Source organism: Pinus tabuliformis, chromosome J (assembly GCF_031772625.1).
Source record: "Pinus tabuliformis cultivar Carrire ecotype Pingquan chromosome J, CPIR1, whole genome shotgun sequence".
Classification (NCBI taxonomy): domain Eukaryota; kingdom Viridiplantae; phylum Streptophyta; class Pinopsida; order Pinales; family Pinaceae; genus Pinus; species Pinus tabuliformis.
This window is the reverse complement of record NC_142295.1, coordinates 1,410,225,158-1,410,513,515: the sequence shown is the minus strand read 5'-3', so window position 1 is coordinate 1,410,513,515 and position 288,358 is coordinate 1,410,225,158. Positions and strand designations below refer to the sequence as shown.

General features: G+C 39.5%; 1 protein-coding gene across 1 annotated transcript; it reads left to right on the top strand.

Moving 5' to 3' along the window:
- The first annotated feature begins 15,516 nt into the window (after nucleotides 1-15,516).
- On the top strand, nucleotides 15,517-17,968 carry LOC149232635 (pectin acetylesterase 7-like). Its single transcript, XM_089376528.1, has 3 exons — nucleotides 15,517-15,836; nucleotides 17,570-17,652; nucleotides 17,795-17,968. The coding sequence occupies exons 1-3, from the start codon at nucleotides 15,704-15,706 to the stop codon at nucleotides 17,951-17,953; spliced, it is 375 nt and encodes a 124-aa protein (XP_089232654.1). The 5' UTR covers nucleotides 15,517-15,703; the 3' UTR covers nucleotides 17,954-17,968.
- The last annotated feature ends 270,390 nt before the right edge of the window (nucleotides 17,969-288,358 follow it).

Below are 288,358 nucleotides of genomic sequence, written 5' to 3'. Positions count from 1 at the left end.
AGGTAACTCAATAGTAGAGTACAATAAATTGTGATTGTAACTACATTTCGAATTTCTATTTTAACAGCTTCGTATTCATTCTACATCCTACAAGCCAATTAGTTTGGCAATAAACATTTTGTAATTTATTAATGAGTTGGCTTCTCGGAGTTGAAATTAATGGAGAATATGTATTAGAGGAGAGAGTATCTTCATTAGTTGTGGATATTAGTTATTATTTTTTAGGTATTAGTTATAATTTTCTTATTTTTATATAAACTTGCATATTCTTGATGTTAATGGTCAATGAGTAGAACCTTCTCTGTGAGGCAGTCCCCATGTGCAGCTAAGTTTTAAAATATAGTTGGTTTCTTCTTTTTAACACAGTATCAAAGCTTGTGACCTTGGTGACTGGATAATTGAGTGCCCTAGGTGGCAGAGAGGAGCTGAAGTGTGGAATTGTGGCGGCATTTTGTTTCTGCGTTCAAACCTGGATCAATGCACAAAATCATTTTAAATTCCGCGCTAGTTAAAGGCAGTCAAAGAAGGGCGCAGCGCGGCTGTTACCCCGAATACACGCCGATAAGCCATTACTTACACGGATTGTCTTCAACGTGGGGCATCAACACGGTTTTTCCACACCTAATGTTGTGCTTGTTGACTTGTGAATATTTCCTGTGAAAGACTGCATTTCCGATGGCAAATCACCATTTGTAGGTCAGTGTGACGGTGGAGTGGGAGTTGTGACTGTGTGTGGCACAGATCGCCGTTCAGAGAACAGAGCTTGGCACGCATCGATAGACCCTCCACCGTGGACCGTGGCTGGTGATCGACGAAGCAGTGGTGAGTTGGGTTGAGCTGCTTCCAGGCGGAACAACTCCTGTGTATTAGCGACCACAGTGATTCGATGGCTGCCTGCGTACACCAAGGTAGATCAAGACGTGATATGTGGCCTGCATGCACCTTGTGTTGATGCGTCATGGTGGCTACTGTGGTGAGATTCCGATCCGGTTTGGGGATTATCGGTGGCAGTTAGTGAATCGAAGATCGTTGGTGTAGTTGTCGGAGAAGATCGCTGGTGTGGCTGCAACAAGATCGATTGGTGTGTCTCGCCATCATGGAGATCGCGGACATCGTTTTAAGCTGCTAATTTCATTTTTTCTTTGGATTAGTGGATCGGTCGTAGATCGGTCGTAGAGATAGTTGTGATTTGGATCGGTGCGAGTTTCATGCCTGGATGCCGAAATCGCTTAACTTAGCAATTCCAACTCGGTGGGTCGAGTTCATAGGGAATTAGTGCCTTATTTTTTTTAAACATTTTGAGATCGCCTTGGAGTAAGATCGTTGGTGGTTTTTCTTTTGAAATCCTATAAGTTGTAATAAAAGCATCGAAGATCACTCTTCTAGATCTAGAGATAGATCTATTGGTGACAGATCTGGTAATTGAATTCGCTCTTTGATCAATTGCTGGAGGTTGAAGTTTTTTTTAAGGCAGATCCATAGATCAACCTATCACGATGAATAATCAGATGGCAGAGGCGTACTTGAATGAGAGCAATAAGCTTGATGGGTCCAATTATTCAAACTGGAAATTTAAATTGTAGACTCTTCTTGAGGGGCAAAGTGCGTGGGCGATTGCAAATGGGGACGAATGGAAGCCGACCGTAGCAGGAGGTGGAATAGCTGCAACAATTTAGGATTGGGAGAAGAGGGAGAACAAAGTGAAAGTGCTATTGAAATTGTCAATGAAAGACTACATTATCCCTCACATGAGAGAGTGTAAATCAACAAATGATATTTGGACAACTCTCAAGGATTTGTATGAGATAAAGAATACAAATTGCTTATTGTTCCTGAAGAGCAAGATTCTCTCCATCAAAATGGAGGAGAGTGAATCAGTCGTTGCATTCATCTCTTGGATCAAGGAGATGAGAAATAAGTTGGTTGATATAGGGGAGACAATATCAAACACTGATCTCGTCACGGTTACCATGAATGGTATGACTGATGATTATCAGATGTTTATTACAGGCCTAAACGCAAGGGAGAAAGCCCCCAATTTCAAAGAATTGACAAGGATCTTGATACAAGAGGAAGAGAGGTGGATGACTCTAAAACCCCATAATTCAGATCTAGCATTAATGGTGAAAAAAGCCTTTCGGAGGAAAAGAAAGCACAGGATAGAAAGGCGAAGGTACACCAGAGAGAAATCCACCTGAAGGTATGTCTTCGACCATAAATGATTCAGGAATTAAGTGTTTTTATAGGAATTTCCATAAGAAGAAGCTTGACGAAACTCGACATAGACATAAGAAGCATCGAGGGCAATTTTCTAATGAATATCATAGTCAAAATCTTAGACTATTTGTATCTGATTTTGCTTTCTCTGCTGAGAATGATGAAGCAAAAACTTGGTTTGTGGATTCAAGAGCTTCCACTCACATGATAGGTAACAAACATTGGTTTGAAAATTTTAAAGAAACCAACAGTGGTGCTAATATCTACCTTGGTGATGACAGAGGGTACCAGATTAAAGGGTATGGAAATATTCCTGTGGTATTACCCAATGGTAATATTAGGAATATTCAAAATGTGATGTATGTACTAGGAATTAAAAATAATTTGATCTTTGTCTCTATGATAACAAATCATAATCTTAAGGTAGAATTTTTTAAGTCTTATTGTGTTATTAAAGATCTGCTGGATCATATGAAGCCAATTGCATCAGGTATTCAAGTTGGAGGTCTGTACAAGTTGAATGTAAGAAGCGCACCACACCAAGCCTTGACTTCAACAATTATGATTGCAGAGAATTTGTGGCATCAAAGATTCGGTCATATCAATTTTCATGACCTACTGCTACTTCAGAAACGAGGTATGGTCAATGGTCTCCCTGTTTTAAAAAATGTTCATGTTGATTGTGAAGGATGTGCTCTTGGGAAGATGCACAAGGATGATTTTCCCTCAAGTTTAGATAGAAAGAAGAGAGATATACTAGAGCTTGTGCACATTGATATATGTGGGTCGATGCAGACAAGGTCATTAGGAGGTGCCTATTATTTTTTATTATTTGTTGATGATTGCACAAGATTTACCTGGGTATATTTTCTTAGAAAGAAGAGTCATACTTTTGAATATTTTAAAGATTTCAAAAGCATGGTTGAAAAACAGACAGGGAAGTTCATCAAAATTCTCCGCTCAGATCAAGGGGGAGAATACAAGTAGGGTGGCTTCATCAAATATTGCAAGGACCATGGGATAGTTCAGTAGTTCACAGTACCCCACACTCCTCAATAGAACAGGGTTGCAGAGAGGAAGAACAAAACCCTTGTGGAGTGTGCACACAACATGTTAAAAGGTAAGAACCTGTCTAATGGTTTTTGGGCAGAAGCAATAAATATTGTAGTGTATTTAAAGAATAGGAGTCCAACAGAAAAACTTGATCTTAAGACTCCATTCGAAGCTTTATTAGGTTTTAATCATGTAGTTAATCATTTAAGAGTTTTTGGCTCAAAAGCTTTTGCTCATGTTCCAAAAGAGGATAGGAAGAAATTGGATTCAAAGGCCATTAAATGCATTTTTGTAGGGTACTGTATAGAGTTTAAATAATATAAACTGTTTAATCCCTCTACTCACAAAGTGTTTGCAAGTAGAGATGTAGTATTCCATGAGCAAGTTGATGATGGAAACTGTGATAAAGGCCATGAAGAGTGGCACATGCCTTTGCTGGTGGAAGATGGAAGTGATGAAACAAGGGACAACCATGAGCAACAACAGCAACAAAAGGAAGAATCAGATGTTACAGATGCAGTCAACAGTCCAAGTCCATTAAGGAATGATCAAAACATATTTGAGGCCAGTCCAATACCAAGAAGATTAGGTAGGCAAACTCGCTTACCAACTAGGTATAAAGACTATGCCCTCATGACAAATATCTTGAATGTTGTTGAGCCCTTAAACTATAAAGAAGCTAGTCAATTTGATGAATGGAGGGCTTCCATGAGAGATGAATATGAGTCAATAATTAGGAACAAAACCTGGGATCTAGTTGAACTTCCTGAAGGTAAACAACCCATAGGTTGCAAATGGTTATACAAGCCTAAGTTTAAAGTATATGGTAGTATAGATAAATATAAAGCTAGGTTGGTGGCAAGGGGTACTCGTAGAAAGAAGGAATAGACTATGAGGAAACCTTTGCCCATGTAGCTAAATTAAACACAATTAGAATGTTAATTTCTTTAGCTACAAAACATCATTGGATGATACACCATCTAGATGTGAAATATGCTTTCTTAAATGGTGAATTAAAAGAAGAAGTGTACTTAATGCAACCTGAAGGGTTTGTTAAATAGGGGCAGGAACATTTAGTCTGTAGATTGAGAAAATCACTGTATGGATTGAAACAGGCACCCAGGTCATGGTATGAAAAAATCGACTCATTTTTCTTACAACATAGTTATAAGAGGAGAAAGAACGACCCAAATTTGTATACTTTGTTTGATGAAAAGGGGAAAATTGTTTTGATTTCTTTATATGTAGATGATCTTATTATTATAGGAAATGTTGATGAGCTCATTAAAGAAATCAAAGTGCATATGTCACATGTTTTTGAGATGAAAGACCTTGGAGAGTTACACTATTGTTTTGGCCTTGAAGTTTGGAGAGACTCTGGCTAGAATTTTCTGTCTCAAGGAAAGTATGTCAGGGGACTAGTGAAAATTTTTAGAATGGATTAATTCAAAGCTGCCTCAGTGCCTTTACAGCAGAATATCAAACTTCATAGTAATGATTATTCTAAGGAGGTGGATGCAACACTATATAGACAGTTTGTTGGGAGTCTGATTTACTTGAGTACAACTAGGCATGAATTAGATTTTGCAGTCAATGTATTGAGCCAATTCATGTCAAAGCCTCTTGAGAATCATTGGGTGGCACCGAAAGGAATCTTAAGGTATCTTCAAGGAACCTTAGACTTTGGTGTTAAATACACTGATTCTTGTGATGTTAGATTAACATGTTTATTAGATTCAGATTGGGCCAGAAATCTAGATGATAGAAGATCCATAATAGGTTACGCTTTCAGCATTGGGTCTGGGGTCATCGCATGGAGCAGTAAGAAGAAAAATATTGTATCCTTGTCTTCATCCGAAGCAGAGTATTAAGCTATGTGTGCAACAACATGTGAGACAATTTGGTTGAGGAGGCTTCTCCACGATGCCGGAGAAGAACAAAAATATGCTACAGTTATCAGATGTGACAACCAAAGCTCAATCAAACTTGCAAACAATCTTGTGTTTCACAAAAACACAAAGCATATTGATACGTAATTTCACTTTGTTAGAGAGAAGGTTCAGTCAAAATAAATTTATATTGAATATTATAATACTTGTGATAATGTAGCAAACATTTTTACCGAGCCCCTCAAAAGAATTAAATTTGAATTATTTAGGGAGATGTTACGAGTACTAGTGAACCCTTTCTCCATTAACAGGGAGTGTTGAAATTAGTGAAGAATATGTATTATTGGAGAGAGTAAGTTCATTAGTTGTGCGTGTGTCCTAGTTGAGGAATTAGTTCCTATTTTCTAGCTGTTAGTTCTAATTCTCATATTCTTATGTAAACTTATATATTCTTGATGTTAGTGATCAATGAGTAGACCGTTCTCTGTGAGGCACTCTCCAAGTGCAGCTTGCTCGCCTGTGGGCTGTTAAGTTTCAGAATATATTTGGTTGCTTTCTTTTTTAACACTGGCTGATATAGGGGAGACAATATCTAACACTGATCTTGTCACGGTTAACATGAATGGTGTGAATGATGATTATCAAATTTTTATTACAGGTATGAATGCAAGGGAGAAAGCCCCCAATTTCAAAGAATTGACAGGGATCTTGATACAAGAGGAAAAGAGGCGGATGACTCTGAAACCTCATAATTGAGATCTAGCATTAATGGTGAAGAAAAATCCTTTCAGAGGAAAATAAAGCATAGGACAGAAAGGCGAAGGTACACCACAGAGAAAGCCACCAAGGTCATAAGCTCTTATACCATGTTAGAACTAACACAAGCAACTCAATACACGGGCAACTCCAGTAGTTAACGCACGACAAGTCAATAGTAGAGTACAATAAATTGTGATTGTAACTACATTTCGAATTTCTATTTTAACAACTTCGTTTTCATTCTACATCCTACAAGGCAATTAGTTCGAGACTAAACATTTTGTAATTCATTAATGAGTTGGATTCTGCTAAGAATAATTCTTTGACCTAGGAAGGTACAAATCTATATCCTTAATTCATTAATTTCATATTAAGTATTAAGGAAATTAAATATGAAAATGAGTAAAATATCATTAAAATGTCTCAATTATAACCATTTTCTTACTTTCTATAATTAAAAATTATATATATATATATATATATATATATATATATGAAAAACACCCATCAATAAAAATAAGATATACCTAGCAATTGCACCAAAAGGTGCAAAGAAACTCGAAAGGAGGAGTGGGGATTTAAAAATTATTATAGACTTATAGTCATGATCTACTAAGTGTTGAGAGGAATCAAATCTCTCCAGATGAGAATTTTTCTTCAAATTTTACACTCAAAAAGAAGTTTACATCTTAAGAGATTTGATTCCTCTCTACACTTCAAAACTCAAACTTAAAATGCATCTATCAAAAATAAATTTCTATTTTAAGAGATTTGATCCCTCTAAACTTAGGAAACCCAAGCTTAAAATGGATCTATACTTATTTATATTTAAAAAATTAAAAGGATAAGCATTTTTTCTTAAAATTTTGAAAATATATATTATAAAATCTAAATAAATTAAATTTATTCTAATTTAAAATAATTTATCTTTTAATATTGTGTGTGTGTTCTCCTTATATTTCTCTTTTAGTAGATAGGCATGTTTATTTGGTTAGTGAATTTAAATATTTTGTTTATTGAATAAGAAAAATTAGATGGATGGGTTAGATTTATAAAATTATTATATAATTTTCATAAAAAAATAATTATAATAAACAACCTAATTTTGATATGTATATATATATATATATATATATGTATATGTATATATATGTATATGTATATGTGTATATATATATATATATATATATATATATATATATATATATATATATATATATAAAATTATAATAAATAACCTAATCTAATTTTGATAGTTAATAATATATATATATATATATATATATATATATAGATTAGGTTATTTATTATAATTTTATATATATATATATATATATATATATATATATATATATATATAAAAGTTGTCTTATTTGTCTTTTAGTTAAGAGGGATGCTTACCTCGAAATTGTGTTTTTAAAATTTTTGTTTATTGAATAGAAACAAATTAGAGGGGTGGGTCGATTTAATAAAAATATATATAATTTTCATCATTTTGATATATAAAATAATTAGATTAGACAATAAATCTTATTTTGGTATCTACATATATATATATATATATATATATAACTTTAAATGAGTTTGTCTTTTTTCTTTTAGTTGATATACATGCTTGTAAATTCCTACATTATTAAGAAAATACGACCCTCATTCAAAAATACGTTCCTTATCTTCCAGATTAGAAAATATAACCGTTAAAAACCCTTTCAGGCCTATTCACAGATCTACCTCTCCCTTAAGCCGGTTAGCTTATATCCAATGTGACGTAGGGTTACCCCCGCTTACACCCACAGTATGCTTATAAAATGCATAATCCTCTCTGTCCCAGGAATTTTAACTTTGTATTGAGATAAATCTTCAAAAAGTAAGGTTGAAGGCCCCATTAATAAATCTCTATGCAGAATGTTTGATTAAAACCCAACATAGTCTAACTCTTAGGCAATATACACTTATCGGTTCTTAATCGCCCCTCAAGCCTTCACATATGACTTTATTTAACCTTTCATTATAATCTATCCTATCGGGACTCATTCACCCTTCATTAACCCTTATTAAACCTTCTCTAACCCTTTAACTGCATATATATAACCTTCCCCTCTTTAACATTGGTTACATATATTTTAACACATAAAACCTTCCATCCTTTGATAACGTTGGACTTATATATAAAACCTCATATATCTACGCTTAATCCTTTATAAACCATTTACAAAGGAAATACCCACAAAACATACCTTTTCTGCCTTTATACGGCCTCTGCACAGATATCGATGCTCCCTTTATCACTATTGCTAATTGCTCCTCCACGGTCATATTACACATGCCTCTATCGCATCCGATATGCGATTAATGCAATATCGGATTTCAAAACATATACAACTGTGCCTATAACGATATCGGGTCCGCCCTTATCATTCGCTTCCACTGCGCCACTCCAATCTCCGAAGCCCCAATCGTCGATACCTTCGATCACCGATCAAACAACTTGCATGACAATCCTCCACCGTCGATCTTCCTCCATCAGATCCGACGGTTGACATTAATTTCAGGTCGACAACAAGCACGAGGATTAACCGCCCGATAAAGCGGTTTCCTCTCTCCTCCTCGCTGCTACGTGTCGCTCGATAAGTGGAATTGGGTGCTCACCCTTCAATACCACTTACCACTTATTCTCAACCCGAAAAACCATTTCCTATTGCGAAACCACTTCTTCGTTGATTATCTTCCGCGCTCTTCCACCATGCAATTTAATCCTGACCGTTGATCATCTAGATCCAATGGTTACTATGCACCGATACTTCATTTCTTCGCTCTTCTGCTTCACTTAGATGTTCTGCCATTTCTTCAGTTTTCTGTGGTTTTCGGGTTTCTTCAAAGGTTTCGGCCTTTCGCTCTTCCACTGCTCAATTCACTTCCGCTTGACTTAACTCTGTGAATTCTTACTCCCGATCATTCCATAGCATCACTTGGGTTCTCCAATTGGATTCGATGGTCCATTATGATTCCTCCAAATCATTCTCCTCTTTGTGTTTCGCCTCGACTCTACCTACATATATTCGTATTATGCAAATCTCTGATAACACATAATTCATCATCTAACACACGAAATACACATTTATACAGATTCGAATCAATCTCTGTATCTATAAACATAAACAACGATTACAGAATGAAATCTCTGTCTCTCTGGCCTGATGTTCTAATATCAGTGGCCTCGGTTTACACTCTGCCCATAGGCTTACAATCAAACCTATCTCACCTATCTATCTAACCTCTGACTAACTTCTGATCATGCCTTTTAGGCTTTCATTTATACAAAGGGATTCTAAAACCAATTTCTGGTTTAGATCCATAAACTCCTCAACAAAATTCCTAAATCTCTTCCTCATTCCTAAAACTCCTCTCTAATCCATAAATTCATGAACTGACTCCTAATCTGAGTTTTACAATTAATTCTCAAACCTCTCATCACTCAACTATCCTAAATCTCTCATGTTCTCCTACATTCGAGAACATTTACAATTATGCCTCACAATATTCAATTAAATCCTATTCTCATTAAAATCACTCAAAACCCTTAATAATTACATTAATTCAAAACATAGGAACCCAACTTCCTTAAAATACAAGACCCCCTATGTCTACTAAAGTACAGGGATTTTATTGAGCTGAACGCTCCTACATCACAATGTTTGATCTAAAGGCCATGTGCCAACATGATAATAATTTCAAAAATTTATTTGATGTTACATTTTATGGGGATAGAATGCAAATCCATAGGTTCATGAGCTTGAAACACTCTTATAGGTATCACCAAACCAAAGGGTCACAGAGTTATAAAAGTCATTATTAATCCATGTTTTACAAACATTTCATCACCTCTAAATTTATTACATGAAACAAAATGGCATCATACCTTATGTCATAAACCATGTTGCATGAATATTCAAGGTTTATATCAATCTAGTATTTTAATTAACACTGGTTTCATTTATTTTGCAGGAAATTCAAAGAGCAACAACCATGTTTGGCAGACCAACCATTTTAGGATTGAACCTTTTGTGAATATCATGTGTAGTGTTTTGGTTTCTCATTACTTCATATTCAATGTACAGGTGGAGTTATATGTAAACATAGTTTACAACCAATTTTACACACATTTTTTCCCTCTACAACATTCATCGAATTATACTTCATGGACAAAATTTTATTTGGCACTCCTTTTGACCATCCATGTTATTCATTGACTAAGTATACTACTCACAACTTGTTTCAAATATCACCACTACATGTGACATGTTAATTAGTCATATGTCCTAAGGCTCATGTCAACAATAAGTCAATGTAATAAGAAAAAAAATTATAGAATTTTCCAACCTACAGAAAATATTATGTGAAGGAGCATGTCTTCAAGAATAAGTTCTCATGAAATATGGTTACAATGGGTGTCAACATTGACTGAGCATTGATATATATATATATATATATATATATATATATATATATATATATATATATTCAATGATTAATTTAACACGACAATGAACCTATCAAAACACTTCCAATGGATCTTTTATGTTCCTAGTCAATTTGAGATATGTATTGGAGGATGTTTTGGAATAAGTTGAAACCATCAAACCATTTCCCACTACCATGGTCACTACATGTTGCTACTCTTTCTTCCTCACTACTCTGACATTTGACTAGAATGAATAACAACGCAAGCAAAAACACCTCATCTTATTGAAACTATGCAGATATTGGACCCTTTGATTTGTTCATATGCCATCGACATTCAGGTTGAGAATGATTCTGCTTTGACAAGTCAATATATGAGGGTAAAAAATGTTTTTACAGATCTATCATGTCGCACTTATAAGAAGGAATCAACAACCTCCTACCATATTTCTTGTCATATATTCCGTCATTATGCAAATTATCCTCCATGTTTGCGATATTATGATCATAAAAATCAATAAATAATATTATAAAACGTGGATTGTAAAATGTTATAATATAATTATACACATCACCACTTGTTAAAATTGGAAACTAGGGCCAAACTCCATGTGGGTCATCTTATTTATATCAACTGATATTTTTCTTGGACTTCTCTCACTGAGAGGTGTAGGATTGATCTCAAGATCATATGATTATGATAAGTATTCATGGAGATATGAGCTTATTTGTGCTATGGGACAATTCATCAAGGTTGTCTAGCAACTAAACTGCCCCCACCTAAAATTCCCCCACTTGTGCTCCACGTTTTGGTATAAATACATGTGCCTTGCAAGTCATTTGTACACACAACTCTCTTGAGATTTCTTCTTCTCGACTTATTTTGGGTTTTAGTGGAAAGAAGAATCTCTAAGGGAAAAATGCAGTCCTAGAGGAAGATGCCCTAGCCACAAAAGGTGGTCTAACCGCAGTCCAAGAGAGGAGACCTGGTCGTAGTAAAGAGGCTCCTTCACAGTCTAAACCTGCTCCTATACGCTACCCTAATTTACCCTAATATGCTGCCTAGAGGATGCCCTAATCGTTATCATGAGGAGGCCTTAAATGTTCCCTAGCCGCATATCTAAGGAAGGGTTACAGCTGATGCAAAATGTGCCCTAGCCACGAGTATCATCATAGCAAAAGAGACTTCGAATGCAGACCTAAAACACAGTCATCTTAGCTAGCTGTTAGGCCGAGTTTGAAGGCTAAACGCATGAATATTGTGATATGTTTTAAGGACCGAATGTTGTTGTGCTAGGTTGTAGGCCATAGCACCACAGTTAGGCCTGCGAAGGGCAGCAAAGGGCTATCATATACCCTAAGGCAGCAACACAACTAGGGAGGGGTTCTATGTTTGGAAGTATGTTGGAGAATCTAAGGCTACAACCATATGAAAGTTTGAGAAGCAAGTTTGATGTTGCTATATGAGGATAGGTAGGACTGTCTTAATATGAAGGATATCCACCTAGTATTAGAATGAGTTCCAGTGCATCATATAGAGAATCCTCTTAACAGTGAACTATGCAGCAAATGATAAGATATGACAGTGTTGGAGCAACATGGTGTGGAACACTGCTACAACATGACAAACATCATAAAGAAGTGTAGTGCAACATGTTGTGTGCTTGGTAACAAACTGGAGCACTACGATAAAAGGAGTGGCAGCATGATGAAGGCAACATGGTGCAGTATGGAGAAAGAATAGTACAACATGGTAATGATGAACATATGGCAGCAACAAGAAGTTATTGCAACAACAAGATGATGAGGTATTGCAACATGCATTTGGGTGCAACATAGTGCAATGAAGAGCTCAACATAGTGCATCACGATGAGACAGAACAATGATGGGACTGCCGTGTCATTGTGCAGCAGTGGCACAATGGGACAACAAGCATGGACAACATGGTTCAACCATGGCACATGAGACAACAAAGCAACATTAGGTGCAACATTCATGAGGTCTAGCATTGTGATGATGGGTGCATCATGGCGCAGCATGGTGAGGTGCAACATGATGATGAGATGCAACATGACGATAGGTGAAGGAGTCACTTTGGAGAATCAGTTGAAGCAACATGTCTTCAACTGATCTCATGTATCATCTTCTTGAAGATGATCTATGCTCTTATCTAGATAATTCAAAGTGTCGACTTCTATTGTAAATGTACTATCTCTTTCTCTCTGCTAAACTATTGAAGAACATATAAGAAGAATTGATCAAGGGTTTCCCCACATTGGGGTTTTTCCCTGGATAGTGCCACATCTTGTGTCCTCTTGTCTTGTCTTCTGCGATTTATGTTTATGTTCTATCTGCAGTTTACTTTAATGCTGATGTGATTGCTAATTTGGAAAAGATATTGAGCTAACTGTGAAAATTGAAATAAATTGCTCTAAGCATAGAACATACCTAAACTTAACACCACTTGCCCCATTAATTTTTCTTAATATTTATTATGGTTGTTGTGTCTATTGTCGCACAAGATTATGAGAGAAATATTGTCCTCCCGAGCCAATTCAGAGCACTTTAAACAAATTCAAATAGAAAATAGTTTCCAACCAAGAATTTGGCCATCAAATCTCTAGAATGGTTTATTAGTTGTACTATTTTGAGTTTTATGAATTGATTTCAAATAAATTTTATTTTTTTTCGCAAGTTCGATTGGTATCTCGAATATTCAGAAAGAAGATTAGATCGAGAGTAACATATTTGAATGAATCATGCGATTAAGTTTGGGTTGTACAAGAAAGGATCTTTGGCACCATCAAAACATCAAAATAAAATTCATAGCTCACATAATTCAAATCTATTTTTCTATGTTGTGTTTTAAACTAGCATACACACCTTCGAAGTAGGGGAAGGGAACACTGAAGACAAAGAGGTTAACTTTTTATTATCGTTAAATTTAAGTATATGTAAATGTATTGAATGCAAAATTAACAACACTCAAAAATTAACTTCTAGAAAAATTTGCATAAAACATTAGAACATGCATTAGTTAATGCTAAATTAATAGTGGTTAAAAGGAAAGTCGAATCCTATAGTATTGATTTAGTACGAACTAATAAATTGAGATGTCTACACATTTATAATTTTACTCCTATAAAAATAATGGTGGGAATCAACTCTTGGTAAGTATATGAGAGCATGTATTTTATGTGTCATCCCCTGACTTTTACAAAGAACTACATATCCTTGAACGTATGGAATGAAAAAGATTTAGACCACTATATGTATTTTATATAAATAATAATAATTAAATTTATTTTATGTTTGATTTAGTCAATTATATTTAGGTGAAATTTCATGAGATTTATTAGATTGTTAGGGTTTTATTTTGTAAGGTGGTTAAATTCATAAATTCAAAATAGAAATACAAAAAAAAATACATTGTTAAAGAGTTGTGTGGCCCAACATGAATGTGATCCATGGTACAATTGAGTCATACTTTCTTAAATCATAAATTAGTCCCACAAATCACAAATAATTTAACAAATAAAAAATAATTAAATTTATTTTAATCTTAAAATTAATAAATTTAATATAAATAAAAAATCAAATTATTAAGATAATTATTAAGTGCATATGTAAATGAAAATTCATTCAAAATTATGTATTTAAATTAAAACAATTGTCAATCTTGTATATAAAAGTTATTTTTAACATTTAAACACTAATGAATTATGGAAAAACAATTTATTCTAATAGAAAATCTTATAGCTAAAATTGTAAACTTAATCTAATTTTTTTTTAGAAGAGTATCTAATAGGTTTTGAACCAATTATATGTAATTTAAAATGATATCTAATATGCATTTTTTATAAATAAGTTTAAAAAAAATATTTATACTAAAGTTGGGGAAGAGAACATCGAAGAGGAAAAGTTTAAATTTTGATTATGGTTAAATTTTGATTATTGTAAAAAAAATTAATGTAAATTTAACAATTTATTTAAAACAAGTGTTGGAAGGCAAGTTAGTATCTATAACTCAACTTAAAAAATATGCACTAAAAAATTTGCATAAACATTATAACATGAATTGGTCCATGCTAAATTAATAGTGATTAATAGGAAAATCAAATCATATAGTCTTGCTTTGAGAGGAATTAATAAATTGAAATGTGACGGGGATCACATAATTGTGGTGGGTAGTAACCACTAGTAAATATATACACATTTATAGTTTTACTCTTATATAAACAGTGAGGAACACATAAATAATGGTGGGGAGTAACTCTTGATAAGTATATTTGTTTACATCTTATTTCCATTCATTTGTTATGCAAAGACATGGTTAAATTATGGTTGAAGTAATTGATAGTAAATATTTCATTTCTCTAAACATGAACTATTTTTAAGGAATTTAATTTTAGATAATTTTCTTATCAAATTTAAAATAAAAAATCACCACACAAATATTTAAAAATCATACATAAATATATCAACCATATCCCAAAATTGTAACATAAAATCTAAAAAAAAAAAAAAAAAAACACGATACACTAATATATCTACCTAACAGTTTACTCTATAGCTACCTAACGCCTCTTCGACTTTAAAATAAAACACTAGCCTAGTTAAGAAACAATTAGCAAAAACAAGTTTGGTTGAAAATGATGAAACACTATGTTTTCTTGCAATAAAACGTGTAAAACCCCTAAGAGAAAATGCCATATAATAATTAAAAGAGTTAATTTACACTTTGCCGAAGTTGAGAGTCACTTAAAGTGTCGCTGAAAAGAGTACAGATTCCTACGTTGGTCCTGATTCTCTCTGTTCGTAGCCTTTGGCCAGCGGTAAATGTATGATATCATAGAATTCAAGCCATGGTTCCCGGCCAGGGGTTAAATTTGACACCCGTATACTCGTATTTAGCCTTTTTACCCGTAAAATACGTTTTAATTTCAAATCTCCACGTCATGTGCAACGTGCCATTAATTTTTAAAAACGTCAATATGACGGGCAGGTTTAAAAATTAAAAGTTTTAATTTTTTTTTTTATAAATATATATATATATATATATATATATATATATATATATATATATTTAACCAATCCACCTGGCACCCGTAAGTTAAAACTTAAAGTGATTCATGTTCTGAATTCGGTTTCGTGCTTTAAGTTGCTAGTTTCGCTCTGTGATAGATTTGGTGTCATAACTGCTGCTTCTTTGGGGATTTTTCCCATTTGGGTTTCGTCCAGAAGTATCCTCTTGGCTTTATGCCAACTGGGCTTGGCTACGATTGTTGTTGGTCCTAACTTGGGTTCTGTTTAGATTGGCAAAATGGTGGACAAAAACATGTCAGATTTCGCCGACTGTTGGTTTGCTATGGGAGTACTGGTTCTGATGGTTGTGTCAACGAATGCATTTTTGGTGGATCTGACTTTGGTGGAAGATGCCGTGGCCAAAGGAGCTGGTAAGTACCATTTTCTCTTGTTTATGGGTATATATTTTTATTTTAAATTTAAGCCCCTGTTTCACTGCCAGTGTTTGTTTTGGTTTCATGAAAAGTGGTTCAGTAAATTTCCGAGCTTAGAAAATTTTTGTAAGAGGCACACATTTTGAAATTGAAAGTGTCAATTTTTTTTGGGTTCAAGCATCATAAAAAGGGCTCTGCAATAGTCTAATTTTGATTCTGGTTGGCAAAGTTCAGTGTTCAAAAGTAACTTCATGCTATTGAGTACAGACAATTTTATGGTGGCATAAGTACCTACAATTTTAATGTGGCATTGAAAGTTCCTAGCGGTTACAGATGAATTTCAATCATTATGATCTGTACAGTTGCGATCTCCACTCACCTTCTTCAAAAAGATCCAAAAAAGTTATAACAAAAACTTCTTAATCCGTGGTTGTGTATCTGAAGAAATGACAGACTCTACTCTCTAATTCAAACAGCATGAACAAGTGTAAAAGAAATCAGAAACAGCCTAAAAGGTTTGCTTCCTTTGGCTAACATTGTATATAGTTGAGCAGCAGTACATTGTAGTGGACTTTAGGCATCTGTGGAGGCCATTGATGGCCAATGTTGTATGTCTGTACCTGCCCTGACACTTATATGATCATGAGACTAGGCCTCAAAGGAATCGACATATTGGAGCTGATGATATCAGACATCGTTTAATCTCATTCTTCACTACTTGATGCCCTCATTGTCTGTAATCATATATGTGAGTTTTTGCTTATTCTTTCCAGTTAAGTTAAGAGTTGTTGAAACCTTTTAAAGGCACTCTGTTTTGCATTTTAGTGGATAAGCTTTGCGTTTGATAGCAAATCCCCAAACATCATATGAAGAGACTGAGCTTCTAATCAGGATTTTTCAAGTGTTTGCATACTGATAGTTTCTGAATTGTATAAGTGTTTACATAGTGATAGTTCCCGGTCGATTCGATGTTTTGTTTATCTGACAGAAGCAAGGAACCAGTATGTTTTTCTTAAAGCATTCTCGAGTCTATTAGCCCTATGATTTTGACCTTCGTTTGCTTGAGCGTACTCTCACATCCCTTATCTTTGCCATGAACTAACCTCGTTGCCATGAAGTGCCCCCTCTTGACAGGTTAAGCACTCATACAAGTTCATGCAAGCCTTAAGGTATAGGTTAGTCCAGAGCTGTTAATGTGCAAATTGATTTTATATGCATTCTTCATGGGACAGTACACTTTTTTCATTAGCAATTACTCGATAGTATATAGAGTAGGGCTCACAGTAACCACTATCTCTTCACAATATGGCAGGATTCTTGCATCTTACAATTATCCATCGTCAAGCAGACACGCCTCACTCTACTAAACTATATTCTTCATTTATAACTTAGTTTGAATTTCTTATACCCAAACATTTGTAGTTTAATCCCCTCAAAGTTCAGACAAAAGAGCAAATGAGATTAGATTTTCTTTTCCTAGGCACTTGCATGTCCTTAATTTTCCTTTTGTTGTTGCAATGTTCAAAATTTTTGTGTATTTGAGTTAGGGAGTGATAGAACTAGTGTCTACATTTTTAATCTGTGAATGTCGCAGTGATTGTGAATCAATGGAATCGTAAAAGAAATGGGTTTAGCTTGTAAGTTTGTAACTGTTTTTTTTACATAATTTCTGAGCATCTTCTTATAAATGAGATATATAAACTTATTCAAGTTCCATATTTTTCATGCAGTTTGTTTAGATGGAAGCCCACCAGGCTACCATTTGAGCAAGGGATTTGGATCTGGAGTAAATAACTGGCTTGTTCACTTTGAGGCAAGATTTTACATCAGTGACTAATATGCATGCCCTGCATTTGATCATGTTTCTGTTTATTTATAGCCAGTAATTTTGCTTTATTCGAAAGGGAAAAAAAGGAGGTAACATTATATGAGCATGATGTTTTATTTGGATTCAGGGGGGATCATGGTGCAACAACATTACAACATGTTCTGCACGGACGAAAACTCGCCTGGGTTCATCTAAATACATGAGTAAACAAGTACAGTTCTCGGGCCTCTTAGGTAACAGCAAAGCAAAAAATCCAGGTATTTATTCTTCATTCCTGTGTTTTTAACTCAAATTCTTATTAGAAACCCTTTATCAATGCAAAGAAGAGTTATCTATTGAAACACTTCCTCATTATCAATTATTATTGAATGGCTGTTTCCTATATCTCAAGGAGTGATATTTTCTACAGTAAGTTCTTCAGGCCGATTGGCTGTGACCTGTAAAGTAAATTCAGAAACCAAGAAATTATCTTTTGTATTCTATTCACCTCATTTGGATAATATGATATGTATATGATGTTTGATAACCTATCCCGTATAATTATCGGCCCAAAACTTTCAGCACTGATCCAGAGCCTTTGATTGTTATTCACTTAGCCGTTGGCTGTGATTGGTAAAGTAAACTCAGAAACAATGAATTTATCTTTTCATTCTGTCCACTTCATTTTGATAATATGACATGTACATGATGTTGGATAATTTATCCAATATAATTGTCTTCCCAAAACTTCCAGGACTAATCCACAACCTTCGACTGGTATATTCTTATGATAATATATAGTGATTTTTAAAGATTATAACCTTGAGTAGAAAGCAGTAGAATCATGTACCGATTACCCCCGTATACCCGTATACGCACATGTTATTTATCTAAATTTATAGATGCCTCTAAATTTGGTTTTTTAAAAATTTGTGATAAGGAAGGGCTTGTTTACAAGCATGAATTAAGATTTGTAGCAATTCCATATGCATATGTTGATTGTGTTGATATACAAAAACAATTATGGAAACTTGTACAAATAAATTTTAAAAGTCATATGATGGGCAGTTTAAAAATAAAAACGTCATAAAAAAATTCCTTGACGGGTAGGGTCACCCGTCAAATTTAACCCCTGTTCCCGGCTCATATCTCGATTTTAGATTCGTATAATACAAACCCTCCAGTTTTAATATCTCATGACATTTATTGACATAAATTAATGTGCTTTTCCTTTGCCAAGCACTTTGGGAAGTCGTGACCACTGTCATCCAACACCTCCAATGATATTAAATGTTGTTCCACACCATGCAACGCCTGTAGCTTTCCGCTTGAGCTAACGTAGAAATATTGAAGTTTGGCCAGAGTACAAAGCCCTGCTATTCCTCTCAATTACAAACACTCCACCAAGGATAGATATTGACTTTTTGGGAAATCACATTTGTGAAACAATACCTTCGACATTTGTGTGTGCGCGAGCAGTAACAGCTTGAGCTGAGGTATGCATTTGTCCTCGGAGAAGTACACTTCTCCTTAACCTTTTTAAATGGAAGTTCCCGCAACAGACGATCTTTGATTGCTAAAATTTTAAGATTCTTCATCCCCATAAGAGTTGTGGTAAATATTATATCCCACATTTCTAAATATTGAACACCATCAATTCAATTCAGTTAATAGCTCAAAGGAATCAGGGAAGCATTTTAATTCCTATGGAAGCATTTAATTCTGAATAATATAAAAGTAGTGATTTTTTCAATGACAAAAATTGAAGGGTGGTTCTTTTTAGTATTACAAATTACTTAAATAAGATTATATTGAAAACATCAGTGATAAATGACAATTGAAAATATTAGTAATAAATAACTTGAAAATATTAGTAATAAATAACTTGGGACACTTAGAGGGACGGTTTTGATATCTAATTAGATTCTCCAACACTCCCATTTAATTATAACCACATAAAAATTCAATTAAGATACATCTTGGTCTATATTTCAGCTAGGCTTACAATTTAAAAAAAAATAACTTCGACTACATTTTCTTTTCTTCTTCGCTTCTTCCAGATTTTGTAGCCTCTAAATTGTTTCAACTTTTTCTCTTTGTTGTATCCTTCAAACCTCAGTTTATTCATTTGTTGGTGTAGGTCTTTTATTCTTCCAAGTTGTCTAAACATATCTTAAACTTCTTCAAAAAACAAGTTGTATGTGGGCGCCACATATTATCTTCTGTAGTGGTCGTGTCATCATCAATCTTCTGCAACATAAGACCATAATACAATTGCATGTCTTCAGGACTCCAATACTTGAAAATTTCATTAATTTGTTCATCATGCACACTGTCTTCAAGGTTCATTTTTGCAACTTCTATGCAAACCTCATCAAGACATGGTGTTGCAAGCCATGCTTCAAGAAAATTTAACTGTTCTTTAAAGTCATTCTCTAACCATGCACATTGGAAATCAATGGTAAGTTTAAAAACATCTACAAAACCACATTGGTTATGTTCTTTCTACTTTGCAATGACTCTGCTTCCGAATTTGTCTTTGTTTTTTCTTTCTTTTCCTCTTTTTTTGTTTTTATGTCTCTCTTCAACTTCTTTACTAACATGTGTTGGATTCACCATAGTATCAACTACTCCAATGGCAGCTTCATTGTCCTTAGCAAGCTCTGTTGTTGGTTTGACCAAATCTTCATAAGCAAGCTCCGTTGTTGGAATCATCATATTGTCATCAACAAGCTCTGTTGTGGAATCAACATATCTTCATCCACTCGTGATTGTGCATAGTGGGGTTTATGAGCATCTATGTGCTCCTTCTTTCTTGCTTCTGTGACTTCTTCACAAACATCATCCACTTGTGGTTGAGCACAGTGGGATTCAACAATCCTTTCATCTAGTTGTAGATTTGCAACTATAGATCCACCTTCATCTTCAACTTTAATACTCCCCGTTGCACCAAAATTTCTCTCAAGGGTATTTAAGGCCTCCTTGGCTATCTTGGCTTCTGAAATCAAAAGAAGCCTCTTGGCTTTTCCCATTTGTTGAGTACTAGCTCACTAAGACTCAACAAACAAAACAAACTGACATCGTATCTAATTGCAATAAAAATGTTGCTGTTTCTTGGCTTTCACAAACAAACAAGTCTACAAACTTTCACAAAAAAGACACTTTCACAAAAGCTTTTACAAAATAAATCACTATTTTTAAAATTAAAATCAAGTGCAACAATAAATTTTATTTATTTATTTATTTTTTATTTTTAAATACAACTCTTTTTTTTAATTCCCTCCTTTAAAAAAAACACTCTTTTACGAAATATAATATCCTTTTTCAAAATAATACCATCTCTCTTCAAATTATGAACCTTTTAACATGCGTAGGTTTTTAATAAAATATCATGGAACAAAAGATTGGGCTTTGTAACTGCATGCCTATTTTGCTTTTGCACCAAGTTCTTTTACATATTAACATCTTAATAGTACGGAAGCTCTTTTAAAAAAATATTGACTTTTCACGTTATGCCTTCGGTTTCCTTTTCACGATGAATGAACCATGGGACGAGAATGGAACGTGCTTGGCTTGCTTTTGCTTGATTGTCCTTGGTGATTCAAAGTAAAATTTTGCACGCCAGTTCTTAATTGAATTTGACACCGATGCACAGGAAGTTGACTTCATGCAATTGAAGAAAGTTCATTGCAGAATTTTGTTACCTTAACGCTGCACAAAGGAACCTGCGTTAGCAAGTAATTAATACTAAAGCGGATCTGTTTACTTCTCATCTGCGTTAGTAACGCTAACGCCTTCTCCGAATCTCCGGGCTGCGTTAATACGTTGGTTTTTATTGATATAGGGTACGTTAATACGTTTATTAAGTGCATTGTTTTTTCTTAACGCTAACGCTTTCTCCGAACTTCTGGGCTGCGGTAATACATCAAAAATTTCTGAAAAATAATCTGGCTTTGAATTCAATCAGTTTCGCTTTCGGCTTCTCTGGCCAGTTGTAACTGGCTTCTTCGTTCTCTTGCTGCTTTTTCGCAGCCTTCTTCAAATTTCTGCTGCTCTTTCAAAGAGGCTTACGCGCTCTCTCTTCTTCTTCGCATCTTCATACTTCCGTTAATCTCTCAAATAGTCTTACGCTCTCTACTCTCTCAAAGAGTCTTACGCTCTCTCTCTTCTTCTTCGCATCTTCATACTTACGTTAATCTCTCAAATAGTCTTATGCGGCTCGCCTCTTTTCGCTCTCCTGATCTCTACTTTTCTGTCAAAGAGTCTTATGCAGTCTAACCTAAATTGAAGAGAACTAAACATAGAGGACTTGTTCTTCTCAGTGTTACAAATCACTTAAATAATATTACATTGCAAACATTAGTAATAAATGATTGGAGCTAAACTTGACTTAAACTCAAGTAATTCAAACTGAATTAGAGATTTGGAGGGACAATTTTGACTCCTAACAAGTTGTTGGGATTAGATTCTCCAACATTCAAATTGTTTGCGAAACTGCAATTTCCAAATATTCAACACCATAAATTGAAGTTAAACTCAACTTAAATTCAATTAACTCAAAATGAACTTGACACTGAAGGGACAATTTTGACACCTAACAAGTGGTTGAGATTAAATTCTCCAACATTCTAATTATTTATTTAAGAAACTGCAATTTCCAAATGTTCAACGCCATAAAATGAGTTAATGGTCCTAAAAAACCAGGTCAGCATTTCAATTCCAAACCATAAAAAAACGACGATTTCAGGCAACCGAGCAGTGTTGCCATCATTTCCAACAAAGGCTCGCCTCAACTTCTGTTTTGCATGCACCGAAAAGATAGCTTGGCAACTTTTTTGATTTGGTTTTACACACATTTAATCTCCCAGATCACTTAGTTACTTTTTTGATTTGGTTTTACACACATCTAATCTCCCAGATCACTTAGTAACTTGTTTGATCTTGTTTTACACAAATTTAATGTTTGTGCACTGTTGAAGTGCGATTTGGAGAGGCAATTCCTTCACATTGCTACAACCTGAAAAATCTAGGTGTTGAAGGGTGATAATATTTCCAAATGTTGTGTTGGAGATGGTTAAACTGCAACAACCTCCCAACTCTAGATGTCTAAGTCGGGGTAAATTACCAAACGACTTTGGAAGCACCAGAAAAATGGAGGTGTCGGAGGTTAGTGAAAATGACGTCGGAGGTTTCTTAACGTGAAAATGACATCAGGGAGCAACATCATTTTTTAGCAGTCTCTTCGCTGAAGGTATTTGAAGGAACGTAGATCACATACTTCTTCTTTCACAGTTTTGAAAAGTGCATAAAATATGGCAATCTTTTTGAGGTACTTCAGCTACCTGTGGACTCAGAGAAACGTGAAAGGGGAGCACAAATATTAAAGTTACATCGGGGCTTGCAATGTAATCCATTCAACTATTAAAAGGGCGTATATGATGATTTCAACATTGCAAAATGAAATGAAATTAGGGGAAAAAACAAACCCGAGAATCATTATACCACAATAATTTTAAGTGAACATTTGTTTATTTCCTCTCCTATTTCCCTACATGTTTTGACTACAAATCGACATGCATTACATGTATATCCATCGACATGTTTGTGTCTCGTATCGATACTGAAATACATGCATATCCATCGATATATTTGTGTCTGGTGTTGTGCAGTGATAAGAAGGGATAATTTTATATTTATTTTAAATTATTTTTTCATGTGTGATTTTTTTGAAAGTTTTTAGGTTTATTTTCTAATTTAATTTGTTTAGAATTCAGTGAGATATGGATATTTATTGAAATTGTTGAAATGTAATTTCAAACTGCCGCGTCATTTATTTCAGAAAACTGTCTGTTTTTCCCTTGCAATGCGATCTGATCGCAGATCGCAAATCACATCCATGCCCGCTTCCTCCATCCATTCCTTTGAATTCTTCTGATGCGATGTTGCGATGTGATTCGATCGCCGCACCCATGTGTCAAGGCTCCCCCCTGTTTTGCACCAAATGCGATTTCGGGATGCGATCAAATCGCAAATCGCATAATTCAACGGTTGATGTACAGGCATGCTATCTATTACGTGACGTGAAGTGAATTTTCATTGACTGCCGGCTTTGTCAGTGAAACAATAAATGAATTTATTACGGTTGGTAAGTTTTGGTAAAGATTTTAATTTTATAGTTTTTTATTTCACAGGAGTTTTGTTTTAGGGCATAAGTCAAACAATATGTAATTTTTTTTAGTTGTTCTGTGTATGTAATGAAAGTGAAAAATACGCACAACAGTGCGAAGTAAAAAAAAAGGGAGAACAGAGCAGCGTGAATGTAAGAGAGAATTTTACACATAGCAGTGTAAGTTTTTTTTGTAGAGGATGTCTTGGCTCATCTTTCATTCAAGTGATGAAATGTAAAAATGCAGCAGCATAAATGAGAAGGAAAATTACACAGTAGTGTTGATTTTATTTTGTGAGAGACAGAGTGAATTTTTTTACTGCTCTGAGGAGTTCTTGGTGAAATCCCTCTGATAGAGGAAGAATCTTTTGTAACTGCAATCTTTTGTTAATGAATACAAAGTTTTTGTGTGCATGAGTAAAAGTCTGTGTTTCCAGAAAACAATTTTAGTTTCCGCTGTGTTAAAACAGAGCATTTTTCTTTGTTCTGTTCAAGTTATTTTGTTTTGGAATTAAACAGAAAATTCCCAACATGGTATCAGAGCTTGTCCAGGCTCTTTGAAGGTGTCAAAGAAGCTGAAGGAAGGATTTCTTGCTGCAGCAACTTCTCCAGCAGAGTGAAGACTCAGTCAAGAAAGAATCCAAGGTATTTCTGAAGTTAGTTTGTGTGTTACTGCTGAGGACAGTTGTTTTAATACACAGTCAAGTATTTTGAAGCATAGTTAATAGTGCAAGAATGGCTGGAGCCAGCACTAGCATGGGTATCTGTAATACTCAGCTCCCACAGTTTAATGGAAAAAACTATGACTATTGGGCAATAACCATGAGAGCTATGTTTGCTTCCCAAGACTTATGGGAATTTGTTGAGGATGGTTTTGGAGAACCAGCAGATGAAAATGAGTTTAATAACTTAACTCAGGCAGAGAAAGGTCTGTTGAAGAGAAATAAGAAGAAGGATTCTAAAGCTCTCTACTTTTTGTATCAAGCAGTGCATGAGAGTGTGTTTCCAAGGATAGCAGCAACTAAGAGATCCAAAGAAGCATGGAAAACTCTCAAGATAGCCTATCAAGGCATGGAGAAAGTGAAGACAACAAAACTACAATTGCTGAGGAGAGATTTTGAGAATCTATGCATGAAGGAGTCAGATAATATTGACTCATTCTTCACACATGTGATTGGTCTGGTCACACAGATAAGGTCTCATGGAGAGATTCTTGAAGAAATGAGAATTGTGGAGAAACTATTGAGGATCCTACCCTCAAGGTTCGATGTTATTGTCACCACCATAGAAGAGACAAAGGATCTAACAAACTTCTCAGTTGATGAACTACATGCATCACTGGTAACACATGAGCAGAGATTGAGTAGAAATGAAAACTCATCTCTGGAGCATGCCTTTAAAACCCAGATGTGCTTTGGAAGAGGAAGAGGTCAAGGCAGAGGAAACAAGAGAGGAAGAGGCAGAAGCCAAAACAGAGGTGGAAGAAACAGTCCAGCAAATGCTCAAGGAAGAGGCAGCAATCCAAATCAGAACCAAGGCCAAGGCAACAGCCAACAAAGTGGACAACATCATGCTCAAGGACAAAGGTATGATAAATCCAATGTCCAATGTCATTATTGTAAAAAATATGGGCATTATGCAAATGAATGTAGGAAGAAGCAGCATGATATGAATAATAGAACTAGTGCAAATCTCACTAGAGAAAATATCAACCAAAATAATTTGTTTATAGCTTGTAATATGGGTGAAGAAAAGAGTGAAGATGTATGGTTTCTAGATTCCGGTTGTAACAACCATATGACAGGAAACATAGCCCCGTTTTCTATGCTAGATCAAAGTGTGAAGTCACAAGTCACACTAGGGACTGATAATAAAGTTTATGTTATGGGAAAAGGAGAAGTAAAAGTTTTAACGAAGAAAGGTGAAAAGAAAACCATAGCAGATGTTTATTATGTTCCTGGAATGAAATGTAACCTCTTAAGTATTGGATAGCTTGTTCAAAAGGCGTACAATGTTTTCTTTGTGAATGATGTATGCACCATCATGGATAGAGCACCCAACAAACAATGTATTGTTGAAGTGAAGATGACAAGGAACAGGATGTTCCCTCTCAGGATGAAGGCATATTTAAAAAATAAAGAAGAAATTGCAGCAGTGACTCAAGAGGCTTTCCAAAGCGAACCAAAAGATAAAAATTGGTTCTGGCACTTGAGATTTGGACATCTCAACTTTGGAGGTCTTAACTTGTTGAACAGAAAAGGAATGGTAAGAGGATTACCATTGATAGAGAGACTAGATAGCCTTTGTGAAGGTTGTATCTTGGGGAAACAACACAGAAAAAGTTTTCCATCTGGGAAAAGCATAAGGGCAAAAGCACCCTTAGAGATTGTCCACTCAGATTTATGTGGACTGATGCAAACTCCATCACTTGCAGGCAGCCACTATATTCTAACATTCATTGATGATTTTACTAGAAAAACTTGGGTTTATTTTCTGAAGAACAAAAGTGAAGTGTTTGAAAGATTTTGCAATTTCAAAGCACCTGTAGAAAACCAAAGCGGGCCGCATATCAAAGTTCTAAGAACTGATAGAGGAGGTGAAAATATCTCAAAGGAATTTCTACGTTTTTGTAGAGAAAATGGAATTCATAAGTAGTTTACCACTAGGTGCACTCCGCAACAAAATGGAGTTGCCGAAAGGAAGAATAGGAGAATCATGGATATGACGAAGAGTATGTTAAAGGCAAAGCATTTTCCAAATGATTATTGGGCTAAAGCTGTACACTGTGCAGCGCACATTTTGAATAGATGCCTTACAAAAGCAGTCATGAATAGAGTGCCGGAAGAAGCATGGAGTGGGACAAAGCAAGGAGTCACCCACATGAAAGTTTTTGGATGTGTGGCTTATGCACATATTCCAGATCAGCTAAGGAAGAAGTTGGACAACAAAGGGGAGAAATGTATTTTCATTGGATACAGTGAAGAATCCAAAGCTTATAGGTTGTATAATCCATCCACCAAGAAGCTTATTGTGAGTAGAGATGTTCAGTTCATTGAGGAGGAAGCTTGGGATGGAAGCATAGAGAAAAAAGTGAATGTTAAAACTTCTTTGTCACATGATGAAGATGATGAGGAGATGGCTGAAATACATCCCCAAATAGCAGCACCAACACAAGGACAACAAGGGACACCCTTGAGGAGAAGTGAAAGTGCTTCTCTAAGCACATCACAAGGAGGAAATTCAAGTGCTTTTTCAAGCACTTGTACACCAAATGAAAGAGGTAAGAAGTTCAAAAATTTAAGTGACATTTATGAACAAGAGGCAACAAATGAAGGTATGAACTCTTTGTTTGCTTTATATTGTCAAGTTGATGACCCTGTTCATTTCGAAGATGCAATTAAGGATAGGAAATGGATAGAAGCTATGGATGAGGAGATCAATGCCATAGAAAGAAACAAGAAATGGGATTTAGTTGAACTACCAAAAAGAAAGGAAGTCATTGGAGTTAAATGGGTCTACAAGACCAAGAGTAATGCTGAAGGCAAAATAGAAAGACACATGGCAAGACTTGTTGTCAAAGGATATAAGCAGCAGTATGGGAGAGATTATGAAGAAACTTTTGCACCGGTTGCTAGAATGGAAACTGTGAGAGTAGTGTTGTACATAGCAGCACAAAATAAGTGGAAAGTTTACCAAATGGACGTGAAGTTAGCATTCCTAAATGGAGTGTTAATGGAAGAGGTTTACATTGAAAAACCTCTAGGCTATGAAAAGAAAGGCCAAGAGCACAAAGTGTGCAGATTGAAGAAAGCTCTTTATGGGCTGAAACAAGCACCAAGAGCGTGGTACGGTAGGATAAATTCCTATCTACTGGAAAATGATTTTGAAAAGTGTGAGGGAGAACCCACCCTCTACATCAAAGAAAATGACGGTAAATTACTAATTGTTGTGTTATATATTGATGATGTTACTTTTACAGGTAATGATGATTATCTTATTGAAAATTTCAAAACAATCATGAAAGAAGAATTTGAAATGACTGACATGGGTTTGCTGAGATACTTCTTAGGAATAGAAGTAGAACAAAATGGAAATGAGATTTTTATCTCACAAGCAAAATATGTTAATGAAGTGTTGGAAAGATTTCATATGCAGGAGAGCAAAGCAGCAATCACTCCCACAGTGATGGGATTAAAACTCAGCAAAGAGGACAACAGCAAGGATTTCGATCCTAGTTTGTACAAGAGCATAGTTGGTAGCCTCATGTATTTGACTGCAAATAGGCCAGATATAATGTATGCTGTTAGTTTAATTTCCAGATTCATGGAGAGGCCAAAAGAAGCACATTGGCAGGCATCAAAAAGGATTCTGAGGTATGTTAAAGGTACTAAAAGGTTTGGCATCTTATATACTATTTCAGAATGTTCAGATTTAATTGGATACAATGATAGTGATTGGGCTGGAAGTGTAGATGATCGGAAAAGCACATCCGGTTATGTTTTTCACATGGGTTCAGGAGCCATTTCATGGGCTTCTAAAAAACAGCCTATTGTAGCATTGTCTACAGCAGAAGCAGAATATATGGCAGCTACAACAGTAGCATGTCAAGCAGTTTGGATGAGAAGGATGTTAAGGAGTTTATGCCAAGAGCAAGTAAAAGGAACTATGATTTTTTGTGACAATAGCTAAGCCATTGCATTATCCAAGAATTCTGTGTTTCATAAGAGAACAAAACACATTGACACAGAGTTTCACTACATCAGGGAATTGGTGAACAATGGAGAAATTGTCTTAAAACACTGTAGAACTCAGGAGCAGGTTGCAGACATTCTGATCAAACCATTGGGGCAGAAAAGTTTTGAATTTTTGAGGAAGTGTCTGGGTATGACTGATAACCCAGCAGTTGAAATTAAAGGGGAGTGTTGAAATGTAATTTCAAACTGCCACGTCATTTATTTCAGAAAACCGCTTGTTTTTCCCTTGCGATGCGATCTGATCGCAAATCGCAAATCGCATCCATGCTCGCTGCCTCCATCTGTTCCCTTGAATTCTTCCGATGCGATGTTGCGATGCGATTCGATCGCCATATCGCAGATCACACCCATATGTGTCAAGCCTCCCCCCTGTTTTGCGCCGAATGCGATTTCGCGATGCGATCAAATCGCAAATCGCAAATTGCATAATTCAACGGTTGATGTACAGGCATGCTATCTATTACGTGACGTGAAGTGAATTTTCATTGACCGCCGGCTTTGTCAGTGAAACAATAAATGAATTTATTACGGTTGGTAAGTTTTGGTAAAGATTTTAATTTTATAGTTTTTTATTTCACAGGAGTTTTGTTTTAGGGCATAAGTCAAACAATATGTAATTTTTTTTAGTTGTTCTGTGTATGTAATGAAAGTGGAAAAATACGTACAGCAGTGAAAAGTAAAAAAAAAGGGAGAACAGAGCAGCGTGAATGTAAGAGAGAATTTTACACACAGCAGTGTAAGTTTTTTTTGTAGAGGATGTCTTGGCTCATCTTTCATTCAAGTGATGAAATGTAAAAACGCAGCAGCATAAATGAGAAGGAAAATTACACAACAGTGTTGATTTTATTTTGTGAGAGACAGAGTGAATTTTTTTACTGCTCTGAGGAGTTCTTGGTGAAATCCCTCTGATAGAGGAAGAATCTTTTGTAACTGCAATCTTTTGTTAATGAATACAAAGTTTATGTGTGCATGAGTAAAAGTCTGTGTTCCCAGAAAACAATTTTAGTTTCCGCTGTGTTAAAACAGAGCATTTTTCTCTGTTCTGTTCAAGCTATTTTGTTTTGGAATTAAACAGAAAATTCCCAACAGAAATCACAAATTTGACAAATAAACTCTTTACAATTAAAATGCTCCCATATTTACGAGTTAACCACACATGGCATAGATCAGTATCTTGATTTCTTCCGCATTGTCGGAGATCATTCATTGCGGCCAAATCTTAAAATGTTGGGATAAATAGAAAGGGCAATAATATGGTTGACTCTAATAAGAAATGTGTGGAAATTGGAGAGTCACTTCACGAGCTGAAAAGAATCATTCTAACTCCCTACCTATATTCCATGGTATTATATCTAAAATAACCCATGAAAATATTAAAAATATCGAAGCTAAAGAGATTGTAGGCCTACCTCAAAAGCCTGGATTTTGCTGTTCTCAATATCGCTGTTACGTTGCAGCTGCTAAGGGATCCTCCAGTTGTAGGCAGGACGCAGATGAATCCCAAGACCGGTGGAATGGGTGCCATGATCTCCTTCACCTTCAACCTCGTCATCGACCTGAGCCCACTGGACGTCCATGATAACTTCTACCAGCGGAAAAAGAAACTCCGCCTCCTTGCCATTTCAATTGTCAGTGATAATGGTGATACAGGGATTAGAGCTCCTAGCCTTTTCTTTTTCAAGAGAAGAAATGGTGCCCGGAGCAACTCTCAGGATTACATAATCTTATCTCGGGTTAGACCACGACCCCTGTGGTAACCAAATCTCTCCAAATCTGACTCCATCCATGGGCTCTAAGAATTGGCCGTTTCCTATAAGGAGAATATGTGAATAATGCTTCGGAATGGCTCGTGAATCCTAATAAATATTGATCATTCCCCAGTTATCGTTCAATAGAACTCAAGCCTCGGCTGATTCCTGCCCCACAAAGGCTTCACACACCCTCGAGAAAAGTGGGCGATGCTCCGTTTCCAATCCTTGAATAACAAGTAGCAAAAGCCCTCCCCTTTTCCTATGCCTAAACTCGGAGATCGCTCAAGCGAACCGGAGATGACCGATGGCCTATTCGTTGCCTGTGAGTGGCACATAGACTACTGCCTGTCAGCTTCACCTTTTCAACATCCTATGTGAAAGCGCCTTTTCATGTAGCCCTATTTTGCTCACCACACATCATGACTTTGTGGCCTTATATTTTATGTCTATTTTTTAAATTTAGATAGGGTAAAAAGCCACACGTTATATAAAAAGGGATTTTGGCCCCCAAAAAAGGAAACCATGGTCACCCCAATTTCCATATGTAGAAATGGACATGCATGTTTGGGTGGCTACATTAAAATATGGCTTGCGGGCTTTGCTGAGCTGAGTGGCTTCCCCGCTACTGAAAAAACATAATGTTGGAAGAGGCTACGAATTCCATGTACAAAAGACATTGATCATTTAATCACAAAGGAGTAATCACATGTTACTTTCAATAAAATTGTAAAACGAGGGTTTGTCATAGATTTCACAACGAGGGTTTGTCATAGATTTCACATATTATATAGATGAAAAAGGTTGTTATTCATAGTTTGCAAATTAGATCGAGGGTTTGTCATAGATTTCACATATTATATAGATGAAAAAGGTTGTTATTCATAGTTTGCAAATTAGATCATTCAATGATTGGTAACTATATTTTAGTTCCTAAAAGTGAATAACGATATTAATATTTATTTAAATAAACATAAATTTGTATTTACTTATTGTTGTCATATTTTATCCATTTTTATTTTGACAACAATTTTCCTAAAGTTATAGGAGAGCTTTATTATATTTTTTGCAAACTAAGTGAAGAGAGGTATCACTTCAACTTCTTTATCAGCTTTTGCGAGTGTCAATTTTTTTTTACATCTACTCCACCTCCATTGATAACTTGTTTGAAATGGTACTTTGATCTTGCTATGGTAAACTGGATTCGTAGCCAAATGTAGAGAATTTTAACTATCACATAATATAGTAATGGTACTTTGGTTTATCCCAAGTTCACCTAAAATTTCCTTAACCAAATTGCCTCTTTGCAAGCATGACTATCACAAAATACGTTAACCGTACTCTGGGTTCTCCCAAGTTCACCTAAAAGTTCCTTGAACCAAATTTTCTCTTTGAAATCATGTGAGCCAACAATATATTTTGGCTTTGTGGTGGAGAAAGTAATTGTGTCTTGAAACTTCCACATCCAAATGATGGATCCTGCAAGAGTAACCTGAAGTGGACTTCTTGTCCAAATCACCTGCATAAGATGACTCAACATTTTTACAACCTTGACTTAAACACAACCAAGCCGACCAATATATTTACAAAGGATGGTAATTTAATATAAAATAGAAAACATAAAACATATTTAATAGTAACATATATATATATATATCTCACAATATTGTGTTGAATATTATTATCATTTTCAAATCATTTTTTTAAAATTTATTATTCACACACAAATATAATTATTTGTTGTTCACAAATAAATACAACACAATTTTAGAGAAGAAAAGAGTGTAAAGTATTAAAATCTATTTTAATTTAAGATATTAAGATTAATAATTTAATTGATCTGAAGACGGAAAAAACAAAAATATTGAAGAGGGACAGCGGAAGCGAGCAGCTAGGGTTATAGAAAGTTGCAAAGATCGTTTCTAATGGAGGGCGACAGAGGAGGGAGCTCGACTCTCTCCTACAAGGACGCTATAACTAGCAAAGGTAAAACACCGATGATGAACAACAAAGGTTTTGCAGATGAAAGAAATAGGGATAATGAAAAGGAGACAGATGGGACCAAGACCAAGGAAAATAGTAGCACAAAGGACAAGGAGGAAGAAGACAAAAATCAGGGTTCAAGAGACAAAAAACAAAAGGGACCTTGCAAACCAAAAGCAGAAATCACTCCTAGAGTAATATTAAATGATCTTGCTCTGCAGGCGCACAAGGAACACATAGGGACCTACGCCATTATCTGTAAAGTCATGGGACTATGGCCTAGTGAAAAAGCTTTACAGACATGGATCAAGTATCACTAGAAACCCAAAGGAACCATTGACTTACATCTTGGGTCAAAGGGATTCTTCACAGTGGTGTTCTCAAACATCGAAGATAAAGACAAAATATTCAAAGGAGGACCCTACTTTTATGCAGCAACCGGTCTCTATATGAGGCCTTGGATGATGAACTTTGTCCCAGAGCGGGAGACTTTCACTTCGGTTCCAGTTTGGATAAGGCTCTATTCTCTACCTCTTGATTATTGGAAAACTGAATTGCTAGCTGCCATAGGCAATAAACTAGGTCATTTTGTCAAAGATTTTGAAGCGACAAGAAGAGGGAAATATACCTCCTTTGCAAGGATATGTGTGGAAATGGATCTATTACGAGCTCTTCCGGATGAAGATATTTGGAAGTTTTTGATGAGGAGTGGGTTCAGACAGTGGACTACAAGCATATCCCATTCAGATGTTGTAGATGCCATGAGCATGGACATCTATTCAGAGACTGCCCTCTTAGTAAAGCAGACAACAAAGGGAAACTCAATACAATGAAGGACACAGAAAGCTTTAAGAGAGTGGCAAGTAGAGGAAAAGGAGGAAAAAAGGGAATAAAGCAACAACATAATGAGGGGTAGAAGGTTAGTTAGAAAAAGTTTCAAGTGCTGGAAGAGAATGAAGAAAACATGAAGGAAAATCAATCTCAGGAGGAAGGTCCTAATGAAAAAGAGAAAGAAGAAAACAACAAACAATCTCAAGATATTGGTTATCAAAATGAGACGTTGCTGAGTGAAACAGAAATGGATATGGACCAGGAAATTACCCAAAGTGAAATAAATATGGAAGATCATGAATTACAGGAAATTCTAGATACAGAAAACCTAGATCTGGAAGGATTCTTGATGCAGGGAACCAAGGGAGGAATAGATTCACTACCTCAAGAAGAATGCAACAGAATACAATAGTTGTTTTTATGGAAAACTCAGGAAAGAGGGTTGGATAAAGGTAAAAATATTCACAAGTAGGAGCACATAGGTGTGAAAATTATGAAATCAACTCCAGGGTTAGCAACTAGAAATCCAGGAAAGAAGAGGGGCAGGAAAAAGGAAAATGAGATCTTGATGGAGTGTGGAAAGCTAATAATAGATTCAGGTAAGATGAAAGACCTAACCAGTTAGTCATTTACAAATCTTTAATTATGAAGTTCATATCTTGGAATATCAGAGGTCTAGGTAGTAAAAGAAAGCAAAGAATGCTAAGTAACATAATGAAACTAGCAACGCCAGATATAATCTTCATCCAGGAAACAAAATGCTCCATTCAGAAATTAAAACAAATCCATAGCAAATGGCTTAATAGATTTGAGTTTCTCGAAGTGAAAGCAGAGAACACAGCGGGAGGCATCCTCACTCTATGGAACCCCCAAAAAGTTAGCATAATAGATGCAGAGGCATCAATAATTATTTATCTTTAATTATTCAACTAGTGGGAGTTGAGGATACTTTCATGGTCACAAATGTTTATGGTCCTCAAAGAATAGATGAGAAACTCAGATTCTTAAACTCCCTGGTAGATCTTAGAAGTAGACATGAAGAAATACCTTGGGTCTTGGGAGGAGATTTTAACATGATTAAATCTCTTTTGGAAAAAAAGGAGGTACCAAATTGCTAAGTAAAGACTCTGAAGCATTCCAAACCTTCACAGAAGATATGAAATTGGTTGACTTAGAAACGCATAATGGCCTTTTTACTTGGAACAACAAAAGAGGAGGTGAGGCTCAGGTCGCCTCCAAGTTAGACAGATTTTTGATCTCAGAGGAGCTTATGCTCGCAAATAGAGAAATAACAGCTAGAGTTCTCCCCTTTGGAGGCTCTGATCACTGGCCGATTCAATTAGAAATCAAGGGGATTGATTCTCCCAGGAATAGACCCTTCAGGTTTGAGAATATCTGGCTCTCCCACCCAGATTTCATCAGCAACATTGAAAAATGGTGGGCTGAAGATTTGCAGATCCAGGGCACTAAAATGTTCCTCCTACATAAAAGACTTAAGCATATGAAACTCAGACTCAAAGAATGGAACAAGAAGGATTTTGGTAACATTTTTGTGGACAAAAAATCAGTGGAAACCAAACTACAGGAACTCAATCAAGCACTGATCACAGATGGTTTTGATAAAGTCAAAAGTGAGCAAGCTGATAAACACCATCAAGAATGGGAAAAATTATGCAAACAAGAGGAAATATTTTGGAGACAAAAGTCTCGAATTCAATGGCTCAAAGAAGGTGAATGTAATACTAATTTTTTTCATAGATCCACCATGGCCAATAAAGCTCACAATAGAATCTCTTCGATATTGAATGACAATGGGGAGCTTTAGACCTCTCATAAGAATATCGAAGCTATGTTGGTACAACATTTCAGAGGCATCACTAAGGAAAACAATCCAGACAGAGAGAAATGCATCAAATAAATTACAAAAAATATCCCTAAGCTGGTGTCAAGAGAGGACAATTTTAACCTAAATAAACTAGTAACCGAAGAGGAAGTCAGTGAGGTTATTAAAGACATGCAGAATGGCAAAGCTCTAGGACCAGATGGTTTCAATGTAGACTTTTTTAAGGCCTGTTGGAACATTGTCAAGCAGGACATTCTGAATGTTGTGGAGGACTCCAGAAGAAACATGACTATTCTGAAAGCCCTCAACACCTCCTTCATCTCCCTGATCCCCAAACAGGATTCAGCCTTGACTGCTGATAAGTATAGACCCATTGCTTTATGCAATGTGGTATACAATATTATTTCCAAGGTTTTGGCTAGCAAACTCAAACCTCTTCTTCCTTCTTTAATTTCAGGGGAACAATCTAGTTATGTGGAAGGCAGACAAATCCTAAATAACATTATTCAAGCCCACGAGGTAGTTCACATGCTAACCAGCAAGAGGCAGGCTGGTATGATCATGCAATTAGATATTGCCAAAGCGTATGACAAGGTGAACTGGATCTATATCAAGAAGGTCCTTACTGCTTTTGGGTTCGATCACAACTAGGTCAGATGGGTTATGGCTCTGGTAACTTCTTCCAGCTTTTCTATTTTGGTGAATGGCTCACCCTCTGAGATCTTCACTCCTTCTAGAGGCCTCAGGCAGGGTGACCCACTCTCTCCCTTTCTCTTTATCCTCATGATGGAAGGACTGGGCAGGTCCATTAAACAGGCGAAAGCCTTGGGAAAGATTAAGGGCCTTCAATTAACAGAGAATGGTCAGACAATGACTCACCAACAATTTGTGGATGATACCATGCTGCAAGGAATTCCCGCAGTCTAACAATATTCAACGTACAAACAAATATTAAATGACTTTGCCTTGGCTACAGGTATGGAAGTTAATCTCTTCAGATTAAAAATATTTTTCTTAAATACTAACATTGCAATTCAGAGAAATATCTCCAGAATTCTAGGCTTTCAAAGGGATTCCCTCCCTTCAAAGTATTTGGGAATTCCCCTTATAGCCAGACCCTTACACAAAAGTATTTGGGAACTGGTGCTCAACAAGATGCAAGACAAAGTCAAAAAATGGACTATCAGATCGTTGAACCTGACTGGTAGGCTGATTCTGACAAAAGCCATTCTACAATCAATCCCTGTTTCCTTTTTATCGGCCCTCCCAGCTCCCAAAGGTGTCTTGCAGCAATTCAGGAATATCCAGAGAGACTTCCTTTGTGGCAAGGAGGAAACTAGGAAGAAATGGGCCCTTGTTTCTTGGGATAAAATCTGTAAACCTAAGAGTCACGGGGGTCTAGGCTTAGATGATCAGGAAATTCTAAATAAAGTTTTATGATACAAGCTCTAGTGGATATGGGTTAAAGAACCAGAAGCTCAATGGGCTAAGACCTGGAAAGAAAAATATGCAAGTTCGTGGCAAACAAATGATCTTATAAGAATGTTTGGAAACATAAAGGGCTCTTACATATGGAATAAAGCCTGGGAAAACAGAAGCCTAGTACAAAACAACAGTTTCTGGGAAATCAGAGCAGGAGATCTCACTCTCTTCTGGGAAGACAAATGGCAACAAGAACCAACACTGTTAAGAGAGGACTTTATGAGCCTCAAGTAGGAAACAAACTCCCAAGGATTAATCAAAGTTAAAGATTTCTGGAATCTTCCTCATAACTCCGGAAAGTGGAGAAACTGGAGAAGCATAGACTGCAGAGATGACAGCTCCATAAAAATAAAAGCAGAGGCAATCATGAGCATGCTAAAACAAAGGAAAATCTTGGTAACAGAGGGGCAGGATCAGTTAAGATGGGGCCTCAATAAAGAAGGCACCTTTAATCTTAAGGAAGCAAAAAGAATTATCCTGAACCTAGATTCTTGTGATTCGGTGAAATCTTGGCAACAACTTTGGAGCCACCAAGGGTGGATGAAGATCAAGCTTTTCATGTGGTTAGTTCATCACAAGAAAATCTTAACTTGGGACAATATTAGGAAAAGAGGTGTTATTGGGCCTTCTAGATGTCAGCTATGTGAAGCTCAAGAGGAGACAATGGAGCATATTCTCAACAGTTGCACCTATACCACCTGGTTGTGGGATTCTTTTGCCACCATTTTTCAACAGACAGACAGAGATAAAGGAAGTATCACTAATACCCTAAACAAGTGGAGAAGAAACTTTTCGAAGAATGAGCTCCTTAATTTGGCCTAGGCCTTTACACCAAGCTTCATTATCTGGAATGTTTGGAAAGAAAGGAATAAAAGAATTTTCAAGGATGAAAAAACTATTCCTCTTCATCTATTGGATCTGATCTTGAAGCAGATTAAGGAGACAGTTAATACCACTGTTCGCAATTATCCTAAGAACCCTCCCACAGAAAATGAGATGAGAACTCTCAGGCAACTGAGAATGCAAGAGATCATTCCCAATGGACTCAGTAGAAAAGAAAGAAATTTGGAAACGGAAAAGGAGTTCTGGCATCCTCCACTGAAAGGTTATCTGAAATGCAATATTGATGGTGCTTCAAAATGAAACCCTAGAATAGCTGGGTATGGAGGGGTTTTAAGAGATGAAGAAGGAAACATAATATTTATATTCCACTGCCATTTAGGTAAAGCCACCAACAATATGGTTGAATTAATGGCTTTAGAACAATGTCTCGACTGTTGAAACTAAATCATAGCTCAAATGTCATTATAGAAGCAGACTCAAAGATCTCCATAAATGCCGTCAAGAGAATAAATTGTTGAGAAGCACCGGAGAAGGTCTCAAAACACTAGAGAATAATACAAGTCTACCAAAGAATTCAAAAACATCTCCTGAGTCTACGAACTATTAGTTTTAGCCATGTTCGATGAAAATCCAACAAACTAGCGGATACTCTGGCCAACCAAGGAGTAATTAATTCAGAATGCAGATTTGAGATGAAGTGGCAGGAGATGCCTCAGGGTAGAGTAAAAGCTCTCTGCGATGAACAAGCGGTAGAGGATAGAGAAATTTTTAGATATTGGGCTAGAGTGAAAGGCACAGAATGAAGATTTCTAAGCAAGTTCGATCTCAGTACTCTGGTTGGCACCTGGAAGAAGGGCAAGCATAGAGCGGTCATATAACACCCTGGTGTAAGTTGACCAGTCCCCCTTTTCTTTCGGACTGCACCACAGAGTTCATTTCACAGTCAGCGGCAGTCTCTGGTGCAAGTTCCGAGGCGTGCTTGCGTGGAAAGGGCGGTTAGAATTTTCCGGTGGAGGCTATTCCCCTACAATCCTCTCACGGATCAGAAAACCAGGCTCAAAGTGGTTACCAGATGATCGCATGGCTTCGGAATGGTAAGTGGTAATGGAATTTTGGGAGCGATTCCATTAGGCTCCCAACACGTGGCAAGTGAGTGGTAATGAAAACCACCCTCCATCGTGCATTATGGTTCAGACTTCTTGGCTGTGTGATATTTCGTCGAGCTGTTCGATTTCGTAGTTTGAAACAATGGTCAGATTTGAATGTTCTGTTTTGTGGGGCCATTGATCTTATCAGGCTTTTCACGACAGAGACATGGGGGGTTAGTGGAGTATTACATTAGGTTAATGAATTATAAAGTTCAACCTAAGGTATCATTTGAGAGATTAGCATTGTATGTTGTAAAGGGAAGGGTCATATCTATGGCAGTACGCCCTTGGTTTTCCTGAGTCCATGATGGGGTCATGGTTTTTGTATATGTTGTAATTTTATTTTTGATTTAATGAAATAGAAGGATCGACTCTTGCTTAAGCAAAAAAAGATTAATAATTTAATTTAAAATATTAAGATTAATATTTTAATATTTATTTTTTAAAAAAACTTTCAGGTATAATATTCAAATATTATTAAAAATAATAATAATTTAATTTTTTATTTTAAGATAAATATTAGTAAAATAATAATGTTTAATAACAAACAAAGTGAAGGAAAAAAGAGAACCTATCATTTTATATATTCTTTCATTTATATTTATTAGATTTTATATCGTTGCACATGAATTATTGAAGAAAAGAAAATGATTTTGAACACGATAATATAATAATTTTTTATAAATAAAAATATTACTACTTAAAAATAATTTTATATTTTATAGATTTTTTAAATAAAAATAAAAATTTATTTAAAAAAATTAATTTCTTAAAAAATGTTTCTTTATTTATTAATTATCTTTTTTAAGCTCATTCTAACCAACAATATTTTTTTCATTAACATTTTCAATATTTAAAAGATTTCATAATTACAATTTCCAATAGAATAATAATAACAATCATAATTATTGATAATTTAATATTTAAAAAATTACAATTTCTAATACAAAATTAAGTGGTTAGATTACATTTTGATTAATTTTACATATAATTTAAATTATTTTTAAATTATGATTAATAGAATATAATTTTAGGTACATTAAAATAAATTTATCATAAAATTATTCATTTATTTTAATATAATTTAAAAATTATATTTTATTTATATTTTCATTTTTATGATTTATAATATATATATATATATATATATATATAAACTCTATCTATTAATGGTTATTTGCATAGATATAGTAAATATTAAAAATTATAATATATTTGTACACACATAAGATATTTTTGTAGAATTGGATTTATAATTTTAATTATTTAAAAAATTGATAATAAAAAGTTAGCAATGACATCATTATATTAAGGATATTTTAAATTATTCAAAATAACATTTCATTTATTAAAATTTTAAAATACAATTAATATTGGAATAAACTTATATGCTAAATTAAAAAGTTGCTAAAAGCTTTTTGGGCAAGTTTTTTTGGCAGGTGTATAAAAATCTAAATAAATATGAGTAGAAGGTTTCATGTTCAAAACTTGAAATGCTTACTTGTTATTGCATTATGGGAGGTTGCCAGTTCACCTAGGGGTTTGGGTTATACGGATAGGGCATACTAAGTTGTGGATTTTGTTAGACATTACAAAAAAATAGAATAGTAAATGATTAAAATTATAATTTATCTACTAAATTTTATTCCATAAATAATGTTTATTTTCATTTTTATTTAAAGTATTAGAAATTAAAATTTTAAATATCATTATTTTATTAAGAATTTGAGGAATAATGTTTTTTTTAAACTTTAAATTGCTAAAATCTAAAAGTTTAACTACAAATGTCATTATTTTATTAGAAATATCATAGACCTTTAACTTTGAATTCAAATTTTTCAATGCATAAAAGATACATGCAAGAGATTTCTAAGAATCAAATGCACCTTTTGACAAAAGTAAAATTGATTGGTTCTTAAAGGATTGACAAAAGTAAAATTGATTTCTTTTTAAAAGATTTAAGTAGGGATATATATCACTTTAGCTTATAAGGATAACATCGAAAACCTCTATCATAATTTTAATATAACCCTTTCCACTTCCATTATCAAGTTCTCCATTGAGGTGTCATATAAAGAATAATAGATGTGCTTGCACTTGGTATGACAAGGGTTGTAAATTTGCTAGAAAAGTGATTAGAGATTCTTTTAACAAATCTTTAAAGCTTCATAAGGTAAATGCATACAAATATCTTATTAAAATGAAGAAAATATACTATATAAATAGAAAGCAAAAGATGATGCACCTATCTAAATTTAAGCCTAAAAGGTTTTGGACGAAAATTCTATTTCATAAAACTAAAGAAAATAATATGCTTCCCTTGAAGAACTGGAATTCCTACCTTAAAGACCTTTATGAATCCCTTAATGCCATGGAAACCATTCTGAATTCCCACATAGAAGATGATAAATTTTCTTTGGAAGGTATTGAGTTTGGGGTTAAGAAGATCACTAATGGTAAATTTCATGTTAGTGAAGGCTATCAAGCTAAAAGTTTTAAAACCCCTCATATACATAGGCTCTTCAATTTGGTAGTGAAGCGAGACTTCCCTAAGCCTTGGCTGAATAGCCTCATTTTTCCTATATTTTAAGGTGGGGATAATAACATTCTTCTCTAATTATATGACCATTATGATTAGCCACTTTTAGCCAAGCTGTATGGAATTATTTTGGAAATGAAAGTTAACATATGGCTAGAAATCCATGGTAAAAGAGATAAAGGACAAGCTAGTATTAGGAGATACCATTCAAATATGGATCACCTTGTTACTCTCAAGATCATTGTAGAGGAAGGTTGCAATAATAAACATGAGATGAGAGTTAATATGTGTGACCTGATTTCCAAGATGCGCTTATGGAAAATGGGGTCCACGTGTCTAGAACTGACTACAAACACTGAGTGACACATGACCACACCGTTATCATCCTATCTTGACCCAATACTATTTCCTTTTAGTTTTGTTTCCTTAAATGTAACACAAGTTTCTATTTTTGGCATATTTTTGGGTCCTAAATTTTCGAGGTTGTTTTGAGGGCCTAAACGACATTTTAAGGCGAAATGGAGAGACCATAGAAGTGCAAGAAGCTATTTCACATATTTTGTTTTCAATTTCCTCATGGATATCTTCAAAATGAGGTATTATGATAGCCAAATGGAGATTGTATGCCAAAGTTATGACCCTAGGAAGTTGACCGTCCAAATTATTCATTTATATAAACACTTTGTATACATAGTACTTGTAGGTCATGGATGCATAGTTTGTTCACTTTTTTCATTAGTTGGTCAGATAGTCGTCAAGAAGGCTCAATGCCCTCTCAAGCTAGTTGCATCAACACTAGTTATCCCATGCATTCAAATAACCATTCAATAATTTATCAAGCCATAAGCAAGGTCCATAATAAGAGCACATTATACAACAATAATATGCCATGTTTATAACCAGCATTTAACTAGAATGAATTCAAGAAAAACTAGTCATAGAATTAACAAAATAACCCATACATGTTCTTAATGATCTCAATAAGAAATATCACATAATACATATGTTTAAAGTCAACCAAGTCGTGGACTTCCACGTACCATCCGACCATAGATTGGGCTAAACCAAAATTTTATCTCAGCCAATCACCCCTATGTCATATTCCAAGCATGAATGTGGGATCACATGGGATAAACCAAAACAAAACCAAGTAGGGAATCCAAAGGCTGAACCACCTCTACCCTCAACCATAATGATTTTACCACAATCGGTCCATAAATAACTAATAACAAATCAAGCTTGGATGCCTCCAATTTTCTTTACCATACCCAAAGCAATTTTCCTGTCTCCACCCATTAGTCAAAATTTCCAAGAGAAAGACCATCTCCACCCTCGAACCTTGGGAATTTTCTCGAGATCACCTCAACCAGGATCATAAGTCTACTAATCATCAAAAGCTTAATCAAAATAGAGAACCCACTACATCATGGCTATCCAGGAAATGGGAAAGGCAAGGTTGAAATCATTGTTAATATAGGAAATTCTCATGTTAATAAAACAAAGTGACCAAATAACCAATGCATGTACCATGCATTCAAATCTCAACAAGTAAATCACACATGCAACCTATTATTAATAATGTTCTCATGTTGTATCTACTTTTGCAACCTTCTCCTTTGCTTCCCATGAATTCCTTTGCTTGTTTTCATGCTTTTGTTCAAGTTGTCTTTCTCTCAAAGTCCAAGTGAGAATGCCAAAATATCCAAGTGAACGCTAGAATGATCCAAGAGTGTAAGTGTGTAAGAGTGACTAAGAGTAGCCAAGAGAGGTATAAAATACTCTCCCTCTACTTCCGTTTCCTTCTCTTTTTATTTTCCTTCAATTTCTTTCATTTTCCATTACATGCATATTCTTGTCTCTTCATCTTCATTTTCTCTTATTTTCTTTTACTTATTTTAATTAATTCCCAATTATTGCCTTTTTCCTTTGCCAATGCCTATTTACATAGCCAGTAATAAACCACAAGTGATGCCCACTATAATGTTTTATCGCTCATTCAACTTGGTATGTGTCCCATGACCTTGGTTTAATTTATTTACATGGAAAATCATCCCAGGGTTGCTACATGTACCCAATGGAAATATATTAAAATTTGCTTTTGTAGGCATGCCACTAAGCTCAAATGTGCATGCTCTCACCCAATGATCAATCCTTCTTTTGGTTTCATTTCCCAATTGAACCAGCCATGGTTCCTCATGCAATTCCTTGACCAATTTTCCTTTTTCAACAAGCTCTGGGCTAATATAGTTGTAATTAGAACATGGGCCAATCAGAATAGAAATGATTTGATGACACATATGACCTTCCATCTCAATGATGGGTGCCTAATGATCTTCCTGGTGGTTTTCTACTGTTGCATAAATTCCGGGAAAAATTTGAGCTACCTCTCCCACTGTGCAAGCTTCTTGGGTGCTATACATCTTTGGTCTAGCAATCTTTTAGTGCGGATAGTCCTTTTTCCTATGTTTTTCACAACATGTCCAGAATTTTAATTGCTCCCTGTTTTCAAAATTATGTTTCTTTGGTTTTGGTTGATGCACATTTCCCTTAATAGCAACATTGGCTTTCTATTGAAATTGATTTATATGGGTTGAAGGGTTACCTTCCCTCTTTCTTGAGCTTTTCTTAGGCCAATTACTATTGTCTCCAGTGCTTCTCCTAGCCTTTGAGTAATTCTTGATTTATAGTCCATGTTTTGCTTTTTGAAAGCAATGTTTCAACTTCTTAATGACATCCTTCAAAGTCTAAGGTTCCAATAATTCAATTTTGTCTCTGAAATACATAGGCAACCTACTAACAAATATTTGAATCTTAGCCTTTCCATCCCTAAGATATGGCACATACCTCAATAGTTCAAAGAACTCGTAACATATTCATCATTGGTTAATTTCCCCATATTGAGTTCATAGAAATCCTTTTCCTTTCCATCATAGTAGCATTCAGACAAGTATTACTCCCTGAAGAGTTGTTCAAATTCATCCCAAGTAAGCTCCTTCTCAACAATGCCTATAACACTCTTCAGATATTCCCACCATATGTCTGTTTTTCCCTTCAAGTTAAATGTTGCAATTCTTGCTTTCATATTTTTAGAATAATCATGGATTCCGAAAAACTTCTCCATGCCAAGAAACCAAGCTTTTGCTTCTTCTTATTTCCTCATATCCCCATCAAATGTGGGTGGTTTGGCTTTCTTAAACTCCTCAAGCATGTAATCTTTTTTCTTTATTTCCTGATGATGATGATGGTGATTATGAGAGTGACAGTGGTGCCTCCTAGTAGCAGAGCTTGATGGTTTTCTCAAATGATGCACATAAGTGTCGGTCCTTCCTCTATGGGTGCTCAATAATGCATCTCCCTGCATAGTATCCTCACTTCACTACAAGGAAAATACCTTCTAACGAAGGTTTTTGTGGAAGCCCCTATAAAAATAGCCCAAAAATCTATTTGTAGCAGAGCTCACTAGCAGAGGTGGGGGGCAAATGTTTTTTTGAGGGTGCGTCTACAATATACAAACGCACTGGTAAGCTACTATCCATATAATCACTAATGCCAAATATAACATGGTGCACCATGGCAGATTTAGTTTTATAAAATAAAAAAACACGGTGTGTGAAATAAAAAAACATACCAGCTCTTGAATAATCCATAGCACCAGAAAAAGGTTAACTTTTAAAAGTTGTCATTTCTATGTACATCCGCAGCACCGATGCCCCTCTTGTAGTAAAATGCCTCGGTACATACCTAGAAGGAGCACCACTATATTTTTTTAAATTTCAGAAAACATGTGGTGCTATATTCCAAAGAAGAACCAGTGCAATTAATGTATTAAAACGCCCTGCTATGTCTTCTAAAGAGCACGACTAAGATGTTTTTATTTATTTTTTAAATGCAGTGCTATAGTCCAACAAAGCACTGGTGTGGTACATGTATTAGAATGCCTCGGGGAATCTTAAAAAAATCACCACTATAGGTTTTTTAATTTAAAAAAAAAAGTGGTTCTCATGGATATCTGACACGTCGGTGCGGTTATAATAACACAACAGAGGAGGGTTAAATTAAAAAAAACTCTCGACAGTAAATTTTGTTTTTACCATCTATAGCGTTGGAGAGATCTAAAGCACCGAAGCCACTCATTCCTCATGCAAGGGTCTTGACATTGGTCTTTCTCTTGCTCACCATCCTTAAACAATGTAAACTTTGAAACGAGAATTGATACTGTTACCCGTTTTGTAGAGATAGCAAAAAAGTGACCTGATTTTGAAAAGGGGTGATGCAGAACACACATGTTTTTTTTAGAGCATAGTTTTTGGCACTTTAATTTTTTTTATGTACATTACGTTTTAGAATGGTAGTGATTTTCATTTTCATTTAAAAAAGTGGTAATTCTGCATCAGACTCTTTTTTTAAAAGACCTATTTTTTGACTTTAAATTTTCTAATGTATGAAATGTAAATAATTATTTTGTAAATTTAATAATTTTTGAAGTGGCCGTTTTCTTCATATTTTCTTGTTTTTATTTTAATTTTAATTTTTTTGTAGTGAGGTTTTTATTGTTTTGCATTTTTAAATTAGAAGTTGGATATTTTGAATTTTCGATATTCTACATATTTATACATCCTTAATTAATTTTTCAATCCACATGAAATAATTGTTTCTAAAAAACAATATTTTTTAACACTCGACATAAAAATAACCATTTTTAACATAAATATAACTAAAAAACTACACGTTTTGATAATTTTTTTGCTAGAATTGACATGTCAAAATCACAATTTTTATACGAAAATTTTAACTAAAAATGGTTAAATAATAGTTTTTTTTTTTTTTTTTATGAATTTCATGTCAAAAAAATAATAATAATCATTTTTTTTTTCAAAAAATAATGATTAACTTAAAAATTAATGCGAAAATCACATATTACAAATATTGAACGCATAATAGTATCAGTTCTCGTAATCGGAATCGAATAACCATCGCCTGACTGCCCATGGGGGTGGCTATCCGATTCTTGGAATCGGATAGCCACCGCCCTGCCACCCCCATGGACGGCCGAGCGGTGGCCATCTGATTCTGAGAATCAGATAGCCACCGCCTGGCCACCCCCACGCGTGGCTGGGCGGTGGCTATCCGATTCCGAGAATCAGATAGCCACCTCCATGGGCAACCAGGTGATGGCTATTCGATTTCAAGAATCAGATAGCCACCCCCATGGGCATTTGGGCGATGGCTATTCGATTCCGATAATCGGATAGCCACCCCCACGGGCAGTCGAGCGATGGCTATTCGATTCCGATAATCAGATAACCACCCCCACCAGCAGTCAAGCAGTGGCTATCTGAATCTCGGAATCGGATAACCACCCCCTGACCACCCTTTAGGTGGATATCTGATTCTTTGAATCGGATAGCCATCGCTGGGGGCGGCCGAGTGATGGCTATCTGACTCTGAAAATCATATAACCACCACCTGGCCACCCCCATAAGTGGCTATTCCGAGAATCGGATAGCCACCCCATGGACAACTGGGTGATGGCTATTCGATTCTGAGAATTGGATAGCCACCTCCACTGGCATCCGGGCGATGGCTATTCGATTCCGAGAATCGGATAGCCACCACCCAATAGCCCATGCGGGTGACTAGGAAGTGGCTATTCAATTCTCGGAATCGAATAGCTACAGCCCGGCTAATTGTTTTTTTTTTAAATAAAAAATAAATTTTGTTAAATATGTTTATTGTGTGCGTGTGTGGATATATATATATATATATATATATGTTTTTTTTTTTAATTTTATATATATATATATATATATATATTTGTAAAATATATATATTTTAAATATTTTAAATGTTATTTTAAAAAATATCAAAAATATATTTAGCTTTTTTTAATTTTAATGTTTTTTTGTAAATGATGTTTAATTTGAAAATATGTATTTTTTTTAAATTTTAATTGTTTTTCGGGTTTTTATTTTATTTTTAATTTTAGCATATTTTTGTTTTTTAAAAATGTTTTTAATCTTAATTTTTGTAGTTTTTTAATTTTTAATTTTTTCCGTTTTTTTGTTGTTATTTTTCTATTTTTTTTTTAATCTAGTTTGTTTTTAATTTTATTTTATTTTTTTAGTTTTTCTTAATGCTTTTTTAAAATTTCCTATTTTTACTTCATTTTATAGTTTATTTTATTTTATTTTATTTTTTCCAAATTTTTTCTGGTTTACCACATTAAAAAAAAAGTTATTTTTTTGAAAATTTGTTTTTCTTATTATTTATTTCTTTAAATTTTTTAATTCTTATATTTTATAGGTTAATTTTTTTTTTTTTTTTTGCAAATATATATTTTTATTTACGTTTTGATATTTTTTTTTTAATTTTTTTGTGTTTTTTTTCAATATTTTTATTTTTAATTTTATGTTTTCATTATTTTTTTGAAATTTTAATGTTTTTCGGAGTCATAACAAAATCTTTTACACCATTATTTCAAAATGTTGAAAATTTACCCCAAAAAAGGGAAAAAAAAATGTTATTCGAGCATCGACACTTTTTATTTTGAGGGTGTGTTTTGCACAATTTTTGCACAGAAAAATTTGGTTTTACAGACATTTTTTAAAAGGTTTAAAATTAACCCTAAAAAAAATCCATTGTTCCATTATTAACACTATTCATTTTCAGGGTGGTTTTTGCACAATTTTTGCACAAAAATTTCATTTTCACAAATTCATTTTCACTGCCATTTTTAAAACATGTTAAAAATTGGCCCTAAAAAAAACCATCGTTCTAGTATACACACTTTTTGTTTTTAGCACTGTTTTTCATGCTTTTTCTGGGTTTTTTGGGCAGAGTTCTCGTTTTGATTTTATAGTTCCCGTTTCAAAGTTTACATTGTTCTTATGTACCATTTTCAGTGTGTGACTTTCCAATTTTCTCAAACAATGGTGAAATTTGTTTTTCTCAATTACATGTCAACAATGCCTTCCAAACAAGAAAATGTCCACGTAATGTCTATGTTTCTCTCTAATTTATTTTTTTAGCATATTAGTATTGCTAATTAGCTAAAAAAGTTCATTTTTTTGGGAAAAAAATCCTGTGTGGTGCATTTGATGGCTTCATCTCACACCGATAGCAATACACCCTATAAATTTACAGGGTGCACTATTGTTCAGTGTATGAACCTAACACATTGTTATTTTGCAGTGTTTTTTATAAATGAAAACACACCGAGAAAAGCTATAAGTTGTACGTCGGTGCGTGCATTTTTAGGTTACGACTGATGTGCTTATATTTACCAATTGCATTGCAAAATGAATATTAAAAAATATAGCTCGGTGCGTTCGATAACTTGAACATTCTAGACCAATGCGAAATGGTTATACATGTGCATTAGTGTAAAGTTTGAGATGTACCATGATGAAAATTTAAATATGTGAACTAATAGTGATGCATCATATGTATGTGCGCATTGTATTCGATGTGCTTGTGTTTTATAGCACACCGGAGTCAACACATTACTATTTTTTGGGCACAATAGGGATTTGTTTTTTAATTGAAAGTTATGTTTCCATATTTATAAATAAATTTTCATTTAACAAAAAAAGGTTGTGTTTTATGTATGAGGCTGATGTATTTTATATGTCAATTATGCAACAAAGACATCAACAAAGGGAGCAACAATAGGAGCAAGAGAAAATGGTGGACCAATTCAATATGTTCTGAACATGGGAGGCACAAGAGAGGGAGAAGGATTTAAACCCTCACCCTAATAGCACAACGACCCGAGCACTCTTGAGGAATGTATGCCTACTCAAGTACTGTGATTAGGCTACATCCATGAAGGCACATTCTATCTTATTGACACATTTGATACGTCGATGGAATGTCTAGGAGAAGGGTTTCCATGTCGGTCCTGAGGCATGGTATAGGCCCTCCAAGGAGGACATATACTTTATCACTGGCCTATTTAGGAGAGGGGAGCATTTTCCCCAGTTCCTTGATGTTCCCCATGGGGTTGTAGCAGAGAGTTATCTTGCATAGTCTCAAAAATATGCTAGGCCTCATGCAGTCCATCCAGTATATTTTCAGTTGCGTGGTGGATAGTTACATATTTCTTCTTTTTCTTCATAGGAGGTTAGGTGCCTATCATTATTAGTCGCCACCATTTCAAACTTTACTATTGATAGGTAGCGCATTAGTTTCCCTCTTTTGTATTGTCAATTCTTTGATTCAGGTGCCACAATATATTAGATGGTCTTCCATTTTTTGAGGCAGTTTTGTATGGCTTTAGATAGATATTGTGTGATGTTACATGCGAGGACAAGCTTCCCTTTCACTTTAGTGTCTTTTTGTTTATATTTTGAGGTGTTTCTAGAGACAAGACCTACATTTGATCCTCGCCCTCCTAGGCCAACGGCTAAGGTACAAATGCACATGTGGGTGTAGATGATGCCCAAGAGGGTTCCGCCGAAGTATATGGCTAGGATTTCTGTCTAGGCTGCTGGCATTATGATACAAGTGTCGTTCTTGATGGCAACTCACTCAAAGGTATGATATAGGTGGCAACTCAATCAGATGAAACATCATAGTACAGTAGGTCAAGAGAGAGGTATACGCAGGTTAACCTTGATGAAAGTGCATATACACGCGGATGAGCAGAACATAAGACACGTATATGTACACACGCAGGTTCATAGAAGAAAAGGCACGTACATGTCGGAAAACTAAGTGTTGGTCCGTGGTATTTGGTCCATGGTATTTTGGTATTGGTCCATGGTATTTGGTCTGAAGTGTTGACCCCAGGTATTAGGTCCAAGGTATTGGTTCAACATGGTTTTGGACCATGGTATTGAGAGAAGCCTAAAGCTATATAAAGAGAAGATCATTAGGCCAAGGAAAGTATGTGTAGAAGTGATGAATATCTGATGAAGTGTGAGATCTAGGATGCTGGTTTGTGATGTTGTGCTTGATTTGAATCAAGGATGCACCTATGTTGTTGATGATGGATGATCGATCGGGATCATAAGGCTTGGAATGTATTATCATTATGTGGTTTGATCATGGATAGACTAGATCTAAATTATTGACGCATTTTTTATTGTATGAATGTTATGATCTGGGTATGACTGATGTCTGGAACAACTGCAAATTTATGAGTAAGTATTTTCAGATCTGTACGCGGGTTGGCTTTGGTAAAAGCGTGTATGTACGCTGTTTTGATTCTTCATAGTAGCGTATACATTATGAGATATGATATTTGAAGTTGCAGTTGGATATGGTTATTATTGCAGAGTTCTGTTGTCTATTATGTGTTGTGGTTTCAGTGGTTCAGTATTGGGTGATTCAGAGATTGATGATGCAGGTATAAGTTGATGATTGTATTGCAGTGGTGATTGCTTTGTATTTATGGATCCAGTATGAAAATGTATGAAACATGGTCCCTGGAAGATCGTAGAGTTCAGTAGGCTGGTGCCTACGTACTGGTAAACATATTGGCCAATACAAGAGCTAGGGGGTTGTAGCTCCCTTCCAAGAGCAGCTGGAAAATGAGTGAAGGTTGGAGCCTTCAGTAGGCCGACGCCTACATACTAGTAAATGGATCGGCTAGTGCAAGAGCTAAGAAGGTTGTAGCCTTCTGTAGGTAGAAGCCTTTGTACTGGTATAAGACTACACCAGTAATATTGTAAAAATAAGTTTCTTATTGAAAGAAGATAGAGACGAATTGCAGCAGGTGGTTTTCACCCACATTGGGTTTCCACCTTATATCATGGTGTTCATGAGTGCTCCTTATGTGTGATGATCTATTCTGTTTTACTGCACCTGTTTACTGTTAATATCATTAATAATGTTCTGATGCACTCATTTGAAGATCAACTAATTGAATCATAAGTTTACTGGATATACACTAGTTGCATTAAACACAGTTGCGTATATACACGGGTATCCTTAACTAAAGTAGCGTATATGAATCTGAATATGGAAATGAAAAAGTTATTATTGATTAGTTAATACTGATTCACCCCCCTCCTCTCAGTATTATTTCCAATAATTGGTATCAGAGCAGGTCCTTTGGTAGAAGCTTGATCACTTGAAGGAGATCCATAGAACAATGGGAAAGAAAGCGCGTCAAAAGGAGAAGACAGCTCAAAGGAACAATGAAAGCCTACCGTTGAGTGCAAGCAAGTATTCAGATCTTGAATCACCTCAGATTGAAGATGGACAAGCAAATGAAGCATCAGATAAATTCATAGATCTACCTTGCAAAAGGGAGAGTGCCCTTAAAGAAGAAATTATCAGCCTAAAAGATCAGCTGGAATGTGCCTTCAGAGTTCGTCAAATGCTGCAGGAGCTGAATGAAGAACAAGAAAAGGAGATTCTCAAACTAAGGCAACAAATGGAAGAAGGAAGAAAGTCTGAGGAAATTTTGAAGAAGCAATGTCTGGGAAAGGAAGAACAGGTTGAGGTAAATATCTTGAAAGGTAAATTAGAAGAAAAGGATAAACTATTATGATTTCAAGACAGTATTAAGATTTTGGATGATATTCTTAGTAGTCAAAGGTCGCCTGCTATCAAAACTGGTCTTGGTTTTTATGAATCTGTTGAAGGTGAGGCAAGGAACTCTAATGAGAAATCTGAAATGCTCAACAAGGAGATGAGAAGACAACCCCATCAACAGCCAAGGAAAGAAATTCCTCAAAGAATATCTTTTGCTCCTAACTGTGGAAGTGATAGACGATTATTTCCTCCGATGAATAATGTTGAATGTTATGTATGTCATAATCTTGGACATGTTGTAGCCAGATGCAGAAGTAGAATGGTTCAAGACCATCACTCAGAAAGATCATCATGTTCTAGATATTTTAAGGGATATTGTTTTGCTTGTAATATGTTTGGTCACAAAGCCATTGACTGCTATAGGAGGAATATGAGACATGTAAGATGTTATGCATGTAACAAGCTTGGAAATATAGCAAAGGAATTCAGGAGAAGATTGTGGACACCATACCAAGAGGAGAAAACATCATCACAGTTGAAGATATGGAAGAAAAAGGAAGTACAGCTAGAAAGATGTGGCATAGCAGAGTACACAGAGGAAGCTGAAAGTGTGGAACATCAGTGTTCTAAATCTCATATGCAGGTATCATGAATACAAGTCACGTATATACACGAGTTAGACGCTGCATAGTCGCATATATGGAGCTCTGAAGAAAAGCAGTAGAACGGACTCAGGAAATGGTTCTGTCGTCGTATATGATGGTTGGCACAAGTTTAGGGGGAGCATATGCTTCGAATAATGCATTTTTGGCATTATGGTTAGAAGTCTTTGGTGACAGATGCTTATAGTGCAGATCATATGGTGTATGAAAGCTGTTGATAACTGTCATGGTCTTTTTTAGGTCCTTGGTCTTTGAGAGTCATATGATGTATCTTGTTACCCCACTATGCATGGGATGGATGATGTAATGGTTCTAGTGTTTGAGTCAAAAATGGTGTATCCCCACTTGGTTGGAAGATTGATGTATGTATGAGTCTTTAGGAAGGTCATTGGCAATGTATGTATAGCATCATGTTATGCTTTTACAGACCTTGCATGTGCTCAGGGGGAGCATGGAAGGATTGGTACATATTGGCATGTACAAAGGGGGAGCTCAACTAGAAACTTTAGCATGTACTCAGGGGGAGCATGGAAAGCAGAATGTATATCAAAGAAAAGAATATCTTGGTCCGCCCTTTGCCCTTGATGTCAAAGGGGGAGAGTGACTTGGTGTGGTGGTTGCCATCAAGTCCAAAGGGGGAGATTGTTGGCATTATGATACAAGTTTTGTCCTTCATGGAAACTCACTCAGAGGTATGATACAGGTGGCAACTCAATCAGATGACAGATCTAGTACAGCAGGTCAAGAGAGAGGTATATGCAGGTTAACCTTGATGAAAGTGCGTATACACGCGGATGAGCAGAACAGAAGATGCGTATACGTACACATGCATGTTCACAGAAGAAAAGGCGCGTACATGTCGGAAAACTAAGTGTTGGTCCATGGTATTTTGGTATTGGTCCATGGTATTTGGTCCGAAGTGTTGACCCAGGTATTGGGTCCATGGTATTTGGTCCGAAGTGTTGACCCCAGGTATTGGGTCCAAGGTATTGGTTCAACATGGTTTTGGACCATGGTATTTAGAGAAGCCTAAAGCTATATAAAGAGAATATCATTAGGCCAAGGAAAGTATGGGTGGAAGTGATGAATATCTGATGAAGTGTGAGATCTAGAATGCTGGTTTGTGATGTTGTGCTTGATCTAAATCAAGGATGCAACTATGATGTTGATGATGGATGATGGATCGGGATCATAAGGCTTGGAATGTATTATCATTATGTGGTTTGATCATGGATATACTAGATCTAAATTATTGACGCATGTTTTATTGTATGAATGTTATGATCTGGGTATGACTAATGTCTGGAACAACTGCAAAGTTATGATTAAGTATTTGCAGATCTGTACGTGGGTTGGCTTTGGTAAAAGTGCGTATGTATGTTGGTTTTATTCTTCATAGTAGCGTATACATTATGAGATATGATATTTGAAGTTGCAGTTGGATCTGGTTATTATTGCAGAGTTCTGTTGTCTGTTCTGTGTTCTGGTTTTAGTGGTTCAGTATTGGGTGATTCAGAGATTGATGATGCAGGTATAAGTTGATGATTGTATTGCAGTGGTGATTGCTTTGTATTTATGGATCCAGTATGAAAATGTATGAAACGTGGTCCCTGGAAGATCGTAGAGTTCAGTAGGCTGGCGCCTACGTACTAGTAAACATATCGGCTAGTACAAGAGCCAGGGGGTTGTAGCTCCCTTCCAGGAGCAGTTGGAAAACGAGTGAAGGTTGGAGCCTTCAGTAGGCCGGTGCCTACGTACTAGTAAATGGATCGGCTAGTACAAGAGCTAAGAAGGTTGTATCCTTCTGCAGGTAGAAGCCTGCATACTGGTATAAAACTGCACCAGTACTATTGTAAAAAGAAGCTTCTTATTGAAAGAAGATAGAGACGAATTGCAATAGGTGGTTTTCACCCACATTGGGTTTCCACCTTATATCATGGTGTTCATGTGTGTTCCTTATGTGTGATGATCTGTTTTGTTTTACTGCACCTATTTACTGTTAATATGGTTAATAATTTTCGATGCACTCATTTGAAGATTAACTAATTGAATCATAAGTTTACTGGATATACGCTAGTTGCATTAAACACAGTTGCGTATATACATGGGTATCCTTAACTGAAGTAGCATATGTGAATCTGAATATGGAAATGAAAAAGTTATTATTGATTAGATAATACTGATTCACCCCCCCCCCCTCTCAGTGTTATTTCCAACATAGGCACTGGCTCTACTAGCCAGTGAGGATGACCATGCGTTTATCTTGTTTCTATTTCAGTGCATAGGTATTGATTGGAGATAGTTTCCCAACATCCTCTTCACGGTGCATGAGCCTACAGATCATAGAGGTAATATTAATGTTTTCTTTAAATTAGTATAGTTCCATTTTATTGTTTTAATTAATTAGAATAAAATTTATTCTAGCACATTCTTTAACTTGTTTTATTAAATTTTTTAATGAAATTGTCTAATAATTGTTGTGTACTATATATTTTGAAGACATCGACACATTCCATGGGGACATGTGTTATAGAAATATTTGGGCACTGCAACCCCAATCGCATATGTCCATAAACCAAGGGCTTCTAAACCCCTAAAAGTGTTGTTTCATACCCTAAAGGAACAAGGTCATCTGATTACATCATTTCCCAAAAGTTCTCCCTGAAAAACTACTCAGAACTGGTCAAAACTGGACCATACAGACTGCTCCATGCTGAGGGTGTGATGCATCTCACCTGTTACACATGGGGGGTGCAATGCATACTGGAAAGCCCTTCTGTAGGGTGCGATGAGCGAGAGCAGACAAATGGCAAAAGTAGTTTGCTAGGTGGAAACTCAAGGAATCTTCTAGAAACTGCTCATATGACACTCGCCTCTCTGAATTCGCCCAAGGATGAGTAAGAGATCATGAAATCTCCAAGTGGAGCCAAGAACTATCAGTGAAATGACACTAATCAAAATCCCACAAGCTGACTCACTCTCCTGCAAACATCTATATATGGATCCCTCATCTTAGAGATCCAGAGGCTGGAATTTTGTAATTTGTAAGGAAGTGTTGTTGGTTTCTTTTTGAAGACATTGTATTGTTGGGTGATCTTGTTTTGTATGAGGTGAAGAGGGCTTTCATGCTGGGAGGATGATGCTGGATCAGTTAGCTTGGTTGTAATCCTCTCTTCTACTACTTCTATCAATAAAGCTATTTGAGTTTTCTTCCATATGCTTGTATATCTTTGAATCTTGTATTTGTATATGCATTTATATGGTTAATGTACATCTGATCCTACATTGTTTATGGTTATAGATCTCTATGCTTTGATGGTATTTTGCTGCTTTGACTCTACAGGTGTTCTTTGAAGCGGGACAAGTGAGAAAGGAGTGGTGAAAGCTCTATCAAGGGAGAGAGGAAACAAGAAAGGAGACTAGAGAAAGACTGAGGTTGGTACTCTCTGTTTCTCTCTCATTTATCTCTCATAAAGGAAAACACAATGTTATAGACATTTTTGGGCCCTACAACCCCAAGCATGAAATGTCCATAAACCAAGTGCTCCTAAGTCCCTAAAAGTGTTGTTCTAACCCCTAAAGGAACAAGGTCAACAGATTACAGCTTCTCCCAGAAGTTCTCCATGAAAAACTGCTCAGAATTGGTTAAAACAGGATCATTTCAGCTGCTCCACTAGCTAAGTGCGTTGCATCTCACCTAAATAAACTGTGTGGGTGCATTGCATTTCAAAAATCCCTTCTGTGGGGTGCGATGGGCGAGAAATGACAAATGGCAGTGTCATTCCGCGAGGTGGAGAGCAAATGGAAGCTTCCAGAAACTTCTCCTGTGACACTTGCCTCACTGAATTCAACCAAGGATGAGTAAGAGACCATCAATCTCCAAGTGGAAGCAAGAACTATCAGAGGGAAGACACTAATCAAATCATGAGCTGACTCATCTCCATTACAGACATCTATATATGGATCCCTCATCCCAGAGATCCAGAGGCTGGAATTTTGCATATTGTAAGGAATTGTTGTTGGTTTCTTGAGACAAACATCAGATTGTTGGGTGATCTAAGCTTTGTTTGAGGTGAAGAGGGGCTTCTTTGCTGGGAGGTTGATGCTGGGTCAGAAAAACTGGTTGTAACTCCTCTTGGCTCTTTCTTGTTTATCAATAAAAGCTATTCAAGTTTTCCTCCATGCTCTTGTGTCATTGATGCTTGCTACATTTGTATGGTCAATTTACATCTGATCCTAGATTGTTTATGATTATAGATCCATGTCTTTGTATAGTGCTATGCTACTGTGATCTTACAGGTACTTTGTGAAGCTGGGCGTGCAAGGGAGCAAGTAGCTAAAGACTATCAAAGAAGAGAGGAATCAAATCAGGAGATTAGCGCAAGACAGAGGTTGGTCTTCTGGTTCCTCTCTATCTATAATTCATAAAGGAAAAACGAAAGTAGCTTTTCTTTGTTTGTTTCTAAGGCAGCTGTCACACCTTAGTGGGATAGAGCAGTTCTATATAGACACTTTTCCCTGTAACAAAATGGCGACTCCGCTGGGGACGAATTAGTTTGTTTGTTTATCATTCTTTGTTGTCTATTTCATAAACTTACAGGTAGCATTCGAACTGCAAATGCAAAGTAGATAACTGCTACTTCAATTCATCTACTGGATCTGTTTATGATTTAAACAACTGATTCACAAACTATCTGATTTCCCTTGTGATAGCTCTTAGATCCTCCTTAGATCTACCCTTGATTGTTGCATTACTGATTGCTTTTTGCTTGGCCAAAACCCAAGAACTGAACTGCAAACTATGACCCGGAACCCAAACAGAGTCTCGTTTCTGGCCCAGCACAGGTACTTTTTAGAGAATCTGAACTTCAGTGCACTTCCCAAGTGGACAAGGTGCGCTGCATTTCAAATTCTCTGTGTTACAGGTGCGCTAATCAGACTAGGTTCTATGCAATTTTGGTTTCTATGATTCATTTTTTCCAGTTCTATTCCTGAATTTTGCTGCCTGTGATCAGTATATGTCTGTTTGAAACCCCTTTTCCTTGCTGTTATTCCGCCTCCTTCGTACAAAAGAACTGTAAATGTTTTTGTGTGTTTGTTGAGTCATTTTCAGTTCTCCTTTGCAAAAGTAGCATAATCGTACTGTCGTCCTTTGATTTGAAACTGTCGCAAGTGTCGATTTCAATCGTAGGAAAGAGTTTGATTGCTGTTGATGGTCGATTATCTTGTTACTATTTCTTTTGGTCTGAATTTGTAATTTTCTAGTGTCGAGAACAAGTATTCATTTCAAAATCGTAAGGTGTTGTGATCGTCTCCATTTTTGATTTCGAAAAGAAACTTGTTGATATTTGTCACTTGAAAAGAAATTCAGATTTGTGCATCAACTTTCTTTTTAGCATTCATATACTAAGAAAGTCGAAAACAAATACATGCATGTGCATTTGCATATAGACAGTCTGATTGGCTTGATTTAGGAAAGTGCATTTAGAGTGTGCTCTTTGCTCTTTGTGAAAAGATTCTATCTTTCTTTTCCTTAGTAGCTAGGATTTTCATTGCACAAAGAAGATAAAAAGTTTGTTTATCATCTTAGATTGCATTTTAGGAATTACATCTACATCTCGCGGTGAATCTAAAAGGCAAACTTCATAAACAAGATCAACTTAAAATAAATTCAATGAATCTAACAACGCTTTGGAACTTAACGCACAACATTTAGAAGTCTAGGCTAGAAACGTATTCCGGCGTCGTAAAGCCTGGTAACTGTTGATCTCACTGATGGTTGGGTGATTCCTCCACTTTGAGACGATAAGTGCCAGTACGGACTTGTGCTCCCACATACCGTCGAGTATATTTTGGGAGACCCCAATAGGCTTAATCCTTTATCCATAGGAAGCCGTGTCTGCCGCCCTATCGATCGCAATGCACTGAACAAAACATTTGGGAAGATTGACTGCCGTACCGTAAAAAGTATTCTACAGTTTTGCGATTGGTTTGGTAATCCCTCTACCTAGATTTCCAGAGCAGTCCCTTTCATTCCTTTTCATACTTCTTAACAGAAAATGTCTATCTGAGCACTTGTCACTTCAGGCTCATTAAAAATCGAAGGAGACTAGAGTCATCTTTTGTTTTTTCTTGACTCTTAAAAATTGAAAAAACAAGTTGTGTCAAAGCATCTAAAATTCATTTAATTCGGAAACATACTTCCCCTTTATTTTTAGTTGATCGAGTAATCCGCAATCATGGAAGAAAGTCAATTGAAACCTCGTCGTTCGCGGAGGCTTACGAGTCAACCGTCTTTGTCTCCGGAATCGAAGATAGTACGGACAAAGCGAACTCGTTTAACCGGTTCCAAATCTCCTATTAAAGTTAGAACAAGTGTTCCAACAACATCAGAGACTCCGGTTACTCCAAACATTTCTGGAATCCCTGCCTCTACAGAAGAAGTTCAGCAGCCACAGAAGGATAGTAGTACTGATCCTAGTCTGAGAGTAAACACTTGTGTTACCGAACCAGTTCCATTAACAACCGGTTCGAAGAGTCTTGCTCTTCAAACATCTGTCGCTGCCGATTCCATACCTTCTTCGGCACCAGAAATATTCTACGGACCTGACGGTCTTCCCCTTCCACCTGGTCTGATTGCCATAGAAGAGATTGTGGAAGATCCTCCAACTAGTACTCCATCGCAATTTGGAGTCGAGATCATGCTATATCCTTCTTCATCAGAAGTTAATGTACCGCCAGCAGAAGCTCCTGTAGAATCGCTAGGTAATCTTTTGGATAGACTAGAAATGTCTGAACAACCATCAACATCTAGGACTGTGTCGTCTGACACAGCGACGGTAGAACTCCCTGCTATCACTCCAACAATGTTCGCCGGTATACCATCTGTCCCGACTAGCTCTCAACCGCTAGAAGGAGCCCACTCAGGGGCCATTTCGACAGTATGGTCTGTTCCTGTTTGTTCATCCAGAATAATATCCGGAAACTCTTATGTTGAGTCTCAACAAATTGATCCATTTGGAGGTCAATTTGGGCAGTCCGGCCCTCAAGGGCAAACCATTCCCTTGAGTTCTAGATTACCACCGTATGGGGGGCAGTATACCCTTTCATTATCCCCTCTGGGAGGATATCCATACGGGAGTTCACAACAAAATTCGGGTTATACTCGAATTACCTCAAGCGGTTGGGTACCAATACTACCTCAAAAAACAAGAGTTGTATATTCGATGCAACAATGCTTACCTATGTCAAATATACCAACTACACCAGCTATTGTGACGGTGTCGCAGGTTCAAGCGCTGCCTGTTGTATGCCAACCTCAGATTTCTCAGGTTGTAATGCAACAGCCCCTTGACCCTGCGACTCAACCATAATCGCCGACTGGGGGAATGACATAGGTTCAGACGAGTACAATTACCCCTCATCTTGGTCAAACTGTTAGTATCGGGCAACAACACATGGCTTCACAACCATGGCTAGTACAATACCAACAACTGCAATTCCAACAAGTATACCAAGGTTCTGAGCAACAAATCTTTGCGAATAGTGGACAACCGTATATTCAAAACGGTCAAAATCAACCATTTTACAATGGTCATGCCCACCAACCTTACCAAAGTTACCAGCATCAAATGCATTATGCCGGTATGCAAAGACCAACTGCTCAGACAATCCCATCTTATCCTGGGTATGCTTCACCTAACCTGAATCAACAGTTACCCTTCGTGGCAACTTTAGAGTTACCTGATTTAAATCGGTTAACAAATGATCCAATCGCGTACGCCCCTTGGTGGCCAGTGATTCCACATAAACTTCCATCAGATATTCCTAAATTTAATGGAAATCTGGGTGAAGATCCATCGAATCATGTGATGACCTTTCATCTGTGGTGTTCATCAAACACCCTGAATGATGATTCGATAAGGCTTCGCCTTTTTCAGAGGACGTTAACTGGTCTGGCGGCAAAATGGTACATCGAATTGCCTAGAGCTTTGTTCGACAACTTCAGTACCTTAGCCACAACCTTTTTAACCCATTTTCAATTACCAATAAGGTACGAAACGGGAACAGAACTCCTTACCAACTTCAAACAGACGACGGCCACTCACATATCTAATCATATACATGAGTGGCGACGTCGCCGTAGAATGGTAAAAACGTATGTTCCCGATCAACTCTTAGCTGAATGGTTTATCAAGTCATTACTACCTTCCATCACGGAAGATGTGGCAAAGGGGGGAGTCATAACAGAAGAGCAAGTTATCGCTCGTGCGCAATATTTGGACTTGATTTACACTCAGTCCGACACGCTCTACAATAAAATACCTGATGCCCCTAGACCAGAATTCTCAATTCCTCCTCCTCCTAAATCAAACAATGACTCTCATGCCGGCGATGGCTTTATTGACACAACAGACATGAAATCGACAAAGGCTACATCCAAAAAGGCCCGTAAGATTTCAGGTCAAAATGCAAAAGATGAACTTCTTGCCTCGGAAGTAAATGCCGTATCGACAGATAAAGGCAAAGAAACCAAACAACCAGGGGGCAAGAAGAAAGGCAAAGGGAAGAAGAAGAAACAGGAAGAATCATCACCTGAAAAATCTTCTGCAAACCCTCTTGGAGATAGGAAACCAAAAAATCCATGCCTTATATGCGATGAGGATCATTGGACCGCAAATTGTCCACACAGAGCTGAGCTTAAAAAATTCTTCAAGAATTCAAAAACCTCCGCAGTGTTAACTGATCCGTTTCCAAATCCAGGAACAAATCTGGTTGAAAGTGGAAATGCTTCCTCATCTCAAGTGCTAACGTTTTCGGTTTCAAAATAACGTTGTCGGTTTCAAAACAACAAAATGATGCTTTGATATCGACAAGGAACAAATATTATGGGAATCCACAGCTGTCGAATAACAAGTATAAAGATCAACCTAGTAGTTCGACAACAACTTCGATAGAAGTTGCGCCGCCCATCATTCCTGAATTGAAAATAAAACCACCAAAGGGAGTAGTACACAAGTCAACGTTTAATCCCCGCGCTAGAGCGGCACAACATTATAATATAGTGGAAGATTTGGCCCAATCGCCATCTGCTATGTCGACTCTTGAAGTACTACAGAATTGCCCAACCCAAAGGCAGGCTTTATTATCAGCCATTGGTGGGATAGACCCAAAGGATTCCAATCTTGTATCCTTCGATCATAAAGGATATGATCCTCAATTACCAGCTCAACTAGCTTTCCTTGTTCAAGTGAAAGCCCTCAACAAAACTATTCATCGAACAATTATTGATGAGGGGGCATCTACATGCATTATTTCGATGAGTTGCTGGAAAAATTTAGGATCTCCAACCTTGTCGCGATCTTCGATGACATTAAAAGCATTCGACGGAAGGACATATACCCCATATGGTATTCTAAGTAACTTGAAAGTTGAACTAGGAGGGAAAATAGTAGAAATAGATGTTGAAGTAATAGATGGAAATCTTGATTACAACATCCTACTAGGAAGACCATGGATATATGCTATGGCTGCTGTTGTGTCGACCTATTTTAGGAAGATTCCATTTCCCTTTCAAGGAGGGATTGCAATCGTCGATCAACAAAACTTCCTACCCAATGGTTCTCAAGTTACAGGAAGCATTCCTATGATCCATGGAAGCCCCCATTTGCTTCAAAATATCGGAGTAGGCCTACTAAAATATCCTATATTAATGGGAACTTTCGCCCTTCCACCTCCAATCAATCTGGCGGAAGTAGCGTCGGTAGGGACCTGCAATATGATATCTTCTAAAAAGATCTCAGAAAACGATATTGACATGGATCATGCAATGGTTTTTCCTCCAAGCCCAATGGAAATATTGTAGCAATCAATGTTCCTAGCATGGGAGGCAAACCCAAATCAAAGCTCATCAAGCGTTTGGATAGATAGGTCTAAAGAATATGGTACCCCTTCAGATCCTTGGTCGCGAGTGAATGTCACCGACGAAGGAATTGTCCAATCAATGGTAATTGAAGGGGCACCATGGAATGATTCCCACCATCGTTCCCTTCTTCCGGATTATGGAGAAGATACTCCTGATGACCTTTATCATCCTTCAGTTTTTTATTTTCTATCAAATACTGTAAACACGGTGGATTCCGAGCGAAACTTGTCCAACATTGAAGAGACTATCGCCATAAATATCTTAACCAAAACAGATGTTGTAGAGAATATTTATGTTGGAAAATGCTGTTCTCCTTCAGAACTGGAAATATATAACGCTCTTTTTCGCGAATTCAGAGATGTCTTTTCTTGGTCATATAGTGAAATGCCAGGCATTGACTCGAGTATCGTTGAACACGAAATTAAGATGTATCCAGATGTCAAACCAGTACGACAATGGCTACGGCAGGTGCACCCCAAGAAAGCCGCTGCCATTAAGGCAGAAGTTGAGAAACTTCTCCATGCTGGTTTCATTTACCCGGTTCCTCTAACTGATTGGGTATCGAATATTGTCCCTGTTATGAAAAAACAAGGAACAATTAGAGTGTGTGTCGATTATAGGGATGTAAATCAAGCTTGTCCAAAAGACAACTACCCTACACCCTTCATCGACCAGATAATTGATGAATGCGCTGGATGCGAAATCTTTTCATTCATGGATGGATTCTCCGGGTATAATCAAATAAATATCCGCCCACAGGACCAGTCAAAGACTGCATTTATTTGTCCATGGGGCACATTCGCATATCGAAAATTACCCTTTGGTTTAAAGAACGCAGGGGCGACGTTTCAGAGGGCAATGAATTATGCCTTCCATGACATCAAAAACATCGTTCAACCATACCTCGATGACCTTCCGGCGCATTCGCGAAAACGGACTGATCACCCGCAACATTTAAGAGCGATATTTCTACGTTGCCGACACTACAAGATACGACTCAATCCACAGAAATGTGAATTTGCGTCAATTTTGGTCGTTTTCTTGGCTTTGTAGTCTCAAAGGACGGGATTCGTCTCGACCCATGTAAGGTCTAGGCAATCATAAATTTGCCTCCACCTTCGAATTTGCTTCAGATTCAGAAACTCCAAGGGAAAGAAAACTTTCTGAGGAGGTTCATTCTAAATTACGCCGAACTTGCTAAAGGTTATACACGTCTTTTGAAAAAGGAAGTACCCTTTGTCTGGGATTAGGTTGTGCAAGCTTCCTTTGATGCTTTAAAAGAATCCCTAATGAAAGCATCATTAATGTACGCTCCTGATTATCAAAAAGATTTAACTTGTATCTGGCTGCAGCAGATACGACCATCACAATGGTTTTAGTTCAAGAAAACGATGGAATTGAACATCCTATATATTATTTAAGTAAAAACTTATATGATACAGAAAGCAAATATTCTTATGTTGAAAAGCTAGCGCTCGCAGCTATTCAAGTGATACAGAGATTTCGACACTATGTCCTCTTTCGAAAAACTACCATTCTGTCAGATTGCAACCCCATGACTTATATATTGTCACGACAGTTGCTGGGGGGAAAATATTCAAAATGGATAGTAATCCTACAAGAGTTTGATTTGGAATTTGTAAAATCCAAGTCAAAGAAAGCTCTAGTTTTCGCAGAATTATTATGCGATCTCCCATCGTCGTCCAACGATGAAACATCCGAAGAAATAATCGTGGATGAAAGTTTGTTTATGATATCTTCAAGCAATAAGTTGTATGGGGATATAATCATTTATCTCCAAACCCAAAAATATAGGCCAAATACCTCTCACTCCGAACAAAAACGTATTCGATACCAAGCAAAAGACTACATGATCGTCGGTGATACACTTTACCGTCGTGGTATCGATACAGTTCTGAGAAGGTGCCTCACACATGAGGAGGCCGAAAAAGTCCTGAATGATTCTCATTCAGGCGCGTGTGGGGGGAATCAATCTGGTTATGATACAGCGCAAAAAATCTTACGAGTAGGATACTTCTGGGCAACAATGTTCAAAGATTGCATAACCGCAGTCAGAAGTTGCCATGCTTGTCAAATTTTCGATAGCAAAACCAGAAGACCACCTGCACCTCTGCAGCCAATAGTTGCTGTTGGGCCATTCGCCAAATGGGGCATCGATTTCATGACATGTAACCCCACCTCGACTGGGGGGCATGGGTATATCATAGTCGCAATTGACTATTTTACCAAATGGGTCGAGGCGATGCCTACATTAGATAATACTGGTGAAACAACTACCCTCTTCTTTTTCAATCATGTAGTCGCCAGATTCGGCATACCACAAGCTATAGTCACAGATCATGGATCACATTTTCGCAATCACATGATGGTTGAATTAGCTGCCAAACTAGGGTTGTCTCACGACAGCTCTACTCCATATTATCCGCAAGCCAACGGACAAGTTGAAGCAATCAACAAAGTCCTGAAGCGCATGCTGCAAAGGATGATTGGAGTTCACAAAAGAAGATGGCACCTAATCCTGTACTCAGCTTTGTGGGCTTACCGAACATCGGTAAGGAATGCAACCAGGTTTACACCTTTCCAATTGGTATATGGCTTGGAAGCAGTCTTACCAATCCAGTGCGAAATCTCGTCTCTCAAACTCGCAATTGACCTCCTCCCCGGAACTTCAGAAGAAGAAGCTCGTTTCTTGGAACTAATCCAATTGGATGAAACCCGTCGTGATGCCGCTTTGGCTAACGAAGCCCATAAGAAACGAGTCAAAGCACAGTTCGACAAAAATGTCAAACCCCGTGTCTTCTCAGAAGGTGACTTGGTCTTGCTTTATGGCCAAGGATCCGATAAATTGGGAGCAGGTAAATTTAAGTCTTTATGGATGGGCCCCTATATTGTTAAACGGGTGTTAGCAAAAGGAGCCTACGAGTTAATGGATTATGACGGAATTCCACTGGTGCAACCTCGTAACGGGTTGTACCTCAAGCGTTACTATGCGTAATGGTAACCTGTATGATTTTGTTATGTTTTTGTTTTCGCTAAAGTGTTTATTTTGGTCAAGTAATCCACTTTTTACATTTATTGCAGATGTCAAACCTATTGGAGTCATGTGTTGGATATGCCGACGGAGCGAGTCGTAGTTCGCAGAACCTATCTTCCGCGGCCTGATCCATTTTTGATCTAAGCGGAGAGTTAGTAAGTTTCAGAGGGGTATGTATTGGTCGATCAACAAATAACATCGCTGAATATAACGAGTTGATAGAACTTCTCTCTGATGCCATCACACATGGTATACGCCGACTGATTGTCAGGCTAGACTCACAACTCGTAATACTACAACTCACTGGTATCTATTTTGTCCGAAATCCAGCTATTTATCGCATGTTCCTAAGGGTTAAGATTTTGGAAAGACAATTTGATTTTATTCAATATCAACATATTTCCAGAAACTTAAACACATTAACTGACTCATTGGAAAATTATGTGTTAGATAGACATTTGCAATATTTATGAAAAGAAACATACCATCAATGTTTGCATTTGGATCATGTAACTTAACCAAAATAAAACTCCGAAAATCAAAAATATATATAACTGTTTATGGTTTACACATAATGTTCTGTAACCAAGACAAAATTGGTCAAATGACCAAAAAACTCAAAATTCTAGGGGGCACCCTAGTCTAATGATGCTCGTGATAGCAAGTCACAGCCTGTGCGATCATGCGTAAGAGACGAGTCCATCGTCTTGGCACACCAGTAGTATGCTGCTGCAACCTCAAGGGCAGCTCATCAGTTCTCACATCTGGAATACCAAGAGTGAGGCCCTCAACCTGCTCTTGTAATGTTGTGAGAGTCTCGGCCACATTGAGGTCATGAAGGATAGCCCTTCCAACAGCCTCTCCTGCTAGGGCGACAGCTGGCACTCTCAGGCGTGCTACGGGCCGAACAGGACCAACATCTACATGTACACATGAGTTTGATTAAAGTCTTGATAGAATAAAGCACAAGGACATTATAAATGAAAAACGATAAACATGAATATGGTCAAAGGATTTACCAATGGCATCCCACTGTTCGCCATCCGACAGTACTAAATCTGGATCACCCCGGAAGTCCATGCCAGCATATGGATACTCGGAATAAACCATCTCCTGACGATCAAACCACCTGAAGAAGGTATCAGAAAATGAAATCTGAGACTGACCAGCGTGCCTAGACATATGGTCAACCCATCTCTGCATACGTGGTTCAGTAGGTGAAGGTAAATTGAGTGCAATATACTGCGGCTGCATCAGTGGTAGCTTCTCCAAGGCAAAGGCGGTCAAAATAGAACCATACCCAAAGTTCTTCAACCTCCCGCTCTTTATCTTGGTCAACTATTCTTTCATCACAAGAAGTACTGCGTCGCACCAGTTGAACACCTTCGGTTGGAGGCATTCCAAGGTATACTGCATATAATATTAGTTGGCTACATGAAGAGTCGCACCACGAGCCATCCTACCAAAAGTAAACAGAATAGTCCTGAGGGACCTCTTAGTGACATCACGGATGATGATCTTGCCGTCTTTACTCGGCTGAGATCCCTCTCTACAATACCGGCGAACATAATCTCTCACAGAGTCACCTCCTCGGGCCGAACCCGATAAGGAGATGGGGGCACCCTGCCTCGACAAGCCAGTCAAGAAATAGAAGTCTGCTACAGTCAAGGGGATAGATTTGCCCCTGATATGGAACACCTGGTTGGTAGGATCCCAAGCATCGAGCAAATACTGCAGTAAGTTGTTCTGTTGTCTCATGCTAGAAATGCGGAAAAACTTCAGCAAGCCACAGTTCTGCAGTGCGTTTACTGTAACCGGATCATGTAGGGCAAGCATGTCCTCTTCCTTATGCTCACGTTCTTAGCATGTAATGGTCATCTTGCTCCAAAGATATCTGAAAAACAAACAAGAGAAGAGTTAGATCCTGATTTTGGTAAGAAACAGGCAAAATTTCCATCAAAAACTGTGCATAAAATTCCTTCTCTACGCCCATCGCACCTACAGTAGCGTTCTGGGTGCGTTGCATGTCAGATGGCCATTGGACAGGCCAACATCCAATGCACCTTTCGATACACAGAGGGTGCACTGAAGGCAGAACGAGTTTTTCAAACCCCAGAGGCTCAGAAAAACCAAGAATCAAGCTCAGAATGTAAAATGGAAAACATGAAATGAAAGAGCTCAGGTTTAGCTCCTACCTGGTCCAGACGGCGTCGAGAATCGTCCACAGAATCTCCCGAAATCAGCTGATGAAAATCAAAGGGGGAAAAGCACCTCCAAAGCACCAACAAACCAAAGTTCAAATGAAATGGTAAAATGAGAGGTAAAAACACTTCTCAATTACTTTTTACGTAGTTCAAAGTAAAATATTAGTGTTCTAACTCGTTTTTCAAGAATATATTGTTCATTTCTGACTAGTTTAATGAAGCAACTGAAAATACAGTAGAATCTTTGAAAGAACAAAACTACTTATGGTAAAATCAAAAAGACCATTTCATCGAGCAGTTTTAGCACATAGTTCAAGCTCGTTAAAAATAAACATAAGCCATGAGCAAATGTTTCCCCCCGTGTTTACGCTCGTTAAAAAATGAACTATTCCCCGGTAAATAACCATCGTGAATGTAGTACTTCAACCGTTAAAGCCTTGGTCGTGTTTGCACCGTCACCTCCACTTTTGCATTGGCCGATCATTCACCTCCATTTGATTGTTTACCCATTTTGAGGAATAGCTGCAAAGAGTGATCTCACTAGCCATCCTTATAACACTGCTGTGATTGGAAAATTCCAAACCTTACTTGGAATCAGTTGCTATCCATTTTATCACTCGTTCCTCAAAAGACGAGTCTCCTTTAAGCTCTTTTCAACTGACTCGTAAAATATGAAAAGATTGCCGAGCCATTGGCCTCTCCAGCTCGTTAAAGGGATAGGAAGTGTTATCCCTCCTCTAAATTTTAATCTTTTTGGACCTGAGGGATTATTACACAAAAAGATCGAGCGCTTGTTTTGTTCGGCTCGTTAAAAGTATCGAAAATTCATCCCTTCTATATTGTTTTATACTTTTTTGGACTTAAGGGATTAGATGACGAAAAAGGAATTTTGGAGTTACCTTTACGTTCCTTTCAGAGTCTCTAAAATTGAAAAGGACCGAGTTATCTTTGTCATTAAAATCGTTAAAATTTTAATAGCGACAAACTTGTCTATAGACGAGAACGAGTTTCACTATCGCTAGGCTCGTTAAAACATAGCGATGGGTTTGCCCGAAGGGCAAATTATAGAACAAGCATATGTTATCCTCCTCAAGCTTGACAAAAATAAAGAGGTACTGGTCAGCAATGACTGGGGAAAGTTGGGAAGAAAACTTGAAGAAACTTTGTTGGTAGCAAGTCGCTCTTGAACATGACACTTCCACTCCGTGTCCAAGTCGGGTTGGGTTGTTTCATTCACCGGTCACATCACCATGGTCCCATCATACCATCCACATTTGGGGTTAATGCTACCAATCCATCACATCAGTGTCGCCGATATGTTCAAGAGAAGTCATTCAGAGAATTCACCTGTGTCTCACCCACTACCATACATTTATACTCCATTCTTTCATGACCGCCACCCTGAACCTTATATCACCAGATCGTTTTCACCTCCATTAAAATCATTTGCTCCATTCCGTGTCATTGATGTGGGATTCATTAAGGCCCTCCTGTGACGGATCGCTTCTTGTTGACATCAACTCATTATCCAAGAAGTTGATCTAGGAACACCCCATTCAGTACTTTGAAGCTTGCATGCCTCAATGGCAAGTTTCTCACTTCTGGCGACAGGTTTACATCAATGGCCTTCGACCGAAAGATTTTGCGTGGTGTTCGACGCCAAGTCCTTTATTCACACCACGTGAATTGTACTGCAGTACCTTGAGGGTCATTATCATTATCGGTGACTCCTCTCGCGCCTGTTAACAACTTACATCATTGGCTGGTAATCAGGCGATGTATTTCCATGTTCGACTCCAGAACAACTTTCACATGGATCGACTTGTACTTCGAGTGAAGATCGAACGAGATTGAGGACCCCGGATCTAGTTCCATCCATCCGGGCTGCGATATATATTCAGGGAATTAAAGACATCAAATGTACATCATTGCTGCACAGATAATCATCCAATCAAAAGGATGATGGCTCTATCAGAATCATCAATCTACACTCAGATGATTGTCTGTCCTATGTACATGAAAATGAATTTATAAAGTTGAGCATGGGAATGCCCGCCTCAGCTAGATCATGAAAATATTATGAAGATAATGTATTGTATTGTATCTTATTACAGGTCTCCTCCCAACATTGAAAGAACTTCGGATCCTCATAATAAAGCATTTCACCCGACATCAAAAGATTAACGACCTCATGCTTTAGGGGGCAACTGTTATAGACATTTTTGGGCCCTACAACCCCAAGCATGAAATGTCCGTAAACCAAGGGCTACTAAGTCCCTAAAAGTGTTGTTCTAACCCCTAAAGGAACAAGGTCAACAGATTACAGCTTCTCCCAGAAGTTCTCCATGAAAAACTACTCAGAATTGGTCAAAACAGGATCATTTCAGCTGCTCCACTGGCTAAGTGTGTTGCATCTCACCTAAATACACTGTGTGGGTGCGTTGCATTTCAAAAATCCATTCTGTGGGGTGCGATGGGCGAGAAATGACAAATGGCAGTGTCATTCCGCGAGGTGGAGAGGCAATGGAAGCTTCCAGAAACTTCTCCTGTGACACTTGCCTCACTGAATTCGACCAAGGATGAGTAAGAGACCATCAATCTCCAAGTGGAAGCAAGAACTATCAGAGGGAAGACACTAATCAAATCATGAGCTGACTCATCTCCATTACAGACATCTATATATGGATCCTTCATCCCAGAGATCCAGAGGCTGGAATTTTTCATATTGTAAGGAATTGCTATTCGTTTCTTGAGACAAACATCAGATTGTTTGGTGATCTAAGCTTTGTTTGAGGTGAAGAGGGGATTCTTTGCTGGGAGGTTGATGCTGGGTCAGAACAACTGGTTGTAACTCCTCTTGGCTCTTTCTTGTTTATCAATAAAAGCTATTCAAGTTTTCCTCCATGCTCTTGTGTCATTGATGCTTGCTACATTTGTATGGTCAATTTACATCTGATCCTAGATTGTTTATGATTATAGATCCATGTCTTTGTATAGTGCTATGCTACTGTGATCTTACAGGTACTTTGTGAAGCTGGGCGTGCAAGGGAGCAGGTAGCTAAAGACTATCAAAGAAGAGAGGAATCAAATCAGGAGATTAGCGCAAGACAGAGGTTGGTCTTCTGGTTCCTCTCTATCTATAATTCATAAAGGAAAAACGAAAGTAGCTTTTCTCTATTTGTTTCTAAGGCAACTTTCACACCTTAGTGGGATAGATCAGTTCTATATAGACACTTTTCCCTGTAACACACAAGTAACTTTATTTTGTTTGCTTCTAAGAAAACTACCCGTCTTAGTGGGGCTAGCAGCTCTGAGTGGACACTAATTTTCCCGATAACAAAATGGCGACTCCATTGGGGTGCGAATAGTTTGTTTGTTTTGTTACTGTTGTTTGCTTTATAAACCACAAACGGAGTCTAAAGTTAAGCCAGATAGCCTTCAAACTGCTTTTTCTATGCAACTGCAAAGTAGATGAACACTGCTTCAGTCAATCTCCAGGTTGGTTTATGAACTGAGCATCTAACTTGCAAACATCCTAAGTGCCCTGGTTGTAGCTCAAACAACCTCATTAGATCAGCCCCTATACTTTGTATTTACTGATAATCATTAGCTTAGCCTAAATCCATAAACTTAGCTGCAAAACGTGAGTGAAAACCAAGCTCAGTCTCATCCCTGGACCATTGCACTGTCTCTCATTGGAAATCTGGATGCATCGCACCTCCTGTGTGTTGCAGGTGAGATGCATCCCTATTTCCTTGTGTTACAGGTGTGATGATTGACTAAGACTATTTCTGCCTCCATATTTTGGTTTTTTTTTCTTCATTGTCTTCAGCTTTATTCAATAGTTTTGCTATCTATGATCAGCATATCTCTGTTGAAACCTTCTTCCTTTGCATTATTTCAGCCTCCATTGATAAGGAATTGTGAATGTTTTTTTATGTATTTTTCATCATTTACAGTTCTCCTTTGCAAATAGTAGCTTAATCGAACTGTCGTCTTTTGATTTGAAAGTGTCGCAAGTGTCATTTTCAGTCAAGAAAAATAGTTTCGTAAAACATTCCTCTTTTAGATAGTCGATTACACTTTTGCCATTGTATTTGATTTGAATTAATAGTATTTCAAGTGTTGAAAGCAAATTTATATTCAAAATCGCAAAGTGTCGTCTTAGCCTTCCTTTCATTTTTTGAAGAGAAAATTGTTAGTACTGTCGCTTTGAAAGAAGATAGTTCAGATTTGTACTTAGTTTTCTTTTGTCATTCTCACATTAAGAAAACTAAAAAACAATACATGCATGTGCATTTGCATCTAGACTGCATGTTGAAATTGATTTAGGAAAAGTGCATCTAGTGTGTGCTCTCTGCTCTATGTTGAAAGAATTTCATTTCTCTTTCCTTAGTAGCTAGGATTTTCATTGCAAAAAGAAAGTAAATGATTGTTTATCATCTTAGATTGCACATTTAGGAATTGTATATCTACATCACGCGGTGAACCTTAAAGGCAAACTTCTTAAGAAAGATCAACTGTAAAATAAACCTCAATGAACATAAAAACGCTTTGGAACATAACGCATAACATCTAGAGGTCTAGGCTAGAGACGTATTACGGCATCATAAAGCCTGGTAGCTATCGATGTCATCATAGGTTGGGTGATTCCTCCTCTTTGAGACGACAAGTTCCAGTACGGACTTGTGCTCCCACGTACCATCGAGTATATATTGGGAGATGACAATAGGCTATATCCTTTATCCTTAGGAAGCCTTATCTACCGCCCTATCGATCGCAATGCACTGAACACAGCATTCAGGAAGATTGATTGTCATACCGTAAAAAGTATTCTGCAGTTTTGCGATTGGTTTGGTAATCCCTCTGTCTAGATTTCCAGAAAAGTCACTTTCGTTCCTTTTCAGACTCCTTAAAAGAAAAGGTCCATCTGAGAACTTGTCACTTCAGGCTCATTAAAAATCAAAGGCGACTAGAGTCATCTTTGGCTTTTTCTCGACTCTTAAAAATTGAAAAAGCAAGTTGTGTCAAAGAGTCATAAAATTCATTTAATTCAGAATAACATTTTCCCCCTTTTTATTTTGAGTTGATCAAGTAATCTGCAATTGTGGAAGAAATTCAATCAAAACCCCATCATTCGCGGAGACTAATGAGTCAACCATCTTTGACTTCGGAAACGAAACCATTCCGGGCCAAGCAATCTCGTTTAATTGGGTCAAAGTCTCCTGGTTTATTTGAAACTTGTGTTTCAACATCCTCAGAGACTCCAGTTACTCCAACTATTTCTGGTATCCCTGCCTCTACAGAAGAAGTTCCACAGTTACAAGAGGACATTAGAACTGATCCTAGTGTCACGGTAAACACATATATTCCTAAACCAACTCCATCTAGGACTGATTCGGAAGGTGTCACCCCTCCAACATCTGTCGTTGTAGAGTGTGTACCTTCTTTGAAACCAGAAATATTTTATGGACGAGACGATATGCCTCTTCCACCTGGACTGATTGCGATAGAAGAGATTGTGGAGGATCTTCCATCCAGTACCCCATTGCATTTTGGAACTGGGATCCACATATATCCTTCTAATTCAGAAGTTTGTCACCCTTCATCGCAAGTTCCTGTAGAATCGCTAGGAAGTCTTTTGGATAGACTAAATATGTTTGAACAACCATCGACATCTAGGACTCTGTCCTCTGATATAGCAGCAGTGGAACCTCCTGCCACTACTCCAACAATGTTCGCTGGTATACCATCTATCCTAACTAGCTCTCAACTGCTAGATGAAGTCCACCCAGGGACTGTTTTGATAGTATGGTCTGTTCCCGTTTATTCGTCCAGAATAATATATGGAATTTATTATGTTGAGTCTCAGCAAATTGATCCTTCACAAAAATATCAATTTGGGTAGTCCAGTCTACAAAGACCAATTTTCTCTTTGAACACTAGATTGCCACCATATGGGGGGCAGTATACATTTTCATTGTTCCCTCCAGGAGAACAACCATATGAGAGTTCACAACAGAATTCAGGTCAAGCTGGAATTGCATCCAGTGGTTGGGTGACAATACTACCACAACAGCCAAGAGTTCTATATTCACTGCAACCAAATCTACCTGTGTCAAATATTCCCACTACGCCGGCTATTGTGATGGTGTCATAAGTACAAGCACTGCCTGTTGTATGTCAACCTCAAGGCTCTCAGGTTGTAATACAACAACCTCTTGCCTCCATGACACAACCACAATCGCTAATTAGTGGTTCCTTAACTGAAGCAAATCAGGCTCAAATGGGTACTATCACACCTCATCTTGGTCAAACATCTAGTATTGGACAACAACAAATGGCTTCACAACCATGGCTGGTGCAATATCAACAACCGCAATTCCAACAAGCTTACCGAGGACCTGAGCAACAAAGCTTTGCGAGTAATGGGCAGTCGTATATTCAAAACAGTTACCATCAATCATATCATAATGGTTATACCCATCAACCTTATCAAAGTTATCAACATCAAATACATTATGCTGGTATGTAAAGACCCACTGCTCAGGCGATCCCATCTTATCCTGGGTATGCTTCGCCAAACCTGAATCAACAGTTGCCTTTCGTCGCAATGTTGGAATTACTAGATCTGAATTGGCTAACAAATGATCCAATTGCTTACGCCTCTTAGTGGCCGACTATTCCTCATAAAATTCTGTTAGATATTCCTAAATTCAATGGAAATCCGAGTGAAGATCTGCCGAATCATGTGATGACCTTTCATCTATGGTGTTCGTCCAACACTCTCAATGATGATTCGATTAGGCTTCGCCTTTTTCAGTGAATGCTAACTGGTCCGGCAGCGAAGTGGTACATCGAATTGTCTAGAGCTTCATTAGATAACTTCAGAACCCTTGCCACCACCTTTTAACCCATTTTCAGTTACCAATAAGGTAGGAAACAGGAATGGAGCTTCTTACCAATTTTAAGTAGACGACAGCTACTCACATATCTGATCATATTCATGAGTGGAGATGTCGTCGTCAAATGGTAAAAACATATGTTCCTGATCAGCTGCTAGCGGAATGGTTTATTAAGTCATTGTTACCTTCTATTACAGAAGATGTGGCTAAAGGGGGAGTTGTCACTGAATAGCAAGTCATTGCTCGTGCACAATATCTAGACTTGATCTATACTCAGTTTGGCATGCTCTATGACAAAATCCTTGATGCTCCTAGACTAGAGCTTTCCGTTCCTGCTCCTCCTAAATCAAAAAAGACTCTCATGTTGGTGATGGTGTGATAGGTACGACCAACACGAAAACCGCAAAGGCTACATCTAAGAAATCCCGTACGGTTTCTGGTCAAAATGAAAATGAAGAACTTCTTGCCTCAGAGGTTAATGCCGTGTCGACCGACAAAGGCAAAGAATCGAAGCAACCAGGGGGCAAGAAGAAAGGGAAAAGAAAAAAGAAGAAACAGGGTGATTCGTCTCCTGAAAAATCTTCTGCAAACCCTTCTAGGTAAAAGAAACCTCCTTTGGCATGTCACATATGTGATGAAGACCAATGGATGAAGGATTGTCCATATAAAGCCGAGATTAAGGAATTCTTTAAGAGTTCAAAAACCTCAGCAGTATTGACCAATCCTTTTCCAAACCCAGAAACCAATCTGGTTGCTAGTGATAATGCTTCCCCTTCCCAAGTGCTTATGTTGTCCATTTCGAAACAACAAAATGATGCTTTGATATCGACAAGGAATAAAGATTACGGGAATCCACAGCTGTCGAACAACAAGGATGCAGATCAAACTAGTAGTTCGACAACAAATTCAACCGAAGTTGTGCCACCCATCATTCCTGAGCTAACAATAAAGCTGCCAAAGGGAGTAGTACACAAATTGACATTTAATCCTCGTGCTTGAGCAGCACAAAATTATAATATAGTAGAGGATCTGGCTAAATCACCATCCGCTATGTCGACACTTGAAGTACTGCAAAATTGCCCCTCCCAAAAGTAGGCTCTATTATCAGCAATAGGTGGGATTGACCCAGCATATTCCAATCTCATGGACTTTAATCATAAAGGATATGAACCTCAATTACCAGCTCAACTCGCTTTCCTCATCCAAGTGAAAGCCCTTAACAAAACTGTTCATCGAACAATTCTTGATGAGGGGGCATCTACCTGCATTATGTCATTGAGTTGCTGGAAAACTTTAGGATCACCACCCTTGTCAAGATCATCAACGACATTAAAAGTATTCGATGGATGAACATACACCCTGTACGAGATTTTAAGTAACTTACAAGTTGAACTGCGGGGGAAAAATGGTAGAAATTGATGTCGAAGTTATCAATGGAAACCTCGATTACAATATCCTACTGGGAAGGCCCTGGATTTATGCTATGGCCGCTGTTGTGTCAACTTATTTTAGAAAGATTGCATTTCCTTTTCAAGGAGGAATTACAATTGTTGATCAACAAACCTTTCTCCCCAACAATTCACAAGTTACAGGAAGCATTCCAATGATCCATGGAAACTCTCATTCGCTTCAAAATGTCAAAGTAGGCTTACTGAAAGACCCTGCCTTGATGGGTAATTTTGCCCTACCGCCTCCAAGTAATCTGGCGGAAGTGGCCACAGTAGGAACCTGCAATATGATATCTTCCATTCAGAAGATTTCCAAACATTTTGTTAGCATGGATCATCAACAGGTATTGCCTCCAAGCCCAATAGAAATTTTGTAGCAATCAATTTTCTTGGCCTGGGCGGCAAACCCAAATCAACGCTCATCGAGTGTTTGGATAGATAGGTCAAAGGAATATGGCACCTCTTCAGATCCTTGGTCACATGTACATTCTACAGACGAAGGAATTATTCAGTTGATGATGATAGGAGAGGCACCATGGGAAGATTACCACCATCGTTCCCATCTTCTGGATTACAACGAAGATTATTCCAGTGACCTTGATCATCCTTTAGTTTTTGATTTTCTATCAAATACTATAAATACGGTGGATTCTGAGCGAAATATGTCCAATATTGAAGAAACTATCGCCATAAATATCTCGACCAAACCTGATGTTGTAGAGAATATTCATGTCGGCAAATCTTGTTCTTCTTCAGAACTGGAAATATATTGCACTCTCTTTCACGAATTCAGAGATGTCTTTGCATGGTCATATGAAGAAATTCCAGGCATTGACTCGAGCATAGTTGAACACGAAATCAAGATGTATCTAGATGTTAAATCGGTACGACAATGGCTTTGGCAGGTGCACCCGAAGAAAGCCACTGCCATCAAGGCATAAGTTGAAAAACTTTTACATGTTGGTTTCATTTACCTGGTTCCTCTAACTGATTGGGTATTGAATATTGTTCCTGTGATGAAAAAGCAAGGAACGATTAGAGTGTGCATTGATTACAGGGATGTAAATCAGGCTTGTCCAAAGGAAAACTACCCTACACCCTTCATCGACCAGATAATTGATGAATGCATCGAATGCGAAATCTTTTCATTTATGGATGTATTTTCCAGGTATAATCAAATAAATATCCACCCACAGGACTAGTCGAAGACTACATTTATATGTCCATGGGACACATTCGCTTACCGCAAATTACCTTTTGATTTAAAGAATGCAGGGGAAACCTTTTAGAGGGCTATGAATTATTCCTTTCATGACATCAAGAACATCTGTCAACCATATCTCGATGATCTTCCGGCTCATTCGCGAAAGTTGACTGATCATCCGCAGCATTTGAGAGCTATATTTCTACGTTGTCGATACTACAAGATACGACTCAATCCACACAAGTGTGTGTTTTGTGTCAGTTTTTGTCATTTACTTGGCTTCGTGGTTTCTAAGGACAGAATTCGACTCGACCCATGTAAGGTTCAGGCAATCATCGATATGCCTCCACCTTCAAATTTGCTTTAGATTCAGAAACTCCAAGGGAAAGCAAACTTTCTGAGGAGGTTCATTCCAAATTACACTGAAATTGCTAAAGGTTATACGCATCTTTTGAAAAAAGAAGTACCCTTCAACTAGGATCAGGTTTCGCCAGCTTCCTTTGATGCTATAAAGGAATCCCTAATAAAAGCATCATTAATGTACGCTCCTAATTATAAAAAAGACTTTAACCTGTATCTAGCTGCAGCAGATACAACCATCACAATGGTTTTAGTTCAAGAAGAAAATGGAATCGAACATCCTATCTATTATTTAAACTAAAACTTAAATGATACAGAAATCAAGTACTCCTATGTTGAAAAGCTGGCTCTTGCCGCTGTTCAAGCAATATAGAGATTTTGAAATTATATCCTCTTTCGCAAAACTACCATTTTATGAGATTGCAACCCTATGACTTACATTCTGTCACGTCAGTTACTTGGGGATAAATATTCCAAATGGATAGCTATTTTGCAAGAGTTTGATCTGGAATTCGTAAAATCCAAATCAAAGAAATCTCTAGTTTTCGCGGAGTTACTATGCGACTTCCCATCGTCTTCCAACGATTCAACATCCAAAGCATCAATCATAGATGAATCTTTGTTTCTGATATCATCAAGCGATCCATGGTATGGAGATATAAACATCTATCTCCAAACCCAAACATACATGCCTAATACCTCTCGCTCAGAGCAATGACGTATTCGATGCCAAGCAAAAGACTACATGATCGTCAGTGATACACTTTACCATCGTGGTATCGATACAGTTCTGTGAAGGTGCCTCACCCATGAGGAGGCCGAGAAAGTCCTGAATGATTGTCATTCAGGCACGTGTGGGGGGCATCAATCTGGTTACGCTACAACACAAAAGATTTTACGAGCAGGTTACTTCTGGTTAACAATGTTCAAAGATTGCATAACCACAGTCAGAAGTTGCCATGCTTGTCAAATCTTCGTCTACAAAACCAGAATACCACCTACACCTCTGTATCTAGTAGTTGCTATTGGGCCATTCGCCAAATGGGGCATAGATTTCATGACATGTAGCCCCACCTCGGTTGGGGGGCATGGGTATATCATAGTCGCAGTTGACTATTTTACGAAATGGGCCGAGGTGATGCCTACATTAAACAACAGTGGCGAAACGACTGCTCTTTTTTTTTTCAATCATGTAGTCTCTAGGTTTGGTGTTCCACAGGCTATAGTCACAGATCATGGATCGCATTTTCGCAATCACATGATGGTTGAATTAACTGCCAAATTAGGACTGTCCCATGACAGTTCTACTCCATATTATCTGCAGGCTAATGGACAAGTTGAAGCGATCAACAAAGTCCTCAAGCGTATGCTGCAGAGAATGATTGGAGCCCACAAACGGGATTGGAATTTGATCCTGTACTCAGCTCTATGGGCATACAGAACCTCGGTAAGAAATGCGACCGGGTTTACACCCTTTCAGCTGGTGTATGGCCTGGAAGCTGTATTACCAATTCAGTGTGAGATTTCATCTCTCAAGCTCGCAGTCGACCTTCTCCCTGAAACTTCAGAGGAAGAGGCTCGTTTCTTGGAACTAATCCAATTGGATGAAACCCGTCATGACGCCGCCTTGGCTAACGAAGCTCATAAGAAATGAGTTAAGGCACAATTTGACAAAAATGTCAAACCCCATGTCTTCTCAGAAGGTGACTTAGTCTTGATTTACGATCAGGAATCCGATAAATTGGGAGCAGGTAAGTTCCAATCTTTGTGGATGGGTCCCTACATTGTTAAACGAGTGTTAGCAAAAGGAGCCTATGAGCTAGTAGATTACAATGGGATTCCACTGGTGCAACCCCGAAACGGGTTGTACCTTAAGCCTTACTATGCTTGACTAAGTGTAGTAATCTCTTTATATGCTTTTTTTACATTTTTTTTTCGCCAAGAGTGATTGTTTTGGTTAGGTAATCCACTTTTGTATTTGTTACAGATGTCGAACCTATTGGAATCATTTGTTGGATATGCCGATGGAGCTAGTCATAGTACGCGCAACGTATCTTCTGCAGCCTGGGCCCTTTTTGATCCAAGCAACGAGTTAGTGAGTTTCAGAGGGGTATGTATTGGTTGGTTAACGAACAACATTACTGATTATAGCACGTTGATAGAACTTCTCTCTGATGCCATCGCATGTGGCATTCACTGACTTATTGTCAGGCTAGACTCCCAACTTGTCATCCTACAACTTACTGGCATCTATTCCATTTGAAATCCAACTATCTATCATATGTTCCTAAGGGTCAGGATTTTGGAAAGGTAGTTTGATTCTATTCAATATCAACACATTTCTAGAAACTTAAACACATTAACTAATTCATTAGCAAATTATGTGTTAGATAGACATTTGCAACATTTATAAAAGAAAGCATTTCAATCAACATTTGCATCAGGATCATATAACTTAACCAAAATAAAGCTTTGAAAATAAAAAATATATATTATTTATAGATTGTTAAAATGTTCTATGTCCAATACAAAATCAGTCACATGACCCAAAAACTCAAAAATGCAGGGAAGCACCCTCGACTAATGGTGCTGGTGATAATAAGTCACCGCCTGTGCGATCATACGTAAAAGCCTAGTCCATCGGCTCGGCACGCCAGTAGTATGGCCTGTAATATCAGAGGTAACTCATCGGTCCTTACATCCTGAATACCAAGGGTGAGACCCTCGATCTGATCCTGCAATACTGCAAGGGTCTCGGCTACGTCCAGATCGCGAAGAATAGCCCTCCCTACAGCCTTTCCTGATGGAACGGTAGTTTCTACCCTCGGGCACACTGCTAGTCACACTGGTCCAATATCTGCACAAATATATGGGTTTGATTAAGTCTTGATAACATTTAAAAACATAAGAACATTATAAAAACAATAAATAGAGATATGGTTAGATCTTTTACCTATAACACCCCACTGCTCGCCAGCCGGTAGCACCAAACCTGGGTCACCCCGGAAGTCCATCCCAACATATGGATACTCAGCGAAGACCATCTCCTGACGGTCAAACCACTCAAAGAAGGCATCAGAGAATGGAATCTACGACTGACCAGCATGTCTGGCCATAAGATTGACCCATCTCTGCATCTGTGGTTCCGTCAGTACTGGCAGTCCAAGTGAAATGTATTGTGGTTGCATCAGTTGGATCCTCTCCAAGGCGAAAGCAGTCAGAATAGAAGCATAAACAAAGTTCTTGGATCTTCCATTCTTCACCTTGGTAAGCTGTTCTTTTATAACTGGAAGTACTGCATCACACCAGTTGAATACCTTTGGTTCAAGGCATTCCAAAGCATATTGCATATACGACCTGTTGGCCAAATGAAGAACCGTGCTACCAGCAAATATAGCAAAGGTGAATAAAATAGTTCTCAAGGACTGGTTAGTGACATCTCAGATATTGATCTTGCCGTCCCTGCTCGACTGAGATCCATCTCTACAGAATCGACGAATATAATCCCTTACGGATTCACCTCCACGGGAAGATCCTGATAGTGCGAGAGGGGCACCATGCCTCGATAAACCAGTCAAGAAGTAGATATCCTCAACTATCAAAGGGATTGATTTACCTTGAATCTGGAATACTTGGTTGGTAGGATCCCATGCATCGAGAAAATATTGCAACAAATTTATTTTTTGCCTCATGCTGGACATGCAGAAGAATTTGAGCAAGCCACAGTTCTGCAATGCAGTCACCGTACTAGGATCATGTAAGGAAATCATATCCTCTTCTTCATGCTTGCGTTCACGCCATGTAATGACCATCTTGATCTGATGAATCTTTGAAAAACAAACAAGGGAAAGATTAGGATCCCGATTCAAGAAAAAACAGGCAAAATTTCCATGAAAAAACAATGCATAAACTTTCCTTTTTGCGCCCATCGCACCCCCATTGTGTACTAGGTGGGATGCATCTTGACTGGCCAATGGCCAGCTCAGTATGCATCGCACCTTTCGATGTATACTAGGTGCGATGGGGAGAGAATGAATTTTTCAAACCCCAGAGGCCCAAAAAAACAGGAAAACATGCTCAGAATCAGAAAAGGAAAGAATGCAATTGAAGAGCTTAGGGTTAGCTCCTACCTGGTCCAGATGGCACCGAAAATAGTCCACAGAATCTCCTGGAATCAGCTGGTGAAAATTGAGGGGGAAAACACCTCCAGAGCTCCAAAAATCCCAAATTTGAATGAAATGGTAAAAATGAGAGGTAAAAACTACTTTTATGTTACTATTCACATAATTCAAGTAAAATATTGGTGTTTAGCTCATTTTTCAAGCATGTATTTACATTTCTAATCAATTTGATGGAGTAATTGAACAGGCAGTACGACCGTCAGAAGAACATAGTGTTAATGGTGAAATCAACATCTCTGACTATCATCATGAGCAGTTTTACGCGAAGTTCAAGCTCGTTAAAAAATAAACCTAGCAATGAGCAAATGTTCCCCCAGAGTTCAAGCTCATTAAAAAATGAACCCACCTTCAGTAAATAACCATTGCGATTGCATAATTATCAGCTTTTGAACCTTGGTTGTGTTCTTACCATCACCTCCACTCTTTTTTAGCCGATCATATGCCTCCATTTGATTGTTTACTCTTTTGAGGAACAGATGCGACAAGTGATTCTATTAGCCACCTTCTTTACACTGCCGTGATTGAAAAGTTCCAAACCTTACCTGGAACCATCTGCTACCTAAAAACATCATGCGTTCCTCAAAAAATGAGTCTCCTTTAAGCTCTTTTCATCTGACTTGTAAAATATGAAAATATTTCTGAACAATTAGCCTCTCTAGCTCATTAAAGTCATTGGAAGTGCCATTCCTCCTCTATATTTTAATCTTTTTGGACCTGAGGGATCATTACACAAAAAGATCGAGCATTTGGCTTGTTCGGCTCGTTAAAACTATTGAAAAGTCATCCCTTTCGTATTATTTTATACTTTTTCAGACTTAAGAGATTATATTACGAAAAAGGACTACTGGAGTTGCCTTTACGTCTCTTTTTAGACTCTCTAAAATTGAAAAGGATCAAGTTATCTTTGTCACTAAACTCTTTAAAACAATAGCGACAAACTTGTCCATGCAGACAAGAGCAAGTTTCACTGTCGCTAGGCTTGTTAAAAGATAGCGACAGGTTTGCCCGAAGGGTAAATTCTAGAACAAGCATATGCTATCCTCCTCAAGCTTGACAAAAATAAAGAGGTACTGGTTAGCAATGACTAGGGAAAAAGAGAAGAAAACTTGAATAAATTTATTGGTAGCAGGTCGCTCTTGAACATGACACTTTCACTCCATCACCATGATTGAGTCGGGTTGGGTTATTCCTTTCACCGGTCATATCACCATTGGTCCTCCGTACCATTGATTTATGGGGTTAATGCCACCAATCCATTTCAGTGTCGTCGATATGTTCAAGAGAAGTCGCTCAGAGAATTCACCAACCCAGCTAACACCTCATCCGCTACAATACCTTCACTCTCCATTTTTCATGACCGCCACCCTGAACCTTGTATCATCAGATTGTTTTCACCTCCAAAAAATCATTTTCTCCGTTCTCTGTCATAGATGTGGGATTCATTAAGGCCCTCCTACGACGAGTCACTTCTTGTCAACATCAGTTCATTATCCAAGAAGTTGACTTAGGAACAACCCTTTCAGTACTTTGAAGCTTGCATGCCTCAATGGCAAGTTTCTCACTTCTAGCAATAGGTTTATATCAATGGCCTTCAACTGAAAGATTTTATGTGGTGTTCAACATCAACTCATGTATTCACACCACGCGAATTCTATTGCAGTACCTTGAGGGTCATTATCATTATCGGTGATTCCTCTCGCGCCTGTTAACAACTTACATCATTGGCTGGTAATCAGGCAATGTCTTTCCATGTTCGACATCAGAACATCTTTTCACATGGATCAAATTGTACTTTGGGCGAAGCTTGAACGAGTTTGAAGACCTTATATCTAGTTTCATCCATCCGGGCTGCTATATATATTCACGAAAATAAAGACATCAAATGTACATCATTGCTGCATAGATAATCATGCAAGCTAAGGGATGGTGGCTCTACCAGAATCATCAGTTTGCCACACAGACAATTGTCTGTCCTATGTACATGAAAATGAATTTATAAAGATGAGCATGGGAATGCCCGCCTCAGCTAGATCATGAAAATATTATGAAGATAATGTATTGTATTGTATCTTATTATAGGTCACTTTCTAGTTCGAAAAACCTCGGATCCTCATTATAAAGCATTTCACCCGACATTAGAAGATTTGCGACCTCATGCTTTAGGGGGCAACTGTTATAGACATATTTGGGCACTACAACCCCAATCGCATATGTCCATAAACCAAGGGCTTCTAAACCCCTAAAAGTGTTGTTTCATACCCTAAAGGAACAAGGTCAGCTGATTACATCATTTCCCAGAAGTTCTCCCTGAAAAACTGCTTAGAACTGGTCAAAACTGGACCATACAGATTGCTCCATGCTGAGGGTGCGATGCATCTCACCTGTTACACATGGGGGGTGTGATGCATACTGGAAATCCCTTCTGTAGGGTTGGATGAGCGAGAGCAGACAAATCGCAGAAGCAGTTTGCTAAGTGGAAACTCAAGGAATCTTCTAGAAACTGCTCATATGACACTTGCCTCTCTGAATTCGCCCAGGGATGAGTAAGAGATCATGAAATCTCCAAGTGGAACCAAGAACTATCAGTGAAATGACACTAATCAAAATCCCAGAAGCTGACTCACTCTCCTGCAAACATCTATATATGGATCCCTCATCCTAGAGATCCAGAGGCTGGAATTTTGTAATTTGTAAGGAAGTGTTGTTGGTTTCTCTTTGAAGACATTGTATTGTTGGGTGATCTTGCTTTGTATGAGGTGAAGAGGGCTTTCATGCTGGGAGGATGATGCTGGATCAGACAGCTTGGTTGTAAACCTCTCTTCTACTACTTTTATCAATAAAGCTATTTGAGTTTTCCTCCATATGCTTGTATATCTCTAAATCTTGTATTTGTATATGCATTTATATGGTTAATGTACATCTGATCCTACATTGTTTATGGTTATAGATCTCTATGCTTTGATGGTATTTTGCTGCTTTGACTCTATAGGTGTTCTTTGAAGCGGGACAAGTGAGAAAGGAGTGGCGAAAGCTCTATCAAGGGAGAGAGGAAACAAGCAAGGAGACTAGCGAAAGACTGAGGTTGGTACTCTCTATTTCTCTCTCATCTATCTCTCATAAAGGAAAACACAAGTAACTTTAGTTTGTTTGTTTCTAAGATAGCTACCTGTCTTAGTGGGACTAGCAGCTCTGAGTAGACACTAGTTTTCCCGATAAGAACATGCCTCCTCCCCCACTAGATGGACGAGATGAATAGATGGGGGGCATGGGCATCTAGGCCAATAGGGCTGGTCTAAGACTTCAGGTGGACTACTACGACAAATTATCTAGAGCTTTGGTTTAGGAGGGATTCCACCTTGTGAGGGTTTGAGAAATCAGTACAAATCCTAGATTCATGGATCTCTACAGGGGTTGTCTGCGTGAGATGATGTCTCTTATGTGTCATATTATCGAATCTATTAGGATACTGGTAGCAATGAGAGATGAAGGGCATGAAGTGGCAGATACATGATATGAGCCTTCACAGAGTGCTACCCCATCGAATCATGAGGATGAGGGTGGTGATCATGATACTTCTGGTAGTACTACCCCATTAAAGCATGGTCATGGCATTAATGATCCTTATAGTAACACACCTCCTCCTCAATTGCTTGATGATCAAATGCTAGAGCTAGAGGATGTGCCTTATGTTTCTCTTGACAGAGAAGACCAACCACCTCCTCCTCGACCTTAGAGTTTGAAATATGTCAAGGCAGTAGTTGAACATCCATCATCTTCTACTGCAGACCAACCACCTCCTCCTCCACCTCAGAGTTAGACAAACGTTGAGGTAGTAGTTGACCATCCATCATCTTCTTTTGTAGGCTAGGTTGACACTACTATGTTAGTTTTATCATATATTTGATTACAGTTATTTGACTTGATGTAGTTATTTGACTTGTTTGTATATATGTATATATATGATGCAATTTTTTTTGTTTATGTTTATGTACTTACTTTATATGTTGTTGTTGATGTGTATATTGTTAGGTGATGTTAGATATGTTCATTAAATTTGCTTGCAGATATATGTGTATGTGATAGAAGTTATTTGACATGATATGTATATTAATTTGAGGATGTGTGTGGTGATGATATTAGATTACAATGTTTGTGTTTGGTTAAATGTGATCACGATGATGATGCCTTGTTAGATTATTAGATTTGTGTGATAGCTAATGATGTTTATATGTGCTAGAGGAGTATATAATTAAATGATGGTAGTGCATTTGAATGTGTATCTTAGATGATGTTTATTTTTATGAAATAATATTTATTATATATTATGTATTGGTGAACTTATATCAAAATTTTATATATGAAATTGCATGCAAAACGACTTACTTAAAAAAAAAAACCAAATATATTTTTATAAATTACAAAGTTTAGTATGGATGAAACTATGATTGTAAAACCATGATAAATATTTTTCTATTGCTTAGATAGTTCATTCATATTCATTTAAACTTAATTAGTAAAATATTTCAATATTCACAAGGAAAAAATAATTAAAGGTAAAGTAATTTAGTTATTTTTTAATAAGACAAAAATGTGTAACTCATTCATTTTTTAATATAAAATATTAATAATAATAAATTATTCAAAAATACAATTTGACCAATTCAATATTGGTTTGCAGAATTCAATCTATTGTTAAATTTTAAAACTAAATTCATACCTTTTTATAATTAATTTACATTTAATATAACTTAAAAAATTCTATTTTTATAAAATTTAATTTATCACTAAAGTTATGAGATTTTCAAGCAATTTAAATTTAATATTTATAGCAACTCTTACCAATTTAAATTAGAAATTTCTCTCTCTAAAGATGAGGATCAAGAAATGTAAAATAAAGCTTGTGAAGTTACTTGTAGTTGGGGATTTTCTCTATTGGAAGTTCTCCCTTAAAGAGGCAAGTGAACTATTTTTCTAGTAATAAAGATATAACATTTTGGTGCTATTTTGGTTCTTTATTTTCTATTTTATTGGCTTTAATAATAAATATGAGTTAAATAATACAAAAAACATACTATATTAGATTTAAACTTTTGACAAATAATATATTTGATTATTTCTTAATGAACAACTCAAGAAATATTATTTTTTCCACATACTTATCACGAGATAGTCACTAAAATTCATGTTTTCACATTTCTCCTAGCTAATATTACATCATGTTCACAATGATAAAGACATGTCTACTTTAAATAATTTACTTATAAATACATAAAAATCGATATTTATTTTACATAATCTAAATAGAAAAGAAAAATTCATCGCCAAGCCTATTAGTAGGTCAAAAAAATGCCTCTTAATCACCATCACATTATTTATCATTTAATTCTTAGTCATAAAATATTTATTAATTCAAATTTTATTCATAATTACCACTTAAAAGAAAAGTCAAAACTAGTCCATTATCCATGAAGAAAAAATTAAAACCTCTCATGCATCCATGTAAGCCCATTTGTTTCTCTTATGGTCCATAAAAAGATGTAATCAACATTTTATACATGCACAAGACCTACTTTTAGTTTACATAATGTTGCGAGAACTATAATTTAAATATACTAAACATGACTTTAACTCTCATGTCAAGAATTTATTCTTACATATTGATACACATTTTTTTCATTGTTAAAGTCCTCATAAAGTTACCACTACATGATTTATATTGATTTTTAACTAAACAAGAAGAAAAGAAATATGTGAATTGATTAATAAACCAATAAGTATCTAAATCAAGAATAAATCTTTAATGTTGTTTCTAAATTCACTATTTTCTCAGTTTTGTTATATTATTCTCATTTTCCTATTTGAGAAGGTTTGTGACCTTGAATCCTTATTATCATAGATATTGTACACAATTGGAAATACTTAGATTTAAGTGTAAAATGTTTCCACTACAAAACAAATGTGTAAAAATGTTTGTGAATCTTCCAATTATATAAATTTCCAACAAGACAAATAAAAAAACAATATAATTAGTTAAAAAAGAAAACAAAAACATACAACAATAGTATAAATGATGAAATAACACAAGTCCATATCACTCTCCATTGTCATCACCATGATTATCTTCCTCTCTTGGCATGGTAAGTCTATTGTTCTAAAAAATATTATTTGATCTAGGGTCATGTCTTAATATGAACCACCAATCCTTATCCAACACATCTGGATAAAAAACACCTGGTTGCTGTATTTTGGGAAAACATAAGGTTCTATAGCTTCAAGCCACATCTTTCTAGAGTTGATAGATATCATCCCACTATCGCGATCATCCTTTACATTATTTTGATCAAAGATGTCCCACCACTTGCACCTAAAAATAATGCATTGGAATGAATAGAATTCCACTTGAATGATCTCTTGTATCATTCCAATGTAATCTAACATCCCCTGCATTAGGTTTTGATCATGGTGGCTAGCACGACTAGATTGGTTGACCTCAACTTCCACTCGACAATATTATGTCATGCATACATCATCGACATCCTGTGTGTGGAAATGATGTCCATATGCCCACATAGATGGGAACAAATGCACCTGTAAAAAAGTGAAAAATTTACTATGTCACATGTCTAATAATCCAAACATAATAAAAAATAATATCTATATATATATATATATATATATATATATATATATATATGTATATATGTATATGTATGTATATGTATATGTATGTATATGTATATATATGTATATATATGTATATGTATATATATGTATATATGTATATGTATGTATATGTATATGTATGTATATGTATATATATGTATATATATGTATATGTATATACATATATACATATATACATATATACACATATATACACATACACACACACACACACACACACACACACACACATATATATATATATATATATGTTACAATTCAAAGGTGCAATATGAAGTTGGAAATGTACAAAAAGAGATTACAATTACCAAGTTGTTGCACCGAAACCATATGTTTAGTGCATGCTCTTCAACACGTGGGTAACAACTAGATGCACTGTATGTCTCTGAGTTGATCAATAACCCAATTTTTAGGACATGTCATTGACATATGTGCTTTTAAATGATCAAGATAAGGCATGCTTCTACCATTCAAACATTTGAATTATTTCCTGTCACTGTCCCATTTCCTCCTCTTCTGCTCATACAATGCGACCCACAGTTGTGTTGCTTTCATATTGTAAAGAATGAATTTGTTGATGGCTTCAATTTCTGAATTCATTGATGAAATAAAGCCAACATATATAGTACGTATGAGATCAAAATATGCATTAATATATAGTTCAGTGTGAATAGTTACTGTGTCGAAATTTGACAAATGATAAGCCACTTAATATTTATTATGCACCTATTTCCATTCATTTCGAGAAGCTCCCCTTCTCTTTTATCTTCATCCCTTTCATCATCCCAAATTGCCGCACCTCGTGTGTTGTCGATCTACTTGATGTTCTCACTAGCATAATAGAAATACTCATACGATATATACCCATATGCCATAGACCCCTAAGGTTTTTCCCTTTATCAAACAAAACCTTTCAATTTCTTCATGTACCTCTCTAAGAAGAACACCCAACAAAAAGAAACCACCCCAAATAATTCAACCTTGTCTACTAGGTGAATTAGAAGATGAATCTGTAAGTCCATGAAACTTGTTAGTAGTTCCTTCCCAAAGATACAAAAAATCTCAATTATATCTTGGCGCCACTGTGGAATGCTAGCCATATGAATCTCTTTTGATGTGATCCAACGTACAAATGTAGATAATTTATATATGACACATTGTAGGTCTTGGGGAAATTCATGGTTCACACACACCCATGCAAGAGAAGAAGATAATGACACTGCACAGTAAATCGTATGTTATACAAAAAATAATTATAAAATATCCCATTTCATAAAAATAAAATAAAAATAATAAAATCATGTTTTTGATGTATGTAGTCTTAGAAGGTTCAAATGGTCATCCAATTTCAACCCTGAAAAATGCCCGCAGTGAAGCATCATCATAGTGAATACCCATATAAAGAAGGTACCCTCACACCCATTATAACTTCCTTTTCCAACGAAATATCATCTTTCTTTAAAATCCATGGGACATTGCCTTCTTTGAAAGACAAAAATAGACCAGCCTCTCCTCTAGTTTCTTGTCTTGGCCAATATTTCTTTTTAGTTTTTGAAGAAATAACATCTCTCATAATGGCTAATGTGTCACTTTCTTTTGATGATATGTGCCTCCATAAAGAATATGAAACATTTTTTAATATATGCATGGGATATAGTAAGTGGGCAATCTGAAGATGCTCCCAATATGGGAGCTCATAAAAGAAAAATTTCCTTTTCATCCCAATGGGAAATTTATCAACATAGGTTTCGAAGAATTATGGATCATCAAATATAGGATCCCCATTTGAATCGAACATTTTTGCAAACTCTTTCTCCTTCCCTCTCTCATATTCTCTAAGCCAATCAACTTGTGTCATCATTTCAGGCCTTTGGGTTCTCTCTGGTTTACCACTGAAAGAATATGTTGCTCTTCTGTAAGGGTGTTCTTATGGAAGGAATACACTAAAGAAGTCATACACTGGCTTTCATAGGTGGTTGAACCACCTAGCCTTTAGAGAAGGTCCATAACATTTACATCCATGATTTTGTTACAAGAGTTGTGAAATTATTGTATATAGGTCGACACGTTAGGGACCATGAAGATCCGAACAATTCTAGAAAATTAAATTAATATGAGAATAAATATTGTTATGTATATAGACAAATCAATAAAAATGTAATTTACGAGATAAAAATACTAAGCATGGATAACCATGTATGGTGTAAGTACATATGCCATACAATGTAAATATCCTCTTTGTTGCAATGGGTCTTGATACATCATACACATGTATACCTTCCCATAATTCCTTCAATTCATCTAACAATGGTTGTAAGTAAATATCCATTCTTCACTTGTCTTCTACTAGGGACTATGAGAGCCAACATAAAATGTTCATTCTTCATGGACAACCATGGGGCAACATTCTTATTGATCACGACTACAGGCCAAATAGAATAGTTGGTGTTTAGGAGGGAGTATGGGTTGACGCATCCATGCTTATGCCGAGTCGTAGACTTCGTACTTCATCCTTGAATTTTTCAGGCCATGTATCCTCTATAGGCTTCGCATAAATCCCAACTCACTTTCGTGTGAAGCATGCCAACCCTGCAACATAGCTAATTATTTGAAATGAAAAAGCCATTGAATCCTTGGGATTATAAGCATGTGCCTCAATATCTTATGAGGAGGACCATGTGATTTACTTTTTTTTTTTAATTATGGTACCTTTCATTTCCACATTTTAGACATATCTCTTTGTTTGCATATTCTCCTCTATATAGAATACAATCATTCGAACATGCATGATATGATATGTACACAACAACCAACATTTTCAACAATTGCTTTTCCTCTTCGTAACTACCTGGAAAGACATTATCACTCAAAATAACCTTATCTTTGAATACCCTGTGTTACACTAAAATTTGTCACCATGACTATTTGCAGTTAGTATGGCTCCATCAACTGTCATACTATCCTCCTTGGCAAGTCTCATACCTCTGCTCTCCATGTCAAAAAAGAGAGAAAGTCTTTAAAAATCTATATATCTCTGGGTACGCAGTTTCTCTTAGCCTTACCTGCGTGTACGCACCCCAAGTTCACAATACCTGCGTACTTGTACACTCTGTCTGTAAAGGGCTGGGTGCATACTCCTGTAAAGGTCAAAAGGCGCAAGTTTCACTCCAAAAAAGTTACTTGTGGTCATTTCTAGAGCATTCTAGAAGCTTGTTTGACGTGTATGGAGCACCTCCAGATGGTTCATGTATCCCTATGAAAGAGGAACTTATCCCATCAAGAGGGGAGCTATCCCATTCAAAGAGGGGCTTATCCCATTGATGGTGGACCTGATTAACTTCCTCTAGAACACTATAAATACAGGCATTGGGCCAGAAGGAGGGGAGGTTGAAAGCTGAACATTCCTAAGGGTAGATGCTGCTGGAATTAGGACTCCCTTATAGAGCTTGAGATGAGAGATTCCCATCCTTTCCTAGCCTTATTTGGAAGTGGGTGAGCTAATCAAAGTAAAGGAAAACTCTTGCTGGACCCTAGGAGGGACCTGCACAACACCAAGGCTCAGGTTGTAATGGTTTCTTTTGTTTCTACTTAATGCAAATAAACTCATTTTTCTCAACAGATTGTTATTCATGATTTGTTTCATATACTCCTTGGTCTGTATGATGAATATGTGTTATTTTATAAGTTTATCAGGTGCTATGTAATCTTTTGGCTTGTTAGTGAATGCAGGCTTCGAAGAGAAGGAGGAGCTCATCCGAATCAGCGAGGCTGGACTACTACAAAGCGTTGGACTAAAGGTATGTTATAATCACCTGATTACTTGTATTCTAAATGCATGTTTAGAGAAAGGTAGTGTTTATTTGTCTTGTTTGTCACTAGAAAGCCTTAGCTTCTAGGGAGGTCGGTTTTGTCCGCAAAATCGACTCTTTCTGCATGACAAAATGGCGACTCCGCTGGGGAACTCCATTGATGTGAATGATTTTTCCTTTGTGTGAATCTTTGATCTGAGAAAAGTCGTTTGTTTTCTGGTTTTTGGCTGTTTGACTGTGTATTTGGGTGGGCTAGCTTAGGGTTAAATTAGATTTTAGTTTTTCTTAGTTTTGTTAGAAGTACGCACCCTCTGAGTTAAGCACAGTGCGTACCTGTACGCACTGCAGCTTTGTGCATAGAGCGTACACGCACCTATGCAAACAGGTTGCCTGCGTACCCTGTCAAAGTTGAGAAAATTTCAATTTTCTCCTTTTTTTGCCTCTTAGATTTTGTTTTTAATTAGTTTTTGCTGCCCAGATCCACTGGTTACCTGTCATAAATCTTCACTTAAGCTTGTTTCATCAGTGTCAAGAGTTTTAGTGAAATTCATAGAGATTTTGCCCTAGGGTTTGATTTTTGCACTGGTCCTGTAGTGACTTTGGCTTTAGAAGTTGAAAAACCTTGGATCTCCCTGGTCTTTTCAGTCTTCTTAGGAGTCGGACCTGTCATAGAATCCACCCTTGTGAGAAACCTACCTTTGTGTTGTCTCTTTGCCGAATCTCGAAAAAGTTTGTTGATTGAACTTTGAATTTTATTCTTAAGAAAAAGAACAAAAGATTTTGATTTTTGTTTTTGACTGGTTTTTGATTCTGCATTAACTAGTCCTTAGTTAAATTTTGACTGAGTAAAACATCCCGGAATCATACTTGGTAGGCTTTTGCCTCATTAGATTTACTTTTAGGTGAATTTCTCTTAGATTTGCTTTTGAGTGAAATTGAGTTGATTTGATTGCCATAGATTTTTTAACTTTGATTTCTGTTAAAGTAAGTTTTACATGCTTTGCTAATATAGGGAAAAATACAAAAAAAAAAAAAACTCTTTTGAAGAAAAGTTTGCTTTAGTAGCATTTGAGTCCTTGAAAAGAAAAGGAATTTTTGTGAAGTAATTAGTGGTCATGTGTTGTATGTTTTGGAAAAGATAAAGAGTTTGTTTCTTTGATTTTCATTGCCAAGAAAGTTGTTTTTATATCCATTTTGCATTCTCCAACTCTCTTAGCTAGGGAATTCATTGAAAAAGAAAATTAGTATAAATCATCCTAAGTGCATCTTTTTAGTGGATTTGAGTCGAGTCTACACACCATTAGTTTCATCTCCACTACCTTTTGTCCTAAAGAAAAGCCATAAAAATTAACGCTTAAAGTAAAATCAACTTAGTAACTTTTTATTTACTAGGGCTCTGAAACACCAATATAGATCAGGCTAGTGTCTTGGAGTAGGAGAGTAATTAACTGTCCAAGACAGTAAAACCAAACAAGTAGCTCATCTTGTGGTAGGATAAATCTAACTGTTTCATTTGTACTCTGGGAAAGCTCCTCTTAAAGGAGAAGCACGAGACCGTGTCCGAACCAGTGAGGGGATCAATCCTCCTTCATTGGGAAAGATGCCAGATACGCAAGTACTACAAACGGTAAACCTCGGATTATTGTCGAGGAGCCTGGGGTCACTTGTCGGTAAACCTTGGATTATTGTCAAGGAGCCGGCAAGGGGATTGAGCTTGTTACTTTGCCCTTGCGTGCTATCGGGTCGTAGACTGTTCCCCCAGGTATATTTGTTGCTGTTGGTAACCTTAGTGACCATTATCTTTAGGATTCTACCGAGGTGACGGTGGAGGGAAGATCCCACTGTACCTGGAGCAGACGTCGGCTAGACTCACTTGGATTTTCCGGGGGGTTCACTTCACTCGAGACGGTTAAAGTGGAGGAACTTGTGCCGGTCTATTCATTAAGCAAGTTGTCGAGGTAACTGTTCCACCCACCACTTCTGTACTGAATTCGGCGATGTTGGGTTTCATCTCCAACTAGTTTTTTCGGTCCGGAAGGCTACTGTTTGTGTATGGTTTGACGCCCTAGATTCTTTAGGCGTGTGATTCGAATTTGTTTGGTTCTTTAGAGACTTTAGGCGGTTTGCTTTGAGATTTTACTTTGTTTGCGTGTGTAGTAGTTAAATTTTTTTAACTGTGGCTGAATTACCGAGACAGTCCCGTAGACTTCGGGGCAAGTCTCCTGAGATTGTTACCGTGGCCGATTTGTTGAGGAAGTCCCGTAGACTTCGGAGCGAACCTCCTGAAGACGTCCCGGGTCATTACGAAGGTTTGAAAGTCCTTGTAACTCCTAGTGGCAGTAAAGTAGGTTCACCTGAAGAAGGAGAGTCATCGTTGGTAGTCCATCTAGATTACCAAGGTCTAGAAACAGGTTATAATCCCGAAGCTGTTGCAGTTTCCGAGCTTGCTGGTAGTTTTTCATCTACTAGTGATATAGGCGAAGAACCTGAAATATCTGAACCTGTTACTCCAACTTCTAGTGCTCCTGATTCACCTAGGGTAGAAAGAGTCATCACCGAAAATCTTCCTGCTGGTTTAATAGCTATTGAAGAACTTGCTCCAGAAGAAGAATTTGGCGTCTCTATCCTTGAAGATCAACCTACTATTGATCTAAGGGAGCGTGAATCCATCTTTTACAGTCCTCCTAGAAGCACTACTTGGTATCTTTCGTTAACCAATTATTTGGACAACTCAGGGTTAAGTTTTTCTCCACCTCGTACTCCTTATCCACCTGGAGGTATTTATACTCCTGTAAATATGTCTGGTCAGTCGTCCGTATTCACTCAATCTCTTGAATCTTTCTTGTACGGCGGTCCTTCTATTCCCTCTGGGTATCAATCACTTTCTGGTACTTTTGCGGGAGCATCTCCTCAACCCATTGAACATGGGTTATTAGCTGGAAACAATGGTAATAGACCGTTGGGTGCAGGAGACATTTACATGATGTGAGGTTCAGTTCCCGGTTCTCAACCTCAAGGTGGCCAGTTACCGCCTGGGGGGCAACCTCAAGGTACACAAATTGTATCTGGGGGGCAACCTCAAGGATAGTATGTACCTATAGTACAATACATTCCTCAAGGTCAACCCCAGCCTCAATATGTACCCCAAGGTCAACCTCAGTATCAATTTATAGCTCAAGGTCAACCCCAGTATCAGTACTTACCTCAAGGGTATCTACCTCAAGGTCAATACTCGAATCAAGGTTATCAACCACCCCAAGGTCAATCTTATGTTCAAGGTACGGGAAATGTACCTTTCAATTATCAATCCTACCCTCAATCCAGTTATGGATCTCAATATCCTCAACCTGTCATGGGTCAATACCCCGGAATGAACATAGTGTGGGATCCATCGCAAGTTCAACAGGTGTTGCAGCCAAGCGTACAGTTGTCATCTCAAGTTGGACAACCCTTAGTTGCTGGTTCACCCCAGCAACCAGTCCAGTCTAATGTTCAAACTTCTGTACCTTCGGTAGTTACTCAGTCGCCCATTGCACCTAGTACTCCATCTCAAACGGCTGCTGCAACTACCGCAACATCTGACCACACTTACTTCTGGAGTATCGACAGCTCCAGTTTCTACTGTCTCTGCAACTACTCCTTAGACATCTTTACCATTGTCTGGATCCACGATTCAAACTACGGTTCAGATGCCTGTAGGACAACTTGGTTTAAGTACGGTTGTTACTAGTCAACCACAATTCGCTTATCAACCGTACCAGGGACAGTACCAATACGGGCCTGCTGTCCAACAGCCAGTTTACTAGTATCAACCGTATCCTGGGTACACTTATCAACAACCTCAGCAACCCCAGTACGGTCCAGTTAATCATGGTTTTCCAGGAGGATATAATATCCCGAATGCGATTCCTATTCCAAGTTATCCTAGATATCCTCCTCCTGGGACTGGTCTTGTGACTCAGAGTTTTAGGGATCCTAATCGGCAATTACCGTTTATCACAACTTTGGATTTACCGGACTTGTCGCGCCTAACGAATGATCCAATAAATTATCTTCCGTTTTGGCCGCCAATGCCAAATAAGTTGCCCAGTGACATTCCCAAGTTCGAAGGTAAGTCTGGAGAGGATCCGTCAAATCATGTGATGACTTACCACCTTTGGTGTGCTTCAAATTCCATCTCGGATGATTCGATCCGCTTACGTCTTTTCCAGCGTACGCTCATTGGTCTCGCGGCCAAGTGGTACATTGAGTTACCACGGGCCTCTTTTTATAATTTTAGTCAGTTAGCTACCTCGTTCCTAACTCATTTTCAGTTGCCGGTCAGATATGATAATGGCACGGAGCTACTAACTTCATTAAAACAGTCGACGTCCACTTATATTTCCGATCATATACATGAATGGAGACGTCGAAGGCGATTAGTGAAAGTTTTTATCCCGGACCAAATCTTAGCTGAATGGTTTGTTAAATCATTGTTACCGAAGATTACTGAAGATGTAGCTAAGGCCGGAGTAGTTACTGAGGAGCAAGTGATTGCTCAAGCGCAGTACCTTGACTTAGTTTACACTCAGTCAGGTACGTTACACGAAAAGATCCCAGATCTTCCAAAGTCAAATCAAATCGCTGCTGCTCCTTCGGGATCTCATGCTACTGATGGCATGATTGGTACGGTGAATACTAAAAGCAAGAAGAAGTCTTCAAAGAATTCTTCGCCCATTATAACCTTACCAGATTCCCCGACAGGAGAATCTTCTCCTGAAGTTTCCGCTGATATCCACGCTGTAGAGTCATCTACGGCTAAATCAAAAAACGGTGGGAAGAAGAAAGGTAAGAAGAAGAGTAAAGTAGACAAGACTCCAAAGGAGAAAACAGAAAAGTCGGAAACCAATGACGAAAAGCGCAAACCTCGATATCCTTGTCTTATTTGTGAAGAGGATCATTTTACAAGAGATTGCCCTCATCGGGCCGAGGTTGTGAAAATCGTCAAGGGTTCCCCAACTCCTGCTGTTTTGAAAGATCCATTTCCAAAGCAGGAGAGTAAGATGATAGGTTCTTCCTCGAGTGCCAGTGAAGAACCCATATTGATGATGTCTCATGTAAGGATTGCGACTCGATCGCAAGATTATGGTAGTAAAAGTCCTGTTGATGGATCGAAAGAAGCAAAATCTTCTCATTCAAATCCATCAACCTCAGCTCCCGGTTCCGATCCACTACAGATCGAGAAACCTAACCCTGACTTAGTAATCAAACCGCCCGCCAAGGGTGTACTTCAAAGGTCTGCTTTCAATCCACATGCGAGAGCGGCCCAGAATTACAACATTGTTGAGGATTTAGCTGTTTCACCCTCAGCAATGTCGGCTTTAGAAGTGCTGCAATCATGCCCAGCACAGTGAAAATTACTTTTGTCTGCTATAGGAGCTGTTGATGTTCAGGACCCGAACCTAATAATCTTTGATCTAGAAAATAGTACACTGCGTTTGCCTCATCAGATGGCTTTCCGGATCCCAGTGATAGTAAAAAACAGGCCTATTCATCGGACTGTAATTGATGAGGGAGCTTCCACGTGTATTATGTCGATACAGTGCTGGAGATCGCTTGGTTCTCCTTCGCTAAATCAATCCCCGACAATTCTTAAGGCCTTTGATGGCCGTGGGTTCCATCCGTTTGGCATTCTATAGGATTTGCCTATAGGGGTTGAAGGAAAAACCGTTAGTCTAGATGTGGAGGTGGTTGATGCCCCTCTAGATTACAACCTTCTTTTGGGTCGAAGTTGGTCTTACGCTATGACAGCGGTCGTTTCATCGGTCTTCAGAGTAATAAAGTTTCCACATAATGGAAAGATCGTAACCATAGACCAGCTGGCTTACTTTTCATTCGACCCAGCCTCTTCAGAGAGTATCCAACATGTCGGTAAAACGACTATCCCTTACAAGGATGTTGGCGTAGGATTAGTTAAAGATGCCGGTTTACTGGGAACTTTTCCTTTTCCTCCAATCAACGCCGTGTCTTCGTTTGCATCTATTCATATGATTACTTCAGACACCATTGTTTATGACGATCCTTGGATCGTTCCTTCTGAATCTGAGATAGACTCATTTGGTGATGCAATGCCTTTGAGTCCATATGAAATTGCCTATGAAGCCGTGCAGTCTTTTACCGACCTGAGTTCAACCAAAATCGACCAAATGAATGTGGTTCGTGAGGAATCCCTTTTCGCGTCAACCTCGGAGTTAATAACGTTTCCCGAAGTTGTGTCATCTGACGAACAACTTCGTGAAGTCCTGTGCGTAGACGATTTACCATGGGAAGATCTCCATCATAGATCTTCACTTTTACCTGAGGATGATCGTTTTGAAAACGATTTCTCATCAATCTTTACAGCTGAATATGTCAAAGAAGCTCAGAGTCCAATGACACATCTTGATTCAGAGCTGAATTTGGGAAACATTTCTCGTACTATTCCCATTGAGATTTCAGTCAAGCTCAGAATTGTTGAGCACATTCATATAGGTGCCTCGTGTTCAGATAACGAAATTCAGACATACAAGGCCCTATTTCAAGAATTCCGCGACGTGTTTGCCTGGTCTTACGAGGAAATGCCAGGAATTGATCCCACCATTGTTGTCCATGAGATCAAGACTTACCCGGACGCTAAACACGTCCTGCAACGTGTGCGTCAGATTCACCCACGAAAAGCGGCTGCGATTAAAGCAGAAGTTGAGAAGCTGTTGAAAGCAGGTTTCATTTATCCGATCCCGTTAACGGATTGGGTATCGAATATTGTTCCGGTTAACAAAAAACAGGGAACAATAAGAATATGTATCGACTATAGGGATATCAATCGTGCTTGTCCCAAGGACAACTATCCAACACCCTATATCGATCAAATAATTGATGATTGTGCTGGCAGTGAAATATTTTCCTTTATGGACGGTTTTTCTGGTTACAACCAAATCAATATTCTACCTGCCGATCAACCAAAAACGGCTTTCATTTGTCCATGGGGGACATTTGCTTATTGCAAATTACCTTTTGGGCTTAAGAATGCCGGAGCCACTTTTCAAAGGGCGATGTCTTTTGCGTTTCATGACATCAAACACATTGTGCAACTGTATCTCGATGATTTGCCCGCTCACTCCTTATATCGAGCTGATCACCTTGTCCATTTACGAGCAATTTTTATGAGGTGTAGGCATTATTGTATACGGTTGAACCCACACAAATGTGTCTTCTGTATAGTAGTGGGACAATTTCTAGGATTTGTAGTTTCAAAAGCCGACATCCGCGTCGATCCCTCGAAGGTAGAAGCTATCATCAAATTGCCTCCTCCTTCGATTCTTCGCCAACTCCAAAGTTTGCAGGGGAAAGCAAACTTTTTACACTGATTCATTCCTAACTACGCTGAGATTACCAAGGGTTTTACCCGGTTGTTGAAACAAAATGCTCAATTCTCTTGGAATGAGATAGCTCATAAATCTTTTGATGCGCTCAAGCACGCGTTAACCCATGCACCATTGCTGCATCCTCCCAACTACAACCAGGATTACTTTTTGTACCTCGCCGCCGCTCATTCCACCATTGGAATGGTCTTAGTCCAGGAAGACGAATTCGGAACGGAACATGTGATCTATTACCTTAGTCGGACGTTAAATCCCACTGAGCTCAAATATTCACATGTGGAGAAATTGGCCTTGGCAGCCGTTCAAGCTGTCCAACGTTTTCGTCACTACATTCTTCTCCATAAAAGTACAGTCATTTCAGATTGCAACCCTATGATCTACATTTTGACTGAACAATTGCTAGGGGGAAAGTACTCTAAATGGATCGTTATCCTGCAGGAGTTCGACTTGGAATTTGAAAAGTCTAAGTCTAAGAAATCTTTAGTTTTTGCAGAGTTGATGTGTGATTTCCCGCGTGCTGACACAGAAACTGTGGCAGAGGAACCCATTGTGGACGAATCTTTGTTTCTCATCAGCACTTTAGATCCGTGGTATGGAGATATAATTGTATATCTCCAGACCCAATCCTTTCGGCCCGAAGTTTCAAAGTCGGAACGTCGGAAAATTCGATTCCAGTCCCAACACTACAAAATTATTGGAGATACTCTTTATCGCCGTGGGGCGGACTTGGTTTTTCGTCGTTGCTTAACTCATGAGGAAGCTGAAAGGGTTTTGAATGACTGTCACTCTGGAGCATGTGGCGGTCATATGTCTGGGTATGCCACAGCCCAAAAGATATTGCGCGCTGGCTACTTTTGGCCGTTCTTATTTAAAGACTGTATTATTGCGGTCCAGAAATGCCACAACTGTCAAGTGTTTGATCGCAAGATGCCCGCACCACCTGCTCCTCTCCACCCTATAATTGCCGTTGGTCCTTTTGCTAAATGGGGTATCGATTTTATTACATGTAACCCTCACTTGGCCGGGGGGCATGCGTATATCATCCTTGCGGTTGATTATTTTACTAAGTGGGCCGAGGCAATGCCTACATTCGAGGCAGACGGCAAGACAGCTGCAATTTCCGTATTCAATCACATTATTGCTAGGTTTGGTGTCCCACAAGCAATAATCACTGACCATGGGTGCCATTTTCGAAACGTTATGATGACAGAACTTACAGGCCAGCTTGGTTTGCGTCACGATAGCTCAACTCCTTATTATCCACAAGCCAATGGCCTGGTTGAGTACATCAACAAAGTTTTAGTTATCATGATCCAACGAATCATTGGTATTCATCGGTCGAATTGGCACAACATGTTATTTTCCGTGCTTTGGGCATACCGAACCTCAGTGAAAACATCAACAGGGTTCACTCCTTTCCAACTAGTTTATGGTTTGGAAGCAGTGTTGCCCATTGAATGCGAAATCCCGTCACTTCAAATGGCTGTCGAATTACTTCCAGCTACTTCCGAAGAGGAGAAGCGTCTATTATACTTAGCTCAATTAGATGAGACTCGACGTGACGCTGCATTGGCAATCGAGACTCACGCAAAACGGATGAAAGCTCAGTATGATCACAACGTGACCCCTCGAAATTTTTCGGAAGGAGACCTAGTGCTATTATATGATCAAGCTAATGATAAATTAGGTGCTGGAAAATTCGTTCCTATGTGGCATGGGCCCTACATTGTCAAGCGAAAGCTAGCAAAAGGGGCCTATGAGCTGGTAGATTTTGATGGGGACTCCTTGGGTAAACCCAGAAATGGACTTTAACTAAAGAGGTATTATGCTTAAATTATGGGTATGGAGATTTAGTTAGGTTAGATTTTTCTTTCTAGCTGGTGTGTTTGTTAGTATAGACAGTGTGCTTAGCTTAGAGAGTGTGTTTTTCGTTGTTATTCTGGCTTATCTTGGTTTTACTCTTGATATTGCAGATGTCGACGCCTCTCCAAACGTACATTGGATTCACTGATGGTGGTTGTCGTAGTACACGGAATATCTCTTCTGCAGCTTGGGTTATCTATTCGCCCTCTGACGAGTTAGTTTCTATGCATGGGGTGAGCCTCAGTCAAACAACAAACAACATTGCAGAATACAGTGCAGTGATTGAGTTATTGTCTGAATCTATTTCGTTTGGGATTCGGAGTTTGATAGTGAGGTTAGATTCTGAACTCGTTGTATTACAGCTTAATAGAGTATATGCCATTAGAAATCCAGTGTTATTAAGGTTATTTTTGAGAGTGCGTCTCTTGGAACGTGAATTTGATTACATTGAATATCAGCATATTCCAAGGTCTTTAAATACATTAGCAGATGCAATTGCTTCTCGAATGTTAGATAGACATTTGCGATAATCATACATGTAAATTTAAAAACATTTCATCACACATGTTTAACAAGATAAGCCGGTAATAATGATATATATAGATAGGAGTGTGTCAAAAAGTACATTGTCTTCGATCATAGGTTGAAAAACACCTTATGATCGGCAAAAATGATAAGTAAAAAAAACCAAAATGTCACATGTGTCTACAAAAGTGACCATCCAATCACTGGTGGTGCTCTCTATACGACACCACTGCATGGGCTACCCTACACAAGAACCTCCTAAAAGGTCCTGGGACTGCGACCACATAGCGCTGAAGTCTGATAGGAATATCATCTATAGTCATCTCTGGTATGTCTGCCGTAAGATGCTCTAGGTCTTGTTCCAACTCAGCTAAGGTCTCTGCGGCCGCGTCCTATGGGGCCGGTGCTGGTGCAACTGGTACTCTCCTCTCGAAAGGCCGGAGATTGGCCAGACGCTGTGGGCCTACATCTGCATTTTGAAAATTGTCACTGTCAGTTTTGAGACGATATAAAAACAAAAAAAAGTAAATAATTTAAAAACTTGTGAAAAATGAAGTACCTGTGTCATCCCACTGTTCTCCTGGTGGAAGAATCATGTCCGGATCTCCACGAAAATCAACTCTGGCATACGGAAAATCCTATATCGAGAAGACCTGGTTCTCTAACCAGTGAAAATACTCCGGTCTAAATCAGACAACCTCCGTGCCCTCATCAGGATGACGGGCCATCACCGCAACCCATCGCATCAACTTAGGCTCTCGGGGAGGCCTAACCTCAACAGTGAGCTGCTGTGGGATCAACATCGGAACCCTCTCTAGGGCAAAACTCACAACTAAAGGCCCATAACCAAAAGTCTTCAGCTGTCCATTTTTGGTCCTAGTCAGTTGGCCCTTTAAGTTGGCCAACACAGCATCGCACCAGTTGAAAATGGTGCCCCGATAGTAATCAATCACCATCCGCATCTGGGATCCAGTGGCAATGTGCAAAGCGGCAGCCCCGCACATATGCTGCTCTTGGTAAGAGATTTAGACATTTTTGAAATGAAGGTATATTTTTTGCATCTGAACTCTACTCTAAATCAAGATCCTACAAATTTGGGACATTTTTATTCAAATTTGCGTGGATTAAAAAAACCATTAGATAATCAAAATATAAGTAAAATCTAAATTTACTAGAGATGGAAAGGGAGAACTCTGCGAAGGACTTTGATCAGCAATATGGAACGAGCCAGAATTTAAAGAATTGGCCATTTGATATTATTGAGATTTTGTCCGTGCATTTGAGAAAAATAAAAAAATCAAATTTTGTGTGCATATCTAAACTTAATTTTGAGAACCATATAACCATAATCTAAATTTCAATATGGTTTTCAAACCATTTTTCAAGAATAAGGTGACTTTAAGTGGAAAATGTATACTATGAACTACTGTAATTCGTGTGGATATGTCCTAAAGGATAATTTGAGATTAATATGCCATTTTATGTAAATATAAAATTTTAGATAGATTTTAAACCCTCCTGGTGTTCTTATCAGAACAAATTGCATCGATGTGTTTAAGTAATAAGAGCACCAGGGCATTGAAATAATACCCGCATCAATTTTTGACATTTTGAAACATATAATGTATGTTATCATATCGATGCTCTTGTACAAAAATGCACCAATGCGTTTAAATAAAAACAACACCGGTACACACCTGTTTTTGGGATGTTGAAAATAAAAACAAATTCTACCATCTCGGTGCTCTTATAACAATTACAACACCAATGCATTTAGATACAAACCACACTATTTCATTAAAATATAAATCGCATTGTTTCGAGACTCACGCAAAACGGATGAAAGCTCAGTATGATCACAACGTGACCCCTCGAAATTTTTCGGAAGGAGACCTAGTGCTATTATATGATCAAGCTAACGATAAATTAGGTGCTGGAAAATTCGTTCCTATGTGGCATGGGCCCTACATTGTCAAGCGAAAGCTAGCAAAAGGGGCCTATGAGCTGGTAGATTTTGATGGGGACTCCTTGGGTAAACCCAGAAATGGACTTTAACTAAAGAGGTATTATGCTTAAATTATGGGTATGGAGATTTAGTTAGGTTAGATTTTTCTTTCTAGCTGGTGTGTTTGTTAGTATAGACAGTGTGCTTAGCTTAGAGAGTGTGTTTTTCGTTGTTATTCTGGCTTATCTTGGTTTTACTCTTGATATTGCAGATGTCGACGCCTCTCCAAACGTACATTGGATTCACTGATGGTGCTTGTCGTAGTACACGGAATATCTCTTCTGCAGCTTGGGTTATCTATTCGCCCTCTGACGAGTTAGTTTCTATGCATGGGGTGAGCCTCAGTCAAACAACAAACAACATTGCAGAATACAGTGCAGTGATTGAGTTATTGTCTGAATCTATTTCGTTTGGGATTCGGAGTTTGATAGTGAGGTTAGATTCTGAACTCGTTGTATTACAGCTTAATAGAGTATATGCCATTAGAAATCCAGTGTTATTAAGGTTATTTTTGAGAGTGCGTCTCTTGGAACGTGAATTTGATTACATTGAATATCAGCATATTCCAAGGTCTTTAAATACATTAGCAGATGCAATTGCTTCTCGAATGTTAGACAGACATTTGCGATAATCATACATGTAAATTTAAAAACATTTCATCACACATATTTAACAAGATAAGCCAGTAATAATGATATATATAGATAGGAGTGTGTCAAAAAGTACATTGTCTTCGATCATAGGTTGAAAAACACCTTATGATCGGCAAAAATGATAAGTAAAAAAAACCAAAATGTCACATGTGTCTACAAAAGTGACCATCCAATCACTGGTGGTGCTCTCTATACGACACCACTGCATGGGCTACCCTACACAAGAACCTCCTAAAAGGTCCTGGGACTGCGACCACATAGCGCTGAAGTCTGATAGGAATATCATCTATAGTCATCTCTGGTATGTCTGCCGTAAGACGCTCTAGGTCTTGTTCCAACTCAGCTAAGGTCTCTGCGGCCGCGTCCTGTGGGGCCGGTGCTGGTGCAACTGGTACTCTCCTCTCGAAAGGCCGGAGATTGGCCGGACGCTGTGGGCCTACATCTGCATTTTGAAAATTGTCACTGTCAGTTTTGAGACGATATAAAAACAAAAAAAAAGTAAATAATTTAAAAACTTGTGAAAAATGAAGTACCTGTGTCATCCCACTGTTCTCCTGGTGGAAGAATCATGTCCGGATCTCCACGAAAATCAACTCTGGCATACGGAAAATCCTATATCGAGAAGACCTGGTTCTCTAACCAGTGAAAATACTCCGGTCTAAATCAGACAACCTCCGTGCCCTCATCAGGATGACGGGCCATCACCGCAACCCATCGCATCAACTTAGGCTCTCGGGGAGGCCTAACCTCAACAGTGAGCTGCTGTGGGATCAACATCGGAACCCTCTCTAGGGCAAAACTCACAACTAAAGGCCCATAACCAAAAGTCTTCAGCTGTCCGTTTTTGGTCCTAGTCAGTTGGCCCTTTAAGTTGGCCTACACAGCATCGCACCAGTTGAAAATGGTGCCCCGATAGTAATCAATCACCATCCGCATCTGGGATCCAGTGGCAATGTGCAAAGCGGAAGCCCCGCAAAGTCTGGTAACTGTAAAGGCAATTACCATAAGTTTAGGTCGGGATATCTTTTTGATTTCTATCCCCTTATCCTGGTTTTGATTATTGCACCACTCTAGTCGGAGATTAGCAATGGACTGGCCACCCGGCCTAGTCCCGGACAGAGTCAATTGTTCGCCCCTCTTGGGAAAACCAGTGAGAAAGTAAGTATCAGAGGGCTCTATCTCGAGCTGGTGCCCTCCAATGTAAAAGCACTGATCCTGAACGTTCCACCTTTCAACCAGCCACTCTAGAAAGCGCACCTGGGCCCTCATGCCAGTTATGGCCCAGTATTTGTAAAGACCGCATGCCTTCAAAGCATCAATGGAAGGTTGGTGATTAATCACGGCCAAATCAACATCTTCGTGTTCTCTCTCGCGCCAATCAAGCATGGTGGGCAATCTACACACCATAAAACATCTGTTAGAGTTCATAAAATTGAAAGTTTTTGGTTCATTTTGGAGAAATGGGAATTTCAAAATCTTTTCCGCGGTGTACGCAGCCCGCCTTTAGAGACAGGGCGTATGTACGCAGGTTCTCTTAAGGCGAGCTGCGTACGCCCGGCATTTTCCCAACTGAGAAAATGTCGGGGTACGCAGGTCACCCACGGGGCACCTGCGTACCCCGAAAAGCGGATCTTGAAACCCCCAAGGCCTCCAAAAAATGAAACTAAAGCTTAAAAACAAATTCTAAACGGATGGAAATGCAAGGGAGGATGTTGTAGAATACCTGATTGTTACACTAAAAAATGTCACCTTGACTACTTACAGTTAGTATGGCTCAAATCAACAAGTCATGCTACCCTCTTAGGCAAGTCTCATGCCTCTGTTATCCATCTCAAACTCAAAGAAGAGAGAAAGTCTTGTAAAAATCATGTTTATCTCTGGGGTCGCAGGTTCTCTCTAGCCTTACCTGCGGGGACGCTGACCATGTTCACAAAATCTGCGTCCATGGACGCTCTGTATGTTAAGGGACAGGTGCGTCCCTCTGTAAAAGGCAAAATGCGCGAGTTTTATCTTGAAAAAGTTACTTGTGGTTACTTCTAGAACATTCTAGAGGTCGGTTTGATGAAATGGATGCGCCTCCAGTTGGTTCATGTATCTCTATTAAGGGGGAACTTATCCCATCAATAAGGGAGCTATCCCACCCATAGAGGGGGATGATCCCATTGATAGTGGACCTGAATAACCTCTTTACAGCACTATAAATAAAGGCATTGAGCCAGAAGGAGAAGAGGTTGGAGCTATACATTTTCTTTGGGTAAATGCTGCAGGATTTAGGTCTTCCATTAGAGCCTTTGTGAGGAGAGATTGTCTTCACTTGATTCTACTTGGGAGAGGGTGAGCTTTGTCAAAGTAGAGGAAAACCCTTGATGGACCCTGGGAGGAACTTGCACAACACCAAGGCCAGGTTGTAAGAGTTTCTTTGTTTCGTTATTAATACAAACTGGTTTATTTTTCTCAATAGCTTGTGTTAATGAGTTATTTCATGTGTTCCTTGGTCTGCATGTTGAATATATGTTTTATTATATGAAATGCAAGTGCTTGGTAATTGTTTGATTGTTTGTGGTTGCAGGAATTGACTTGAAGGAGGAGCTCATCCGGATCGTCAAGAACGGACTTCAACAACAGCGTTTTGGAATAAGGTAAGCCTAAACACTTGTAGTTTTCATGTTGTAAAAGGTGTATTTAGAGAAAGATCACTCCATTTTGTCTTGTTTGTCATTAGAATGTCTTAGACTTCTAGGAAGGTCAGTCGTGTCCGCACCCTTGACAGATTCCGTGTGACAAATTGGCGACTCCGCTGGGGAATCCATTAATGAGAGAGTCTTTTCCTTTATATGAACTTTGCTTTGAGAAAATCATTTTTATTTTCTGGTTTTTGACTGTGAGAATTAGTATTTGGGTGGCTTAGCTGTAGATTTAGTTGGCTTTAGTTTTTCTTCCTTTTTCCAGAAGGACGCAGTCTCTGTGTGCTGCACAGTGCGTCCTTGGACGCGCTGTTGTCGACTGCACAGTGCGGGGCCGCACCTGTGACAACGGGTGGCCTGCGTCTTCCTGTAAAAGTTAAGAAAATTCCATTTTTGCTTTAAATTACTTTTAGATTTTGTTTTTTCTTAGTGTTTTCTGCCCAGATCCTTTAGTACCCTGTCAAGAATTCTCACCTGAACTAGTTTTGTGAGCTTTGAGTGTTTTAGTGGTTTTCAACGAAGTTTAGACCTAGGGTTTGATTTTTGGAAAGGCTTTGTAGTGACTTTGAGCTTAGAAAGTTGTCCAGCCTTAGATATCTCTGGTTAGTCAACCTTCTTAGAAGTTGAGCCTGTCGTAAAGTCTCCTTGTTTGAGCAACTTGTCATTTGAGTTGTTTTGGGTCAAATTTCGAATTGCTTGTTTTTAAAGTATTGATTTCCATTTTCAAAAAGGACAAAAAGATTAGAATTTTGTTTTGACTAGTTTTTGGTTCTGCAATAAGCTAGTCCTTGATTTGATTGTGATCAAGTAAAACACCTTAGAAATAATCATTGTTAGTTTTGGCCTCGTTAAGATTGCTTAGAGTAAATTTGCCTTTAGTTTGCTTATGAGTGCATTTTCATAGATTTTAAGAGTTGTTAAGATTGATTTTTGGTTATATTAGATTTATTTGCTTTATTAAAAGAAAAATACAAAAACATCTTCTTAAAAAGTCTTGTTTCAAGTAGCTTTTTGTTTTCAAAAGAAGAAAAGAGTTTTTTTCGTGCATGTAAAGAGAAGTTATGTTTTTATGCTTGGAAAAGAAAAACGAATTGTTTCTTTGATTGTCTTCAATTAAGAAGTTGCTTTTATAAAGATTGCATTCTCTCAACTTTTTAGTTAAGCAATTCATCGAAAAAGTAAAGTAGTGGATAAATCATTTTAGGTGCATTTTGTAGTGGTTTCGAGTCGAGTCAACACACCACTAGTTTCACTTCCATCACCTTTTGACTTAAGAAACAACCTTAAAAGTAACGCTTAAATTAAAATCAATCTAGTAATCTTTATTTTTCTAGGGCTCTGAAGCACCAACATAGCTTAGGCTAGGGTCTTGGAGTAGGTGAGTACTTAACTCTCCAAGACTACAAAACCAAACAGATAGTCTATCTTGAGTAGAACAAATCCAATTGTTTCAGTTACATTCTGGGAAAGCTCCTCTTAAAGGAGAAACACGAGCTCGTGTCCGAACCAGTGAGGGGATCATTCCTCCCTCGTTGGGAACGACGCCAGGCAGTACGTATTACAAACGGTAAACCTCGGATTAACCATTGTCGAGGAGCCAGGGGTCACTTATCGGTAAACCTTGGATTGTTGTCAAGGAGCCGGTAAGGGGATTGGAGCTTGCTACTCTGCCCTTGCGTGCTGTCGGAGTTTAGACTGTTCCCCCAGGTGTAATTGTTGTGATTGGTAACCTTAGTGGCCATAATATCTAGGATTCTACCCAAGGTGACGGTGGAGGGAAGGTCCCACTGTACCTGGAGCAGACGTCGGTTATACTCACTTGGATTTTCTGGGGGGTTCGCTTCACTTCGAGACGGTTAAAGTGGAGGAACTTGGTCCAGTCTATTCATTAAGCAGGTTGCCGGGGTAACTGTTCCACCCACTATTTCTGTACTGAATCCTGCGAGGTTGGGCCTAATCACCAACTAGCGCTTTTGGTCCGGAAGACTACTGTTTGTGTGTGGTTTGACGCTCTAGATTATTTAGGCGTGTGCTTCAAATTTGATTGGTTCTTTAGAAGACTTTAGGTGGTTTGATTTGAAATTTTTTACTTTGTTTTCGTGTGTTGTAGTTAAAATCTTTAATTGTGGCGGAATTACCGAGACAGTCCCGTAGACTTCGGGGCAAGTCTCCTGAGATTGTTACCGGGATAGATTTGTTAAGAAAACTCCGTAAATCGCGGGGTGAATCTCCTGAAGACATTCCGGGTCATTTAGAAGGGTTAAAGGTCCTTGTAACTCCTCCTAGTGGCAGTAGAGTAGGTTCACCTGAAGAAGGAGAATCTTCTTTGGTAGTCCATCCAGATTACCAAAGATTAGAAACAGGTTACAATCCCGAAGCTGTTACAGTTTCCGAGCTTGCTGGTAGTTTTTCATCTGCCAGTGAAACAGGCGAAGAACCTGAAATTTCAGAACCTGTTACTCCAACTCCTAGTGTTCCTGATTCACCAAGAATAGAAAGAATTATCACCGAAAATCTTCCTGTTGGATTAATTGCTATAGAAGAACTTGTTCCAGAGGAAGAAATAGGCGTTTCTGATTCTGAAGATCTAATTACCCTTGATCTAAGGGAGCGTGAATCCATCTTTTACAGTCCTCCTAGAAGTGAATCTTGGTACCTTGCATTAACCAATTTTTTAGACAACTCAGTAGGTTTTTCTACACCTCGTACTCCGGTTCCACCTAGAGGAATTCATTCTCCTGTAAATATGTCTGGTCAGTCATCTGTGTTTTCACAAAGTCCTGAATCATTTTTACATGGCGGTCCTTCTGTTCCTACTGGGTATCAATCACTTTCTGGTACCTTTGCGGGAGCATCTCCTCAACCTGTTGATCATGGGTTATTAGTTGGAAACAGTGGTAATGTACCATTGAGTATAGGTGAAGTTTATATGATGTCAGGTTCAACTCCCATTAACCAACCTCAAGGTGGCCAATTACCGCCTGGGGGGCAACCTTCGTTAATGCCTGGGGGGCAACCTCAAGGTACTTCATTTGTGACTGGGGGGCAACCTCAAGGGTATCAACCCCAAGGGTATCAACCCCAGCCTCAATATGTACCCCAAAGTCAACCTCAGTATCAGTATCAACCTCAAGGATGGCAACCTCAAGGATGGCAACCCCAAGGGTATCAACCCCAAGGGTATCAACCTCAAGGATACCAACCTCAAGGTCAAGGTCAACCCCAGTATTCGTATTTACCTCAAGGTTATCAACCTACGGGTCAATACCCTGGTCAAGGTTATCAACCACCTCAAGGGCAATCATATGGGACTACACCTTACAGTTATCAACCCTATCCTCAATACGGCTATGGATCTCAGTATCCTCAACCTGTTACGAGTCAATACCCTGGAATGTTAACATGGGATCCGTCACAGGGTCAACAGATGTCGCAACCAAGTATACAGTCGGTACCTCAAGCAGGACAACCTGCAGTTCCTGGTCCACCCCAGCAACCGCAACCTGTCCAGTCAAGTGTTCAGACCCCTGTAACTTCTGTAGTTACTCAGCCGCCAATTGCACCGAGTACTCCACCTCACACGGCTGCAGCAACTACCGCTTCATCTACCATGCTTACTTCTGGAGTATCGGCAGCTCCGGTTTCTACTGTCCCTGTAACCGCTCCTCAGACATCTGTACCGTTGTCTGGACCCACGGTTCAAACCACAGTCCAGATGCCTGCAGGTCAACCTGGTACAAGTACGGTTGTTACTACTCAACCTCAATTTGTTCAACCTCCGTACCAGGGACAGTATCAACCTGGGCAAGCTGCCCAACAACCGGTTTACCAGTATCAACCGTATCCTGGGTACACTTATCAACCACCTCAACAACCCCAGTACGGTCCGGTTAATCCTGGTTTTCCAGGAGGATATAATATCCCCAATGCGAATCCTGTTCCTAGTTATCCTGGATATCCTCCTCCTGGGGCTGGTATTGTGACTCAGAGTTTTAGAGATCCTAACCGGCAGTTACCATTTATTGCGACTTTAGATTTACCCGACTTGACGCGCCTAACGAACGATCCAATTCAATATCTTCCGTTCTGGCCGCCAATGCCAAATAAGTTGCCCAGCGATATACCCAAGTTCGAAGGTAAGTCTGGAGAGGATCCGTCTAATCACGTGATGACTTACCACCTCTGGTGTGCATCAAATTCCATCTCAGATGATTCTATCCGCTTACGTCTTTTCCAGCGTACACTCATTGGTCTCGCAGCCAAGTGGTACATTGAGTTGCCACGGGCTTCTTTTTACAACTTTAGCCAGTTAGCTACTTCATTCTTAACTCATTTTCAGTTACCAGTCAGATACGATAATGGTACAGAATTATTAACTTCGCTAAAACAATCGACATCCACGTACATTTCTGATCACATCCATGAGTGGAGACGTCGAAGGAGATTAGTGAAAGTTTTTATCCCGGACCAAATTTTAGCTGAATGGTTTGTAAAATCATTATTACCAAGAATTACTGAAGATGTAGCTAAGGCCGGCGTAGTTACTGAGGAGCAAGTCATTGCTCAGGCACAATACCTTGACTTAGTTTACACTCAGTCGGGTACGTTACACGAGAAAATTCCGGATCTTCCAAAGTCAAACCAAATCGCTGCTGCTCCTTCGGGATCTCATGCCGCTGATGGTATGATCGGTATCGTGACTACGAAGAGTAAGAAGAAGTCTTCCAAGACCTCCAATACTCCAATTATCACTTTGCCTGATTCTCCGACAGGAGAGTCTTCTCCTCCTGAACTTACCGCCGACATTCACGCTGTAGAGTCATCTACGGCCAAATCCAAAAACGGTGGAAAGAAGAAAGGAAAGAAGAAGGCTAAAGCAGACAAGGCTCCAAAGGAGAAAACGGAAAAGTCGGAAACCAATGACGAAAAGCGCAAACCTCGTTATCCTTGTCTCATTTGTGAAGAAGATCATTTTACGAGAGACTGCCCTCATCGGGCCGAGGTAGTGAAAATAGTCAAAGGTTCTCCGACTCCTGCTGTGTTAAAGAATCCATTTCCCGAGCAGGAAAATAAGATGATAGGTTCTTCTTCGAATGCCAGTGAAGAACCCATTTTGATGATGTCTCATGTCAGGATTGCGACTCGATCGCAAGATTATGGTAGTAAGGCTCCTGTTGATGGTAAAGAAGCAGAATCTTCTCACTCTAACCCATCAACCTCAGCTCCTGGTTCCGATCCACTACAGATCGAAAAACCTAACCCAGACTTAGTGATTAAGCCGCCCGCCAAGGGTGTACTTCGAAGGTCTGCTTTCAATCCACATGCGAGAGCAGCCCAGAATTACAACATTGTTGAAGACTTAGCTGTTTCACCTTCAGCAATGTCGGCACTCGAAGTGCTGCAATCATGTCCAGCGCAACGAAAATTGCTTTTGTCGGCTATTGGAGCTGTCGATGTTCAGGACCCGAACCTAATGATCTTTGATCTAGAAAGTAGTACACCGCGTCTCCCCCATCAAATGGCTTTCCAAATTCCAGTGATAGTCAAAAACAGGCCTATTCATCGGACTGTGATTGATGAGGGAGCTTCTACGTGTATTATGTCGATTCAATGTTGGAGATCGCTTGGTTCTCCTTCGTTGAACCAATCCCCCACCATCCTTAAGGCCTTTGATGGCCGTGGGTTCCGTCCGTTTGGTATTCTACAAGAATTGCCTATAGGGGTCGAAGGTAAAACCGTTAGTCTGGATGTGGAAGTGGTTGATGCCCCTCTAGACTACAACCTTCTTTTGGGTCGAAGTTGGTCATATGCTATGACAGCGGTCGTTTCATCGGTCTTCAGAGTCATTAAGTTTCCACATAACGGTAAGATCGTGACTATTGATCAGCTGACATACTTTTCATCCGACCCAACCTCTTTAGAAACTATCCAGCATGTTGGTAAAACGACAATCCCTTATAGGGACATTGGTGTAGGTTTAGTTAAGGATTCCGGTTTACTGGGAACTTTTCCTCTCCCTCCACTCAATGCAGACCCTTCGTTCGCAACAATTCATATGATCACGTCAGAAAACATTATTTATGATGATCCTTGGTATGTTCCCTCTGACTCTGAGCTAGACTCACTCGGTGATGTTATGCCGTTGAGTCCGTATGAGATTGCTTATGAAGCTCTTATGTCTTTTACCGACTTTCATTCAACCGACCAAATGAATGTGGTCAGTGAAGAGTCACTTTTCACCTCACCCTTAGAACGGATAACGTTTCCCGAAGAAGTGTCATCTGACGAACAACTTCGCGAAATCCTAAGTGTAGATGATCTACCATGGGAAGATCTCCATCACAGATCTTCGTTTTTACCTAAGGATGATGCATTTGAAAATGATTTTTCATCTATCTTTACCGCTGAATATGTCAAAGACGCTCAGGATCCAACGAAACATTCTGATTCAGAGCTGAATTTAGGGAATATTTCTCGTACTATTCCCATTGATATTTCAGTGAAGCCCGGAATCGAGGAGAACATTCATATAGGTGCCGCATGTACTGAAGAAGAAATCCAAACTTACAAGGCCCTATTCCAAGAATTCCGCGACGTGTTTGCCTGGTCCTACGAAGAAATGCCAGGAATCGATCCTGCCATTGTTGTTCATGAAATCAAAACCTACCCGGATGCTAAACCCATTCGGCAACGGTTGCGTCAGATTCACCCTCGAAAAGCAGCTGCAATCAAAGCCGAAGTCGAAAAGCTGTTGAAAGCAGGTTTCATTTATCCGATCCCGTTAACGGATTGGGTATCGAATATTGTTCCCGTCAATAAAAAACAAGGAACAATAAGAATCTGTATCGATTATAGGGATATCAATCGAGCTTGTCCAAAAGACAACTATCCTACGCCTTATATCGATCAAATTATTGATGATTGTGCCGGAAGTGAGATGTTTTCCTTCATGGATGGTTTCTCAGGTATAATCAAATCAATATTCTACCTGCCGATCAACCAAAAACGGCATTCATTTGTCCATGGGGGACATTTGCTTATTGCAAATTACCTTTTGGCCTTAAGAATGCCGGTGCTACTTTTCAACGGGCCATGTCTTATGCATTTCATGACATCAAGCACATTGTGCAACCCTATCTCGATGATTTGCCTGCTCATTCTTTACACCGAGCTGATCACCTTGTCCATTTACGAGCAATCTTTATGAGGTGTAGGCATTATCGAATTCGGTTGAATCCCCACAAGTGTGTTTTCTGTATAGAAACAGGTCGATTGCTGGGATTTGTTGTTTCCAAAACCGGCATTCGCGTCGATCCCTCGAAAGTCGAGGCTATCATCCAATTGCCTCCTCCTTCGAGTTTGCGCCAACTCCAAAGTTTGCAAGGGAAAGCGAACTTTTTACGCCGATTCATCCCTAACTACGCCGAGGTCACTAAAGGTTTTACACGGTTGTTGAAACAGAACGTACAATTCTTTTGGGACGAGATTGCTCAACAATCTTTTGATGCACTGAAACACGCGTTGACCCATGCACCGTTATTGCATCCTCCCAACTACAACCAGGACTACTTCTTATACCTCGCAGCTTCGCATTCCACCATTGGAATGGTGTTAGTTCAAGAAGATGAATTCAAGGCAGAGCATGTGATATATTACCTTAGCAGAACCTTAAATCCAACTGAGTTAAAATATTCGCATGTGGAGAAATTGGCCCTGGCAGCCGTTCAAGCTGTCCAGCGTTTTCGTCACTACATTCTTCTCCGCAAAACTACTGTTATTTCGGATTGCAACCCTATGATTTATATCTTGACAAAACAACTGCTAGGGGGCAAGTACTCTAAATGGATCGTCATCCTGCAAGAGTTCGACTTGGAGTTTGAGAAGTCCAAGTCTAAGAAATCTTTAGTCTTCGCGGAATTGATGTGTGATTTCCCGAGTGCTGACACAGAGACTGTGGCAGAGGAGTCCATTGCGGACGAATCTTTGTTTCTTATTAGCACTGTAGATCCGTGGTATGGGGATATAATCATCTATCTCCAAACCCAAACCTTTCGGCCTGAAGCTTCCAAGGAAAACCGTCGAAAAATTCGGTTTCAATCCCAGCAATACAGAATTATTGGAGATACACTTTATCGCCTGGGGGCAGACTTAGTTTTTCGACGTTGTTTAACTCACGATGAGGCTGAGAGAGTTTTGAATGATTGTCACTCTGGAGCATGTGGCGGTCATATGTCTGGGTATGCCACAGCTCAGAAGGTGTTGCGCGCTGGCTATTTCTGGCCGTCTATGTTTAAAGATTGTATCCTTGCCGTCAGAAAATGCCACAACTGTCAAGTGTTTGATCGCAAGATGCGCGCTCCACCTGCTCCTCTCCACCCTATAATTGCCGCTGGTCCATTCGCCAAATGGGGCATTGACTTTATTACTTGTAACCCTCACTCGGCCGGGGGGCATGCGTATATCATCCTTGCGGTTGATTATTTTACTAAGTGGGCCGAGGCGATGCCTACATTCGACGCAAGCGGCAAGACAGCTGCACTTTTCGTATTCAATCATATCATAACTAGGTTTGGTGTCCCACAAGCAATCATTACGGACCATGGAAGCCATTTTCGAAATGTCATGATGACTGAGCTTACAAGCCAGCTTGGTTTGCGCCACGATAGCTCTACACCTTATTATCCGCAAGCCAACGGTTTGGTTGAGTCAATCAACAAAGTTCTAGTCGTCATGATTCGACGGATCATTGGTATCCATCGAACGAATTGGCATAACATGTTATTTTCGGCGCTATGGGCATATCGAACTTCAGTGAAAAATTCAACAGGTTTCACCCCTTTTCAGCTAGTTTATGGCTTAGAAGCTGTGTTACCTATTGAGTGCGAAATCCCATCACTTCAAATGGCTGTCGAATTACTTCCAGCTACTTCCGAAGAGGAGAAACGGTTGTTATACTTAGCTAAATTAGATGAGACTCGACGTGACGCTACTTTAGCTATCGAGACTCACGCGAAACGAATGAAAGCTCAGTACGATAAAAATGTAACCCCTCGAAGTTTTTCGGAAGGAGACCTAGTACTATTATATGATCAAGCTAACGATAAGCTAGGTGCTGGAAAATTCGTTCCCATGTGGCATGGGCCCTACATTGTAAAGCGAAAGCTAGCAAAAGGGGCTTATGAGTTAGTTGATTTTGATGGGGACTCTTTGGGCAAACCCAGAAATGGACTTTACCTAAAGAGGTATTATGCTTAAAATGATGGATGGAGAAATTTTTAGATAGGTTAGATTTCCTTTCTAGCTAGCAAGTGTGTTAGTTTAGTCAGTGTGCTTAGCTTAGCAAGTGTGGTTTTTCGTCATTATTTTGGCTCATCTTGGTTTTACTCTTGATATTGTAGATGTCGACGCCTCTCCAAACATACATTGGATTTGCTGATGGTGCTTGTCGTAGTACACGGAATATCTCTTCCGCAGCTTGGGTTATCTATTCGCCCTCTGACGAGTTAGTTTCTATGCATGGGGTAAGCCTCGGTCAAACAACGAATAACATTGCAGAATACAGTGCAGTGGTTGAATTATTATCCGAATCTATTTCATTTGGAATTCGACGTTTGATAGTGAGGTTAGATTCTGAACTTGTTGTATTACAGCTTAATAGAGTTTATGCCATTAGAAATCCTGTGTTATTAAGGTTGTTTTTGAGAGTGCGTCTCTTGGAACGTGAATTTGATTACATTGAATATCAACATATTCCAAGGTCTTTGAATACATTAGCAGATGCAATTGCTTCTCAAGTGTTGGACAGACATTTATAATAATCATGCAAGTAAATTTAAAGACATTTCATCATACATGTTAAACAAGATAAGCCGGTAATAGTGATATATAGATATAGATAGAAGTGTGTCCAAAAATATATACATCGTCTTCGATCATAGGTTTAACACACCTTATGATCGGCAAAATGATAGTACAAAAAGTCAAAAATGTCACATGTGACTACAAAAGTGACTAGTCAATCACTGGTGGTGCTCTCTGTACGACACCACTGCGCGGGCTACCTTGCGCAAAAATCTCCTAAACGGTCCAGGGACCGCGACTACGAAGCGCTGAAGCCTCATAGGAATGTCATCCATAGTAGTCTCAGGTATATCTGCCGTGAGACGCTCTAGATCATGCTCCAAATCAGCTAGTACTTCTGCTGTCGCATCCTGTAAGGCCGGTGCCGGTGCAGCTGGATGTCGTCTGTCGTAAGGCCGGAGATTGGCTGGACGCTGTGGTCCAACATCTGCATTTTTAAAATTTTACTGTTACTTTGAGACGATATATATGAAAAATAAAAAATACATAATTAGAAAACTTGTGAAAATGAAAGTACCTCTGTCATCCCATTGTTCTCCCTGTGGAAGAACCATGTCCGGATCACCTCTGAAATCCATTCCGGCATATGGAAAGTCTTGTATCACAAAAAGCTGGCCCTCTAGCCAGTCGAAGTAACTGTCTGAGAATCGAACCACTGCAGCACCCTCGTCAGGATGCCGGGCCATCACCGCAACCCATCGAACAAGCTTTGGCTCCCGAGGACCCAAGTCATCAACAGTGAGTTGCTGAGGGATCAGCATAGGAACTCTCTCCAAGGCAAAGCTCACGACTAGAGGCCCATATCCAAAAGTCTTTAGTCGTCCGTTCTTTGCCTTGGTTAGTTGGCTCTTCATATGAGCCGACACAGCTTCGCACCAGTTGAAGATGGTGCCTTGGTAACAGTCAACTGCCATCCGCATTTGGGATCCGGAAGCAATGTGCAAGGCGGCCGCGCCACAAATCCTAGTGACCGTAAATGCAATAACTCTAAGTTCCGCCAGAGCGATGTGCTTTATCTCCACGCCTTTTTTATGGCGAGTCCCTGGTCTGCACCACTCCTCGCGGAGATCATCAAGGGATTGGCCACCCGGCCTGGTCCCCGCAAGGTTGAGTTGCTCACCTCTGTTTGGCAAGCCAGTGAGAAAGTATACATCCGAGGGCTCTATCTCGAGCTGGTGCCCTCCAATGTAAAAGCATTGATCTTGAACGTTCCATCGCTCAACCAGCCATTCCAAAAATCTTACCTGGCCCCTCATGCCCGGTATGGTCCAATATTTGTACAATCCACATGTTCTTAAGGCATCCAGAGAGGGTTGGTGGTTAATCGCAGCTTCATCGTCCTCTACGTGCTCTCTCTCTCTCCAGTCTAACATGTTTTGGGCCCTGCACATCAAAAGAGTCAATTAGAAATTAATTTGAGAAAATTTGGTGGTTTTTTGAGAGAGTTAGGGTTTTGAAATGCGCCCTTTGCGGAAGACGCACCCCGGCTTTTTAGCACAGGGCGTCCGGACGCAGCTCGCCTGAAGGCGGACTGCGTCCCCGACCTTTTTCCCGTGTGAGAAAAAGTCGGGGGACGCGGTCACCCGAAGGGCACCTGCGTCCGCCGAGGGGCGCATTTTGAACCCAAAACCCCCCCAAAAAATGAAACAGAGACCAAAAACAAAAAACTAAACGGATAAAAATGAAGAGTGGGATGTGTAAAATACCTCGGTGAAGCGGCGTTCGATTCCGACGGTCAGATTTTCCGCAGCAACCACGGGAAGTTTCTTGTCAAAAGCTCCTTTTTCAACCTCAACAGTGAAACGGTAAAAATGACATGGTAAAAGGTCTTTTTATAGGTTTTTTGGATGAATTAGTTCATTTTTTACCATGAAAAGATGTTTTCAAATGTATTTTTGCCTATTTTAAACAGGTATGAGTAATGTGTCGCTTTTGTGCAGGACGAAGGGATTTCGAGGGAAATTGTAATTTTTCACAAACAAAATTTCAGAGTCATCTTTTAAGCCCTTTTCTGACTCCTAAAACATGAAAAGATCGCCGAGTGTTTCTTTTTCACTCGTTAAAACGGAATTAAAAGACGGTCCCCTTTTAGCTCTTTTCTGACCGCAAAATCAGGAAAAGATTGCCGGGTTTTTGTCGTTTCAAACTCGATAAGGAAATAAAACGACGTGTCTTTGATCGCTTTTTACTTTTCAGGTCAACGACACTATTATGAAAGTACTCCTTGGTCGCAAGATCAAGCGGTTCCCCCAGGTATTATTTTATACTTTTTCGGGCTTGAGGGACACAAATATACGAAAAAGTTCAACGTGGAGTTTCCTTAAGTTTTTCAGACTCTCTAAAATTGAAAAACGCCGAGTTTCTCCTATACTGGGCTCGTTAAACTTTTACAGTAAAGGACCTGTTCAATTACAAACAGGAACGAACCACTCCTTCCTAGGGTTCGAATTTAAACTAGGTTGGACTCGTCCGAAGGATGAGCTTATAATCAAGCATATGTTATCCTCCTCAAGCTTGTTAAAAATAAAGAGGTACTTGCCAGAAATGGTGGGGGAAAAAAGAGAAGAATGAACCTATTTGTCACCTTTTGTCTCAGAAGAAACTTTATTACCGCTCTTGAACACGACACTTTTCATTCACCTGGGTTGGGAAATCTTTTACCTCACAGTTGACCAAATCACTTTGAAAATCTTTAACCGGGTTCAGGGATCAACTTTGAGTTATTCGTCACCAAACCATCTGTTGTGTCGTTATGTGTTCAAGAGGTCTGCAAGCAAAACTTTCATCTGCAAAATACTTGTCATCCATTTGACCATCCCTGAGTCAGTCCTTACAGCAACATTTCTTCAACTTGAACAATGATTTCGTGTTGCGGGCTTGCCTGCAACGGGTCGCTTTCTATCGACATCGACACATTATCTAGAAAGATGACTTAGGAATCGACAGTACCTTGAAGTCTGCATGCATCAATGGCAGGTTTCTCGCCTTTGACGTCAGTTTACATCATTGACTTTCGATCAGAGGATTCCGTGAAGTGTTCGACATCAAAACATCTATTCACATTTCACGGGTTGTGCTTGGTACTTTGAGAACCATTGACATTACTGGTGGTTTCTCTCACGCTTGTTAACAGTTTACATCATTGACTGGTAATCAAGTGGTTTCTACCATGTTCGACATCGAATCATTTAATCACATGGCTAGAATCGTACCAATTCGGGAAGTAGAAGTGAAGACCCTGGATCTAGTTTCTACCATCCAGGCTGCGAGGAGTTTTGTATTCATTATCTATGTAGACTAATCATAAACAGATGGCTGCGTCCATACTGTGTCTACAAAAGTCTATAAAAATGATGTACTGCAAGATCATTCCTGTATCAGAATAGTTAGTCCATTAGTTAAAGTTTTGAATCTGAGTATGGGAATGCCTACCTCAGTGATGATATAATCTTATCCATGTATTTTGTGTTGAAAATTGCAGGTTCCAACCAGGCCATCCACAAGGCAATCCTTGAAATGATAAAGCGCTTCACCCTTCCTAGAATTACAAAACCCTATTCTATTCCAGGCTTCGCACTTTAGGGGGCAATCTGTTACACTAAAAAATGTCACCTTGACTACTTACAGTTAGTATGGCTCAAATCAACAGTCATGCTACCCTCTTAGGCAAGTCTCATGCCTCTGTTATCCATCTCAAACTCAAAGAAGAGAGAAAGTCTTGTAAAAATCATGTTTATCTCTGGGGTCGCAGGTTCTCTCTAGCCTTACCTGCGGGGACGCTGACCATGTTCACAAAATCTGCGTCCATGGACGCTCTGTATGTTAAGGGACAGGTGCGTCCCTCTGTAAAAGGCAAAATGCGCGAGTTTTATCTTGAAAAAGTTACTTGTGGTTACTTCTAGAACATTCTAGAGGTCGGTTTGATGAAATGGATGCGCCTCCAGTTGGTTCATGTATCTCTATTAAGGGGGAACTTATCCCATCAATAAGGGAGCTATCCCACCCATAGAGGGGGATGATCCCATTGATAGTGGACCTGAATAACCTCTTTACAGCACTATAAATAAAGGCATTGAGCCAGAAGGAGAAGAGGTTGGAGCTATACATTTTCTTTGGGTAAATGCTGCAGGATTTAGGTCTTCCATTAGAGCCTTTGTGAGGAGAGATTGTCTTCACTTGATTCTACTTGGGAGAGGGTGAGCTTTGTCAAAGTAGAGGAAAACCCTTGATGGACCCTGGGAGGAACTTGCACAACACCAAGGCCAGGTTGTAAGAGTTTCTTTGTTTCGTTATTAATACAAACTGGTTTATTTTTCTCAATAGCTTGTGTTAATGAGTTATTTCATGTGTTCCTTGGTCTGCATGTTGAATATATGTTTTATTATATGAAATGCAAGTGCTTGGTAATTGTTTGATTGTTTGTGGTTGCAGGAATTGACTTGAAGGAGGAGCTCATCCGGATCGTCAAGAACGGACTTCAACAACAGCGTTTTGGAATAAGGTAAGCCTAAACACTTGTAGTTTTCATGTTGTAAAAGGTGTATTTAGAGAAAGATCACTCCATTTTGTCTTGTTTGTCATTAGAATGTCTTAGACTTCTAGGAAGGTCAGTCGTGTCCGCACCCTTGACAGATTCCGTGTGACAAATTGGCGTCTCCGCTGGGGAATCCATTAATGAGAGAGTCTTTTCCTTTATATGAACTTTGCTTTGAGAAAATCATTTTTATTTTCTGGTTTTTGACTGTGAGAATTAGTATTTGGGTGGCTTAGCTGTAGCTTTAGTTGGCTTTAGTTTTTCTTCCTTTTTCCAGAAAGACGCAGTCTCTGTGTGCTGCACAGTGCGTCCTTGGACGCGCTGTTGTCGACTGCACAGTGCGGGGCCGCACCTGTGAAAACGGCTGGCCTGCGTCTTCCTGTAAAAGTTAAGAAAATTCCATTTTTGCATTAAATTACTTTTAGATTTTGTTTTTTCTTAGTGTTTTCTGCCCAGATCCTTTAGTACCCTGTCAAGAATTCTCACCTGAACTCGTTTTGTGAGCTTTGAGTGTTTTAGTGGTTTTCAACGAAGTTTAGACCTAGGGTTTGATTTTTGGTAAGGCTTTGTAGTGACTTTGAGCTTAGAAAGTTGTCCAGCCTTAGATATCTCTGGTTAGTCAACCTTCTTAGAAGTTGAGCCTGCCGTAAAATCTCCTTGTTTGAGCAACTTGTCATTTGAGTTGTTTTGGGTCAAATTTCGAATTGCTTGTTTTTAAAGTATTGATTTCCATTTTCAAAAAGGACAAAAAGATGAGAATTTTGTTTTGACTAGTTTTTGGTTCTGCAATAAGCTAGTCCTTGATTTGATTGTGATCAAGTAAAACACCTTAGAAATAATCATTGTTAGTTTTGGCCTCGTTAAGATTGCTTAGAGTAAATTTGCCTTTAGTTTGCTTATGAGTGCATTTTCATAGATTTTAAAGAGTTTTTAAGATTGTTTTTTGGGTTATATTAGATTTATTTGCTTTATTAAAAGAAAAATACAAAAACATCTTCTTAAAAGTCTTGTTTCAAGTAGCTTTTTGTTTTCAAAAGAAGAAAAGAGTTTTTTTCGTGCATGTAAAGAGAAGTTATGTTTTTATGCTTGGAAAAGAAAAACGAATTGTTTCTTTGATTGTCTTCAATTAAGAAGTTGCTTTTATAAGGATTGCATTCTCTCAACTTTTTAGTTAAGCAATTCATCGAAAAAGTAAAGTAGTGGATAAATCATTTTAGGTGCATTTTGTAGTGGTTTCGAGTCGAGTCAACATACCACTAGTTTCACTTCCATCACCTTTTGACTTAAGAAACAACCTTAAAAGTAACGCTTAAATTAAAATCAATCTAGTAATCTTTATTTTTCTAGGGCTCTGAAGCACCAACATAGCTTAGGCTAGGGTCTTGGAGTAGGTGAGTACTTAACTCTCCAAGACTACAAAACCAAACAGATAGTCTATCTTGAGTAGAACAAATCCAATTGTTTCAGTTACATTCTGGGAAAGCTCCTCTTAAAGGAGAAACACGAGCTCGTGTCCGAACCAGTGAGGGGATCATTCCTCCCTCGTTGGGAACGACGCCAGGCAGTACGTATTACAAACGGTAAACCTCGGATTAACCATTGTCGAGGAGCCAGGGGTCACTTATCGGTAAACCTTGGATTGTTGTCAAGGAGCCGGTAAGGGGATTGGAGCTTGCTACTCTGCCCTTGCGTGCTGTCGGAGTTTAGACTGTTCCCGCCAAAGCGGCAGCCCCGCACATATGCTGCTCTTGGTAAGAGATTTAGACATTTTTGAAATGAAGGTATATTTTTTGCATCTGAACTCTACTCTAAATCAAGATCCTACAAATTTGGGACATTTTTATTCAAATTTGCGTGGATTAAAAAAACCATTAGATAATCAAAATATAAGTAAAATCTAAATTTACTAGAGATGGAAAGGGAGAACTCTGCGAAGGACTTTGATCAGCAATATGGAACGAGCCAGAATTTAAAGAATTGGCCATTTGATATTATTGAGATTTTGTCCGTGCATTTGAGAAAAATAAAAAAATCAAATTTTGTGTGCATATCTAAACTTAATTTTGAGAACCATATAACCATAATCTAAATTTCAATATGGTTTTCAAACCATTTTTCAAGAATAAGGTGACTTTAAGTGGAAAATGTATACTATGAACTACTGTAATTCGTGTGGATATGTCCTAAAGGATAATTTGAGATTAATATGCCATTTTATGTAAATATAAAATTTTAGATAGATTTTAAACCCTCCTGGTGTTCTTATCAGAACAAATTGCATCGATGTGTTTAAGTAATAAGAGCACCAGGGCATTGAAATAATACCCGCATCAATTTTTGACATTTTGAAACATATAATGTATGTTATCATATCGATGCTCTTGTACAAAAATGCACCAATGCGTTTAAATAAAAACAACACCGGTACACACCTGTTTTTGGGATGTTGAAAATAAAAACAAATTCTACCATCTCGGTGCTCTTATAACAATTACAACACCAATGCATTTAGATACAAACCACACTATTTCATTAAAATATAAATCGCATTGTTTCGAGACTCACGCAAAACGGATGAAAGCTCAGTATGATCACAACGTGACCCCTCGAAATTTTTCGGAAGGAGACCTAGTGCTATTATATGATCAAGCTAACGATAAATTAGGTGCTGGAAAATTCGTTCCTATGTGGCATGGGCCCTACATTGTCAAGCGAAAGCTAGCAAAAGGGGCCTATGAGCTGGTAGATTTTGATGGGGACTCCTTGGGTAAACCCAGAAATGGACTTTAACTAAAGAGGTATTATGCTTAAATTATGGGTATGGAGATTTAGTTAGGTTAGATTTTTCTTTCTAGCTGGTGTGTTTGTTAGTATAGACAGTGTGCTTAGCTTAGAGAGTGTGTTTTTCGTTGTTATTCTGGCTTATCTTGGTTTTACTCTTGATATTGCAGATGTCGACGCCTCTCCAAACGTACATTGGATTCACTGATGGTGGTTGTCGTAGTACACGGAATATCTCTTCTGCAGCTTGGGTTATCTATTCGCCCTCTGACGAGTTAGTTTCTATGCATGGGGTGAGCCTCAGTCAAACAACAAACAACATTGCAGAATTGGGGTGAGGTGTTAGTGGTGCTTCTATTGCACTGAATCCTTTTGGCCCTATTCATGTTTACAAAACATGGTATGTTTATCAGTACACCCAGTGTAATATAATGCACCAGCTCACCTCTGCCAAACAGCACCATTAAGTGACTTGTATTTAGTTTTTTATGTGTACGTTTTTTTATTCTGATGGTGGTGATTTTATTTTAACAAATTGCACCATCATAATTTAAATTTATTTTACAAAATTAATTTTCGTTGTCATTGTTGAATAATTAACTTCTGGGTGCATTTATCGATGTGTTTGGTTCAAATAACTGCACCTGTTATCAGAGTTCTTTTTGGCTGAAAATTATTTGATTTATGTATAAAATATATTTAGTGGCTTCTATATTGAATGGTACAGGTTGTGTATTAATAAAAAATGTATGAGAATGTGTCAAGTAACAAAATATTGATTGACACAATGATAACACATTGAAAAAAGAACAGAAGACAAGTTCTTTGTAAATTCTTTACAAAATTAATATGTTTGAGCTATATGTAAGTTTAACTAATATGTATATTGTTAATGAGTGTCATGCAAAAAAACAAAATTAAGAAGGTCGATAAGATTATTTCTAATCTAAGTGTAGAAGAGCGTAAAAGTCTAATGGAAAAATTGCAGAAGGATGAATCAGGTGCATGAAAAAATACTATTCAATATGAGTTTTTTTTTTAATGTTCATTAAGAATACACTTAAGTATATTATATAACATGTTTCAAACAACCTATTAATTCATATATATTTAATGTTCTATAGGGAGAAATAGCGAAGGAAAATATCACTATTGTTCTAAGAAAAGAAAAATTATAGAAGATTTAAATGATAATGAATTGGTCCTTATCTCATCTGGAGTGGTGTTGGAGGATAATGAAAGAAGGGAATTTCTTTACAAAACTATGAGGGATCTAGTGGAATAAATGAATACATGTACTTTCCACTTACAATACAAAAGGCAATCCAATGATTCCAAGAACCAAATTATATTGAAAGTACAAGAAGCGTTGTCAAAGCAATGGTTAATGAGACATGTTAAACTTGCAATAACAAAAACATACAATAACAGAGAATAATAATTCAAAACGTAAAATTCCTAATTAAAATGATTTTCTAGAATTATATCTATATATTCCTACAAATCATTCATTTATTAATATCAATTTTGTTATATTTAATTTCCATATATCAATATAAAAATAGTTTATTACTTTTTTTCAAGAAGATTATGAAAATATCAAATGATTAACGAGCTGATATGTGAAACATGCCAATAGGAATGTCCAAAAAAGTATACAAGGAGATGGTCAAAGAAATGGACATAATTGCATCACAATAGGAGCCATCTCAACAAAAATGTGCTTCAAATGTATGTAATCATGATTGACATTGTACATATAAAAAAATAATTTAGCATTAAATATTAATTTTCAAGTATTTTCTTGCAGAAAAGAAAACAAAATGGAACTCATTTAGCACATAAAATAGAACAACAAGGAAGAAAAGGGTTGATATCAAAGATTGTCAATAATTGTTAATATTTCCTTATAACAACTCAAAGTTTCACTTTTTTATATTTTAAGTTGTTTAACAACAACTATCCTTGAATGTTTTCAAATAGGTGCTAACATACAAAAAAGAGCCATCGAAAAAATTGATTGACATTGGGTTAAATATGGGTTGTGAGTATATGTTGGCATATCAAAAAATAATTTCAGAATTTGTAAGTATCTATGTTTTTTTACTTCTTTGAGTTTATAATTAATAGAACAAAAATATCCTTTATATTCGATCTACGATTTATAATGGGGTTTAAAACATGTAGGCAACAAAGTATGGAACTACGCTAGAAAAAGATTGTTGGGAAGTTGCCATTGTTTGAATAGTTGGAGGCACTTGGTATGTTGGCATTGATGTAAACTAGACTAGCATAGATGTTTATGGCAGCAGATGTTGGCTTTGATGATCACTAGACTAGTTGTGATGGTAAAGGGGCTAGTTTGATGTGTTTGATGTTTCAATATCAGGGGGATTCTCATGGTTGTCGCAGTCTCTTGTAGAGAATCATTATAGTAGCAGGCATATTGGAAAATCCATAAAAGGATGACTATGTTGGTTGGGGAGTCCAAGACTTTTGAGAATATATGTCTCAAGAGATCAACTTTATCACCCCTAAAAGTGGAATAGTTGGTGAGTGCCTAGAAAGATCTCTCCAATGGTATGTGGAACCCTGCAAAATGCCTCAGAAAAGAAAGTTTCAGACATCAGAAGAAGGGTCAAGTTGAAAGGAATAACAAAGATTTTATGTAATAGCCCTGGTCAAAATTCCATGTAATAAAAGTCAATAAAGGAAAAATAATAACCACGTTTATGGGACACTTATTCCAAGCTGAATGTTGGGGAAAACATTCTAGTATGGGTGTTCATTTAGTTTATTACTGATCTAGGTGGCTCTAGACACATGTAGAAGGCCAAGAGGGCTCAGGAAGGGTCAAAAAACAAAGTTTTTGGATTATGCTCGAACGAGGTTCATGTCAAAGATCTCGTCGTTGTGATCATGGTGGTGTGAATGGTTCGTCAATCTAAGCTCGTATGAGGGAGAAAGAGCCAGTCAAAGTTTTGGTTGACTTTTGCTCATTGGGCAAGTTTAATGGAGACACAATTTGAAATTTTTCCAGTAGACAGAATCCAGCCAACTTCGGCTAGATTCCAAGTGAAATTGCCGCCTCATTAAAATGACTCCTTCGGTCAAAAATCCAGATTTTCAAAAATGCCCATATTGTTTTTTTTATATAAAAAATTATTAAAAAAAAAGGGTGGCAGGCTACCAACCCCGCCACCCCAATTCTTATCAACATAATATTAATGGAGGGGTGGGACACTACCCTTGGACCCTCCCCCCATTCCACGGACCACCGTAAGATCGTGCACATAGAATTAAGGTGGTGGGCCGGCCCTTGGGGCACGGACCCAACCACCACACACTAATTAAAGCCACCATTAATACGTGGGCCACCAAAAAAAATGAAGGTGAGGTGGGCGGGCTGCCCAAGGTAGGCCCAGACCGACCTCCCATCCATTTTTAAAAATTTGGTTATGTAAAAAAAGGGAGGGGGTGGGGTTTGATTGCCCAACCTCCTCTGTAACAAACGGATTTGTAACCACTACGCCCAACAGAGTTTTTGAAAAATCCACCCACCTGTTAATATTTAAACATAGTTCATCAGTGTGCCTAGGGGGCATGGAGGAGTAGAGGAGTGCGCATGGAAACCCAGGCATAATTTTTTTATTAATTTATTGCAGGTGGAACCATGATTGAGTGAAATTTTCAGGAGGGTGAAATTTTTGCAGTGTCCAAATTGGACAAACTTTGTGTTGATCTTACACCTCTCAGCGACACGAACCCGATGGAGCAGTCAGTTTCTGGATTTGAGTAGCCAAATTGCAGAGGACCTGGAGGAGGGAATCTTTGAGGAATCTAGGGGGAATCTAAAATATTCCTTGAGCCTTAGATTTTCATTTTCTTAGAATTCAGAAATTTGACAGTCGCTTTTGCACTATTCGACGCCACAAATATGATGGTGCATTTAGATTTTCCATTTTCTCATTTCATTTCTTGGCCACTTTTCAAAGTGGAGTACAGGTGTTAACATTCAACGTGCGAGCAATCATTCCATTAGATTCGATGCAACGAGATTGATGGTACGACCAACTTTAGCAATTTGACATCCTCTTCTTCAGATGGCCCCTGGATGTGAGGTATATGTAGTATGTTCATGTAATTATTTTGCTATGAGATGCATTGTGTTGTGCAGATCCCTGTTTGATGTTTGATGTGGGATCTTGTTTCATACTTGCTTTCATGATTCTTGCTTGATGTGACGCGGGATCATTTGTGAGATGTACTTGTTGTCATGATTCATCGTGTTTCGTTTGAGATCCCTTTGTCGTTATGTTGATGGGATACTCATGTGTCACCATGTGTTTGCATTGAGATCCCTTTTTTGCTATGTTAGAGAGATGTTCATTATCGTCATGCATGAGTTTGTGTCATACTGATAGGAGTCCTTTTTGATTGAGAGTTCTTGTAGAGGAACATCTCTTGGCGCCACTCTGTGTGCGGGAATTTTCCTTGTATGATAGCGACATCACCTCTTATGTACATCATCACTATTGACAACACTTAATGCAGCGGCCTACACCATCTTGACACCGAGGCCCGAAGACGTAGTCCCTCTTGGACGAACTCTGTTATCAATGGCTTATGTTTTCATGTGATGATGATTGTCATGTTCCTCTTCTTTACAACATGCAGATGTATTCATTTATGTGCATTTAAAAATGCAATTTAACACATCATGAAAGTAAAAGGTCTTGGAAGGGTCCTTCGTCACACCTAGATTTGGATCAAGTGGTATCAGAGCGGTCTTTACATGGATGTAAATTGCAAGTGTGAAAAATGGAACATGCAGCGACAGAGGATGAAAAGCAATGTACGAGACCATGCTCAAAATTTCCAAAAGGGTGGAAATAATGTATGAAATGCTACAAAAAGAGACAGAGGAAAAGGAACAATTGCCGCTTTAGTTGCAAGCCTACATGAAGAGAAAGAGGAAAAACATAGTTTGCTATGATAGCTGCAAGCAAGGGACAAGGCCATGGAAAAGTTGTAACGTGACCCATGTGAGGTAAAAATTAGTTCTCAGAATTCATGCATGTGTCCTGATGATGATTTCACGATTTTTGAAAATCATACCATGGGAATTGGCTCCAAAATGTTGAAGAGAATGGGGTATGAAGGAAAAGGCTTAGGCGTTAATGGCCAAGGCATTGTCAACCCCACCAAAGTAGATGAATTACCATGTTGAACAAGACTTGGGTATGTCAAAAAGGAAGTTGGGGAATGCACCACGACATTTGGCGAACCACCAACAACAGATGATGAGCAGCACTCATCAATTCTTTCTAAATTGAAAGAGGAGGTAAAATATGTTGATTTCCTTTCGGTTTTGTCTTCACATAGTATGATTTCTATTGGAGATGTGGAGATCCCAATTATAGGGATAAACATGAGGCTCCTTACCAAGACGAGGCACGAGGAGGAAAAATAACTTGGTGTTAATAACCAAGGCATAACTCAACCTTTAGAGGTTGTGCATAAACATCAATTTGCAGGCGTGAGATACACTAAGGGAGAATTCTCGAAGGTGTCACATGCTTCCGAGACATCGTTGAAATCGTCAAGGAAAGAGAATCATGGGAACACATCCCCATCATCCCATGGAAGTGACCGTTGCAAGGAAAGAACTAAGGCAATCTCTCATTGCCATAATGACATCAGAGACAACAAGGAAAGATATAACCACTCTCAACATTCGAATTTTCATTTCAATTATAATCATGTTGTTAGAGATGAACGTAAAACATGGCATCAAAAGACATGTACCTTTTGTGGATTACATAACCATGCATTTTCTAAGTGTTGGAAAAGAATGGAAGCACAAAAAAGGGTGAGGCATGAAAGACCCTCTCAACAACAAATAAAGAAACATGGTAAGAAGATCTGGAGGAAGAAAACCTATTGCAGTCATTGTGACAAAAGTGGCCATGAAAGAGCCACTTAGTGGAGGCTCCATCCAGAGCAGCGCCTTAAAGACCAAGTGTCGATGCATGAACCAAATGGAAAGTTGTTCGACAAGAAAAACCACCACGGGGGGGATGACCTATTCACCTTGATAAGTGAAAAATGGTTTTTAGATATGTTAGAGTTTCATGGTCGTGCTTTTGTAAATCATTTGTTGCATTTTAAAATGTAAAAGTGATGATGTGTTTTCCATCGCTTGTTAAGAAACAATGATGTCTCGTCTGGTTTTGTGTTGCATGATAAACTGTGAACGTGATGTCATGTTTCCATCACTTGTCAAAGCATAATATTGTTTGGCCTTATTTTTGTAAATAAAGTATTGCAGTGATGATGAGTTTTCCATCACTTGTTGAAGCAACAATGATATGTTGGCCTTGTTTTCGTAGCTGGGGTATTGTGTCTATTTCAATGTAAACTTGACCACCAAGTATGTGTTATAAACTCGTGGCAAGTGTGGGATGCTTGGGTCATTAGTTGGTCATGAAATTCAAGCATGTAATTTGCAAAACAATGTACTACAAGTTGCAGAGGTTGCAGGTGTCGGCTCATCACTTAAGGCTCCGAAGAACAAAGGTGAAGGAGATGGAAGTGAGACCTTTTCAGGACACTTGTGATGTAGATAAGGTACAAAGAAGTTGCAGATTATTTTAATGCTTTTGGAGCCCAAAAGCCCCTCAGTGGGGAGAATTGATCTAGGTGGCTCCAAACACATGCATAAGTCCAAGAGGACTCAGGAAGGGTCAAAAATCAAAGTGTTTGGATTATGCTCGAACTAGTTTCATGTTAAAGATCTCGTCGTCGTGATCACAGTGGTGTGAACAGTTCATCAATTTGAGCTCGTATGAGGGAGAACAAGCCAGTCAAAGTTTTGGTTGAATTTTGTTGACTAGGCAGGCTTAATGGAGACACAATTTGGAATTTTCCGGTGGATGAAATCCAGCCAACTCTGGCCAGATTTCGAACGAAATTGTCGCCTCGTTAAAATGACCCCTTCGGTCAAAAATCTGGATTTTCAACAATTCCCATATTGGTTTTCTTTATATAAAAAATTATTAAAAAAAAGGGTGGTAGGCCACCAACCACACCACCCGAATTATTATCAACATAGTATTAATGGAGGGGCGGGCCACTACCCACAGCTCCTCCCCCCATTCCACGGACCACCATAACATCATGCATAGAGAATTAAGGTGGTGGCCGACCCTTGGAGCATGGACCCAACCACCACACACTAATTAAAGCCACCGTTAATATGTGGGCCACCAAAAAAAATGAAGGTGAGGTGGGTGGATCACCCAAGGTGGGCCCAGCCTGACCTCCCATCCATTTTTAAAAAATTGGTTATGTAAAAAAAGGGAGGGGGCGGGGTTTTATTGCCCGACCTCCTCCGTAACCGCTCCGCCCAACGAAGTTTTTGAAAAATCCGCCCACCTATTAATATTTAAACGCAGTTCACCAGTGTGCCCAGGGGGCATGGAGGAGCAGAGGAGAGTGCACGAAAACTGAGGCATAATTTTTTTATTAATATATTGCAGGGGGAACCATGATTGAGCGAAATTTCCAGGAGGGTGAAATTTTTGCAGTGTCCAAATTGGACAAACTTTATTTCGATCTTACACCTCTCAATGACACAAACCCGATGGTGCAATCAGTTTCCTGATATGAGCAACCGAATTGTAGAGGACTCATAGGAGGGAATCTTTTAGGAATCTAGGGGGAATCTAAAAGATTCCTTGAGCTGCAAATTTTCATTTTCTCAGAATTCATAAATTTCACAATCGATTTTGCACTATTCGATGCGACAAATCTAATGGTGCATTCAGATTTTCCATTTTATCATTTCATTTCTTGGCCACTTTTCAAAGTGGAGTGCAGGTGTCAAAATTCAACGTGCTAGTAGTCGTTCCATGAGATTCGATGCAACGAGATTGATGGTACAGCCAACTTCAGTAGTTTGACATCCTCTTCTTCAGATGGCCCCTGGATGTAAGGTATATGCAGTATGTTCATGTACTTCTTTTGCTATGAGATACATTGTGTTGTACAGATCCTTATTTGATGTTTGATGTGGGATCTTGTTTCATACTTATTTTCATGATTCCTTCTTGATGTGATGTAGAATAATTTGTGAGATGTACTTGTTGTCATGATTCATCATGTTTCGTTTTATATCCCTTTGTCATTATGTTGATGGTATACTCATGTGTCACCATGTATGTTTGCATTGAGATCCCTTTTATGCCATGTTGGCAGGATGTTCATTATCGTTATGCATGAGTTTGTGTCATACTGATAGGAATCCTTTTTGACTGAGAGTTCCTGTAGTGGAACATCTCTTGGTACCACTCCTGCGTGAAGGCACTTTCCTTGTATGATAGTGACGTCACCTCTTATGTACGTCATCACTATTGGCAGAACTTAATGCAACGGCCTACACCATCTTGACACCGAGGCCCAAAGACGTAGTCCCTCTTGGACGAACTCTGTTATCAACGGCTTAAGTTTTCATGTGCTGATGATTGTCATGTTCCTCTTCTTTACAGCATGCAGATGTATTCATTTATGTTATTTTAAAAATGAAATTTAACACATCATGAAAGTAAAAGGTCTTGGAAGGGTCCTTCGTCACACCCGGACTTAGATCAATTATGACTAAGGAAATTGGCAAAGGAAATGACAAAGGCTTTGGAAAGGAAAAATGGCATTTTTGGCAATTTATTTATGAAAATAATGTAAATTAGGAGAAAAGGAAAGTGAAAGGTCACATATTGCATGTGAGGAGGACGATGAAGGAAAATAATGGAAAATTGATGAAAATAGAGGCCTCATTAATAAAAAGGCTTCTGAGGATCAGTTGGTACTTTTTGTCAGTTCAATTTTGGAGCTCTCTCTCTATTCTCTCTCTATCTTACACTCTTGGACACTTGAGTTTTCTTGTAGTACTTCAACATTGGATCATGGGAAGCAAAGAAGGCAATTAAAAGTAAAGATCAAGAAAGGAAGAGTAGGTTCAAGCAACTACAATGGGATTATTTGCTGGTAACGATTTGCATGTGTGATTTCCTTACTATATTTAGCATGCATGGTTATGCATATGTGTTATTGGTTCTCTTGCTATCATGGACATAGGTTTTTACATGTGTGACAATGTTTTTTATCCTAGCCTTGCCATTCCAAATAGCCATGGCATGATGGGGTTCTCATGTTTTAGTTGAGCTAGATTTCTAGATGGATTCGAAACTGAGTTAGGTGGATATCTGAAAGAAAGAACACATGGCCTAGTGATCCCTAAACCAAACTATGGATTACAGAAAAGCCTTGGCCTAGTGAACTATGGGTTGTGGTAAAAACGAATTTTTGTGTTTCCTCGGTGGGCCTAAGAATCTTTGACCAGTAAATAGTGGGCTATATGGTAAATCCCAGAGGTGGGTGACCTTGATCAAGCCTATGAATCCTTAGCCAATGAATGGAAGGATATATGATAAATCCTCGAGGGTGGAGTCTCAATTATGACCTAGTGATCCCTGCATCAGACTATGAATTGCGGTAAATCCTAGAGACCAGAAGAAAATAAAATTTCTGACGGTGTAGGTGGAGAAATTTGGTGGCATCCATGCTTATTTAAAGCCTACTAATACAATGAGGATTGTGGTAAAACTTGATTCTATTGATGATGATGAGGTGGTGTAGCCTCGGGAATCCCTCGTTCATTTTTTAGTTATGAGTCCCACATTCATCCTTGGAATATGGCACAGGGTTGATTTGCTGAAAAAAATATTTGGTTCAACCAATCTATGGTCAGGTGGTTCGTGGAAGTCCCAAACCTAGTTGGTTTTTTCATTCATTAATATTAGTTGGTTATATCCTTATTATTTATGTTATTTATATACTAGTTATGAGTATGTTTTATGACATTGATGATGTATGCCTCTCATCATGTTTTGATTTGTAAATGAATGAAAAATGAATATATGACCTAATAGATGATAATGTAGCTAATGTGATAAGGTATCAATGCTTCTTAGTTATTCTCAGATAAATATGAGACCCTATGCTTAGATCTATTGTTATGACCTATAGAATGCATATTTGTGACATGTTTTACGGAATGCATGTCATGGCGAGTAGGGGTGTTGTAAAGTCCTTGTTCAATTATTTGCATCAGTATCATTATTTTGATGTTATTTTTCATTTCTGGAATTTTCATGAAGTTCTGGGCAGTGGCCTGAGAGTTGGCCCTAAAAAGGTGGCACAAAATTTGAGGTTGTTGGCTTTGAACTAGTTAAAAAATACCCCAGTCACTTGCATGACCAGGTTGTGAGAGCAACTAGAGGGCCTAGTGGCATGCATTCCCATGTCATGAGAGAAACTTAGGCTCTAGGTCAGTAAAATGCTAGGTTGTCTCAGGCATTGATCACCTGGAATGGTTGGTTGGCTCCTTAGGGTTCTATAACATAGGTAGAAGGTTAGATTGGTTGTGTTACGTCAGTTCCACTTCCTTAACTTTAAATGGGGAGTTTAATTAAATCATAGTAGCCTCTCATCACATGTTTACCCCAGCGGACTGGTTAACATGGGTAAATATCGGAGGAGGGTATTACAGAGTGGTATCAGAGCATGGTTCACCCCTTGGACTGGATGTGTGGTGTGTTGGTCATGCATTCATGTCAGTTGCATATGTTTTCTATATGCTTGTGGTTTACTTGCTTGTTGAATATGTAGTGGTGTCACCATGTGAAAGTGGATAGTGTGTTTTTGGATGTGTTCATCATGAGTATAGGTTGATTATGCACTAGTTATGCATATCAATGTTTGTATGTATTTTGTATCAATGCATGTTGTACATATGTTGATTATGTAGACATTGACATGGTAATAGTTCTTGTACATGAGGTTATCATATGTGGTTGGTATGGTCATGCATTGATAATGGTTGAAATGATGTTTATGTATTGTTATGATTATGTTTATACATGTATTGTGCTAATATGGTTGATCTTTCAGACGAGATATCCTCCCCGGAACTATGATAAGGTACGTTGGTTTATTTATGATTTGGTTTAGCTTACATGATATACCTTGCAGGAAGAATATCAAAGATGACTAACAAGATGGTAGACTACAATTCTTGAGACTCTCCCTATGGATCAGATGAGCAACGTGGTGTTGGGAACTCTACTGACTTAGCATATACATTGAGAAGATTGAAGGAAGGATTAAGGAGTTGAAAGGTAGATAATGACATAATCATGTAGGCACAGGGGAAACAATAAGAATTTAATGTAGTAATCCTTCAAAGTTTATCAGAATTGCAAAGATAGGGACCACTTTGTGTCATCCATGGGCAAGAGGACATAACTAATGGGGCATATGGCAGTAAATCTTATGGTGGGCACAGGTCAGATATAGATGACACAATCAGAGATGACATGCTCTTAGATACTCTAGATAGGAGAGGTGATGGACACATGTATTATTCTAGTTCAGGTTCTGGCAGGAATTACGATTGTCATTGTTATCACCCTTACAAGAGGAGTGACAAGGGATACTTGTTGAATGAGTTTAAGAAAGCTAGGCCACCTACTTTTGATGGAGATTTGAAGAATCCATAGGATGTAGAGGCTTGGTTACTTGGGATGAAGAAGTTGTTTGAACTACATGAGTACACAGAGAATATGAAGGCCATAGTAGCTATCTTTAGCCTCAAAGGGAAAGCAGGCATCTCGTGGGAAGATGTAAAATGGGTAAGAGACATCCGGACAAAGACTTGATTTGGCATGAATTCTAGCGACCCTTCAGGAAGAAATACTTGTCAGAAAGGTACTACGACAACAAAGCGAAGGAATTCTATGAGCTCAAAATGGGACTGATGACGGATGAGGAGTATACGATCCATTTCTTGGAGATTTTGAGGTATGTATCATATCTTAAAGATGAGAAAGATAAAGTTAAGAGACTTTTTGAATGGATTTCAATTAGCATTTAAAGATCAGATTGAGTATGATACGCCTTGGTCACTTAAGAAAGTTATTGGGAAATTAAAGCATTCTATGAACAATCAAAGTGCAGGAGTGAATCTTAACAAGGATGGAAATGGAAAGATTAAGGTAAAGGTAAATTCCAAGTGAAAAGAACAAGGCCTTAGAATGCAAAAGAGAAAAACAATGTTGCACCATACAAGAAGTCCAAAGTAGCTAGACAGGGACACGGGTCATAGCAACAGAATAAAGGTGATGGTACAAGACAGTTGCAGTGTTGGAGATGTGGTATGTAGCATCTTAGGAAAGGTTGTACGCAAAATCAGGGTGGTATTCCTCATATCTATAGTGCACAAGAGGCGTATATTTTTTGGGATGTTGGGTAGAGAATTCCTCGTATCTATGTAGCACTGGATCACAGGTAGGAAGATCATTAGACATCTATCATTGAGATGGCTGGTAAGATTTGTGATCAAGTTGTTTCTATTTTGATTGACCTTGGATCTAATTATAGTTGTGTTAGCCATGACTTTGTGGATAAGTTTGGTTTGAATAAAGAAGTGCATAAAGAATCTTGGTTATTGCATTTGGCTACAACTACAAAGAAGAGTATTCATCATTGGGTAAGAGCTTGTGCTTTTGAGTTGAATGGTATGCCTATGTCAACACATTTGAATGTATTTCTGTTGGGATCATATAGTATGTTATTGGGCATGGACTGGCTAAATATTCATAGGAGCAAGGTAGATTGTTATGACAAAGCCATTGAGTGATTGCATGAAAATGGAAAATAAAGAATCTTGCAGTGTAAGAAGAAAGCGACATCAGTTAGGATTGTGACAGCTATGCAGGAAAAGTGCAGTCGAGGGAAAATGTGTGTGTTATTTGCGGTGCATATTTCTAGTGATAAAGGTAAGGAGGATGAGGATGCAAAGGTATTGATCATGTACCCGATTTTGCAACAGTTTTAGGATGTGTTTCCGACAGAGATTTTAGAGTTGTCGCCTCACAAAGAAGTGTAATTTTCCATTGAGTTAATTCCAGGGACAACACCAGTATCAAAGGCATTGTATCAGATGAGCACTCTAGAATTAATAGAGTTGAAGTTGCAGTCGAATGAAATGCATGACAAAGGATATATTAGGCAAATTATATCTCCATGGGGCGCACTAGTGTTTTTTATGAAGAGGAAGGATGGTAATCTCAGGTTATGCATTGATTATAGGTAGTTGAACAAGGTGGTCATCAAGAACAAGTATCTTTTGTCGAGGATTAATGACTTGTTTGATCAGTTGAAGGGAGCAACAGTGTTCTCAAAGATTATTCTGAGATCAGGATATCATTAGGTACACATTAAAGAGGAAGAAATTTACAAGATAACTTTCCAGACTAGGTACAAGCATTATGATTTTGTTGTAGTTCCATTTGATTTGAATAATGCTCCAACTACCTTTATGTTCTTGACGAATAGTGTGTTGTGTCCTTATCTAGAGAATTTTGTTATTGTATTCATTGACGACATCTTGATATATTCTAAGAATGAGGAAGAAAATGTTGATCATTTAAAAACAATGTTGAGACTGTTAAGAGAGCATCAGTTGTATGGCAAGCTTAGAAAATGCAGTTTCTTTTAGACAGAGGTACATTACTTGGGACATGTTGTTTCTAAGGAAGGCATAACAGTGGATCCAGAGAAGATAAGGGACATCATGGAATGTTTAGCTCCTAGAAATGTGGATGAGGTAAGATCATTCATTCACGGGGTTAGCACGTGTTTGTTCAATTTAGTGTCATAAATTTCTCTACATAAATTATCAATCTAGGTATCATAAAATGATGAAGTGTAGTGCACTATATGTGCTAGATGACCCTTTCTTAGTTCATTGTTTTTGAGTTTTATGTTGTTATGGGGGTTTTTGATCCTTTAATCCCTACTGGTGCACTATATGTGCTAGATGACCCTTTCTTAGTTCATTGTTTTTGAGTTTTATGTTGTTATGGGGGTTTTTGATCCTTTAATCCCTACTGATTTACAATGTACTTAAAAAAATCTTAAATCTAACTTATGTAAAGACTACTAAGAGCCTAAAGAAATGAGAACTAAAAGAGCTTAAGTAAGCTTTGGAAGCAAAGTTTAATCAACAAAAGAAAACATAGTTTCTATTTCCAATCATATCATTTTTTCCAAATCATGAGCTACAAACTAAAAAGTAAAATTGCAACTACTGTCTATTCAATTTAAAAAAAACAAGACTAAGTAAAGTACTGAAAACTGAAAGTGAAATTGCAACTATTGTCTAATCTATTACAAGAACAAAACCAAATGAAATACTAAAATTGAAAGTGAAATTGCAACTATCTATTATGGAAACAAAACTAAATGAAATACTAAAACTGAAAATGAAATTGCAACTATCTATTATGGAAAACAAAACTAAATGAAGTGCTTAGTTACTCTGCCTCTCAATTTTGGGAGAAAAACCTCCTTGTGATGGCATTTTGAAGAATTATGTACTTCATTATTCTAAGAAAATAAATGCAAGAATACAGAAAAGGCTCATTGCATGAATGAAGTATTCAATCACTTAGTTTAAGATGAGTCATCAAATAGAAGCGCTTTTTAGAAACATTCATCTACACCATGAGTCAATAAACTAGTAAGGAAATGGCAAGAGAAATAATGGTACTGATTAGTTTAATTGAAAACCTAAAGACTAATGAAACAACAAATGAAACAAACTACTCTACACTACTGAATTCAACTTCTAACTACTGATAAAAACTAGAAAGAAATTAAGCAAAGAGAAAGCTATTCTGTACTGAAAGAAGCTATTCTACATTAGTAAGAAAATGATAAAAACTGCATTATAAACAAGTTTAGTAAATGGTTATGAACACTATGGAAGAAATGATGAATTTACAGTTAACTAGAGAAGATAAAACAAAATGAAATAAAACCTCACTCAGTGCAGGGGCCCTCTGCAACTACTCAGGTTATGCGTACTCAATCAAAACTCCAAGAAACTCATTCACATATCCATGAAACTTGCGGTCTTCTTATTAAAAAAAACATAGGAAATGAGTTTTCAAATTTACAAAGCAGTAGTCTGAGCTTAATACATCAGGAAATTCGAACTGGTTATGAGTTCTTTACACAGGTATTTGTAAGAAAATTATACAACTGTTTGTGGAGAAAAATAAGCTACAATGAAAAACACGTAGCAGACAGGCATACAGAATTTTCTTCCTCAGCTGCTAGAGACATAAATCTAAGGTGATGGTTGTTGGATTCGGTTGCACAGATGGCCGTTGGAGTCCACGGGTTTAGGAAGTTGTTTCAGATCCCATCACTATGAAACATGTACAAAATAGAGTCCTGTTGCCTTTGGTCTCTCTAAATTTGACTTCTTCATTGACCAGAGTCTTGTACCATCTTCCTTGTCGACTTGGGCTAGGTGAATAGGACACGATCCATGTCATGATGATTTCCAAGCTGTCCATGTAATTAATTTCTCCTTCTGAGACCTGGAACCTGTTAAATCATGGAAGTAGCTGGAGAACAGCCGATTAGCTGCAGAATAGGTTGCGTTCCGTAGCTAAAACACAAAAACTTATTCAAACAGAAAAACATCAAAGCATAACATGTAAATCACTAAAATGTTCTCCTTAAGGCAATGTATACTGGTTATTGATGATAGGGATGCATTTTCTTCATGGAAAAACAAAGAAAAGGGATAAGAAGAGTTGCTAAGGAAAGGGCAATTTTGAGGCTCAACATACCCCCACTGCAAAACCATTGCATGTCCCCATGCAATCAAAATTGTGAACTTCCTCCTCCTATTGCATCTGTTCTGATACTTTAGCCAACACATCCAACTTCCTCTTCTTTATTTTCTTTGAACTGACTTCCATCCTTGGTTTCCTCATAAGAAATCTATATTTGAGATTAATAAGTGTCCTGTTCAGCTTCTTATTTTTCCTTTTCAACTTCCTGTTCTTCTTGTGCCATAATCCCAAGTGTAGCATTGTGTTGTCATGAATAGCTCTATCCAGCTTATTATGTTCCCTTAAGGTTTCATTTTCTTTTTGGATGTGCCTGTTCAGAATTTCTAGCTCATAGATCTCTTGTTTGAGAGAGCTAATTAGAGTTTCTTGTGAGGTGACAGGCTGCTCTGGATTAGCTGAAGTCCCTGGGTCTACTGAGGTACTCTTTTTCTCTAATGACTCTATGTAGTCATAGATTTGTTGTTGTATTGGATCAATGCCAGGAGAAGCTCTACTTGGGCTGCCTTCAAAATTCTGTGGAGGAGAGTTCTGTGGACTTTGTTCATATGGAATACTATCAGGGGACTGAACTGGGGTTTCTTCCTCTAAATTTATAAACTAGGCCTCTTTTGATTTCACCTTCTTCACCTTGCCTCGGAGTCTAGAACTCCTTCTCACGTTTTGGAAGCTTATGGTTTCTTCTTTTGTGTCCTTTTTCCTCTTTCCTTTCTCCTTATTTTTCTTGATTTGTTCTTTGATCTTGGTTAGTCTTTCAGAAAGAAGTTGTTCATCTTCTTGAGGTGATGAAGGTTCAGGAATGTCCTTATTGATTTCTTCAACCCTCTCTTTCATTTTTCTCTTCTGTTTGGTCTGCTTCCTAACCTCTAGTTTAAGAGCTATCTCTGCATCATCTTTTTGTGAGGGGCCTTTAATGCTGATATTTCTTCTTCTACTTCTTTTAACAGGACTTCCCTCAGATAAATCTGGAGCATCTTGGAAGAAATTCCTTACCAAGAAGTCCTCCCATGTATCCCCTACACTTCTCAAATGAAATTCAACTAAATTCTTCACTAATCCATGGGGATATAGAGTGGTTTCTATTGATTCAACTTTCTTTTGAACATTTTTTGCCATTCTTCTCAGATTATTCAAAAAGAAAAAGGGAAGATTGAGGGTTCCATTCTCTAGAAAATTCATTAAGAATCATATATGATAAACATACATAGACCCAAACCTCCCTTCACATGTAATGAATTTTTTCAATATTAACAACATGCTACTCCATTTGTTTTTGAGTGCAGAAATTGGAATCCCTTTTCTAAAGACTGAAACATCCATACCTGGGTTTTTAAGAATCACCTTCCAAGATTCATCATGAAACTCTTTGTTTTTAAACCACCTTTCTCCTAGCCTTGGGAGTTCTATTGCTTCTGCTATGAAGGACTCGGTAACTGCAAATTTGATGTCACCTATTTCCACTTCCGTGCCATCAAATGACCTGGCAAAGGATTTAGTGATTTCCTTATGGTAACCGTTAAATTTTTCAATAAAACACAACCATCCAGCCTTCTGTAACATTCCCTTCAGCTGCGGATATCCCTCCATGTATTTTACCCCTACGGGTTCAGTTCGAACAATAAACCCCATATCGTCTATTCTCGGTTACCCTTCAAAAATACTCACTGTCTAAGAAATAGAATGACTGCGCAAATGGTAATGGAGTGATTGGGTATATAGAAGCAGAATGATTATGGATATGGAAATGGGATGACAGGGTATATGGAAGTAGAATGACTGTGAATTATGGAAATCGAATGAATGTATATACGAAATATATAGAAACAGAGTGACTGTATACACAAAATCGGTGCGTAAGTATGAGAGAAAAACTTAATATTTGGCATGTAATAAATAAATAAACAGTCAAGGTTTAAAGAGTCGTATATAGGTAGGTCACGTCATTAACCTAACCATTAACAAATGTAGTTGTGGAGGACCGGTTAAGTACAAGTTATGGAGTTTGAAGTGGAGATTAGTTATGAAGGAATCATTGGACCATTTATCATTGAAGGCAGAAGATATGGCGGAGATATCATGGCAGTCAAATCACATGATGATTATTTAAGGAGACATGTGATCATACATGTTATACAAGCTTATGTTTTTGAATTGCTTTTTGAAATAAATTTTTGTATTTTACCTTTGGAACCTTTACCTTCCACTTGCTAATATTTTGATGTTTTCTCCACAGGTGCTTTAGGCATGATTGGTCTTCAAAGTTTATTTTTCTTCAATTACATTCATACAAGATTATATTATGAACTGGACACTTGTGCTTGGACTGATAAACAAACTATTGCTGCAGAATCAAATTAGCTGCAGAACAGGATCAGCTACGGAACGGAATCAGCTGCAGAACGTGGAAATAGTTGCAGAACGTGAAACAGAGAGTAAAATATGGCTTATGAATGAATGAAATGGAAATGGTTGTGTAAGTGAAAATAAGACATGATGATAAATGAAAAATGGAGATGAAAGAAATGCTGGGAAAAGAAAAATTTATTGGTGAAATATGGCAATGGAAAGAAGTGAAGTTGTAAAAGTAAAATAGAGTGAAATGAAATGAGACAATGAATTTTGCAGAATGCTAAGTGACTGTGGCTTTTTGTCACCACTTTTTTTCAGAAAGGAAATGGAAAATATAGGGTGTCAGAAACTTCTGATTTTCACCCTGTATTTTCTATATAAGTGGTGGGCTCCAGTATTGTAGCAATAATGCTACAACTCCTGGAGCTTCCTTCTCTAATTTTATCAACCCGGTAGTTCGTAACAAACTTGGAAGCGACGGTGCTGTATGCACAAGTACTAGCTCTTGTCGCAGCTGTCACTTGGTCAGCTGGCACAAGTCCGCTAGGGCTCAAGCCAACTTCTATATGTTCTCAGAAGAAGCTTTCTAAATGATGAACGAAGGCTATCTCAAAGGAAATTAACCTACTTTGCAAGAATGAACTGAAAGCCAACCAAACATGGAAACCCTAGTAAACCCTAATCTGACTAGCTTAATCCTTATGATGCAATGGTGGGAATGCAACTTCTAGAAATGATGCCATTACTTCTAGTGAGATGAGATGCATGAATTTAAACTACTTCCATTGAAGAGAACACGTTTTTGTATTTTTGCTCAAGTGGGTGGAGTTATTATGATTGTGCTTCTTACTGGGTCTTGACTGTGCAGGGGTAGTTCAAGGGGAGGAAGGCTTGGGAAAGGTCAGGAGGACTCTGAGAGGTTCCAGGGGATCCCTCACATCATTCCACAGAAGTCCACAACGTTCAGGTGCTTGGCAACCGTGTTTGCAGGCTTCTACAGGATGTCTGCAGGGGATCCTACAGGAAACTCAGGATTTCTACAGGAAGTCTGCTAACTTCTACAGGATGTTCTACAGTCGGAGTTTTGGGTGATGGAGGAGTGAAGGAGCTGTGTGGGTGGATAGGGAAGATGAAAGAGGAGCTTGAGATGGCCTATGGACAGAGAGATGAGGTGGGGAAGGTGTGTGTAAAGCTGGTTGGTCGATAGAAGGGTAGAGTAGTGGAAGGTCAAAAAGATTGAGCAACGTGGACAGTAGAAGGGTTGGAAGGAAAATGAGCTGAACAGAGGAGGTGGCTTAGGCATGGTTCAGAAGGATAAGAACACGATGAAGTGGTGCTACGCAGTGTAAATGAAACAAATCACCCTTATCTTGCATGTAAACGAAAGTTCACCAACCTATTCTAACTGTTTTATTAGGAATCAATGAATAGCAATGTAAGTTGAAGGGAATTCGTGCACGATGCTGAACCAAAGAGTCATTACTCAAGATATAATCATATGAACAATTCTCCAATCGAAAACATTACATCAATACTTGCATGCATATGTTAAAACAATGTTTTTGGCAGTTGGCACGGTCTACACTTCCGGTCCCCAAACAGAGGTGAAAGTGAGCATGCATTCAACCTTTTTGACTCAACGTAACTTCAATCTCCCTACGCTAATTCTGAACTACTGAAACAACTGCATTCATGAAACTAACCTACATAACCAAACCGAAACAGTCAACTCAGCAAACTGTATTTTTCAAGTGCATGTAAAGGAAAGAAATGCAATGATAAAAGAAAGACAAGTAACAATACAAAAAAAGGAGGTCTATTGCTCTCAGGTTGGTCCCTAACCTGAGAGCTATAGCTCCCCTAAGAACTCAGAATCGAATCCAAATCTGCCTGCCTTTTATTAAAATATCATAATCATGAGTCTAACAACATGCCAAAATTGGCTTACAAAGAGCAAAAACAGAGCTACAGCTCGTAATCCAAAATCTACAACAAAAGTTCAAGAGTCTCATCGAAGGCTACAGCCTCAATATTTATACATGATGAGGGCCAAGCTGGCCTCCTCAATTAGTGGAGCTTGGCTGTCCAACTAAAAGTAAATTGTTGTTCCTGTAGAATCCGTTGGCTGCCTTCTAGCTCGGTGGTGATAGCTGTTGGAGCTCGGAGTTGGGGTGGAGATCACGAGGAAGGTCATTCAAGGCTGTGGACAACCTCCCTATAAACCCGCAATGCCACCTTGGTTGTCTCCTTGTCTTCATTTGCGTGGTCTTTGCTCCATTTAATGTCAAAAAACCTGAAATCATCATGTATTAGCCACATAGGCATAATGACTGCCCTTCTTCCTACAAATAACACGAATATACTAAGAAATGATGCATAAGTGATAAAAAATGAAGGGTTGAGCAAGGTAAGTAGGCCAAATGAGCCCAAATTGTTACCAAAATTTGGGGCTCATCATCACCCCCCAGCTAAAATATTTGCTCATCCTTGAGCAACTAGTCCAACTCTTCATCATTCATTGCCTTTACTGCTACCCTTACATCCCAAGCCTCTGTAGTAGTGTCCTCCTTGCTGATATGAAACCCAGCCCTTCTGTTTACCTCTTCCCACTGTTCATTATCATCTGTCTCTGTGCTGCCTTCCATCAATCCTAGCAGCAGTGGTGGGCTGAGTTTAAGGCCAATCCAGCTGGCCTGGAGGTTTTGCATGGATTTCTTATAGAGGGCTACCCGTACCAGAGCTTCCCTCATCCGAGTTGGGGTATGGTACTCACGATTTTCAGACTGTGTGCCAATGTATTCCATCTGCGTGTGCATGCTTGGACAGCGTTGTCTCCTAACAGTCTCTCCATGTCCTCAAAATGAGCTATGGCTTGGGCCTGTTGATCCATATACCTTAATGAAGCTTGAGGGTCAGTGGACAAATGTTGGTGTGCCGTGATTAGTGCAACTGGATCCCCTGGTTCTGGTCTGATGAGCAATGGCTCGTTCAGCTCTCGGTTCATGATTGCTTTGGCTTCTGCTGCTCTTTTGTCCTCATGGTTCAGCCATGAGGCAAATGCCAATAATTGCATATCTCCCAAGGCCGTATTGGGATCCCATGAAACTTCATTAGGCAGGGCCAGATTATGGAGGTAGAACTCCGCTAATTTGGCCCTATCCTCTGATGAGCTAGTACTGCAAACTTCAGTGAATTGCTGCGGGTCTTGGAGCTGAGAGATACCTCTTTGCGCCAAGGTATTGATCTGAAATTGCAGCCATTGGTCTTTCAAGTACAAGCCATAGGATTTGGCTGGCTGTCTGCATTGGATAGCATCCATGGCCCAGCTGGCCATGCAGGCCAATTGTGCTTCTTTCTGCTGCAGCTGTTCTCTGAGAGCTTGCACCTCAATTTGTGCTTGCTGTTCTGCTTCCTGTAGAAGTGTGGTTGGCTCCCCAAGACCGGTGTTCAGTTCCTTTTTACCTTGTTGTTCCTCTGTGGTGTCCTTGGAGGATGTACCTGTCCCTGCCCTCAGCTCCTGTAGCTGCAATCTCAGCTTCTGGTTTTCTTCCTGTAGAAACACGCGTTGGCAATTTGCCACGTGTTTGGCCATGGACAATTCACTTCTGGCCTCCTTGAGCTGCTCCTGTAAGGGACCTATGTCCGCCACACCCTTTGACTTGGCTATTTTCATCCACGTGTGTGTACGGACTCTTTCTTCCTCTAATGCAAAAAACAGTGGCACAGTAAATTTCTGAGGTATAATTTTGCCAGCCTCTAAAAAGTTGTAATATGAACTCAGACTTGGCTGAGGGCTGGGCTCTGGTATATGCTCTTTCTCCACTTCCTTTGGTGGCTCTACTTCACCCTCCCTTGGTGGTGATAAGGGTGCTTCTCCTTCCATTTTCTCAGTTTCTTTAAGCCTGGCTAAGGTTTCCTGTAGAGCATTTTCAGCATCCTGTAGCCGAGCTTTTTCAGTCAATTGGTCTAACTTTCCTTGCCACGTAGTTTTCTTCGGGCTTCCCCTCTCATAGGTGACTGATATCCTCGAGGGGGACCTTTCCTTGGGTGAAGTAGGGGCATCTTCAATGATGATCGGGCTGCTGGACGGAGGCTGTGGCTTGCCCGTCTTTATTCTCACACTTCTTCGAGCTTTAAAGTATAGAGGGGTCTCCCTCTTTCTCTTCTCCTTTGGCTTAGGAGGTGTGCTGAGGGCGGCCAGCACAGCTGCTGCCTCCCTTTCACGAATGTCAGCTTTCTTCTCCTTGGGTTTCACTTTTTCGGGGCTTCCTGTAGAAGACCCTGTTTTAGTCAATTTCGGGCTTCCTGTAGAAGACCCTTTTTTAGTTAATTTCGGGCTTCCTGTAGAAGACCCTTTTTCAGTAATTTTCGGGCTTCCTGTAGAAGCCGGTTTCGGCTTTCCTGTAGAAACAGGTGTCGCCGCCTTGGTTTGCTTTGCTGCATGAGTTTTGCTTTTTGACTTGGTTGCGGTCGCTGTCGAGGCACTCTTGCTGATGTGGACCTTCTCAGCCTTGTCCACTCTGCCTTGCAACCTTTTCTCTCTTGCTGTCAAGATGGGTGTGTCATCTTTCTCCTTGTCATCCTTTTTCTCTTGTTTCTTTCTTGCTTTTTCTTCTGCTCTGTGGTCGGGGTCTTTTGGCCTTTTTCTTTCTTTACTGCGGCCACTGACTCTTTCTCCTCACTGCTAGAAGAACCGAGCTCTTCGGTTAGCATCTTTATATCCCCATCCTTTGTCAAATTTCTGAAGGCTTCCCATGAGAGAGGAACCTTGTATGTGTGGAGCGCATCCTCCACGAGGAGTTTGATCAGTCCATGGTGGGCTACCTGGTCTGGTATGCCTTCTTTCAGCTTGGTTGCACACTCAATCAGAGACTGTAGTAGAAAGTAAGGGAGACTGAGTTTGTTTTCTACAGGTAGATCCATCTGGTGCCGTAATTCAGTGAGTAACCGAAAGTGGTACCCGTATACAATGCTAAAACGGCCTTCGCAGGTGATGTACTTCATAATTTGCAGGCTCACTTCATTCCATGGTGGCAGTAAACTGGTTCTACGAACCCCATTTTTGTCTTCTGAGAATTCCTCCTCTGGTGGAAAGAATTCTTTCTTAGCTTGTTGGCTCAATTTCCTTTCTTCTTTATCCCATGGTAATCCCATTGGGAGCTCCGTAACTCGGCTGATGAATTGTGGGGTGAGTTTGAGGCTCAGACCCCTGAAGGTAACGGTGGCCAACGTTTTAGATTTCGGCCTCAGAGCTTGCAAAAACTCTTCTGCCACTTCGTCGTCATAGCCCTGCAATTTGTCACAGAAGGATATCCATTGTGCTCGTGTGAAGAGCTCCACCACCTCAGGATTTTCTCTTAACTTCGTTGAATCAGTGGGCTCCCTTCTGATGAACCCACCCGGCATGGTGAAAAACTGTTGCGTTAGCTGGAGGTGGCAAATGCGGAAGAAATTCGGTCTACTGGGACAGAGCGTAGGATTACGCCTCTGTCATGCACATAATTCACAAAGCTTACCCCCTGAGAACCTTTAACACAGCTAATTACACTGACATCCTGTAGGACGACAGTTCATGCACGGCAGACAACAATTGCAACAATTTTCTACGACCAGACTGTAGACGACGATTCTGCCACCTTCAAAAACCAATTGCATGGAGAGTTCAGGCTTACCTTTTTAATCCGCCACCTTTTGACGTGAGGAACCCGACTTCCTGTAGAAACAGCTTTCCTGTAGGAGCAGCTTTCCTGTAGGAGCAGCGCGCGATTTCCGGGGGATACTGCAGTGGGTCTGCGCTCTTGGTGTTGCTTCACAGGCGTTCTGATGGCCAAAGACTCGGAGTATCGAACTGCAGAGGGATCCGGATGATCACTCGAGTCTCAAACGGTGAATGATAAATGCATGGGGTGGCAATCTAGCCGATTAGATTTGAATCGGCGGAATCCGTGGCGCGGGGGTGAGCTGTCCCTGCCGGACCGTTGGGCGACGTCACACCATCATTCTTCTGCAAGTTCCCTTACTGCCGCATCATTCCCCGCAGATCCGCCGCCGCCATTCTCGTTAGAACTCGTTTCTCCCCGAGTGGACGGTTCTCACGTGTCCACTGCCCGTTTTTTCCACGGCCACCATTCACACATCCGGCTCGACCAGCTGACTGGTCGACGTGGCCAATCGATTGACCATACAACCGCTCAACCCATCCATTTCACACTTGCAAACATTTTCAAAGTAAAATTCATGCAATTCGTCGGAAGAAAGGGTCGAGACACTTACCTGTGCGGCCGCAACACGATTGTTCAGGCTCTTGGACGACGATGAGTGGATTTATTTGCTGCTGGTGGATTTGCACAGGCCCGGAGGTTCATATTCACAGGTCGCTGACGATGGATTTGATGCTTCAGCTGCATGCGCCCGCGTTTTCATTGTATATGGTGTGCACTCTAGCGGGCTTAACTGTTACGGGACTCCTGCAGGATGTCCTGTAACAGTTTCTTCCTCCTCGGGTGCATGCTGCACGACGAAGGCAATGGCCCCACGATCACGCTCACAGAGCTCATGGATGGCTGGGATGGATATGGTATGACATCTCAGCGTTTTTTTCATCTCAAAAATTGCTTTCTCTTGATAACTCAATGATCTGCTTTGATGGTGCAGGTAACTTCATTGCATGTCGACAGGGATGGTAGAAAGAGGTGACAACAATGTATAAGGGTGACAACAGTAGCTTGCATGCGTCCAAACCGATCCTTGGTCGTTAGATCTCCTCATAAAATGAATTCTGGGCCGTCCCGAACTTCTACAGGAAGTTTCCTGTAGAAATACAGAACTTCCTGTAGAAAAGTTGCGTTTCCTGTAGAAAGTCTGCACCTTCCTGTAGAAAGTCTGCATCTTCCTGTAGAAAGTCTGCATCTTCCTGTAGAAGACTCAAGCCATGATGAAATTGTGCACATACCTTGGAGGAAATGAGTATTCTTGGAGGAGGTGCTGGTGAGGTCTCCTGGCAGCATGATAAGGATCTTTGGCTTTGCATTAAAGACCTCCTCTCCTTCATAGAACACCTGCAACCTGCATGCATTTTCACATTATAAACTTGCTGTCCCTATCTTTTTGCTTATTGTTTTCTTTCTCTTTTTTTTTCTTTTTTTTTTTTTGAAAGATAACAGGGGCGCCTCAATGAGGTTTTCACCCTTGCCATCTGCCTTAAGCGCCTCAGAGAGGTTTTCACTCAAGGATCTTTTTCAAATCTCTTTTTTTTTTTTTGAAAGACAATAGGGGCGCCTCAATGAGGTTTTCACCCCTACCACCTGCCTTGGGAGCCTCAGAAAGGTTTTCACCCAAGGATCTTTATTATTTATTATTATTATTTATTTATTTTTTTTTTTAGATCTTTCAGGGTATGCCCAAAGCAGAGGCAGAACCCTTCTCTATGACCAACACTGATTTCTCCATAGTTTTGATGAACTCTTGTCTTGAGAGAGGCTTCCTGTAGATCTTCAAGCGATGCCCATTGACAAGCATGGGGATGGCTTCCTCATCAATGGTTCGAATAAGAACAGATCCATTGTCATGGCATTTTTCCACTGCATATGGTCCTAGCCATCTGGTTCTCAGCTTCCCCTTGAAATCTTTGTATCTGGAGTCATACAACAAGGCCCAATCTCCCGGCTGGAATTGCTTGTCATGGAGGTGTTGGTCATGCCACACCTTTCTCTGAAGTTGAACCACTTCTGAGTGAAGGAGGGCCTGCATCCGGTGCTCGTCCAGTCCATTCAGCTGCAATAACCTTTCTTGTTGTGCATGGCTGAGATCTAGATCTAGCTGAGCTGCCATCCTCAAAGTGTTGTATTCAAACTCAATGGACAGCAAAGCTTTCTTCCCATAGACCAGCTCATAAGGTGTGAAGCCGGTGGTGGTCTTCCAGGTGGTGTTGTAAGCCCATGTGGCCTCAACCAGGCGATCTGCCCAATCTTTCCTACTGCTGCTCACCACCTTAGTCAAAATCCCTTCCAATGCTCTGTTGGTGACTTCCACTTGCCCATTTGCCTGTGGATGATAGGGGGTGGAAGTCCTATGCTTGATTTTGTGGTGAGCTAGCAGGTCTTCAATCAAGTTGGATGTGAACTGGCTCCCTTGATCGGTGACCAGCTCTCTTGGGTAGCCAAATTTGTAGAAGATGTTTTCTCTTAAGAACTCGGCCACCTTCTCTTCTGTTGCTGCCTTGATTGCTTTAGTCTCTGCCCACTTTGTCAGGTAGTCAGTGCACACAATGATGTAAGACCTTTGCCTCGAAGGAGGGTTGATTGGACCCACAAAATCCATACCCCACTTCTCAAATGGCTCAAGAGTCACTTGAGGTTGGAGAGGCATCTCATCCCTTGGAGTCGGTTTCCCCATTCTTTGGCATCGGTCACATTGGCTGATATATCTTCTGACATCTTGATGAAGTGTGGGCCAATAGTAGCCTGCCTGCAGGATTTTGAAGGCAGTCCTCTTTGCTGCAAAATGTCCTCCACAAGGCCCATCATGACAGGTGAGGAGGATATCAAAGACTTCCTCCTCCCTTACACAACGCCTTAAGATCTGATCAGGGCCAAGCTTGAACAGATTGCCCCCGATCCAAGTAAATGAGGCACTTTTTCTGATGATTCTGCTCTTCTCTCTTGAAGATAGGTGCGGAGGGAACTGTGCTGAAACAAGGTAGTTTGCTATATCAGCAAACCATGGAGAGAGTACTGAGATAGCAAACAGATGTTCATCGGGCATCTGGTCATCCACTGTTCCATCCTCATCTGCAGACAAATCCAATCTAGATAAAAAGTCAGCAACAACATTTTCTTTACCTGGTTTGTCAACAATGGTCAAATCAAACTGCTGCAACAAAAGTAACCATCTAATAATACGAGCATTCACATCTGGTTTATTCATTAAATATCTAATTGCAGCATGATCCGTATGTACAAAGGTTTGATAGCCAGTAATATAATGTCGGAACTTGTTCAGTGCATGGACCACAGCCAAGAATTCTTTCTCGGTTACAGTGTAATTCAGCTCGGCTTTGGACAAGTTTTTGCTAACAAAGTAAATGGCATATGGAAGTTTTTGTTCAACTTGTCCTAAAGCTGCCCCTATGGCTTTGTTCGAGGCATCAGTGTGGATGTGGAAAGGTAGGGCCCAGTTTGGACCTCTCAAGATTGGGGCTGACACCAACTTGTCCTTTAATTCATTCAAAGCCCTCTGACAATCGTCAGTCCATTTAAACTCCACATCTTTTGCCAACAGGCCAAACAATGGCGAGGCTAGCTTGCTGAAGTCTTTAATGAATCTCCGGTAATACCCTGCTAATCCTAAGAAACTCCGGACATCCCTTACCTTTTGGGGAGGTGGAACCTTCTTGATGAGAGCAATTTTGTTAGGATCCACTTGTAACCCTTGGCAAGAAATGGTATGGCCTAGCACAGTCCCTTCAGTCATCAGGAATTCACATTTTTCAGGACTAAGGGACAGGTTCATCTCAATGCATTTGGTTAGGACCTTTCCTAGATTGGACAATGCTTCCTGGAAGTTGGACCCATAAGGAGTGAAGTCATCCATATAGATTTCCACCGCATCATGGACCAGCTCCGAGAAGATGCTCAAGACAGCTCTCTGGAAGGTAGCAGGAGCATTGCATAGCCCAAAGGGAAGAACTCGGTAGGCAAAGGTACCCCAAGGACAAGTGAAGGTGGTCTTATCTTGGTCTTCCGGGCTGATTTGGATTTGGTTGTACCCGCTAAACCCATCCAGGAAAGAGAAGAACTTCTTTCCTGCCAGTCCATCCAACACTTGATCTATGAAAGGTAGAGGGAAATGGTCTTTCTTGGTAGCTTTGTTCAGTTCTCGGTAGTCCACACAGATTCTCCACTTCCCATTTTTCTTGGGAACCAACACCAGAGGGGACACCCATTCACTATCTGAGATGGGGTAAATGAATCCGGCATCCAACAGTTTTTGCAATTCTTCCTTGACAATGTCCTTAAGGGCTGGATTCATTCTCCTCTGAGGTTGCCTAACCGGTTTACAATCCTCTTTGATGTATATGTGATGGGTACAGACCGAGGGATGGACTCCTTTCATCTCCTTATAGCTCCAAGCAAAAGCATCTAGGTGACTGGCCAACAGGCTACACAGCTCCTTTTCCTGGGAAGGAGATAGGGAGGAGCTGATCTTTAACGTTCTCTCAGGGCCGAACTCCACATTCTTGACTCTGGGAGTGACAGGGTTGGTGGCACAAAGGTCCACTAAGGTGCTGGCTTGGGCATCCTCCACCAATTTCTCTAAGGATAGTGCACTGGAAGGTGGATTCTGGATCAAAGTCTCAATCAAGTCATCCTCGGTTGGGGGGTCTCTTCTAGTGGTATCTAGGGTGCACAAAGGTGCTGAGTACACCTCATCCTCTTCTCCTTCCTCCAACCACAGTGGTAAGTCATGCTCTAAGGAGGGTTGGGCAGGAGGATATAGGACTAGCTGCTTGGACATAGGACCGTTTTTGATGGTCATGTTTCCTGCACGGCAACTTATGTAAGCATCTGCAGTGGCTAACCAAGGCCTTCCCAAAATGAGAGGATATCCAGTAAGCTTTGCCTTGGGTTGCAGAACCAAGAAATCTGCAGGGTATTCCCAAGAGTCGACAGAGACCAAGACATCCTCCACAATCCCTTCGGGAGTCACAGTGGAGCGATCTGCTAGTTGCAGTACTGTCGAGGTCTTCCTCAAGGAACCCTGAAGATTGAGTTTGAGCATGGTATCCCTGGTCATCACATTAATGGCAGCCCCCAGATCAATCAAGGTGTGAGGTATGATGGTGCCATTGATGTGGACATCTACTACAGGACTCCCAGGATCTAGGTACTTTGGGCAGATGACTTGTCCTAACATAAGGTCAGACAGTTGTCCTAAGACATTGATGGTTGAAGCATCTCTCTTTCGCCTGCCTGGGTGTTTAAAACACTTTTCCTTAACCAGTTTGTTGTATATTGGCACATCCTTGATGGCTTGGAGAAGTGGTATTTTCACACACAACTGCTTGAGCTCTCCCAGAAGCTCATCCTCCTCTGGGTTGGGTTGTGTGGTGGCTGTTAGTCTCTCAGGAAAGGGTGGAATAGCCTTTGGTTCACTTTCCTGTTTGTCCTCCTCGTCCTCTGGGGGAGGAGGTTGGCGATCCGGAAGAGTCTTTCCAGATCGAAGATTGATCTCCTGGATCTCCACAGCATAGGTAGGGCATGATGTTTCCCCAGTGTATACCTGCTGGGCCTGTCTATTGTTGGGGTTCGGGTTCGGTTGAGCAGGCATTTGAGGTTGCCTTGGAGGAGCAGGAGGTAATGGTTGAGGTTGAACTGGTGGTGGAGGCAAAATGGCGGGAGGAGTGTTGTACTGGGGCCTCCACCCCGACTGAGGTGCATTCCACTGAGGCTGTGGCTGGGCATGTGAATGATATGAATGAGTAGTGGGTTGAGTAGGGTACTGAGGTGGATAAGACCATGGAGGAGGCATAGACCAGGAAGGATGAGCAGGGGGACCCCAGGAAGGCATAGGAGTCGATTGGTTGGGGCTGTAATAAGCTTGAGGTGCCCCTTGCATCCCCTGCTGGTAAGGTCTAGGTCCTTGTGGCCTCCTTTGGTTGAGGAAATAGAGAGGTTCAGTGGGAGCTTCTGTCCCTTGGTACATAGCTTTAAGCCCAGGTAAGGTTGGACATTGATTTGTGGGATGGTCCTCCTCACAAACGAAGCACACTTCAACCGAATGCAATGGGCATTCGTTCTTAGGGTGTCTCCTTGTACATCTAGGGCAGAAGATAGCCAAGGCCCTCTCAGCTTCTTCCTTCTTCTGCTGGATCCTGAATGTGTCCAGTTGCATGGCAATGGTCTGTCTCACCTCACTCTTAAGATCTTCTAATTGATTTGCAAACTCATGCTTGGAGAAAGGAATACCAGCTGAGAGAGGGTTTCCTCTACCTCGTTTCCGGGCTGCCCTAGAGTGGTTTCTGAACACAGTCTTGATGTCCTCATAAGGCAGCTGGTAAATATCTCCCCCAGCTAACATGTGAAGGGTATCTAAAAGGTCTTCAGGGACTCCTCGGAGCAGGACCAACTTGAGGGATTCAGGGTCAAGTGTGCACCTGGCCCGCTTATAGCTAAGTTGGAACCTCTCCTCATAATCCTCTAAGGACTCATCATTTCCCATGGTCATCCGAAAGATTTCTCCCTTGGTTTCCTTGGACCTACAGTAGTCCCGGTACTTGGTATTGAAAGCTTGCTGCATCTGAGCCCAAGTGGTGATACTATTCCCAGGTAAGCCCATGAACCAGCGTAATGCTGCATCCTTAAGAGTTGAAGGGAAGAGTTTCAGCTTCTGCTCATCTTCAGTATAGTCATAGGTTCTACAAAGGACAACAAACTCAAACAGGAAGGTATCAGGATCTTCAGTAGTCAGTCCATGGAAGTGAGGCAGAGCAGAGGGGCTAATGTTTTTCATTTTCATGTCTCCATTGGTTTCTCGGATGGGGAAGGCACCTTCTATTCTCTCATCTTCTCCTCTATTGTCAGCCATAGCTTCAGATGGGATGGTCTCTAATTCTTCTTCTGCTATAGGATCTTCGTATATCTCAGGAGGTTCACCTATAGGTTCTTCTGGATCACTGTCACCGAAGAAGAGAGAAGGGTGACTCAGTGATGTGGTGGGGGTGTTGGGTAGGAATTTGCCTGTTTTATCTCGGTTCCTACGAGGCATGAAATGGAAAGACTTTTTGATTGCTTTTGTTTTTTTCTTTGGTACCTGCAAAACTGAAACAGATTGATCTACAACTAACTATCTTGCTGAAATAAAAATGCAGAATTGAAATGAAAGCAGGAAAGGACTAATCTACTTTGCTCAAATGGAATTGCAGGAATGGAAATGCTAGTCTACGCTTGCAGAATTGAAAGGCTAATCTATGCTTGCAAAATTGAAATTGCAGAATTGAAATGCTAATCTATGAAAGCAGGAAATGTCTATGCTACTTTTGCAGAATGGAAATGAAATAAACTACTTGGCAGAAGGCAAGAGTAAGAAAATAGAAGAAAAGCAACAATTACTAATACTCTGACACTTGGTGGGCTCTAGTATTGTAGCAATAATGCTACAACTCCTGGAGCTTCCTTCTCTAATTTTATCAACCCGGTAGTTCGTAACAAACTTGGAAGCGACGGTGCTGTATGCACAAGTACTAGCTCTTGTCGCAGCTGTCACTTGGTCAGCTGGCACAAGTCCGCTAGGGCTCAAGCCAACTTCTATATGTTCTCAGAAGAAGCTTTCTAAATGATGAACGAAGGCTATCTCAAAGGAAATTAACCTACTTTGCAAGAATGAACTGAAAGCCAACCAAACATGGAAGCCCTAGTAAACCCTAATCTGACTAGCTTAATCCTTATGATGCAATGGTGGGAATGCAACTTCTAGAAATGATGCCATTACTTTTAGTGAGATGAGATGCATGAATTTAAACTACTTCCATTGAAGAGAACACGTTTTCGTATTTTTGCTCAAGTGGGTGGAGTTATTATGATTGTGCTTCTTACTGGGTCTTGACTGTGCAGGGGTAGTTCAAGGGGAGGAAGGCTTGGGAGAGGTCAGGAGGACTCTGAGAGGTTCCAGGGGATCCCTCACATCATTCCACAGAAGTCCACAACGTTCAGGTGCTTGGCAACCGTGTTTGCAGGCTTCTACAGGATGTCTGCAGGGGATCCTACAGGAAACTCAGGATTTCTACAGGAAGTCTGCTAACTTCTACAGGATGTTCGACAGTCAGAGTTTTGGGTGATGGAGGAGTGAAGGAGCTGTGTGGGTGGATAGGGAAGATGAAAGAGGAGCTTGAGATGGCCTATGGACAGAGAGATGAGGTGGGGAAGGTGTGTGTAAAGCTGGCTGGTCGATAGAAGGGTAGAGTAGTGGAAGGTCAAAAAGATTGAGCAACGTGGACAGTAGAAGGGTTGGAAGGCAAATGAGCTGAACAGAGGATGAGTAGGTGGCTTAGGCACGGTTTAGAAGGATAAGAACATGATGAAGTGGTGTTGCGCAGTGTAAATGAAACAAATCACCCTTATCTTGCATGTAAACGAAAGTTCACCAACCTATTCTAACTGTTTTATTAGGAATCAATGAACAGCAATGTAAGTTGAAGGGAATTCGTGCACGATGCTGAACCAAAGAGTCATTACTCAAGATATAATCATATGAACAATTCTCCAATCGGAAACATTACATCAATACTTGCATGCATATGTTAAAACAGTGTTTTTGGCAGTTGGCACGGTCTACACTTCCGGTCCCCAAACAGAGGTGAAAGTGAGCATGCATTCAACCTTTTTGACTCAACGTAACTTCAATCTCCCTACACTAATTCTGAACTACTGAAACAACTGCATTCATGAAACTAACCTACATAACCAAACCGAAACAGTCAACTCAGCAAACTGTATTTTTCAAGTGCATGTAAAGGAAAGAAATGCAATGATAAAAGAAAGACAAGTAACAATACAAAAAGAAGGAGGTCTATTGCTCTCAGGTTGGGCCCTAACCTGAGAGCTATAGCTCCCCTAAGAACTCAGAATCGAATCCAAATCTGCCTGCCTTTTATTAAAATATCATAATCATGAGTCTAACAACATGCCAAAATTGGCTTACAAAGAGCAAAAACAGAGCTACAGCTCGTAATCCAAAATCTACAACAAAAGTTCAAGAGTCTCATCGAAGGCTACAGCCTCAATATTTATACATGATGAGGGCCAAGCTGGCCTCCTCAATTAGTGGAGCTTGGCTGTCCAACTAAAAGTAAACTGATGTTCCTGTAGAATCCATTGGCTGCCTTCTAGCTCGGTGGTGATAGTTGTTGGAGCTCGGAGTTGAGGTGGAGATCACGAGGAAGGTCATTCAAGGCTGTGGAAAACCTCCCTATAAACCCGCAATGCCACCTTGGCTGTCTCCTTATCTTCATTTGCGTGGTCTTTGCTCCATTTAATGTCAAAAAACCTGAAATCATCATGTATTAGCCACATAGGCATAATGACTGCCCTTCTTCCTACAAATAACACGAATATACTAAGAAATGATGCATAAGTGATAAAAAATGAAGGGTTGAGCAAGGTAAGTAGGCCAAATGAGCCCAAATTGTTACCAAAATTTGGGGCTCATCAATAAGCATGCTAATCAATGATTGTTTTTCAAGCTTATACAATTTATTATTATTATTATTATTTTTTTTTCATTTTTTTTAGATAGGAAAAACAAAGACGAAGTTGGTGGAGAAGAAGGATTCTTCTTCGCTAACTTCATTTCAGAATTGTTCTGGAAGACCTTGTTGAACTCCTCTGAAGTTGGTTTTTGATATATTTTCAATCTATGACCATTCACAAGAAGAGGAGTTGGACTTTCATCTATTGTTTTGATCCTCACTACTCCATTACTGAAAACGTTTTCAATCTCATATGGCCCAAGCCAATGAGTTTGACACTTCCCTTGAAAATCTTTAAACTTTGAATCAAATAACAGTTCCCAATCTCCCTCTTGAAACCTCTTGTCCTTGATGTATTTGTCATGCCAATTAGCCCTCTATTGTTGGACTATACCAGTCCTTTGAACTGCTTCTTGCCTGATTTCATCAAGTTCATTTAATTGCTCTAGTCTATGCTTTTGAGCCTCTGATAAATCCATACCCAACTGGACTGCCATCTTAAAATTTCTTATTTGGAACTCTATAGGGAACATGACTTGTTTCCTATAAACAAGTTCATAGGGTGTATGTCCCGTTGTGTTTCTCCATGTAGTTCTATAGGCCCATAATGCTTCAAGAAGCCTTTCTGCCCAATCTCTTCTATGTAGATGCACAGTCTTGGTGAGGATTCCTTCAATCATTTTATTTATGGACTCCACTTGACCATTTGCTTGTGGATGATAGGGAGTAGATTTTCTATGCTTGCTCTTGTACTCCTCCATAAGCCTTTCCATCATGTTGGATGTGAATTGAGATCCCTGATCTGTCATAATTTCTCTTGGAACACCAAAACAAGTAAAGATGTCCTCAAAAAGAAAATTAACTATAGATTTTTCGTTAGAAAAAGGTAATGCTTTGGCTTCTACCCATTTGGTGACATAATCAGTGCATACCAATATATACTTTTTCTGCTTAGATGGAGGATTAATTGGTACAATAAAGTCTAAAGCAAACTTTTTAAAGGGTTTAATAAGTACCTGAGTTTTTAATGACATTTCATTTGAGGGAGCAGGTTTCCCTACCCCTTGGTAGTTGTCACACCTTCTGACATATTCTTTAGCATCTTTGAAGATGGATGGCCAATAATATCCTAAAGAAAGGATTTTATAGGTTGTCCTCTTATCAACAAAGTTTCCACCACACGGCTCATCATGACATGCCTTGAGAATATCAGGAATTTCATCTTCCCTGAAACACCTTCTGATCATAAGATCTGGCCCTATTTTATACAATTCGTTAGTGATCCATGAATATCTTGCACTTTCTTGAATAATCTTTCTTTTCTCTCTAGGAAACAAATGTGAAGGTAACTTCCATGTAACTAAGTAATTAGCAACATCTACAAACCAAGGAGTTTGAGTAGTTACTGTAAAAAGATATTCATCAGGAAACTTATCTTCAACTGGAGAGTCTTCTTTGATATTCTGAATCCTGGACAAGAAATCAGCAACTGTGTTTTCTTTTCCAGGTCTATCTAGCACAGTAATGTTGAATTCTTGCAAAAGTAAAAGCCATCTTTTAACTCTACCATTAATAAATGGTTTATTCATCAAATATCTAATTGCAGAGTGATTTGTATGAACAAAGGTTTCATAACCTGTTATATAGTGCATGAACAACAGCTAAAAATTCCTTTTCAGTCACAGTATAATTCAACTCAGTGGGAGTCAAATTCTTACTTGTATAGTAAATGGCATAAGGAATCAAATATTTTTGTCCCAATACAGCTCCCAGAGCTGTATCTAAAGCATCTGTGGAAATATGGAAAGGAAGTTTCCAATTTGGACCTCTTAAAATAGGTGCTTCAGAAATTTTTGCTTTCAAGGTTTCAAATGCTAGTTGGCAATCAGGATTCCAACTGAATTCACAATATTTTGTAAGCAATTTGAAGAGTGGAGATGCTATTTTAGTGAAGTTTTCTATAAACCTTCTATAGCATCATGTAAATCCTAGAAAACTTCTAACATCCTTTTGACAATTTGGAATTAATAACTTAGAGATGACTTCAACTTTAGATTTATCAACTTTAATCCCATCTCCCGAAATGTGATGTCCTAAAACAATACCTTCTGTAAACATCATAAAACATTTTTCATGGCTTAGTGAAAGGTTTGTTCTTTACATCTTTTAAGAAATTTTTCCAAATTTTCCAAAGCTTCTTCAAATGTGTTTCCATAGGATGTAAACTCATCTATATATACCTCTACATAATCATGTATTAGATAAGAAAAAATTCCTAGTACTGCTCTTTGGAATGTTGCAGGTGCATTTCACAACACAAAAGGAAGTACTCGGTATGCAAAAGTTCCCCATGGATAAGTAAATGTGGTTTTATCCTGATCCTTAGGTGCTACCTGAATTTGATTATAACCACTAAAACCATCCAAGAACGAGAAATAATTCTTACCTGCTAATGTGTCTAACACTTGATCTATGAAGGGCAAAGGAAAGTGATCTTTAAGGGTTGCTTTATTCAATTCTTGGTAATCAATGCACACCCTCCATTTACCATTCCTTTTAGGCACAATTACAAAAGGAGAAACCCATTGTGTTATGAAACCAGCTCAAGAAAAGATAGAAAATATAGATCAACGCCTTAGAATTCAGCCTCTTCGAGGGGGCAACCTCCTTTACATTACATAAATGAACAATTCTTTGATGATACAAATGACAAAACCTCCTTTCTATATATAGAAGTTTAAGGAGTCACAATATAACCCATCCAACCTAACAATAATAATATAAAGCCACAAAAATAACAATAGAGGGATTCTATGGGGCACAGTAATAACAATATGGGGGCAATAGGGGCACAACAATATTAATAAATGGTATAACTACAATAGTAATGGGGTAATCACTAGTATTATAGGGACCCAACATGCCCCTCTCCTTCAAAAAAGTGTCGTCCTCAACGCTTGAGTAATTTTGGATACTTCTGTATAAAATTCTCATCCTCCCATGTGGAATCTTCAACAGATAAGTTCTTCCACTTGATAAGATACTCAGAAATTGATCGATTTCGTAGCTGTCGAGTTCTTGTTTCTGTGACTGCTTCCAGTTCCAATATAATTTTTCCTTCCTCGTCAAGTTCTGGCAATATTGTTTGAACTAGGAGCTTGTCACCTATAACCTTCTTTAAACATGAAACATGGAAAACTGGGTGCAATCGAGAAGCTGCAGGAAGCTCCAATTGTATGCCATAGTACCAATCTTTTGCAACACCTTGTACGGACCATAATACTTTGGTGATAATTTATTATCCTTCTTAGCTTGCTTGAGGGACATTTGCTTATATGGTTGTAGCCGTAGGAATACCCAATCACCTACATCAAAACTTCTTTCATTGCGATGTTGATCTGCCTGTTGTTTCATTCTATTCTGTGCCAACACGAGGTTATCCTTTAAGAGTTGGAGGACTTGTTGTTGATGTTCGATGTGATGTTCCACTGCCTGAACCTTAGAATTTTCTCTTAAATATGATGTGATGGATGGTGGTTGATACCCATAAAGTGCCATAAATGGGGTCATTTTTGTTGCTGTATGGAAGGAAGTGTTATACCACCATTCAGCAAGAGGCAACCATTTGACCCATTGTGTCTGTTTATCAGATACAAAGCAACGAAGATATCCTTCCAAACATTTGTTTACTATCTCAGTTTGCCCATCAGATGAGGATGATAAGATGAGCTATGAGCTAACTGAGTACCAAGACAAGAAAATAATTTTGTCCAAAAATTTCCAGTGAAAATGGGATCTCTGTCACTTACAATAATCTTTGGGTTTCCATGTAGCTTTTGAATTGTTTCCATAAATGCAGTAGAAACTGTACTGGCTTTAAATGGATGTGATAATGCACAAAAGTGTGCATACTTGGTAAGTCTGTCAACTACCACCATGATGACACTCTTTCCCTCAGACTTGGGTAAACCTGTGATAAAATCCATTGAAACCTCCTCCCAACGTTGGCTTGGAATGGATAAAGGTTGTAATAGACCCGGTGTCTTAATTGTTTCAACTTTATTTTGTTGGCAAACCAAACATTCCGCCACAAACTTTTGAATATCTGATTTAAGCCATCCCAAAAAAATTCCTTCTTAACCCTGTGGTAAGTTTTTAAAAATCCTGAGTGCCCTCCTAAGGGAGAAGTGTGCAATTCCATAAGAATCTTTTGTTTTAGCTGGGAATTCTTACAGAGGTATAAGCGATCTTTGTACCATAACGAATCATTTTGCCAGCTAAATGTATCAGACGTACTGGAATCTTGTTGTAACTTTCGAATAAGTGCCCACACTTCTTCGTCATTCTTCCATTCCTCCCTTGCTTCATTTATCCAATCTGGTTGGATAATAGAAATGGCGCACAACAATGCTTCCACATCCTCATCCTTTCTTGAGAGTGCATCTGCCACCACATTTTGCTTCCCTTTTTTGTAGATGATTTCAAAGTCATAACCCAACATCTTTGTGACCCACTTTTGTTGCTCTTCAGAGGATAATCTTTGTTCTAAAAAGTATTTAAGGCTATCATGATCCGTTTTTACCTTGAAGTGTCTTCCCATTAGGTAGGGTCGCCATTTCTTAAGTGCATGGAGTATTGCCAACATTTCCTTTCATAAATAGCTTTGCTTAAAAACTTTCCCTTGATTGGACGACTTTCAAAAGCAATGGGTCTTTCATCTTGCATTAGAATAGCACCAATTCCATTTCCTGAAGCATCACATTCCACAATAAAGGTTTTTGTGAAGTCCGGTGTAGCTAAGACCAGTGCTTGGCACATTGCCTCTTTAAGATGTTCAAAGGCCTTTGTTGCTTCCGGAGTCCATGAAAATGCATCTTTCTTCAATAATGTTGTTAGAGGTGCTGCTATTCTCCCATAATTCTTAACAAACTTGTGATAATACCCTGTCAACCTGAGAAATCCTCGCAGATGCTTTATGGATGTGGGGATTTTCCATTCCTTAATGGCTTTAATTTTGCTAGGGTCTACCTTAACTCCTTCATGAGATACAATATGACCCAGATATTCCACCTCCTGGACTCCAAAGAAACATTTGGATCTTTTTGCATATAATTGTTTCTCCTCCAATAGTTGTAGCACCCTGTCAACATGTTCAACATGATCCTTCCAAGACTTGCTGTAGATTAGTATATCATCAAAAAATACTAACACAAATTTTCTAAGGAATGGTTTGAAAATTGAATTCATCAAACCTTGAAATGTTGAAGGTGCATTGGTAAGGCCAAAAGGCATGACCAAAAATTCATAATGACCCTCATGAGTTCTAAATGTTGTTTTCTGAATGTCTTCAGTCTTCATTCTGATTTGATGATATCCTGAACGAAGATCCAACTTGGTGAAGTAAATTGATCCATGCAATTCATCTAGTAATTCATCAATGACAGGAATGGGGAACTTATCTTTAATAGTGAGCTTGTTGAGCTCCCTATAATCCGGACACATGTGCCATGATCCATCCTTCTTGTGCACCAATACTACTGGAGCATAGAAAGAACTTTGACTCGGTTGAATTATACCAGCCTCTAGCATTTCGCAACCATACGTTCAATTTCACTCTTTTGGACATAGGGATATCTGTACGGCCTGATGTTTGGAGGAACACTTCCTGGAATCAGATGAATAGCATGATCATGATCACGCATAGGTGGGAGACCTTTGGGAGTCTCAAATACCTTGGAATGATTGTCCAGGACTTTTTGGAGATCTGGAGAAATAGATGATTCCGATGTGGAAACATCTAGCGAACATAATTGTGCAATTACACCTCTTTGTTCCTTTTTTAGAAGCTTTGTCATACCATTAGAGTTGATTATCTTTCCTGGTTTCCCTGCAATACCCCTTAATTCAACTTCCTTTCCTTCCGTAGAAAATTTGATGAAAAGTTCTTGAAAATTAAAAGCTATTGTACCCAAGGATTGTAGCCATTGGACTCCTAGTACAACATCAGCACCTCCCATTGGAATGGAAAGCATTGGGCTAGTCAATACATATTCTCCCATGGATAGCTTGATATTATGGCACTTTCCAGAGCAATTTATTGTTCCTCCATTTGCAATCATCACTTGACACTCTGGTGCTGGATATAGGAAGCAATTCAATTCTTTTGCTACCTTACAATGAATAAAATTGTGGGTGCTTCCTGAATCAATCAACACTATTACCTTTTTCTTCTTGATTTGTCCTTCTATTTTGATGGTTTGAGGAGTGGTAATTCCCACCAATGCATTACAAGATATGGTCGGATTTATTTGTTCTTCATCTAGGCTTTGTTCCTGGAGTATATCCTCTTCTTTTGACCTTTCTCGCTCATTTTCTTCTTCCTCTTCACAATCTATGTAGAATAATTTCTTCTCAGCACACTTATGACCTTTAGTGTATTTGCTATCACAACTGTAACAAAGCCCTTTTGCTCTTTTTTCTTCCAATTGTTGTGGTGTCAACCTTATAGGTTGTGGAAGACTAGGGGAAAAAACACTTCCATCTTTATAGTTGTGAGTGGTATGCTTCCTGGTTGCCATAATTTTTCTTTCCATTTTTCTTGCTAACCTGAATGCCTTCTCTAATGAATCAGGTTCCCAAAGGCGAACATCATGTTGGATATTATCCTTTAAAGACCCTATGAACACATCAATCCTATGCTCCTCTAGAATATATTTTACCCTTATGTTCAATTTTTGGAACTCCTCAATGTGCTCCATTATTGAACCCTTTTTTTTGAGACATATCAATTGGCTAAAAAAAGTGTTGCTTTTTGTATCCTCATAATGTGCTATCAATTCTTCCGTAAAAATTGCCCAAGTGATAAATTATTTATGAGAGCAAAGCCATTGATACCATACAGACTGATTTGGTTCCAAATATAAAGTTTCCATACGTACCTTTTGTGTGTTTTGCACATTATTGAGATCGAAGAATTGCTCCATTTGTAATATCCATGTGGCGGGATCCTTTCCATCAAACTTCCTCATATCGATTTTTGGAATATGGTGAGTCTTTGATGCAACATTAAAGTCTATGGAATCATGATTAACATTTATTTTGTTCTCATCATGAGTTTCCTTTACTACCCTTTCACCATTAGTGACCATTTCTTGTAGCAACTTATTCATATTTATCTTCAATTCTTCCATCTTATCATCCATGTCATCAATTTTAGCGTCCATGTCATTCACCTTAGCTTCCATGCCATCCATCTTAGCTTCTACGCCTTTTTTTAAACAATCCATCTTAGCTTCTACACCTTTCTTTAAGCCATCCATCTTAGCTTCTACATCTTTCCTTAAACCGTCCATCTTAGATTCTGTTGCTTTTTGTGCAAGTGACACTTGTTGCACTTGTTCTTGTAATTTTGATATATCATATAGCATTTCTTCTTCTTCTTCATGAGTCATGCTAGAGCTTTCAGGTTCCTTACTAGGTGTTTGAATTTTCTTTCCTCGGGGCATCAGTTACCGATAATAATGCTCTACTAGCCCTTTGAATTCCTTCAAAATAAATTTTCAAACCACTCTTAAGAAAAAATTTAAAAGAATCTACACAACTTTTTTTCACTTTGTAGGAGCTCGATATTGCCTCTGATGTATCTCTCTACTTTTAGATCAACCAGTTCTAAAATTTCAACCTGTGGTAGCCCTTTGTTTCCTCTTTCCAATGCCACCAGTCTGATCCAATTTGGATTCTCCAAGGAAGAGTTATGCGAAATCTCCAATAGTGACCTGATTATAGACTAGTTCAGTAGAGCGAACTTGTGCGACGTGCCACGAGTCACTGTTTCATCCTTTGGCTCTGAAACATATATACAGGAAACTACAGTCTATCCTCTTTCTACACCTTCTTACGAAGTTTCAATCCAATGCTCAGGGAAAAAGTTATGATGATTTTCCCCAGGTCACCTGTTTGGAATGTAATTCAGGAGTCTACAAAAAAACCAACTTCCTCAACTCATATCTCCGCAAATATAGCTCAAAAAGCTCTGAAATTCGGACCCGAGATTCAGCGCGATGTCCTCTCAAATGGGTTTTGTTTTTAGCTTCTGAAATGTCGTAAAAAAAACGTTATAGTGAAAATGTACGATGACCTGTTTGGAGCAGCGAAACCCTAGAATCCAAAGCTCTGATACGAAATGTTATGAAACAAGCTCAAGAAAAGATAGAAAATATAGATCAACGCCTTAGAATTTAGCCTCTTCAATGGGGAAACCTCCTTTACATTACATAAATGAACAATTCTTTGATGATACAAATGACAAAACCTCCTTTCTATATATAGGAGTCTAAGGAGTCACAATATAACCCAGCCGACCTAACAATAATAATATAAAGCCACACAAATAACAATAGAGGGATTCTATGGGGCACAATAATAACAATATGGGGGCAATAGGGGCACAACAATATTAATAAGGGGTATAACTACAATAGTAATGGGGTAATCACTAGTATTATAGGGACCCAACACATTGGCTATCTGAAATTGAGTAAATGAAGTTTACATTGAGTAATTTTTGGAGCTCTTCTTTTAGAATTTCCCTAAGATTTGGATTCATTATTCTCTAAGGTTGTCTAATTGGTCTATTGTTTTCCTCAATATAGATATGATGGATACAAGTCTTAGGATTAATACCTTTCATGTCGGTGTACGCCCATGCAAATGCAGCATAATGCTTTTGTAATGTTTTGGTTAGCTCTTCTTGTTGTAGTTTCTCCAAGTTTTTGTTTATGTTCAATGTCCAACCTGGAAAAATTTCAATTGAAGAGCTACCAAGATCTTCCATAGAATAGAGAGACATCTTCCTAGATGACAAGTATTCAACATTAGATTTTTCTTGAAATTGTGCATGATCATATTCTGTAGATGTTTCAAAATTTTCCAATGTATTCAAAATTTGACTATCTTCACTAATTTCTGATGTAGTAAAGAGGGGTTGAATATCATATTCATCATCAATCCATTCCTTATCATCTATTTCTATGATTTCTTTTGCTGGATATAGAGTAAATTTCTTTGTTGAATTACCATTAGAAATATACATGTCACAAGTTCTACAACTAATAAAAGCATCTGTTGTGGCCAGTCAAAGTCTTCCTAATATGAGTGGGTGTCCCCCTAAATTATTCTTGGGAGTTAAGATCATGAAATCAATAGGATATTCCCAAGAACCTAAGGATACTGAAATATCTTCTAGCACACCATCTGGTTTGATTACTGATATATCTGCAAGTTGAAGTAAGGTAGATGTGTAAAGAAGATTAGGAAGTTTAAGCTGCTCCATAGTTTGTCTACTCATGATGTTTATTTTTGCCCCTAAGTCAATCAATGTATTTGGAATTTTAATTCCATTTATATGTGTCTTGACAATTGGACTCCCTAGATCCACATATTTTTTCATGGCAATTTTTCCCATCATTATGTCTACTATCTTTCCTACTAGGTGATTATTTTTGTTTCTTTTGATCTTCTTCCTAGTCTTTTGATGCTAAACTCCTTTATTGTCATGGCTAGAATTGGAATTTCTCTAATGGCTTGTAATAAAGGAATTTTGATACAGACATTCTTCAATTCATCTAGAAAATCATAATTGGGCAACAAGATCTATTTTTCTACTCCTCTATCAATTTGTAGTCTCTTAGGAAAAGGAGGTGTAGAAGTAGATGCTGGTTGCTCAATGATAGGAGTTGTGTTCATTGGTTCTTTTTGTTTTTCTTTTTCAATGTTTTGGTTTTGGAGAGATGTTTCCTCAAAACTTTTATTGACTTTTAGAGAATCTTCCTCAGAAGTGCCTTGTTCTTGAATAACTACAGAAGGTCTTTCCTTTTCTAATATCCTACCAGATCTTAGTTAAACATCATTAAGATCTAGATGAGTAATCATGTAAGTTTGGAATTTTTGTCCTTCTACCATGTAAGATTTTTGAGGGTTTTTATTGTTGGGGTTTGGTAATGGTTGGGTAGGTAGCTGATTTGGTTTCTGCTAAAATGGTAGCAAGAGTTGAGGATTTTGACTTTGTTGTGGGGGTTGTTGTGGAAATGGCAATGAAAGTTGAGGGTTCTGATTTTGAAGTTGTGGCCACTAATTTTGTTGTTGAGTTTGGGGGGGAGGATAATTCTGATAGGATGGAGGATATTGATAATATTGAGCAAATCTCCCATAAGGATTTTGTACCCCTTGTGCCCATGGTTGATATTGATATTGAGATTGAGGTTGAGGCCAAGGTTGCTGCCAAGGATTCTAGTTTGGTGGGGGCTAAAGATACATTGGATTGTTAAATCCCTGATTTTGTGGCCCCTGCCAAGGTCTTCTTGCAAAAAAACAAAGAGGTTCTATAGAATTTGAGACTGTTTCCTCTTGAAAGACAACCTTAAGACCTAGGATTTAGGGACAACCCTTGGTCTCATAACTTTCTGAACAAATCATACAAGTTTCTACAATTTTTGCATCTAAAGGGAATTCCCTTAGAGCATGTTTCTTTCTGCATTTTGGACAAAAAATGGCTAAAGCATCAGCCTCTGTTTTCTGCTTATTTTGAATTTTAAGGGTGTCTAGTTGCTCACTAAGGCTCCCTAGAATGTCAGTTTTAAACTCATCAAGCATATTGCTAATTTCTGCCCTGCTTACAGATCTAGTTGCAGATTTGTTTGCTCTAACAAGAGAAGGATCTCTCGGCCCTTCCCTGTTTTAGATTTCCCTCTTGAGAGATGAACACATAGTTCTTCTATATCACTCAATGGATGTTGAGAGATATCTCCCTTCCCCATCATGTTAAGGATATCTATCCACTCATCTCTAATGGCCTTTAACAAAAGAGCTTTCAAAGTTTCTTCATCTAAATTTTTCATCTTTGCTCTTTTCAAATTATAGTTAAATCTCTCAATCAAATCTTCTAAGTTTTCATCCTCTCTTTGCATCATTTTGAACACCTCATCTTTATGATTGTTAAGCATACAATAATCCAATTATCTATCCAAAAATGCCTTTTTCATGTCATTCCATGTTCTAATGGATTGAGTGACTAACCCCATGAACCATTTCAAAGTAACCCCTTTCAATGTTGAGGGAAACAATTTAAGTTTTTGAGAGTCTTCTAGATGGTCATAAGTTTTGCACAAGACTTCAAACTCAAACAAAAATGTTTCAGGGTCCTCACTTCTCAACCCATAGAAGTTTGGGAGGACAGATGGTGATATATTTTTCATTGTGGTATGTGTTTCTTCATCCACTATAGGGAATCCAAAAGAGTTATCTACTTCCCTATTTCTTCTGCCTCCTCCATTATTACCTCTACCTCCTGCATTATCTCCTCTACCTCTCCATCTACCCCCTTCTCCAAACAGTGAGAATTCTCCATCTTGTTCCTCTTCTACCATTATAGTTTCTTCAGAGTCAGTATAGGGTTCAACCTGCAAGGTTATTCCCTCCTCTTCTGGTTCTTCTATTAATGGAATATGGGAGAGAGTTTCTACTTCTTCTTCCTCACCAGGTATTCCAAATTCTTCAACTACAATAGGCTCTCTTGTGGAGGTGAAAAAGGTTATCCCTGCTGTTGGAGATTCGAAATTTTTCTCTCCTAGGATTGCCTTGGTAGATGATGTAGGAGATTCTTCTGATTGGGTTTCTTCCCCTTGAATTCCAGGAATCCTATGACTGGGAGTATGAGTTTGGGATGGAGGTGTGTCTTTCCTTACTCTTGGTGGAGTAGGTGGAGTTGTAGGAATCGAACTTCTGCCCCTAGCTATAAATATACCCCTAGAGTCTCTTCCTCTAGGCATGTCATTGTTTTGTTTTGTTTTTTTTTTTTAATGTAAGAGATAAGGCTACCTAGTTACATTTCTCCGACAACGGCACCAAAATTTTTGGTCAATTTAGTGTCCTAAATTGCTCTACATAAATTATCAATCCGGGTACATAAACTGATGAAGTGTAGTGCACTATATGTGCTATATGACCCTTTCTTACTTCATTGTTTTTGAGTTTTATGTTGTTTTGGGGGTTTTTGATCCTTTAATCCCTACTAATTTACAATGTATTTAACAAAATCTTAAATCTAAATTATGTAAATACTGCCAAGAGCCTAAAGAAATGAGAACTAAAAGAGCTTAAGTAAGCTTTGGAAGCAAAGTTTAATCAAGAACTGAAAACAAAGTTTCTATTTCCAATCATATCATTTTTTTCCAAATCATGAGCTACAAACTAAAAATTAAAATTGCAACTACTGTCTATTCAATTTCAAAAAAAACAAGACTAAATGAAATACTGAAAACTGAAAGTGAAATTGCAACTATTGTCTAATCTATTACAAAAACAAAACAAAATGAAATACTAAAATTGAAAATGAAATTTCAACTATCTATTATGGAAAACAAAACTAAATGAAGTGCTTAGTTACTCTGCCTCTCAATTTTGGGAGAAAAACCTCCTTGTGATGGCATTTTGAGGAATTCTGTACTTCATTATTCTAAGAAAATAAATGCAAGAATACAGAAAAGACTCATTGCATGAATGAAGTATTCAACCACTTAGTTTAAGATGAGTCATCAACTAGAAGGGCTTTTTAGAAACATTCATCTACACCATGAGTCAATAAACTAGTAAGGAAATGGCAAAAGTAATAATGGTACTGATAAGTTTAATTGAAAACCTAAAGACTAATGAAATAGCAAATGAAAAAAACTACTCTACACTACTGAATTCAACTTCTAACTACTGATAAAAACTAGAAAGAAATTAAGCAAAGAGAAATCTATTCTGTACTGAAAGAAGTTATTCTGCATTAGTAAGAAAATGATAAAGACTACATTATAAACAAGGTTAGTAAATGGTTATGAACAGTATGGAAGAAACGATGAATTTAGAGTTAACTAAAGAAGATAAAACAAAATGAAATAAAACCTTAGCCAGCATAGGGGCCCTCTGAAACTGCTCAGGTTATGCGTACTCAATCACAACTCCAAGAAACTCCTTCACATATGCATGAAACTTGTGGTCTTCATAATAAAAAGAGAACAAGGAATGAGTTTTCAAATTTACAGAGCAGTAGTCTGAGCTTAGTACATCAAGAAATTCAAACTGGTTCTGAGTTCTTTACACAGGTATTTAAAATGAAAATTATACAACTTTTTGTGGAGAAAAATAAGCTACAGCCAAAAACACATACCAGATAGGCACACGAAATTTTCTTCCTCAGTTGCTGGAGACATAAATCTAAGATGATGGCTGTTAGATTCGGTTGCATAGATCACTGTTGGAGTCTGTGGGTTCAAGAAGTTGTTTCGGATCCCATCACAGTGAAACATGTACAAAACAGAGTCCTATTGCCTTTGGTTTCTCTACGTTTGACTTCTTCATTGACCAGAGTCTTGTACCATCTTCCTAGTCGACCTGGGCTAGGTGAATAGGACATGATCCATGTCATGATGATTTCCAAGCTGCCCATGTAATTAGTTTCTCCTTCTGACACTTGGAACTTGTTAAAGCATGGAAGTATCTGCAGAACAGTAGATTAGCTTCAGAATAGGCTGCGTTCCGTAGCTAAAAGACAAAAACTTATTGAAACAACAAAACATAAAATCATAACATGTAAATCACTAAAATGTTCTCCTTAAGGAAATGTATGCTGGTTATTGATGATAGGGATGCATTTTCTTCATGGAAAAACAAAGAAAAGGGATAAGAAGAGTTGCTAAGGAAAGGGCAGTTTTGAGGCTCAACAACAGGTTACAACATGATGTTCATCAACAAATTCTCTTGCATTTCTTATCTGATTACATCATTACAAAGTAAGGTAAGAATTTTGAATGGATAGAGGAATGTACAACGAGTATTGAGGAGTTGAAGCAATTGTCGACAAATGCTCCAGTGTTAAAGATTGCAGATATGGAAAAAGAATTTGTGGTATGCACATATCCTTGGAAGAGAGGACTTGGTAGAGTCCTTATGTAGGAAGGATAGGTGGTATGCTATGAATTAAGGAAATAGAATTAACATGATAAGAATTATCTGACACATGATCTTGAACTGGCAGTAATCATCCATGAGTTGATGATGTGAGGCATTATCTTCTTGGCAGGAGGTTTGTAATAATGAGTTATCACCATGGGTTGACATACTCATTCAATCAGCTGAACTTGAATTCCAGGCAAGCTATATGGTTGGCCACAATCATTGAGTTCGAATTTTAGATGAGGTACATCAAGGGTAAAAAGAATAGGGTTACATATGCTCTTAGCAGGTGGATATAGGTGAATCATATAACACCTATGAGTTCTTATGGGACAGACTTACAAGATCATATCTTATAGGTAGGTCAGTGGGATGATAGGTACATGGATCTTATGCACAAGTTACAATAGAGTATAGGTACAAGTATAGGTACAGGTATAGGTACAAGTATAGGCATAGGTAGAGGTGCAAGTAAAAGTGAACAGGATATGGACTATCATCTCACAGTAGATGGCTTCGTTATATTTAGAGACAGGATATATGTGCTAGACAACAGAGAGATCAAGAAGTTTATCTTTGAGGGAATTTCATGCTAAGCCATATTCAGGTCACCCAGGATATAAAAAACATTGACAATGGTGAAGAATTTTTATCATTGGCCGAATCTAAAAAAGGACATGGCAACGTTTGTGGTTAGATGCTTGGCTGTCAGCAAGTAAAGGAAGAATTTAAGCATTTAGGTGGACTACCAAAACCAATTTTGATTCGAGAGTGGAAATGGGAGGTCATTTCCATGGATTTCATTACAAGTTTTCGGAGGACATCTTGACAACATGATTCCATCATGGTTCTGGTGGATAGGTTGAAAAAGGTAGCACACTTCATTCCAGTGAAGTCTAGTTATTCAGTTGGTGATGTAACATAGGTATCCATTAGAGATGTAGTGAGACGACATGGTATTTTGAAGAGGATTGTGTCAGACATGGAAGGTAAGTTCATTTCAAAGTTTTGGAAGGACAAAGTGGGCCTTTAGTACAAATTATCATCTGCAAACAGATGGACGGACAGAGAGGGTCAACAGGCTATTGGAGTACATGTTGAGGATGTATGTGATGCATCAAAAATGGAAGTCGTAAGAACATCTTCCATTGGTTTAGTCCACCTACAACAATGGGTATCAGGAATCCTTAAGGATGAGTCTATTTAAGGCATTGTATGGGAAGAATTGTAATACTCTCATCAATTGGAGTGATCCATTTAACATGCTGTTGATTGGACTAGATATGTTGGCAGAGATGGAATGGAAAATGCAGTTAATCAATAAGAAGTTTAAGACAACACAAGATAGACAAAAACGTTATCCAGATCATAACAGGTTGTTTAAGGAGTTTCAAGTTGGGGAACATGTGTACTTGCACATCAAGCACAACAAGAGCTCTTTAAGGATTGGATCATGTGCCAAGCTAGCCCTGTTTTTGTGGAGACCATTAGCCCATCAACTTGCACTGCATCCGACAGTGAAATTCCATGATGTTTCCCATGCGTCATTGCTTAAGAATTATGTTAAAGATGATGATGATGTGATTGACTGCCCTGTATTGCAGGTGGAGCCAAATGGAGAATTCCAACAAGAACCTCAGTGTATATTGTAGAGAAATATTCTCATGCTCCACAAATGAGCAATTGAGTAGGTTAAAGTGTAGTGGAAGCACTTTGGGCCCGATGAAGCTACACGTGAGATGGTGGATCAGATGCAGTCTATTTATCCTTATTCACTAGTTGAGAGAATGTTTTGGTATATGTTTTAGTGTGATGTTTTTGGTATATGTACATATGTATATGGATGTAAATACTTCCATGAGTTGTGTTATAAATCTCCAATAAGTGGTATGGGTGTCATGTTATTATGGTTTTCATCTTGTTATGTGTCATGTTGGTTTGCTTCTTAGCAAGTTGATCATTGTAAATAATGCATTGAGCTAGGTTATAAAGCTCCATGGGTAGTATGTTTTGCTTACAACAGTCTTGTTGGTTGTAGGTGTCATTGAACAACAACGATTGTGTTCCCCAAGGGGGAGGGTTCTTTAACATCCCTGGTGAAAATTCCATGTAATAAAAGTTAATAAAGGAAAAATAATAACCACGGTTATGAGACACTTATTCCAAGTTGAATGTTGGTGAAAACATCAAAGTGTGGGTGTTCATTTGGTTTATTATGGCTAAGGAAATAGCAAAGGCTTTGGAAAGGAAAATGGCATTTTTGGCAATTTATTTATGAAAATAATGGAAATTAGGAGAAAATGAAGGCGAAAGGTCACAGGTTGCATGTGAGGAGGAAAATGAAGGAAAATAATGGAAAATTGAAGAAAATAGAGGCCTAATTAATAAAAAGGCTTATGAGGATCAATTGGTACCTTTTGTCAGTTCAGTTTTGGAGCTCTCTCTCTATTCTCTCTCTCTCACACTCTTGGACACTTAGAATTTTTTGGAGCACTTCATCATTGGATCAAAGAAAGAAAAGAAGGAAAGGGGAAGCAAAGATCAAGAAAGGAATAGAAGGTTCAAGAAACTACAATGGGATTATTTGCAGGTATTGATTTGCATGTGTGATTTCCTTCCTAAAGTTTAGCATGCATGGTTATGCATTTGTGTTCTTGGTTCTCTTGTTTTTATGGGCATGGGTTTTTCCAGGTGTGACAGTGTTATTTATCCTATCATTTCCATTTCTTGATAACCATGGTGTGATGGGGTTCTCATTTTTTGTTGGGCTGGATTGTTGGATGGATTTGAAATTGAATGAGGTGGATCTTTGAAAGAAATAACACATGGCATAGTGACCCCTGAAACGGATCGTGGATTATGGTAAATCCTTGGCCTAGTGGCCATTGAACTGGGCTGCAGGTTGTGGTAAAGCTAGATTTTGTGTTTCCTCGATGAGCCTCAGAATACTCAACCAATGAATGGCGAGATAAATTTGTAAACCTAGAGGTGGGTGACATTGGTCAAGCCTAGGAATCCTTGGCCGGTGAATGACAGGCGTTTTAGGGAAAACTAGTGTTGATTCAAACTACTAGTCCCACTAAGACGGGTAGCTATCTTAGAAACAAACAATGAAAGCTTTTCAAGAGTTCCTTTAAGTGTGATAGATGGAAGAGAAGAAAAGAGGACCAACCTGGATCTTCTGCTTTGATCCTAGCTTGATTTCTCCTTTCCTTGATAGAATTTTCCACTCCTCTCCTACTTGTCCCACTTCAAAGAGTACCTGTAGAGTCAAAGTAACAACAAACTATCAAAGAATATCTATCTAAAACATCATAAACAATGTGGAATCAGAAACACATTGACCATACTATTGCATTCATAAACAATAAGATTAACAAATACAAGATCATATGGAGGAAAACTCAAAGAACTTTATTAATAGTAATTTAAGAGAGGATTACAACCCAGCTATTTGATCCAGCATCATCCTCCTAGTTGTAGAAGCCCTCTTCACCTCATGAACAAGCAAATCACCCAACAATGCAATGTCTCTTCTCACCAACAAAACAACAACACTTCCTTGCAAAATACAAAATTCCAGCCTCTAGATCTCTCATATGAGGGATCCATTTATAGATGTCTTGAAAGGGTGTGATTCAGCTCTGGGTTTTTGATTAGTGTCATTCAACTGATAGTTCTTGGTTCCACTTGGAGATTTCATGATCTCTTACTCATCCTTGGGCAAATTCAGAGAGGCAAGTGTCACAGGAGAAGTTTCTGGAAGATTCCATGATCATCCACCTTGCAAACTGTCTCTGCCATTTGTCTATTCTCACACATCACACCCCACAGAAGTCCATTTGATTATGCATCACACCTAGCTAGTTAGGCAGTCAGTATGCATCACACCTTGCCCATGGATTAGTTTGTATGGTCCAGTTTTGGCCAGTTCTGAGTAGTTTTTCAGGTGGAACTTCTGGGAAATGATATAATCAGTTGACCATGATCCTTTAGGGTGTGAAACAACACTTTTAGGGACTTAAAGAGCCCTTAGTTTATGGACATATGAGTTTTGGGTTGTAGTGCCCAAATATGTCTATAACAGCTGCCCCTTAAAGCATGAGGTCGTAAATCTTCTGATGTCGGGTGAAATGCTTTATTCATGAGGATCCAAAGTATTCAAATTGGAAGGTGACCTGTATGAGATCCAATAAAATACATCATCATCATATTATTTTCATGATCTAGTTGAGGCGGGCATTCCCATGATCAGCTTTATAAATTCATTTTCATGCACATAGGATAGATAATCGTTTGCTATTGTAGACTGGTGATTCTTCGCGTGAAGAGTCATCTTCCCTAGCTTAGATGACTATCTGTGTAGCTTTTGTGTACAATTGATGTATTTATTTTCCTAAATATATTGCAGCCCAAATGGATGAAACTAGATCCAAGGTCTTCAAAACTCGTCCAATCTTCGCCTGATGTACAAGTCGATCCATGTGAAAATATGTTCTGAACTCAAACATGGAAAGACATCGCCTGATTACCAACCAATGATGTAATTTGTTAACAGACGCAAGAGGAGTCACCAATAATGATGATGACCCTCAAAGTACTATAGTACAATTCACATGATGTGAATATATGAGCTGATGTTGAACACCACAGAAAGTCTTTCGGTCAAAAGTCATTGATGTAATCTTGTCACCGGAAGTGAGAAACTTGCCATTGAGGCATGCAAGCTTCAAAGTATTGAAAGGGTTGTTTCTAAGTCAACTTCTTGGATAATGAGCTAATGTCGACAAGAAGTGACCTATCGTAGGAGGGCCTTGATGTATCCCACATCTACAACATGAAACGGAGCAAATGATTTTTGTGGAGGTGAAAATGATCTGATGATATAAGGTTCAGGAATGGTAGCCATGAAAAATGAAGAGTGGATGTAATGCAGTGGATGAGGCATTTGCTAGATGGTGAATTCTCTGAATGACTTCTCTTGAAAAAATTGGCGACACTGATATGGACTGGTAGCGTTAACACCATGGATGGCATGGCGGGCCAATGGTGACGGTGAAAGGAAAAACCCAAGCCAACTCAATCACGGTGATGGAGTGAAAGTGTCATGTTCAAGAGCGACCTACTACCAATAGAGTTATTCAAGTTTTCTTCCCATTTTTCCCTAGTCATTGCTAACCAGTACCTCTTTCTTTTTGACAAGCTTGAGGAGGATAACATATGCTTGGTCTATAATTTTCCCTTCAGTCAAACCTGTCGCTTTGTCTTTAACGAGCCTAGCATCAGTGAGACTCGTTCTTGTCTGGGTGGACAAGTTTGTCGCTATTGTTTTAACGAGTTTAACAACAAAGATAACTTGGTCATTTTCATGTTTAGAGAGTTTGAAAATGGACGAAAAGGAGACTCTAATAGTCCTTTTTTGTGGCGTAATCCCTTAAGTCCAAAAAAGTGTAAAATAATACGAAAGGGATGACTTTTCAAGAGTTTTAACGAGCCAATAAAGACAAGCGCTCAATATTTTTGTTTAATAATCCCTCAAGTCCAAAAATATTAAAATATATGAGAGGGATAGCATTCCCCTTACTTTAAAGAGCTGGGAAGGCCAACAACTTGACAATCTTTTTATATTTAATGAGTCTAAAAAGAGTTTAAAAGAGGCTCATTTTTGGGGAATGAGTGATATTTCTGGGTAGTAGCTGGTTCCAGGTAAGTTTGGAACTTCTCAAAAAATGGTAGTGTGAAGAGGGTGGCAATCAAAATCACTCGTCATATATGTTCCTCAAAAGGGTAAAAAATCAAGTGGAAGCGTATGGTCGGCCGAATGAAATGGAGGTGACGGAAGGAACACAACCAAAATTCACAAAGGGAAAATAGCAAAGCGATCACAAAGGTTATTTACCAAAGGTGGGTTTATTTTGTAATGAGCTTGAACCTTGTGCCAACATGTGCTCAGTGCAGGTTGATTTTTTAACGAGCTTGAACCTTATGGGAACATTGCTCTTGATATTGGTCAATGATATTCAGTTTACCATTTAACACATTAGATTCTTTTCTCAGTCGTTCAACCTGCTCAATTGCTTCATCAAATTAATTAGAAATACACATATATATGCTTGAAAAATGAATTAAAAACTAACATTTTACTTAAAGTACGTGAACAGTAGCATAAAAAGTAGTTTTACCTCTCATTTTTACCATTTCATTTTGAATTTGGGATTTGGAGCTCTGGAGTGGTTTTCTACCTCAAACTTCATCAGCTGATTTTAGGAGATCCAATGGACTATTCTCCATGCCGTTAGGACTAGGTAGGAGCTAACCCTAAGCTCTTCATTTTCATTCCATCCTTTTCTGATTTTGAGCAAGTTTTCCCCTTTTTTGAGCCCCTAAGGTTTGAAGAAATCGTTGTCCCATCATCGCACATGCCCTATATCGAAAGGTGTGATGCATACTGAGTTGTATATTGGCTAGTCAGTATGCATCTCACCTAGTCCAAAGGCAAGGTGTGATGGGCACAAAAGGGAAACTTTGCACAATGATTTATCATGAAATTTTTTCCTATTTTCACTCAAATTTAGATCCTAATTCATCTTTTGTCTGTGACTTAGATATTTTTTGGATCAAGATGGTCATCACGTGGCATGAACATGAGCATGAAGAAGAAGAAATGATTTCCTTACATGATCAGGGTACTGTTACTGCATTACGAAACTATGGTTTGCTCAAATTCTTTCGTCTATCTAGCATGAGGCAACAAATCAGTTTGTTGCAGTATTTCCTCGATGCATGGGATCCAATCAACCAGGAGTTCTAGATTAGAGGTAAATCCATCCCACTGATAGTCAAGGACATCTAATTTTTGACGGGGTTATCGAGGTGTGGTGCCCCTCTTTCACTGTCAGGATCCACCTGTGGGGGCGAATCGGTGAGAGATTATATCCGTCAGCGTTGTAGAGATGGATCTTAGCCTAGTAGAGATGGAAATATCAATATCCGGAATGTCATTGATCAGTCTCTAAGGACCATTTTATTCACCTTTGCTAGATTGGCTGGTAGCACAGCTCTTCATTTGGCGAACAGATCTTATGTGCAGTATGCTTTAGAATGCCTGGAACCAAAGGTATTTAATTGGTGTGAGGCAGTACTTCCGGTGATAAAAGAAAAACACTCTAAGGTAAAGAATGGAAGATCCAAGAACTTCATATACGGTTCCATTTTGACTGCCTTTGCCTCAATGAAGATCCCACTGATGCAACCACAACATATTTCACTAGGATTGCCAGCACCGAGGGAACCCAGGATGCAGAGATGGGTTGATCTCATGGCTAGACATGCTGGTCAACCACAGATTACTTTCCCTGATGCCTTCTTTGAGTGGTTCGACTGTCAGGAGATGGTATTCTTAGAGTATTCGTATATCGGGATGGACTTCCGAGGTGACCCGGATTGGGCGTTGCCGACTGGCGAGTAGTGGGGTGTGATAGGTAAAGATTCTGACCATATCTTTTTTTATCAGTTTAATAATGTTTTTTTTTTATCAAGACTAATTGAACTCATTCACTTGTGCAGATGTTGGGTCAGTGAGACCAGTGGCACGCCCAAGGGTGGCAGCTGGCGTTCCAATAGGAGAAGCTGTAGGTAGGGCTATCCTTCGTGATTTGGACATAGTGGAGACCCTAGCAGTATTGCAGGATCAGGTCGAGGGTCTTACCCTTGGTATTTAGGATGTGAGGACTGATGAGTTACCTCTGAGGCTACAGCGCCATACCACTGGCATTCCAAGTCGATGGACTAGGCTCCTACGTATGATCGCATAGGCGGTGACATGTTATCACCAACATCATTAGTATAGGATGCTTTTCTTCATTTACTTTTGAGTTTCTTGGTCGCATTACCAATTTTGCCTTGTACAAAAAACATTATGTGAAACTATAACCAGTTATATAATTTTGATTTTTGGAGTTTATTTTGGTTAAGTTATGTGATCCAGATGCAAATGTTGATGTAAAATTATTTTCTTCATAAATGCTGCAAATGTCTGTCTAACACATAATTCGCTAATGAATCAGTTAAAGTGTTTAAGTTTATGGAAATGTGTTGATATTGAATGGAATCAAAGTGCCTTTCCAGAATCTTGACTCTTAGGAACATACGATAGATATCTGGGTTCCGAACTAAATAGACGTCAGTAAGCTGTAGAATGACGAGTTGTGAATCTAGCCTAAGAATAAGTCAACGTATGCCATGTGAAATGGTATCAGAGAGAAGCTCTATCTACGCGCTATACTCAGTGATGTTGTTCGTTGATTGACCAATACATATCCCCCTGAAACTCACTAACTCGCCGCTTGGATCAAAGATGGCCCAGGCTGCAGAAGATAGGTTCTGTGTTCTACGACTAGCTCCGTTGGCGTACCCAACGAATGTTTCCAAAAAGTTCGACATCTGCAATAAATGCAAAGTGGATTACTTAACCAAAATGACAACTCTTGATGAAAACAAAAATGAAACAAAATCATTTAAAGAGATTACTACACTTGATCAAGCATAGTATCATTTAAGATACAACCCGTTCCGAGGTTGTGATAGTGGAATTCCATCATAATCTACGAGCTTGTAGGTTCCTTTTGCTAATACCCATTTAACAATGTAGGGGCCCATACATAATGATTGGAACTTACCTGCTCCCAATTTATCAGAGTCCTGATCATAGAGTAAGACTAGGTCACCTTCGGAGAAGACACGAGGCTTGACATTTTTGTCAAATTGTGCTTTGACATGTTTCTTATGCATTTCGTTATCCAGCACGGTTTCATGATAGTTTTCATCCAAGCAGATTAGTTCCAAGAAACGAGCCTCTTCCTTTGAAGTTTCGGGAGTAGGTTAATTGCGAGCTTTAGAGATGAAATCTCACATTGGATTGGTAAGACATCTTCCAGGTCGTACACCAATTGAAAGGGTGTAAATCTGGTTGCATTTCTCACCGAGGTTCTATATGCCCATAGAGATAAATACAGGATTAAATGCCAATCCCGTTTGTGGGCTCCAATCATTCTCTGCAGCATGCATTTGAGGACTTTGTTGATCACTTCAACTTGTCCATTAGCCTGTGGATAATATGGAGTAGAACTATCGTGGGACAGTCCTAATTTGGTAGTCAATGCAACCATCATGTGATTGCAAAAATGTGATACATGATCTATGACTATAGCCTGTGGAACACCGAACCTAGAGACTACATGATTGAAAAAGGAAAGAGCAGCCGTTTCGCCATTTTTGTTTAATTTAGGCATCGCCTCGGCCCATTTTGTAAAATAGTCGATAGTGATTATGATATACCCATGCCCCCGGCCGAGGTGGGGTTACATGTCATGAAATCTATGTCCCATTTGGTGAATGGCCCAATAGCAACTACTGGATGCAGTGCTGCAGGTGGTAATCTAGTTTTGTGATAAAAAATTTGATAAGCATGGGCAGATATATGCCCCCCACATGTGCCTAAATGACATTCATTCAGGACTTTTTCAGCCTCCTCATGCGTGAGGCACCTTTGCAGAACTATATTGACACCACAACGGTGAAGTGTATCACCGACAATCATGTAGTCTTTTGCTTGGTATCAGGTACATCGTTGTTCTGAGCGAGAGGTGTTAGGCCTAAAGGTTTAGGTTTGGAGATAGAATAGTATATCTCCGTACCACGGGTTGATTGATGATATCAGAAACAATGTTTCATCCATGATCGATGCTTTAGATGTTAAATTGTTGGACAATGATGGGAGGTCGCAAAGTAACTCTGTGAAAACTAGAGATTTCTTTGATTTGGATTTGGCAAATTCTAGATCAAACTCTTGCAAAATGGCTATCCATTTTGAATACTTGCCCCCTAGCAATTGATGCAACAGGATGTAGGTCATAGGGTTGCAATCTGAGAAGATGGTAGTTTTGTGAAAGGCTATATAGTGTCAAAATCTCTGTATTGCTTGAATAGCTGCCAAAGCCAGCTCTTCAACGTAGGAGTACTTGCTTTCTGTATCATTTAAGTTGCGACTTAAATAATAGACAGGATGTTCTATTCCATTGTCTTCTTGTACTAAAACCATTGCGATGGTTGTATCTATGGCAGCGAGATACAGGTTAAAGTCTTTTTAATAATTAGGAGCATACATTAATGATGCTTTTACTAGGGAAGTTTTCAAAGCATCAAAGGAAGCTTGCGCAGCCTGATCCTAGTTGAAGGGAACTTCTTTTTTCAAAAGACATGTATAACCTTTAGCAAGTTCAACATAATTTGGAATGAACCTCCTTATAAAGTTTTCTTTCCCTTGGAGTTTTTGAATCTGAAGCAAATTTGAAGGTGGAGGCATGTCGATGATTGCCTGAACCTTACATGGGTCGACTTGAATTCCATCCTTAGAAACTACGAAACCAAGTAACCGACCAGAACCAACACAAAACACGCACTTGTGTGGATTGAGTCATATCTTGTAGTGTTGAAAACGTATAAATATAGCTCTCAAATGCTGTGGATGATCAGTCCGCTTTCGTGAATGAGCCGATAAATCATCGAGATAGGGTTGAACGATTTGTTTGATGTCATTGAAGGCATAGTTCATTGCCCTCTGAAATGTTGCCCCCACGTTCTTCAAATCGAAAGGTAGTTTGTGGTACACTAACATGCCCCATGGACATATAAATGTAGTCTTCGACTGGTCCTGTGGTCGGATATTGATTTGATTGTATCCAAAAAATCCATCGATAAATGAAAAGACTTCGCATCCAGCACATTCATCAATTATCTGGTCGATGAAGGGTGTAGGGTAGTTTTCCTTTGGACAAGCTTGATTTGCATCCCTGTAATTGACACACACTCTAATCGTTCCTTGCTTTTTCATCACAGGAACGATATTCGATACCAAATCAGTGAGAGGAACGGGGTAAATGAAACCAGCATGTAAAAGTTTTTCAACTTCTACCTTAATGGCAGCAGCTTTCTTTGTGTGAACCAGTCGAAGCTGTTTCCATACTGGCTTGACATCAGGATACATCTTGATTTCATGTTCAACGATGCTCGAGTCAATGCCTGGCATTTATTCGTATGACCAAGCAAATACATTTCTAAATTCGCGAAAGAGAGCGCAATATATTTCCAGTTCTGATGGAGAACAAGATTTTCCAACATGTATATTATACACAGCATCTGGTTTGGTTGAGATATTAATGGCAATAGTTTCTTCAATATTGGACAGATTTCACTCTAAATCCACCATATTTATAGTATTCGATAGAAAATAAAAAACTGAAGGATGATTAAGGTCGTTAGAGTAATCCTCGTTGTTATCTTGAGGTCAGGAATGATGGTGGTGATCTTCCCATGGTGTCTCTCCTATCATAATTGAATGAATGATTCCTTCATCTGTAGAATGTACATGCGACCAAGGATCAGAAGAGGTACCATACTCTAGAGACCTATCTATCCAAACTCTTGTTGAGCATTGATTTGGGTTTGCCGCCCATGCCCAGAATATTGATTTCTACAACAATTCTATAGGGCTTGGGGGCAATACCTGGCGATGATCCATGCTAACAAAATGTTCGGAATTCTTCTTAATATTTGACGATGTAGAAGATATCATGTGACAGGTTTCCACTGTGGCCACTTCTGCCAAATTACTCGGAGGTGGAAGGGAAAAAGTGCCCATTAAAGAAGGGTCTTTTAGGAGACCTACTCTGATATTTTGAAGCGATTGAGAGCTTCCATGGATCAATGGAATGCTTCTGGTAACTTGAGAACTGTTGGGGAGGAAGGTGAGTTGGTCAATGATTGTGATTCCGCCTTGAAAGGGGAATGCAATCTTTCTAAAATATGTTGACACAACAGTAGCCATAGCATAAATCCAGGGCCTGCCCAGTAGGATGTTGTAGTCAAGGTTTCCATCAATGACCTCGACTTCAATTTCTATTGTCTTGCCCCCTAGTTCGATTTGCAAGTTACTTAATATCCCATATGGCATGTATGTTCTTCCATCAAACGCTTTCAATGTCGTTGATGATCGTGACAAGGGTGGAGAGCCTAAAGTTTTCCAGCAACTCATTGACATAATACAGGTAGATGCTCCCTCATCAATTATTGTTCGATGAACAGTTTTGTTGAGGGATTTTACTTGTATGAGGAAAGCGAGCTGTGCTGGTAACTGAGGTTCGTATCATTTATGATTAAAGGCCACTAGATTGGAATTCGCTAGGTCAATCCCACCTATCGCTAATAACAAAGCTTTTTTTTGGGATGGGAAATTCTGTAGTACTTCAAGTGTTGACATGGTGGATGGTGATTGGGCCAGATCCTCCACTATATTATAATTCTGTGCTGCTCGAGCACGAGGATTAAATGTCGATTTATGTACTACTCCCTTAGGCGGTTTTATTGTTAATTCAGGAATGATTGGTGGAACAACTTCCGATGAAGTTGTTGTTGAACTGCTTGGTTGATCTGTAGCCTTGCCGTTCGACGATTGTGGATTTCCATAATCCTTATTCCTTGTAGATATCAAAGCATCATTTTGTTGTTTTGAGATGGATAGCATAAGCACTTGGGATGGGGAAGCACGATCACTAGCAACCAGGTTAGTTTCTGGATTTGGAAATGGATCAGTCAATACTACTGAGGTATTTGAAGTCTTTTTGAAAAACTTCTTGACTTCAGCTTGATGTGGACAATCTTTTGTGTAATGGTCCTCATCGCATATGAAACATGGCCGATTAGGTTTCTTGTTTCCAGTAGGGTTTCTAGAAGGTTTCTCAGGAGTCGAATCCTCCTATTTCTTCTTTTTGTTTGTCCCTTTCTTCTTGCCCCTTGGTTGCTTAGCATTTTTGCCTTTGTTGGTTGACACAGCATTGACCTTCGAGGCGAGAGGTTCCTCATCTACTTTTTGACTAGAAACCGTATGGTCTTTCTTAGATGTATCCTTTACGGTTTTAGTGCTTTTCGTACCTATCATGCCATCACCGGCATGAGAGTCTTTGTTTGACTTAGGAGGAGGAGAAACGAAAAATTCTAGTCTAGGAGCATCAGAAATTTTGTGGTAGAGTGTGCCAGACTGAGTATAGATCAAGTCTAAATATTGCGCACGAGCAATGACTTGATCTTCTGTAACAACTCCTCCTTTAGCCACATCCTCTGTAATAGAGGGTAACAATGACTTTATAAACAATTCAGCTAAAATCTTATCAGGAATATATGTCTTCACCATTCTTCGACGGCACTGCCACTCATGAATATGATCAAATATGTGAGTGGTTGTCATTTGTTTAAAGTTGGTAAGGAGTTCTGTCCCTATTTCGTACCTTATGGGTAATTGAAAATGGGTTAAAAAGGTAGTGGCAAGGGTGCTAAAGTTATCAAGCGAAGCTCTAGGAAATTGTATATACCATTTAGCTGCCAGACCAGTTAACATTCGCTGAAAAAGGCGAAGACTAATTGAATCATCATTCAGGGTGTTGGATGAACACCACAAATCGAATGTCATTACATGATTCAATGGATCTTCACCTGGATTTCCATTGAATTTATGAATATCAGAGGGAAGTTTATGAGGAATCGTAGGCCACCAAGGGGCGTAAGAAATTGGATCATTCATCAAATGGTTTAGATCTGGTAATTCTAGAGTTGCTACAAAGGGCAACTGTTGATTCAGGTTAGGTGAAGCATACCCAGGATAAGATGGAATCTCTTGAGCAGTAGGTCTTTGCATACTAGCATATCGTATTTGATGCTAGTAAATTTGATAAGGTTGATGGGCATAACCATTATAGTATGGTTGTTGATAACTGCTTTGGAAATGCGGTTGCCCATTACTTACAAAGACTTGTTGCTCAGGTCCTTGGTATGATTGCTGGAATTGCAGTTGTTGATATTGAACCAGCCATGGTTGTTGGACCATTTTCTGTTGTCCAATACTGGATGATTGACCAAGATGTAGAGTCATAGTACCTGTTTGAGCTTGAGTCACTCCAAATAAGGAGGCACTAACCTGAGGTTGTGATTGAATCGCTGAGACGAGAGGCTGTTGTATTGCAACCTGAGAAACTTGAGGTTGACATACAACAGGTAGCGCTTGTACTTGCGATACAGTCACAATAGCAGGTGTAGTGGGAATATTCAACACAGGATGGACTGGTTGCATTGAATATACAACCCTTGGTTGTTGAGGCAATATTGGTACCAAACCGCTGGATGTAATTCCAGTTTGACCTGAACTTTGCTATAAACTCTCATATGGTTGTTCTCCAGGAGGGAACATTGAAAAGGCATACTACCCCCCATATGGTGGTAATCTAGTACTTAAAGGGTAAATTGGCCTTTGAAGACATATTGGATCAACTTGTTGAGTTTCAACATAAGAAATACCAGATGAGAATTTGAATGAAGAAATAGGAACTGACCATGTCATCGAAATAGTCCCTGATTGGACTCCGGCTTGTTGTTGATAACTTGTTGGGATATGTGGTATACCAGTAATCATTGTAGGAATGGGAGTAGGAAGCTCCATCGTAGCTATGTCAATTGGCACATTCCTAGATGTTGATGGTTGTTCATACATGTTTAGTCTATCCAAAAGATTTCCTAGTGATTCGACAGGAACTTGCGATGAAAAAGAACTAACTTCATTAGTAGAAGGATGTAAGTGGATCCCAGTTCCAAAATGCACTGGAGTACTAGGTGGAAGATCCTGTACTATCTCTTCTATAGCAATCAATCCATGTGGAAGAGGTAGACCGTCAGGTCCGTAAAATATTTCTGGAGCCAAATAAAGTGTAGCTTCTGCAGTAATAGATACTGGAGGGGTGACACCTTCTGAATTCTGGAATTCAACTTCCAGATGTTCAGGCAAGTGAACTTCAGTTTCTAGATCAGTCCTAGGTGGAGCTGTTTTAGGAATAGAGGTGTCTACCATTACACTAGGATCAGTTCTAATGTCCTCTTATAACTGCGGAACTTCTTTTGTAAAGGCAGATGTACCAGAAATAATTGGAGTAACTGTAGTATCTGACGGTGTTGAAACACAAGTTTCAAATATGTCAAGTGAATTTGACTGAGTTAAACGAGAACACACTGCCCGGGATGGTTTCGTTTCCGGGTTCAAAGATGGTTGACTCGCTAGTCTCCGCGAATGACGGGGTTTTGATTGAATTTCTTCTACAATTGTGGATTACTTGATCAACTCAAAAATTAAAAGGGAAAAATGTTATTCTGATTTAAATGAATTTTAAGACACTTTGACGCAACTTGCTTTTTCAATTTTTAAGAGTCGAGAAAAAGCTAAAGGTCACTCTAGTCACCTTCAATTTTTGATGAGCCTGAAGTGACAAGTGCTCAGATGGATCTTTTATAATACCCCTTATCATAGTCAAACTATCTGTTATCTGGTCAAATCGAGCTATTGTCTTTTTAGCCGTTACCTTATCGAGAAATTTGAGTCATTGGATATTCTGCCCTATCTATTTAATGTGCATAGAAAGATCTGCTCATTCAACTTGTCCTCATGATGAACCACATTGGTTGGTTCGAAACGCGTTGGCAAAAGTTTCTCTATGTGATTTTCACCAAAGAATCTTCAAAAATTGGACTTTTTCTTTTAAAGTGTCAAAAAGGAACGAAAGTGACTGCTCTGGAAGTCTAGACAGAGGGTTTACCAAATCGATCATAAAATTGAAAAATACACCTTGGTGATAAATGATAGAGAAATTACTAAGGACTTATGTATGGCAGTCAATCTTCTCAAATGCTGTGTTCAGTGCATTACGATCGATAGGGCGGTAGAAACGGCTTCCTAAGGATAAAGGATATCAGCCTATTGTGGTCTCCCAATATATACTCGACGGTATGGGGAGCACAGGTCCGTACTGGCACTTGTCGTATCAAAGAGGAGGAATCACCCAACCTTCGATGAAAATGATAGTTACCAGGTTTTACGACGCTAGAACACGTCTCCAGCCTAGAATTCTAGATGTGTTGTGTTAGATTCCAAAGCTAGAGAAAGATTTCGGCGCATATCACATAGAATTTCATTTCTCGACGCGTTTCGAACCAACTAGTGTGATTCCAAAGCATTTTTATGTTCATTGAGGTTTATTTTAGAGTTGATCTTGCTTAGAAGTTTGTCTTTCGAGGTTCACCGCGTGATGTAGATGTGAAATTCCTAAATATGCAATCTAAAATGATAAACAATTGTTTATGTTCTTTTAGCAATGAAAATCCTAGCTACAAAGGAAAGAAGATAATGATTTTCTTTCTGCAGAGAGCATAGAGCACACACTAAATGCACTTTCCTAAATAAAATTTTGCAAGCAGTCAAAATGCAGATGCACATGCATGTATTTGTTTTCCGCTTTCTTAATGTGTGAATGAGAAAAAGAAAGCTAAGTACAGATCTGAACTATCTTCTTTCAAAGCAACAATACTAACAATTTTTCTTTTCAAAACGAAAGGAAGACTAAGATGAAACTTTTCAATTTCGAACTGAAAACTGTTTTCGACACCTGAAATACTAATAATTTCAAAATCAAGTACAATGACAAAAGTACAATCAACTATCTAGAAGAGGAAGACTTTACGACACTCTTCTTTTGATTCAGAATGACAATTATGACACTTGCATAAAAAACGACAGTTCGATTAGGCTACTTTCGACAAAGGAAGATTGTAAATGAATGACAAATACACAAAAAAATTTACAATTCCTAACTGATGGAGGCTGAAATAATGTGAAGGAAGATGGTTACAGCAAGAAGGTACTGATCATGAACAACAAAACTACTGAATAAAGCTGAAAACAAAGAGAAAAAAACCAAACTTCAGAGAAGAAAAATAGTTCACTCAATAATCACACCTGCAACACAGGGAAACTGGGATGCATCTCACCTGCAACACATAGGAGGTGTGATGCATCCAAGTTGCATAGTTACAGACAGTGCGATGGGTGAGGGATTGAAACTGAGCTTGGTTTTTTTCTCAAAGCTTGCAGCTAAGTTCAATGATTTAGGCTGAGTAATGATGGACAATAAATACAAAGCATAAGGGTAGGATCTGATGAGGTTCTAAGCTACCACAAGGGAACTTAGGATGCTTTGTAAGTCAAATGTTCAGTTCATAAACCAACGCGGAGATTGACTAAAGCAACGTTTATCTAGTTTGCAATTGCATAGCAAAGGCATTTCTAAGGCTAGCTGGCTAACTTCAGGCTCCGTCTGTAGTTTATAAAGCAAACAATAAACAAACAAAACAAACTATTCGGTCCCCAGTGGAGTCGCCATTTTGTTTCAGGGAAAACTAGTGTTGATTTGAACTGCTAGTGCCACTAAGAGGAGTAGCTATCTTAGAAACAAACAATGGAATCTTTTCAATAGTTCCTTAAAGTGTGATAGATGGAAGAGAAGAAAAGAGGACCAACCTGGATCTTCCGCTTTGATCCTAGCTTGATTTCTCATTTCCTTGATAGAATTTGCCACTCCTCTCCTACTTGTCCCGCTTCAAAGAGTACCTGTAGAGTCAAAGTAATAGCAAACGATCAAAGCATCTCTATCTAAAACATCATAAAAAATGCGGAATCAGAAACACATTGACCATACAATTGCATTCATAAATAATAAGATTCAAAAATACAAGATCATATGGAGGAAAACTCAAAGAAATTTATTAATAGTAATGTAAGAGAGGATTACAACCCAGCTGTCTGATTTAGCATCATCCTCCCAGTTGTAGAAGCCCTCTTCACCTCATGAAAAAGAAAATCACCCAACAATGCAATGTCTCTTCTCACCAACAAACCAACAACACTTCCTTACAAAATACAAAATTCCAGCCTCTAGATCTCTCAGATGAGGGATCCATTTATAGATGTCTTGCAAGGGTGTGAGTCAGCTCTGGGTTTTTGATTAGTTTCATTCCACTGATAGTTCTTGGTTCCACTTGGAGATTTCATGATCTCTTACTCATCCCTGGGCGAATTCAGAGAGGCAAGTGTCACAGGAGAAGTTTCTGGAAGATTCCATGATCATCCACCTTGAAAACTGTCTCTCCCATTTGTCTATTCTCGCTTATCACACCCCTTAGAAGGCCATTTGAGTATGTATCACACCTGGCTAGTTAGGCAGTTAGTATGCATCGCACCTTGCCCATGGAGCAGTCTGTATGGTCCAGTTTTGGCCAGTTCTGAGTAGTTTTTCAGGTGGAACTTCTGGGAAATGATATAATCAGTTACCATGATCCTTTAGGGTGTGAAACAACACTTTTAGGGACTTAAAGAGCCCTTAGTTTATGGACATATGAGTTTGGGGTTGCAGTGGCCAAATATGTCTATAATAACAGGATATATGGTAAATCCTGGATGGTGGATTCTTGATTATGGCCTAGTGATCCTTGAATCAAAATGTGGATTGCGATAAATATTAGAGACTAGGATATAGTAAAATTTGTAATGGCGTAGGTGGAGAAATTTGGTGGCATCCATGCTTGTTTAAGGCCTAGTGATGTGGTTAGGATTATGGTAAAGCTTGGTTCTATTAATGATGGTGAGGTGGTGTAGCCTTGGGAAGCCCTGGTTGAATTTTTAGTTATGAGTCCCACATTCATGCTTGGAATATGGCACGGGGGTGATTGGGTGAAAGAAATATTTTGTTCAGCCAATCTATGGTCAGGATGTTCATGGAAGTCCCAAACCTAGTTGGCTTTTGCATTCATTAATAATATTTCCTTCCCATTGGTACTTCATATGTAAATGTATTGGTTTATATGTGGATTCTATGGTTGTTGTATCCTTATTATTTCTGTTGTTTATATGTTGGTTATGAGTATGCTTTATGATAGTGATGATGTATGGATCTCATTATTTTTTTATTTTTAAATGAATGAACAATGATGATATGACCTAATATATGATAATGCAGCTAATGTGATAAGGCAACAATGCTTCTTAGTGATTCCTAGATAAGTATGAGACCCCTATGATCAAATCTGTTGTTATGACCTATAGAATGCATATTTGTTACATGTTTGATGAAATTCCTGTTGAAATATGGCAACAATAATATTCCAATTTAATTTGTCCTTGAATTAAATTGTGAATTAAAATCAAATTTAGTCTTAACAGCTTCTTGGAAATAAATAATTAATTTATTTTAAATTAATTAGTTGGAGAAATTCAAGTTAGAAGTATTTCTGAAGTCATGCAAGAGTTATCCCTTAAATTAAGGAGATAAGATTGAGTTATATTTGAGTTGTAATTACTTAACTCAGTTTACTGAGTTAAGTCTAGTTAAATTAGTTCCAAACTATTTGAGGAACTAATAGTGAGTTAACAGTCAGTTGATGCATTAATGCACTCAACTAGTGCTACTCTAGTTAACTGAATATTCCCTCATTAGAAACTCATGCATGTCTATTCTGAGAAAGACCCAGTTGATATTTATGTTCATGAACAGTGTACTATCAGTTGCATGTGTTTTCTCATGGAGAAAAATCATGCATGCAGTCAAGGTTTCATCCTTGAGGATTGCACAGTTTTGAAGTTTTTCTTTTCCACTTGGTAATAGGAAAATCATCCAAAAGGAACAACACAAGGAAATAGGATCTTGGAGGGCAGAGAGGAAGGATGAAGAGAAGCCAAGATTTCCTGTGAGAATCTGTGAGGATTGTACAGAGAGCTGGCTAGTTGTGAGAGCTAAGGCTTTGTATAATTCCTATGTATTTCCACCATGTATGATAATACAATAGTGTGGGGTTTATATCTGAGGCTTTCCCCAAAAGTATTTTCATGTGTATTTTTCCATTGATTCTTCTTCTTCTGGTTATATTGTTTAGCTCGATCTTTAAGCCTCCACAAATTGATAGTAGAAGTAAGTTATAGTATTCTGATTTGATTTATATTGCATTATCGGGTTAACCTATCACCGATTTTCTACATGGTATTGGAGCTATGAACAATATACTGAGAAGAGAATTTGAATTTTGAAGTTTGAGGTTGCAGGCGCAAATCAAATTCATATCATACTTCAAGGTTGGCCAATGGAGTTCTATGGCTTGAGACTCAAGTATGCCTTGGAAGGTAGCTCGAATTACATAGCATGGAAAGATAGAATGGAGGCTGTATTAGAAGACAATGGCTTGAAGGAATTCATTGATCAAGAAATCCCAAAGCCAGCTTCAACTAATGCACAAGAGTTGGCTGAGTGGAAGAAGTGTGTGGCGAAGGTAAGACAGATCATCCTTGAGGGAGTTCAAGACCATATTGTCTCGAGTCTCCATGAGAAGGATACTCCATTTTCAATGTGGAAGACATTGAAGGACCTCTACCAGAACAGTAGAGACCAGAGGAAATTAGCGCTCAAGGATAAGCTTCGAAGAATCAAGATGAAGAAGGGAAATACTATTTCCACATATTTGAATAAGCTCACCACTTGCCGAGATGAGCTTGGTAGTGTGGGAATAACTATTGCCGATGATGATATGGTGAACCTTGCTCTACTTGGCCTTCCAAAGAGTTGGAATAGCTACCAGGAATCTGTGAATGGAAGGGAGAAATTGTTGGGTTTGGAACAACTGTGGTAGGATCTTATGTAGGAGGAGATCAGGAGGAGCACACGAGATGGTTCTTCATCCAAGAATGATGATGAAGAAAATCTGGCCTTAGCAAGTAAGGCAAGGAAAGGGAAGGGGAAGGATTTCCATTTCAAATCGAATTCTTCTCATGGAAAGAAGAAGGGAGACATGTCTAAAGTAAGATGCTTTAATTTTCATAATATGGGACATTATGTGACTAATTTCCCATCGAAGAATTCCAAGAAGGGATCCTTGGAAGGATCGGAAGGTGAGGCATTAGTCTCTCAGTTCGAAATGGAATTTACCCTCATCGCATGCATGGTGTCATTGATGATGGGTTGTGTTTGGTATCTTGACAGTGGAGCCTCATTCCACATGACCGGTGATAAAAATTTATTCAGTGCCTTAGAGGAGAAAGACCTCAAGATGCGCATAGAGATGGGTGACGACGGAAGGTATAGTGTTTCAAGAGTGAGCATGGTTGCTTTTCAGGGGGAGGATGGAGCTCCTCTCACCTTGACAGATGTGATGTATGTGTTTGGACTGAAGAAGAACTTGGTATCAGTCATGATGTTGGAGGATAAAGGCTACGATGTTGTCTTCAGTAAAAGAACAATTTTCCTAAGACACATAGCCATGGGTCAGACCAAAAGGATAGGGATTTGGGTGAAGAATCTCTATAAACTAGAGGTAGATGATTGTGCAGCATTGAGTACGAAAGCAGAATTGGTGCAAAGCCAAGACATTCGCAAGTTGTGGCATAGGCAGTTTGACCATTTGCATCATGGGGCTTTGAAGATAATGCAACAGATATCTATAGGACTTCCCAAAGGTAAACTTGAGCAAGTTGACACATGCAAAGGTTGTACCTTGGGAAAGTACACTAAGTATTCCTTTCATGATCGAAACAGTCGAGCAGAGGCTATCTTAGATCAAGTTCATCCTGATTTGTGTGGACCATTCTTGAAGGCATCCACAACTAAGCAAAGGTACTATGTGATTTTCATTGATGAATATTCTTGTAAATGTTGGATTTATTTCATGTAGAAGAAGGACCAAACTTTCACAAAGTTTTGTGAGTTCAAAGCTTTGGTCGAGAAAGAGTTAGGGAAGAAGATCAAGGCCTTGAGAAGTGACAATGGTGGAGAATATGTCTCTCAAGAGTTTAAGGAATTCTATGCAGTGGAAGGAATTAAATGAGAGTTGACGACACCTCATAAACCACAAAAGAATGGGGTGGCTGAGAGGAAGAACAAAACTATTGTAGGGGCAACACAAGCAATGATGCATGACAAGGCCTACCACTTCACTTGTGGGCTAAGGCATGCAACACAACGGTCTATTTGCATAATAGAAGCCTACATCGGATACTTGGGATGAAGACACCAGAGGAAGCTTTCTCCAGTAAGAGACCAGATGTGGGTCACTTCAGGATCTTTGGCTCATCAGTATATTGCCATGTGACAAAGATGCACAGAAGAAGCTTGAGCTGACAACAGAGTTGGGGATATTTGTGGGGTACACTGATACGCCTCACAATTATCGGGTGTACTTGTCTACCAGTTGGAGGACAGTGGTTTCCAGAGATATCAAGTTTGATGAGTAGAAGGCCATGCGAGTTTGCCTTGAGAGGGAGCTCCAACTATAGGTTATGGAGGAACTATTGGTTCCTAAGGAGGAGGAGCCTCAAACTGATGCGGAGCAGCTGCATGTAGAGGTTCCAAGAGTGGAGAAATCCACTCAAGCAGAGTCTTCCAGAGATGGACGAAAGGGCACAAGAGAAGTTGATAGATTGTTGGAGGATGTGAGAGAGAATGTGGGATCACCATATTCTCACCGCAGACAAAGGAAGTCACCTGAGAAGTACAGTGGATACATGGCCCTTGTTGGGGAATGTGTTGAGATCAAGCCACCTTCCTTTGAGAAAGCAGTGCAGCAGCCGATTTGGGTTGATGCTATGGTGGAGGAGTATGACTCCATAGTTCGTAATAGTGTTTGGGACGTTGTTCTAAGACCGGAGAACAAGTTGGTTGTGAGTTCCCTTTGCTTTACAAGGTAAAACAAGTTACTGATGGTAGTGTGGAGAAGCATAAGGGAAGATTTGTTGCCCGTGGCTTTTCACAGGTCGAGAGGATCATGTTGCTGCAGTATATTTGACAGAGGAGCAAGATGCTGACATTTTGACAAAGGCATTGTCAAAGTGCAAATTTGAGTTCCATAGAGACAGGATCGGGATGGCAGATAATCCCTTTCTTGTTTAGAGGGAGTGTTGAAATATGGCAACAAGAATATTCCAATTTAATTTGTCCTTGAATTAAATTGTGAATTAAAATTGAATTTAGTCTTAACAACTACTTGGAAATAATTAATTAATTTATTTTAAATTAATTAGCTGGAGAAATTCAAGTTAGAAGTATTTCTAAAGTCATGCAAGAGTTATCCCTTAAATTAAGGAGATAAGATTGAGTTATATTTGAGTTGTAATTAGTTAACTTAGTTTACTGAGTTAAGTCCAGTTAAATTAGTTCCAAACTATTTGAGGAACTAATAGTGAGTTAACAGTAAATTGATGCATTAATGCACTCAACTAGTGCTACTCCAGTTAACTGAAGATTCCCTCATCAGAAACTCATGCATATCTATTTCGAGAAAGACCCAGTTGAGATTTATGTTCAAGGACAATGTATTATCAGTTGCATGTGTTTTCTCATGGAGAAAACTCATGAATGCATACAAGGATTCATCCTTGAGAATTGTGTAGTTTTGAAGGTTTTCCTTTCCACTTGGTAATAGGAAAATCATCCACAAGGAACAATGCAAGGAAATAGGAGCTTGGAGGGAGGAGAGGAAGGCTGGAGAGAAGCCAAGATTGCCTGTGAGCATCTGTGAGGATTTTACTAAGAGCTAGCTAGCTGTGAGAGCTAAGGCTTTGTATAATTCCTATGTATTTCCACCATGTATGATAATACAATAGTGTGGGGTTTATTTGAGGCTTTCCCCTAAATTATTTTCATGTGTATTGTGCCATTGATACTTCTTCTTCTGGTTATATTGTTCAGCTCAATCTTTAAGCTTCTGCAAATTTATAGTAGAAGTAGGTTATATTATTCTTCTTTGATTTATATTGCATTATCGGGTTAACCTATTATAGATTTTCTAAAATTCCTATCATGGTTAGTAGGGTTCGAGTCAAGTACTTGTTCAAGTATTTACATTTGTATCATTGTTTTGATGTTATTTTTCTTTTCTGGAAGTTTCATGAAGTTTTGGGCAGTGGCTCGAGACCTGGCTCTAAAAAAGTGGAATAGAATCTGGGGTTGTTAGCTTTGAACTAGCTGAAAAATACCCCAATCACTTACATGAGAATTTTGTGAGAGTGACTAGAGGGTCCTAGTTGCATGCATGCCCAAGTCATGGGAGCGATTGAGGCTCTAGGTCAATAAAATTCTAGGTTGTCTCAGGGGTTGATCATCTAGAAGGGTTGGTTGGCTCATGAGGGTTTTGTAGCATGGGTAGAAGGTAAGATTGGTTGTGTTGTGTTGGTTCTACTTCCTTAACTATACATGGGGAGTTGAATAAGATCATATTAGCCTTTCCACACATGTTTACCCTAGTATACTTGTTAACTTGGGTAAATTTGGGAGGAGGGCATTACTGTTTGCAGCCATTTTTTAGATAGTAAATGGGATTAAATACTACATCATAGCTTCTCCAATAGAAATTTCTTTGAAAACGCTTCGAATGGTATGAGGAAGTCCATAAATGGATCCTGATATAAAAAATTATTAACAGTTAAAGTAAGGACCTTGAAGTCCTTAGGAGTAGTCCTCAGAACCTAAGAAGGCTTGGAATCTCGCAACCTCAGAAGGTCAGAATATCATAACCTCAAAGATATGTTTAAAAGATACCTAATATGGCATGGAACCAGGGAAGTAGGCTCGAAACCTTAGAAGTTCGGAATCTTGAAACCTCATGTTGGGTAGGGTCCTTGTAGGTGAAATTTTTTGTCAAAGTGTTTTAAAGAACCCACATTTTGAGGAGAAGAATGTGCTTCGCGCTGTGTTTTAGGAGTCATAGTGTCTTTTGGGTGGGTCAAAGCCCCTTATTTTGTAAAAATATGGGATTAATTTGTATTTTTTTGAATTCTTCCCGTGGTATCTAAACAATGGTATTGTAAGGGAAAAAAATATATAAAGGGTTGTCTTAGTAATTCAAAGGCATGTAATCAATTGATTTTGAGTCTGTAATTGTCATATCTTTCTGTTTGAGAGAAGGGGAAGGCTCCTGTTGCTGTGTGCACAAAGACCTTAGTAACTCTGTAGCTATGTTCGTAGGTCCTTGCAGCTGTGTGTGCAGGGTAACAAAGATTGTAATTCTAAAGATCTGTAGATAATAAAGAAGATTTTGAAGGCATACATGTGTACTTACATTTTTTGCTTTACTTTATGCAATTACTATTTAATTTTTTGTTGCGCAATAAAAGATAAGATCAAAATTAATGTATGAATGTTATTACAGTTAATTACCGTTAAGGTCCATTGATTTATGCACGGTATATAGATTTTAGATCTGTGAGTAGTATTTTTGTATGAATAGATCAGATCCAGCATAATACTAAGTAAGATCACGTGGCGCAGATATAGATCTAAGAATAAGTCCAGATCCACACTCCATATCCTTATGTGTAGAAACTTTGAATAATATGACACTTATTCACAGAGATTATCCCGATTATACACTATTGCGGAATACATGCATAATACATAACCTCCTCTATGTTGATCATCAATTTAGCAGCATTAAAAACAATGAAACATCAATCGCATGCACACATTAACACAGTATGTAACCCGGGGAAAGCATACAGCTGAAAACCCACACTATTTGTATATTATAATGATTGAGAACATGTAACAATACATAGTATAATACTCCTCACAAGTATCTAGCACTATCTCCACCTGTTACACACAAAACTAGCTCATATCTAATCAATCACAACTCAAATCTCCTCCATTGCTTTGCCTGCCTCCACTGCACAACCCCGCAAGAGAATGAATGATGAATGGCTGATCCAAACTGCTATTTACCTTGTGAAAATCACTCACACTGAAAATCACGTGAGCACAGGCTATAATACTGGGCATATGTTGTGCAATCCTCATGGGCATACTCAATCCATGCATGTGCAAAATCTCATGCACAACTGATAGTCACAACTCACCCTTTCACTTACCTCTAACACCTGTCTCTGTTGAATTGTCCATGCACTGAGTTAACTGATGTATTCTTTAGTTTCTTTATGAGTTAATAATTAGTGAATTAATTAACAATCAATTCACACAACTCATCACTAGTGTATTCTTTAGTTAGATTAAATACAACTAGTTCAACTAAGTCAAACTGAACACAACTCCATCAACTCCACATCCAACTCCACATAACTCACATGCATGAGTTCTAACTAAAGTCCTCCATGCAATAGCTCAACTAACACATAAGAAACCACGTGATTCCTTTTGTCAGCTACATGTGCCACATTCGTAGCTCGAACTGAAGTGCTCCAAGAGAATAAGATAATGTTTAGAGTCCAAATATTACTAAGGGCTAATAATATTTGACTGTTTCTATTTTTAGCCTGGCAGTCTAAAAATAGACTTTGATCACTCCGCTGTGAACCAAAAAATAGAAGTCCATCTATTTTTCCCAACATGACCAATCATCCATAAACATCATCCTGCAACTCATAGACCATGATCCATATGTCTAAAAATAAACATAGTCTAAAAATAGACTTTGCGCTAAAAATACCCTGCGGGACCACTTAGTGAAGGCGACTTCTTTCCACTAAGCTCCATCATCTTGTTGCATTTTCAACACTCCCTCTCAACAAGATATGGATTATCTACAACTCCTATCCTTCAACTCTGGAATATTCTGCATGCAACACATTTGCCCGGTCCACTTGCTCCAACAACACTTGGAACAAAAACACTCCCAACTAACCACTCTGTTGGGCTAGGAACATACTCTGATGCTGAAGCTCTACCTGCTGCTGACAAGTGCTCCCTCTCTGACATCTGCGCTACTGCAACATCTCCATGCATCTTGCACCATTTCACACTTCTCTGTGCCACCTAGCACTGTGCAAAACACTTGTGCCTCTCGCATTGTTGCAGCCTGCTAGCTATGCGCTATCCTGGGATTCCATGCACTATCGCTCTCTTTGCCGCTTGATCTGCATTTTTCTCTACCCAATCATTCAATTCTAGCTACTCCACATTGGGGCTCCCGTAGCAAGGTCTCATCCAAGAGGTTGGGTACCTCAAGGATCCTGCCCCTCCTCCTTGGGACGATCACTCTATATCGCCCCACCTCCTACCTGGAGGTATGGCTGCATGTGATCCCTCAGCCCACTTGGCTCAAAGTTTTCCCCTACTGGAGGTCTCTGCATGAGTAGATGTCTCTACTTGATCTCCTCTCGGCTTCCCTTGTTGTGGCTACTCCACAACCTCCTGAAGCTGCTGCACCAATCGTGGCTCCACCACAATCGTCTGAGACTTCTTCTAGCTCTACATGTTGAGAGGTAATATAAGCTCCCTCTCAACCACCAAGTCTCCATTAGTTTCCTCGTTGCTCAAGGCTTTGCATGCATCTTGAACCTCAAGAGCATACAGGTTCTTGACTCGTGAACCAATCTGCTTCACCTGTCTAGTGATGATGTGTCTAAGGAAAACCTTTCCCTTACTGAAGACTACATCATAGCCTCTGTCTTCCAGCATCGCGATCGACACCAAGTTTCTCTTCAGTCCTGGTACATACTTGACATCGGTCAAGGTAAGGCGAGCTCCATGCTCCCTCTAAAAAATTACCATACCTACACCTGAGACACTATACTTCTCATCATTACCCATCGCTATGAGTATCTGGAGATCTTTCTCCTCCAAAGTACTGAACAAACTCTTGTCACCGGTCATGTGGAAAGAAGCTCCATTGTCAAGAAACCAAACACTTCCCACCATGGATGAAACCATACATGCGAAGAGTGTGAAATCCAACTCAAACTGTGAAGCAAGTTCCTCACCTGCAGATCCTTCCTCGGATCCCTTCTTGGATTTCTTCTTTGGGCAATTAGTAGCATAATGGCCCAACTCATGACAACGAAAGCATCTCACCTTTGACTTCTCAACATTCTTCCCATCATTGGAAGAACTGGATTCGGAAAGAGAAACCTTCTCCTTCCCCTTCTTCGCCTTACTCACTAAGGCACAGTTCTCTTCATCATGCATGCATGAAGAATTGTCTCTGGTGCTCCGTCTGATCTCCTCCTATACAAGATCTGACCAAATTATTTCCCATCCTGGCAATTTCTCCCGACTATTGACAGAGTCCTGATAGGAATGCCAACTCTTCGGAAGACCAAGGAGAGCCAAGCTCACCAAGTCCTCACCATCAACAGTCACCCCCACACTTCCCAGCTCATCCCTGGATTGGGTGAACTTTGTGAGATACCTGGGCATACTGTCTCCATTCTCACACTTAATGTTTTTGAGTTTGTCTTTGAGTGCCAACTTCCTCTGGTCGCTCTTTCTTTGGAATAGATCTGTCAACACTTTCCACATCAAGTATGGAGAAGCCTTTCCATGCAGGATGGATACAATGTGATCCTTCATGCCCTCCAACAAAATCCTTCGACACTTTGCTATATTCTTTTGCCAAACCTCAGCTTTGGAAGCATCAGTAGGCTTTGGGACCTCAGCCTCTATGAACTCCTTCAGCCCATTATCATCTAACACCACCTCCATCCTGTCCTTCCATGCAATATAGTTCGAGCTTCCCTCAAGAGCATACTCCAATCGCAATCCGTTGAAAGACATTGCCACATTGATACCAAGAAAACGCTGCTGCAAAGTTGAATTTCACCAGCTCCAAACTCAACCGCCTCTGATCTAGAATTCATGAGAACAAAGTATTTCTCGTACAAAGATTGACTGTATGAGCTTTTACCGGATATCTCACCTTCCAAAGGAAGGATGAATCCAGAGGCTACCTGGCTCGATTACAGACTCTACCTGAAGAAATAAAATGTAAACACTTTCTGAATAGTAGATCTGATGATCAACAGCTCTGATACCATGTAGAAATTTTGAATAATATGACACTTATTCATAGAGATTATCCTGATTATACACTATTGCAGAATACATGCATAATACATAACCTCCTCTACATTGATCATCAATTTAGTAGCATTAAAAACAATGAAACATCAATCACATGCACACATTAACACAGTATGTAACCCGAGGAAAGAATACAGCTGAAAACCCCACACTATCTGTATATTATAATGATTGAGAACATGTAACAATACATAGTACAATACTCCTTAAAAGTATCTAGCACTATCTCCATCTGTTACACACAAAAATAGCTCAGATATGATCAATCACAGCTCAAATCTCCTCCACTGCTTTTCCTGCCTCCACTGCACAACCCTGCAAGAGAATGAATGATAAATGGCTGATCCAAACTCCTATTTACCTTGTGAAAATCACTCACACTGAAAATCAAGTGAGCACAGGCTATAATACTGGGCATATGCTGTGCAATCCTCATGGGCATACTCAATCCATGCATGTGCAAAATCTCATGCACAACTGATAGTCACAACTAACCCTTTCACTTACCTCTAACACCTATCTCTGTTGAACTGTCCATGCATTGAGTTAACTGATGTATTCTTTAGTTTCTTTATGAGTTAATAATTAGTGAATTAAGTAACAATCAATTCACACAACTTACCACTAGTGTATTCTTTAGTTAGACTAAATACAACTAGTTCAACTAAGTCAAATTGAACACAACTCCATCAACTCCACATCCAACTCCACAGAACTCACATGCATGAGTTCTAACTGAACTCCTCCATGCAATAGCTCAACTAACACATAAGAAACCACGTGATTTCTTTTTCAGCTGCATGTGCCACATCCGTAGCTCGAACTGAAGTGCTCCAAGAGAATAAGATAATGTTTAGAGTCCAAATATTACTAAGGGCTAATAATATTTGACTGTTTCTATTTTTAGCCTGGCAGTCTAAAAACAGACTCTGATCACTCCGCTGTGAACCAAAAATAGAAAGTCCATATATTTTTCCCAACATGACCAACCATCCATAAACAACATCCTGCAACTCATATACCATGATCCATATGTCTAAACATAGACATAGTCTAAAAATAGACTTTGCACCAAAAATACCCTGCGGGACCACTTAGTGAAGGCGACTTCTTTCCACTAAGCTCCATCATCTTGTTGCATTTTCAACACTCCCTCTCAACAAGATATGGATTATCTGCAACTCCTATATAGAAAGGTGGTTGCAGAGGTATATCTATATAGAACAACAAGAGATTATTTTCGCATCATTCGCTAATGAGCTGCACGAGTGGATTTCAAAACTAGCCAGACAAAAGACCTATTGGAAGTGTGATGAGACTACTTCGGACCCCAGAGTTGATTAAGAAACTCAAGGAGATTGAAAAAATGATCACAAGAGACGTTGATTACTAGATCGATTGATAGTGTTCTCAAAGGCTTTATTATTGAATTCGCGATTGGCACATCAATATCCTACAGTGAAGCTGAGCATCGGTTTTTCAAGGGTCTGAGAGGTAAGTATTTTAATTCCTTAAAGCTCTAGATTAAGATGTTGTTATGTGAAAAGGGCATACTGCACATGCAAGAAGATTTATGTTTAAAGGAAGCAAGATTGGATCTATGTGGAGAGGAAAGAGATCTATAATATACTACAATAGTTTCGCTGAAGCTATTTATAGTCCTTTATTGGGTGAATCAGAAAGCAAAGAAGAAAGAAGCAACCCTAGTACGCATAGACGTGTGTCACAGTTAGATAATCAAGGCACTTGTAGGATTCCCCATCTGACTACTACATCTCCACCTTCACCTCAACCTCGTACACCTACACCTCCACCCCCACCTCCACCTCCACTTCCCCCATTTAATATGGATAATTGTTACACAACATCTTTTCACTGTCCCTGTACTCCCCGTTCCTTGATCTTGGAGGACCTCTATAGTGACCCTCATGTGTTTCCCTATCATGAAGAACATTTCCTTACATCACTCTTCATCTAAAGAACATTTCCCTCTTACTTCATTTCCCAAGAAAATTCCTTCAAACTCAGTTTTCAAGGCCAGCGCTATCACTCAATTTCTTCCCTGTGCCGATTTGCAGAGTCAAATACCAGGCCTAGCGCTGAACAACGTTGGTAATCCATTCATGACCCATGCCAACCCTCTTTTGGAACATTTTAAAAGTGGAGTTGAAGCTTCCAGGTCTAGAAGCTTCGTGAATGGAAGTCTGGTAAATGGTTAGTCGAGATAAAGCCGAGAGAGACTATTTGGGATCCTTTCCCCTATTAAAATGGAACAAACCAAAAGGGATAAAGCCTATCCCATCATAAGAGAATCCATGCCCCATCTCTCAATCTATATAAACTTCTCCTTTTCCAACCTCAGCTAGCTAATGAAAGGGTTGGAATAATCTGCAAAATCTTGATAGCCAAAAAAAATCTTGAGAGCTTTAGCCTTCTAGTTTATGCTTGTAAAGGGAGAATAAGCTTGTAGTTTGTTTGGTTTGGAGAAAAGAGGAAGAAGCCTTGAACTTCCATTATTTGAGGTGAATCATGAGATTCTAACAGTGGTGCTGGAACCTGGACACGTCGAAGGAAACCTGCAATGCTAAGGCGAAGGTTGTACTTTCCTTTTTGTCATAATAATACAACTGATATTTTGTTTCCTATATCAATTGCATATGTTATTTGGTATCTTAAGAATCCTTAGCCTCTTAAGTAGGTTGAATATATTGTATACTATCATATGTGCTTTGGTTTCTTGTCTATTTGTTTTAAGTGTTTGATTGACATTGAGGAGCTGATCGCTGGAGAAAAGACAAGGACTTCATCAAACAAGGATTAGCGATACAAGAGGTAGGATCTTATCCATTCTCAATCTAAGGGAACTTATGTCAGATTGTCTTGTTTGTGGCTAGATCCTCTCCCTTGGGCTAGAGGGATTGTCTCTGTCCACAGAGAGAATCTTCCTACTCCACAAATTAGTGACTCCACTGGGGATCCATCCCTCTCTTTGGATTGTTTTTCATTTCATGATTTGTGACAACTTTTCTCGTTTCACTCTTTCTCTTTTGTAATTTGTACTTCACATCATCTACTACTTTTATTCTTGAATTTAGAGTGATAGGTCTGGTTTTGGTTTGTGGAAATTTTTCTTTTTTATTTGAATCCATCGATCAATGTTGTTAATTTTCTAACATTAGCACTAACAAATGCGCGTTCCTCTTGAATAGTTGTGCCATAGCCTCTTATGGTGCTTGTTTCTAGTTAGACAATTTCCTTTGTGTCTTGTCCTCATAGATTTTGTTTCTTGGCTTGTTTTTCTTTATTCACCCCAGCTATAATGCTTTGTTCGCTTGATTTCTTTGCTTGGTTGGTTTGAGATTGCATTAATTGATTTTTTGAGTTTTTGGATGGTTTGTGTCCCTAGGGCATCTAGGTCATTGTCCACTCATTTGCTTATCTGCTCATCAAGTCAAGTTGTTAGTTTTTTGCTTCATGTATTTCATTTTTTGGTTCTTGCATCTATCTTGCTTTGGTTTCAATTGAACAAGTGAAAAAGTTTCGTTTGATCTTCTCTTCTTGAACATCTATTTTCTGAGCATAGATTACATTTCTCGGTTTGTTTCGATTGAGTCTTGGCATATTTTGAAAGGATTTCTTTTTATCGTGCTTTGCATTTGATTGATGTTTGGTTATTTAGAAATTCTCATTGAAATCTTTATGTGAAAGATTCATTTTAACATTCCATTGAAGAAAATACATAATTCTAGTTTGTTTAATTGATATGTTGAATTAAGTAGCATAATTGAAAGCTAGAATTACATCATCGTGAGCATTTGAAATGAAATGAACTTCTTTTACTGTTAAAAGGACTAGTTGAAGTGCATCTGATAGGAAGAGTAGGAAGTGGAAAGAATTTTCATTATTTTGTTTTGAAAAGCGAAGTAGTGAAGAGTCATCTTACTTTCGGTTGCTTGTTTGTTGCATTGATTGTTTTCTCTTCTCTCAATTAATGTAAGCATTCATCAAATTGAAATGGTTTTGTCTCATATAGCTGCACATAATAATTTTTCAGGTGACATCGATAGGGCCTAAAAACTGAGACATAATTTCAAGATAAAGCTTTAAAATATATTCAATTAACTAAAGGTGAATTTGAAACTAAACACTCGCATTTAGAGGTCTTGGCTAGATACATGTTCTGACGTCTTTAAACCTAGCAGCTATTGTTCGCTTCGGCATTAGACATTGCTAGTATGGACTTGTGCTCCTCGTACTATTGCATATATAAAGGGGGACCCCACTAGGTTTGAAACCCTTTATCCACAGGAAGTTGAGTCCGTCGCCTTGTAAACATGATACACCGAACACAGCATTGGAGGAGATTTCCTGCTCATACTTCTTAGTTCATCAGGAGGTATTCTGCAGTTCACGATTACCTGGTAATCCTTTTTGCCTAGATTATCCTAAGTAGTCATTTTGGTATTTTTTACTCTTTAAATTTAAAATATCATCGAGAACTTGTCCTTTTGAGCTTGTTCAAACTGAAAGTGACTAGAGTCATATTTTCCTTTCTCTCGACTCTTAAAACATGAAAAGGCATTAGTTTATTTCAGTGTCTTAAATTTTTTTTGCCCACGATCACATCCCATTCCTAATAGTTTTATTCTAGACCACATTGTGAGGATATCCCTAATATATTTTAAAAGCCTTGAAATTAATATCTCTTCTCTTTTTTTCTAAGACAAAGTCATCGTGGCTGAACCATCAGGTTTGCCTCATTCCTCTTCCTCTCCTCCATCTAGAAGGTCATCTGGAGAAACTTTCCTTGAACTTCTGCAGTCGCTTGAGGATCAAGGTGTTGAACTTGGGATTGTTCTGAGTATTCAACCTTTGTCTTCTCGTCCACCTCCTTTAGATACTGGGTCACCTTACGAATCTGGCCCAGAATCCCCTGATAATCCTATCCAAACTCCCGAGAGTCTGTAGACTTTTGATAGTCCACAAAGACTGGTTTCTTATCCATCGAACCCTTTTGTGGTATATAAACAACACCCTTATGTTTTGTACGATCAGCCTGGTGTTCCATTCGATCTGTCTCCTCGTTCATCTTGGGCTCATCATTAATTTTTTTTTATGGAGTCAAAAAGTGAAATCCCAGTCTCCTCTCTGAGTCAGTTGGAAGTTTCTGCTACTCACACTCCTCAAGTGGGTGATGAGCAGGCATATGAATTCCCTCTGGAAGGTTTCCCTTTTATGGGAAGAGTCTCGTCCCTTTCTTATCTTGAGTTTAGTGAGCCCATATTGCCACATGGTTATACCTCTCTAGCTCAATTTGTTTCGGGAACCCCTAGTGCCTTGTCATTATATCAGAACCCCATCTGGTCTTTTGGTGTTATGCATACCTTAGGTCCGTTCATTCAGAACATGACCTCTCGACCAATTGTACAAACTACACTTACTTCAGTTCCAGTTCAACCTATTGTTCCGTCTCAACTTGTTTCGTCATTTCGACTGACTCTTTCGGTCCAACTGACTATCTCAAGTCAGATCTTGGTAAGTTCTTCTACCCCTCCAGTGAGTGGATAGATTGAGCCACAACCTGGGGGGAAAGATCCGAATATCTCCATGATGTCAGGCCAAACCAATGTGAGTGGATCACAAATTCACATGGTTGGAATGAATCAACCTTTCTACGGTGCTATTTCTAACCCTATTGATCTATCTGGGTCAAGTAACGTCCAACACCAGCAGCCATACATGGTTCAGGTTCTGTTCCAACCAAGTTATGTTTCATATGGTTCCCAAGCCTTGGTTACCCCACCTTACATTCCTCAAGCTGGACCTTATGTTCAGCCTGGCCAATCCACTAATCTTAGTGGATATGGCCAGATTCAATTCGGGAACTATCCAGGAACTATCCATCTACCCTTGCAGCAACAAGGATAACCTTCACTACAACAAAGGAAAGCATTGCAGCAGCAAGGACAATTACTACAACCATAAGGGAAACCTTTGCAATAGTCGCAACAACTTTTGCAGCCGCAAACACAGTTTTTTCAGTAATCCTCCCAACCTTCGTCCTCACAAGGCCAGCCTTTGCAACAGAAAGGGAAACCTTTGCAGTACCCACAATGTCAACTTGTGCAGCAGCAAAGCCAACCTTTGCAACAGCCACAAAGTCCGCCTTTGTAGCAGCAGAGCCAATCTTTATAGCAGCAGGCCATATATGCGTATTAGCAACATCAGCCCATTCAGGGCCAAGGTCAACCTTTGCAAGGTCAAGGTCAACTCCTATAGCAGTAGGTTCAAAATCCTTATGTCTAGAGGCAACAGGTTCAAAATGTTTATGCCTAGGGGAAGCAGGTTCAAAATTCGTATGTCCAGGGTCAGCAGTTTCAAAATCCTTACATCCAAGGTCAACATGCTCAATAGCCTTTTAACCCATATGCCTATCAACATCCTATGGCAGGACAGTATCAAATCTATCTAAGACCAAATCCTTCCTATGGGCAAGGTAACCTCTAGTGGGGGAAAATTCAGATTCCTTATGGATAAAATCCTCCACTGTGGGGGGGAAATCCTTACTAACAAGGATGGATTCCACAATTTGCGTCTACTCAAAGGCCCCAAATTCCTTTTAATAAGCAATTGCCATTTTTGGCCATGTTGGAACTGCTGGATGTGTTAAGGCTCACCAATGATCCTATCCTTCATTCGCATTATTAGCCTCTAGTTCCAACGAAGGTTCCGAGTGATTGGACAATATTTGAGGGAAAAGTGAAGGAGGATCCACAAGCCCATGTGATGACATATCACCTCTAGTACTCCTCCAATTCATACGTTTACGATTCTTACCATCTTCGACTATTTCAAAGAGCTCTCATTCAGCTGCAATGAAATAGTACATCGAACTGCCTTGAGGTACCTTCATTGACTTCAACTCTCTCGCTAGGGCTCTCCTCACTCATTTCCAGCTACCAGTTTGCTATGAAACTGGCACCTATATTCATACGTCGCTTAAGAAAGACACTGTGACCCATGTCTCTGATCACATCCATGAATGGAGACGTTGGTGTCTCTTGATCAAGTTTGAAATTCCTGATCATTTGCTGATAGAATGGTTCAAAAAATGATTCGTCGGTCCAATTCCTAGGGACATAGCTATGGGTGGTTGTGTTACTAAGGAGTAATCCATTACTCGTGCCTAGTATTTAGACCTTTTCTATTCGTAATCTGGTGCATTGTATGATATTTTACCCAATGCTCCAAGACCATCACCCGATCTGACAGCATCGAAGTTTCCAACTACACCACATGTTGATGGAGTGATTGGTTTTGTGTCTCAGACTCCTACGAAATCTGCTTGAAAGAAAAAATTGGTCTCAAACACTGGTTCCAATGATCCCTCTCAAAATTCATCTGGTCCTGGTAAGACCTTTGAGGTTCATGTTGTCCAGTTTACAATAGCAGACAAAATCTCTAAGGATAAAAAGAAGGGAAAAGGAAAGGCCAAAGCCAATGCCTCGAAACGGTGCCCTCCTAAACCTTTTGCTAGTGATGCTTCTCAAAGAAAGCCAAAGTATCCCTGCCTCATTTGTGAGGAGGATCATTACACTAAGGATTGTCCCCAACGATTTGAAGTTAGTTTCTTGCTAAAAGGAACCCCAACTATCTTAAAAGAACCCTTTCCATCCCAACAGACCCAAATGGTAAACCAACCTTAGTCTTCTGCTTCCATAGGTTCCCAAGTTTTTATGACGAATACGCCTATAAATGTGACTACCATATCTAAAGATTATCAAACCCCAACGACAGGGAAAGAGAGTGAAAGTACCCCTTCCTCCTCTATCCCATCTACCTCCGGTCCTCTCCCAACAGAGTGACCTAGTCCTGATTCTGCTATCCGACCACTCTCTCAAGGTGTGTTGTGAAAGTCCTCATATATTCCAAATGCTCGAGCCACTCAGCATTATAACATTGTTGAGGATTTGGCTCAAGAGCCATCAACTATGTCTGCTCTCAAGGTCCTTCAAAGTTGTCCCTCTCAGTGGAAAGCATTACTGTCATCCATTGGATGTGTTAATCCATCTGATTCCAATCTCATTTTCTTTGATCTGGAAAACCACGTTCCATGCTTACCCCATCAGATTTCCTTTCTCATTCAGGTGATTATTAATGAAAAGATGATTCACAGGACCGTCGTTGATGAAGGTGCTTCTACCTACATCATGTATGTGTCTTGTTGGAAGGTAATCAGTTCTCCTACCATGAACCAGTCACCTAACACAATGGAATCCTTTGATGGACACGATTCTCGACCATTTGGTGTCCTTCCTAATCTTGCCATTACCTTGGAAGGTAAGAGAGTTAATGTTGAAGTAGAAATTGTTGATGCTAATATTAACTATAATATGCTACTCGGGTGGAGTTGGACCCATGCTATGCATGATGTGGCTTCCTCTCTTTTCCACATGCTCTGTTTTCCTCATCAAGGGAAAATCGTCACGGTTGACCAATTGTTTTTCTTTGCCTCTCGATCCTGGATGGTAATGTTCCTTACGTGAAGAATACCGGTGCTCCATATGAGAGTGTGGGGGCTAGACTTTTCAAAGATCTCTTTTTAATGGGTATTTTTCCTCTCCCACCTCTGCACGTTGCCTCAGTCAACATGATCTCGCTTAAGTCTGATCCTTGGGTCATTCCTCCTCTTGATTAAGTTGATCCATGAGGTGATGTCATGCCGTTAAGCCTCGTCGAGACTAATTATGTGGAGATTGTTTTGGCTTCGGCCTTGGTATCTACTGATCACATTGCTTTGAGTACCTCTCTTGATGCGTATTCTCAATCTCCTTGGCTTGGTTCTTCGAATTCTTTTGATCCCTTAATTGAGACATTTCCTACTGACGAAAGTATCATGGAAATTATGTCTCTTGAGGAAACACCTTGGAATGATACTCATCATCGTTCTTTGTTCTTACCGGGAGCGGAAGTTATGTCTACCTGTCTTGAGGAGTTCCCTTCTCATTTCTCGACCCAACCACTTCAGACGCCTATCATGACCTATGAATTTTGGTCGATAGGGAACATGGGTAATATTACCCAAACAATGCTTATTGACATTTCTGTTAACCCTTGTATTGTTGAAAATGTTCATATTGGGGTAGCGTGTTCTCCTGATGAGATCAAGCTTTATACTCGTCTTTTTCAAAATTTTCGAGATGTCTTTGCATGGTCATATGAATAAATTCCTGGCATTGACCCAAGTATAGTCGTGCACGAAATTTTTACTTATCCTAACACGAAGCTCATTCGTCAGTGACTTCATCCTGTGCACCCTAGAAAAGTGGCCACCATTAAGGGAGAAGTTGAAAAACTTCTTAAAGCTGAATTTATTTATCCTATACCTCTGACAGATTGGGTGTCCAATATTGTACCAGTGACTAAGAAACAAGGCACCATTCAGGTCTGTGTAGATTGTTGTGACATTAAATGTGCCATCCAAAGGATAATTGTCCCACTCCTTTTATCGATCAAATTATAGATGAATGTGCTGGGAGTGAGATTTTCTCCTTTATGGATGGTTTTTCTGGTTATTCCATTCCTTCTTCACTTACAGGAAGATTCATCCTAGATAGAAAGTATGCAACAACATTTTCCTTACCAAGCTTATCAACAATAGTTAGATCAAATTGTTGTACTAAAAGCAACCATCTTATAATTCTAGCATTCACATATGGTTTGTTCATTAAATATTTGATTGCAGCATGATCAGTATGCACAAATGTTTGATAGCCTATAATGTAATGCCTAAATTTTTTTAATGCATGCACAACAACCAAGAGTTTCTTTTTGGTCACAGTATAATTTAGCTTAGCCTTTGATATGTTCTTACTAATAAAATAGATGGCATAGGGCAATTTCTCCTCTTCCTGACCTAAGGCTACTCCTATGACTTTGTGTGAGGCATCAACATGAATATGAAAAGGGAGGGCCCATTTTGGGACTCTAAGGATTGGTGCAGTGGTTAACTTACCCTTTAGAATGTCTAAGGCCTCTTGACAACTCTTTGACCATATAAACTAATAATCTTTGGCCAAGAACCCAAACAAAGGAGAGGCCAACTTTCTGAAGTCATTTATGAACCTTTGGTAGTATCTAGATAACCCCAAGAAACTCCTGACATCTCTTTGCTTTTGTGGAGGTGGGACCCTTTGGATGATTTCTATTTTATTTGGGTCCACCTGCAGTCCTTGCTGAGATATTGAATGACCTAGTATAGTCCCTTCAGTCATTAAGAATTCACATTTTTATGGACTGAGAGACAGATTCTATCAGGCCAAGCAGTAACTCCACCAAATCAATTCATATATTATTCCTTCAGGTTGGTCTTTATTATATACACGAGGTAGAGACTGTTCACTTCATCTCCCGATGACTGTTCATATTTATTATTATTTATTTACATCAATTACATTTATTCACCCAATCCTAATGATTAGGTGTCAACATTCCCCCCCTTAATTTGAAGGGATGTTGGTGAGTCCAAGCATCATTCTGAATCATTCAAGCTTTTCTCTTCCAAGTGCTTTGGTGAAGATGTCTGCAATTTTCTCATTAGTGGAACAATGATGGAGATGGATTGCTTTGGCCTCAACATGATGTCGAATCAGATGATATTTAGTATTGATGTGCTTCGTTCGATCATGGAACTTTGCGTTCTTGGCCAAGTTTATTGCAAAGGTATTGTCAATCATGAGTGGAGTTGATTGTACTTGTTTTACTTGCAAATCTTCAAGAATTTTCCTGAGCCACACAATTTCTTTTGTTGCCTCAGCTACTGTCACGTATTCTGATTCTGTTGTGGAATCTGTTGGAACTAATTGTTTGTGTGATCTCTAGGAGATAGCTCCTGATCCAAGACTCATAGCATATCCTGAAGTAGATACCCCAGTTTCTTTGTCTCCATCGAAGTCTGAGTTGGAGTATCCAATCAAACTGAAATCGTCCACCCGTGTATACTTGATTCCAAAGTCTTGAGTTCCCTTCAAGTACCTTAGAACTCTTTTTGCAGCAGACCAATGTCCTTCACAAGGCTTTTGCATAAACCTGGAGAGGTTTCCAATAACAAACGAAATGTTTGGTCTGGTAGTAGTTAGGTAGTTGAGACTTCCTACAAGTTGTCTATACTTTGTTGCATCCTCAAATTATTTTCCTTCAATAGATGTGAGCTTTAAGTTTTGTTCCATTAGAGTAGTAAGAGGATTGCATTCTGTCATGCCAAACATATTCAATAGATCTCCAATGTACTTATTTTGAGAAAGAAATATGGACTTTTGATGTTGAGTTACTTCAATACCAAGATAGTAATGAACATAGCCCAAATTAGTCATTTCAAAACTTTTCCCCAATTCCTTCTTTATGGATGCAATGTAGCTTTGATTGTTCCCTGTCATCAAAAGATCATCTACATATACCACAAGATATACAAATGTTTTGCCAACTTTCTTGAAAAATAAAGTTGCATCATCAAGATCATAATGTTTGAAATTGAGTTTCAAAAGATGCTTAGTTAGTTTCTCATACCAGGCTCGCGGTGCTTGTTTGAGGCCATACAAGGATTTCATAAGTTTGAATACTTTATGTTCATGTCCTTTTACAACAAATCCTTTAGGCTGGGACATCAAAACATTCTCTTTTAGATCTCCATTCAAGAAAGCAATTTTTACATCCATTTGATGGACTTTCCAACCGTTTTGAGCTGCTAGGGAAAAGAGTGTCTGGATGGTAGCTCGTTTTGCTGTTGGGGAAAAATTCTCCTCATAATTGACCCCTTCCTTCTATGCAAAACCTTTTTCCACAAGCTTGGCTTTGTGCTTGTCAAGTGAGCCATCAACTTTATACTTGTTCTTGTAGACCCACTTGCAGCCAGTTGGTTTGGTTCCTAATGGAGGATCAACCAGGTTCCAAGTGTCATTCTTTATGAGGGCATCATACTCTTTTTTCATCGCTTCTTTCCATTCATCATGAGAAGTAGCTTCTTTAAAGGAAGTTGGTTCAAAATATGTAGACAAGCTCAATTCACAATCATAAGAAACATCCATATCAACAGGTGAATTAGAGTCATCTACATCACCTCCATTTTGGTGGTTTGAATTTCCAGTTCCTGTCTTTCCAACCTCATCAAGATGAACACTTTCAAGTGTCTTTGTCAGCCACTTTGGGGGACCTTTCTTAGATGATCCAAGTTTCTCTGTTGATTGAGTTGGGACTAAATCAAGATTGAGTATCCCAATTCTATCAATCACATCACTTAAAGCATCATCCGTTGTTGGAGTTTCATGCGGGGGAGAGAGTTCTTCAAAAGAAGATTCCACATGTTGATCTAGAATAGGAATCCCCCCTTCAAGATGTGGAATCTGATTATCAAATCTTGAAATGATTTTGCATTTGCAAATCTAGCCAAGAGATCAAGTTATCGCTCAACAACATTTTCAGTTTTGGATGATCCAAGAAAGATTACATCTCTAGATACAACAAAATTTTTATTGACTTCATCATAGAGACGATATGCTTTGGAGGTGTTTGAATACCCCAAGAAGATACACTTACTACTTCTTGTACCAAGTTTATTTCTATGTACTTTTGGTATCAAGGCATAACAGGTGGAACCAAAGACCATGAGATGCTTTACCGAAGGAATGTGCCAATACCACATTTCATAGGGAGTCTTGTTTCTGATAGCATTAGATGCACATCTATTATTTATATATGCAGCACATAGAACAGAATCAACCCAAAACAATATTTTTACATTTTTGAAGAAGAGCATGGAGAGTACCATATTTAAGATTGTCATATTCATTCTTTCAACTACACCATTCTGTTGGGGATTATAAGGTACATTCTTTTGATGTTTGATCCCATGATGGCGAAGATAGTTTTCAAATTCATTTTATGTGTATTCTTTTCCATTATCAGTGCGAATAGATCCAATATGAGATTGTGCATCATTTTCAATCCAGTTATGAAAGTTCTTGAATGTTTGAAAAGTATCGGATTTATTCTTCAATAAATAAACCCAACACATTTTGGTGTAGTCATCAATAAATGTCATCATATATTTATTTCCATTTTTAGAAGGAAAATGCATTGGACCACATAAATCTGAATGAATGAGTTAAAGTTTTCTATGTTCTCTTGAATGTGAATCATGAAAAGACTATTTGCTATGCTTTTCTAGAATGCAAGCATCACATTGCTTAAATTTCCTAGGAATTGTAGGCAAACCAGCAACACCATTTTTCTTTAACAAGCAGAGGCTGTCATAGTTCAAATGTCCAAATATATCATGCCATAATAAACTTGATGGAAGTGTACCTTATTCATAATGAGAATTGTTTGAGAAATGTTGTGCACGAGCAGAGGTACATTGCAGCTTGAGAAGCCTTTCTTCTTCTATTCCCCTCATGACAAGTGAGTGGTCAGATGCTTTTCTCACCTCAAGCTTGCCATCAAACATATGAATGGAGTGACCTTGCTGGTGGATGTGGACCAAGAACAACAAGTTTCTCTTCAGCTGTGGGAGATATAGAACATGATGCAGAAGAAAGTCTGGAAGACCAGGCAATTTAAGCCTGATTGTGCCAAGCCCTGATGGCTTGATTTTTGATTGGTATGCAAAGTATACTGCTCCATCAACATTGTCAGTAAATTCTTCAAAAAAATATTTTCTATGAGTCATGTGGCAAGTTGCTCCTGAATCAAGCAACCAATCATTTTTCCAAGAAGCAAGTGAAGCATTAAATAAATTTTCATTTACTCCAATATTACATTGTGCCACCACATAATGAGTAGATTCAGGTGCTTTACCTTTGTCTATGTCATTAGTTTTACCTTTGGGTTGATTTCTTTGCTGCTCAATTTTGTCCCAAGGTATTTTGCATGTAGAGGAATCATGTGATCCATTTCTTTTGCAGCGTATGCAGTGAAAATCTGCCTTTTCTCCTTGAGAGTGTATGCCCCCCCTGCCTTTGAAATATCTTCCTCTGGAAGAAACTTGAGCAGGATTCTTTTCTTTATGAGCAAGGCACACAGCCTCTTCAAAAGATTTAGGGGTTGTATTCTTTCCAAAAGCATTATCTCTTTCAGAAAATTTTTTCACGAGTCAAAGGTAATATCTTTAAGATTTCCATTTGCTTGCAATGACTCAAGATAATTGGAGTAAGTAGGATCAAGTGCCTTGAGAAAAGCGATAAGAGGAATATCTAGTTCAACCTTAGTGGATTTGATATCATGCATTATAGATTTTACTTCGGATGCAAGAGCAAGAGGATCATTATTTTGTAATTCAAGAGTGAAGAGTTTAATCATGAGTTGAACAACTTCAAGTGCAGAATGTGAGTCATAGAGTTCTTTCAACTTTTGTAAGGCTTCGAAAGCAGTTGAAAATGGTGAAATATGGCGAATCACCTCTTCACTTATAGATGCTATGATTAATGCATAAGTTTTGTTGTACTTATTTTCCCAAATGGCGAGCTCTTTGTTTGAGTTAGGTTGTTCTAGCTCTTTGTCTCCGTCTCCAATACACACTCCTTTCCACAACTCATTGAAAATGAGGGTGTGTTTTATCATGCAGGACCACTCAGGATAGTTCTCCTTTCTAGTAAGAACTATTCCCACAATAGATATGATTGAATGCATACTGTAAAAAAAAAACTTCTGCTGGAAAAAAAAAATCTGTGTACTGTTTTTAAAAAAAATACTTCTGCTGGAAAAATGTGCTTTTGATGTAAAAAAATCATAGGTCAGGTTCTTATGCACACAATCATCAAAATATAAATAATATTTTATATCCCAACCAACACATTAATCGATTTTTACAAGAGCTCAACCCATATGGTTATTGCAGTAGCATTCAACATTCTCCAAAAAACACACACAACTAGTGAGGCGATGTGGGAAAACAATATGGCTACCGGCGTGCATGTATTAAAACGATGTAAAAAAAGGTGTATTAAAACCATCCAAAAGCCACAAACTTATTCAAATACCTCCTGCACATTTATGTATATGAAACACTGCCTTTTGGAGAAAAACTTTAAATATATATCAGTGTTATATATATCAGAAATATTGTGGTGCCAACATGTCAAGAATGGAGGAACTGCACCAAAACGGGATGGCTTCCACCAATGCTTCCATTGTGAAAGATAGTGAGCACCTCCACACCAAGTTTGTAACTTAAAAAGAGTATTGTAACTGCATCAGCGACATCACAATGAGGTCTTGTGCTGTAAAAAGCAGGACTACTATAATGTTGTTGTTGTAGCTGAAGGCGGTGAAGCCAAAATGATGCTGCTCCTCTGCGTAGCTAGTCAAACCAGGGTGTGTGGGAGGTTCTAACTTGGATCTACCACCCAACGAATTTCAGCTTTAACCAACCGCTTGAAGGGCTCTTCAGAGAAGGATCATATGGAGCATACTGGCTTTCTGAAGCTCAGAACCCTTCCTTTCTCGGTGTCGAAGAGGGACATCGTTGAGTTTTTCAAGGAATATGATCTGAAAGAGAAAAAATGTACACATTGTAACTCATTCCGATGGGAGAGCCACAGGCGAAGCCTTTGTGGAATTTCTAAGTGCCGTTGATTCAAAGGACGCTATGAGGAAAGAAGAAAATGATGATTGGCACCAGATATGTAGAAAATGACAAAAAATCCAAAGAGGGAGAGAAAGCAAGGAAATACAAATAAATCAGTGCACATCCAGGGAATGAAAGACGTTATCATGGGAGAGAGGAGTTACAACAGAAGGTAGAGAATAATGTCGGAGATTTGCAGTGTTTAAATAGTGGCAGTGTTTAATGGGCAATGACTGTGGAGGGCACAGTGGACAAACTGTAAAAAAATGGTAGAAGGGAGTTACAGGACTAGAAGGAGATGCCAAAAATGGAGCTGGCTTTGATACCATGTCAGGCTAGGTAGTAACTCCACCAAATCAATTCATATATTATTCCTTTAGGTTGGTATTTATTATATACATGAGGGAGAGACTGTTCACTTCATCTCCCAATGACTGTTCATATTTCTTATTATTTATTTACATCAATTACATTTATTCACCCAATCTTGATGATTAGGTGTCAACAGATTCATTTCAATTCATTTTTGTTTTACGTTGCCTAGGTTAGTCATGGCTTCTTGAAAATCACAGCCATAAGGTGTAAAGTCATCCATATAGATTTCCATTGCATCATGTACTAATTCAGCAAAAATACTTAAGACTACTATCTGGAAAGTGGCAGGAGCATTGCACAGGCCAAAAGGAAGGACCCTATAGGCAAAAGTACCCCAACGATAGGTGAGTGTGTTCTTATCCTGGTCTTTTGGGCAGATTTGGATTTGGTTGTACCCACTGAATCCATCTGGGAAGGAAAAAACTTCTTCCCTGCTAGGCCATATAGCACTTGGTCAATGAAGGGTAGGGGAAAATGATCCTTCTTTGTGGCTTTGTTCAACCCCCTATAATCAACACAAATCCTCCACTTACCATTTTTCTTGGGAACCAACACTAAAGGAGAGACCTACTCACTGTCTGAGATAGGGTAAATGAATCCTACATCTAGCAGTTTTTGTAGTTCTTCTTTGACTATGTCTTTCAGAGCTGGATTCATCCTCCTTTTTGGTCACTTGATTGGCTTGCAACCTTCTTTGATGTATATGTGGTGAGTACACATTGAGGGCTGTACTCCCTTCATTTCCTAATTATAACTCCAAGTGAAGGCTTCTAGGTGTTCTCTCAACATGTTTCATAGCTTTTCCTCTTCTAAAGAAGAAAGAGATGGGTTAATTTTCAAAGTTCTCTCTAGGTCAAATTCTATGGTTTTGACACGGAGTGGGTTGGAATTGGCCAAGCATAAGTCAATTGGATGATTGATCTGGGTTTCCCTTACTTCCTCTTCTAATGGTAATGAACTAGGAGTTGGACTTTGGAGCAAGAGTTCAATTAACTCATCCCCATCTTATTTTCCTCCTACTATGGTTTCTCCCAAAGCATAAAGTTGGGTAGACTAAACCTCATCTTATTCCTCCTCCTCTAACTATAAAGGTAAATCATGCTCTAGGGTAGGCTAAGTAGGATGGTATAAGACTAACTGTTTGGACATATTCCCATTCTTGATGGTCATATTCCCGAATATGCAGCTAATGTAAGCATCAGTTGTGGCCAACCATGGCCTCCCACGGATGAGAGGGTAACCAGTAAGCTTAGCATTAGGCTAGAGAACAAGGAAATCTGCAAGGTACTCCTAGGAGTCAATGGAGACCATCACATCCTCCACAATTCCCTTAGGGGTGACTGTGGAATGGTCTGCAAGTTGTAGAACTGTTGTGGTCTTTCTCAACGACCCTTGGAGGTTGAGCTTGAGCATGGTGTCCTTGGTCATCACATTAATGGTAGCCCCAAGATCAATTAGAGTGTGTGGGACAATGGTTCCATTGATGTGGACATCTACTACAGGGCTTCCAGGGTCTAAATATTTTGGACATATTACCTGCCCCAACATTAAGTCAGAAAACTACCCAATGACATTAACAGTAGGGGCATCCTTTTTTATTCTTCCTGGATGCTTGAAGCACTTTTCCTTAATCAAATTATTGTAAATAGGAACATCTTTGATTTCCTGGAGAAGGGGTATCTTTATACATAGATTTTTCAATTCTCCCATAAGTTCAGTTTCTTATGGGGTAGGCTGGAGTGGTTGGGCTAATCTCTCAGGAAAGGGTGGATTTACTTTAAGGTTGATTTCCTCTCTTTCTTCCTCAACCTCCCTATGTGGAGAGGGAGGTTAGTTATCAAGGATAATTCTCCTAGATCCTAGGTTGATCTCCTGGATATCTACAACATAAGATAGGTATGATGTCTCTCCATTGTATACTTTTTGATTTTGCCTATTATTTGGGTTCGGATTTGGCTGGGCAGACATCTGGGGTTGCTTAGGTGGAGCAGAGTGCAGGAGTTGTGGTTCAGTATGTGGTGGAGGAAATAGGGCTAGAAAATTGTTGAATAGGGGTCTCCACCCCTGGAGTGGTGTATTCCACTGATGTTGTGGCTGAACATAAGGTTGAAATGACTGGCTGGCTGGCTGGGAAAGATACTGAGATGCATAGGACCAAGGAGGGGGTTTAAACTAGGAAGGATGAGCAAGGGGTCCCCAATAAGGTATAGTTGTGGTTTGGTTGGGGTTGTAATATGCATGGGATGACCCTTGCATACCCTGCTGGTATGGTCTAGGCCCAGGAGGTATCCTTTGGTTGATGTAGCAAAGCTACTTAGTGACCCCTTCAACTCCTTGATATACAGCTTTGAGTCTAGGTAAAGAAGGGAACTTGTCTATGGAGTGGTTTTCTTCACAGACTGAGCAAATCTTAATACAGTTTAATGGAAATTCGTTCCTAGGATGCCTCCTGGTGCATCTAGGACAAAAGATGGCCAAGGCTCTCTCTGCTTCCTCTTGCTTCCTTTTGATGTTCATGGTGTCCAATTGCAAGGCAAGGGTTTGCAGCATATCACTTTTGAAATCTTCCAGCATATTTCCAATTTCACCCTTGATGGATAAGTTGGAGGATGATGTACTGGCCATAGGTTGACTACCCTTACCCTTTTTCCTGGCTGACCTAGAATGGTTTCTAAAGACAATCTTGATATCCCCATAGGGTAATTGGTAGACATATCCTCTTGCTATCATATGTAAGGTATCCATAAGATCCTCCCTTACTCCTCTAAGAAGGACTAGCTTTAGTGACTTAAGGTCAAGTGCGCACCTGGCCCTTTTGTAACTAAGCTGGAATCTTTCTTCATAGTCTTCTAAGGATTCATCCTGGCCTATGGTCATCCTAAAATTCTCTTCTTTAGTATACTTTAACCTATAATAGTCCCTATATTTGTTGTTGAAATTCTGCTACATCTAAGCCCAAGTTGTGATGCTATCTCCAGGTAAATCCATGAACTAGCGCAAGGTTGCATCCTTGAGGGTAGATGGAAATAGTTTTAACTTTTTCTCATCATCTCTATAGTCATAGGTTCAGCATACAAAAAAAAACTCAAATAGGAAAGTGTCAGGGTCCTCTGTGGTCAGGCCATGGAAGTGAGGTAGAGAAGAGGGGCTTATATTCTTCATCTTAGTGTCCCCATTGGTTTCCCTGATGGGGAAGGCACCCTCAATTCTCTCTCTATTTCCACTGTCATTTCATTTTTCAACCATTGGTTTAGTAGGAATGGTTTCTTCCTCTTCTTCTTCCCTTGTAGGTTCTTCAAATATGTAAGGTTGCTCACCTAAAGGTTCTTCCATTTCACAGTCACCGAAGAAGAGAGAAGGTTGATTATTGGATGAAGTGGGGGTATTTGTCAAGAATTTCCCTAAATTTTCCCTATTCCTACGAGGCATGAAAGGAAATGTTTTTGGGTTGGTTTTTGTAAGATTTTATTTAAAGCTACAAAGTACTTTGCAGAAATGAAATTGCTGATTGAAGCAAAAACTACTGACAGAAAGAAAACTACTTGCAGAATGAAATTGTTGATTGAATGAAAACTACTAAAAAAAAGGTACTTGCTGAATTGAAATTCTTCATGCAGAATGGAAAGGAAAGCAGAAAATGACAACTGAAAGAAAGGAAGAAACTAGATTACTTTTGCAGAAATAAACTAATGGAAGAAAGTTGGAAACTAGAAAATAGAAGAAAAGAGAAGTAATCACTTCTACTCTAACACCTCCCCGGCAACAGTGCCAAAAAGTGATGAGCCTAGGTATTGCAACAAGAATGTTGCAACTCCCAGGGCTACCATCTTTACTTATCAACTTGGGGTTCATAAAAACTCAGAGGTGACAGTGCTATATGCATAAGTAAAAGTGAACATACTTCCTGTTGTCACTGCTCATTTGGCAAGAGACCCCAACAGTTCCAAGCCAGACTTCTATAGGGTCAGAAGAAGCTTAACTCTTTGATGGAAGAAGAGAAAATCTATCCTAAGGGAGAGCTACTTCTACTGTAGTATTGAAGAAAACAACATGTAATGATAAACCACACCATAACCTAACTAACCAATTAAAAAACCATGCTAAGAAGAATTGATAAAACAATCACTAATCCTAAGGGTGCTATCTAAGTTGTAGAAGTAAAGAGCCTCAAATTATCCTAATGTGCAAGCAAGGAAACTAAGCTAAATTAGTTTTCAAGCGGAAAAAGTAGTCGGAGATTGAAATTGGTGAAAGGAGGACATAGGGATCTAGTAGCTCCTAGGGATCGTTGGGTCGATCAATGAACAGAAGATGGACGGTGGAGATCTTATCGCGGGGCTATAAGAGAATAAATGGATGAATGAGGTGAATGAATAGGATGAACAATGGAGATTGTATCATGAGGGATTAAGTGAAGATATCAACAAAGGAGGTCACGAAGCGATGAACGGCTGAGATCTTATCGCGCAGATGAAGTCAAGAGATGGACGGTGGAGATTGTATCGCGGGAAAGAGAAATGTGTGGAAATGATGGAGTGGGTTTCTAAGGCAGTAAGTAGTTTCTCATGTGCCCTTCAGGTTGTAAGCTATATTTTGAAATTTCATGCAATTAGCCTAACTACACGACACGTAGCACGAGAAAACGACTTTTCTAGCATGCTCTCGAGCAGATAACGATCGTGCACTAATCTGCACGAGATTGCACGATAGCTGTTGGATCAGGTGGGGCTGATCAATGGTGGAGATCGGCCAAGCTAGTTGGTGACCAAGTGAAGAGACAATCGTCGGATCAGGCGAGGCAAATGGATGGTGGGGACTTAAAGTGCATAAAGTAAGTGGTAGTTGGGAAAACTAATGGATCAGACGATGATTGTGAAGGTTTTTTGTGGATCGGACGATGAGGAAATGATGCATGAAGAACGTGCTGAAGGAGGTTTCAAAGGGAAAATGACAGAAAAACACAGTGAGGTGAACGAGTAACTGCATCAAATGACAAACTCCATAGCTCATGCGAGAACCAAAAACCTGTGTTTTTGGGGTTGCTGAAGGGTCTCTTCCTCAAGTCATGGTCCCAGAGGGAGGAGATGAGGCCGAGACACCTGCGCACAACCTGATAGTGATCTTTTTCCTCTAACTAACCTGTGAACTGAAAGAAGGCACAAATGAAAGTAAACTGAAGCACAACGCAAATGAAGTAAACCAGAAAGCTCCTTAAATAAATAAAGAGAACCAGGGAGCTATTTAAGCAAATTGTTAAGCCCATGTACTACTATTGTAACCCTTTATTGTTATTAGTACAACCCACTTATTATATTGATGTACCCATGTAGTGCCCATATTGTTACTATTGTGCCCCATAGAAGCCCACTATTGTTATTATTGTGCCCTTACATTATTATTGTTATGTCGGCTCTGATTATGTTATGACCCCTTAGACTCCTATATATAGAAAGGAGGTCTTTTCATTTGTATCATCAAAAAATTGTTCATTTGTGTAATGTAAAGGAGGTTGCCCCCTCGAAGAGGCTGAATTCTAAGGCGTTGATCTCTCTTTTCTATTTTCTTGTGAGCTGGTTTCATAACATTTGGTATCAGAGCTTTGGATTCTAGGGTTTCGCTGCTTCAAACAGGTCATCGTGGAATTTTCGCTATAACTTTTTTTCCAAGACGTTTCAAAAGTTGCAAAAAAAACCCATTTGATAAGAAATCACGCTGAACCTCGGGTCCACATTTCAGAGCTTTTCGCACGATATTTGCAGAGATATGATTTGAGGAAGCTGGTCTTTTTGTAGACTCCTGAATTACATTCCAAATAGGTGACCTGGGAAAAATCGTCATAACTTTCTCTCTAGGGATCGGATTGAAATTTCATAAGAAGGTACAAAACAAGGACGGACTATAGTTTCTTTTATGCATTTTTCAGATCCAAAGGTCGAAACAGTGACTCATGGAACGTCGTACAATTTCGCTCTACTGAACTAGTATATAACCAGGTCATCTTGGGAGATTGTGCATAACTCTTCCTTGGAGAATCCAAATTGGATCATACTAGTGGCATTGGAAAGAGGACGCAGATGGCTACTATAGGTCGTAATTTCAGAATTGAAAGATCCAAAAGTACAAAGTTATAGTCGTTTCAAGATCGAGCTCCTAAAATCAAGAAAAAGAAAGATGAAGAAGTTTGATGGCAAGGATCCTGTAAATTGGATACTTCAGATGGAGCAATATTTTGATCTACATGGTGTACCACTGTTACAAAAGGTATGTATTGCATCTTCATATTTAGAACCGAATCAATTTTTATGGTATGAAGGGCTTTGTTCTCATAAACAACTTGTTACGTGGTCAATTTTCACGGAGGAAATGGTAGCACATTATGAAGATACAAAGAGAAACACCTTCTTTAGAGCAACACCACAACAATTGGAAATAGTAAAAGGGCTTGTGACATAGTGGAAAGAAAAATTATGGAAACCAAGAAGCATACCCCTTAAAACTATACAGATGAAAGTGTTGTTTCTCCTAGCCTTCCACAACCTACAAGGGTTACACCACAACAATTGGAAGAAAAAAGAGAAAAAGGGCTTTGTTACAATTGTGATAGCAAATTCACTAAAGGTCATAAGTGTGCTGAGAAGAAATTATTTTACATAGAATATGAAGAGGAGGAAGAAAAGGATCAAGAACCATCAAAAGAAGAGGATATACGCCAGGACCCCACCCTAGAGCAAGAAGAAATGAATCAGACCATATCTTGTAAAGCATTGGCAAGAATTACCACTCCTCAAACTCTCAAGATAGGAGGACATATAAAGAAGAAAAAGGTGCAAGAAGTGAAAGATCACATCAAGAAAGAAGAAATAAATCCAACCATATCTTCTAAAGGATTGGAAGAAATTGCCACTCCTCAAACTCTAGAGATAGAAGGACATATCAAGAAGAAAATGGTTCAAGCAGTGAAAGATCACATCGAGCATCAACAACAAGTTCTCCAACTTTTAAAGGATCACGCCACTTTGGTGCAAAATCAAATGAAGCAACAGGTAGATCAACATTGTAGTGAAATTTTTTTTGATGTAGGTGATTGGGTATTTTTACTGCCACATCTCAAGCAAGCTATTTATGAGAAGGAAATGTTGGCAATACTACATGCACTTAAAAAATGGTGACCTTACCGAATGGGAAGACTCTTCAAGGATGAGGATGTGGAAGCATTGTTTTGTACTATTTCTATTATCCAACCAGATTGGATAAATGAAGCAATGGATGAATGGAAGAAGGACGAAGAAGTATGGCCACTTATTCAAAAGTTGCAAAAGGTCCCAATTCAAACAATATTGCTAGAAATTGAAGAGTAAGGAAAAATCATATTGGAACCTAGAGCAGTCATAGAAACAAGAACTTGATAGCTACGAAATTGATCAATTTCAGAGTATCTCATCAAGTGGAATAACTTACCCGCTGAAGATTCCACAAGGGAGGACAAGAATTTTATACAGAAGCATCAAGAACTACTCAAGCGTTGAGGACAATGCTTTTTGAAGGAGAGGGGCATGTTAAGCCCCTATAATACTATTGTAACCCCTTATTGTTATTAGTACAACCCACTTATTATATTGATGTACCCATGTACTGCCCATATTGTTACTATTGTGCCCTATAGAAGCCCACTATTGTTATTATTGTGCTCTTACATTATTATTGTTATGTCGGCTCTAATTATGTTATGACCCCTTAGACTCCTATATATAGAAAGGAGGTCTTTTCATTTTTATCATCAAGGAATTGTTCATTTGTGTAATGTAAAGGAGGTTGCCCCCTCGAAGAGGCTGAATTCTAAGGCGTTGATCTCTCTTTTCTATCTTCTTGTGAGCTGGTTTCATAACACAAATGAACAATGAAAACCAAGAAACTATGCTAGCATAAATGTACAGTAAAGAGGAGCTTTGGCTGCTCGGCTTGGTTCCTAACCCAAGAACTTCAGCCCTCTGAGTTAACTCAGAGCTAGCTTAAACAGAACTCATTCTCATTATGAAAACCGTGGATTACATAACAACTATCACAAGTCTCTTGCAGCTAAGAAATAAAGTAGAGTTTTACAATGAGAGTCTGAATCCTAATGAGGTCCTAAGCCTCTCTACTTATACATCTCATAAACTAGTTTTTGTCACTTTCACTTGCTTAGTTGTCTTCTAGTCTTCAAAGTGATGGTTGTTTGCACTCCGATGATGGAGGAATATTCAAATGGAGGGATAGTAAATGAGGAGGACTTACCTCCTATAATTACTCTCCCTTATCCCATTCGAATTTTGACCAACGTCTTTGCCATAGTTCCTTTCTTTCATCCTTTATGCCTACATTTTTCCTTATTTTTATCCTTTATTCCTAAATTACATGCATTATAGACCACAAAGAAAAATATATAGCTCTAACTCATCTCATAAACAAAATATAATCAAAAGTAGTAATAAGTTGTGAGAATGGTTGGTCTGACTAAGCTAGGAGGTGAATTAAGGATAATTAAGTCCCATATAATTACTCAATGATGAGGCTCATCAAACACATCCTAAAATGATATCTAAAGGGACCAGCGCAGGTAGGCCCATGTAAGGGTGCACTGCAGAGAAGTTACGTCCATGCTAGGGTGCTTTGCAGAGCACTTAGGCCCTCTTTGACTTGAGTTGGGCGAAATTGAGTGAAATTCACATAGGGTTTGGGGAATATTCTTATCTCTTGGAGTCTTCTAGAAGTTTCCCTCACTTATCAACTCCTATGAGCTCAAAAATGGATGTTGAATGAGTTAAGATGCATCCTATCCTCTCATCCCTTCCTCCATGGAACTAATTCTAAGTATGAAAGGTCATTCAATAACCCCATTTATGACATAACCTCCTCCATCTTCCTATAAATTGAGCACTCATCTAAGTGATCAAGGGGGATGGAATTTGATGAATTGTAAGGGGATAATGTTTCTGTGAGAATTGAATTTGGGACAAGTATTGTTATGCTACAAGTTTGTCATGCTTTTGATGTGATGTGGATGGGATCAAAGATGGAGGAGTGACTTCGAATCAGACTTCATGGTTGTAATTCCTTCTTCTGTTCAATAAAGTATTTGAACCTTTTTCCATATGCTTATCTTGTTATATGATGCTTATATGTGTGAATGTATCTGATTCCATTTACTTGTAATCAATAGATCTTTTGCTTTGATTGGTTCTTTATCTTCTGTTAATGTTTACAAGTACTTCTCAAGTGTGTTAAGTATGGGAAGAAGCGACAGGATCGATACAAAGGAGACGAGAGGAAAGCGAAACTACAAGTAAGTGATCCAGGTGGATATTGGTGGCCACTCGCCAAGTCCACTTGGAACCCCACCATTGTTTCTTTCAACTTTTCAGTTTCCTTAATTGTAGCAAAACTTACTATTTTTAGCAATTTTTCGGGACTTGAACTTCCGGAGCCATTTTGAGGCCCTAAACGACGTTTTTTGGGAAAACTGGGAGCAACATGGGTCCATTGTCTAATATTTCTCTTCCCAAATTTGTATATCTCGGATAGATATTTCTAACGAGATATTGTGTGTGTCAAATAGAGATCGTATGCCAAAGTTACGACCCCGGGAAGTTGATGTGCCAATTTACCCAAGCAGGGCCCATAGTTTGTCGCTTCATCTTCTAGGGTTAGGTTTTTGGATGTTTAGGGTTTTCCATTGTTTCTCAACAATAAATAGGGCTTCGAGCCTCATTGTAAGACAGTTCGGAAGCATGTAGCCACCACATCTCTTCTCAGAGATAAGCTACCACCGCCCTAGTTGGTTTATTTCAATTTTTGTTTGTAAGCATATTTCAGTATTATAAATTAATGAAATGAAGTATTATTTCCACTGCATCTCTGTGTTTATGGTTATCTTTGTAATTTGTTGTGTTCATGTTTAGATCTGGATCAGTGGTATCAGAGCAGTCTGCTTTTTCTCTATGTTTCTTTGCATGTCCCCAACGAGGTCAGGATATAAGGAGTTAGGGCTTGAACTAGTCGAACCTTTGCAAGGCCATCCTCACAAATCCCGACGGCCTCCCATGGTAGATGAAAAGAAGGATGAGGGCATAGGATATCCTATCAAAATCTTGCTTGAAGAAGCCCTCGAGTGACAAAGGAACGCGATGATGGACAACTTTGCCCAGATTCTTCAGCAGCTACCCAGGGGCGACGCATCGGCTTCCAACAGCTACCCTGGAAATGCCACACCATTTAAGGTACAAGTTAACTTTTAAATCCCCATATTTGAGAGTTAGATAGAAACAATTGTCATCGATAAATGGTTAAATCTACTAGAGGGTTATTTTTCTATTCATGATTTTTCCAGTCGGGAAAAGATTATTTTTGCTCTTCTCAAAGTAGCCCCCCACGTTAAGGACTGGTGGCAAACCTACTGCGAGCAAAAGGATGAAAGTACAAGCTCACTATATTCAGCCACACCCACTTGGGATTCATTCTGGGATGCCATCAAGGAGTATTACTGCCCTGTCAGAAACTATGAGGATCATACATAAAGTGGACCATGCTACGGTAGGGAAGGGACCAAGACGTGTTGAAGTTTACCAATATTTTCCATACCCTTCACAAAAAGTTGGGTATCAAGGATTCGGAGCAGCAATTGGTACTCAAATATCATGAATTCTTGCACAAGTACATCCAGGAAGAAATATAATTCCGTAACATCTCCTCGCTCGGCACGACATACCGATATGCCTTCAAGGTCGACCAAAAGTTTAAATAGAAGAAGCGAGACTTTGGATCTACGAATTCAAAGCAAAGGACATGTGCGCCCAAACCACAGAACAAAGGACAAAGCCAAGGTGAGGTGGCCCAAGAAAACTCGCCAAAGCTGCAAGCAAAGAACAGTGTCGCGAAGCCGAAAAAGGACACAGGAAAATGGTGTGAGTTCCATAAGAGCTCCACTCGCAACACATGTGAGTGTCGGGCCAAGCAGTCACTGGTGGTCGAGCTAAAGTTTTCAGAATCAGATGCATGTTCTGACTCTGATTCAGAACCCAACAAGGGGAATGACAAAGGGAAGCAAATTATCGATGAGGAGCCCAATGCCACCATTGCCACCATGAAGATCCAGAAGGAGGAACCCGAAGATCCAAAGGAGGAGGAGAGTATCTTACACTCCTAGATGTGGGTAAAGGGCTCCCCGCTATAGTTTATTGTCGACAGTAGGAGCCAAAAGTACCTCATTTTGGCAGAGGTTGTGAAGCTGCTAGGCTTACTGACCATAGCACATCCACAAACGTACACCATTGGGTGGCTTCACCAAGGATGGGATCTTCACGTGAGCCAGCAGTGTCACCTTCCATACAACATCAAGCCCTTCACAAATGAGGTATTGTGTGACATTGCTCACCTTGAAGTTTGTGATGTATTATTAGGACAACCATACTTGTGGAAGCGACATGTTGTGTATGAATCAAGGCCCAGTGCTGTTATTGTTACTTTGGGAAATAAGTTGTACAGGATATCAGAGCTAGCACCGCCTACCACCATCTCTTTGGTTACTGCAAAACAATGCAGTAAGCTCATTTCCGAAACCAGGAAATTTGTTTTCTTAGTGATATGCCCTCATGGAAAGAAGAAGATAGTGGCCATGACCTCCAAACAAGGCCCCTCTGCACGACAACTACAGATGGACAAGGTCGTGGAGGAGTACGAGGACATCTTCACCTCCCCCGCAGGGGTTCCTATACACTGTTAGGTCAAGCACTCCATCGATATGATCCCAAGTGCGCCACTGCCCAATGGACCAATCTATCAGTGCTCCGTTCTAGAGAATGATGAAATCAAGAGGCAGATTCAGGAGCTGTTGTAGAAAGCTCACATACATCCGAGTTCATCACCTTGTGGGAGCCTGATCGTGTTGGTACAGAAGAAGGATGGGACTTGGAGACTCTGTATTGACTATCGAGCACTGAACAATATCACTATCTGTAATAGGTACCTGATCCCACGAATTTATGGCCTCCTGGACCAACTGAAGGGGGAAAAATATTTCAACAAGATCGATTTGAAGTAAGGATATCACAAGGTACCAATCGAACCCTCTGATGTGTGGAAGACAACCTTCAAAGCCAAGGAGGGCCTTTTCGAATGGTTGGTTATGCCTTTAGGATTGACAAATGCTCCTGCAACCTTCATGAGCCTAATGGATGACATCTTGCAGCCATTCACCAACTCATTTGTAGTGGTATACTTGGATGACATCCTTATCTTCAGCCAAAGTTGGGAAGAGAACCCCCACCACATCCAACAAGTTCTCCAAACACTGCAGCAACACAAGTTATGTGACAATTTAAAGAAATGCACTTTTGGCATGACCTAGGTTCAGTATCTGGGATACATTATCGATGAACAGGGGATGCATGTGGATCCAACCAAGATCCAAGTCATTCGGGATTGGCAATTTCCAACCACTCTGACAGAGCTCCATAGCTTTCTAGGTCTTGCCAACTTCTACTGCATGTTCGTGTTGGGATTTTCTCATATCACTTGGCCCTTGAGTCAAGTCACCAAGATAGGAGCGAAAGAAAAATTCTTTTGGTCTAAATCTCAACAGAAGGCATTCACAGAGTTGAAAGATCGCCTCTGCTCAACACCAGTGCTTACATTACCGAACTTGCAACAACCATTTGAGGTCAAGACAAATGCCTCTGACTATGCTATTGGGGTAGTCCTTACTCAACATGGGCATCCAGTGGCATATCATAGTGAAACACTTTCAGACACAATCCAGAAGTATCCCACTTACGACAAAGAGATCTATTCCACTGTTGGGGTCTGACCCAGGTTCAAAAATGATTTAGCCAAACAAATCCCACACTACTGGTCCTTTCGGCAATAGTCCGCGGAGCATGGATTAAAGTATCACCCGAGGTAGTAGGGGAGGGTGCTAGAACTACGTTTCCACACCCTTGGGATGTCTAGATGTGGTCTGGATGGGTCACAAACTGATCTGTGGCCTTGCGCCACTCTGCACTATTGTTAAGCTTCCGCGTAGATCTGCGCTGTTGCGTTTTATTATTAATGAGTTTATTATAGATCTGATCTCCTTCCTGCAGTCCTTAAGTAAAAATTTAACAATACTAACTAGTGCACGTAATCATGAATAAGCATAAATTTAGAACATAAGCAAACAAATATATTCGCGATAAAACACACAACTGATTCAGAAACTCTTGTCTTTATTTTTCTTCTTTCATACAACCAGATCCGCCCTATGCACTAAGTTGCAGGGGTCTGCGCACATAGCTACGGACTCTACCAAGCCTCTGCACACACATCTGCAAAGCCTTTATCTATCTATTAACACACTCGACTTGGACTTATAGATGCAGAGAGAATATTGCCTTCATGAACCCATAACATTCAAGATCAAAACCAAAACTCACTTCTACCCTTAGAGCCTTGCTCTATTTATACAATCCCATGGTCCGCGGACCATGAGCAGGCTGACTCACTTTCTATTTTCTTACATTATTTTCGGGTGGACAAGCCTTTGACTTGACTCATTACAATCTGCGCTCCACGCACTTCGCGGAGCTTTTACCACACTTTTATGCAAAATTGGGGGCTTTAAGCCCCAAACACATTACGCGGGGTCTCCGCTACCTAACAGGCCCCCAACACAATCATCGTGACTCGTCCCGAGTCACTCGGCTAGTGCAGCAATATTCACGCAGAGGCCATTCAACAACTTCTGTGCTTCACCTACACTTGCAACAAAATCTTCCACCATCCGCTGTACCCATTGCACACGAGCCAACGATGCATTAGTATCGGTTTCAATTGCTTGTTTAGGTTCATAAACTGCCAGCATGTGTGCTAACTTTCCCTTGATGTTGGTGGAAACCGAAAATGCCTCATCAAGCCAAGGCTAGATGCGTTCTTTAAGCACTTCTTCCTTCTGCCGAGCAGTAGCAACTTGTGCCTTGAGACCCTAGGCCTCCCTCATCTTGGCCAAGCACTGCGTAATAGCAACCGTCTGCATGGTCCCCCTAACATTATCGTAGGCTTGTTGTAACTCCCTTCCTTCTATCTCCAACCATTGTACAGTTGGGTCTTCCTGTAGTGAAGTGAGTGTAATAAGTGACTGATCCAAGAAGCTGGTGCACTCCTTCATGGCACGTACTATTGTTTCCTGCCTGGCCTGAGTGATGCCTTTCCATTGCTCTGTGACCTCCAGTGGTGTAGAGGGCTGTGATTTTAGTGCCAGTTTTGTGATTTGCAAGTTGAGGGCCAACTGGATCCTTGCTGCTTCATCTTTTGCTTCATGGAACCCACTGGCTAACGTATGGATCCGTACGTTGACAGGTAAATCTACCACAATCTTGAGCTCAGGGGCATGACAACATGCTTCCTCCACAATTTGCTCCAATTGCCGATTTTGTGCTACTGCTTCATCACGTTGGAGGCTCAACTGCTTGATGTTAATTTGTTGCTCATTAAGTACCTGTACCACATGTCCTTCCCTAGCACGGAGCTCCATCATTGCATCGTCCTGGAGCTAGTATAAGCTCTCACATGGGAGGGCAGCCAAATTTAATCACAGCCCCGTAAACTAGCCTACCACAGCTCTGTCTGCCGTGTTTTCGGTTGTCAATTCTCCTGCTGGGAGCGCGATAGTATTAGCCATTTTTGCTTGTAGCAGCTGCTCAGTTGCTGACATACCCATAGCTCCATGGGTAACGATTATTCCCGGCTATGGGGCCCGTGCTTCGAGTTCCTGCAGTTGCGCGCTGAGCGCCCCCAACATAGTATGCTGCTTTGTCATGGTTTCATCAAGCGCCACACTAGTGGCTTCACAAACTATATCCCCGATGTCACATAGGTTTCCCTCGGTTAATGTGATAAGTTACCCATCCAACTTTCATGCCTTAGTCTTCTTCCGTGACCTTGATTGTTCTATTAGGCACGGTCGTTTTAAAGATGAATAGGTGGTGGTTGGTGCCACACCCTTCGTTACTGTATCCGGCTCTGTGGTCACATTCGGGCCACTGTCATCCTCTGTTGTAGCAGCCCCTCTGGCTAGCGCCTTGCCTGTGGAAGCCTGTGCTGCCTCTCGAGCTGCCCGTACTTCCACACCGAGCTTTTCGTTCCGCTTCTGTTATGCTAAGGACTTGGCCTTAACCTTCTGTTTTTGGATGGTGGTCTCATCGCACCCTACTGCATCTGGGCCATGCCACTCTAGTGGCCAAGTATCGAGCACTGCAAAGACAACATCATCGATGGCAATGAAGGGAAGTGTGGTCCACATTCACTCTGGGTCCTTGCACGCTCAGATGTATACGTGGTGCATATCTACCTTAAAATCAGCCTCATTCTTCACATTATCATATACCTCATCAGATAGACGGGGCAGTTGGTTGATCCATTGTCTTATGTTCACATCTATTAGTATCCAAAAAATCTTGACTTCTTGGATTCTTATGGCATCCTTTGTCGCCCACAGTGACGCGTATTTCGTGGCCTCTAGCCAATCCTGGTCCATGGATGGAAATTGACTATCCTTGGGTAATTTTCTTGTAACCAATAGGATCGATAAGAGCAACCATGCATAATGGAAGGTCTTACCCTGCTCCTGAGCCTCCCTACAGCTGGTTAGAAACTCGTCGCGGAGGAACTGCACCCAATTGAACTATTCCCCTTCCACGCATTGCTTAGCTAATGCGACGACAATTGCTAGAACCTCACTTCCTCGGCATTTTCTCATTACCTTTCCTGCTAGCAACTAGGTAGCAATGCAGACCCCTTTGTCCTAAATACTAACAATAGCATACCCTCTCTGCTTTTTCTCCAACTCGTATTTTTTTTTCATGGCTTCCACCAGTGTCAAGTCGCCACTCATGCCAACTATTTCCACGGGTTCCTTTCCCTGAAAGGGAAGCTGAGAGATCTTATGAATAAGCTCCACTATGATGGGGATGGGTTTGTCTAGCCATAGGTACCCATTGTGCACCAGGCAGACCAGTTTCCTGATGACCAATATTGTAATGGGGGGCCAATGAAAATGTGGAATTGACAGGAGGTGGAGTAGCCCAACCTCCTCCACCTTTCACAACCATTTATGTGGTTGTAGTGTCATAACGGCTCCCTCCATGCTTTGTTCCATTAGCTCAATAGTTTCCAAATGGGGAAACTTCTCAGCATCTGCCAGGTCCCAGTCTTCACATTTCATAGTGGGGATGCGGCCAGTCGTCATTCCTTCGAATAGAACCCCTTTGGGGAGGGACAGGGTTATAAGTGTGTCTTTGATGGCATCCAAGTCTTTAGGCACCTTGACCCTTCCTTTCCGTGGAGGGACATACTTAGGCCGTTTTGCAGGAGCCTGTACTAGCAGGATATCTTCTTCCATCTCTTCTTCTGGTTCTATTTCTTCAACAAAGGTCGGAGGATCCTCTTCCTCGTCATCACTCTCAATAGTAATGGTTTTTCCTTCTTCCTCCATCGACAATTTTCTGAATCGTGGATTTCGTGGAGACATCCGACTGGTCCTGCTACCGGTGGGTTCTTCTTGGTCCACGACGTTCGAGGTGATTTAGGGATTTCGGCTGTCCCGCCCATTTGCGACGCAGGGTTTTGCATCACGTCCTTGGGTGTGGATATCAACCGGAGTAGGGATTCCTGTATTTCCTTTGGCAATTCTTGAAACCATGGACTTCCTTTTACGACTGCCTCGTTCATCCTGCGCCTGTCTATTTGAACACAAAACTGCTTAATATGCAATGGGCCAAAGGGTGTGTGGTAATAAGCCACCTGTGCTTTATATACCTTTTTGCCTTCAAATTCGGCTGTGCTCCCCGTTCGTGGCTCATTAATGCGATTTTGGTGGAAAATCCATTCAACCCTGTGTCTTAATTTCCTGCCACCCGCTCCTCGGTGTCTTAAGTGGGACATCTTGTCATGAACAGTATCTGCAATAGTCACCTTCCATCCGTCCCATGCGGCAGCGCAGTCCCTAGTATGAAGACGCATTCTATGCTTCATACTGGTCCTGTGCACTACGTCCAAACCGCGCAACCTTCCTACAGACTTCTTTATAGTCTTGCACCCTCTTTCAACTACATGGAGCACTGAGACTGGGCCTCCTATAGATAGTCAGGTGTTCGCACCCCTCATGCGAGTCTTCCTCTTCCCTGCTAGCCCAGGCTATGGGCACCCTTCACGTACTTTTGAATCTAGTAGCGCGTCGCATTCTGTGCTTCCTCATTTAGTAGGGTGCGGTCACAACCATGATAGCAGGGTCACAACTTATTCTAGTATTGTAGGAGGGCCAGCTAGGTTCCTCCCCCTTATTCTCAAATTCGTGCGACCCATTTGTGTGACCCCGATTTTTAGTTTGCAAATTTCTTCGTCCAACATCACGCTTTGCCTCCTCAACCATACCCATTAGTCATCGAGCTCACAAAGTCTCAAGTTGTAGTGCTGAATGGCTTCTTGTAACCACCGAATTCCTTTTCCCAGGTCCTCACATTCAGTTCAAATGGTAGGGGTGGTGGAAGGGGACATTCTCTCCACCTTCCTGGGTCCATCATGCCCGATCGCAGATAGGGCCATCCTCGCACGCCTCATTTTGTTTATGGTCCTATAGGTCGGTCAAACCCTTGGTACACGTAGATTTAGTTGGGGTGGTGGTTGCACGACATACATCAGCCTTCCTCGTCGTAGGTGGGTGCCCAAACCGCGTTGTCTTGGCTGTGTTCACTGGGGAAGGCCTTCAACCTATACACGTATCTGACTTCAACCTTCACACCCATTCCTCCTAATCTTTCAAGATGTATGCCATCTTGGTGCATGTAGCGCTCCTTTCGGTGCACCATGTCGCTTATGCTCTAAAATCGAAGTTCCACAGTGGTTGATGAAGTCCTCCCCATTTGTTGCACCGTCATTCGCCTGTAGTATCCTTACCTCTGTTGTCACATGTCACAGTGATCTAATCATCATATTACAATTTAGTGTTGTTACTTCATGCAACTGGTTCTGTCATCATTCTATCTCTTCATTTGAGTCCGACGTGCAGGAACTATCACACTCCCATGAAATTCTCCCATCCACTATTGGATTCACCCAATCCTGGTCTTGTGTCGTTATCTGGTAGATACAGTCTAGTTCATTTTCATTTTCCTCACTGCACACAGGTTCAATGTAGTGTGTTCCTTCGGCTGGGTCCCATGGAACCACTACACGTAGAGACTTCTTCTCGAAAATCATTTTTCATCTCTTCAGGTTGATGACTCCATTCATATCCATGGCCCAGTCTATCCCTAATAATGCAGGGTATGGAATACTGTCATCCATAATTTCTATTACTTTAAAGTCCGTCTGTGTACTGACTTCAATGTCCACAGTCACTCCTTGCAACCTTCCCATTGTTAGGATCTTTTGTTGGTTTGCCATCTGGAATTGAACAGGAGACCATTGCAGCATGGGCTTGTCCATGCGTTCCCACGTCTGTTTTGGTAATAAATTCGCTTTTGGCCCCAAATCTAGGATGAGCTGGTCCATCTCATATTCCCAAATTTGAGTCGTCAATCACATTTCTCACCTCGTGCGCAAATAATTCTTACCCAGTTTCTGGACCACACATGGTTCTCCTGACCCTGCGCACCTATTGATAAGCTCTTGTAGTCCCTTAACTACCTTATTGTCACATAGCAGCTTCATACATGTCTCCAAAAAGGTAGTAAACATAGAGGGATCCATTCCCGGCTCTAGTGGATCCCTACTACCTGGAGTAGAGGCTTCCGTGAAGATCTTCTTAGCATCCTTAGATTTTCAATTCACATGTTCCATCTCAACGTTAGGTTCCTTTATAGGAGCATCGCGAACCTTCACATCTTCTTCGGGTTGTTTCTTCGCATCCTCCCCTGTAATTGTGCTGCTCCTAAGTACCATGTTTACGCTGGGGTCCTCTTCACATGGTTCAGACCTCATCATTTGGATATTTTGAGTTGGAGTTGGCTATAGTACCCCCTTTTTGTGCATTTGGGCAATCAACGTCAGATAATCTACCATTTCATGGTCAAATTGCAAACAATACGAACAAGATGTTCTCATCGGGTTAGTATAATCGCGAGCGTAGTGCCCTAGCCCTCCATAATTATAACAGATCAGTTGTTCGTGCCCTCGTGTAGGTCCCATTCCTCCTTTCCCTCATCTGCGTTGTTGGAATCCACTGGGTGGCCCCCTGGCTGGATCGAAACCTCTCGTTTCTGTCTGCATTCGATAGGTAGGGGTCCTCTCCATCATTATCTCATAGCTTTGACACGTTCGCTCATCATGACCCACTGATCTATAGAAGTTGCAATATAGTTGCTACAGAGTCTGGGTATACTTCTGCAATAGGTGACAGTTGTCTGTGGCTTGCTTTCCTCCTACTTGACAAATTGCGTACTAGAGTGCGGGCGCCGCACTTGGCCTTGCTTGTACCTCTAGCCTCAATATCATCGGTCCTCCCCCCGCCAAATAGTTTGCGAACACAGGGCAGTGATCCTTATCATGACCTTGGCCCTTGCATTTGATACACCATACTTCTTCATGCGCCTCTGGTCGGGGCACCCTATCTTGCTTCATGATTTGCATCTCCAAGCATAGGTTTTGTAGTTGCGCGTGGATTTGTTGAACTCCCAACCTAGGATCCTGTATTGGAGTTTAGTGCAACCTCATCGCTATCTCTAATGCTTCAGCTTGGGTTGAGATCTTTTGCTGTGATAGCACCGTCCTTAGATGTGGTGTTAAAGATGGCACAAACCACATGCGGTACTGCACATTTGTCAGTGTCATGTTAGCCTCACGGATCATACTCTTCAATCTCTGATCTAGATCCCATGGGGTCTCACCTGGTAGCATCATGATCTCCTTAAACCTGATAGTCGACTGCATTTCTGATTTTGGCCAGCTGAATTCTTTGTTCAATGCATCTTGGATCTTCATTATTCCCACATTCGGATGATCGCTAGAGTGCTTTATATACCACATCAATGCGTGATCCTGTAGCGTGCTTACCAAAGTAGCCTTTTTGATGTTATCATCTGTTACGCCTGAGGCTTCACATACAGCCTTTAACATGAACCAGAACTAATCTGGTTCTTCATTTCCTATGCCTCTAAATATAGGCAACTTGATCACACTGGCCATTGCAACCCTCAGTGGTGGCGGAGGTGGGGTAGGTGAAGATGGGTTTGATGTAAGTGAAGTGGGTGATGGCATGGATGGTGGTGCCACCAGTGAAATGCACTACTTTATCAATCGGAATGTGCTTCTCGGAGAGAACCCTGCGAGTTTCTCCTCACTTTCGCGCGAAAGTGAAATTAGGGGACTGTTCTCTAAGTCTTCGGTCCCTCAGTAGTGTCTTCAGCTCTATGTTACCCCAGAAATCAATGGATTTTCATAACCCGTTTTTCACATAACAACATTTTAATCAAGGTATTCAATGTTTTGATGTACTTGTCCCATGGTCCCTTGTGTTTATTGTGAACTCAGTGATAAACCTATCTATTATCTAATCCAACCAATGATCAACTGCCCGTGTGATTTTATTTTCAGATTTCTCTAGTCTAAGTACCAACTCTGGAGTCAACACGATTGGTTTTTCAAGTCTGCACCTTCCTTGACTGTCAGCTAGCCTCGCGATCCAATCATACAGTTCTGTCGAGAAGGACGCGAAGAAGATCTCATGGATTTTTGTGTATATGTAGCGATCCAGCTACCTTTCCTCAGATATCCATGGATTTCTATTTTCCTATACCACGAACTTGTGAAGCTTTTGATCCAACCAATCTTCAAGTTATTTCTTCATAGGGTTCTAGTGTTCTGCCATCAGACATCCCTTTGGCAGATCCCGGTCCCAGCAACAAAACCATTTGTTGGTTTGTTGGGGCCTGACCCAGGTTCAGAAATGATTTAGCCAAATAAATCTTGCATCACTAGCCCTTTCGACAATAGTCTGTAGAGCGTGTACTAAAGTCTCACCCGAGGTAGTAGGGGAGGGTGTTGGAACTAGGTTTTCACACCCTTGGGATGTCTAGATGTGGTCTGGATGGGTCGTGAACCAATCTATGGCCTTGCACCACTCTACATTATTGTCAGGCTTCCACGTAGATCTGTGCTGTTGTGTTTTATTATTAATGAGTTTATTACAGATCTGATTTCCTTCCTACAGTCCTTACGTAAGCATTTAACAATACTATCCAGTGCGTGCAATCATGAATAATCATAAATTTAGAACATAAGCAAACAGATATATTTGCGATAAAACATACAACTGATTTAGAAACTCTTATCTTTATTTATCTTTTGTCAATACAACCAGATCTGCCCTGTGCACTCAGCTGCAGGGGTCCACGCACACAGCTGCAGACTCTACCAGGCCTCTGCGCACACAACTGCAGAGCCTCTATCTATCTACTAACACCCTCGACTTGGACTTACAGACACAAAGAGAATCTTGCCTTCATAAACCCATAACATTTAAGATCAAAACCACAACTCACTTCTACCCTTAGAGCCTTGCCATATTTATACATTCCCATGGTCCGCAGACCATGGGCAGGCCAACTCACTTTCTATTTTCTTACATTATTTTCATTCGGACAACCCCTTGACTTGACTCATTACAATTCACGCTCCACGCACTTCGTGGAGCTTTTACCACAATTTTACCCAAAATTGCAGGCTTTAAGCCCCAAAACTATTACGCGGGGCCTCCACTACCCAACATTCGGGATTGGCCATCTCCAACCACTCTGACAGAGCTCCATAGCTTTCTAGGTCTTGCCAACTTCTACTGCATGTTCATGTTGGGATTTTCTCATATCACTTGGTCCTTGAGTCAAGTCACCAAGGGAGGAGTGAAAGAAAAAATATTTTGGTCTGAATCTCAACAGAAGGCATTCACAGAGTTGAAAGATCGCCTCTGCTTGGTACCAGTGCTTGCATTACCGAACTTGCAACAACCATTTGAGGTTGAGACAGATGCCTGTAACTATGCTATTGGGGAAGTCCTTACTCAACACGAGCATCCAATGGCATATCACAGTGAAACACTTTTAGACACAGTCCAGAAGTATCCCACTTATGACAAAGAGATGTATTCCATTGTTCAGGTCTGCCGACAATGGAAGCATTACATTTTGGGGAAGGAAACAGTCATCCACACAGACCACCGAGCCCTGCAGTTCATATAGACCCAATTGTTGTGGGGAAAAATGCCTATGCAGGACGATCCTATCCACCTAAGGTGTGACAGTGCCTTAGCAACAAATAGATACAGCTATTCTGGTTTCTTCCTTTATGAAATGTGAAAGAGGGGAGATCGATAGACTTACCGTTGTCTTCCGTTTGTCCCTCGATCTAGATCCTCTTCTCTTTGGGTGTTCACAGCTACTTGCCTCCTCGCTTGCTCAAGAGAACAGCTACTTGATTCCCACGAGATCACAAGAGAACAGCTACCTGTGACAAGAGAACAGCTACTTGCGACAAGAGAAGAACACAACACAAAGGCAGATATTCATATTCACAAATGATTCAGGATTAGAAGTAAATCAAATACACTAATGCAATCATACAAATACACCAGTATATAGGAGAAAACCAAGATAGATTTATTGATTGATAACAAGGTTCAGGAAGAGATACAACCCAGAGGGCTCCAATCCAGCATCTCCTTCCCAGCAGAATGGAATTCCTTCTTCAGTTCCCTTCAAAGCATTAAGCACCCAATGTTTCCAGTCTCAAACCAACAGCAATTCTTTGCAATAACAAAATTCCCGCCTCCTAGATCTCATGGAGGAGAGATCTATATATAGTCATTTTGGAGAGAGGATGAGTCAGCTTGAGATCTGACTAGTGTCCTCTCCCTCTCTCAGTTCTTGAGCCCACTTGGAGGTTCTTGCTTCCACTTGGAGATTTGGAACCTCTTACTCATCACCAGTCGAATTCCCTGAGGCAAGTGTCATTTTGGAAGCTTCCTGAGCATTGACACATTGAGGAATGAGCCTGCCACTTGTCCAAACTCGCTCAGCGCAGGTAGCTAGTGTTGGAGTTGACATTCAATGCAGGTAGCTAGTGTAGCAGTTGACATTCAGCGCAGATGCTCAGTGGAGCAGTTGACATGATCCTGAATTGACTTGTTTTTTAGTGGTTTCCGGTGGAGAACTTCTGTGAATTGCTGTGGTTAGTTAGCCTTGTTCCTCTAGGGGTAGGAACAACATGTTTAGGGACTTTGGATCCCTTAGATTATGGACATTTCATGCTCAATGCTGTAAGGCACAAAAATGTCTATAACAGTTGCCCCCTAAAGTATGAGGCCGTTTATCGGGTGAAATGCTTTATCCAGGAGGGTCCGAAGTTCATCCATTTGCCGAGAGGAGACCTGTAATAAGATACAATACAATACATTATGATTCATACTGCTTTCATGATCTAGCTGAGGCGGGCATTCCCATGCTTAGCTTTATAAATTCATTTTTGTACATAGAACAGACGATCGTCTGATGGTAGACTGATAATTTTGGCGAAATTATCATCCTTTGAGTAGGATGATCATCTGCTGTAATGATGTACATGTCAACTGTCTTTATCTTTCCTGAATATATATCGCAGCCCGGATGGATGAAACTAGATCCGGGGTCTTCAAACTCGTTCGATCTTCACTCTAAGTACAAGTCGATCCATGTGAGAATTGCGCTGAAGTCGAACATGGAAAGACATCGCTTGATTACCGGTCAATGATGTAAACCGTTAACAAGCGCGAGAGGAATCACCGATAATGATAATGACCCTCAAGGTACTGCAGTACAATTCACGTGGTGTGAATAAAGGACTTGGCATCGAACACCACACAAAATCTTCTGGTCGAAGGTCATTGATGTATACCTGTCGCCAGAAGTGAGAAACTTGCCATTGAGGCATGCAAGCTTCAAAGTACTGAAGGGGGTGTTCCTAGATCAACTTCTTGGATAATGAGCTGATGTCGACAAGAAGCGATCCATCAAAGGAGGGCCTTGATGAATCCCACATCAGTGACACGGAACGGAGCTAATGATTTTAATGGAGGTGAAAACGATCTGTGACATATGATTCAGGGTGGCGGTCATGAATGGATGAAGGATAATGTATGGTAGTGGATGGGACCCGGTTGACTCTTTCTGAACGACTTCTCTTGAACATATGGCGACACTGATGCGATGGATCGGTAGCATTACCCCAAATATGGATGGTATGGCGAGACCATGGTGATGTGACCGGTGAATGAAACAACCCAACCCGAATGTGGTACGGAGGAAAAGTGTCATGTTCAAGAGCGACTTGCTACCATCAAAGTTTTCTTTAGTTTCTCCCAATTTTTCCCCAGTCATTGCTGACCAGTACCTCTTTATTTTTGTCAAGCTTAAGGAGGATAACATATGCTTGTTCTATAACCTGCCCTTCGGGCAAGCCCATCGCTATGTTTTAACGAGCCTAGCAATAGTGAAACTCGTTCTCGTCTAAAGACAAGTTTGTCGCTATTTAATAATTTTAACGAGTCTAATGACAAGGATAACTCGGTCCTTTTCATTTTTAGAGAATCTGAAAAGGTACATAAAGTTAACTCCAAAATTCCTTTTTCGTCATCTAATCCATTAAGTCCGAAAAAGTGTAAAACAATACAGAAGGGATGAGTTTTCGATAGTTTTAACGAGCCGAATAAAACAAGCGCTCGATCTTTTTGTGCAATAATCCCTCAGGTCCAAAAAGATTAAATTCTAGAGGAGGGATAGCTCTTCTTGTCTTTTAACGAGCTGGAAGGCCAAAACTCGGCAATCTTTTCATATTTTACGAGTCAATTGAAAAGAGCTTAAAGAAGACTCGTCTTTTGAGGAACGAGTGATAAACATGGATAGCAGCTGATTCCAGGTACAGGTTGTAATTTTCCAATCACGGAAGTGTCACAAGGATGGCTAGGTGAAATCACTCTTCGCAGCTGTTCCTCAAAATGGGTAAACAATCATATGGAGGTGAACGATCGGCCAAATGAAAAGTGGAGGTGACAGGTGCAAACACGACCAAGGCTTTAATGGCTGATGATATTACATTCACAGTGGTTATTTACCGGGTGGGTTCATTTTTTATTTTAAAATGAGCTTAAACACTGGAGGAAACTCTTGCTCATTGCTTATGTTTATTTTTTAACGAGCATGAAGTCCGCATTAAAACTGCTCGGATCTTGCGTTTATTTTTTAACGAGCATGAAATTTGTGCTAAAACTGCTCGATTACCCAGTCATTTGATAAGAGTGTCTCATCAAGATTCTATTTTTTATGGAGCTTCATCTCACTAAGCTTTGCTCCCCATCCTTTCTTTATGCAAGTTAGGAAATGGCTAACCCAAAAAAACAGATAAATAACTGCTCTTTGCTTGCACTCCAAAAGGTTTGCATGCCCCCAGGTATAAAGTACGATTTCAAAGTTACCTCTACTTCAATTCCATCGAAACTTTCGTTTCACCGGGAGAGGCCTACCTCTTTCAGGTTACCCAAAGATTGTCTCGTTAATCTTTCAAACAAAACACTTCCTCGGCAATGTCTACCGAAATAGACAGAGGTGAGTGACGATACCTGCCCTCTCACATAACTTTGACAAGAGAATCTTATTCCAGAACAACCCCTCTTCCAACCACGGACGGGGTACAGACTAGTCATATTCTCCCGCGGAAACCTACCCTATACCCAAAGTTTTCCTGCCGAAGCAGGCCAGGACGCATGCACCCTGGGTTCCAGTCATATATTCCCGGATTACTCGCGCTCATCAGGAGGACGGACCGTGGGTTGAGACACTTCTTGCGTGTATAGACCATTTAGGAATGGTACATGACTATTTGCGATGCGTGATCCGGGAAATGAAAGTTGGTCCACGAGCTTGACCATTCTTCCTTCATGCAGAAAACACATTACTCTAAAGAGTGAGGAGACAACAGCTTCCATGCAATATATATAGTCTCGTCCAAGGAGTAGGTTATAATCCAAGGGTCCTTGAATGACCATCACGTTCATTTGAACGGTCTTCCCTTTCAATGTTATAGGCACATTGGGGAGGATCCCTAAAGGTCGACTGGTTCCTTTATCAAAACCTGATAGATTTCTCATTTCAGGCAAAAGCACAGGCGAACCAAGCGCTTTCCAAGAAATAGAGGAAAGGATACTCACAGATGCCCCCTCATCAATGATAGTGCCAGCCATCACCATTATGAATATTTGACAAATAATTCTGAATGGTATATTGGCTGGCAACCGAGGTCTGCCTAGTTGGTTCCAATCAAAGGACACAAATAGGTTGCTTGGTGGTGGGACCGAATATACGGCCGGATAGCGCTCTGATGAACTTCCTTCCTGCGATAAAGGAATGGTGGCATTGCCCCCTCGATCATCAGAGTCAGTGCTGATGAAGAGAATTTGGATGGTGTCGTCTTTATTCTCCTCTGTGATGGTGTCATTCGAAGATGGAGCCTTTGAAGGCAAAACCGGGTCAACTGCCGTTTCAACCTTTAGACTTTCGTCAGGTATGGATTCAGACGGTTCATCTTCAATGACAGGTGCTTCGGCTGACCACCTGGGCGGGTCAGCCGGGTTCTCAACTAGTGAGGGATTTGGCAGGAGTCTTTGATATCCAGGAGGGAGATGCGCTCGTAAAATCGGGCGATCTTCCAGAACTCTTTTTGCCTCGTCTAAGAAGGGACAACGGTGGATGGCGTGATCGCCTTCACACAGTCTGCAGGGAAATTTAGCTTTCCCGCTCTGTCCTAGTGCTTCACTCCCACTAGTTGATGGTGAGCAGTCGACATGGCTATCAGAGGTCGATGCTACCGAATTGTGCAAATGGGGGGACCAGTCCCTTAGTATCCGGGGGATACAGGGACAATCTCTATGGAAGTGGTCTCCCTTGCATATGACGCATGGCGATTTAGGCCTTACGAGTGTTGTGTGTGGATTTTTGTTAGATGACACTTGTTTGCCCCTAGTCGCCTTAGGCTCCTTCTTCTCCTTAGGAACCTGGTTTTTTGTTCGACCAGTTCCATCAAGCGAAGAGGAAGGAGGGGAGGAAGATGAAGTGGAAGGCTGGGAGGCAACTCTTGTCTGATCTAACTGTTGACTCGACTGTTCAGGAATGGTGGTATTCTGAAAGACATTGGTTGAAAAGAGCCAGATTGGTAGGCCAATTGTCAGTCCTGGAAGCGACAATGTGGCCATGTGGGGCGCACTAACATCTCCCCAAGAGGAGAAGGGACTAGGATTTCCACCAAGAGGAATTCCTTGGTTGGTGTGCTCCATCTTTTCAACCTAAAGATCAACGCAAGATTAAAGGGTGATTGTTCCGTTTAAAATAAATTGTTAACGATGCTTTAGACACAACTTGCTTTTTCACTTTTAAAGAGTCGAGAAAAAGCTAAAGATGACTCTAGTCTCCTTCGATGTTTTAACGAGCCCGAAGTGACAAATGCTCGGATGGAATTTTTCTTTTATAGAGTCTGAAAAAGGCCAAAAGAAACTGCTCTGGAGTTCTAGGCAGAGGGTGTGCCAAACTTTTCGCAAAACCGCAAAATACTTTTTAAGGTACGGGCGGTTGATCTTCGTGAATGTTGTGTTCACTGCATTGCGATCAGTAGGGCGGCCGACACGGCTTCCTAAGGATAAAAGATATATGCCTATAGGGGTCTCCCAATATATACGCGACGGTACGTGGGAGCACAATCTATACTAGCGCTATCGTCCCTCAGGAGGAATCACCCACCTTCCACGAGATCGATAGTCACTAGGCTTAACGACGCCGGAACACGTCTCTAGCCTAGACCTCTATGTTGTGCGTTATGTTACAAAGTGTTGTTAGGTTCATTCAGTTTATTTTAGGTTGATCTTTTTAAAGTTTTTCCTTTCAAGGTTCACCACGAGATGTATGATACAAATTCCTAAATGCAGTCTAAAGATGATAAGCAAGCTTTATTATCTTTTCAACTTTGAAAATTCTAGCTACTAAGGGAAAAGAAAGACACTATCTTTTCTCAAAGAGCAATCAACACACTCTAATGCACTTTCCCTAAATCCAACATGCAAACTATCAAATGCAAAATGCACAATGCAAGTGTTTGTTTTCCACTTTCTTAGTATTAATGCCTACAAAGAAAGCTTTTTGTACAACTTTGAATTTGCTTTTAAATGATCAATATAAACAAGTTCACTTTTTCGAAATCAGAGAAGGTAGAAGAGATTACACTACTTAATGATTTTCGAAATAAAGACTTGTTTTGACACTTAAAAGAGACAAATTCAAACCAATAAGCAAAAGTAAATCTATAATCAATCTGCAAACAGCCAATGAACTCTCTCCTAAGATCACAATCAATCAGATCTGAATCAAAGGCTACAGGATGACTATTTTACTCATGCAAAGGAAAACTGTAAATGACGCCACAAACACATAAAAACACTCACAGTATTTTTGTACAAAAGGAGGCGGAATCTAAGCAAAGAAAAGGAGTTATCTGACTGGTACCTATGCTGGTGAAAGGCTGCAAAAACAGAGATCAAAACAGGGCAACAGAGAGCAGAGAACCCCAGCTGCACAAGGCCAAACTGGTTCAGCGCAACCTCAACACTAAGGATTTGACATTCAACGCAGGTAACCTTCACGGGACCTGCGTTGAAATGCAGACTGCCTTCACAACAGTTGCGCTGAAGGAGAAACTCTCGTTTCTCCTGGGTTCTGGGTCATAAAATGCTCAAAAATCAACTGTTTCAGGCCAAATCAGAAACACAAGCAAGGTATAATCAAAGGGATGCTTTGAGAGGGTACTAAAGACTATCACAAAGGATCATCAAGTCATTTGTGAGTCCATTGTTCAGATCATAGACAAAATCCAGTGAAGGATCAAGGCAGCAACAGTCTACTTTGCAGAAGCAGTTCGATTGTTGCTGTTGAGTCTATGAAGCAAACAATGATGTAAACACAAATAAAATGACTAAAGCAATCTCCCCAGCGGAGTCGCCAATTTGTTGTGGGGAAAAATGCCTATGCAGGACGATCCTATCCACCTAAGGTGTGACAGTGCCTTAGCAACAAACAGATACAGCTATTCTGGTTTCTTCCTTTATGAAATGTGAAAGAGGGGAGATCGATAGACTTACCGTTGTCTTCCGTTTGTCCCTCGATCTAGATCCTCTTCTCTTTGGGTGTTCACAGCTACTTGCCTCCTCGCTTGCTCAAGAGAACAGCTACTTGATTCCCACGAGATCACAAGAGAACAGCTACCTGTGACAAGGGAACAGCTACTTGCGACAAGAGAAGAACACAACACAAAGGCAGATATTCATATTCACAAATGATTCAGGATTAGAAGTAAATCAAATACACTAATGCAATCATACAAATACACCAGTATATAGGAGAAAACCAAGATAGCTTTATTGATTGATAACAAGGTTCAGGAAGAGATACAACCCAGAGGGCTCCAATCCAGCATCTCCTTCCCAACAGAATGGAATTCCTTTTTCAGTTCCCTTCAAAGAATTAAGCACCCAATGTTTCCAGTCTCAAACCAACAGCAATTCTTTGCAATAACAAAATTCCCGCCTCCTAGATCTCATGGAGGAGAGATCTATATATAGTCATTTTGGAGAGAGGATGAGTCAGCTTGAGATCTGACTAGTGTCCTCTCCCTCTCTCAGTTCTTGAGTCCACTTGGAGGTTCTTGCTTCCACTTGGAGATTTGGAACCTCTTACTCATCACTAGTCGAATTCCCTGAGGCAAGTGTCATTTTGGAAGCTTCCTGAGCATTGACACATTGAGGAATGAGCCTGCCACTTGTCCAAACTCGCTCAGTGCAGGTAGCTAGTGTTGGAGTTGACATTCAATGTAGGTAGCCAGTGTAGCAGTTGACATTCAGCGCAGATGCTCAGTGGAGCAGTTGACATGATCCTGAATTGACTTGTTTTTGAGTGGTTTCAGGTGGAGAACTTCTGTGAATTGCTGTGGTTAGTTAGCCTTGTTCCTGTAGGGGTAGGAACAACATGTTTAGGGACTTTGGATCCCTTAGATTATGGACATTTCATGCTCAATGCTGTAAGGCAAAAAAATGTCTATAACAGTTGGAAATTGCAGAATGATCGCCATCAGAAGTGGTCCACATACCAACAACAATTCCATTTGAATATCAAGTATAAGAAGGGCAGCACCAATAATGTTGCAGATTGCCTCAGTCGACCACCAATCATGGCATTAACCACCGTGCTCAAATCTTGTGGGCACAAGACTTCTGATTGGCCACTTCTCTACAAAAGTGACCCAGAATTCAGCCACACATTGCAAACACTCTTGGAGGGTCAGCATGTTCCATATTTTCACCTCCAGAATGCCCTGTTATGCCACCTAGGTCACCTTTGTGTTCCTTCAAGCGAGTGTGCCAAGATGATTTGGGAAGCACACTATAGTCGGGTTGCTGGTCATTTCGGTGTCAAGAAAATGTTGGCAGTACTGCATAAGTATTTCTATTGGCCGAATATTCGACAGGGTGTTGGGAAGTACATCAGATCATTCATTGCCTACGCCATTGCCAAATCGACCATCAAGAAGCAAGGCCTCTATACCCCGCTGCCTACCCCTAGTCAATCTTGGGAATCCATCTCCATGGATTACATGTCAGGCCTTCCTTCTACTAAGCATGGAAACGACTGTGTTTTTGTGGTCATTTATAGGTTCTCAAAGATGACCATTATGGCAACCTGCAAGAAGAATATCACAATAGAATCCACTACTACACTCTTCTTTGAACAAGTGTGGGTACACTTTGGGATCCCACAGTCTATCATCTCAGATCAGGATAGCAGGTTCCTTAGTACATTTTGGTCCAGTCTCTGGTCGATGCTTGACACCAAACTCACTAAGTCCACAACCTTCCATCCTCAAACTGATGGCTAGACAGAGGTTGTCAACAAGATGATCGTACACATTCTGCGCATGTACAACTCAAAGCATCCATACACATGGGATGAGAGCCTCCCCTATGTTCAGCACAACTACAACCAGGCTCTCCACAGCTTGGCTGGCCACAACCCTTTTCAGGTGGGCTTAGGATTCCAGCCACTATGTCCCATTGATGTGGCCATGCCATTTGCAACTACTCACGCAGATAGGGCTCATGTCGAGTCTGAAACAGATAAGGTAAACAACTTCATTGAGCGCATCCAACATATTCGCCAGCAGGTCCATCACATTCTGGAGAAATCAAATGCCAAGTACAAGCAGCGAACTGATCAACATTAGGTGCCACACAAGTTTCAGGTGGGTGATAAAGTCTGGTTGCATTTGCAAAAGAAACGCCTTACCAGAGCCTATCAAAAACTCCGACCACTCCGATATGGTCCTTACACCATTACCAAGGTTGTGGGAGACAATCCATTTGAGCTCAGCATTCCCCCATTCCTTGGCTTGCACCCAATGTTCAATGTGGACCGCCTTTGGCCATACGTTCCACCATTACTAGACACATCTGACATTGCAAAATATCTCACACCCACAACGTTAAATCCAAATTGCATGGAACAAGCTGCAACTGATCGGATGATGGACACACAGACCAAGCACACTCACCAACAGAATATCCAACTGTATCGAGTTGTCAAAGTAGGCCAACTCCTTCACCAAGGTAAGTGGCTCACCAGGGACCAAGTTCAGCAGAAGTTTCCTCATCTCATGGAGGAACTCAATGCAATGGGGACCATTACTTCCTAACAGGGGAGGAATGTCCAGGTGGATATTGGTAGCCACCCACCAAGTCCACTTGGACCCCCACCATCATTTCTTTCAGCTTTTCAGTTTCCTTAATTGTAGCATAGTTTATTATTTTTAGCAGTTTTTCAGGTGCTAAACTTCTAGAGTCACTTTGAGGCACCAAACGACATTTTTTGGGAAAACTAGGAGCAACATGGGTCCATGGACCGATGTTGCTCTTCCCAAATTTGTAGTTATCAGATAGATATTTCTTACGAGATATTGTGCGCATCAAACAGAGATCATATGCCAAAGTTACGATCCCGGGAAGTTGATGTACCAATTTACCCAAACGGGGCCCACAATTTGGCGTTTCATCTTCTAGGGTTGGGTTTTTTAATGTTTAAGGTTTTCCATTGTTTCTCAACAAATAGGCCTTCAAGACTCATTGTAAGATAATTCAGAGGCATGCAGCCACCACATCTCTTCTCAAAGATAAGCTACCATCGCCCTAGCTGGTTTATTTCTGTTTCTGTTTGTAAGCATATTTCAATATTTTACATTAATGAAATGAAGTATTATTTCCACTGCATCTCTGTGTTTATGGTTACCTCTGTAATTTTTTGCATTCCTGTTTAAATCTGGATCAGTAGGTCTTCTCATTCTCTTTGTCTTATCTATTTCTTATAGGAAAAGGAAAGTGCTTTAAATTGTTGTTCTAGATATGGCTACTTATCTAAGGAATTAGTATTTATCCATAGATACAAAATTCTCCAAAACAAATTGGCGAATCAAAATGTATCCTGATGTCAAACTAGTACAAAAATGTCTTTGACTTGTTCATCCAAAGAAATCGGCTACCATTAAAGTAGAAGTTGAAAATCTTTTGCATGTTAGTTTCATTTACCCTGTAACTCTTACTGATTGGGTTTCCAACGTTGTTCCTATCATGAAAAAAGAAGGGACAATTCGGGATGTAAATCAAGCTTGTCCAAAAGACAATTATCCTACTCATTTTATTGACCAGATTATTGATGAATGTGCCAGATGTGAAATTTTCTCATTTATGGATGGTTTTTCGGTTACAGTCAAATCAATATCCACCCACAGGACCAATCTAAAATAGCTTTTATTTGTCAATGGAGCACATTCACTTATAGGAAACTCCCTTTTGATTTGAAGAACGCAGGGGCCACATTCCAAAGGGCAATGAACTATGCCTTCCATGACATCAAGCATATTTTTCAACCTTACCTTAACGACTTACCTACTCATTCACTAAAGCGAACTGATCACCCGCAGCATTTGAGAGCAATATTTTTATGGTGCTAACACTACAAGATATGACTAAATCCACACAAATGTGTGTTTTGTGTTGGTTCTAGTCAATTTCTTGGATTCGTAGTGTCTAGAGATGGAATTCGACTCAATCCTCTAAAGGTTTAGGCAATTCTTGACTTGCCTCCACCTTCAAATCTTTTACAGTTACAGAGACTCCAAGGGAAGGCTAACTTTCTGAGGAGGTTCATTCCCAATTATGCTAAAATGGCTAAAGGTTTTACACATATTTTGAAAAAGGGGATACCCTTCCATTGGGATCAGGTTGCGCAAGCTTCCTTTGATGCTCTTAAAGATACCTTGATTAGAGCGTCATTAATGTATTCTCTGAATTATCAAAATGACTATTACCTGTATCTCGCCACTGTAGATACAACCATTGGCATGGTTTTAGTCCAAGAGGAAGATGGGATAGAACATCCAATATATTATTTGAGCTGAAATCTCAATGATACAGAAAGTAAGTACTCTTATGTCGAAAATTTAGCTTTGGCAGTTGTGCAAGATGTTCAGAGATTTCATCACTACATCCTGCTCCAGAAGACCAATGTCATTTCGGATTGCAGCCCTATGACATATATTTTGTCACGTCAATTTCTGGGGGGAAAATACTCAAAATGGATAGTCATTTTGCAGGAGTTTGATCTAGAATTTATCAAGTCCAAATCAAAGAAATCTCTCGTTTTCGTCGAGTTACTTTGTGACCTTCCCTCGACCTCCATTGATTCAACATCTGAACCATCGATTTTGGATGAGTCTCTATTCCTGATATCGTCATCTGACCCATGGTATGGAGATATACTGATTTATCTCTAGACCCAAACTTTCCAGCCTAATACCTCTCACTCGCAACAACGACATATCTGATACCAAGCCAAATATTATTTGATCATTGGTGACACTCTTTACCGTTGTGGTATCGATACGATTTTATGGAGGTGCCTCACACATGAGGAAGCCGAGAAAGCATTGAATGATATCCATTTAGGTTCTTGTGGTGGACACTTATTTGGTTATGCTACCGTGTAGAGAATTCTTCGTGCTAGTTACTTCTAGCCTAGTATATTCAAAGATTGCATAATTGCCATCAGAAGTTGTCATGCATGTTAGATCTATGACTGTAAAGCTAGATTACCACCTGCAAAATTACATCCAATCATTATTTTTGGAACATTTTCCAAATGGGGCATTGACTTCATGACATGTAACCCCACCTCAGCCAGGCGACATGGGTACATTATAGTCGCCATTGACTATTTTACCAAATGGGTTGAGGCAATGCCAACATTAAACAACAGCGGCAAAACAGCTGCTCTTTTATTTTTCAACCATGTGCTTGCCTAGTTTGGTGTACCATAGGCCATAGTTATAGATCATGGGTCGCATTTTTGCAATCACATGATGAGTGAGTTAATTGCCAAGTTAGGACTGTCACATGATAGTTCTACCCCTTATTATCCGCAAGCGAATGGACAAGTTGAGGCCATGAACAAAGTCCTGAAGCGAATGCTTCAAAGAATGATAGGGGTTCATAAACGAAACTGGCATCTAATCCTGTACTCTGCCCTGTAAGCATATCGAAGCTCGGTGAGAAATGCAACTGGATTCACACCCTTTCAGTTGGTGTACAGTTTGGAAGCAATCTTATCGATACAATGTGAAATTTTATCTCTCAAACTCGCAATTGACCTGTTACCAGACACTTCTGAAGAAGAAGCATGTTTCTTAGAATTTATCCATTTGGATGAAACTTTTCATGATGCCACATTGGCTAACGAAGTGCATAAGAAACGAATTAAGGCGTAGTATGATAGAAATGTCAAGCCTCATATCTTCTCAGAAGGAGACCTGGTATTACTTTACGATGAGGAAGCTGATAAACTAGAAGCAGGGAAATTTCAACCGATGTGGATGTGTCCTTATATTTTCAAGCATGTTTTCACAAAAGGTGCCTACGAGTTAGTAGATTATGATGGGATTCCATTGTCGCAGCCCCGAAACGGGTTGTACCTCAAGCGTTACTATGCTTAATTGAGTGTAGTAAAATTCACTGTATTTATGCTTTCATTGCATGTGTGTGTTAGTGTGACTTTTAGAGTTTTTTATCTGGTTAGTAATCCACTTTGCATTTGTTGTAGATGTCGAAATCTTCAGAACCATTTATTGGTTATGTCGATGGTGCTAGTTGTAGTACGCAGAACCTATCTTCTACAGCATGGGCTATTTTCTCTCCAAGTGGCGAGTTAGTGAGCTTTCAAGGGATTTGTATCATTCATTAAACAAATAATATCACTGAGTATAGTGCGTTGATCGAACTTCTCTTTGATGCCATTTCACTTGGCATTCACCGAATCATTGTTAGGCTGGACTCACAACTCATTGTACTACAACTTACAAGTGTGTATACTGTCCGGAATCCAACAATTGTTTGTATTTTCCTTAGAGTTCGTATTTTGGAAAGGCATTTTGAATATATTCAATATCAACATATTTCGTGAAACTTTAACACATTAACTTATTCTCTACCAAATTACGTGTTAAATAGACATTTGTGACACATGTAAAAGTAACATTTTCAATTCACATCATTAGTTGAATATGATTGCACATAACCATAGAAAACTCTAAAAGTAAAATAGATAGATGTTTTAAAAGTTTTTACAAAATTTGTGTCCAAGACAAGTTTGGTCATCTGACCCAAAAACTCAAAATGCATGCAAAAGCATCCTAAGTAGACCTAGTGATGCTCATGATAACAGGTCACAGCCTGTGCTATCATGCGCAAAAGCCTCATCCAGCGGCTAGGAACACCAATAGTGTGGCACTGCAACCTCATAGGTAACTCCTCGATCTGGACATCTGGAATACCAAGGGTTAATCCCTCTATGTGATCCTACAACTCTACCAAGGTCTTGGCCAAATCCAAGTCCTGGAGGATCGCTCTCCCAATGTTTCTCTATGCTGGCCCACCTGCCCCTTGTTGGTGTCCCATAGGTCAAATAGTACACACATCTGCATGCATGAGAATGATTTTAGTTTAGTCTTAGAAACATTAAAAAAAAAAATATATGTAAAAACTTGAAAATCAAAAAACACTTTGGTCAAACAATTTACTTATAGCACCCCATTGTGCTCCAACTGGTAGAATCAAGTCTAGATCTCCATGAAAATCGATCCCTGAGTATGGATGCTCCTTGATGACAAGGTGTTGTTGAACGAGCCAATTGAAGAATGCAGTGGAAAAAATGATTGTTGGTTGACCCACATGTCGATCCATCAATTCGACCCACCTATGCATACGTGGATCTCTATGACCAGCTACACCCAGTGATACATGTTGTGGTTGCATCAATGGAATTCTCTCTAAGGTAAAAGTGATTAAGATCGAACCATAGTAGAAATTCTTCGTCTTACCACTTTTTACCTTGGTCAGTTGTTCTTTCAGTGAAGAAAGCATGACCTCACACCAGTTGAATACTTTTGGCTCTAGACACTCAAGTGCATACTGCATATATGATCTGTTCACCAGATGAAGTGTCACACTACCAACCAACTTTGTGATTGTGAAGAGGATCATTCTCAAAGGAAAATCACCTACATCTCTGATGTTTATTTTCCCATCCTTGCTAGGCTGTGTACCTGGCTGACAAAACTGTTGAATGTAATCCCTCACTGATTCACCTCCACGGGCAAATCCAGAAAGTGAGATGGGGGCACCTCGCCTCGATAATCTGGTAAGAAAGTAAATATCATCAATGGTAATAGGGACCATTTTGTCCCCTATGTGAAAAGTCTGATCTGTCGGATCCCATGCATGAACAAGGAACTGCAATAGTTCTATTTGTTGCCTCATTCAGGAAAGCCTGAACTATTTGAGTAACCCACAGTTTTTGAGGGCCTCAACTGTACCCAGATTTTTTGGGGAAACCATGTATTTTTCTTCATTCTTTCTTTCTCTCCATGTAATCAACATCCTGATCCAATGAAAGCCTGAAATCTAATCATAAGCTTAGTTAGGGTCCTTTCCATGCAAAAAACAGGACATTTTTTGGAGCAAATAGCTAAATCAAATTTGGGAAACTTGGCCAGCGTAGCCCAAGCACAGAGACAGTGCATTGAAGAGTAGGAAACCTTCTATCAGGGTGATCTTCAGCGTAGTTTTTGATGTGAAATCTTGTGTTGATCCCAAGGTGAAAAAAGAAAACCCCAGACGGCCCAAAAAATGCTATAACTTGCATGAAATAGTAAAAGAATGACCTGAAAAGAAAGAGGAGGGGTAGATCTCCTACCTAGTCCGAACGGAACGAGAAATGGTCTGGAGAATCTCTCACAATCAGCTGATGAAGTTCGAGGTAAAAAACTAGCCCAGAGCACAAAACTGAATGGTAAGTATCAAATGGTAAAAATTACATGGCAAAAACTTGTTTTATGTTTATTTCATGTTCATTAATCAAGTAAACATTAGTATTTACCTATTTTAACCTATGAAACAGGTATTTTTAATCCATTTGGTGGTGTTTTGAGTTGGTTTTAAAACTGACTTATAGAATTTGACATGCTCGATTGTAAATTATACCTTTGACCACAAAGCATATTTTTATCTCTTTTTCAAGCTTTGTTAAATAACGAAAAAGGAACCCCCTTGGAGTCCTCTTTAAGCTCTTTTCAGACTCTCTAAATATGAAAATATTGTCGAGTGTTTGTCCTTTTCGGCTCATTAACAAATTGGAAATGACATCTACTCAATATAAGTTTAACCCTTTTTCAGGCTGAGATAGATTAACTACAAAAAGGGAATACGTTGGCCGAACATGGTCAATAGGTTCTCTCTCGTATTGTTTTACACTTTTTTGGACTTGAGAGACAAATTTACGGAAAAGAACTTGTGGATTTTTCTTTTTGTCTCTTTTCAAACTCTCTAAACATGTAAAGGACCGAGTTATCTTTGTCGTTAAACTCGTTAAAACATCAAATAGTGACAAACTTGTCCATCTAGACAAGACCGAGTTTCACCTTCGCTAGACTCATTAAAACATCACATAGCGATGGATTCACCTAAAGGGTGGAATTATACAGCAAGCATATGTTATCCTCCTCAAGCTTGATAAAAAATAAAGAGGTACTGGTCAGCAATGACTGGGGAAAATGGGAAAAAAGGGGAAAACCACTTTATGGTAGCAGGTCACTCTTGAACATGACACTTTCACTTCATCACTGTGACTATTTGGGTTGGGTTATCATCTTGATGGTTATCATACCATTGGTCTATCATACCATCCATCACTTTGTTTTGGGTCAATTCTACCAATTCATTTCAATGTTGCTGACATGTTCAAGAGAAGTCATTCAGTTAAAATTCATCCTTTGCAATACCATAAACCTTCATTTTCATGACCACCATTCCTAAACCTTGTGTCGTCAGTCAAATTTCATCTCCTAAATCATTACACTCATTTAATGTAATTGATGTGGGATACATGAAGGCCCTCCTGCGGTGAGTCACTTCTTGTTGACATTAGCGCATTATCCAATAAATTGACTTAGAAACACCCTTCTAGTACCTTAAGGCTTGCATACATCAATGGCAAGTTTCTTGCTTTCGGCGATAGGTTGAAATCGCTAGCGTTCGACTAAAATACTTTGTATGGTGTTTGACATCAAAACGTCCATTCACACCATGCAGAATGTACTGCAGTACCTTGAGGATCATTATCATTATTGGTGATTTCTCTCGCATTTGTTAATGGCTTACATCATTGGTTGGTAATCAGATCGTGTCTTCCCATGTTCGACTTCAGATCACATATTCACATGGTTAGACTCGCACTTGAGCAAATGAGTGAATGAGATAGAAGACCCCAGATCTAGTTTCATCCATCCAGGCTACGATTTCAGGAGTACTAAATAATATGTACAATGGCCTTACATTGATGGTGATCTATTTATGGGTCTATATCTGTAGATGACTGTCTATGTACATGTAATGAAATTTTATACACTCAGCATGGGTATGCCTTCCCTCAACGATTCATGAAAAAATCAAAATATCATGATATATGTATTGTAATTGATGCATGTCACCTTCCACTTCGAAACCTCCTCATCACATCGTAAAGCATTTCATTCGACATTTCCATTTTTCGACTTCATGCTTTAGCAGGTAGCTTTTACGGATCCATTTGCTCATATCACTCCTGTTAGCCTCCTATACCAATAGGTTTCATTTTTCATGATTGGCAGGGGAAATTCCAAATATGTTCTACTTTGATGATGCAAAGATCCCATATTTCTGTGGAAGAACATGTCTGTACATAGTTTGGATAGTGTCCTACTTCTGGATGGGTGATCCAACAGCCTAATCTGGATCATGCCATGTTTAAATTGATGTTGTAGAATAGAGAAAGAGAATCTGTCCAAACTGTCTAACCTTGGCAGATTAGTAGATTAGGTAGAGAATGAAGGTTCCCAACTGCTTAATCTGGGACCTTGGAAGTGATAAGGGTAGTTGTAGATAGAAACTCAAAAGGAAAAGAAAAGAAAAAGAAAAGAGAGCAACTAAGGGTTTGCAAGTCTAAATGCACCCTCCTTGAAGTAACAAAAAATGCTAGGCATTAAGATGGGTAGGTAGAAAGGGGTTGCAGAAGCTTGTTTTCCTTCATATTGTTGGCCTTGACAGAAAGCATATATTGACAAGAGAAGGTTCACCTGTTTCAACATTTTGGTAACAACACAGTGAAGCATGTCTAACTCCCCAATCATTCCCTACAAAACTTCTTTCTAACATTCCCTAATGGTCCAATGGGATTTCCTCATTGTGTACTAATATCACCTTTTGGTTATGGCAACATCAACCCAAGGTGTTGATTCTATTACACAAGAAAGCCACATTTCCTGTGTAAAACCCTTGATCATTTTCATCTGTTTCTGCACCTAAGTTTACTCATTAAGCTTAGTACTCAGTTCCTCTCTCTCATCTCAAATCCATATTAACCCTTAATTTTACTATTTAGCTCCCCAATTTTCCCCTTTTCCCTATTATTATACCATTTTTGTGCAAAAAATCCCACAAATTATATATCCCCCCCCAGGCAATATAGCCTTAATACTCTAAAAAGCAGGCATGATAAAGTCGGGCGCTAATGAAAGTGTGCGTGCATAGGTTATTTTGGGGAATTAAATCAACATCTGGTTGATCTAATAGCCCTAGCGCACCTTATAACCATGTATGTAGTTTACCCGCTGGTACCTAAAACTTCATAAAACCCACAAATTTGATTTATCCAAAGTTTATCCCGGCACGCTTTTCCACAAATAATAATTGTTTATTAGACGGGCCCCACCATATCGCTCTACCATCTCTACATCCCATCATCCATTGGATCCGGGCCCTCCCATCCGACGGTCCTGGGCGATTTCGGACCGCCCTCGATTGCCGTCCTTTAGCGCCCGAAAAGAGGATGATGTAGGGCCTGTGGTGCGTGTCAATTTCTCGTTGTATCGGCGGCTTTCGACACAAACCGGGCCCGTACCAAAAGCGGTCTGATAAAACTGCTTAGGGCCAGTCCCTTTCTGCCTTATGTCATCCTTGCATCACCACCACGCCATTGCCGCATCAGCGTTACGTCAGCTTCCATTCCGCCATTGTTCCGACCTGTCCGCCACCCCGCTCGTCCACGTCGACCCAATCACCAGTTGACACGTCATCCCACCGTACTTGACCCCACCAATGATGTCATGCTGACATCATCCATCAAAAAGGCGCCAAAAACCAATTTTTCCATATTATCGTGCAAAAATCATATTTTTTTCCATTTTTTCACTAAACGGGCACTGTGTAACTTGCATGCATTTACGTCGTTCTTCCGCCAACCTCCAGAAATTCATCCTTGAGCTGCTGCTGCCTAGAATTCCGCACGGTTATCTTCCCCCCGTCGCGCCACAACCATGTATTTACCTGTTTCTCCCACCAACTGGTTTTTCAGTCTTCCTCTGCTAAAAACACAAAATAACCACTATTTGGCATTCCGAACTCCTATACCTTCAAAGACTGAACTAGTATCCCTTGGAGGTCCCAAATTCATCAAAATTCCCTCATTCACTGCATTGTGCTTAACCCAGACCCTTCACAAAGTTTTCATGTCGCAGGGCGCGCCATAGCAAGATAATTCACCCTATTTCACCCCCTTTTGACAGCATTTCACCTCAATTTTGCCAAAGCTACCCTGTTTCTCCTTAAAAATCTCTTTCTCTGTCAAAACTCACCACATTCATCCACAATTCAAGTATAAATCTAGTTTAGAGGATAAGTGAAGCATGGAGACCCCTGTGGCCTTGAACATTACTCCCCTGAGTGCCCCACAGAGGAACCTAGACTAGCTGGCCCTTGCTGACAGGGATCATCAAATTAAAGAGACAGTTGAGATAACTACCAAATATCACATACACACTGTTTGTGAGCTGAGGGATAAATACATGAGTGGTGTTGATGACATAGGTATCTGGGAATCTAATTTTCCCATTTATTACCTACCTCAAGTCAATGTGTTCCCAGACCTCATCCATCAGTGTTGTGAACACTATGAACCCTCACAAAGAGCAGTTTTGAGTTCATCTGGGAATATTTTATTCCACATCACTCCACAATCCATAAATCAGATGCTGAACTTTAAACCAACTAAACCTCTGGTCCCCCTTTCTATGAATTTTCTGCTCCAAGAAGCTGCCAAGTTGCCCAGCTCAGAGGTCACAAAGATTGGTCAGTTGTTCATGAAACCAGAATATCAGCCCCGGCAACCTTCTCCTTATCTACATGTCTGGTTCAATGATACAGGGAGACTGCTAGTGGACATGATATCCTGCATTCTGGGATTCCATACCAGTGAGTTTGTGGATGATACAACCTTGGTGATGTTATCCATGTTCACTCCAGGGCAGCCTCCTGCTCCCCAGTATGATTATGCCACATTCATTGCTGACAAGATTCATGAGAAATTCATGAATTTGGAGAGGGAAAGGGTATTCAAGTACACCTCCTATATCTATCACTTGATGTTATACTCTCAGCCTGATAGTTTCCCTCTCTCCTTGAGAAAGCTGTATGCAAAAGGAAACAGGAGGTCAGTAGTATTTTGGTCATCAGTGTGTCACCATATCTCTTGCTCCCCATACAACTATTGTGAGTTCATCGATCTGTTCATCTATCCGGCCTTGTCTCTGCTACAGAGTTCTCCTCCTCCTAGACTCACCGACGATATGGAAAAGATCCTCCAGCTTTCAAAGAATTATAGCATTGGAGATTGGTACTTCTACCAAGACCACACAGTAATTAGAATATAGGGCTGTGAGCTAGCCCCTTACAGACTGCCAAAGTATGTCCCCACGAGACTTTTTGCATTAGAGTATTTCCGACAATTTGGAAATGCAGACATGATTCATTTTCATAGCAGAAATAAGAAAGCACAGTTGAAAATCAAACACCAACTGGGCCCATTCATTTTCAACAAAGAGAAGAAGCATGGCAAGAAGCAGATAAAATTCTAAAGAGCTTTCAGCTGCAAACAAGCTTCCTTTGGTCACCCTATGACCCCAATCATTTTATAAGTCTTAGAAGAGTCAAATACAGACTTGCCAGCTATGACCATGTCAGAATCCCACACATTGAAAAATATGCAAATCAGTTAGAATGGAAGGAGGGCACCCTATTGGAGGCATGTTCTAGGGAAGAAATGGCACAAAAATAAATGAAGCAGTTAGAAAAATCAGTTGACTTAGAATTTTTTGGACAGGTTTTCTCCCCAGTGCTCAAGCATCTTGGAGTAGCTGCCTCCTCTTCTACTACTCCCCAGCAATCTGCCCAAGCCTCTATTCAAGCAGCAACTACAGCTAAAGGAAAAGAGATGCAACAAGATGAGCCACTCTCTAACATAGAGCAGCAAGCAGAACAACAAGAAGAGATGGCCTAGGCACCTTCAAATACAGAGCATCAAACTCAGGAAAAGGTCCCTCCTAGGCAGGAGGTAACAGTGGAAACCTCGGTGCTACAAACTCCAGCTGATGAGGAAAGAACAAGGAAGAGAGATAGGTAGGAGGAAACTCCTCTCACCACTTCAACAGATCAACAAGGTGAGAAAATACAAAGGCTGAATTCCTTTTCTGAGGAGGAGATGCCTGAAAGACCCACTGGTACCATGCTCCCTCCCAACATTGAAACATCAGCCAGTTCCTTTCAGCAGGAACAAGAAATACAGCATGGAGGAGAAGTTAGTTCATCAGGGTAGCAGACAAGGTCTGAATCTAGCATCAAGAAGCAGTTTATAGAGATAAAAGCAAGAAATGAGCCAATTAGAATCCAACTCTATAACCAGCTGCTCAAGATGGCGCCAACCAATCAAGAAAGGCTTATGTCAGCCTATGATATTCAAGAGGGAAAAATGACTCTTAGTCATTTTAGGCCCACCATGCTGCAGCCTCAGTCAGCTGCCGACTATATTAGGACCAACCTAGAGGTCTTTGCCAAGGACATCCATCCTATGGATCAAATAGAACTGCACAAATAAACAGGGGAGATGGTTTATGCTACATTGGCTGATAAGACTCTATTGGCACATAGGTTGCAAAACTCCCTAAATAACACTACTGCTCAATTGGAGCTAGAGAAAGCTTCCTCTCAGGCCAAGGATAACAGAATCAAGTCCTTGGAAGAAATCATCATAGAACTGGGCCATGATCCAAATGGCCCTAAGGGAGTGCAAGCATTAATGAAGAAGAAAGATGAGGACATAGCAGCTTTGAAGAAGCTGGCTAAGCTACCACCAACCCTTCACCCTCAGACTGAAGATGTTGCCTAGCAAAGAAGAGATCAAGATGTGACGGCCATGCTGGTGGCCTTGCACAAAAGGCTAGTGGAAACAGAGGGTGCCTTGGAGGCGGCTCTAAAGCAGAAGGAAGGAGAACAGGTGTCTCAGCCACCTCAGCAGGTTATAAATCTTGAGGATACTCCTCAAGTAATAATTCCTCTCCCAGAAAGGACATCAGAAGTAGGCCCTTCAGCACCAGCACCAGATGTGGCAGCACCAGAGCAGGCACCCAGCCTTGACATGCAGAATATGAGGAAGGAACTGGAGGCTCTTGAGGCACAGATGGCAGAACTAAAGGTAGCAAAAGAAAAATTGGCTACACTGGAAGAGAAATATGATAAATCAAAGCAGAATGTGGCCGAAAGGACAAGAGAAATAAGAACCTTGGAAAAAAAGATAAAGGAGCTGGAAAATGAATTAACCATGAACAAAACTATAGCTGATGTAAAGAAAATTCTATGGGCTAAAATTGGCCAATCCATTACAGACCAATGGCATTCCATTGAAACAGTTCATGAACAAATGAATCTTCTGGGCAGAGCTCAAGCTGAAAATCAAAGAGCCAGGGCATCTTTAGGGAGCATGCCTGAAATAGCCAACAGAATGATAAATGTCCTTAACAATCGGACTGGCCTTCAGCTAGTAGGAATGGGCATTAGAGACAGGACTGATACTATTCTGCTGATAAAAAGGGTGCTTACCCTGAGAAGTTATATCCAGTCATTGGAGAGAAAGTGTCTGGAAATACAAGCAGAAGTGAATGAATTTATTGCAAAAATCACAGTTCTACATAACAGGGGCCTCCCCAGTTTGGTGACCAGTGCAGGAAGATTGTTATCACATGAACATTATGCCAAAAGGGTCAACAGCTTTGCAACAAATCAAATAACAGCATCTGTAAGCGCTCCAGAGGAAGCAGGGCCCCCATCTGGGCAGGATCTTTACGATAAGCTGGAAAATCTGTTTTTTATTGAGCATGAGATCAGGCACCTTTTTGCAGTTACTCCCAATTATTACAAATACACTGAAGCTGATGAAATTCTAATCAAAATGCAGAGGCACCAATTGCCCACTGAAGAATGGTGGAGGAGTATGATAGAAACTATACTTTGATAAATTAATTTTGGCCTAAAGTCAGCATTTTCAAAATGACTCATGTATCAAATCTACTTAAAGCAACAGTGGAAGACAGCTGGATGAAAAGCACAGTGTCTGGGTACAGCTGAATAATGCAATTGATGTGTCCAACGCAGCAACATCATTACAGGGTAGCATAAACGCAAGAACTCTCAAAATCAATGCAAAGGTGCTCAGTCGTCCCAGGACGCTCCAAAAGTCAAAAGATCTCTGACAGGAATGACTAGCTATAATCAATCTGCTTTAATAGCAATAACTATTGTATCCACTATTTTTGAGAGTTGGTAGAGAAAGTTATGAGTCAATGACTCATTTTCAGATATTTTGTAAAGACAATTTTGTATATATACGCCCCGCTTAGCTTATTTGGGGGTTGTTGTTTATTTGTTCTGAAGAACTCGGCTGTATATTCTGAGAAGTATAATACAAGAAGCTGCTGGTTTTCTCAACTTGGCTATGCTTGGACGTGTTGTGATGGGATTGTTGGCTGTTGCAGAACTCTCGTGTTTTCTCATGATACAATAAGTGTTTTCCTAACTGTCTCTATGTTTTATATGTTTACATAACTCATCTATGATATATAACTCATCTATGATATATGTTTTCTTAGTAGGAAGGAAAATGAATAGTTCAGGATTTGTCCAGTAAGACACCCTAAACTCAATCATTCCTGCTAACTATGTTTTCTTCGAGATTAGCTGTAAATATGGAATTCTTAAATGCTCCTGTGGTAAATTCTATTCGAGAATTCTCTTTTGCTCTTGAATAAGATTTAGCCTTTTATGTTCTGTATCACCAGGAAAGAAATCTTTGTTGCCTTTCATGGTGTGATTCTATACTATTTCTTCTCAAATCAAAGGTTTGTGTCATGGATACCTATCTGGCTCTGCAGTAACACTCTTTTTATCATAGACACTAAGTAATAATCAGTCATGGACTCCATTTGCCCAATGGAATAAACCCTTTTTGATCATTGCAAACCCTTCTTCAGACAACAGATGACAACCAAAATTCAAACAAAACCTTATACTTCATAACTAGCCTAAAATCCTAAAAACAAAGCTAAATCAAAAGAGAGAGCCCTCTCTGATTGCAGGTAGGCTAGAACATGTAATCCAAAGTTGGTTTGTGGTTACCTCGGCCGTATTCCCTTGGGAGTCAAAGGGAACAACCTGAGTGTTAACAACTCCCATCATCCAGATCAATGTTTTAGGGCTCATCAAATGCTAATTTTATTTGCTACATGCCATAAACAAGTCAACCTTTTGAATGCCTCCTTCCCAGACAGTTTCATGTCTTGAAGACATCCTAAAATGATCTCTAAAGGGACTAGCGTAGGTAGGCCCATGTAAGGGTGCACTGAAGAGCAGTTAAGTCCATGCCAGGGTTCTTTGTAGAGCACTTAGGCCCTCTTTGACCTGCGTTGGGTGAGATTGAGCGAAATTCACATAGGGCTTGGGGAATATTCTTATCTATTGGAGTCTTCTAGAAGTTTCCCTCACTTATCAACACCTATGAGCTCGAAAATGGATGAGTAATTAGTTAAGATGCATCCTATCCTCTCATCCCTTCCTCCATGGAACTAATTCTAAGTATGGAAGGCCATTCAATACCCCCATTTATGACATAACCTCCTCCATCTTCCTATAAATTGAGCACTCATCTAAGTGATCAAGGGGCTGGACTTTGATGAATTGTAAGGAGATAATGTTGCTATGAGAATTGACTTTGAGACAAGTATTGTTATGCTACAAGTTTGTCATGCTTTTGATGTGATGTGGATGGGATCAAAGCTGGAGGAGTGACTTCGAATCAAACTTCATGGTTTTAATTCCTTATTCTATTCAATAAAGTATTTGAATGTTTTTCCATATGGTTATCTTGTTATATGATGCTTATATGTGTGAATGTATCTGATTCCATTTACTTGTAATCAATAGATATTTTTCTTTGATTAGTTCTTTGTCTTCTATTAATGTTTACATGTACTTCTCAAGCGTGTTAAGTATGGGAAGGAGCGACAGGATCGATACAAAGGAGACGAGAGGAAAGCGAAACTACAAGTACATCTTCTAATTCTCTTTTTCTTATCTATTGCTTATAGGAAAAGGCTAAAGTGCTTTAAACTGTTGTTATAGATATGGCGACTTATCTAGGGAATTAGTATTTATCTGTAGATACCAAATTCTCCAAAACACTCCTACCTCCTCTAGCAGAGTCATCCAATCTACGAGCCATGTTTGCACTACTTCTAGTAGAATGTCCTATTTCACCGTATATGGAAATTCATGCCATTTCTTCTTTGCGTCTCTACATGTCTATATGTATAATCTGTGAAAATATGCCTTGAACCTCGCCACAAGGTTGTATTGTTTGTGCAAACTCTGTGAGACGTGCGGATACTGGTTTACGAACATGTGAAAATCCATTTGGTATAGTATAAAAAATATCATTTTTTCCTATGCACGTGATGGTTGAGTGGTATGCCACAGTGAAGCATACCTCGTGGCCTCATATACGTCTTATTCTATCGTAGGAAACTGTGTATCCTCCGGTTCCTTCGATGTCAACATAGAAATTATCAATAGTAACCAGGCATAATGAAAACATGTACCTTTCTCCAAGATCTCGTGGCAATTATCTAGGAACTCCTTGCATAAATACACAACCCAATTATACCGGACTCCATTTACGCACTCTGTAGCTAAAGCCACCATTGGCGTAAGCACTTCATTTGCGTGACACTTCCTCATAATCTTGCCAGCCAGAATGTGTGACACAAAGTGAACTTCTTGGTCATCGATAAGTTTATGTCATAGCCTTTATTGTCTTTGACCAATCCATACTTCTTATTCATGCTTTCTGCCAAGGCATGGTTCCGGTCCTTCCCGAAAAACTCCTCCATGGGGTTCCACCCTTGGTATGGTAATCTATGGCTATTATTCCCCATCCAAAGGTGTCTTTCATGTACTAACATCAACAATTTTTGAACACACGTTATGTTTGATGAACTTCTACAGAAGTGCGACACATTTAGCATGTTGAGCAACCCTGATTGCGCCAACCCATTTTCCCATCGTTGTGGTTCTAACCTTGTCACTCTGCTATCTGGGTAGTGAACCTACGACAAGTACCGACCTGGTGTGAACTGCAAGTATTTTTCTGGTCATTAAAGTCATTATTTATGAATTTTAGCTACGGTATTTTTCCTAAACTCTCTCCTTCAAACGACACATCCTTCGATAATAGAGGTGTGAACATCCCATACTTTGCATCTTTGGAATCCTTTATAGGCTTAGCGTTCATCTTCCTTGGTAGGATATATGCGGGGATAGGTGAGATGAATGTCGCGCCACCTTCCTCTGTCTAAATTTCCTCCACTTGTTCTTCAATGTCGACCTGTTGAGGTTTCTTCTGAGGCTTCATAGGTTTGGCAGGCTTCTTGTCATTTTTTTCTTGGTTCTTGCTTCCTTGGGTTTCTTTTTCCTCAGCGATGTCCATGGATTTTGTTGTAGTGGCACTGCTACTGTGGGTGTTGCCACTGGTGATGTTGCAGGTGTATCAATTTCCGCGGTGGCTTCCATAACTCCTTCTATACCTTTCTTGTTAAAAATTCACATGAATTCTTGTGTCGAAAGGATATTCATGCAAGAAATCTCTACAAATGCTTCACACTGTTACTCTATCAACCTCTCGATTAAGCAAAGTTCTTAATCTGAGTGAAAGTTAGCTATTTATAACAATTCTGACCTTTGGACCTCATAATTGGATTTGATTTTGTCCTGATTCCATTCAAATTGCATCATTAAATGTGTATATAATTCTACCAACTTTCATCTTAAATGCAACATGACGCCTGTCTTTTCCCTTTTAATGGTCATATTTGTCTTACGTCGTGGCTTCCTGTGAACTTCGACACGTCGCCTAGTGTAGTGCACCTTGGTCTTACATCGCGGCTTCCTCCGAACTTCGACATATTCCTTATTGTAGAGAAGTGCTTTCTTTTTCAAACCTCTCTATACAATGTAGTTTATAGTCCAGTGTCCACTTTCAACTACATTTGACACTAGACTTTCCTTCTCTCTTCTTTAGGGTGAAGCTGTAAGGACAGAGTTTCCCTTGTACAACTTCAATCTACTGCCATTCACTTTATCTTGAATTAATTCTCCATTTAGCTTTGCTAAATATATTGCGCCTCCATCAATGATATTTTCAATAACATATGGGCCTAACCAATCTATTTTAAATTTCCTTGGGAGTTTCACAAACTTACTATCATAGAGGAGAACAAGGTCTCCAACCTGAAACTTCTTTTGCTTAATATGTTTGTCATGCCAAGCCTTTTCTCTTGCTTTTTTTAATTGTTGATGAAATCCTGCTATAAACCTATCTTCTTCTAGAGAAAGAACCTATGACATTCTTTGTTCCATTATGTCGGGGTCTTCCATATTTGTAAAAGTTGCAATTCTTAGGCTAGGGACAATGTATTCCATGGGCATAATATCTTCTTGCACATAAAACAACCTAAAGGGTGTCTGGCCTGTCAACTTTTTGCATGTAGTCCTATAAGGCCATAATATTACTATAATTCTAAGATCCCAGTCATCCCTATTCACAGTACATACCTTGGTCAGTGCATTCTCCAAAATTTTATTGAATGCTTCCATAATTCCATTGGCCCGAGGATGATAAGGAGAGATATTTTTGCAGTATACTTGAAATTCCTTAGTTAATGCTTCAATGGTCTTATTCAAGAAATGTTACCCTTGGTCATTCATCAATATATTTGGGCACCCAAATCTTGATAGTATGTATTCAAAGATGAACTTCATAGCAGTTTATGCGCTACAATCCTTCACTGGATGTGCTTTGGCCCACCTTGTCAAATAATTAGTTGCAGTGATTATATACCTCGCACCAGTGCTTTTCTATGGTGGATTGATAGGTCCAACAAAATCAATAGCCCATTTGTAAAAAGCCTGCAAAGTTACTTGTGGCATTAGTGGCATCTCATCTCTCCTTGAAGGTTTTCCTATTCTTTGGCAGATATCAAAGGCTCGACAATACTCCTTTGTGTCTTTGTGTAGTTGTTATAGACATTTTTGTGCCTTACAACTCCAATCATGAAATGTCCATAAACCAAGGGCTCCTAAGTCCCTAAAAGTGTTGTTCTAACCCCTAAAGGAACAAGGTCAACAGATTACAGCTTCTCCCAGAAGTTCTCCACCAGAAATTGCTCAGAATTGGTCAAAACAGGATCATTTCAGCTGCTCCACTGGCTAAGTGCGTTGCATTGCACCTAAATACACTGTGAGGGTGTGTTGCATTTCAAAACTCCCTTCTGTAGGGTGCGATGGGTGAGAAATGACAAATGGCAGTGTCATTCCGCGAGGTGGAGAGGCAATGGAAGCTTCCAGAATCTTCTCCTGTGACACTTGCCTCACTGAATTCGACCAAGGATGAGTAAGAGGCCCTCAGTCTCCAAGTGGAAGCAAGAACTGACAGAGAGAAGACACTAATCAAATCACAAGCTGACTCATCCTCCTTACAGATATCTATATATGGATCCCTCATCCCAGAGATCCAGAGGCTGGAATTTTGCATATTGTAAGGAATTGTTGTTGGTTTCTAGAGACAAACATCAGATTGTTGGGTGATTTATGCTTTGTTTGAGGTGAAGAGGGGCTTCTTTGCTGGGAGGTTGATGCTGGGTTGGAACCACTGGTTGTAACTCCTCCTGGATCTTTTCTTGTTTATCAATAAAAACTATTTGAGTTCTCCTCCATGCTTTTGTATCATTGATGCTTGTTACATTTGTATGGTTAACTTAAATCTGATCCTAAGTTATTTATGAATATAGATCCATGTCTTTGTATAGTGCTCTTCTTCTGTGATCTTACAGGTACTCTGTGAAGCTGGGCATGCAAGGGAGTAGGTAGCTGGAGACTATCAAAGAAGAGAGGGATTGGATAAAAGGATTAGCGCAAGACACAGGTTAGTTCTTTCTATTCCTCTCTGTCTATAATTCATAAAGGAAATACAAAAGTAGTTTTTCTCTGTTTGTTTCTAAGGCAGCTGTCACACCTTAGTGGGATAGAGCAGTTCTAAATAGACACTTTTCCCTGTAACAAAATGGCGACTCCACTGGGGAATGTCTAATTAGTTTGTTTGTGTGTCATTCTTTGTTGTTTGTTTCATAAACTTATAAGTAGCTTTTGAACTGCATTTGTCATAACATATGCAAAGTAGATAACTGCTGCTTCAATCCATTCACTGGATTTGTTTATGATTTAAACAACTGATTCACAGACTATCTGACTGCCCTTGTGATAGCTCTTAGATCCTCCTTAGATATACCCCTGATTGTTGCATTACTGATTGCTTTTTACTCTGCCAAAAACCAAGGACTGAACTGCAAACTGTGACCCAGAACCCAGACAGAGTCTCATTTCTGGCCCAGCGCAAGTACTGTTCAGAGATCCTGAATTTCAGCGCACTTCCCGAAGGGGCAACCTGCGCTGCATTTCAGATTCTCTGTGTTACAGGTGCACTGATCAGACTAGCTCTGTGCAGCTGTGGTTCCTGTGCTTCATTCTTTCCAGTTCTATCCCTGAATTTTGCTGCCTGTGATCAGTATATGTCTATTTGAAGCCTCTTTTCCTTGTTGTTATTCCGCCTCCTTTGTACAAAAGAACTGTAAATGTTTTTGTGTGTTTGTTGAGTCATTTGCAGTTTTCCATTGCAAAAGTAGAATAGTCATACTGTCGTCCTTTGATTTGAATCTGTCGCAAGTGTCGATTTCGATCATAGGAGAAAGTTTGGTTGTTGTTGATGGTTGATTATACTGTTACTATTTCCTTTGGTCTGAATTTGTGTTTTTCTAGTGTCAAGAACAAGTGTTCATTTCAAAATCGTAAGGTGTCGTAATCATCTCTGTTTTTTTATTTCGAAAAAGAGCTTGTTTATATTTGTCGCTTGAAAAGAAATTCAGATTTGTACATCAACTTTCTTTTTAGCATCAATACTAAGAAAGTCGAAAACAAATACATGCATGTGCATTTGCATATAGACAGTCTGTTTGGCTTGATTTAGGAAAGTGAATTTACAGTGTGCTCTTTTCTCTTTGTGAAAAGATTGTGTCTTTCTTTTCCCCTAGTAGCTAGGATTTTCATTGCACAAAAAAGATAAAAGTTTTTTTATCATCTTTAGATTGCATTTTAGGAATTACATCTACATCTCGTGGTGAACCCGAAAGGCAAACTTCATAAACAAGATCAACTTAAAATAAATTCAATGAATCTAACAACGCTTTGGAACTTAATGCACAACATTTAGAGGTCTAGGCTAGGGACGTATTCCGGCATCGTAAATCCTGGTAACTGTTGTCCTCACTGATGGTTGGGTGATTCCTCCACTTTGAGACGACAAGTGCCAGTAAGGACTTGTGCTCCCATGTACCGTCGAGTATATTTTGGGAGACCCCTATAGGCTTAAATCCTTTATCCTTAGGAAGCCGTGTCTGCCGCCCTATCGATCGCAATGCACTGAACACAGCATTCGGGAAGATTGACTGTCGTACCGTAAAAAGTATTCTGCAGTTTTTCGATTGGTTTGGTACTCCCTCTACCTAGATCTCCAGAGTAGTCCCTTTCGTTCCTTTTCAGACTCCTTAATGGAAAAGGTCCATCTGAGGACTTGTCACTTCAGGCTCATTAAAAATCGAAGGCGACTAGAGTCATCTTTTTTTTTTTCTCGACTCTTAAAAACTGAAAAAACAAGTTGTGTCAAAACGTCTAAAAATTTATTTTAAACGGAATATTCATTACCCCTTTCCTACGTTGATCTTGGGTTGAGAAAATGGAGTCCACCAACCAAGGAATTCCCCTTGGAGGAAATCCTAGTCCCTTCTCCTCTTGGGGAGATGTTGGTGCACCCCATATGACCACATTGTCGCTTCTAGGACTGACAATTGGTTTTCCTGTATGGCTCTTCTCAACCTCTGTCGTTCAGAACACCACAATTCCTGAACAATCGAATCAGTAAATAGACGAGTCCAGAGTTACCCACCAACCTTCTACTTCCTCTAATTCTTCCTCTCCTCCTTCCTCTTCCCTTGATGGGGCTGGTAAAGCCTAAAGTCAAGTACCTAAGGAGAAGAAGGAAAAGAAGAAGAAAGAGAAGAAGAAGAAGGAGCCAAAAACGAATGGGGGCAAACGAGTGTCATCTAACGAAAATCCACACATTGCACCGACCAGGCCTAAATCGCCATGTGTCATTTGCAAAGGAGACCACTATAATAGAGATTGTCCTTGCATCCCTCGGATCTTAAGGGACTAGTCTCCTCGTTTGCACAACCCGGTGTCGTCAACCTCTGATGATCATGTTGAAAACACACCGTCAACTAGTGAAAGTGAAGCCCCATGACAAAAAGGAAAATATAGATTTCCTTGTAAACTGTGCGAAGGCGATCATGCCGTCCACCGTTGTCCCTTCTTAGACGAAGCTAAAAGAGTTTTGGATGATCGTCCGGTTTCACCGTTACGACTTCCTCTTGGATATAAAAAACTCTTGCCAAGTCCGTCACTAGTTGAAAATCCGGCTGACCCGCTCAGGTGGTCGGCCGAAGCATTTGTCATTGAAGATGAACCATCTGAATCCATACCAGATGAAAGTCAAAAGGTTGAGGCGGCAGTTGACCCGGTCTTGCCTTCAGAGGTTCCATCTTCAGATGATACAATCACTGAAGAGAACAAGGATGACACCGTCCAAATTATTTTCATAAGCACAGACTCCAACGAACATGGGGACAATTTACCCGTTCCTTTACCGCAGGAAGGAAGTTTGTCAAAGTCGTACCTAGCCATCTATTCAGTCCCACCTCCAAGCAACCTAGTTGTCTCCTTCGACTGGAAGCAACTAGGCAGACCCCGTTTACCAGCTAGTGTACCATTCCGAATTATTGTTCAAATATATAGAATGGTTATGGATGGTACCATCATAGATGAGGGGGCTTCTGTGAGTATCCTTTCCTCAACTGCTTGGAAAGTGCTTGGTTCTCCATCGCTTTTGCCTGAGATGAGAAATCTGACAGGCTTTGATAAAGGAACCAGTCGACCGTTAGGGATCCTTCCCGATGTGCCCATAACATTGAGAGGGAAAACCGTTCACATGAACGTAATGGTAGTTCAAGGACCCCTAGATTACAATCTACTCCTTGGACGAGACTATATTTATTGCATGAGAGCCATTGTCTCATCACTCTTTAGAGTGATGTGTTTTCCGCACGAAGGAAGAGTGGTCAAGCTCATGGACCAGCTTTCATTTCCCAGATCACGCATAGCAAATAGTCATATACCATCCCTAAATGGTCTTTTCACGCAAGAAATGTCTCAATCTCCAGTCCGTCCACCCAATGAGCGCGAGTGATTCGGGGGGACATGACTGAAACCCAAGGGTCATGCACCTTGGTCTGCTTCGGCAGAAAAATTTCGGGTATAGGGTAGATTTCCGCGGGAGAATATGACTATTCTGTACCCCCATCCGTGATTGGAAGAGGGGCTTATTCTAGAACAAGATTCTCTTGTAAAAGTTATGTGAGTCGGCGGGCATCGCTGCTCACCTTTGTTTATTTCGGTAGACATCACCAGAGAAGTGTTTTGTTTACGCCGTAAATAGAGCAATGTTTGGGTAACCTGTAAGAGGTAGGCCTCTCTCGGTAAAACAAATGTTTTAACGGACTAAAGAAGGGGTAACCTTGAAACTCTGTTTTATACCTGGGGGCATGCAAACCTTTTGGAATGCAAGCGAAGAGCGACTATTTATTTTTTAAATTTTTAGGACCTCTAACCCTTTAAACTCATAGGATTGGTCGTTTCCTAACTTGCATAAAGAAAGGATGTGGGGAAAATCTCTAAAAGTTGCCGTTACTATATGAGACATTCTTATCACACGACTGGATTGATCGAGCAATGTTATTGCAAGGTTCAAGCTCGTTAAAAAATAAACCCGCATCGAGCAGTTTTAGCACATAGTTCAAGCTCATTAAAAAATAAACATAAGACATGAGCAAATGTTTCCACCCGCGTTTAAGCTCATTAAAAAATGAACTATTCCCTCTAAAAATAACCATCATGAATGTAGTACTTCAGCCGTTAAAGCCTTGGTCGTGTTTGCACCGTCACCTCCACTTTTCATTGGCCGATCATTCACCTCCATTTGATTGTTTACCCATTTTGAGGAACAGCTGCGAAGAGTGATCTCACTAGCCATCCTTGTGACACTACCGTGATTGGAAAATTCCAAACCTTACCTGGAATCAGCTGCTACCCGTTTTATAACTCGTTCCTCAAAAGACAAGTCTTCTTTAAGCTCTTTTCAACTGACTCGTAAAATATGAAAAGATTGCCAAGCCATTGGCCTCTCCAGCTCGTTAAAGGGACAGGAAGTGGTATCCCTCCTCTAGATTTTAATCTTTTTGGACCTGAGGGATTATTACACAAAAAGATCGAGTGCTTGTTTTGTTCGGCTTGTTAAAACTATCGAAAATTCATCCCTTCTGTATTGTTTTATACTTTTTCGGACTTAAGGGATTAGATGACGAAAAAGGAATTTTGGAGTTATCTTTACGTTCCTTTTCAGACTCTCTAAAATTGAAAAAGACCGAGTTATCTTTGTCATTAAACTCATTAAAAATATTAATAGCGACAAACTTGTCTTTAGACGAGAACGAGTTTCACTATCGCTAGGCTCGTTAAAACATAGCGATGGGTTTGCCCGAAGGGCAAATTATAGAACAAGCATATGTTATCCTCCTCAAGCTTGACAAAAATAAAGAGGTACTAGTCAGCAATGACTGGGGAAAAATTGGGAAGAAAACTCAAAGAAACTTTGTTGGTAGCAAGTCACTCTTGAACATGACACTTCCACTCCGTGTCCGAGTCGGGTTAGGTTGTTTCATTCACCGGTCACATCACCATGGTCACGCCATACCATCCACATTTGGGGTTAATGCTACCAATCCATCACATCAATGTCGCCGATATGTTCAAAAGAAGTCATCCAGAGAAGTCACCTGTGTCTCACCCACTACCATACATTATACTCCATTCTTTCATGACCGCCACCCTGAACCTTATATCATCATATCGTTTTCACCTCCATCAAAATCATTTGCTCCGTTCCGTGTCATTGATGTGGGATTCGTTAAGGCCCTCCTGTGATGGATCACTTCTTGTCGACATCAGCTCATTATCCAAGAAGTTGATCTAGGAACACCCCATTCAGTACTTTGAAGCTTGCATGCCTCAATGGCAAGTTTCTCACTTCCGGAAACAGGTTTACATCAATGGCCTTCGACCGAAAGATTTTGCGTGGTGTTCGATGCCAAGTCCTTTATTCACACCACGTGAATTGTACTGCAGTACCTTGAGGATCATTATCATTATCGGTGATTCCTCTCGCGCTTGTTAACAGTTTACATCATTGACTGGTAATCAAGCGATGTCTTTCCATGTTCGACTTCAAAACATTTCTCACATGGATCGACTTGTACTTCGAGTGAAGATCGGACGAGATTGAAGACCCCGGATCTAGTTTCATCCAACCGGGCTACGATATATATTCAAGGAAATAAAGACATCAAATGTACAGCATTGCAACACAGATAATCATCCTACCAAAAGGATGATGGCTCTATCAGAATCATTAGTCTACACTCAGACAATTGTCTGTCTTATGTACATGAAAATGAATTTATAAAGCTGAGCATGGGAATGCCCGCCTCAGCTAGATCATGAAAACAGTATGAAGATAATGTATTGTATTGTATCTTATTACAGGTCTCCTCCCAGCGTTGAAAGAACTTCGGATCCTCATAATAAAGCATTTCACCCGACACCAAAAGGTTAACGGCCTCATACTTTAGGGGGAAACTGTTATAGACATTTTTGTGCCTTACAACTCCAAGCATGAAATTTCCATAAACCAAGGGCTCCTAAGTCCCTAAAAGTGTTGTTCTAACCCCTAAAGGAACAAGGTCAACAGATTACAGCTTCTCCCAGAAGTTCTCCACCAGAAACTGCTCAGAATTGATCAAAACAGGATCATTTCAGCTGCTCCACATGCTAAGTGCATTGCATTGCACCTAAATACACTGTGAGGGTGCGTTGCATTTAAAAACTCCCTTCTGTAGGGTGCGATGGGTGAGAAATTATTAAACACACATGGAAAACAAAGACAATATGAAAGATAAATCAGTGAGTACATTTTTTATTAACATCAGATATACATTTATAGTACAACATATGACTCTTGGGTTTCAGATCCCAAGGTCTCTTGGACTGCTTTGGTCTATTCGGCTTCCACACTAACCATTGAGGATTAGGTGTCCAACATTCCCCCCCTTAATCCGAAGGGTTATGTATGAGTCCAAGAAGAGAGCTGTAATACAAAATGTGCAAAAAATGCATGGCAGCACTAGGCTGAATGTGCTCTATGAAATGTTGGTATAAAGGGCAATGGTTTAAGGATGACCACCAACACTGGAACGCTTAGTGCAGTTCCCGGAACTCTTCCAAAACTAGCAAGAAACTGAAGTTTTCTGCTAGAGGAAGTGATCCTATTGTTTTAAAGAGGGAAACCTTCAACCATAAAAGGGAGGTCTCACCCCGCATAAAAGGTAAAACTTCAACCTAAAAAGGGAAGTCTCAACCTGTGATGGTTTAAGGATGACCAACAACTCTGGAATGCTTAATGCAATTCCTGGAACTCTTCCAAAACTGGCAAGAAGCTGGTGTCTTCTGCTAGAGGAAGTGTTCTCAATTTTGTTCCTGGAATGCTTCCAAAACTGGCAAGAAGCTGAAGTCTTCTGCTAGAGGAAGTGTCCCAGATTGCCAACTGAAGGCATGTTCACGGGCATCTTTGTCGCTGGCTACAACTCTGAAACTGGTGTGGCAGGTTGTGGCTCAGGCTCGCTTGATGTGGCTTTGAAGCTTGTAGATGACCATCATTTCCCCCCCTGTCAGGTACAAGGTGAGAAGATGGAGAAAACTCAACTACAAGACTTTTCAATACTCTGGAACAAGTTCTGACATGTGTTTGGAATATCTTCTTGGCTGTTGATGCCCATTGCCAAGAAGCGATCCATCCAAGATGAATCTTTGTTCTTGCAGGACATTTGTTTCTGAAGCATCTGTGTGAAGAATGGCTGGTTTTATGACAGTGCTTACATGGATGAAGATCAAAACAGTGATCTTTCAGATGGCCAACTCGATCACAGTGTTGGCATTTCTCAATCTGTTGTTGTTGTTGTTGTGGAAGAGGAGCAGATTCTGGAATAGCTGAAGCTGAACTGTCATGAGAAGCAGGTGAACTGTCATGAATGAATCCAGCACTCTGAAATTGAATGGGCTTGGCATAGTCTGGAATATGAAAGGACAAGTCCTTGTCATATCCAAGACCAGTTTTGTGCTTGTTGTGGACAAGCTGTTCCCAAGGTCTGATGATGGGCTTGGGAAGTGCAGACTTAGTTTCTGCATCTGCATATACAACTGCTGCTTTATTTGAATGAACTGTACCATTATTAACATGCTGTTGATGGGTGGTTTTCTGAACAAAAACAGGTTCAGAATGGTGTCTATTTTGATGTAGCTCTTCTTGCTGTAGCTGTGATTCAAGCTGCAAAAAATCAATCTTTTCTTGTGTATTATATAAGCATGTCTGAATTTATGAGAGAGATCCTTTGCTGATTTGTAATGTGTCATCAACAGTAGATTGTATAAGAGTTTTCATGAACTCTAATACTTCACCGATTCTGGCCATTTATGCGTTAAAAACTGATCAAAACTACTACTTAATGCAGAAAAGTAATACCCACTCACAGTACACAGCAATATCCTTATAAGTGTGCAACAAATGATCAGTGTGCAACAAGAAGCAACAGGTAGAATTTGAAGATGCTGAAACCGGAATACCAGAAAGCAACTGTAATTCTTTCTTTATCAAAATTTGCAAGGAGTCAACAAACTAGATAATGCAGATTCGTTCTTATTGAAAACTTTTATATCTCAACACTTGATATAGACATATAATCTCAGTAATAGCACCCAATTTCGTTAGCTCATCAAACACTGTCTCTTGAATATAAGTTTTATAGAGTATCAAAAACTGCAGCAATGTCTCTCAAGCAGTTCCTTCTAAAGCTGAAGTAGGTCTTCCACCTCCAGCTATTGCAAGTATAGTTAAAAAACCAATGGAGAATAATTCCAATTCAAACTCAGATTGTGGAGCACATATTTCTGGTCATGTTCCTCCTGTAGCTAGAAAAGCGTTCTTAGCATGGACATTTTCCACACGAGATATTCAAGAACACATTTGCCACCCTTACAAACACTTCAATGCCTTGCTCTTTCAGGGGCGCAAATTTGATCAGTTTGGAAAGTACCAGCAAATTTGAACGCAATGCGTATAGATAAGAAATTACCAGCAAATTTCACAAAGGAAATATTAAACACACATGGACAGTCAAAGTTCAGTTCTGAAACTTGAGTTTGCACCACAGGAAATACTCACACCTGTAGCATGGTCTCCTTCCTTAACCACAAACTGAAACACATTCAATACACTGGCCTTTGAAACACGCTGACTACACTCAGAAATGGCCCAAAAAAACATGCATAACAGGCCCGAGAAACATGCAGAACAGTCCTGAAAAATTCGGGTTTGGTTGTGGCTGACTGAAGAAGGGTTTCCAGCTGTGCGTAAGCTGATTCTGCTGAGTTTCAGAGCTGAAACTAACTCGACCTGTGAGCAGATAATTACTTGACTGTTCTCCTTGAAAATCGACCTCCCTCTAACTCGGCCTCCAAGAGCATCGATCTACCACTCCTTCACGGCAAGCCCGGTCTCCTCCACGAGGATCTCAAAACAATATCAATAAAGACAATAAAGACTCCAAACAATATCGCTATCAATTACTCTTGTTACTCAACCCTCCAATTGTTTGAGACGCATGGAAAGTCGATAAGCATAAAATGATTCGACTAAGGAAATGGTTATTGAAAAGGCAATACCCTTGACTGAGCTCCAAAAGCCGAATTTTGACCAAAAAGAGATGGAGTGCTTCCAAATGTTGTGCTGCTCCCAAATGCTGGAGTAGATGCAGCACCAAATGCTGGAGTCGATTGACCAAAAGCTGGTGTCGAAGAGGTGCCAAACGCTGGAGAAAAGGTGTCAAACGCTGGAGCGGAAGAAGCCAGTGGCGATGGACGCAGAGTGAAGTGGTATTTAAACACGCATAAGAGCAGCCTTCAGTATACGATGAGAACTGGTCCTCTACTGAGTTTGAACTCCGGGGCAGCGACTGCTACAGTCTTCTGACACATCATATATCCTGCTGCCGTCTTGTGTATCAAACACAATCCCAAAAGCTATCAGGGCGCTAGAACAGACAAGGCCTGAGATTCCAGTTATGGAATACCCAACTCAGAAAATGGCAAAACAAGGAGAAAAAGACAGATACCAACTTGGGCTCTTAGCACATCAAGAAAAAGAATAGAAGCCAGACATTGTAGACTGCCATGGATAACAAATAAGCTATGAACAGAGAATGTCAGAACGATATACACAGAGCATATACCACAATGAACTGCATTGACATGATTGGCGAGGAAGGCGAATATATAGGGTGGATTCTGTCAATTTCTGAACTAAAATACTCAAGAGTGATATATGAGGTTCGACCTTGGCGCCAATAAACAACAAGGATGTGTTGAGTTGCAAGAATGCCCAGTGTATATTCGTCTGTCGCCAATATTGATGAATGGAAGTGGAGGCTTAGCTTGCTCTTTCGTAACAATGAAGAGAAGGAAATTGTTTCAAAGGACAAAAATGATCGGCGTGACTATGAGCAAATTGCAGCTCTTGCAAGAAGAATGGGCCTTTTCAGTGAGCAATATGGAAAAGTGATGGTGGTAAGCAAGGTCCCATTGCCCAACTACAGGCCTGATTTAGATGACAAGCGCCCACAACGAGAGGTTAACATCCCTCTCGCACTGCAAAGGCGAGTGGAGAGTCTTTTTCAAGAATACCTTGATTCGAATTCAAATGAATGAAGGTGGTTTTCCGGATGATGATTCCTCTGATGCAACAGACGGCGATCATAAGAAGCAACAGCTCAGCGACCTCTATTTATCTTCAACGCAGTCAACTTTTGGACGCGCATAAACTCGGTTTGGACCATTCATCGAATATTGCACCCATGGGCTTCCAACATCTCAATCAGAACTCGTGGTAAATTAAACTTTAAGGATTGAAGAAGCTTAAGTTTCTTCAAACTTTTGCAAGCCAGCAGAAAATACATGAAACCATTGACCGTTACACTCAAATAAACTAGCTTTACGTTTTGTAAGCATCAAAGACTTGCCAGTGCTAACAAACCAACATCTGAGATTGAACAGTATGAGACATTCATCTGTCGCAAATTTTGACAGGACTTGGCTACAACCAATATTCCAACATCATCCACACCATAGCACCTTTTGATATCTAACTCAACGATGCGTTTACATCCTGAAGCAATTGCAGAAAGACCAGCTGAGGAAATCCCGGAACAACCTCGAATTTCAGAGAATAAAAAGGTACATCGCAGGTGGTGCAGCGCTTTTAAATGGAGCGAGAGCGTTATGCAGATGCGTTATGGACAGAGGGGGTGAGCGTTATGCAGATGCGTTTGGAAATGATGTGTTATTCAACGTAGCATATGCGTTATGACAGATGCGTTATTCAACGTAACATATGCGTTATGACAGATGCGTTATTCAACGTAACATACGATACCTGGTATCATTTAACGCAACATTGTGGACTAACAGATATGCAGTGGTATAGCATTTGAACGCACTGTGGTCGCCACAAATTTCTGACTATTTCATAATTGCATGCACGCTAACATATTTGATAAACAGCAGAGTGGTAGGTGAAGAATCGCAGGGACTGTCAGGCACCTCCTAATATAGCAGTACTGACAATTATATGAATGTACAGGACTGGCATGTAAGAGAGGCCACGGAAAACAAGTGGCTCATATTTGAGCAGGGCAGGAGATCGCCCGCTCTGATACCATGTTAAACACACATGGAAAACAAAGACAATATGAAAGATAAATCAATGAGTACATTTTTTTATTAACATCAGATATACATTTATAGTACAACATATGACTCTTGGGTTTCAGATCCCAAGGTCTCTTGGACTGCTTTGGTCTATTCGGCTTCCACACTAACCATTGAGGATTAGGTGTCCAACGGAAATGACAAATGGCAGTGTCATTCCGCGAGGTGGAGAGGCAATGGAAGCTTCCAGAATCTTCCCCTGTGACACTTGCCTCACTGAATTCGACCAGGGATGAGTAAGAGGCCCTCAGTCTCCAAGTGGAAGCAAGAACTGACAGAGAGAAGACACTAATCAAATCACAAGCTGACTCATCCTCCTTACAGATATCTATATATGGATCCCTCATCCCAGAGATCCAGAGGTTGGAATTTTGCATATTGTAAGGAATTGTTGTTGGTTTCTAGAGACAAACATCAGATTTTTGGGTGATTTATGCTTTGTTTGAGGTGAAGAGGGGCTTCTTCGCTGGGAGGTTGATTCTGGTTCGGAACCACTGGTTGTAACTCCTCCTGGATATTTTCTTGTTTATCAATAAAAACTATTTGAGTTCTCCTCCATGCTTTTGTATCATTGATGCTTGTTACATTTGTATGGTTAACTTAAATCTGATCCTAAGTTATTTATGAATATAGATCCATGTCTTTGTATAGTGCTCTTCTTCTGTGATCTTACAGGTACTCTGTGAAGCTAGGCATGCAAGGGAGCAGGTAGCTGGAGACTATCAAAGAAGAGAGGGATTGGATAAAAGGATTAGTGCAAGACACAGGTTGGTTCTTTCTATTCCTCTCTGTCTATAATTCATAAAGGAAATACAAAAGTAGTTTTTCTCTGTTTTTTTCTAAGGCAGCTATCACACCTTAGTGGGATAGAGCGGTTCTAAATAGACACTTTTCCCTGTAACAGTAGTGTATGCAACCATAGTCCTTCTCTCAAAATTTTCTACCCAGTAGCTTTCCTTGCATAATGTCCACTAGTTGTGCCACTATGAGCTTCTATTAAAATTATCTGTCTTTCGTGCTCAGGAACATACCTATGCGGTATTTCATCTCATCCCATTTTATACAAATTTATTGCTATCGGTCAAAAACCTGTTTCCTTAACCACCAATTGTTTCTTTTTCTACATAGTGTATTCTGAAGGAGCCATCCATGTGGTTAAGAACTGAATAATATCATCAAAGTGGTCATCTACTATCCTGATTGCAAACAAATGCACATTAGGAATATTATCCTCTATATTCGTTTGTTCTTCTCCTATCTCTAACCTTGAAAAACAATCAGGTCTATCATTTAGTCTTCTTGGCTTAACAACAACTTCAAAATCATACTCCTAAAATGATAATAGCTAACTGCAATTTTTTCCTCCTAGAACAAGCTTATTGACCAGGTACTTTACTACAGAGTGGTCTGTGAACATCTTAGAATGTGATTCCAACAAATAATGTTTGGATTTATGCAAAGAATATACCATAGTTAATCCCTCTCTTTATGTAGTTGTATAGTTCTTTTCTGCTTTAAACAGTTCCCTACTTTCAAAAGCTATAGGATGATTAATTTCTCCTACACCGAGTTGTTCCATCAACACTCCTAAAGCTATGCATGAGGCATCCACATGAACAGGAGATTCCTTATTCCAATCTAGAAATACCAGTATAGGAGCAGTTACCATATTTTCTTTTAGTGTGTCGAGGCTCTTTTGACATTCTTCGTTCCATAGGAAAGTAACATCTTTCTTCAACAATTTTTCCATAGGCACAATAATCTATGCATATCCTTTGATAAATTTTTTGTAATATCCTGTATGTCCCAAAGTGGTGCAAAGTTGTCTCACTGTTTTTGGTGGAGGTAAATTCACAATAATAGCAATCTTTGCAGGATCCACTATCAATCCTTGCTTGCAAACAATATGTCCTAGTAATATACCAAAATGTACACCAAATATACACTTCTTAATATTAAGAGAAATCTGATATTGTCTTCATATGTCGAGTATCAGTCTTAATCTTGCAACATGTTTCTTCAATAACCAAAATATTGTCTAGTCATCGAAGTATACTTCGAAAAACTTGTGAATATATTCTTTGAAAGCTACAACCACCACCCATGAAAATATGGAAGGGGCATTCTGGACTTCATTGTATATTGATATGATCCCCATTCTATAGCGAAGGTAGTCTTATGTCAATCTTCTGGTGCAATTCTGATCTGATGGTATCTTGAAAATCTATCTGTGAATGAGTAGGCCTCCTATCCACTTACATTATCCAACACTTCATCTGTAAAGGGTGTAGGAAAGGGATCATGCACACATGCATCATTTAATTTTCTTAGATACACACAAATCCTGATTTCTCCTTTAGCCTTCCTTTTCTAGACTACCATGAGACTTACCCACTCTGATTCCTCCACAGGTTCAATGATCCTTACTACTATCAATTTATCTAACTCTTCTTTTACTTTCTCCTCATATTTTGGATTCAATCTGTAGGGTCTTTGCTTGATAGGCTTCGCATCGGGCTTTAAAGGAATCTTCATAACTCCCAAGTCTCCTACTATGCCCTACATATATGAGAACTTAGTGGGGAATAAATCTTGGTTTTCATGCAAAAGATTTGTCACTTTGTTGACTATTTCTTCATCCAAATAATCTCTTATCGTTCTAAACTTTGGCTCACCTTCTGACCCTATATTCACCTTCCTTGTCTTTAATGGCTTTGTTATACCAGACATTTCTAATTCAGGTCTATTCACTTCGCAGTAGCCTTCATATTATTCTGTTTCAATATTGTGAGGGTGTTAATCTTCTTCCACAATGATATTGTAGCATTCCAACACATTATGTAGCTACGTAGCCCAATCAGGCTGCTAAGTGAGTGGAATTTCTCTCTCAAAATTATTCTTTTTAGTTATCTGAAGGGATGAATCTATATATGTAAAATCATCCTCAAAACTAAATTTCAATATAAACCCATCAACCATCTCTGCCCAACTCATAGTACCATGTCGAAGTTCTGTTTCCAAGTTCCAGTTTTGAGGAATTGTCTCTGATGTATGGATGAACCCATGCACCAATTCTTCTTGTGGAATCTCCTTCCATGTTGTGACATACAAAGATGGATGTGTTCTCTAGGGTTGGTTTGACCATCATATTTATCTGCCAACTCTATTTCTACCTGACCAAACCTTATCCATATAAACCTTTGACATTCTTCCCAAGTTCTTATATTCTTCTTATGTGTAACCCACCATCTAGCAAGAGTAGCTCTTAATGCTAGATCTAGAGCTGACAATCTTTGAAATTTTGGTACCTGTTCTTCATTTTCTTCAATAAAAGTATTTATATTACCCAATGATCCAGATTTGAATAGGAATGCAACAAATTACAGAGATAACCATAAAAACAAATATGCAGTGGAAATAATACTTCATTTCATTAATGTAAAATACTGAGATACGCTTAAAAACATAAAATTGAAATAAACAGCTAGGGTAATGGTAGTTTATCTCTGAGAGGAGATGTGGCAGCTACATGCCTCTGAATATGGTAAAATGATGCTCAAAGGCCTATTTATTGTTGAGAAACAATGGAAAACCCTCAACATCCAATAAACTAACCCTAGAAGATGAAAAACCAAACTGTGGGCCTCGTTTGGGTAAATTGGTACATCAACTTCCCAGGTTCGTAACTTTGGCATACTATCTTCGTTTAACGCACACAATATCTCGTTAGAAAGATCTATTCGAGAAATACAACTTTGGGAAGAGTGGTTCATGGACCCATGTTACTCCCAAGTTTCCCAAAAAATGTCGTTTACGGCCTCAAAATGGCCCCGGAAGTTGAGGACCCAAAAAACTGCTAAAAATAGTAAACTGTGCTACAATTAAGGAAACCGAAACGTTGAAAGAAACAATGGTGGGGGTCCAAGTGGACTTGGCGGGTGGCCACCAATATCCACTTGGATCATTCCTCCCCCCTCAGGAAGCAATGGTCCCCATTGCATTGAGTTTCTCCATGACATGAGGAAACTTCTGTTGAACTTGGTCCTTGGTGAGCTACTTGCCCTGGTGAAGGAGTTGGCCTGCTTTGACAACTAATACAGTTGGATATTCTGCTGGTGAGTGTGCTTGATCTGTGTGTCCATGATCCGATTAGTTGCAGCTTGTTCCATGCAATCTGGATTTAACTCTGTGGATGTGAGCTATTCTGCAATGTCGGATGTGTTTAGTAATGGTGGAAAGTATGGCCGAAGGTGGTCCACATTGAACACTAGGTGCAGACCAAGGAATGGGGGAATGCTGGGCTCAAATTCATTGTCTCCCACAGCCTTGGTAATGGCGTAAGGACCATATCAGAATGGTCTAAGTTTCTGATAGGCTCTGGTAAGACATGCCTTTTGCAAATGCAACCAGACTTTGTCATCCACCTGAAACTTGTGTGGCACCCGATGTTGATCATGTCGCTGCTTGTACTTGGCATTTGATTTCTCCAAAATGTCATGGACCTGCTGGAAAATATGTTGGATGTTCTCAATGAAGCTGTTTGCCTTATTTGTTTCAGACTAGACATGAGCCGAATCTACGTGAGTAGCTGCAAATGGCATGGCCACATCAATGGGACATAGTGGCTGGAATCCCAAGCTCACCTAAAAAGGGCTATGGCTAGTCGAGCTGTGGAGAGACTGGTTGTAGCTGTGCTGAACATAGGGGAGGCTCTCATCCCATGTGCGTGGATTCTTTGAGTTGTACATGCACAGAATGTGTACGATCATCCTGTTGACAACCTCTGTGAGTTTCGTGTCCAATATCGACCAAAGACTAGACCAAAATGTACTAAGGAACATGTTGTCCCGATCTGAGATGATAGACTGGGGGATCCCAAAGTGTACGCACACTCGTTCAAAGAAGAGTTTAGTAGTGGCTTCTGTTGTGATATTTTTCTTGCAGGCTGCCATAATGGCCATCTTCGAGAACCTATCGAAGACCACAAAAACACAATCATTTCCATGCTTAGTGGATGGAAGGCCTGACATGTAATCCATGGAGATGGATTCCAAAGCTCGACTAGGGGTAGGGAGCGGGGTATAGAGGCCTTGCTTCTTGACAATCAGTTTGGCAATGACGTAGGCAGTGCATGATCTGATGTATTTCCCAACATCCTGTCAAATATTTGGCCATTAGAAATACTTCTGGACTACTTCCACCATTTTCTCGACCCTAAAATTCCCAATAGCCCGACTGTAGTGTGCTTCCCAAATCATCTTGGCGCGCTCGCTTGAAGGAACACAAAGGTGACCCAAGTGGCATAACAGGGCATTGTGGAGGTGAAAATCTGGAACATGCCAATCCTCCAAGGGTGTCTGGTATGTGTGGCCAAATTATGGGTCACTTTTGTAGAGAAGTGGCCAATCAGAAGTCTCATGCCCATAAGAGTTGAGCACGGTTGTTAATGCCATGATCGATGGTCAACTAAGGAAATCTGTAACATTATTGGTGTTTCCCTTCTTATACTTGATATTCAAATGGAACTATTGTAGGTATGTGGACCACTTCTGATGACAATGATTCCGCAATTTCCCTTGGGTCTATATGAACTGGAGGGGCGAGTGGTCTATGTGGATGATCGTTTCCTTCCCCAAAATGTAATGTTTCCATTGTCGGCAAGCCTGCAAAATGGAATACATCTCTTTTTCATAAGTAGGATACTTCTGGACTGTGTCTGAAAGTGTCTCACTGTGATATGCCACTGGATGCCCGTGTTGAGTAAGGAATACCCCAATAGCATAGTCAAAGGCATTTGTCTTGACCTCAAATGGTTGTTACAAGTCTGGTAATTTGAGCACTAGTACCAAGCAGAGGTGATCTTTCAACTCTGTGAATGCCTTCTGTTGAGATTCAAACCAAAAGAATTTTTCTTTCACTCCTCCCTTGGTGACTTGACTCAAGGGCCAAGTGATATGAGAAAATCCCAACACGAAATTGCAGTAGAAGTTGGAAAGACCTAGAAAGTTGCGGAGCTCTGTTAGAGTGGTTGGAGAGGGCCAATCCTGAATGACTTGGATCTTGGCTGGATCCACATGTACCCCTTTTTCATCAATAATGTATCCCATATATTGAACCTGGGTCATGCCAAAAGTGCATTTCTCCAAATTGGCACATAACTTGCGTTGCTGCAGTGTTTGGAGAACCTGTCGGATGTGGTGGAGGTGCTCTTCCCAACTCTGGGTGAAGATCAGGATGTCATCCAAGTATACCACTAAAAATGAGTTGGTGAATGGTTGCAAGATGTCATCCATTAGCCTCATGAAGGTTGCAGGAGCATTCGTCAATCTAAAAGGCATAACCAACCATTCGAAAAGGCCCTCCTTGGCTTTGAAGGCAGTCTTCCACACATCGAAGGGTTTGATTGATACCTGGTGATATCGCGACTTCAAATCGATCTTGCTGAAATATTTTTCCCCTTAAATTGGTCTAGGAGGTCATCAATCCATGCGATCGGGTACCTATTATGGACAGTGATCTTGTTTAGCACCTGATAGTCAATACAGAGTCTCCAAGTCCCATCCTTCTTCTATACCAACACGATCAGGCTCCCACAATAGTATTAAATGCGTTCAAATATTCTATCAAGGAGTTTCCATCTTTCATCCTCAGGATATACAAATTTTTTCGTAGGAACAATTTATTCACCAAAGACTTAGATTGGTACAAAGTCCCTAACTTGTCCCATAAAGCCTTCGTCGAAGCTTCCCCTGATACATTCAGTAATATTGAATCTGAGACACACAATCGTACTATGCTCTTAGCCTTCCGATCCAACTTCTTCCATTCTTCATCGGACACTCCCATTGGTTTAGTACTTGGATCTACCAGGACCCACTGATCTTTATCCACCAACAGATCCTCCATCTTGAGTTTCCATTACTCAAAATTCTGATCATTAAATTTCTCAATCTCTATCTTTCCACTGCTTGCCATCCTCTTTCACCACCAGAATCGATCCCGCAGATCTCCCACTGAAGAGGGTCTACCACAGGCCTGAGCGAAACCCCTCAGCAGCAAAGGCGTCCCCTTGAAGCCAAAATAGATTTGATACTAAATGTATGTTTTGACCCCATACCAAATTACCTGCATGCGAATTCTAAAACATAGAAAATAAAGAATGCAAGAACATAACACATAAAACACATATACACAAATATTTTCCCCCAAATCCCAAAACCGGGACTACCAGCTTGATTTTTAATTATATTCCTTTCAATGTTACAATACATATTTATACATGATGAAACATCCAATACCATGGACTAAAAACCATCGCGTCCAAAACTATGTGCGAAAAACATGCACAAAACCATAGGTAGGTCCACCCAACCTAATATAGGGTCTAAAACCAAAATTTTCTAGGGCATTGCCCCAGACCCCATAGAGTGGGGTTACTTGCGCCCCTCAAACCCCCTGTGACTCCCCTCGCTACATAATCGGCGCAATGACGGGGGGGCTCCGCCCCCCTTCTAACCCCCCAGCTAACTACGTGGGCTAGTCGTGGAAAGAGTATAACACAACCCAACACCACAAGGCGATGAACTTGGATGAATGTGACCATTTTGTAGCAGCTCCTAAATCTACCTCTTGATTTCATCGTTCTCCATAACGGAGCACCAACAGATTGGTCCATTGGGAAGCAGCGCACCTAGGGTCAGATCGATGGAGTCCTTGACCGGACAGTGCAGAGGAACCCCTGCGGGGGAGGTGAAGATGTCCTCGTTCTCCTCCACGACCTTGTCCATCTATAGTTGTCATGTGGAGGGGCCTTGTCTAGAGGTTGTGGCCACCGTCTTCTTCTTTCCTTGAGGGTGTATCATCAGGGAAACAAATTTCCTGGTTTTGGAAATGAGCTTACTACATTGTTTTGCAATAACCAAAGAGATGGCAGTAGGTGGTGCTACCTCCGGTATCCTATACAACTTATTTCCCAAAGTAATAATAACAACACGAGGCCTTGATTCATACACAACATGTCACTTCCATAAGTATGGTTGTCCTAATAATACATCACAAACTTCAAGGGGAGAAATGTCACACAATACCTCATTCGTGAAGGGCTTGATGTTGTATGGAAGGTGACACTGCTAGCTCACGCGAAGATCCCGTCGTTGGTGAAGCCACATGATGGTGTACGGTTGTGGATGTGCTGTGGTTGGTAAGCCCAACTGCTTCACGACCTCTACCGAAATTAGGTTCTTTTGGCTCCCACTGTCGACAATGAACTGTAGTGGGGATCCCTTTACCCACATCTGGGAGTGGAAGAGATGCTCCTCCTCCTCTGGATCTTCGGGTTCCTCCTACTGGATCTTCATGGCAGCAACGGTGGCGTTGGGCTCCACATCAATAATCTGCTTCCCTTTGTCATTCCCCTTGTCACCTTCTAACTCAGAGTTAGAACATGCATCTAATTAAAACTTTAGCTCAACCACCAGTGACTGCTTGGCCTGACACTCACTTGTGTTGTGAGTGGAGCTCTTATGGAACTCACACCATTTTCCCGTGTCTTTTTTCAGTTTCGCAGTACTTTTCTTTGCTTGCAGCTTTGGCGGGTTGTCTTGGGATGCCCTGCCTTGGCTTTGTCCTTTGTTCTACGATTTAGGGGCCCCTTTCCCTTGCTTCGGATTCATAAATCCAAAGTCTCGGTTCTTTTGTTTAAACTTGTGCTCGACCTTGAGGGCATATTCGTATGCCGTGCCAAGCGAGGATATGTTCAGGAATTCTATTTCTTCCTAGATGTACTTGTGCAAGTAGCTGCAGTATTTGAGAATCAAATGCTACTTCGAATCCTTAATACCCAACTTTGTGTGAAGGGTATGGAAAATGTTGGTAAACTCTGGCATGTCTTGGTCGCTTCCCTGCCATAGTGTGGTCCACTTTATGTATTGATCCTCATAGCTTCCAATAGGGTAGTACTACTCCTTGATGGCATCCTGAAATGAATTTCAGGTGGGTGTAGCTGAAAATAGTGAGCCGGAACTTTCATCCTTCTGCTCGCAGTAGGTTTCCTACCAGTCCTTGACGTGGGGGGTTGCTTTGAGAAGAGCGAAAATAATCTTTTCCTGACTGGAAAAATCATGAACAGAAAAATAACCCTCTAACAGATTTATCCATTTATTGATGGCATCTGCATCTATCTAACCCTCGAATATGGGGATTTCAAAAATAACTTGTACCTTAAACGGTGTGGTGTTTCTAGAGTAGTTGTTGGAAGCCGATGTGTCGCCCCTAGGTAGTCGCTAAAGGATCTGGAGAAAAATGGTCCATCATCACGTTCTTTTGTCGCTCGAGGGCTTCTTCAAGCAAGATTTGATAGGATCTCCTGCCCCCTCGTCTTTCTTTTCATCCGCCATGGGAGGCCGTTGTGATTTGTGAGGCTGGTCTTGCAAAGGTTCGACTAGTTCAAGCCCTAACTCCCTATATCCCGACCTCGTTGGGGACATATAAAGAAAAACAGAGAAAAAGCATACCACTCTGATACCACTGATCTAGATTTAAACAGGAACACAAAAAATTATAGAGATAACCATAAACAAAAAGATGCAGTGGAAATAATACTTCATTTCATTAATGTAAAATACTGAGATATGCTTACAAACAGAAAATGGAAATAAACAACGAGGGTGATGGTAGCTTATCTCTGAGAAGAGATGTGGTGGCTACATGCCTCTGAACTGTGTTACAATGAGGC

Excerpts from the sequence above, each read along its gene's own strand:
- LOC149232635 (XM_089376528.1), top strand. The coding sequence starts at position 15,704 with ATGGTGGACAAAAACATGTCAGATTTCGCCGACTGTTGGTTTGCTATG. Across the intron at positions 15,837-17,569 it reads TGCCGTGGCCAAAGGAGCTG|TTTGTTTAGATGGAAGCCCA; the intron begins GTAAGTACCATT and ends TTTTTCATGCAG. Across the intron at positions 17,653-17,794 it reads ACTGGCTTGTTCACTTTGAG|GGGGGATCATGGTGCAACAA; the intron begins GCAAGATTTTAC and ends ATTTGGATTCAG.